Source organism: Gallinula chloropus (genome assembly GCF_964237585.1).
Source record: "Gallinula chloropus genome assembly, chromosome: 1".
NCBI classification, from domain to species: Eukaryota; Metazoa; Chordata; class Aves; order Gruiformes; family Rallidae; genus Gallinula; species Gallinula chloropus.
The window spans coordinates 21,570,761-21,859,118 of NC_140085.1; the positions used below are offsets into that span (position 1 = coordinate 21,570,761).

General features: G+C 40.6%; 1 protein-coding gene across 3 annotated transcripts; it reads left to right on the forward strand.

Moving 5' to 3' along the window:
- Nucleotides 1-31,240: 31,240 nt before the first annotated feature.
- LARGE1 (LARGE xylosyl- and glucuronyltransferase 1) lies at nt 31,241-227,602 on the forward strand (the record flags this gene model as incomplete). Of its 3 annotated transcripts, XM_084278402.1 has the most annotated exons (14): nt 31,241-31,346; nt 84,209-84,510; nt 90,758-90,840; nt 102,097-102,220; nt 121,853-122,024; nt 165,170-165,274; nt 182,285-182,397; nt 183,902-184,027; nt 195,176-195,331; nt 206,502-206,665; nt 211,098-211,376; nt 217,646-217,792; nt 222,847-223,042; nt 227,405-227,602. In XM_084278402.1, 14 exons carry the CDS (start codon nt 31,241-31,243, stop codon nt 227,600-227,602), a joined length of 2,271 nt encoding a protein of 756 aa, XP_084134528.1. The 3 variants fall into 3 exon arrangements, with proteins under 3 accessions (XP_084134528.1, XP_084134530.1, XP_084134529.1); XM_084278404.1 differs by lacking the exon at nt 217,646-217,792; XM_084278403.1 differs by lacking the exon at nt 195,176-195,331.
- Between the last annotated feature and the right edge of the window lie 60,756 nt (nt 227,603-288,358).

Sequence of the window (288,358 nt, forward strand, 5' to 3'; positions counted from 1 at the left end):
AAATAAACAAACCTCTTCATATGTTTTGGGAAACTGGCCAAATACAATGCAGGTTAGTTGGATAACCTTTACTCTGTCAGTGCATTGCTGCCAGCTTCTCACATCCCACTTCACTGGTCCTTTGGACCTTGTTTTGGATATCAACTCTCTAATGAAATTATTTCCTTTCAAGATTTCAGGTGTCTAAAATTGGAAAATTGCAGTTTTTGTGCACTATATTCAAGAATTCGCACAAAATGTGCACGAGTGATACGCATGTTTTATTTTCAGTGTTCTTCACTACCTGCTTCACAGTGCTAATAAATCTGTGTACCCTGAGAAGAAGCACAGTGCAAAATCTTTCCTAATACAATCTTGTTAATATCATAGGATGGATGGTCCAAAAATTAAAAGAAATAAATGACTAACTGGACTCCTTCAACAGACAGTTTTGGAAGCAGTCAAGACCTGCCGTGTAGGGATATGCGGATGTTCCTCACTTTAGTTAGTTAGATAGTTTTTGATCTTGAATGATACAAAAATGAATGAAAGATACATTCTTTCAGATTTGCTAGAAATTGCCCAACAGATGCAGAAGTTATTTGGAACAACAAAGCATAATTGCACATGCTTTGTTTCTGTAGGAAACCTAATTAAAAACACAGGTGAAGTTCACTTTTAACAAGGTGGCAGTGTGTATTTTGCTCATGGCATGTTTTTTCTAAGAAGGATGAGAACATTGTAGTACTTTCCGCAGAGTGTTATTCTAGTTCTGTTTTCTGTTTTGTGTTCTGAACGCATTTTTTGTTGGTTTGTTTACTGAACCTTACTCCACCACAATTTTTATTTTTTTGTCCCTGAGAATTCCTTTAAATTCTTCGCTGGTTTTATAAATAGCTAAAATTGGCTTCATTTGTGTTAGTTCATCTTTTGTCTTTGTGGATTGGAAGGATTGGAATGTGTGTTGAGCTTGTAAACCTTTGGATTACACAGAGACCTGATTGTTTATGCAACCAGACTTTTTAATCATTACACTCATTTGGAACGAATGTTTAAAAACACACACCGGGCACAGTCTGATGCCAGAGGGAAGCTCATGCTCACATTGTAATGTGAGAGATGATTAATAGAAAAGTGATATATATGTAATGTATATATGAAGAATTTTTCTCCCTGTTTTAATATCTTTTGTGCTCTTATACTGGTTACAATCCTTATCTACTGTTAGACTGAAGCATAATGAGAAAATCCAGTGGATATGGAATTACTTTGCCTCAGAAATTGTCAACAAAGAACTATTCTCTCCCTAGACCATATATATCAGTTTTCTTGCAAAACAGTATTATTTTTTAGCTTCTTGGTTGTTTTTCAAAATATTGAGTACTTTTGCTGAGAAAGATGAGATTTTAAGTAGGCATTGATCATTTCACTTTGATTAGATGTAAATAATATTATTGGATTTCCCAGCAATTTAAGACTTAGTAGGCATGTGAACATAATTCAGTAATGATCAGATAAATGCAAATAGCCTACTTGATTCCCCCCTTTTTTTTTAAAAAAAAAAAGGTAATAAAAATACAGATTGCATTCTTCCAGCTCCTATACTGGGAATTATACCACTGACTAAAGAGGATTTTACCCCTTTTATGTTTAACTCCATTGTTTGAAATTCATGGAAAGAAGGAGCCCTTTCATTCTCCACTTAAGTCTTAATATTTGTGTCACAAGTGTAGAGGACTGGACATACATTTGGAGAGAAAAGACTAACTACAGAGACATTCTTCTAAGCCTTTTAGTACAGCATCTTTCAAGTACAGCAGCATCTCTAAGGAATCCAGATGCTTTTTATGCATGCATGAGCTTTGCTGAACCTTACTTTATTAAGGCTTTTTGACTTACCAGTATTCTAGCTACTGTGGCAGCAACTGATAATTGCTGTAATGAGCGAGCTATTTGTAGGAGGCATAGTAATACTGACAGGTTTGAAACCAGGTGACAGAAAGGGCAGTCGGATGGTCATTTATCTGGTCTCAACATATGGTAAACAATCTCTGTTAACCCTCAAAATAACTCTTGGGCAGCTGCTGCTCTTCAGCTGTTCATCTGGCTGCTACATGAGAAGCTCTGGGATTTTCAGGGAATGTTGCTTTGACCTGCAGCACCAGGTACCTCCTGCTTAGGCTAAAGCACCATGTGTCAATTCTATCTTTGTGTTTGCATGCCCCAGAACTGACTGCTGTGTAGAACAGGTTAAAATTAAAGTTATCTTTAATTAGGACAAGGTGGGACAGGGACAAGCACGGGAGTGAGCTGAAGTCGGCTGTTTTACACCGCTCCTCCTTCTTTTAGGAGTGGAATGATATCATTTGAGTCAGGAAGGTTGGTTTTTTCCTCACGTGTTGTTGATGTTCTCCTTTAAAAGGAGGATGTTCCCACCCTACTCCAACTGCCTCAAAAATAAGGTCTAGGATTGGTGGTTTTCAATCTTTCTGGACTGAATACCCATATAAATATTTTTTTTTTTTTTTTGCAAAGTAATAGCTGATAGCATGTATCATGTTTGATCTCCTCTTAGACAGGGAACTGACTGCAGCAATTACTGATGTGGTTTAGACTTTTGGCCATGCTTGTGACCACATACCAATACTTACAGAACATGATTTCTATTCAGTAAATCATGTGTGTGATATTTCTACTTTCTTGAAGATTGAAACAAACTCATCTTATAAACTTTAGATGGGGTTATGTGTATGCTGACAATCTGATCCAGGTGTCAGCAGTTTGTCTTTTTTAGTTTCAGTGGATCAAAAGTGTGAGCCCTTTCTGGGATTTGGACCTGCTTCATTGTAATTTTATTCTAAAAGAAGTTGCTTCTTAGTATCAGAATTGATGAGACGTTGTTGAAGATGAAGAAAATAAAACTCTGGTACCTGCTGCAATTCTAAGATTTGAAGGACACAGCTAACTGTCCTCCTACCTAATGCTAGAGATACTTGGGTGAGTGTACCTGCTTCTAACTCATGTTCCAGAATTGACAGTCTTGTTAACAGCAGAATTAAAAATAGTTGGTGTATTGTTTTGTTTTGGTTTGGTTTTGTGGGGTTTTTTGTTGGGTTTTTTTTTTGTTCGGATGAGGGTTTTTTGTTTTTGAGGGATGCAATTCCTATGAAAAAAAAGAGGCAAATTTCAAACTGCATTACAACATGTTTGTAAAAGCATGTAAAAAGCAAATATGGTTTTGGGGTAAACCACAATACGATTTGAATTTAGCAATGTCTTTTCTTTTCCTGCCTGTTCTTCCCTCCATTGTGGGTTTTTGGTTTGGTTTTTTTTTTTCCCTCTAACTTGGCTTTACTAAAGCAGTGGAATTGTCTCAGTACTAATTTTCTCAAGGACTGATCTCAATTTGTAGTTGCATTGTTGGAAATTGTAGCTCTGTAGGTCTTGTGTACTTGCAGGCTTGTTTTGATCATCTGTGGGGAGTTCTGTTTTCCTCTTTCAGAGCTGATGAAAAGGGCTGCATTGACAAAAAGTAATACCGAGCCTTTTATTTTAGTTAGGAAATAGAGAAAATACATGCAAAGCTTTATTTGCAGGTTCAAGGTTAAGGCTGATGCTCTGAACTGTGTTGGCAACGTTTGTGAGGCAGTTGCTTTTTCTACTGAAAGTTTGAACAGTACTTGATAGGAATTGCCACAGGAAACAGATTAGATCAATTTAAAAATGCAAGATTATTGACCTCATGTGGAAGATGCATCATTTATTAAAATGGTTTGGTATTTCTCTAGGGCAAAACCTGTAAATATAGACATCTCCACTGTTACACTGCCTATATTCTTGCATGTTGTGATATCATCGTCCTTCAGCACATACCCATGATGCAACAACACACCCCATAGTTTGCACTTTATGGTTGATGTTCCCTGATCATCATGGAATACAGAAAGTGGTTTTTCCTGTGCTCAGATGAATGTTTCAAATACTGTTCTATTCCCTTCACTAAGAAGGACAGACAGCTCCATCCATGCCAGAAGTACTTTGTTTAATATATCATCTCTCCAAGACACATTTTGAAAGGGTGCAACCTTAAATATGGTGCTGTCAAGGAGAGTTATGACTACGACATTTATTACTGCTACTTATAAGGAAAAAAGGATAAAGCACAGGAAACATCCAGTATGGATGGACAAGAAGTTCTGATGCACGCTAGTGTAGCTGCAGTCGCTGATTTTTGTTAGTGGAAGATGCTGCCCAGAATGTACAGGCATACCACAGTCAAAATACTCATTGGAGGTGGTTACACTAAATGAAAGCTTTATTAAAATTAAAAGAAAATAAATCATCTTCACAACTGTTGGAAGCGTGGCCTCCCAGCAGTTACTGAACTGAGCTGGAAATAAGCCAAAATGCTGAGCTAAAAAGATGTGTTTGCAGTTACCAGCCTTGTTTTTTAATCACAGTGATCTAACTTCAGTAGCCAGACAAGTGGTTATCTATGTTTTGGGATCTCCACATTGGTTGTACTGTCTGCTATCCCACATAAAGCAGCAGATGATTTCTCCCAGAAGCTGCCAGCAGAAGAATGCACCATCTTCTCACTGCAGAGAGCTTGTGCAGAGAAGAGGGATGGCAGGCATCTTCTGCTCAATGCAGAAGGCTGCCTGCTGATCCTACTACACTTGGCGTAATGGGAGACATGGTACTGCAAATTGAAATGACTGCTTGTAATACCCATTTCTTGTCCACCACTTAAAAAAGAATTTGGAATATATTAAAAATAACTGTCTGGAATTCTGTGATTCCAGCTGAGGCTATTTTAAAGATCATTATAAATACGATGCAACCAGATTGCTGAAAATATGCACCTTGCAAGTTAACCCATAGTACAACTGCAGTAGACAGTATTAGATGTGAATTTTCTTAACTCTCAAAATTTAATGTTAAGACTTTTGCCACCACTGCAACACAATTTTAAGTCTGGCCTTTGAGATTGTTGCCATGTGACCATCTGGCATCAGTGTCATACAAATGCTGAACATAACCATGAGCACTGTGAGAAGATATGCAAGTTCTTTTTCTTAGCCTAGGCAGAACTGAAGGTTGAATAAGAAATGTAGGAGCTACATGTGCATGGATTACGTGCAGACATAGTAAACTCTTAGACTCAGCATAGATTACTAACACTAAACACTGGGGGATATTGTTGTACAATTTCTATAACATTGAAGAAGTCCACTATGTGCCACTGTTGCTGAAGATTTCACCACTGATATGTGGAATAGATAATCTTTTAACTCCCCTTATAAGTAACAAATATGCTGGTCTGTTCTGGTGTATTCTTCCACTGTGCAGTGCCTATGGCAATGAAGGCAGCTGGAATGGGATCTTTATGGCTCTGGTCTGTCAGTGCTCCTCCAGTCCCAGAGAGCTGAGCTGCCTTTGATAACGGTCTCTCATTTGCTGGGAGATCATAGAAGACTGTTTGAAAAGTCACTCTGTTGGTGCTCTAGCTAGCTGCAGTGCTTATGTGTCATGCCTAGGGAGCCCTTGCCCTTCAGTCTCTGTACCCAAGTTGAAGTGCTGGCAAAAGGCTAGAGCATCTATAAAGCTCTTTCAGTATCCAACTCTTACGCAGTTCCTTCTCCGTTTTTCCTTATTGTTCTCTTGCCTGTGTTTCCTTCACTGTACCATGAGAGTTAGGAAACTCTAAAAATACTTGATTACATAAAAAAAAGTTGTTCTCAAGCAAATGACCAAGTAGTTTTCAGTCATTTTCTAACATTTAAATTATTGAATACTTAATTTTCCTTTGAGTTTTAATGCTGGTTTCTCAGTGATGCTTTGAAAAGAAACTTGGACTCTTTGTTTTAATACCTATAGGCATGATGGTCTCCAATAAATAAAATTTTGATGCAAAAGAAAGCACTCAGAGGTCAAAGAAGATACAAAGAGTACAGACTTGAAGTGCGGTAGTTTGACCATGGCTGGAGGCCAGATGCCGACCACAGTCAGTCTGTCGCTTCCTTTTTCAGCTGGCCCCAGGGAGAAAATATATTGAGAGGCTTAAGAGTCAAGATAAGGACAGGGAGAGATCATCCTGTAATCAGCATCACGGATGAAACAGACTCAACACATAATAAAGGAAACTCTCTAATTTATTGCACTTTACACAGAGAGAAGCCTAAGTCAGATAATGGGAAGTAAACCCAAATGTTAAAGCACCTCCGCCCACCCCTCCCTTCTTCACAGACTTAACTTTAGTCATGATTTCACTCTCTTCTCTCCCTTGAGGGTGGCAGGGGGGATGTGGGGAAATGGGGTTTTCAGTCAGTTCCTCACCAGTTGTTTTCTTTAGCCATGTGGGCATTCCTCACACCCTTCCCCTGCTCTAGCATGGGGTCCCACCCATGGGGGACAGTCTTCCACAAACTTCTCCAATGTAAGTCCTTTCCCATGGGGCTTCAGCTCTTCACTAGCTACCCCAGCGTGGGTCAGTGCTATGGGGAACAATGATAAATCACAGAATGTCTCATCATTCTGTCAGGCCCAGACTGTTCCAGCCTGGTCCTCCACGGAGTCACAAGTCCCCTACCAGCAAACCTGCTCTGGCGTGGATCTCTCTTTGTCAATCTCCACGTGCTGCAAGTGCTTTCCGGGGCTTGATCCAACATGGGTCACAGTGTCTTCCATATGTCTCCATCTGCTCCAGTGCTGAGCCTCCCAATAATCTTCCATGGGCTACAGGGGGGCACCTGCTCCACCATGGGTTTCTCCATGGGCTGCAGGGGAATCTTTTTCTCTGGCACCTGGGGCACCTCCTTCCCCACCCCCCTACTTCTTCACTGACCTTGGTGTCTGCAGTGTTTTCTAAATCATCTCACTCCATTCTCTGGTGGCAAAAGCCATCTGCTTGTGTTTTCTATCTCCTAAATGTGATTCACAGAGGCACTATGACCATCACTGATGGGCTTGGCCTTGGTCAGTGGTGGGTCCAGCCTTGAGCCCAGCTAGTGTTTACTCTGTGAGGCCTATGGGAAGTTTCTGGCTACTTCTTGCAGAAGCCTCCCCTGCAGCCCCCCCTCCACCCCCCCCCTCCCCGTACCAGAACATTGCCATGCAAAACTACAACAGAAGTGATTGAGGATAGGCTGAACATTTCATGGCCATAGTTCAGGTTCAGTGGAGTAACGCATTATAGGTGCCAGTCATCTTCTGCCATCAGTGATTGTTTCCTTTATGAAATACAGCAGATTAAAGGACCCACGATCTGGTGATGTCTGGCAGAAGTGAGAAAAGGCAAGCTGCTATTCCACAAAAATGACAACTATTACCAGAACTTTGGATAATTGTGAAAAGCTGCTTGACATTATGTATCTAGTATTTAAGACTGTGAGATACACAGATCCGGAAGAGGCATAAAAGATGTCAAGACAACCTCATTTCCAGGTTGACCTATAACAAGCTAATTTAGAAACAGAAAGCTGTCTTTGACAAAAGAACAAGTACTGCACTGTAACATACTTAAATGACTATTTCTCATCCAACATGTGCTGGCTTTTCCCCTATCCAAAGTCATTGCTTCTAGGGAGCCTGAAAGGGCCCTGATTTTCATAGAATATCGAATACTAATTTATGGAAACAGGGCCTCCTGCTAGGATGTCTCTGTGTTAGATGCTCACAAGCAGTGATTCAAAAAGCCCTGTCACCTTAGGAACTGAGTATCTCTCTGCTATGAAATAAAGTAGCAGAGAATATTGAAGGTGAGGCAGAGGTGTACGAGGTGAGGTATGGTGCGTGAAGGAACCCACATGATTCTTTTGTGCAGAGGATTTGTGCAGTACCATCAGTCACTGTACTGCCATTTTCACAGGTGTTGCAAATCGAACTGTTATTTGAGATTAAGACAAAACAAATGGGCTTAAAAACCCCAAGTAGTATGAATAGGTAGAAGTTTTAAAAAATTAATAGTATTTGAAATGACTCAGTAAGTGCTATCAGGAGAACTCTGGAATAATCACAGCATAAGAAGCAAACAGAAATTACTTGTATTCATAGGCACTGTTGCTGTGTAATTATCAAAAGGCTGAGTCAAAACTAAGCAAGTCTGTCAAAAATTCAGCCTGTGTCAGGAAATATTTCCTAGCTAATAAATAACATGGCAAAAATCTCCCCTGAAGAAATTACCAGCTCCTTTGCATATCTGAATGATATGTAATGGGAATAAGTGAATACAGAGTCAGCAATGGGGTGAGAAAGAACCACATTACTCCTTTTATTTTTGGCTGTGCCTGAGGTCAGAAGTTCCTTTGTTCTTTCTTTACTTCCCATTAGAGCAAATATAATCTGCTTCTTTTCTCTTAAGGTTCTTTTTCCTTTCCTTTTTTTTGTTTTCTTGTGGTTTTTTTTTTTTTGTTTAAATAAAACAAAATGACTAAGTTAGCTCATTATTATTATTTTCAACACTTTTGTGTTAATGAAATGTTGCCTTATCCTCCATTGTAATACTTTTCAAAGGAAAAATCCCTCTTTAAAGAGGCGGAGTAGTTGAGCTGTAATTTATTGAGTTAGCACTTCAAACAGTAATACTTAATGTGCATGCTGTTAAAGTGCTAACCATGCATCAAGTATTTACAGTGTATAAGGCTACTTATATAATAGCATGCTTTATTTATCGATGCTTCCACAATTTTGCGTACTACTGCTTTTCAGATATGGAAAATTGACTCCCTTTGTTTTGCCTTTCAGCTCTGAAGCATTTTGGGGCCGGTGTTATTGTTTGCTTAAAAGTTGTTTCTGTTTCATCAAATGCGATGGAGAAATCATCCATTCGCTGTAGGTGCTTACAGCAGGAAGAAGTTAAATAACAGCATCGAGTGAGTGTGTGATGTTCTTTGTAAGCATGGTTCCTTCTGTGGAGAGGAGGAACTGGAAGGGTGAGCAAAAATGTGTCTCAGATTGCTGTTAACCAGGGACTGAACTGTAACAAATCTGCGGCTGCTTCATGGTTGTCACTCAGTCGTTCACCATGACTGTGGCATTTCACAGCGACAGCAGGGGTAGGGCTTGGATCTGCGTGCGTCGCAGATCTCGTCCCGTTGCCACTGGAGGAAGGACTGTCTGCTTTTGGTATTCATGCATGGGGCTCTATTGGTGAAGACTACCATGTGTGAGAGTAAGCAATTAATTATGACTTTAGTACTGGTAATAACAGTAGAGCTGGTGGCTTTGATTGGCTGTGGGACTTTAGGTTGCTTTATCCTTTCCCAGTGGTTCATTTCATACAAGACAGCAAGAAAAGACTCACATGATAAGGGTGTTTCTTCTTGAGTGACACATAGCTCCTTTTTCCTGTTTATGATCAGATTTCCCTAATTATTAAAATCCCAGCATGTAAGATGCTTAGGGATAGCTATTTGATGGTGTGGCATATGTTTTCACATGAGGCTATGCAGTAAGCATACATTTGGTAATGGGATGTATGATTCAGCATCCCCAAGCACATGTGCTTGTGCAGCAAGGGACAGTACAAAGCTTATCACTGTGAGCTCAGCATCCTGTGACTTTTTTCAGTGCCTTGGCCTGTGACCATCAATGATATTTTTTGCAACTGGTGTAGTAAAATTTAATGTGGAAGCCCAATGGAATGGGAAGGTGATTTTGCTTTCACAAAATGCATTTTTCTCTCTCACATCTATTCTTCCACTCATTCTCTTACTTATATATCCAGAAGCACCAGGATATGTGGCCAAGTCGTGGGGTTAGGATTACTTTCAGTGATAGGAAGGGTAAAAGATGCCAGCTATTAAATTCTTATCATATCTGCTGTTTTCTTCTTGATTAGTGATAACATGGCATTTTTTGACTGTACCTTTTGTAGTCTGTAGGAGTTGACAGTGATTGCAATCTTAGCCTTTTCATTCTGTACCATTTCTGTCAGTAGGCAACATTGCTGATTTCCCCACTGTCCTTCTGCCACCTTGCCTGGATAGTTCATAGCTCTAATTCTATTCTTTATCTTTGGGTCAAGTTCTCATAATGATTTGATTTTGTCTTTTATTTTACAAAACCAGACCTCTTGAGAAACTGAGTACAGAACTGTGGTTGATAACTGGTGCATTTGTGGGTGCCCATCAATACGTGACATACCTTATTCCTTCAACTGTTTCTTTTGATTCACAACACATACATTTCCATTCATACTTCATTCAGACTGTTCATTGTTGTTCTGTTACAGATCTCTATGCATTTAATTGAATGATGGGATACAACAACATCGTTTGTTGAAGAACAAGTGAATTCCATAATCCCTTTGAATTCTCTAGTCCTTGAGAAAAAAATGATGTACCATAAAAACTGTAGTTATACACTCAGTTTTGTTTTATCTCAGCCAGAGGAGTCACAACAGTGTTCTCTGTCTGCCCTGACCTCCCTCCAGTTAGAAAATACCGCTTTAATTGTGTGGACCATCCAATGAACTAACAAGTCCATGTTGCCTTATGACAAGTACTGCACTTGGAGAAATTCCTGTGTTGTGCTTTCTAGGTTTATCTTTTCTGGCCCTTTACTAATTGGAATGTTTGCCTGAAAAATAAGACCTTTACACTCCTTGTAAAAACATCGTGAACTAAGAAGAAAATAGAAGATACTGACTTCATTAGCTGATATTGTAATTAAATGGTCCGAGAAACAAGGAAGAGCGTGTGCATATTACATGCATAATAAGCAGAGTAGATAATGTATTGTATGATTATTATTTTTTTTGTGAAGAGGTTGGAGGATGTTTATTTTCCTAAGAAGCATTATCAGTGCTAGAAATGTGAGTTGTAGTACCTATTCTGCAATAACAGCTAATCTTTTAAGGGCAGCTAGCTCAGTCATCTACAACTATGTGATTTTTTTGACTTAGGCTTTTTGTTGGAGTTGTGGTGTTTCTTTGGTCAATCTGTGTTAGCTGGGTGATTGATTTCCTTGTGATGATGGAATAAAATTGAATTGCTGCTTAAATTAAAAAAAAAAAAAGGCCACGGAGGGGAATAATTCAAAGTTATGTTCCTTTTTATAGAGGATTTTTGTTTCTTGTTAATATATGTGAGTGATGGTAGATTATGTTTCTTTTCTGTTTACAGACTCTTGTCTATTATGATTGGCCTTTGCTTTTCTAGGGCTAAGATCACAGCTAGGAAGTGATAAAGTAACCTTTCTTTTATTGGAGCTCAGGTAGGGGAAAGGTCTTTCATTTCCTTTCCCAAATTCTTGGTATTTGTCAAACAATGTGGAGATGATTGAAAGTGGTGTGTAAAAAAACCAAAACACCTAACATTAAAATAAAATGGTAAAAGAAATTTTTAATGCCTCTACAACCTCTGGCGTCTTTTTACTGAGAGAGGGGGTGGCTTATGGTTGCATTACAATTTATGTTGAAACTTCTTATAACCTACATATCTGAAGGTAGTTGCTAACTGTAGCTGTATTAATTTTAATTCTGAATTTGAGACATATTAAGACCTTATTTTACAAAAGTACCGAGTAGCTATAACTTCTGTGAAAGTTTCGAAATCTAGAACTTGTGGTATTCAATACAAAGCACACATTTTTGTTTATGAAATTATAGAAGAGCCCAGGTTGAAAACTGACCTCAGAAGATCATCTGGTCTAGTCTTTTGTGGAAAAGGGATGAGATTATCTAGTACACTGTCCAGTTGCGTCAGGTTGTCTTCACAAAAGTAGATTTATCAAAAAGTAGACATCCCACAATAGGATAGCATATTTCAACAAAAATAAAATAATAATTTTTGACTTCAAACAGTATTTGCCTCTAGTTTACAACCTTCGGAAAAACAGTTAATTTTGCACCTAAACTGTGATTAACACCTCCTGTTTGTGCAAAGCCAAAGAATGACAAAGTGAATAGGCCTTTTGAAGGCATTATGTTTTAGGGATTTGATGAAAGATAACAAGAAGGATGTCTTAAAAAAATAGCTGATAGTCTGTGTTATGTAACTTGAATCTAGATTTCCATCTTCTGTCTCTTTATTTTGGATTTTATTTTTTCTTCTCCCTTCCTAAAAAGCAATGGGATATCTCTCAGCCACTGATTTGGATCTGTGAGTGATTTGAAGGTGAATGTTGCACCCACTAGTTCAGATAACATTTTCATGTTGCCTAAATGTGAGAATTACAGGGATGTAAGCTAATAATCATAGTGTCAGGCTTAAATGTGAGTGGGGGAAAAGTGCAAACTGCGTTAGCGTGTAAGGATGTCTTTCTGATTTGCAGTGGGCAGTTAGCAAGGAAAGCAGTGATTTTTAATAAGGTGTGGACATTACAGTGATGATCTATTTGACTTGGCAGCAGCTTTAAGGTCATTCCTATCAGCTCTGTTAGTGTCCTCGTTCCTTTTTCCATCAACCTATTTGGGTAATGAAAGATAGTGCTAAATTTATTTTAGTATTTTATTTGCAAAACACCTATTCAGGCTGTAATCTCCCTTTCTGCAATTTTTTGTGGAGCAAAGTCAGATGCTATCTCAAGAAAAGTGATGTTAGCTTGAGTGTTTTAGGATTTTACATAGCTCCTGTATGAGACTTCACTTCTTTTTCCCTCTGTGACTACAATCCCACATCACAGCTCTGTTGCTGTGTCCTAAAAACATGAGACTTTTAACCAAATAAGGTAATTTATGTGTCTATTTTCATAAGATCTAGATTGTGAAAGTCATCTCCAGAACTCATAAAAAGGATCATCTGTTTCCATATAAAGCAAAAATATAAAGCCAAATTGTTTTGTATTAGTTCTGTAAATTCTTCATGCACGTAAATGAGACACCTGCTTGTGTTCCTATTTATATGCATAATGTGACCAGTGTTAACTTAAATCAACCCACATAAAACTGGGAGGAAAGAACAAGATTATTACTGTAATATCAATTTTTAAATATTGTAAGAACATGCTTTGTCGGTGGAAAGAATATGAGTATACAGGTAAAATCTAGATCTGCATTGGCTTCATACGTAACATGGAGCAGGGATGGACAAGAAAAGGTCAGACCTTCATAATCCTTAGGGTAGAAATTGTCAAGGCTGTAGTCCTGCCTGTCCCCCAGCACAGAAAGAGCATGTTTCTTTTGCTTTTTGAATAACATCATGCACAGCTGTTTCGCAAGTGTTTTCTATCCTAGAAGAGAAGAAAAAAAACCTTTTTTGGACTGTAAGTATAGGATAGTGTTGGAGTTTCCTGTCTGGGCTGGACTTTGACCAGATCATTAAAGCTGGAATTTATCCCTTGTAAACTGCTGTGAAAATTGTCATTTATTTTGGAGATGATGTTTCATTTATTTCCCAGAGCTGTAATTCAGCACTAAATACTGGGCACATGCCAGATCATGGGACTGCACAGAGATTTTTGAAGAAAGCCTTAGACCTTCTTGTCTCTTCAAAAAGTTAGTTAGATGCAAAAACCCAGAGGAGAATAAAGAAAAGTCGCCTTTGCAGTTGTTAACTTTTCACTCCGTGGTGTTCAGCTGCACTGCTAAAGAATGTGTTGGTAAGGACAGAGAGCCTGTGCCTGTCAATTCTCTTCACCATTGAACTGGGAGAGTCTGATGATGGCATGGAAGGTTCTGTGGTAATAGTGGTTTTAAAGAGGAGTAATTTCAGCTAAGGTGGGGGGACTTGATCTTTGGAATCCATTTTTCAGCTCATGTTTCAGAGTCAGTCTGATTGTAGATGAGGCGCATCAGTCTGCCATGGTACCCTCTGTACTGTGGAAGATCAGAGTATTTTCTTTCTGGATAATTTTATGTAGAAACACCTACAGGGCAAGACCTTCCTGTGTTTGCACGCTACTTACCAGGTGTCATCCTGGTAAGGCCCACAGGCATAATTGTGCAAGAAGTAGTTTCTGCCTCGTGAGGAGGAGAAATGTATGAATCTTGCCATTTTGACTGCAAGTAAGTTTTTGTTTGCACAGCATTACTGTTATTTGCACTTGTTGGGCAAGCCAGCCACGCTCTTCGAGGATTCAGTGGGACTTTTTTCCCCACTGTATTTTTAAAATATTTTTTCTACTGTATTTTTTTCTCTTTTTGCATCTGGCAAATGCGGGTCACTACTTTTTATTGCCTGACGTTGTCAGAGATTAATTCCTTCTCGGTCGCCTCTCACCTTTTCTTGAAGAATCAGAGGCGATTCTTCTCATGTAGTCATCTTGCTAAACAATGTGACATCTGCTGTCTGACTGTGGCATTGCAACGCTTCGGTGTGCGTTGGCTGAGAAAGGCGGGCGCTTTATGGAATCGGATAGCGGACCTGCAAATGGAGCACCCTTTTCCTTCAAACTCATTTATCTTCTCAGAGGCATTTAGAACTACAGCATCGGGATGTGAAATTCCAGTCCGTCTTCGTTAAAAATTTCCTCTGAAGCACTGGAAATTGGAATGTATCTAATTCTTTTCATTGCCACCTTTGAGGAAGTAACTGCTTGGAATTGTAGATTTGAGGAGAAAAAGTGTTGACATTAAATAAGTAATTTCTCTTCACGTCCTCTGCCTACTGTAAATGTAAAGGCAGGAAAGTGCTCCAAGTAAGCTACCTTTATCAAGTACCTAATTAGCTGAGCTCTTATGCTTCAACATAAGACAAGTTATGAATGGGATGATGAAAAAGGAATTCTTTTGTAGCCTAATTTTTAGATGAAGAAAAAAACCTTGCATTTGATCACAGCTGTTGATTTTCTTGACAGCATCACAGCCTCTGAGTTGTTCCTCATTAATATAGCTATATGAAACTCAGGTTTTTTTAGTTCACATTACATTTTGTGTGGCTTCAGCTTTTCCTGAAGCTTGATGCCATACAGCTTTGTCCACGTTAGCAAATACAGAGGCCCAGCAGGAGTGGATTTGTAGAGTGAAATAGTTGGTGCTGAGAACCCAGTACACAGGCTGCATTCATTCAAGGTTTTTACAGTAGGCTAGTTACAGTCTTGTCCCAGCAGCTGAGCATCCGTATCATCCTTTAGCATACACTCTGGAATGCGTCTTATGGTTTTGTTTCATCTTAAGGGTATCCAGTTTGTACTCTCTCACACTCCTCAATCATCTTCCTCAGCCTAGAGTAAGCAGGGATGCTTGGGGAGATGGTGTCAAAAGGGTTGAAGGTATTTCTGCTCTGAATTAAAATGCCGATGTAGACTCACACATTGACTTCTTTCTCAGTTGGAGCTGAGACTGCCTGTTTCCCTGGGTGTTTTTCCACATTGATTCACCAAAAGGAATGGAGATTGAGTTTCTGGGACATACGTCATGGTAGCTGTAGGGTTTCAGTTGATAATGTTGCTGCTGTTAGCATGCTGATTGAACATTTTTCCCCATAAACTTTTGAATTTTTGTACCTCCAGGTTACTCACATAATGAAACAATTTTAGATGTTCTTCTCCAAAATCTCTTAACCTCACAGATGGCACTAAAAATTTAAACAAAATCCAGCATATCATTAGGGGAATAAAAAAATAATTAAAAAATACATAAAATGTGTAGGTCTGATTCATTAATCTTTGTTAGTGGCACTTAGACAATATTACTGAACTACTGTGGTAAAACGTTAATGAGGAGTGAGGTGTTGCTTAGATGAGATATATTCACTGCAGTTAGGCTTTTTGCATGTTTCTCCCACCTTTATCATTGACTTGCTGTGTTTCCAGTAAACTAAAGTTTTTCTTAAATTCTTTTTGCTTTAAAAACCAGAGCCTCCCCCCACCCCCCCTCCAAGGACATGTGAATATTGTCTTATTTAATTTACAGATCCTGGTATCTTAATATCAGGGTATGTTGCTGGAATGTTAGAAATGCTAAAAAATAAAGTTGAGACTGTCAAGGGAGGGCTAAGAATAGCTAAAACTCCCCAGTTTGTACTGCTAAACTATTTTCCCCTCACAAGTAGCAAAGCTATATTCTCCCATGAAACTATTTCAGTGTTTCACAATTTTTTAAGCCTGATAAAACCCTGCCATCACTTCTGTGCAAAAGCCAGTTTTCCTTCTGAGCACCTAAGTGTAATTATTTGCCAGCATCACTTTAAGTATTAGAAGAATGACACATACAGTGTTTGATCATATGATTGAATATAGCTTTGAAGAAGAAAAAAACCACCTCAAGATGTGTTGTGCATTCAACATCACTTCTTCTGAAGTGTCTTTAGACACTTAGAAAGTCATGATTTGACCTGTAAAGTTCTGCTTTACTTCATACTACTATTTTGTAATACTAATTTGAAAAGGTCGTAATGTGACTTCTTATTTCCATGTAACTACTTGTTGTTCTGAACAGTTAAAATATTAAAGGACCTCTACCTTGACTGGATATAAACTGCTCTGGGCATCTTTTGATTCAATTTATAAAGACTTTGTTGCCACGCTCTGTGCTAGGAAGACAGTGTGAGACAGCAGACCCAGCTGACTTGTATATGCCTGAATTGCACACAGAATTTAAAGAGATACACGATGACTGACTAAATTTGTGATCAATAGCCAGTGGTGGTTTGAACTCTCTTCCTACAGATACGTGTATTTTTCAGCAATGCCTGCAACAGTAGTGGTAACCCCAACGATTTTCTCAGGAGCCACAAGGAGATGGCATTTTATGTCAAGTTCAGTTCTTGACGTTCTAATGCAAGCTTTCTTTTTTAAAAAGGAAAGAGTCCTGGTTAAGTATAGTTTGAGATATAAACTTTAAAAGCTTTCTAATTTGAAGATGCTATTTAAGAAAATGAGACAAGCAGCCTCTTCTTCCCCTCCCCCAAGCTGGTACAGCCTCTTTTTTCAATTTTGAGACACCAGAGGTTGTCAGGCTGCTAGTGCTTGTTATGAAAACAGCCACTTAGGCAGAAATTAGACATATTACCATAGTTTAAGGGGCATTTTACAGGAACACCATTTTCTCTGGCATATTTTTCACCAAACTATACATTTTTATAGTCTTTAACAGTCCTGTCCAATTATCTAAAGCTTCATTTCTTATTCAAAATGGTACTTATTGTCACTTTCAATTTATTTCACTGTCTCTCTCTTTCAAAATCAGTTTGTAAAAGTCTTTACCTGTAGAGATGAAATATAATTTTAAGGTCAGCTGTAACAATCAATATTAACAGGTTTCTTTAATCTATTCAAGTCTGTTTAAAAAGTAAAATATTCTAACTACTGTATGTGAGCGAGGAACTAAGACTTTTGACCAGTTTTAAAATGAGAAGTATTAGTCCATTTTTTTCACACGAGGCTAAAAGAGTACATGAACTCAACAAAATACGAACAATTAACACCCATACTTAGCATTTTACCAGACCCTTCAGGAATGAATGTGTTTTCTTTGAAAAATTGTCTCATTTTAGAGAAATTGAATCAAATTAAAATGATTTTGCTTGGTGGCACTGAAATACAAAGTCAATGGCCTGCACTTCAGAGCTAATGCATGTTACTGAAAAAAAGCCCTTCACGTTTTTTTTCTGCTTTCACAAGGGATGTTTTAGAATACAGAAGAGATAGGAAATGTAGTTATGGCCAAAGAATCAGCCACTTAGGTCATAATTTACCCTATAATTACAAAATTATGTCTAAATATCAGAAAATGTAAGATCATGTTATTCTTAAGACTGTACAAGACATTTTTAGCATATTATAGCAAAGGTATAAATAGCCTTACATCACTGAGTAGGTCTCTCCCTCATCTCCAGCTTTGTCATTCTTAACGCACTCAAAATGTGCATTTGAGCTGTCTTCATCTCATGTACAAGAGCAACTTCTAAGTAGAATACATTTCAGGTTTCTTTTAATAGCATGGTATAAAAAAATACAGTCACTACAAGGTATGTCTTGACATTTCCATTAAAGAAGGCATACGAAATTTTGTAATTTTGAAACTTTTTTGACAAATGAGGAAAATAAATTGAAAAATAACTTCAGAACTTTCAAGATAGAATAGTAAGTTTTCTGCAAAATATGTGCAATTTTTTTTTCCAAAATTTATTTTGCAAAAAATACTTTAATTTTCTATGGAGTTGTGTGTCCCAGAGTTAACATTAGTACTGTGAGCTGTAAATGATGTATTATCAAAGTTCAAACCATTTGATTTGAGCATGTTCTCTAAATTTTCAAATATTCTTATTGCTGTTTCATTGTGTGGAAATAAGGGATTTACCTTCTCTTTCAGCTGCTCAATAATATGTAATCACTGCAAATGTTTTATATGCCTATAGTTTTACTCTTCAGCAGCTCCCCCCTGAAAAGAAAAGAAAATAGAAAAGACACCGAAGCCCTCTTCAGGCTTTTTAAAAATCCTTTCATCAGTTGAGAGAGTAGCTAATGTAATCATGGCAGTAAATTTGTCCTAACAGTGTATATTCTCATAGCAATGGGTGAATCTTGGAAAAACAGTATTATGTAATTTGTTGTCCAAACCAACCAATCTGTGTGAATCACTAGAGCTAATAATAATGTGGTACATTTTTGATAATAGTATGGACTACTTTTTTGCCCTTCAAATAACTGCATTGTTATGTCCTATATTTTTGCATCTCCTAGCAACAAAAAAAAAGTTTTAAAAAGTTTTATTTTTAGAAGTGGGCTAGAATTGTTTTCATGTTCATTATATTTTCATGCTGTCTTACTGACAGCTCCCTATGAGCAACTGAGAAAATTCTTCTGTAAAAAAGGCAGTTATCTATAGAATTATTGCTACCTCTGGCAATGCATGTTAAGGTATATCTTACCTTGTTGGTGCAACATTGGGTTTGGGCTCAGTATCATGATTCCAGTCTCTGTACATAACTGAATTGCCCCCATGTAGTTTACAGTCATTATATCTGCTATGTACCTGCAGTTTGCATGGCCTGGAGACGGTAAATATTGTGCCCCGTGTGGTTATGATAAAAGATAATGTTTATGATACAAGAACAGGGTAGACCACCTGTAGATAACAAAATAGATGTTGTAGCAGCGACATTTATACTACCAAAGGCATTGCCTCTGGAGAGTATGTCCTGATCTGCAGGCCAAGAGGTGGAAAATGACTATCATTCACAGCACTTGGGCCGCCATAGAGCAGTTGGCTGCGTCTGTGTTGCATAATATGCTTAGCTTAGATCTACACTGAGTCCCAAGGCTTTGTTATTTTTCTTTCTTTGTATGATTCAGAAGAACTGCCACAGTTCACCCGTCACAACATGACGCCGAGGGTATGTTTTGTATTTCTTGAGGCACTGTGGGATGGCAGTGCCTGGAGGTAGCAAGCTGCTGAGGCACTGATGGGGGATTGTTGTTGTGCCCAGGGAGCAACCTCAGCCATGCTATCTGAAGGGAATGGTGCCTATAGTAAATCTGCTTCAAAATGTCCCCCTATTCTGTGTCAGAAAGATGTAGGTGACTCAAGAAAGCCCAGGAGCCAAGAGTTGTATAGGTAACCATAGTAGAACACGGATCTGGAACAAACAAGGGAGCAAAGTTCTTAAACAGTACTGGTATACATTGTAACTGCAGCTCCATTGGTTAGACTGGCTTTTATTTAAGATGTGTTATTTTGGCTTTGGTGTCAGTTGAAGCTGTATTTATACAGTTATTTGAGGTTCCATGAGGCCAAGTGCAGAGTCCTGCACTTGGGACATAACAACCCCATGCAGTGGTACAGGCTTGGGGAAGAGTGGCTAGAAAACTGCTTGGTAGAGAAGGACCTGGGAGTATTGGTTGACTGCAGACTGAATATGAGCCAGCAGTGTGCCCAGGTGGCCAAGAAGTCTAATGGCATCTTGGCTTGTACCAAAAATAGCATGGCCAGCAGGTCCAGGGAAGTGATTGTGCCCCTGTACTGGGCATTGGTGAGACCGCACCTTGAGTGCTGTGTCCAGTTTTGGGCCCCTCACTACAAGAAAGACATGGAGGTCCTGGAGCGTGTCCAGAGAAGGGCAGCCAGGCTGGAGCGGCTGAGGGAACTGGGGTTGTTTAGCCTGGAGGAGTCAGAGGGGGGACCTTATCACTACCTACAATTACCTAAAAGGAGGTTGTAGAGAGGTGGAGGTTGGTCTCTTTGCCCAAGCAACAGGTGATAGGATGAGGGGAAATGGCCTCAAGCTGCACCAGGGCAGGTTCAGATTAGACATTAGGGAAAAGTTCTTCCCCAAAAGGGTTATCAGGCACTGGAACAGGCTGCCCAGGGAGGTGGTTGAGTCACCACCCCTGGATGTATTTAAAAGACAGATAGATGAGGTGCTCAGGGATATGGTTTAGTAGAGGACAGGTGTGGTTGGACTTGGTAATATCAAAGGTCTTTTCCAACCTAGTGATTCTGTGATTCTATATGTGTGTATGTATACATGTGTTTGTAGAAAGATATATTTAAGGGTCTTTTGGTTACTAAGATCTAATATTCAGAATTATTGCAGAAATAGGTTTTTAGTATAGAAGGCTCATATGTCTTTCAGAATTTCCTTTAAAGATGTGAATATTGGTAGTATGGCAATTCGTTGTCTCACTGTGGTGAATACTTTTGTTTAGTCAGCAACAGCCTCAGACTGGAGAGTGAGGAACTCCTTCGCTTCAGTTCTTCTCTGAGACTCTTACCCAGCCTTTGTTCTGCTCTCAGAAGACCTGTTGTTGAAGTTACTAGAGGTTAGCTTTACTTCTGAACTGGATTTATATTACTGATGGTCATACAACACAGAAAGAGTCAAATTGTCTTAAAAGACAGTAACTAGTCTGTACAAGCAGAGTTAGGACAAATATAAAGATGTCTTGGTCAACTCTTTCCCTCCCCTCATCTCAAACACCAGCCAGTACAGAGCATGTTCTTGTGTTACATGACACATCTGTAACTACACAGTCCCTACATCCTTTGATGATCCTCAGCATCATCCTTATCCTCTTTTCCTTTCGTTGGAAAAGATCTGGCAACCTCTTCACGCCCAAATGATGAATTTTAATCAACTTTGGAAGTGTTAATTCTGAGCATTTGAATAAGGTCATTCTTTTCAGTATATTCATTTTCTTTACAAATGCTAAATATGTTTATTATTTCTGCACCTTTATGTAATTGGAGAATTATAGGAACTTCATAGAACAAATGATCATAATGAAATCAGTAGAACATAGATCATAGAACGTAGATCATGAAATCAGTAAGATATTACTAAGGCTAAAGTCTTCATGCAGAGGAAGAAAGAAATGTTCAGTGAAAATCACTATCATTTGAGGAGATGTGGGGAGATAGCATAGAAACCCTTAGCCCACCACCCTTTTTCTGTAGGCAGACCACCCTCCATCAGATGGTAGTTTTTAAATTAAGAGTGAAGAGTGATCCATATTATGGGTTGATTTGTAAGAACAGTATGCAACTTGCTTTGTGCAGAGGATTGCCCTACAAGACCTTCAGAGGTTCCTTCCGACCTAAACTAGTCTATGATTCTATGATTCTACTGAAATGCTAACTCCACACATGGAAAATTTGGATTCTTTACTAAGTTTTTTTGCCAGTGTCTCCTCTTGAGGCTAGTTTCCCCAGCTTTGTTCAGCTTTCATATTCCTTCTGTAATTGCATTAAACTCGCATGCCATTCTTGTCCAGCACCCACATTAATCTGCATAGTGCCAAATAAGAAGCCATAAGAAGTCTGTATTTATAAATTCCAGTTTATAAAGCCCTTTTGCAGTTTTCCAGTGTTCAAGAATAGGCCTATGTGAAATAACCTAAATCCACATCTGCTTTCCCTACTTAAGAAACTGCCTGACACTAAATTATTCTGCAAGAGCTTTGCTTCTATGTCAAGTAAAAAGAAGGAATATGGGGGGGAACCCCCTTTCCCATCAACTTCTATAGAATCCATGTGGCCCTGGGAAAGTTTAGGGAAGTGGGTAGTCCTAGTAGCCTGCCTGGATAGTATCGTATTTTGAAACAGATTAATACTGGACCCTGACACACTAGGATTTCAGCAGGAAACTTACTGAAAAAGGTAGCTTGGAACTCGTGGTGCTATTTGGTGTTTTGTAGTAGCATCAAATAACTATTGAGAATGTATAATGTGCTTAGTAAAGTAGCACTGTAATCTAATAGCACAGGATCTTCTGCTTTTGAGCATGGCCATAAGTATATTATTATGTTATTTCCCTATTTGATGATTACTTGATTATTCAAACATGACATTCCCATCAATTCTTTGAATTTTCATTACACCATTTGTTTTACTTTAATATAAATTTGATAGAAATATTTGTGGGTTTAGTAATATTTAAGCAATGTATAGTGATGATATGAGAACTTTGGTGCTTATATAAAAAATTCAACTTTTGTCTGTGAAAGACATAGTCCATGTTTGTTGTGAATTGATGCAGGTTGAATTGACCTTAGTGTGAAGGTGTATTGATTTATACTAGCCTAAAGTTTGACTGGGGATTATCTGCGTGTTCCGGTAAATTGTTTATACTCATTAGTCATGCACAGTGGAGTAAAGGTTAGTTGAAGTTTTTCAGGATTTAAATTGAATTGCCACTGTATGTTTTGTGACTGGGTACAAAATTACAGAATCACAGAATCATGGAAGAGTGCTCTCGAGATCATCAAGTCCAACCCCGTGCTCAAAGCAAGGTCAACTAAGGAAGGTTGCTCAGAGCCATATCCAGTTAAATTCTGAATGTCTCTGAGGATGGAGGTTCCTAAAACTCTATGGCTGTGACCTTGCACTGAAGCCCAGACCAGGACACAGCATGCCAGATGTTTTTTACTTTTGATGAGTAGAGGGGAAGGATTCCAAGGACACCTCCATGCATTTCTTCTGCTCTCACGTACAGGGCAATTCCTCCTCCTTCCTTGGCTAATCCTTCCTAAAAAGCCCATGTCTAACCATTACCTGATGGCTGTGGACAGGTATCTCCTGTCCACATCACTCAGCATCATTTGCTTGCCGATCCAATCCAGTACTTTCTTATTTGTTGGTGGGTTTTCATCTCCCTCCTCATTACTCACAATTTAATTCCGCACCAGTTTAATCCCACCCGGTCTATTGGAAAAGACACTTTAGCCCCACATGGTCAGATGGGTGGGTCTTGTCTCTTGATAGCAGCCTGCATTCTCAGAGGGTCTCATGGTTGTAAAATCAAAATATCTCTTCTCAATACCAGCTGCGCAGCAAAATTCTTGACCTGCAGGTCTATCCACTCTTCCTGAACTCCTTCCTCCTCACTGTCAAGATTGAGGAGAGAACCACCTGGGCCCATTTCTCTCCTTTTTTTTTTTATTTTTTGATAATTTAATACTCATATTTCATAAAGAGCAATTTGCAAGTATGATGGCAAATTCTATTTTCCTCTGACAAGTAAGTAGCTGCTATAAGTGTGTTACAAACATCCAAGTAAAACTAACTTGTAGTTTAAGATCTATACAGTAAAAGAAAAGGTACTGGGGTTTTTTTGTTTGGTTTTTTTTTTTTGCTAACAGGACTTTGCTTCATAGAGGGACACAGATTCTTTTGTCAGGGATGAACAATAATTGTTTTCTCCCGGGCAAAAGTTTCTTATGAATCTTTAATCAATTTCCTCATTAAAACAGCTTTGTATGTAGAGGATTCTAATGAAGGTAAACACTGCTTTTGAATAAGCATCCAAGAACTTTAACTGAAAAACAAAGTATTAGCATCAGTATTCTTGAGAAGTGCATGTAGCACCTAACTTCTGATTCAAAGACCATTTTGTTTTCTGTGTGGTTGCATGCACACAGTAAGAAGGAATTAGCACCTGGACAAACCTCTGACTCTTCAGTATTTGATTATGAAGAAGAAAGATGTCCCAACACAGAGGCAGGAAGAGCAATAATGCAGCAACATACTGATAGTTTCTTCTGGTGTTTCTTCTTCCAATAATAGGCAGCATGTTACTTTTTCCTCTTGCCATTATTTCAAGTGGGGAAGCTTGGATGTGGAAAGGTCATAAAATGATAGAATGGTTTTGGTCAGAAAAGACCTGCAAGGTCATGAAGTCGAACCTTGAACCTATCAGTCAGGGCCACCACTAAACTACCTCCCTAAGCACCACATCTGCACTTCAGTGCCTCTGGGGGTGGCAACTCAACCACTTCCCTGTGCAGCCTGTTCCAATGGTTGTCATCCCTTTTAGTAAAGATGTTTTTCCTGATATCCAACCTAAGTCTCCCCTGATGCAACCTGTGGCCATTTCCTCATGTCCTATCGCTTGTTGCTTGGGAGAAGAGACCAACACCCACCTGGCTGCAGCCTCCTTTCAGGTAGTAAGTTTTTTCCCTTTCCTCCAGGCTGAAACCCCCACTTTTCTCAGCTGCTCCTCACAAGACTTGCTCTTTAGAGCAGCTTTGCTGCTTTTCTCTGGACGTGCTCCAGCACTACAGTGTGTTTCTTGTAGTGTGGGGCCCAAAGCTGATCACAGTACTCCAGGTGCAACCTCACCAGTGCTGAGTACAGGGGGACAATCACTTCCACAATCCTGCTGTCCGCACTGTTCCTGATACCAGCCAGGGTGCTGTTGGCTGCCTTGGCCACACCACTGGCCCATATTCTGCTCTCTGTTGACCAACACCCCCAGGTCCCTCTTGCCTCGCAGCTTTCCAGCTACTCTTTCCCAAGCCTGTAGTGTTGCATAGGGTTGTTGTGACCCAGGCTCAGGACTTGGCACTGAGACTTGTTGAACCCCATACGCTTGGCCTCAGCCAGCCTATCCAGATCTCTTTGTAGACCTTCCTAACCTCAAGCAAATAGATACTCCCACCCAACTTGGTATCATTTGCAAATTTTCTGAGGGTGCACTCGATCCTCTTGTACAGATCATTGATAAGGATATTAGAGAACTGGTCCTAGGACTGAGCCCTGGGGAGCACCACTTATGACTGGCTACCAAATGGATTTAACTTCATTCACCACAACTCTTTGGGTCTGGCCATCCAGCCAGTTTTTTACTCTGCAGTGTGGAGCTTCGTCCTTTTTTTTAAAGCCTGAAATTCAGATATGTAGTATGCTGTGGTCTGAGTGTAAACTGTGATTCTGGAGCAGAATGGCTTTACTACTGAAAGATTCTGTATCTCAGTTATTACTGCTGCATGGATGTGATCTCCAGTATGTTTATAATTCAGTAACATTGGGATATCCACTTCTGAGGTATTCTAAGTATGTATATGTGATATGTTGTTAGACTTTGCTATACACAAACTGAGTCAGGCTCTGTTTCACGTTCTTTGAACCATGCCAAGTCCTGAGATAAACTGGGGATTCACGAAATGCTGGTGCTATATGCCCATACAGATTAGGGGGTAGAGTAAAGCAGTGTTTGGAGAACTCATTGAAAAAAACGGCTCAATAGCTGATTTGAAAATAAGTATCATTCTTGGATTGCAAATTAAATGTAACAGGCAAGATTGATCTTTCAGTCACGATTGAGTTTTGTTGCTGCTATCTCTTCTCAACTGATAGATTCCCCACCTCCCCACTATTAACAGTGACATTTTAGTGGAGGCTTAGGAAAAGAATCTTATCCTGTTGATCTTAAATTATGTTATTCCTCGGTAATATTTTTTTTAAGTTGCAGATTTCCTTCTTTTGAGCTGTCTAAACTTGAAAGGAAAAAGGAATACCATTAAAAATGCATATATATATATATATGTACATACATATAAAAAGTACATAGAAATGAAAAAGGGAAAATATGAAAGCATATTATTTATTTACTTCTCTCTGTCTCTGACTACTGTCAGGATAGATCCCCATTCTCATGGTGGTGTTGCTTACAGCTGGAGCCTTCTAGAAAACTTTGATTAACAGGACACTAATAGAATTTTCCTTGAGCCACAGCACATACTGAGTGAAGATATAAAAGAAGGTGTCAATCCTGTGTGCCCTCGGAGCAGTTAGCAGAGTTCCAAGGCAGAACTCATTTGTGCTGTCAACTTACTGGCTATTTTCTCTCTTATAGATAGGACTATTTTCTTGTAACTAGTTGAGAAAGAGTAAATTTGGTAGCATTTGGAAACTCCACTGTAATCTGTTCCTTTTAAAGTGGCTTCACAGGACTTCTGAGGTGGATGCTGAGTCCGAGTTTATTCCAAATCCTTCTTTAAAGTCACAAAACCATAGGATTAAGAAGTCTGATTTGTGGGAAAGATCTCTGATGCTGAGAAAATTCAGAGTTTGGGAGCAAAGGGATGCTTAGATTTTGTCTCTGTTGTACATTCTTCCATTTGGGAGAAGACAAATTTGATGAGAGAAGAGATGACATTTTCCTTCAAAATGCTGTATCTGTTCTAAGAACTTGAGAAGTGATGTATGTTAGCAAAGGGGAGTTTATTTCAATAAAGATTTACCATTTAATCCTTTCATCTTTTATATCATAATGTTGGGTTTATTCCACACCCTGCCTTCATGATACCAAACTTTTGTCTAATATGATAAAAAAAAATCTGTCACGTGACCACCAACTTCCATAATTGGAAGACCACAAAGCTGCAAGATAAAAAGCTGACTATCAAGGAGTAAACTCATTATAGTCCCACATTAGCCACATTTTAAAGAGAAACAGAAAAGTGGTGGCTAAGACGCTGCTTTTTTCCTCTAGGTTATTTATATTTTGAGTCTGGCAAAAAACTGTGAAAAATCTCTCATAAGGAATGGAAGTAACATTGACACAGAGCCAAGGGAAAAGCTTTACAGTAGAGATTGTTCATTGACTCTGTGACTGCAAGTGTGGAAAAGCAGAAAAAATTAGATAACATTAATTCAAGATACACAGCAAAGCCAAGGCACGGGGCTGGTGTACAAACAGCTTTAACTGTTCATATTCATTTCAGTGGCTCGAAAAACAAACAGAAGATTACTGGGATAAGATTAACTGTAACAAATGCAGGGAAATGTATGTATGAAGCAGTTGGAAAAGCTTTTTATAGTAGAGCAGTTAAATCTAGTTAATTGTGTTTGATTTTTGTTATCATAATTACTTCCATTGTTCCACTGAACTCCTGCTGAATGTCCGACATAGTTGAGCTGTTGGAGCCATAATTAAAAAAATAAATGAATAGAAAGCGAATACCAATGTGATTAGTGTTGTGTTACATGCTTTAATATATGTGCTGCTTATACTGGTTGAGAGCTTCTTCACACTTAGCTGAGGAGATAATCCTTGATTTAAAGCAAAGCCACCACTCTGACAATGTATTGTAGCTAATGGAAGCATTCGTCTGTCTGTAAAGGTAAGGAAAGTTACTCTATTCACTGTTGCCGTGTAGTAAGAAGGTCATGAGTAAGTCTTTGTAATGAGAAATTTTACTTTCCACTGTGACCTCTCACACAGGCATTGTCCAAGCTAGTAGCCTTTTATAGCACCATTAGCAGTAATCAAAGATGAGCTGGCCAGAGGTTGCTGTATTAATGTCTGCTGATCTGTACATGTGCAGTAGGTTTTGTAAATCTTGAACTGGGTGTATTGTAGAAGTGTAGAGCATCTGATTTACTGGCAGCAAGACAGATGCACATGATGCACATACAGCTAACTTTTGTGGGTATTATTTAATCAGATTTCTAAAATATAATTATATGATGCTCCTGGAGCACATTCAATACATTACAAATTGAAGACCAAGGTAGAAGAATATATTGAAATGCATGCACCTTCTCTGTATCTGTGACATGGGCAGAAAGCCTGATTGTGTCTGGAGCAGTGAAGCTGGGACCGTGGTTCAAACTGCAAACTACTTACCAGAAACACTTCCAACCATTCCCATTGCTTTTGGATAACTCCAATAATGGTGACTAAAGTTGCAGATGTTCAGTGTCACTCAATTAAATGTATCTGAAAAAAAAAAAAAATTGGACAACAGATTAAAGAAGAGCTGCTGGTTATTTTTTGATTGGAGTGTTGCATGAAGATCCTGTGTTTAAATTGTCCAGTTACTTTCTCATCCTTTCTTGGTTTTCTTCTAACATATTCCGTATCATGTATATCTGAGTACAGATGTTTAGTTAGGACAGCTGTTAAGAGTAACATCTCTGAGGAGGAACACTGCATGAAATTGTGTAAATGAAGTGAACCACCTTACAGGGATTGTTATTACTGGAAATATGAGTATAGCTGGCAATGTCACATCCCAAGAAGCCAGTACCACGAAACTGCTTTCTAAGACCTTTTAGGATGTTGACAGTCAGACAGTAGGAGTATGGCTTGGGGAGCAGTGGATGCTGTAGAAGTCTGAAAGGCGGTGTCAAGTTCATATGGTAGCAGAAACATGCACTGTGCTGCCCTGTTCTGTGCTCAAGCCTTGCTCCAACTAGTCTTGTCAGTCACTTCCCTTTCATGACAGTACCGATTTGGCACCTGGTGAATTGAAAGGAAAACCAAGTCAACTGCAATTGCCTTTTTTCAGTTTATTTGATGATGGTATGTTAGGTAAAAATCTTCATGAACAAAACCAATAACAAGTACAGGATTGAGTCCAAAGCTTTTACTTTAAGCTAAGCATTACCATTTATGAACTTTTTATGCAGTTGTTTTTGTAGCGTTTGCACATGATGATGTCTGGTTTGGAAAAAAGTACTCAAAGTGTGGTGATTTTATTCACTGAATTATTGGGGGATGGACTCAATGATCTCTTGAGGTCTCTTCCAACCCCTACATTTCTGTGATTCTGTGATTTAAGACTCAAGGGATGCAATTCACAACTTTGGGGAGGTAGGGAGATAGTAGAAATATTCTTTAATACAGTTTATGACTTTTCTCCTTTAAAGCACCATTTAAAGCAATATCTCAACATTTCCTAGGGTCATCCATCACAAGCTGACTGGTCTGTCTAGGATTTTCCCAAATCTCTTTCTAGTTAGAGACAAGATGTGCATGAATGTGCAGAATGATTATCTGTTTTGTTTGAATGATGACAATTTGTAGAAAACTCAAATTGCCACATACCTACCTTTCCTTTGTGGCTGAAGTGGGAGTTCCATATTGCTCCTTATACTTTCTTAATTTGTTAAGGTACTTCACATTCATGGGGCAGAAAAGCTGGATTTCATCCTCCATGTTGACCTGTTCAGAAATTAACATTGCATGGATATTTAAAAGAATATATAGAAAGCACTGAATTATTTCTTAAATATGCAGCCCCAGGATGAAATAATCCACTACCAGCATTTTAACCACAAGCTTCAGAGGCTGGATGTCATCCCAGAAACTTGTACCGGTGTACTTGTAACAGCAGGATATCAGTAGCACATAATGTTGACACTTGCTTTGCTGCCCATGAGTTTTACAATTATCATTGTTAGAAGTAGTATGTATCCAGTGTATCTTGCATTACAAGATGTGGCTGTATGATCTTGCTTGTGAGTTTATTTTTTCAAAGATATATTTTTCCATGCACAGACTGATGTCAGTGGTGCACACCGTGATATTAAAGGAAAAAACCCCAAAATCTTACTTAAAGTAAGTGATTCTGTGCACTTTAAAATATACACACATATAGCAAGTGTAAAACAGAGAAGCCAGGAAAATGATCTGTGTTTTTCAGGTAGGCATGTAAAGGACTCTGTTCAGAGTAGTTGTACAAGCTGTGTGATGTAAGGAAATGAAATGCAATCATTATCCATATACAGTGAATAAAGAGTTCTCCACAATTTATCTACAGAAAGCGTGTGTCTGTCTAACATGGTGACTCTAATACCACAGTTGTTAATAATGAGTCTTTCTACATATTTTGTGCAAAATCTCTGTGGTGAGGCATTCATTGCGTTGAAAAGCTGGCACAATGGAAGGCTTTTTGTGCAGGCTCTGGACAAATTGTGGTCCATTTTATCAGTTCCAAGGTCAGGAGGACTATCATGGCTTTTAAACTGTAGTGTAGTAAAGTGGGCTCTATTGAATGTTGGAGGGACAGCCATAAGTTTGTCTGATTACTGCAGCCAGGTATCTCCAGCAGCAGAGTTCTTTGTCTGAACCCATTCCTCTTGTCTATAATTCTCATTTTTTGCTGTAATTTGATTTCAGAATTGACTTTCACTGCAATATACGAGGAGCTGGAGAGCTCCGATATATTTTCAAGACAAGCAGTAGCCATTATTAATAAGTCAGTGTAGAAATGCTTGAATTGCTGGTTTCAGCTCTAGTACTCATCTAAGTACAAGCCAAAGGTCTCTGTTATTAAACACCTTGTACTGCTGGAGTCTGTGTTTCTTTTCCAGTTGTTCTTGTAGACATTCTTTTTTTTTTTTTTAATTAGAAACCACAAGGCCTTTCACACAAAACCTGAACTTTATTTGCAAGGACTTAATATGTGCTTTTCCTTGTTCATCTTCTCTAGTCTAACACTAGCCTTTCCTTCCTTTAAAAAAAAAAAGGGGGAATAAGGGCCAAAAATGTGAAATACTGTCTTTATGCCCTGCATGCCTCTACTGGTCGTGGGAATGTTCATTTTCCTGTGGATAAAAATCATCAGATTATTTTGCCATCTTGGCCTCTGTGAAATGCAGAACAATTATTTAAAACAAATTAAGATCAGAATATTTTTTTCTCATAAAAACAGTGGTGCCCATTCTCTTCTGATAGCCTACAGCCCAAAGCTCCTCATAGTTGCTTTTGTAACTAAGGAAACTTCCTTGATCATTTTTCTTTTTTCCCTTCTCCCCTTTTACATAGCATGTCATAAGCATTGCTTTTTGGTTAGCAAAGTGGATCATTTTAAAAACATCCCTTTGACCCCAAACTTCACCTTTCATTTTTCAGTTCACTCTATTGACCACCTGCAGGCATCTCATCGATTCAATGGTGTGACTTTTGCTCTTTGGGAGCAGGTGAAGGAATACAGGTGGCTTTTTCTTATCTGCCCAGGGGCACCAGCACATGTAGGCATCAAAGAGCCCAGAGTTTCTGTAGGGTAAAAGGGTAGTGGAAAAACAAATAAAAGCGATGTCTCTTTCTAAGATTAGCTCTGCATGTGTTTAGGTGCTATGATGTGTTTTATTGACTTACTGTCTTAGTCTGACTTCTAAAGCTTGCTTTATTGTTAAGTATTCATGGATAATGTTGAAATAGGTACCGCTTCGCAGTTGTGGTAACCCTATTTTTAGCCTTGTTCTTTTAACTCTTTAGGAACACTGGTGATGTCTACCTTTCTGTGGAGAGATAAGCTGCTAAAATGTTTTTCCTTTTCTTTTCAGGGAGTAATATGTGGGAGGCTGTGGACTATTTGCTTCCGACATAGGAACAGCACTAGATTGGGAATCTGCACTCCTGAGAGAATGCTGGGAATCTGCAGAGGGCGACGGAAATTCTTGGCTGCCTCTCTGACCGTCCTTTTTGTCCCAGCTGTTACATGGATTTATCTGTTTGCTGGGAGTTTTGAAGGTAGGAGGGGAATAATGGCTGGGGGAGGGGACATGGAATGATTTGTATTAGAGCAGACAAATGCAGATCAGATGTCATTTATTTTATTTAAATAACTCTCTGTGCAATTGGCTTGCACAGGAAGTAGTTCCCAAGGTTCAGATTTCAACAAAGGGCCTTCCTCAACTTGTTCTTACTGCTGAGGAGGAGGTAGTTGCTGGCCCTGGTTATTTGATTTTCCTCTCATCTTTGAACGTCATAAAACTGCAACAGAAAACCCCCACCTTACTCATTTCTTCTCTATGTTTTCTAGTTTTTAGAAGTTGCTCTATCCTATGCCTTGTAAGATTGTACTTTTAATTAAAATTAACATCTCATTTCAGGTCTGCCCTTAATATTTAAAAGTGTTTAAAAATGCATCTGTACATGTCCTGGGCATTCTTTACACAGCCCTTGTTTTATGGGCCTGTATGTTAGACCTTACATGTATGGATGACATGGGCTATTGAGTCCTGATTTTGGGGCATGAAGCAGTAACTGTACCTAGCTATGAAAACATGAAGAGCAACGGTACAAGTCAGAGAAATGTGTGTGCAGCATGGTTCTTTGCACAGTGGGCTTTGTTAGGTCATGCTCACTCAGCTGGCAGACTGTCTTTTGTCCCATGGCCCTGTGTGCTGCTGCTCACTGGATCAGGGAACACACGGTGGTACCTAGTTTGTGGATGTCAGACAGTTGCCAGACTCTGCTCTATGAGTTGTAAATAGAGCAGCATAGAATGCTGTGAAATGTTTTATGGGCTCCTAATCTAGTTATACAAACGCCTACATGGCCCAAATCTGCAAACACAGGAGGCTCTTTTCTTGCCTTTGTGTGAAGATATTAGTTCTAGCTACTGCTTCTCTGGTGGTTGTGCTAGAAGGCTGGATACAGAAAATCAATGAATACCTATATGAAATCTCTTTATATAAAATCAGTTTGAATACAGATCCCTCTGGGTGGTGGTGGGTCGTTAGAGCTGAAAAATCTTTCTGTCAGGGGGAGATCCTCAGGTTTATAGGCACATTGACTTGCAGCTATATAACTAGCACTTTCTATAATCAGACGTGGAATAACCATTACTTTGCCTGTGAAATTATCTATCTGATGAACGTTTTTTCCTGTTCTTAAGGAAGTTCAGCAGTGATAGGTCCATTAGGTGAGATTAGAAAATTCTGGATCTCTTCTGTTTCTCTTAGGTTTTTATTACTTTGTAGCTTTTTTTTTTTTTTTTTGAGATGGAGCATTTTCTGTTTGGCAATAGGTGTGTTATTTTGGCAAGAGTAAAAAAAGCTGTTCAGCCTTTGTAGCTATCTTAGCATGAGAAAAGCTATTTCAACCTTTTAAAAACTGTTCAAATACTAGTTTACACTCTGATAATTTTAAAAAGGCATTGTTTAAAATGTCAAGCTTCTTTCATGTAACCTTGGCTGATGAATCTGTGCTTTGTTTCAAAACAAAATTCAATTCCAATTGAAATTACAAGAACATGTGAAGATTTTCAGTGTGTATTTCATATATTTCTGAATTAGTTACATGCCAGGTATAAATATTTGCTTATGCAAAATTATTTGGTTACTTAAAATTCTGCCCTAATGGGCAGTAACTCTGTCAGCTCATTCTAGAATGAAACACTTATGGGATTCATGTTAAATTGGAAATATAAGGAGTGCTGTCTGCATATTTGAAAATTAATGATCAGGCAGGCAGAACAGGACTGATTTTGTTTGATTTTTAAAAGCTGAGCAAATGCAAGCATCACCTTTCTGCTTTTAGAAGAATATTATGCTGCCTTTTCGTAATGATTATTTTAATTGTATCCACAATTGATAATGGCATGCAGCCTTTAATTCCTCTGGGTGTGTAGAATTCATTGTTTTTACGGAGAGCTCAATTCCAATCTTGAAATTTGCTGCTATATGGTGTTTGAAGTGACCTAAAGCTCTCAATCGTAAATGCAAACCAGAGAGCAAAGCCCATTACCTATTAAGAAGTATTCCACTGGAAATTATTCAGTTAGTAACTTTTTCTGTTACTGTTCTGTATCTGTTTTTTAAATTTTTTTTTTGCATGGGATATGACTTCTTTTTTTGTTGGTTAAAAAGTAAAGTCAGTTAAAATATTTAACTGAAAAATAGCTAGCATCTTCCTTAACTTGTATGTTTTATGGGCAGAAAGTTATAGCCATTTTGTCATTTTATCTTGCTTCTTGTTTTATACTCAACTCTGCCTCACACAGTTTACTTATATTTTAAGCTCTCTCTGTATTCTAGGGTAGGAAATGTCCCAGAACAGCATTGTTTCTTTATTTGAAGCCAGCAGGAGTGGAGAGTCCTCCCTGTCCTCTGGCACTAGTTTCTTTGGTTAATCACAGGCAGTACCAGTTCATCTAGTTTCAGATTCAAGTAAACAGTTCTTCTTACACTTTTCTCCACTATGTTAAAGAATTTGTCAGTACTTAGTATCTTCATAGACTCAGTTCTTCAGGGTGGAAGGGATCTGTGGGGTTCTCTGGTTAAACAACTGCTCAAAGAAGGGTGGGCTTTGATGGCCAATTGACATCTCTTAGGCCTTAATCCAGTCGATTGATATTGAAAGGGCTGTTTGTGGAATAGATGCTAAGGAACTCCACATGTAACTGACAGACAGGCCACAAACAAGTAACCATCACCCGTTGAGCCCCACATTCCAACAGTTTTTTACCCATCTAGTAGTTTACCCATGTAGGCTGTGAAATTCCAGCTTGGATACAAGGACGCTGTGGAAGATCATATTGAAAGCTGTACTAAATTCAAGGAAGGTCACATTTACTGGTCATTTCTTATTCACAGATCTAGTCATTTCATCACAGAAGGCAGTCAGCTTGGTTGAGCATGATTTACCCTTGGTGAATCATGAATAATTATTCCCCTGTCAGGCCTGGGTATGTTTCCATTTGAAGGTAGTTATATATAGTAGTCAAATGACTTCTCAGTCTTTTTCGTTAAGCTAAAAAGGTTGAACCTACCTGAGTTGTCATAGCAAAAAATGTTGTGCACTTTTATTTTTTTGGTGCTCTTTTGCCATTTTGTGTTTGTTTGTTTGTACATTTCTGAGCTCCAGAATATTCTTTGGTACTGATATCTGCAGTACCGTGTCCTAAAATTACGTGTTCTTCATGTAATTAGGTGTTATATTACTCATCCATGTGTTTATATCTAAGAATTTAAGTTATATATTTGCCATAGCATGGCAATGGGATCACATTTAGAAAACCTTTATAAGCTTTTTGTAAGTGTATCTCTCATATAAAGTATCCCCTGATGTAATCAGTTCCTGTGCTCTGCTTTTTCAGTTTGCAGTTCTTCAGGACAGAGTTTTGTTTCATTTTGGGTTTTCTCTTGTCTGTTGTAGCCTGCTACTTCACAGCTGACACTCAGACACTGCCAGTAAGACCCCTCCCTTGGAATATTCATTGGAGGTGGCATTACCCAAGCTGTGACAGCAACAGCTACTAAAAGCCTCATTAATCATGTATAAATGTCTATTAAGGTTATGAACTAGAATATTAAAGAGGATTTTGAATATTGTATAGCCTTTGAACGTACCTGGTTACTGTTGTTGCTTTTAATAATGCACAAGGACAGCATAATTTCAGTTATCAGTTACTTTGAATGAAAAAGCTAATTGTTCCAACAATCTTAAATTGCATTTAAAAGGTAATAGAGTAGGAAGGGTGGAGTGCATTTAAAACAGGGAAGAGGAAATAATCATATAATTTATGATGAATTTTCATTAGAAAGAAAATCACAATTTCACTAACCCACAGTAGCTACATAAATAGCATCATTTTCCAAGCTATGTGCAGCAGTTTCCTATCCCCTTTACCATGAAGGTCGTGGAAAATGGAGGTTGGGAACTGTAATTTGACACATGCTCTGTAGATAACTGACGGCTCAAAAAAGTGTTTACTGCGTCTGTGTGGCCTCAGCAGATTCAGAGCCCCCTCCATCTTGACAGGATGAAAATGCACTTGAGTTATCAGTTTCTGTGTGGTGGATCCACTTGAGGTTGAAAGCCCTAAAGTGTCTGTGTAGGGCTCCTGTGTAGAACATATTTCACACGAAAAGAACAGTCAGTAATATACCCTTAAGATGAAAACTTGAGAAGTTGTTTGAAGTTGTGCAGGTAGTCTGTGAGAGACCAAGAAGTTGACTCTGTTTTTTCTTAACTGTCAGGGTAGTATTTCAAAAACAGAGCCTGCCTTCTGTCCCGGGACATACTTTCCTGGATTATCCTCTTTTTCCTCCAGTGTTGGGCAACCATCATTCTCTGACACTACATTTTAGTCCAAGTAATCTGTAGAGACATGATTGAAGCTAGAGTTGGGCAAACACCTCATAAAATACAATAAATTGAAATGAAGGAAGGCTGCAAATATTCATCTTAGTATTTAAATGGGTTCACTTTGATGCTGTTCACACTCTTTTTGTGTATGCTTTCCATAAATATTCTAGTGAATATGTTAATTGGGAAGACTGTCTACAGAAACAATGAATATCCAGTTTTAATATTCATGGCAAGCAGATTTTGAAATCATATTTGTGAATACTTGAATCAGAAAACTGATTCTGGGAGTTCAGCTTTATCCAGTTAAGTGCCAAAAGTTTATCACATGATCTATGTGTGTGAAGAAAACTGCCTGAATTTTTAATGCACTAAGTTGTTCACAGGAAGAGGCAAACAAATAATTAATTGCTAAAATGTCTCTCAGACATATGCAACTGATGAACAAACATCAGAAAATAAGCCCTTTACTGGCAATGTAATCAGAAAAGGGCAAAATCTAAAATTCCTTTTTCATTACAATTCGCTCAGTTTGCCTGAATGTTATCTTCTGTGTGTCTCAACAGGATTAAACAAGAAAACTTAATCCAGTGTTCATTAAAAGTAGAGGTTTCAGCCTCTGTATTGATCCGGTCTTTTTAATAAAGTTCTGAGAAAAAAAGACCTGAAAGAGTGTCTCTGTGTATAATAAGAAGGATATTACTGTGATGGGTGCCTGGACAGGTTTACAGGACATGTGTTTCATTTAAGATTGGCTTAATAGCAACTCCTTGATAAAAGCTGCCTCTGTGTATATTTACATTCTGGAGTAAATGATTGTGTTTTACTCCCCTCTTTTTAGCATTTTTTTAGGAGATATGCTGAGAAATTGTCACTTAAGGACCTCTGATTTAGCTGCAATCAAGGTGTATCTGCAGTTTTTAGTTGGAGATCCTAGAAGAATACAATCAGTCATGTTAGAGAAGACCTCAGGTTTATGGCAAATTCTGTTGCTTTATCCTTTCTTTCCGTGAACCCCTTGTGATTTGGACGTACGGAGTACTGACCAAGTTTGGTGGAAGTATGCTGTTGCCCACAAAGGTCACTGATGTGAAAGCTGAGTCTGGTTTTCTGTTCATCATCTTTAGCTTGCAAATCAGTCTGACCATGTCTAGATTTTGTTTTACAGACATGAGAACCCTTATCTGTCCAACATCTTAGAAAATAAAATTAACAAGTGACTATGAAAAAACAGAGTTTTACTCCTCATTATGTAAAGGAACAGTGTGCTTGTGAGCAGTGACTGGAAGTTTGAAGTAGTTTCTGTGGCCTTCGACAAAGAATATGAACCAAAATCCAGCATGGTCATGCATTTCAGCATCAAACTGTGGAGTTAGTTAGGGCCATGTTGGAATTTTCCTTCTTAACCATTCTCTCAGTTTAACTAAATACTTTTGATCCTGCAATACAGTTTTGTCCTTAAGTAATAAAGCCGACCGAATAGCTCAACATCTAAATGCTGATGTCAGTGCTGTTTCTTCCATAGCTTGCCAGGAATTCATGTCCTTGAAATAATATATTATCATCTCAGGAAATGCCATGAATCTTGCAATGGCCGCTTCTTTTGTCAGTGCGTCGTGCCAAATGAAAGCAAGTCCACATTGCTGTTTTGAGTTCTGTTACAGGAAACGCATTCTCTTTTGACATCCTTTTTAAGTACATGCTTATTCTTTCATCAAGGTAAAGTAAGCTGCAGGGCTACCTTCTTTCCTCTCTCGATTGGGTGGGATGTTTTGTATTTCTAAATGCATGTCTACCAGTTTTGTCTTGGCTTTCTTTTTCAGTTTGTAATTTCTGGCAGAAACATAAAGATCAGAATGAAAAGGAATTCTTTGAGGAATAAGTTGCCAGCTTCTTTGGAACAGCCTCTTACACTATCATCTATGGAATTCCTCAAGGGTTTTGTTTCATCTTTGTTATCCTCATTCTCTTGGGTTGCATTAAAAGAAATGTGGCCAGCAGATTGAGAGAGGTGATTCTGCCCCTCTACTCTGCTCTGGTGAGACCTCACCTGGAATATTGTGTCCAGCTTTGGAGCACTCAACACAAGAAAGACATGGACCTGCTGGAAAGCATCCAGAAGAGGGCCACAAAAATGATGAAAGGGCTTGAGCACTTCTCCTATGAAGACAGGCTGAGAGAGTTGGGATTATTCAGCTTGGAGAAGAGAAGGCTCTGGGGGGACCTTATAGTGGCTTTCCAGTACCTGAAAGGTGCTTAGAAGAAAGATGGGGAAGAACTGTTCACAGGGGCATGTAGCAATAGAATAAGGGGTAACAGTTTTAAACTCAGTAAGGGGAGATTGAGGTTGGGTATTAGGAAAAAGTTCTTCAATATGGGGGTGGTAGGTCACTGGATCAGGTTGCCCAGAGAGGGGGTGGAGGCCCCATCCTTGGAGATATTCAAGGTCAGGCTTGATGGGGCTCTGAGCAACCTGATCTAGTGAAGGTGTCCCTGCTTACTGCAGAGGTGTTGGACTAGATGACATCTAAAGGTCTCTTTCAACTTTACATGTTCTATGATTCTTTGAGCAAAATTTTGGGACAAAATCTATAAAAGTTGAATTACACAAAGGTGAACAAATTCTTTCCAAGAAAGGGTATCTGACTGCCTAAATTCTGTTAGGGCTGCGCGGAGTAGCAGCAGTAGGGGAGCTATTTCCAGATAATTCCTTTCTCTGTTTCAAAGATAGGTACTTGATAACTTCATAGTAAAAAAATGTTTTTCTGCAGAACAACAGGAAAGCAAGATGAGCTCAAATGCCTTGTTGGTTTTTTTTTTTTCTGCTTTCTTTTGGGTTTTTTGTCATTGTTTAAAAAAACCAACCCCCTACGAAATAGTGTTTTGCTTTTTGAAATAATGTATGTAGTTTATAAGTACACCAGACTTTCTTTGAGTATTGGACCTAATGTAGCTTGACTTGCTGTGATTGATGGCATGCAGCTGATTGATGTTGAAGTTGCTTTTCCCACAATTAGGGCATTTATAAAATCTAGCCTCCCATATGGGTCTCCTGGTATCTTAAATAAATCTTGAGCTCATGATGCAGTGTGTTTCTCGATGGTAAAAAGTACAGCAGCTCTCATCTCTCTGTGTTCCTTACAATTGTGGAGGCTTCATTATTTCTGACTTCTTTCCCTCTAACAGTGTAATTTGAAGTTAGCCAATGAACTTTGAGGGAAAACAGGCCAGCAAATGTATATATACAAGATGAAACAAAGCCCAAACAAACACCCTGAAATATAAATATTTTCAAAGACTGAAATGAAAATGCAGTATTCTGATTCTGGTAAATGTATTAGTTAACTCTGAACAATTAACTTATGATATTTGATTTTTGTGGAGGTTTTGGTTTTAAAATTTTGGGGGCTTTGTTTTCAGATTAGGAAAAGTTTGAAATCAGAATATTTCTTGTTAGAAAGAAAATTGTATCTGCAATGTCTTGCAGTATTTGAAAGTGTGTAATACCAAAAGAAGGAGTCAAATTAAAAATGAAGAGGTATTTCAAACATATATCATCATTCTTATGTTCTGAGCAGAAAATGCTCTGGCGTGGTTTAAGAAAAGCAACGGAGTATGGAGGTTAATGTCCTGATATTGAATGGATGTGTTTTAGGTATGTTTAGCTTTAGAATACCAATATCTTCAACACATCTCTTTATTCACTCTTTACCCTTTTCAAAAGTTTTTCATAAATGACAACCATTGAATTGTTCAGTTGAGTGGTTATTTCCCTCCCTTGAAGTTTTACCTGAGTTGTGTTACCTTGCCTTCTGAAATTCTTGTTTTGAGACTTAGGAATCTAAGAGATTTTTTTAAAACTGTGTCTAGATATCCTTGGAGAATTGAGTGAAATGCACAGCTGACTTCAGAAACACGGGCTGACAGCAGTCATCTTGGTTCACTCAACTTCATAGATACCAACAATAGGAGGAAAAGTTGATGACCTGGAGAATGATATGTTTTTAGCCTGAGATTCTGTTCCAATTTAATAGTGTTCAAGCCATTTGAGCTATCCTGCTGTACTCATTTTTTCCAGCCCATAGCATGGCTGTCCTTCTCTATAGTGCTGTGAAACATGACTCAAAGTACAGGATGTAAACATCAAGTTTCTAAAATATTTTTTTGAACTTTGTAATTCTGTTTATCTTCTAAATTGCTAAATCAGATTAGGGAGGAGAACTGAAAGTAGTAAAGTTAAAATTGCAAGAAATGTTAAAGATAATAACTTATTGTCCAATTTAAAATATTTTATTGTCTAAATAGTCTTTGTAGCGATGTACTTTTCCAGTGAGCTTGTAATAACAGGTCTGTACCTATTCTTAAGAAGAGATGCTTGATCTGCTGTTTGCATACTTACTTCCGAACTTCTGTACATGCCCAGTGAAATCACTATGGCCAACATACACTTTCAGACACCTAGCACAACTTAAAAATTGGATTTAACACATTAAGGACCTGAATTGGAAACCCAAATTGTATATCTACAAAATACACTGGAAGTTTATTATTCTCTAATACAGTCAGACCTGCTTGTGTTGGCTGTAATTTAGCTCTCACGGGTACTGTTAGGGACAGAGACAGGCCAGTATGAGAAGCAGAGGAAGCCTGGTCAGCTTGTATGCTTTTATCTAGGTTGTGACTCCTGGGTCCCTTCATCTTCAAAGTGATTATTGTTCTTCTTAAGTAGATTAAAACCACATCATCTATGACTGTTGGTGCTACAATAGCATCTTCATTTAGCTCTCTAGACATGGGATTGAAGTTGTCATGGTGTAGTTTAATATCAAAGAATGTTGCACAGCATTCATGTAATATGTAGAGGATTATTTTTGGAGCTGAAATAAAGCCATAGCTAATAAGATAGCAATATTCTTATATGCTGGAAAGGGCTTGAAGAAATTGCTGGGATAAAACGCATGAAAGAGCTATTGGTTTATTATGTGATTGAGTACAGTAAAAAAAGCCAGCATCCAAAAGCAGTTGTATTCTTCCCCACCGTTTTCTTCCTTTTGTATTTTTCCTACTTTAACATTCATCCTTCCTTAAATGTCACTGCATCTCTCCTACAGTAGTTGCAGCAGTCTTTTGTTAAATTCTTGTTTCAAAGTGGAAAATTATGTTTCAAATTTTGTAGATTCTCCCAAAAATCACACAGAACAGTTACTGATGTTTTGTTGGCTTCTAAAGATTTTTAGATTTTTACCATTGGAGGGACTGTTAACAATCAATGTTTCTGCTATCTTGCATAGTGCAGGCTGTATTATTTTGTAGAGTTGATAGAATAATGCTGACTGGTAATTCCTACATCTGACCCATGCCTTGTAGATGAAACAAATCCTTTAGCCATATTTGTGAACTTTATTTTAAAGCTAGTGGAGGATTCTAGCATATATCTGAATAAATTATTCCACCTTGTTCAAAAATACATGCTTTAATTCTTGTCCAGATTTTTCTGGCCTCAAGGTAGGAAGTGAAATATGTGAAAAGTAGATGAGGAAAAAACAGTAAAAAAAGGATCATTTTAACAGTTTCAGTTTCATGTAAATTAAGTGATCGTGACTATGAGATATTGCAGCACATAAATTGCACTGGAAGAAATACCACCTTGAGAACTATAGATGAGAGTGCTACGGTGCTACAGTTACCAAAACATCCAACTGTTTAAAAAAAGAGATAAAATTATAGGCTAATTACTAACCTTACCACAGGTAATAGATACTAGGTATCAGGATGATCAGTTGCCATCGCGGGCCAGAAAAACTATTCTCCCAAGCAGATTCTTTGTTTAGGGTTCTAGGTAGCTGTACCTTTTCAGTTGTGAAAAATAATCCTTCAGAAAGGATCAAATCAAACACAGGTTCAGCTGCAAGTTAAGAATGTTCATTAAACTTAAGAAACAAGATTTACTTGAGCACTAATTTGGCAACCAATTATTTACGAGATCAAGGCATATAAACTTGCATTTTATCAATCTTGTAATCTCGATTCTTCAAGTAAAGCACGACTGTACAGTGTTTACAAGTTACCTTTACAGCATTAAGAAACAGAAGATTTCTCCTCCCTTTTTTTCATACCATTAAGGCATTCTGTATTCTAGAATCGTATTGAACTAGTACCACAGCTTTAATATTTCACAATCAGTAAATTTCCTGCCTGTTAGTGGATTTAATTTAACCTAACTCTGTGATTTTGCTTGTTAACTTTAGCAGGAATAATGTTTTCAGGTGATTGGTTCTATAAAAGTCTGATTTTTATTCTCTGTTAATCAAACTATTATAATGTGTATCTCAAGTGGTCTACACTGACTATAACAGAGGCTTCTTTTGGTCTGAAAATGTAATACACACAGAATGTTTTTTACAAGTATTAACTGTAATGGATTTAGCTATTTCACCTCTTGCTTCAGTGCATTACAAACCCAAGGGTTTAAGGTAAAAAATCTCAACAGAGAGGTTACATTTTGTAGAATATTCTTACAGGAACCAAGTATAAAAATCTGTCTGCACAGCTACACATAATTATTGGTTTCCAAGGAACTCCAACTAACTCTCTTTAAAGCTTTGCCAATATACACAGAAGTAAGTAAATCTGAAAATAACAATTACCTAACATATCTGAGTTGGCTGAAGGTATTAGTTGCTTGTTCACGTACACTTGAATGGAGATGTGATGAATTAAGTAGTCTTCCCGTAGAATGCAAATACTTTAACCAAGTGATTGAAATCTACTGTTTATCTCCTTTAAATTGTATGACTCTGTTTGCCCAAGAGCTGCCTCATAGTAACTTGACTTCTGCGCCACTGATGGTGACTCTCGGCATCATTCTGAGTCTCTCGCTTTAGGAGATTTAACAGCAAAATGTACCTCGGTTATTTCTCTTCTTTTAATTCTCCCCAATGTTAAATATTCTCATATGTCCCCTTTCTCTTCAGCTACCATACTTGCACCTCAGTGATTTGATATTAATAGCAAAGATTAAGTAGTTTCAGCTCATCAGAGAAGAGATATTAATCATCATCAGGCCCAATGAGAAGTTTAATTTTCCGCTTCTCTTTTTTCACTAAGCTCTGGCGGCTGTCACTCGCACCGATGTCTGCAGGACATTTAATAATCTGCTTCTGAAGATGCATTTCAGTGGTTTCTCTCCTTTTATTTCCTCCGTCAATCTCCGTGAGTTTCATCATTGCAGGCTTTAATTGAAGACCACTGTCAGGAGATGGAGAGAAGAAAATTCTTCCTTGAACAAAGCTAGTTCAGGGTCTTGTGGTTTTTATTGTATTCAGGAGGAAGATGGATTAAATCAGGATATTGAAAACTATGGGAATTGTCATTTTGGTATGTGACTCAGTCACTACCTGTTCCCTGCAAAAATGTCATATCTTCTCTGTCCCCAGCTCCTCTTTGTACACGTTTGTTTATTTGTGCCTCAGAAGTATGGTTAGTTTTGTGGTGCAGTACAGATGGGGAGCACACTGAATCAGGGGATGACAAGGAGGAATCCACATATAAAACTTCATAAATCAAACCAGTACAATTATACTGTCCTATGTCATTGTCAGGGATAGCATTATTGCAGTGTAAGAATGGTTTTGCCAGCTCAGTTAAAACAGCTTCCAAAATGACATATGTACCAATAAAAGCAGTAATGTGGGATACTGTGCCGGTTGACATAGCAATAGCTCTTTAAAATGGCATGTCATCTTCGACTGGCACAAGCTTATCTTTAGAGAAGCCCTGAAGGTAACAAAATTCTTTTCTGAGGCAGCGCTACTACTTGTTAACTACAACAAGACAGTGAAGTAGTGTCTGTGTAGATGTTAGTGAAATTTGTGTATCCCACCTGTTTGGGGGGTCATTTTATCAGCTTCTAAATAGCTTTAAAAGGAGTTGTTCTCCATTAGGAGCAGCATGTTACATTAGAGCTTTGTAAATCAGAGAAGAACAGATCAGACCAAGCAACACAGGAAGCTCAGAAGCCAAATGGTTAGTCTTCTGTATGTGTCAGGTAGACCTCATTTATTAGATAGGGGATTTGTTGATTGAACAGGAATGTAGCTGATTAATTTCTACAGCACATGCTGTGAAAGCACTTAAGTAAAACTTTAAGCAATTTGTAATTGTGGATGCTACTGTGCTTGCTTTACCTTCTCTGGATGGCTGATTTTGAGGCAGTATTTCTGTTAAAAAAACAGGCCCCTTCAAATATGAAGAGGCTCATGTTGAGCACCTGAGAACTTTAACCCCGAATCGGTCATTACCTTGTAATTCCCTGCAGAAAAGATGGCTGCCCAGTTTGCTGCATTGTGTACCAGGGAGATAGATTCATTCCTTCTTTCCAGGAAGACTCGTGTATCACTGGAGGTTTTTTTAAATTTTCTTTTTAAGCTTCCAAGAAGGCCTCTGTCTATATTGCTTATTTGGGATTGGCCTTGTACCAGCAGCAGGGCTCTCAGGGTTCCAGTCACAGAACTTTCCTGGGATTTATTAAAAGTGGCCTTTTAAAAAGCACTTTTTTGCTATCGGTAGCCACTTTTCCACCTTGGGGACTGAAAACACAATAGACCAACTAGTAAATCAAGACAAAATAACAGTAGCTTAGAAAAAACTGCTATTATTGATTGCAATTGCTAGCACTAAAGAAAGGGCAGAACCCCCTCTATAATTCTACAGCTATCAGTACTGTTTTCCTTTTAATTGGCATGGTAATTTATTTTGCAGGTTGACTCAAAGGACCCAGTTCTAGAAAAATATTGTCAGTGTGAAGCAATGCATAATGGCATTTTTTTGTGAAAAAATATTTAGAGCATACTGGACCACAGTCTGTGAACATATCTGGTGTTCAGAGGAAGATGAGACATTTGATTTCCTTTATATTTCCTTAGGGGTAGGTTATTGTCCTTGGAAACAAGCTGTTTAGGAAAACATTTGCTTATTTAGCCAATTATATTTTAAATAATTAAATGCTTGCTTATCTTACATATCCATTAGTAATAGGAAGATACATATTATTTGGATATTGCTTAGAAATGCTTCACTAAGGTGCTGTTGGTTTTGTTACGGTTTGGCTACCCCAAAGTAACGGAAAAATCTGAACTATTTCTGAACAGGAGATGGTTTTGTGCTTGTTAGAGGTTAGTTCCACAAAAGTAACATAGTTGATTGAGGAGCTGTAGTACAGTTGAGACTGCTTAGAGTCAGACAGGAAATTAAAAGCTCTGGTGGAAAGATTATCCAGGGTAGTTCTAAGTGGTGCTTGTTGGAAGAGCCAGATTTTCAGCACATCAAAGTAGGAATTGCAAAAAGGATGGGTGAAGGTTGGGAGCTGTTCTTTTAGTGGGTCTCACAGAGAGATGTTCTGATGGTGTGGTAAAAACTGAGGATGTGAGGGTTTAACTAAGGATAGAGGAGATGCTGAATGAGAGTGAGGAAAGAACTGTGCTTAGGTGTTATTGTCACTTGTCATAACCAATTTCTTGGTAGGAAGTTGAATTACAAATTACAAACAATCCAAGTAGGGAGAAAAGACAAAGGGAAAGATGTGCATGCATTGGAAGTAGTGGGGTATAGTGAAAAAGTGGATTCATGTGGAAAAGAGAGGTTATTATCTTGAGGAGTCAGGAAGACACTGAGTTCTATTATGAGAGCATCATTTGTGATATTACTGAAAGCAGCCTCACTGTGCCTCACACTAACCTAATTGTATTTGAGCATCATGTATGTGTGAAAGGATTCAGTATCATGGAAACATATATTTGAAATTACAGCAATTTCTTTGTATCTGAAATTCACTGTAATCATGAAAGCTACCAGTTGAACTTGGAAATGGATAACTGATGTGAGGGTTGTCATCAAGTGTTTGTGGATTTAACTGAATCAGTGTTGCGAGGTTGAGGGAAATCATTAAAAATTGTTAAGAGAGAATTTGCTGTTACAAGGAATACAAAAAACCTGCCTATTTGGTACTCTTGAGAGTAAATACAGCACTGAATGAACAATATATTGGAGAGAGAGGAAAGCGATCCTACAGGTGAAGTATTTCTGGTGAAGGTGAATGACACAAGGATTATTTAAGGCTAATTTTAAGTCTAGCGTGCCCAGCAACTTTTCATTATCACTCTAGGTTGTCGCCAACATTAACTCCTCTGCCCCTCTCACTCCCTTAAGACAACTGGTGTTAAGTGGTTGAAAATAATATGAAGAATAAAATAACTGGAAGAGAGTGACCGGAGCTTGATAAGGAAGTTGCTTTCTGCCTCTGTACTCTAATCAGCAGTTCCAGTGTATCTCAAAATGACTGTTTTCTATGCATATATAAAAGGACAGGTACACTTCTGGATGCTGAAACTTGAAAGGAAAAGAGACTGAAAAGTCAACATTGTCATTATTTCAGGATGTCTGGTTGAACATGAGCATGAGATAGTGGCATTGAGATTCTGGAATACAAGCAAAACCACATTCCTACTTAATACTATTGATTATTTGTCTCCAAAGACAAGAGTTGAATACTGTTACCAAGTTGATGGAGAATTTAGCCAAGGATACAGGAGAAAAAAGTATATGAAAGATGCCTTGCTGCTTCTTCAGATAGCAACACTAGGGTAAAAAAGATCAGAACTTCATAAATGCAGTTACATAAGTTTTAAGTATTATTTCTAAAGATGTCTGTTGAGAAGGAAGTGTATCTTAGTACTGTCCTAAAGCATATGGTGGAAGGTCAGATCACTTTCCTGGCTGCTTAAAGAGTGAAAACTTGATAAATAGTGAAATTCTCAGGAAGTTGAGGACTCCACATTGGTATTCAATGTTGCAAGCTGACTAGACTCTTCATTGCATACAGAAGTGGATTTGATCTGAACACAACAAGTTACAGCCTTAAATTGTGGTAATGGGAGATCTAGGTAGAGTTTGACATGAGGAAAAGCAGCTGCAAACATAAGGAGTGTGAAGTGTCCTGATATATCGCGATCAGCAGTTGTGGAATCTTCACCATGAGATTTTTTTAGAGCAGGGCAGTGCAATGGCAAATTAAGTTCAGTGTTCAGAAATGTAAGGGACCTTGGGAAAGAGTAATCTTAATACACTAGGGTGGACTGTCGAGGAGCAAGATCTTAGACTTTTAATAAATATTACTAGGAAAGCTGAATTTGACACTGGAAGGTAGAAGAACCCAAAGCCCAATGTGTATCTACTTCCCAGTAGCCACAGGCAAAATTTGGTAGGGTTTGCTAGTTACTAGAATAGGAAACGTAATAGCATTTTCCATTCCTTTACCAAATGGAGAGCTTTCTTAAATACACGAGGTGGGGCACATGAACATATATTATTAATAACAAGACAAATGTTTTTTGTCAGATTAAAAATACATTTAGGATGGAATTTGGAGAAAAATACCTGTTCATTAGATCTGTATGTTTCTGTCACAGCTTCTCAGTGGGATTGATGAAAGGCAAAAAGCTTTTACTAGTTCTAAGCCAAAACTTGAGCTGTTTAAGAAAGGATTTAAATATCAGTATGGGACAACTAGGCTTTAGCTCAATAACTGAAAAGGTCTCTTCTAATCCCATGTAGTATTTTTGCAAATATATTCCCTTTTTGCTTCATGGAACCTGCTTGGATTCCACTGAGCTGGCAATAGTCTCTTTAGCAAGAGAAAGTGTATTATTTGGAGATAATGTTGTGGCTTCTTAGTGGTTTTAAAACACCATCTTTAAGGATTATAGCAGCAGAGCTGATTATTTAGTGGGCATTACTTGATGAGGTAATGACACTTGCCTTCTTTACTAAGTACATTCTGATCTACTGATGAAGACCACTATATAGACTAGGCAATATTATTGTTATTATATTGGATTGTTGGGGACTAATTAGTCACACCAGCCTTTTTAGGTAAAGCAGAAGTGTTGATAGAGAAAAAGGAATGCTGTTAAGCTTCCAGGAGCGCTGCTTGTAAGTCTTCATTTGAGTGACAGTCTCTCTGTGTAACCTGAACTACTCTCAGCACTTGTGTGGGAAAGTGGATTTCTTTCAAAGTGGGTGGTTCAGGGAAAGCAATTTGTAAAGAAACACACAACATGTATTGAAAAAGCTCTGATCCACCTGTTATTTCTTTGCCTGGCACATTGATTTTCCTTCTTGTCCTGAAGGATACAGAAGTGTTCTGCAAAATACAGACTTCATCCTGAGAAATGCTGAGAACGTGTAGCTCCCAATGACTTAGAGTTTATTTGTGGGGAGTTAGCATCCGTCATTACCAAACATAAAAAGCACTTTGGAAGCATAGCAGAAAGGGAAGGGTTATGGTATGAGGAGTAACACTGTAACACACTGATACAGGAGGAATATTAAGCAAGAGTATTGTTATTATAGTCATATTTGACTGAAATGAAAGGGCAAACAGCCCCAGTCCAGCAAAAAATGCAGTGAGATTGTGAATAAGTGGCTACAATCTCTCTTTGTAGCATGCCCAAACCCAGTTCAGTCATAATGGTTAACTGGGTCTCTGCATAGTGTGCACAGCTTTTCTTAGGTGGAAGTGCAGTGTGTCCTATTTATCCCAGTTTGCATTTATAAGATACAGGTCACCTGTCCACTGATGTAGTTTCCATATGATTTGGTGTTCACTCAAGTAGGTGGCCCTAAAGCACAGACCCAGGCCTTTTCTTGCACTCATGGTGCAACTAAATTTATGTCCAATTCTATAGATTTTTAACAGAGAGAGAAGGTAGTCTTTTTGAAGTATAATATTATGTTATGTATGAAAGTGGTTAGATGGAATCAGCATTCTTTTGGTTTCACCTCCTTTTTCATATGCTTTTTCTGCTCACCAAATGATTTTATTTAGCACTGCAAATCTATTCCATATATAGGAGAATGAGTTGGGAACTATTCTGAATTGAATATCAATAGAATTACTAGGAACATTCCAATGAGCAGCTCTTCTATTGTTGCTGGGGAAAAAAACATAGCTTCTTTTACTTTTGTGATGCAGGTTGTGTTTTGGGTACTTCTAGTTGCTGAAACTAGTTTATATGTAAGCCAAATTGCTGAAACTAGTTTATATGTAAGCCAAATTGCTGAAACAGTGATTGGAGATCAAAAAGCATTTATAAAAGTATGTGTAATTATGTATGTGTAAAATATGAAGATATATTCCTGTTGGCCCAGTTGTCTTTGAAAGAAAAGTCAGTTCCATTTAAAACTGGAGTGAAGAAAATTTTAGTTTAGTCATCTATTTTGTTATTATTTTTAATATAATCTGTGTATAGTGTTTAGAAAGCTGTTTTTGAAATCTTGTCCTTGAGCTTCAAATTTCAGACTGGATAAGCACAGATAAGGTATTTATTCACCGCGTATACCTTCAATAACCTTCAAGATAGAAATTAATCTATACACATCTTTTATTACAGCTTTTGAAGATTATGACATGAATATGACAAATTGAGTCTTTTGATAAAACAAATATGACTTAGGTTAAATGAATCAGTATTTTTGAGAGTTTGAATGTTCACAGGGAAGCCATCGATCCTTTCAGCTTTAATATTCTTACACTCAGATAAACTTAAAGCTGCCTTCAAAAAAACACAAAGCAAGGAGTTTCTCGAACACTAACTACACAAAATTCAGTAGCTCACTCTCTCCTCTACTTGATGTTTTACATATGTGCAGATGGTCTTGAAACTCCTGGAAAGATAAATATGTGTCTTGTAGTCTTGATGTGAAAGAGTGTTTGCTGGAGGTCCGTCAAGGCAGAATAATTTGAGCACCAGAACTGTTGTAATCTCGAGAAGTGTTTGAATACTTGTGTTGATCTTTCAATTTCCTTTTATGTCAATGGAGAAGTATTTCTTGGTTTCGTATTTTTATGTAACTACAGCTGTGTGGTAGAACTTAACATTAAGCCTACAGACAGCTTTGCCTACTGTCTGTAGTCCCTCGTTTCTTTCCCCCTAATTCCTTGCTGAAGACTTTCTACTCTGATGGTATACATACCTTTGGTTTCACAGTAGGCTGTGGCAAGAACAGTTCATCACATAAGGGAGAAAACGTTTAAATGCTCAGCTGCACTTTTGAAGTTACTGGTTCTCCTTTCTTGCAGTTTGCTGTTTACTAAAGGACACACTGCATGGTCATCCTGACCACCCCAGCTTTGTGGACAAAATTGAATGCAATTTCCAAATGTCTTGTTTGTTGAGAATTCTTAGTAGTTACTGTGGCTCCTGTTACTGTCTTACACTGCTTGGTGGTCTGTTTTCGTATAACAGCCTCTCTTCTTGTAAATGATGAAGGTAAACTCTTTTCTATCTTTTCTGTCTGGTTTTCCTACATTTTCCATCTCCTGCTATATCACAGACTGTCATTCCGCCGTGCTCTGTTGCTCACTTGCATGCTCATTCGTACTCCTAGTTTTTCTTTCACGTTTATGCTTGGTTACCCTCTATCACTTTCAGCCTCACTCAGTAAAATCCTGTTCCTGTTTTCCTCTTGCACTTGCACTGGTTCACACATCCCTCACATTCTTTCGCTTTCCTCAGCGTTTTCACACCTTGAGCCCTTTTTAAGCCTTTTGTGTTGCACTTCTTTTTCGTGCTTCATTTCACTCTGGCTCTCTGTCACACATGTTCAATTTTCTCTATTTTATCACAGAATTCCTGGGGGTATATTTGCAGTGCTGCCTAGTGGGAATAAGGCTGCTATTCTAGTATTTCTCTAATAGTCTTTATGTTCCTCGTTCAGCTCCAGTGATGATGTGATCAGAAAATCTTAACCACTTCTAGGTTCCCTCTACATGTACATCATTAAATTTCTTTCTCTCTTTTTTTTAAAAAACGTACATAATCCCATTTGCTTCCTCTTTTTAAAATTGTTTTTCACTAGAAAAAAAACCTATTTTATTATGAAGATACAAAACCATGCAACATTGTTCAGCAAAGTTATTATGTGTTCTGTGCAAAAGTCCCAAGGAGCCTGGAAATGGAGCTAAAAGAGAAGAGTTATCCTCTCAGTTATACCAGACAAGATCAGTATGGCTTAGATGTTCTTCTCTGTACAGCAGTGACATTTCAGAATGGAGAAGACATGCGTATCAGTTGTGCATAGTTCACCTGCCTATTGTCTTCCAGTGCTGTATAGTCTACTGTCTAAGTACCTTAGTTATGCTTGTCATAACCTCCCACACTGACTGCAGTTTCTCTTACTATATTGGGACTCCTTCTTGTCCGATAATTATCCTTCTTATGACTAAATTTTGCCTAACCAACTTTCACTTCTTTTTTTGAAACATGCTCTTCAGCTGTATAGTTTTCTTGCATCTGGTTTGTTGTCACAGATGTAAATGCTGGTTAGGAGCATTTATATTTAGGGCTTCCATGAAGAAAATGTGATTTGAAATCAAATGGCCAGCCAAGAATAACTGGAAACCTACAAGATTTTCAGATAGCAGAAAACTTCTTCACAAATCCATGCCCTGCTTCTGTCTATGTGGTGTTCACAAGTTTTAGTATGTTGGGTTAATGCCTCCCAGAAAGAGTGGTGTTATTGAAGGGTGTTTGTACTTACAGTTAGCTAGTTGTGAGACAGTTTTAGCATTGTTTTGCTATAATTAATGCAACTAGGAAGAAATAAGAAGCAAGACGTGAAATAAGAGGCAAGAAGCTCTCTCTTGTTCAGTCATGTATGATAGCATCCCAGACTTGGGAAAGGCTGGGCAGAAGAGGTGCTAGGAAGGAGAAGAGCTGTTTAGATGTGTAGAAATTAATTCATTCTGACAGGTTGGAAAAACTCACAGTACGTCATTTTCCTGTAAAAGCACAGTTGGAGTACAGCTGTTGCTCATCCAGTATCTTCACCGCTGTTGGTACCGTGGCAGCATAGGTATTTTGGGATTCTGTGTGCAGCCCGAGCTCCCACAGCCTCACTGTTGCCAGTGTCTGAACTAGTTAATGAAAATATTTCTAGTGTGCTGCACTTCAGAGCTGCCTGCCATGACCCATCACCGAAGTTACAGACATAGTGGTTAGTGTGATAGGAATAGGGGCAAAAAGGGACCCTAAGAGCAGAGGGACTGAAAAAAAAAACAACAGTGGAGCACAACAATAGTCTTTCCAAGCAATCTGAGCCACTGATCCATCTAATTATGTCCTGTCTCTCAGCTTGCTTCCAGGTAGGTTTGGATTTGCCACTGGTAAGAACAGGGAGGGGAATTTATCTCCTACCTCCTAGTTCCTGCTAACAGAAATTTCCAAAGCTTTGGGGCATCAGATTCAACAGAACTCACAAATATTTAATTGCTAATTATTGGGGTAATTAATGTTAGTAATTGTGGGGTATTATTTTGATAGAGGCTTGTAGTCAAAGTAGAACTTTGAAAGTTTGAAAAAGAATTTGATGTAGAAGATACTGTCCTACAGATATATCCATTCTTACAGTGACAAAAAAAGAGTGTCTTTTTGAGTGATGGATGCTTAAGTAGATCATCAGAGTTTGAAGCATATTTTGAAGCAGGGGTTGAGAGGCTGAAAATCTTACTCGCTATATCTACTGCTTTTCATTTAGTCTTGGATTGTTTGAATTGCTGACAAGGCCTGTGTGACAAATGTCTATCCAGAGCAGAAGTGCATGTTACCAGAGGGGTAATGAGCAATTTGGGCTTGATAAATGTAAAGCAAACCTGCATGCATGTTGTGCCACAGCTGCAAACAGGGAGATACTATGTACAAGTAGGAAACGACCCTAAGTATACTGTATATGAAATAGTCTGCTCCTGGCTTGAGAATTGGTTTGCTTATTGTGGGAATTCTCCCTGCCAGCTGCACAGGGGGGTGTGAAATGCAGCTGCTTTACTGCAGAGCCTGACATAGGATCTCCTTCCTTCCTGCAGAACCCTGATGTGTTTCTTCTGGGTCTCTTTCCGGGATGCAGAACCCAAAAATAGATGTGAGGCGAGACACCGGGTTGTAGAGATACACAGACATCTGTGTATTTGTAACTAAGGTTTTCACAAATCAATACCTGTAAAAATGTGTCTTAGTTGTTTATTTCCAAGTCTGTAGCGTCAAATGAGTGTAAAACTTAAGGAAGGGAATGAGCTATCAGCTCACTGGAGGCAAAGAAAGGAGGAGACTGAGATGCATTTACCACATGTGTCAAAATGGACCTCTCAATTTTCTAGAAATCTTTCAGAAAAGAAAATTCAGTACTTTTTTTTTTAAATAGTTCCATCCAGTTCTTTAATGAGTATTTGAAAATCTTTAACCTTCAAGGGTAATTATTCTCTAAGTCTTACCCATTCTTTCCATTTTGTAGATATTTTTCTTCCTTTAAAAAAAGAAAAAAAAACCTGATTAATTATAAGAAGATGGATACTTAACTGAATTTCAGGCTTCTTGGTGAATCCCAACCTGAAGCTGATAAATGTTATCTCTGGCAATTTAAAGAGTTTTCTTTTAATTGAGTTTTTCAAAACTGGAGATATGTAAAAAAAAATTGCAAGACAAGGTGATACATAACTGTCATGAATGGATTAAACTCACTTATAGGAAAGCTTTATTACATACCCATTTTCAATATCAGAAAAATAGATAAAGATTATATCTATCTCTGTGTGAGCATAAAGCCCTTCTCATTTTCTTAGTCCATAAAATAAGAAAATCGAATAGTAAAATCATAAAAATAGGCGGAAAAAGAATGGATATAATTCCTCAAACTTTTAAATAATTTAAACACTCTTCATTTTTAAAGATTTAATAGAATTTAATTTGACTGATGGTGTCTCTGGCTGGAAAAACTATCATTTACAGTATTGTCAATTCCAAATGTCCTAATATCATGAGTTCTGGATCACAAAAATCATGACATTGAGTTTTTAGTTTTGTTTCTAAAGCAACTCTGCATCTGTTCTCCTAAAAATAAAAAGTCCTCATTAGTTGTCATTTGGATTATGAATTATTAGATCAGATTTTATAACTAAATAACAATTTGAAGCTTTGCTTTGGCATCCGATGGAAAAAGAAATCTACTAGCTATAAAAAAGAAACCCAGGACTCTTTGAGTCACAGTCTGCACGTGCATTCACGTTAATGGGGACTGTACAATCTAAGTGGTACTTGTATGGCAGGTATATGGGCTTGTCATTTAAATGACTGCTGGATTTTCTTCTTTAATGTGTCATACAGACCTAAGGAAGGTTTAAGAGATGGACTTGAGATGCGCATCTTTTTTTTTCCCGTTTACCATCCTTACTACCTACAGCATGAGAGTAGTGAGTGCTGCATCTAACTCCAAAATAGACTAATAGATGATTAGTTTTCAGAGGGAAGGCCCAAGGAATGGTAGCTTTTGGGGAATTCTGCAGTAACTCGTTCCAATTTGCACTGCCATGTGCCACTACCAATGGTTGCACTGACATCTGGCAGCTCAGTAGGCTCTATGGAACTTGGCCACAGATGCTTGTGGCAATTGACTGCCTCTTTACTTAGCAAAGAGGCTGTGAAATATCTGCTTCCTCTGTTGATAGGCTGCCTGTCAATTAAAATGTTCCAAGAGGCACTTGGGGAATATGTTACATTAGACCTTGTATGCAGTGGTGGAGTAGGTAGCCTACAACCTGGTCCTGACAGCAGCAAAAACTTCAGTGAGGTTTGTCAGTGTACACTTCTCAGCACCAATTATAAACCTTGATGGAAGTCATATGTTCATTGAGTTCAAGGCCATTGAGGCCCCCTCAGTTGTCTGACCTGGTCTTTATATCATGTCACTGTATTTTACCCCAGAGATGACTATAATGGGGCAGACTACTTAGGTTTTCATAGTGTTAGTTCTGTGAGACTAAAGCCTGTCTTCAGAGGTAGTGTTGAGTCAAAACATCGAAAATTATCACTCCCAGTGGGAGACTGTGTAATGATTGTTCATGTTCAGTGACAAAAATATGTACCCCATTTCTAATTTGAAATGGTCCAACTATGGCTTCCAGTCACTGGTTCTTGCTATATCATTCTCCACTAGATTAAAGAGCTCTTCAATACCTGCTATTTTCTCCCTGTGAAGGAGCTTATAGTTTAATCAACTCACTTCTCAGTTTTCTTTTTTATAAGCTAAAAGGATTGATCTCTTTCAATTGTGGGGCATTATCTCTAGTCTTTAACTAATCTGGGTCTCTCTTGAAACCTCTCCAGATTTTCAACATGCTTTTGAATCTGCACATGACACAAGTTGTAGTATGAAGTAGTATTCTTGTCAGTATTACATACAGAGGTAGTACATATACTTATCTCCTCCTACTCTTTACTCCCCCAATTATATTTCCAAAGACATAATTACTTACACCCCCTTTTCTTTTTTAGCTGCAGCTCTGGAAGCTCATTGTCAATTGGTTGTTTATCTACTCGAACTTTTAAGTCCCTTCAGTGATCCTTATTTTCCAAAATACATTATTGTGCTTTATAGATACGGGCTACTTTCTTTGCTCTCAAGAGTACACCTTTGCAATTGGACATACTGAACTGCATTTTGTTAGAGTGGGACAGGATTGCCCTTCAGCCATAATTTACACTGTTAACTTCGTGTTGTATTCAAGGTTCTTCTTTCTTTCTTACATCCAGAGCATCAATGAAATAGGAACCCACAGAGTACTGATTCCTTTGAGGTTCCAGCAGCTACTCTTCTTTCAGTAATTGACACTTGTTGCTTGCAGTTTGTTTAGCTAGCCAGCTTTTAGTTCATAAAATGGAATGTCTTGGTATGGTGATATGGTGCCTTTTCAACACAAAAAGTTGTTACTAGATCACCTTGGAGGTGCTGTAATATATTACATCTGTGCATAATCTTTATTTAACAGCTTTAAATCTGAACAAAAAATAAATTCAGTCCAATTAGAGCAGATCGATAGGGGAAAAGAAAAAAAAAAGCCGTGTATTTGTAGTTATACTTCTATCAATTTATTTTCTATCTACTGACTTTTGGATTAACTTTTTCATTACTTTAAGTGCACTTAGTACATTTGGCATCAGTGTTACAGGCCCAAGAGTCATCATAATCAGTTTGTTTTCCCCTTTTGAGTGCTGGCACAGAATAAATACTCAAGTCAATAAAACAGCCTGTCCTTTCTGATAGGTGTTATATAGTGTTCTTGGCTGTTCCCTGGACAAATTCCCTCCTTTATTCTTGATCACACTGTCTTCCCCCAGTTATTTAATATTATGGACCACAGGATAGAAAATATCCTGGTGTATGTTCCTGTTAACAAAAGTCAAGTTGTAAACTCACAGTTCTTACTGTGTTCAAAATTTACAGAGTTTCTAAAATTACTAAATAAAGGTCACATTCAGTTTGACTTCAAATACATTTAGTTTTCCAAGCATGCAGTGCTTTCCAAGACTCCAGTGTGTGATGGGTAGACATATTTCTCCTCTTTTCCCATCAGCATATTAGCTTCTTTCATTTTTGTCAGTGAAGTTTCAAAAGCTTTGCTTGAGGGAATACCCTTCTAGCTTGAATCATCTAGCTTCAAGACCCTGTTTGAGATGTTGCTGAAGCCCCATTTTAAGCCTGCATTAGAGCATCTGGGGCTGAGTTTGCATAAAGGGGTGTTGCATTACAAAGGACTGAATGGATATATCTTTGCACAGTAATTCCACTTCAGTATGACTAAAGGGGCACTTCCAACGATGCACCACAGTGAGGCTTCACAAGGGAAGAATTATGAACCCTTTCTAATCTCCTTTTCTTTTGTCTTTTTAGCCCTTCATATGTCTATTTTGTTACTGCGTGCCTTTAAATCTTGCAGCTATCATTGAGAACTCAGTGGCTGATTTATAATTGTTACAGCTTTTAAAATAAATAAACCACACAAATCTAGGAAGGAAAACAGCAACATCTTCAAGCCATGCTACACAAAGCGTTCTTCCTTCTACAGCATTGGAGTATGAACACCTGACACCGCTCTACTCACTGTGTTGTGAGAATTCCTCTTTAAAAATTAAATGGAATACCTTTATAAGCAATGGGTGCTACTTAGTGCAGTCAAGTCTCTCAACACCTCCACTGGTAGGTCTGTCTTAGTTTTACTTGGGACTTGGATTTTTTCACTGGAATTCAGCTTGTAAAGTCCCTTGTTCTTCTTGTTCCCCACAGACAGACGCCATCTGGACATTGTTATCTTGTAATTGTGGAGAGCCTAATATTTTTGTTTGTTAGGATTATGGGATTAGTCTGGCTTTTAAATAAAGTGAAACAGACATCTTCTCATTAACATTTATATTGCTTCTTTCTTTCTTTGGTTGCAGCCGATAATACTAAAGCATAAGGTTTTTATAATTTAGTAGATTTTTGAAACAAAACTTGGCCATTTTGGTGCCATGAAATATGGGAGCAGATTAATGCAGGCTTTGGCTGGCTTCTCCATGGAAGTGTGGTAGAACCTCATTAGTAGTTCACATGGCCTGAACCTTTGAATTCTCACACTTCCAACCTCCTCTCAGAACTGTGGTACTCCAGGCAGGGGTTAAACTGCCACGGAGCTCTGGGGAGCACATTCATGAGCTCTGATTGCGCTGTCAGTCCTTCACTAAAATTACTGCTACAAAGGGAATTTCTGGTATGCCAAGGGAAAAGTTGAGGTCTTCTGCGTGACACAGGCCATGGGAATTTTTTTTAATAGCCTTTTACAAAAACTTGTTCATCACTTTAAAATGTACAGAGGTTCACTGCCACCAGTCAGTGGTGATTCTTGCTAGTTATTTCAGTGCTTAATTACTTTGTCTGCTCAAAATGTGAGTGTTGTTTCTGTCTTGCATTTTTGAAAATCCAGTTATTGGCCACTGGTTCTTGTATCATTCTCTTACATTTGGAAGAGTCTTCTTGGAATAAATTTTACTATTTCTCATAGGCACTTAAGGATACGAGCAAATTGCCTATTATCCATACTTTTGTTTATCTGAATAGATTTCTGTCCTTCAGCAATTCATTCTGAAATAAGTTTTCTAGCACTTGGGCTATTCTGCAGCTCTTCGCATAATCCTTCTTATCAAGTTCCTTGTTTAATAAGGATCACCAGAAGAGAACAGTGTTCCATATTCTTCATATTATATAAATACATACAGGAAAATATTGAAGTGTCAAGAGTTAAGATTGTCAAAATGTTTCCATTCTAAATGTCCTTTCTAAGAGGCTTACAGTTTTTCAAAGACTGTGACTGTTCAGGCTAAAATTCTGCAGTTTTGATTCTTTGAGAAAATTGCTTGTTTTCCAGGAGAAGATAAATTACCTTGCAAATATTCAATCACTGTTTAAGTGTAGCAGGAAGAACTGAGTACTATTGAGTAACTCAGGATTTGACTAAAATGCTGTGCAGATTGACACAGCGTAGGGGATAAAACAGTATGTCAACTGCATTGTTCTGATGTTATTTTCTGTGGGTGGGCGATTTCAGAAAGGCTTAACTGGAAAACTTTGCACATTCTATGAATATGACCTTTCACAAGGGCAAGTGACCATGACATTGGAATAAAAAAAAAGACACACATTTGAGAAAATGTTAGGTATGAAAATCAGGTGTTGTGCAGGAGCAGCAGTAAATGACCTGCCACTGTTATTTCAGAACGTACCGAGGAGAGCTATTTCAGCAGGAGATCAATATGAGTGTTTTGGTTATATACTGTAAAAAAACCCCCAACCCTGGAATAGAATTTCAGTGTAAGAAAAGGCTTTGGTGTATTGTTATGACTGTTAATTTAAATGCACAGAAGCCAAGAACTTTAGAGTTACAGCAGCTGTGGGAAACATAAGTTGGTAATGTTTTACATACACTTCAGGGCATAAATTTCTTAGCATAAACAGCAAAGCAAAACACTACACATGTGCCAGTGGAGAGAGTAATGGATGCTGTGGGAACCATGTATGACTTTGAATTTCTGGACTTTAAATTCAGAACCCCAAGACTGCACTCACTCACAGCTGTTTTCCCACTGAATATGTAAGGTTAGAATTAATTATGTCCTGTTCTAAATACAAGGCCCTGATTCTGCATAAACTTAAGTGCTTACATAAATTCAAGAATTGAATTAACCACACTGCCTGCTGTAACTTCTTCCTCGTATGGTTAACATGCAGATAAGTTTTTATCAGGTATAGTTACTGATGTCCTAGAAACAATGTAAACCAAGAAATTAAACCGAACACATTACACAGAGTAGAAGCTGGTATGTTTTCAGACTGGCCCAACTTTGGATTTAACAGAGCGCTAGGTAGAGCAGAATGGTCCAGCATGAAGATTTTTAAAATTCTCATGTTCACAGAAGTTGCAGTGCTGGCGTTCTGTCTGAAACTGGGTAAATGTGTTTTGACCAGTGCACATTCCCAGGATAAATAACTTAAGTAGCCTTAGATGCAAAACTATGAGGCAAAGACCATGACTCATTGGTCCATGGTGCAGTGAGGAAAGGGGCACTGGATTACAGCAAGATGGCTGTACAAGTTACCTCATACAGGGACGGAAGGAATCCCGTGGGATTGAAGATTGTCTCTGTGTGAACACCAGCATGATCTGTTTGTCTGGAGGTGCATAGATACACATGAACGGCACTCTGCATTTTCTGGAAAAGACAATAGCCTTCCCTTTACTCCTACTTCTCAGAGCACATTTTCTGTCTCAGGGCAGACAGATTAAGGTACTTGCTGATTTGTCAGTTTGGCTTCAGCTGCTCAAATCCCCATCTTGGGCAGCAGAAGAGATCAAGGATTCAATCTGACTGGACATTTTTGCTTTTAGCTAATAGTTAATATTGGCAAAGAATAAAATTCATTCACTTAATGATGTTTAAGAGTCTTTATGGCCTGTAAATCATCTAGTTCTGATGTCCCTACTATTACATGGGCAAAGTGGTTGTTGTCTCAAGTCACACTAATGTGTAATTAAAGGAAATAGGTTTTGTGTTTTCTACTCGCTCCTTAACTCACCATTCATCCCTTTCTTGCTCAAAGTGTGTGAATTATAAAATAATCTGTGTCCACTTGATTGATTTATTCTCTGTTAAGCATCAGTTCTACATATTGTTGTGATCATTTTTGACATGTTTTGTGTGCCAGTTTATAAATGGACTGAATTGACTTCCATTTTCTTCTAATCCATCAAATCAACCTACCAGTAAGAAATTTTTTCTCCTTTTTAAGACATGTATGGGCTGAGAACAGCTCGGTATTTCCTCGTGTCTGTCGTGACCTTTCTGCTGATGGTGATTTGGTTGCGAAACCTCTAAGTAAATACCAGAGTAGCAAAATACAGGGGATGTAGTGTGGCCTCTTTGCCTAAATTTAGTAAACGTGGTGATTTAAGAAGCAACTGTGACTGCATGTTACTTTTTAAAAAAAATTTTTAAGATCTATTTTTGTGATTTTGCAAAGACTTGAGACAGTATCAGAAAATCAGTTTTGTCATTGGAATCAATGGATTAGGAGTTCTTTCAGAAAATATTGATGGGTGGTGAGGGGGAAGGTTTATTTGCTATTTTATTTTTAAAACTTTAGGGAACTACTAGTCAGTTTTTCTCTACCTTTCACAGGGCCAAGTGTATTTTTGCACTTATTTAGAACAACACAAGGTCCTCCATAATCCCAGTATGGCTGTTGTCAGAGTCTGGAGAACAGCACCAAGTATTTTGAAACTCGTTATATGAGTTTCAGGTCAATGCTTAAAATGTCTAGATGCTTCCCTGTTGTTTCCTGTTATGATATTTGATTATAATCTGGTTCTCCTGAATGATTGATTGACTGTGGTTGACACATGGTCTGGGTATGTATCTTCCCATTCTCAACTGCACTACAAATTAAAATTTCTTGGATTTCTTACTGAAGAAGCTTTCAAGGTTCTTCTCAGCATGCTTCAAAAGGTACTGATCAAAATCCTCATTAAATTCATATTAAAGTTCACAGTAGCTGCCTAGGTGTCTAAACTGCAACACCTAAATTGAAGAGTGAGATGAACAGCTCAGATTATCTTCTTTCTGGCTGAGCAGCCTGACACCAGTTTCCTGCACAGCTGCTCAAAGGGGGAAGGTGTGCTACTTGAATTCAGCAGGCTGTAGTTGGCAATCTGAAATAGCCTGTGACTACCAGTAGCTTTTTTAGCACATCAACAAGTGATAAGTATCAGAAGCAGCACTATCCCTGCTGGGCATACTAGCACAGCTTTCCTCTGCCTTTACAGCAGCCAGGAGGGATGGACAAAGGTAGGAGAGAGATGCTGCATGCTTGTCAATATAGCCAGAATTCTGGATGAGGTGTCCCACCTCTGTATGGCCTCTTCCTTTCTCCTCTGACATGCCAGTTGTACTTTGGCCATGACCTGGCCTTCAGGGATTTGGGAGGAAGAAGCAATGGAGAGGAGCGATGAAGCTAGCTGTCTGTTTTATAGCAACTGTAACAGCTGTATGGCAATGTGCTCTTCTCTGGCAGCTGCCAGCAGCAATGCAATTACTTGCCAAGACAATTGGCAGCAGATGGCATTGTCCATTTGTGCCATGAAATTCATTTCAACTAAAAAGATGGAGTACTGTACTTGTAGCTGATTCATTACAAGAAAATGAGGCTCCTTGTATTCTGATGCAGTGAATGTCACCATTACAGCTGAGAATCCAAATATTATGTATCCCCCCCCAACAACAGGCCACCAACATGACCATGCAAAAGTGAGAACAGTTTGGGTCTTTTTTTTTTCCCCCAGTGATATGAAAGGAAGATTTTCTGTATTTACTATAGATGCTAAGAGATCTGTTTTGAGTGGATTGCACCTAAGGAAATCTTAGACCCACACTTCTTGATGTGCTTCTTTGTCCAACTACTCATTCAAATCTTTATTTTGGAAGCTGATTCCATCATCAAAACAATATTACATTGCAATATTGGAGTAAAATATGACATCTGTAATTTTTTTTAATACAATTTTTGCTGCAAAGTGGCATGTGCATAATGTAGATCCTCTTCTATGTGGTAACCAGAACTCTTGTGTGAGTTTGAACTGCTGGTCTTCATGGGACTTCTTGAGAAAAAACAATAAAGGGACAGTGTAGAAGGCATCCAATTCATACTGTTTTAATGCTAACCTGAGCCTTACAGAATCTGATTCAGAGTTTGTTTATAAATTGGTTTCATGTCAGTAATAACAAGAAATGCCAGAAATCCTGTTTTTCTACCATGAATGATCTTCCTCCCTACCATTCATACAACTGCCTGAAGCCAGATTTTTCTAAAATTTGCCTTTTTAAGAAACCAATACCTTCACATATTAATACGATTGTTGCTCAACCTGTTTTTAACTGCAGCAAAAAACTGTAGTCCTTCCAAAATAAAGCTTGAAAAAAATTCTAAATGCTAAAAAATATTTGGCAGAACTTATAATTTGAAGTAAGAACCAAATCCCTGATTTTGGGGGTGTGATAATTTTTGTAAGTGGACTAAATGCTGTTAATGCCATAAGTAAATTTATTCCATTTTGAAATCTTGAGGAAGCTAAAACAGCTAAACAATTAGAACATCTTTTTAATTCATATCAGAAATTTTAGTCTTGGCCATCCCGTTTTGATGGTCTTGGAGACAATTTATTTTGACTGGGAATATGGTTTTTAATTGTTCCTAAGTGAAGTAGAAGCTAGGGAAATAGGCCTGCATGACAGGCTAAAAACTACCCGATGTATTTAGACAGAAGAGCACAGCCTGTTTGTTCTAATGAATGTAATTCTAAAAATCCCCCTCCAACTCCCAAGTTTTACACCTATGTTAAAGTGCTGGCAATTAAAAAATGCTATTTACAGAGTTACAAAGGAAGGAAAGTGATAAAGGAATTCCAAAATACTGCAGTGGCCTAGCCAGCATTTTTGCTAAGAGCACTTCACCAGTATGCAGTCATTTGTATGTTACACTGGTAAAGGATTTCTAGCATGGAGGCAACTGTACCAGTATAAAAACCTCTGTGTTCATACAATAAGCTGCTTCCCAGCGATGAAAAGTACTGCTGGTGAACACAAGTTTTTTTCTGGTGTAATTGTATGTACTCACTGTGCTTCCACAAGGATAACAGTTCAGTCAGGGATTAAACATTTTCATACCCCATTTCATGGCTCAAGAAGTCTCCTCCGAAGCTTAGGTGCACTGCCTGAAAGCCGGAAAAATCCCCTGAACAACAATTTCATTTTTAGTTTGTTACCAAAGTAGCAAGGCTTTTAATATAATAATATAAAATCATTAGAGATTGTTGGTTTGTTTTTATTTTTACTTATTTTTCTGATCTCTGCAAGGAAAAAAGTAGTTGTAGGATCTCCTATTGCATGTGGAGCTGATGAAGGAAATGAGAAATATTTTCATTTTAATTAATATGATCTTGCTTAAGAATAAATTAACGAGCTGTTCTTCCATATACCTTATTGTTAGTATTCCATAGTGACATTGCATATCTAGATAAAAATATTTGATGTACACAGTTTTGTGTGGCTGCTTGGTATTCTTCTCTCACATTCGGCTTAACTGCTGCATGGTGGCTTTGAATCAGTAGCACAAGAAGTTCTGGTCTGATTCTGAAATTTCTGAGCATGAACATCCTCAGAGTCACTGTAGTGAACTGAGCAGCATAAAAGTAGGCTACATTTATCAAAACTCTGAAATACTTTGTTCTGTCACCTGCACAAAGCCAATCATCACGATGTGGGATGAGGCAGTACCTTCTCTCATTTATTAAAAGAAGAAAGAGAGTTCAAATTTAAATTTCGGCAGCATTTCTCTTGTCATGATAATAAATGTAAAGCAGAAGTTAACATCTTCAAAGCCAAATTTTTGCAGTGCAACACAGAAGTTAGAACTGGACATAGTCAAACGCTTTAGTAGCAGCCATTGGCATACACAGCATGTTTCAGGTTTGTGTGTTTTCTTCTCCTTTAAACGTCACATCCCTGAGGCTTGTCGGCTTCCAGAGCATTGGCAGGGACCTGGCTGTCAGAATGGATTTATAATTAGTCTTGGGATAGCATTTTCAAAAGAATATTAAGTCTCATTCAAGAGCAAAGTTAGTCAGTTAGGACTTTCTTCTTAAAAGTCATTTAAGTAATTTGAGGAAGGATACCTAAGGTGCACCTACATGCGTTATAGGCACCCACTTTTCTTTGAAAACGTACTCCTGTCAAGCCTCCCAGGCTCTTAGTGACAATTTCTTTTCATGGAATGTGCTCCTAAATCATCTAAGGGATCTTTAAGACCTTATTTTTGTCAAAACAGTACCAAGGCATACAAAAAAAATCAGATAATAGAATTTCAATGGAAAGCATCAATACAGGTGTTGGGGTTTTTTCCAATAGAATAATACTCATCTTCTTCATCACCTAAATGAAAACAATAATTATGAGTGCTTTTCTATCTCATTATTCTTCCATCCCCCAGTCTACTTTGGAAATAGGAATGAGAAACAGGGAAAATGAAAATTAAAAAGTTTTTGATTGCTAGACATTTCTTGACAGCTAGGGAATAAATTAATTTCAAATTAAGATAAAAAGTAGGTTTGGTAGAGCAAGCTGTTCTGGGAAACAGTTCTCAATCAACTGTCTTAATAATTTTGGACTGCTAGATGAGTGGTAGGATTCACCCTCATCTGAATTATAATGGGAATCACTGCTTCTTTTACTCAAGTTAGTAATTTTCTTTTTCTTTCAAAGAAAGTGCTAGTGGGTATGTCATTGCTTATGGAAAATTGCTCTTACATAGATATATTCATTGGTTTAGACTTGTTTCTCATACCTCTGAGTAAATTACATTACAAGAACTTTAGGTACTAGGAACTAGCTTACTACTCTTGGATAATTGTCCTCTGAAACTAGGATAGGTGAATTTAGTAAGAATAATATATATGCTCCTTAGATTTCCCTAAAACTGAGTAGACTTAAGAGTATGCCATTTCTTTTTCTTCAACAAACTAACCAAAACTCTACCAGATACATTTTTCCTTAGTAAAACTTAAGGTTGGCATCTGCTATGCCTACCTTAAATGTGATAGATATTTTTGACATCTTCACCTTAGCAGTTCCATTTCTGGGGTTTCATTATGCTTTTTTTCTGGTTCATGTGTTCTCTATTCTAAATTGGCTTTGTGGTTCTCTTTCTTCTGCTGTTTTCATTTTACAAAGCAATATATGAAATGTGACCTCATGTTACTGATTTTCATGTTTCTCAGAGCATTGCTTCACTGCTCTCTGCATACTCCATTGCCCTAATAGTTTAAGCTCTTTTTCCTGAAGACATATATAAGACCATCACTGTACTGTGCCCCAGGTTCAAAATTCTCAATGCACTGGAGTTCAATCAGCAATATACACTCGTGATTTATTGGTAGCTTTAATTGATGTGGTAGGAGTGGTCAAAATGGGAACAGTTTGCAATCTGCTCTTAATGCTACCTGTGTGGCATAGGATGAATGTGTTCACACACTACTTTGAAGTTCATTGCGTCACCTGTCCTGACCTGCAACAGTCATGAAAATACCGTGGATTGTTAATTTATTTTCAGTAATGTTGCAGCTGAACTCATAACAACAGTTTTGGAGCTCCTTGGGCACGTGTCACAGTGCTGGAGGTCATCAGGCCATCTGTCTTTGCAGATCAGAACCATTGTTTAGTGTTTGCATCCCAGTTGTTAGTAAATGCAGGAGTGCTTTTTCCTTTGGTTTGTCCTGTACATATGTGAGGCAAATGAAGGCAGAAGTACTTCTGCTGTTTCCTAATTTTTCAGTGCTTATACTTGATACCCTTGTAATCTGTAAGCATAGTGCTGTTTACATGCGGTGTGGTGAGATATGGTGGTATGGTATGGTAAGGTATGATCAGCATATGTTCTTAAAGGCCTTTTTGTCCCAGCACTTCTATCCCCAAAGCAAGAACAAGAGATGTATGGATTTTTAGGATAAATTTATTCCCTTTTTGTGTAAAGCTTTTGCTTGTAGCAGTAGCACAATCTACATCTCTGTGCTCTAAACCAGTAGATGTTTTCGTTCAGCCGTGCAGCACCAATTTGAAGCATTCCAGAAGATAACAACGTTTCCCTTTACCATCCTTCTTCATCTACACATGCTGTCCGAATTTGGGAGCATATATCCCTGTAAGAGAAAATGAGTGAACAGCCTGCAGAACACTAACAAATTAACCTGATTAATTTTATCCATAAATGCATGATTCTTGCAGAAGCTATGTAGAAAGGAGTTTTGGTAAGTAAAAGAGATCTGTTTACACTAGGTTCTCTTACATATTTGTCCCATAAGTAGAATGTCATTAGTAGATTGTAAAATAATTTTTTGCAGCTTTGGCCACTGCGTTTCAAACCTGTGGCTGCAGCTTTGGTCATGCCTGTAGCTCATGCCAACTTGTTCAGATTTACGTCAGCAGAAGAAAAGCAAACAGGGAAAGTAAAAAGAAATGTAAAAGAAACTGAGTGTTAACAGCACCTCTGTGGTATCTACTTTACAGGTTTTATGGTAAAAAGTATTCATTGTAATTGTTTTTTGCCACAGTGGGTATGAAACAGCCAGGATTAAGAAAGGAAACAAGCATTCCTGAGGTCACATAAGAGCCCGAAAAACCATCCCACAACAGATACAGGAACATTTGAACAATAGCTGTCTCAGAGTTTATTTGGTGATTGCTAGTAATAGCCCTTCCAGAATACAAAAATGACTCCCACTTTCTATAGACCGCTGTTACACTGGGAATTGTGCCCACTTGAGCAAGTACTGAATTTTGCACTATGACTTCGAATATTTGAAACTGAAGGCTCAAGCTGTTAAGTTTTAGACTGAATTTATAGATGAATTTCTATCTAATTTAGAGGATCCTCACTATATTAGATGCTTTATATCTTGAATACTTCTGTCACTTCATCCCCTACTTAATTACTTTCATTCTTCCCTAATTGAGTTTAGGGTAATAACTTTGATAACTCAGACACCATCTGGCATGGGAATATAGATTTCACAAGAAGAAAGCAGCAGAATTACACTTGAAGCTGAGCTATATTTTTTTTCTCTCTCTTTTTTTAAAAGAAATAATCAAACCCAGGCATGAAAATACTGTCATTCCACAATTTTCAATGAAACAGGCACCATACCAAATCCAGTGATGCATTACCACAGAGTGTACCTTAGAATTCCTCACATATACTAATTCTGTTTAATAAAATAAATAATAACGAGGTTGAAGCTATGCGATTAAGCTTGAAATGAGGCTTATTTTCACATCTCTTGTGTGAAGCTGATAAAAGCCAGTTGGTTAGATTAGATATACCTGGGCTGCTCCGAGTTTGGAAGGCATGAATTGGTAGAAATTCATTACATAAGCATTTTACACTGGTTAATCCATACAGCAGGATCAGCATCAGTCTGTTATGAGGGATTACAGTCTGCACAGCCACACAGGATGAATGGAGAACTTGCAGAAATATCCAAATGAAGAAGGGACTTGGGGAATGCTGGACTCTGAAATTGAGGTATTAAGGATCATCAGGACCTGATTAAGAACCAGATCCAAAATCATTGAACCAGAGAAGCATAAAAAGTGTAAAAAACCAAAAAAACCCACCCTCAAAATAAAACCAAAAAGGGATAAGGCACAGCTGTGACATCAAATACACAGTAATTGATATCTAACAGATTTGGAAGTTTATGTTCTTGGCGGAGTTAAAGTTCTGCTTTCTAAGTGCTATAGCATGACAGAGGGGAATTGATATCACTTTACTTTTATCTAAACATTTTTTTCCTGAGATCTGGACAAGTTTTAAGTGCCCATAGTGGAGAAGAAAAAAACGCTGTTGTGTGTACTGGGGAGATACTAGAAAAAATAATGTGCTTTTTAGTACAAAACTTTGCTTGCAGAACTCTCTCAAGGATAATTCCAAGAAAAAGTTAAATAAGAAAAGCAGTAATTCAAATGATTGATGAAAAATACTTGTTAATGTTGTGTATTTATTTATCTGGTATAATACTTTTTTCTTGAAAGCTCTATGAAGATTACCACAGGATATTTAGTGCTCCTTTAAATGCCCAAGAACACTTACCAATTGTCTTAATAAGTGCTCTTTAGGCTGAATTGATGGCAAGCAGGTCATCAGTGCTGGTTCTGCCTTTTGCCCACCCTAGATGACATGTCTGCTGTTACAGAATGTACCCGTCATATTAAAGCACAAGTCATTTGAACAGTTGTAATAAAGAAATGGGAATTGCTAGTTCAAAGTATTCAAAAGTCATAATTCTCTGTATCTAAGATTTTAAGAGCTTTGTCTCCTCGTCTTTTCATTGTGATGGGACATGTTTTTTTCAGCTTTCTCCTACAGAGATGAAAATGAGATCTTACCACAAAGGAAACAAGCAAATAGCACTGATACTTTCTCATCTAACTGCAAGATTTGACTTTCCAATAAATCTGAAATACTGCAAGACTTTAAATACAATTTTAAGAACTGGAAATGCTGAACACAGGCAGCAAATTCTTTGCTCACTCTTACATCTTGTGTGCTTTTTAATGTTCCAAGTTGGAATGAGATTTAATGATTGTCACATAATAGTAGAGTGGGTTTTAGGCAAGTCTGAAATTTTACATTCACCAAATAAGAAACTCTATAGTTTCCCTAGAAGGTGCTAGTGTAAGGTGTGCTACTATGAATTTTAAAGACATGTGGTGAAGTTACAGTTTCTCAAAACAGGAAAGACAAAACACACATTTAAATGTCCTGCTTAGTGGAATTATCCCATAAGGGACAAAATGTGTAATATATAGTGATAGAAGGGATGGATTTTCTTCAGAGGAATACATGAAGTCAGAGCTGATATAACTTGGTATCTTTACTATTCTAACAGTTCAGACCAGAAGGCGTCGTGGATTAAACAGTCAACTTGGTAGTAGTACCACAATGAAGTATTCCTACTCTATTGCCTGCCTCAGTTTTCCCTTGGTATACGATCACAATGTAGAAGGGAGAAGGCCATTTTTGCTTACTTGCTGTAAGGGTAGGTATTGCAGCAGCTTGTTCCCAGAGGGAAAAGAAGGGTGAAGTAGCAGTGGCCTTCTGGCATTCACTTCTCGACCTTATCCTATGTCAGTTCTTAACAGCTGATTCCTCTGTCTAGATTAGTTCAAATCAATACGGAAAATGTAACTAAAAATAATGATTAAGATCTCTTCCTAGAATAGGATGAGAGTAGACGGGAAGGGAAGATCCTTTTCTCTTTGTTTTGTTTTGTTTTGGAGGATTTTTGTTTGTTGATTGGGTTTTTTTTGCCATTGCTGCTTCTTTCCTTGACCTTTAAAGGACTTTTACTTTAGCAGCTTTTTTTTTTTTTTTTTCTGTAGCTGACCTATTGGGTTTTTTCCATGTCTGGTTGTTCTTTAGGCATAAAGGTGTGTTGATTGTGAGGTTTTTAATATGAAACAATTTTGGTGAAGTCTCCATGTATTCCACTTAGACTTTAAGATAACGAAAAGTATTTCAAATGATAGAAATGGATAATTCCATACTTAGACTAACAAGGGAAGATGGATAGGTGTTTTAATGGAACCCTATAAACAGAAATAAAGGACGATTGCAAGACTGTAATTGCCCACTACACCCAAACCATTTACTCTTAAACACAACATAAGAATTTTTTAAATGTTTCCAACTTCATCTTCCCCTTACCCCAATACAAAAATATGTCATAGGCATCATTGTGAACATTGTATACATTACAATAGAAAGCCTATGGCCATCAGCCCTGATCACAGGCTGCCTAACAAAAGCATCATTAAAAGTGCCACACTGTAGTATTCTACTTTTCAGAGAAATCCCTAGAGAGAACAAAAACTTGGCAAACAAGAGATCTACATGAGAAAAAAAGAGAAAATGTTTATTTAGATGCTTACAGAGCCCATGAATATTGAGCACTGCTGCCCTGACTGAGGAAAGCAACTTTATTTTAGAATAGTAAGTAAGCATGGCAGTGGGGTTTAACCTCAGTGTCGCCTTGCAGGAGAACAGGCTCTTTAGGATCCTTATTTAGAAGCCTAAATGTGTATTAAAATGCTTCTGTCACTGGACCAAAATTGTGAATTAGTCTCAAAGATTTCTCTTGCCTATTACAAGACAAACTCTTAGTAGGCAGAACATCTAAGTCTTGCTGTTTGTTGATGGTATTTAACCTTAATAAACTTAAGGCCCCTCAAAGATGAAAATTGTCATCCACTTACTGCACAGGAAGCTCTGCAGGTTTGTGATGGGGCACAGGGGATATGGCCCACATTCTGACCTACCACAGTACTGCACTGTGTACATTTATGGAGCATCATAAAAATGACTAAGAGCACCATGCTGTATGCATGCAGAGTATCGTGAAATATTAGACCTATGCTTGTTTTCATCAAAGTCACTGAGTTTTGCCTTTGACTCACTTGAAACAGGATTATGTTTCTGATATGCTGTCTTCACTTTTGTAACAGAACAAGAATATCATAAAGAAGAGTAATTTCCTCATCTTTTGTAGGAAACCGAGGTCACCGGTTGAAATGAAATCTGTATCTACTTGATATGATGTATCTGATATAAAATCAGTTCTGTACATACTTACTACATCTTTGTAGAAGGAGCATCTCTACTATATTAAACCTAATATTTTTTTAAAGGTAAATGTTAAGTAAGTCATTGCAAAAAAGAGGATCCATACTACATGTCAGTGGAGTTTGTTTACCAAAGATAGATTGTGGTCCGGGGGTAGATATGTGTTGATTTCCATGTGATTTCATGAGAATTAACAGTGTATTTTCTAGTTTGTTTATTTTAATTTAATCGCTCTCTTTAGTGTATGTTACGACTTTTGGAGATTGTAAGTGGAAAAGTGTTGTTTTATCAAGCACGGTATATTGGCCAACTCTGACTTTGTATTTGGAAAGTATAGAGACATAAGAAAATGTGAAAATCTATTTAGGATTCCAGTGAACTGTCTGGGCAACTCCTTGCTGTTTAATGTAATTATAACCTTTGAAAATAATCCAATTGCCTTTAGATAATTTGCGAACTGTTATTCTAGGGTTTTTAATATATATTCTTATATCTAATATTTTAAAATGCAGTGTGCTTCATTTCTTATGTCATAACCATAATGTAACCTACCATCTGCATCACCACTGTGATGCTTTCTTCTCGGCAAAGTGTGTCAGAATTTTGCTGTATATAGTACATGACGATCTGTTATGACATTTTTCTTCATGAGGAGGACAGGAAACTAACTCCTGAGTTATTTTATCTCTTGTCACAAGTGAAGATAATGTCATAACACTGATCAGCCTTCATGTGTTCTGAATGTGCAGTTATTTGCATTTTCCTCTCACTGTTCTTCAGGACTGAAGTGGCTGAAATGACAGGTGCAGCAAATGAGAAGCGCTGAGAATGTGTGGGGGAAATAGAAGACTCAATACTGGGAGATATTAATGACATGCACTGCTATGTCATCAGCCGAATAACACTGATGTTATTTCATAACATCATATTAAACTAGAAATATAAACTTGCAATATTTCTGTCTGCATGTGTAATCTTCAGATACATTTAGAAAGATGAGCACTCATTGTTTTGAAAATTTGTTCATTGCTACTTGCCTTTTCTTATATATGTGTGTGTGTGTGTGTGTGTATGCGCTGGTGTCTGTTGGCTAAAGCTCTGTAAGATTTGAAAGTTCTTATAGATCTGGTTCCTGCTAAGAAAGAAATGGTGTGGTGCAGAATTTGGATTTTTTTTATTTACTTATTTATTCTCAAACTGTCCTTGGTGGTCAGTCAGTATTCAGACAATCTTTTCCAGCAGCCTCAATCGAAATATCAGTGCATGGTTCTCTGCTGGCATCTCTCTGCCAATGGATATTCAAGGATGTAACAAGCTTTCCAGCAGCTTTCAGCAGCACCAACCAACCTGAACTAATACTGCAGCATTTCTGTAGGTGTGTTGAAAATCACCTTTTGAGAGTGTATGTAACAGTGCTACTAGGTTTATTTCTAGCAATACACATAAATTTTGCTATAGCTAAATTTTAAACTATCACTTAAAAGCCTAAATGCTGCTGGCTTTCAGAGAGGCTGACCACCTGCATTTCTTAGTCCTTTTTTTTCTAACCCATGTCCCATGTTTAAGTAAAGCCAAACTCGGTCATGTTTTGCTTTGCTATTAGTTGTCATGTGATAAAAAGCCACTCAGGTCTGTTAATACTAAGCCTGCGATGGACTCTTACACCAAAGTGGTACGGTAGCTACACAGGAGCAGGTTATTGTGTTACAGATGTCATAAAGATCTTCCTAATTCTTTTCCATGTTTCTTTATCCCTAAAGCTGATGTGCCTTTGAACTCCTCTGGCATTAAGCAGGTCTGGACATGCCTTGTCTGTCATGTAATTGTGAAAACGTAGAGATTTGCACATCTAAATTTAATGTGCATGGTGTGTGTGTGTGTTTATCTGTATTCTTGATACTACAGTCAAACAGGGGGGTGGGGCATGGTCATGATTGATGACCAAGAATCATACTCAGGAAATGGAAGTTTTGATCTGGAGAAAGTGAGGTGAGAAAAGACTAAACAGAGAACCACATGATGAGACTCAATATTCTTTTGGAGGAGGGAGTCACATCTGCAGGTCACTATGAAATTAATGGGCCAGATTTGTCCACAGGAGTTTCTGCATGTCTTTAAAGGAAGCCAGGCTGTCTTGTCACAGAGTAGTTGTTACATGTTTTTGGGTTGTAAGGAAGCTTAGGTAAATGTTTTCAAGGAATATGCAAAACTCTGCCTGGTATTATTCTTACTAGAGATATTCTGGTTGAAGTGAATAGTTGTATTATGCAGGGTTAGGACTGTTGTTGCTCTAGCTTGTCGCTGTCAGTGTGTGTAAGTGCATTTCTTCTGAATGGTTGGCCTGATGAGGGTAAGGAAGGATATGCAAAACAGACTCTCTTGCCCAGGTTCCCCAAATCCAAGTGCTGTACAATCAGGAAATGCATTATAGCATCCATTGTTGCTTCAGCAGGGAAAGTGTGCTTTACATATGCAAATACTGCTCAGAAGTTTAACTTAATAATTATCAGCTGGAGTCTCTATTGATGAGCAGCTGAGGCTAATCATAAGCCACACAATCTGAATTAACTACTACCAGGCTTTGATTGAGCGTACTTGTCTCATGCACGCAGTTACTGTGGCAATTGTAGAAACCTATAGGTATTTTTATAATCTTTTCTAAGCTTATAGATATTTATTTCTTGTACTTTCTGTACTCTTAAAAAAACTGTAAAATGCTGTATTTTACATTTTCCTCTTCCTATCTCTTCCACAGTATTTTACTGAGCAGGAGCCAACAGTTTCAGTCTTTTACATCCTGCTGCCATGAATGATAGTCACAGTACTGTGTACAGCTGCGGGGATGCATTTGGACACATGCTTTACCTTAGAGAGCAATAATGGCTGCCTGCTGTTGATTAGGCATTCTGCTATATCAGGGCCTCAGAAGTTACCTTAACACCAAGTTCACACCTAAACCTGGAGAAATCTCTGGGCACAAAATACCCAAATGGTTAATGACAAAAAGAGATGCAGCTCCTCCACAGGAAATCTTCAGATTAACAGATCCCATTGTCTTCCCTCCCACTCCTACTGTACACCAGGGAAATTCAGCTGGCTACAAATACTTACCCTGCAGATATCATTCATATGCCTTTCCCTAAGTGTGCTTTATTATTCACATCACACTCCTACAGTCCCTCCACAGCTTCCCTTCTAATTATTCCCTGCTTGCCCATTCCTATGAATAACCAGTGGCATTCACCCACATTCTGCCATTTATGGCAGTTAGTAGTCCATCCTACTATGAACTGGATTTTTTGTTTTCCAGGAGGTGCCACAATTTATTTAAATTTACCCAGATTGTAACTCTGAAGATTTATAATTGAGTTGCAGAAGGTTTCAGCTTCAGGGCATAGGCATACACACCCACTAGACAGTGGTTTGTTTCTGTCTTCCCCACATTGAAGGTGGTAGAGAGGAGTGCTTCAGGCCAGAGGCATTCAGGGTAGCTCAAACCAACTCTCCCCTGACCACTTAACGGAGCTGGATGCTTTGCACTGCAGGGGTCAGGAAGTGTTGAGTGACCCTTTGGGTCAGTTAAGCTATGGCAATGGTGACCTCTAACTGAGTAGTGAAGATGTCTGCAACTGATCTAAAAGGGGTCATTTATTTGTGCCCCCAAGTGAGCACTGTTAGTTGTGATGTGGTGGTTTGTGACAAAAAGTCATTGCTAAGTGATGGGTGGTCACTGGCTCTGTAGAGAAGTGCTTCTGCCAAAAATACTGTAGGCAGCACCTTGGTGGGGTGGTCAAGGACAGAAGGGATACAGACCCTCTTCTGTTATGGGATTCGCTGCAGTATACTTGCAGAGTGTTGTTGTAGGAGCCTTCCCTGCAATATCCATTTGGTGTCTGAACATTTGAGTCTTACGAGCTGTCACACTGGCAGATTTTACCTGCGTGTAAGAGAATATCCCTCTAGCTTTGTGCAGAAGGAGCTTCCTTTTCTGCTTTCTGCCCCCCTTCCCCAACTGCTACACAAGTGGTTTGCCAAAAAATCAGCATCTTTACAGGAATGGGGCTTGGAGAAAACAACAATTCATCAGGAGCACAGATGGCTTATTTAGAATCTAATAGGTATTAAAACATTATTTTCCCCAAGCTTTACTCCTGATATTGATAACGTGTTATCTTTGCCAAGTTCCCCTCTTGATAACATGTTATCTTTGTCAAGCCAAGTCCCTGATAAAATCTTTTCACTCAGTGCTTACTCTGATAAGACATTATTTTCTTACATCTCCACTCCCAGCAGAAAGGGGGGAAATGTTATTTTTAGTCCTTTTCTTGGAGAGGCATATATTTTGCCAAGGCAATGCAAAGCAGGGAAAGGAAGAATGCGGAGACAACAGAAAAAAAGAAAGAAAAGGCATTGTATTCTAGACAAAGAAACAAATAATTTTAAGACTTATGGGTCCTTGTTCTAAATTTGCAGATAAAGTAGCGTTCCTAACGTTAGCTAATTAGCTAATACTTCGTTTGAAAAAAACAAACTATTGAAAAGACCCCCATCCATTTTCAGGAAAGAGGTATGATATGATTAGATTTTCTTTCCCTCCTTCTTCCTGCATTCCATTGCTACATGGTTTTTCTCTGCCTAGGGTCTTTCACTGTTTACCATCCCTGTTATCCCTGTTAGAAGTACCAGAATTGCATTTGCTCAGCCAACACATAAACAGCTCTCTGCAGCTATGCAACGTGATGCCATCGTTGACGGTAGAAATTCTAACTCTTTCTAAGACACAACCCCTTCCTCATTCTGTGTGCAGAGCAAATGCAGCAATGCGGTGAGTGGTTCTTGGACCACTTCGTTTAGTTAATTAAAGAGACTGGAAGGTGTGTCATGAACAAGGCAGGGGAGCGTAGAAAGAAAAGGGACAGCTTTGTAGTTTATGAAGTCGAATCTGCCCTGGAAAATTGTTTCTGTCTGTACCACTGAGTTCATTACATGATGTTCATAAAACAAAGCTATTACAAGTGACTGCTAACTATTTTTTTCACCCATTTTCTGGGTTTTCAGCTGGTAGGCTCTTGCATTACAGAAATGTTAAGTGTATATACCATTGCATATGCAGGTAATGAGGTCTGTCCTCTGAACAAATGAAGCGCAGAAAAGGTTCTTATTTGTTGGAAAACTACATCAGAACCATCTCAGTTGCGCATCCAAACCTGGTATTTTCTTTTGGCATTAATGACTCCAAAATTCTCTGCCCTGCCTGCAAAGAAGGACTGATAGTACCACCTTTCCCTCAGATAACTTAAAAAGAAGTCACTGTGTCACATTAAGGTATTACACTGTTAAGTATCATAGGCCAACAAGGGAATAATTCTTTTTTCAGAGCAGGATATGTGTGGTCACAAGCTGAATGATGAGCTGAACCAAGCTGCTGAACCATCCATCCTGTGCACACAGTGATGCCAAGGTTCTGTGGGTATAAAGTGGTGATCATGCAATTAATGAACCTGTCATCAGGCACAAAGGAATGACAGCAAAGATTGGACAGGGAATTGTCATTCTCACATTTCCAAACTTTTGAGTGTTTCACTTTGGTGGTGGATTTACCCTGGCTGAATGGCCAGGTGCCCCCCGAAGCTGCTTTATCCCTGTCCTTCTCAGCTGCACAGAGGAGGAAAAACGTAACAAAAGGCTCAGGGGTAAGGGCAGGGAGAGATCACTCACCAATTGCCATCATGGACGAAATGGACTTAGGTTGGGAAAATTAATTAATTGCCAATCAGAGTTGGAGAATGAGAAATAAAAAGTAAATCTTAGAATATTGCACCCCACCCCTCCCTTCTTCCTGGCCTCCGCTTCACTCCCTGTTTCTCTCTCTCCTCCCCTGCAGCACACAGGGAAAGGGAATGGGGGCTGCAGTCAATTCACCACATGTTGTCTCTCCTGCTCCTTCCTCCTCAGGGGGAGGACTCCTCACAGTCTTCCCCAGCTCCAGCATGAGGTCCCTCCCAAAGGAGACTGTACATCATAAACTCCAATGTGAGTCCTTCCCATGGACTGCAGTTCTTCACGAACTGCCCCAGCAGTGCAGACCTTCAGAACCAGACTGCTCCAGCGTGGGTCCCCCATGGGGTCACAAGTCCTGCCAGCACAGGCTCCACTCTCCACGGGCAGCAGGTCCTGCCAGAAGCCTGCTCCATCACAGCCTATTCACAGGGTCACAACCTCCTTTGCTGTAGGTGGAATCTGGAGCTCCTCCTCCCCCTCCTTCTTCACTGAACTTGGTGCCTGTAGAGTTGTTCCTCTCACATATTCTTACTCCTCTCTCTGGTTGCAGTTGCTGTCATGCAGTAACTTTTCCCCCTTCTTAATTACATTATCCCAGAGGTGCTACTACCACAACTGATGAGCCAGCAGTGGGTCTGTCTTGGAGCCAGCTGGCATTGACTCTGTCAGACATGGGGGAATCTTCTGGCAGCTTCTCACAGTGGAATATAGCCTGTATTCCCCTGTAGCCCCCCCTGCTACCAAAGCCTTCCTACACAAACCCAATACACTTTGCAAATCTAAAGTTCTGTGGCATAGGGGGTTTGTGAATGATACACTTAATTTCTGAATCCACTGACTACTGCCAAGGGCTACTATTTTAGTGGGAGGATGTCGCCCTGTGTACGAGCATCAGGCAGTAAGGTGATGTGTTAAGGCTGACCTGCAGTGGAATCTAATGGTTCAGGTTTGGGTTCAATAAAACATGTTAGCATTAACAAACATTAACAGCAGAGGAAGTGAACACAGACATGCTGAAAAGCTCAAGTGCAATTACTGCTGCCTAAATCCAAGGCTGATGGTTGATTGATGTGTGTCTTGTGTGGAAATTGTCTCTTCTTACTAATGAACATGTAATTTAGGACATATGTTACCCATCCCAAATCACAGGAAGGGTTTGTGCTTAATACTGATGGGAACAGCTTTTCTGTCAGAGCTGAGGAAACTTGTTTGGTCAGCTTGGTTGTCATTTATTCCACTATTAAGATGGTTATTTGGGCAAGGTTTTCTACATCCAGCTGAGATCACACTGCAGTAATTCACAAAAAGGCATCACTGAAAAAAATGCCTTAGTGAGTGTGAGAACAGGCGCCTTGGGATGCCTTAGCACCTACTCATGGAGGCATATATCTTAAAGTACCAAACTGTTAACAAAAAGGACTTCGTAGCTGCCCATATAACCAATACCTACCAGAGCATCCAGCTGTGCGGAAGTGCATAGAGTACCAAGGTGTTAGATGATTAAAACTGAGCTAGAGCTCCAACAAAAAAGGGAAAGTTTATCTGCTTACACATCACTTACATGGTTCCACAGTCTTATTTCTTATTTTTCTTTCCCCTCAGGGTCTGTGAAGTTCTCTACAATGGTCTTTATGGGAAAAAATAATTGTGAAATGAACTTCAAATTATTTTTCTTGTGGCCTTAACAGGGCGAAATTCATGAGGGTGGTTGCCTGTTAACCCAGTTCTTTCTGCAGAATGTTGGCTTTTGGTTAAAATTTTTATACTGCTAGTCCTCAAAGGGTGCACTGATAATGTAAATTTTCAAACATGAACAAATGTGAAATGGAGGAGTGGTGTTTTCTTGTATCTGTAGTCAGACAGACTGAAACATTATCTCTAAGCAGCATAACTTCCTCTTATCTCAGAGACAGCCTAGAGTTCACTGTCATCAGTTAATTCATTATAAAGGCATTACACTCTATTAGGCAGGGGATGAATAATAGCTAAAACACATAGAAACCTCTAGACCTTGTAAAGATGCCAAGAAACAAGTAGTTTGCACTTAAGATAGCAAAAGAAATGTAAAAAAAATAAGGAAAAAAAATCCCACAACATGCTACATAAGTTTGCCTGCCACAGTTCCAAACAAAATTTTAAGCATTTGGGTTCAGATCAGGGTCATCTGAGAAACCCAGGATCCCTGCTTCTGCACTTGTCATCTTCTCTGAATCAGGGTGAATTTTTCTTTTGCACACTGCTTCTTTCTCCCTTCCCCAGCCCTGCAGTTAACCTTTGGTTAAACTTTGCTTTCTCTCTGGCTTTTTTCCCAACAAGCTTCCAATACAGCTCGGTCCTTTTAAGGACTATCACTTCTTGAAGTCTGAAAACTACAAACCCAGGAACTTGATGTAAATGTTCATCCTTTATGGTTTGTATGTAAGAATATCCCACTACTTCATTCCCTTGCCTTTCAGATAAACTTATGCTGGATTGCTTTTAATAGGCTTTATTTCTTCCAGCGTCTCGTGAAGTACAGGTTAGCAGTTGACCTGCAGGGAAGCAGCTCTGTGAGGAAGGACCTGGGAGTTCTGGTGGACAAGTGTCCATAAGCCAGCAATGTGTCCCTGTGGCTCAGAAGGCCAGTGGTGTCTCGTGTGTGTTTAGAAGAGTGTGGCCATCAGGTCAAGGGAGGTCATCCTCACCCTCTGCTCTGTCCTGTGTCCAGTTCTGGGCTTCCCAGTTCAGGAAAGACAAGGAACTACTGGAGAGAGTCCTGTGCAGGGCTACAAGGATGATAAGGGGACTGGAGCATCTCTTGTATGAGGACAGGCTGTTTAGTCTGGGGCAGAGAAGACTGAGAGGGGATTTCACCAGTGCTTATAAATATGTAAAGGGTGGATGTCGAGAGGATGGGGCCAGACTCTTGTCAGTGGTGCCCGATGACAGGCACAAACTAGAACACAGGAAATATGATATGAACACAAGGGAAAACTTCTTCACTGTGAGAGTGACAGAGCACTGGAAGAGGCTGCCTAGAGAGGCTGAGGAGTCTCCTTCTCTGGAGAGATTCAAAGCCTGCCAGGACGCCATCCTGTGTAGGTGATCCTGCTTTAGCAGGGGGGTTGGACTAGATGATCTCCAGAGGTCCTTCTCAACCCCCGCCCTTTGGGGATTCTGCAATTAAGGTGCTCAGCTTAAGTAAGGTTTAAGGAAATCTCTTATCGTAAATACAGGTGACTCCACATAGGCAGGAACATTCAATAATCCATGGAATTCATAACTTGTATACTGTTAAGTTTTCTGAATTGTTGAACCTACCATGATGATGTCATTGATTGCTGTCAATGATTTAATAATTATTCAGCTTTCTATTTGGGTTTTGTTTTGTGGACAGTTGAATTTTGTGGAAATGTCTATTTCTTTTGGTACAGGTGTATTAGCACAGAAAGTCTGAAGTAACAAGCTTGACACAGAAAGGAAAAAAAGTTAGTCTGACACTGCCAAGGCCGAAAAATAGAGCAATAACCCCAAATGAAGAATAAAAAATAATAGCTTTATTATTATTTATTGCACCATTCAAAAGTGTACTACTTGCTTCAGAGCACAGCAATGTTCCTTACAGTGTTCCCTGGGAGATCTTTTGTCCCAAAGTCACACAGACCTCGTTATGTGTTATTTTATTTTGATTTAGATTAGATAAAAAGTGCCTAGACATCAGCTCAGAGCACTCTGCCAGTTACTTAAAACTATAAAACTCAAGTGCAGTGCAATCAGTTTAACTCCTACCAAGCAGCACACATGGTCAATCAAATCTCTTTGGTCCCTTACATTAGTCCATTACTGCTTCTTACAGGATGAGGGGAAACACAGAGGCCTTGCATTGTGTTGAAAACTGATTGGAAGCAGATCAGGGTAGCGTGTGTTGGTGTTTACCTACTAGGCAGTAGGTCCCAAGAGGCACTTTGCCGTGTATATATGTTCACTGAAGTAAAAATACCTTCACATATCAAGTCTGGTAGTAGGACTAAATCAAATAGTACCTTGCCATCAAGCTTGCCAACCTCAGATGTGCAAAAATTATGAGCTTGACCACTTTGACATCTATGACAAAAAATACTTGATTTCTGAGTCTTAAGATTGAACTCGGTTCGATCTTGATTTTATACTTTTATTTCAAATGGGTTCTAGAATTGTCACGTTATTATTTGCTGTGGGTAGTTGGATCGTTACGGATATACAGACTACATCAAGATACACCTGACAGCAATCAGCAGTGTTAGGAACAAAACATGACTTGTCCAGCTCTATCATCCCTGAGGAGATCGTTCCTGAAAATGTCTTGGACTTAGCACTTTGTAACAAAACATGGATAATTTTTATAGTAAATCAATACATTTCAGCTAGTTATATATGTCAGATGAAGAAGCTAGCTGGTTGTATAATTCCTGACATGATTTCCCTACTGCCTTTTACAGCAGAAATATGTACCACTGAGTGCACATGGGTACAGCAGAGGAATTTACAAGCATTTACAAGGCCACGTGAACGCTGAGCTGGTCTCATTAGTTGCTGCAACTTCCAGTCTGAGGCAGTGAGGTGATATTTTCTTTCAATCCCTTTCTCAGACTATTTTGTTTTTTCTACATGTTGTGTGGAACAGTTCAGCTGTTCTCATGAATGTAGCTACAAGTCTTCAGGTGTAAAAAATGGTATTATTTTGTTAAATTATGATGTATTGATTTATGTCCATAGAACAACTACAGAGATGTCTAAATTTTTTCCATGTTTTGAAATCTTGACGAATGTTGCTCTGAGATTTACTTACCTATCTTGTTACCTTATTCTGATGCCTTAGAGAAGGTAGCAGGACCCAGTGATGAGAACAGGACGAGATAAGTAACATCTGTGTCATATGGGATATTCACCAAAAAGGGACTTACGATTTTCCTTTGTAATTGTATGATAACACAGTGTGGTGGTTTGAACCTGGCTGGAGGCCAGACGCCCACCAAAGCTCCTCTGTCACTCCCCGTTTCAGCTGGACAGGGGAGAAAATATGTATTGAGAGGCTTAGGAGTCGAGATAGAGAGAGGGAGAGATCATTCCACAATTAGTGTCACAGCCAAAACAGACTCAACACAGAACAAAGGAAAGAAAACTCTCTAATTTGTTACAGTGCAGTGCACACAGAGTCAGGTAATGAGAAGTGTGACCAGATCTTAAAGCACCTCCCCCACCCCTCCCTTCTTAGCAGACTTCACTTTATACAGGATTTCTCTCCCTTCTTCCCTCCCCTATTGTGGCACAGGGAGGGTCAGGTGCTGGGGGAATGGGGGTTTTGGTCAGTTCCTCACTAGTTGTTTTCCTTCTTAGTTGGAGGGGTGGGGGGGCATTCCTCACACCCTTCCCCTGCTGCAGCATTGTGGGGTTCCACTCACAACTTCTTCCAGTCCAGGACTTCCAGTCCTCCACAAACTTCTCCAACGTGAGTCCTTTCCCACGGGATTCAACTCTTCACCAGCTGCCCCAGCGTGGGTCACTGCTGTGGGGTGCAGTCATAAATCATAGAATGTGTCTCAGGCCCAGCCTGTTCCAAGCTGGTCCTCCAGAGAGTCACAAGCCTCTCCCCAGAGAGGCTCTCCAGCATGGATCTCTCTCTCTCATGCTCATCTCTGTGTCTGTTTCTCTCTCCACAGGATGCAAGCGCTGGAAGAAGCTTGCTCTAACACGGGTAACTGTGTGGGGCCTCTCCACAGGCTGCAGGTGGGGTCTCTGATCCCTGTCCTCTTCCACAGGCTGTGGGGGGGCACCCACTCCACCATGGTTTTCTCCACAAGCTGCAGGGGAATCTTTCTCTCCAGCACCTGGCGCACCTCCTCCCCGCTTCTTCACTGACTTTGGTGTCTGCAGAGTCTCTTACATCTTCTTGCTCCCTTCTCTGGTGGCAAAAAGTGGCTGCTAGTGGTTTTTTTTCTTCTTAATCGTGATTCACAGAGGCGCTGTGACCATTGCACTTGACCTTGGTAAACAACAACTTCTGCCTTGAGTTGGATGGTGTTGGGCCTAGGGAAGCTTCTAGCTGCTTCTTGCAGAAGCCACCCCTGAAGCCCCTCCTACTCCACCAGAACCTAGCCACCCAAAACTACAACACACAGGTTGCATGTTGTTTTGGTGAATAGGGGTGCTGTCTACACGATACACTCTTACTGTCCAGTAATAGGAATGCAATATAATCACATCCAAATGATTTTCAGTCTTCCTCGATGGGGAATCAGCAATTGGGAAATAACACAGTTTCAGTTCCTTGCCTTCCAAGCTGAAGAGAGAAAAATAATTCCAAGCTGGATGGAGAAAGATAATTCAGTGCTTTAGTGCACTTCTAATTGTAGCATCGTTCTGTCCTTAACGTCAACACTTCTCTATTGTTGCACCCGTGATTTTCAGGCTTTTCAAATGTCATTTAATTTTTAAGAACTTTTTGCTTGAGCATTCAATTCCAAAATATCAGTGGCCCAACTCAGAATCTGTCTTGAGACGTTTTTCAAGCTCAGATTTATGCATAAGCTCTGCTAATTAGAGGAAATTAGGGTTGTTTTTTTTTTACACGAGAAGGTTTTCAAGCAAATGGAAACTATTCTATCCAAATGGTGTATTAAAACCAGGGTAGCTCTTTATATAGATAATGGGAAGTGTATACATCTGTGTAGCTCAGCAATGGAAATTAGAATTGAGGTTTTGATTTCTATACCTGTTTTTTCATGAACTCTGTTTAGAGGACTGCTCACCATTCATGCAAATATGAAACAATGGAAGAGAACAAGCGATGAGCAGGTCTTTAGAGCAGGGAGATGGTTTTGAGTCAGAGGGTGAGAGATGTACTGGTTACGGCGAAGTGCTAAACAATAACTGCATGATTTCCATTTTCTAAACCACTCAAGCTGGTGTTTCTTTGATAAAAGCTGAAGGGGCTCTCTGCATGGAAAGAACTATTAAATAGTAAATGTTTTTTAGTACATGCAGGTAGAAAGTTGTTTCAGAGAATAACCTTACTGTAAGATACGTGTCTTCACTGTATAGGAATGTCTTGCTAATTATGACCCTGTGCATAACTTTACCGTCGTTTGCTTTGTTTCAATTTGATTGCAGTTGAACATTTTTAAACAGTGGTTTATTTTGAGAGGTTTTTACCCCCTTTCAAGCATTCATACTCTCTGTGTGTAGCTTTATTAAACTTATGGGAAAACACATCTCCTTTGAAAACACATCAGCTGCATCCCTGTTTGTTCTGTTAAAACTCGTTAACAATAATGTATTAGGGAGTGGTGGTAGAAGGGGTTGCAGTTGTCATCTTTGGTTCTGAATCTTGGTTTCAGGATAATTTATCTTTTATGCACATTAGCTCTTCTTTAATGCTTCTTTGAACAAAGAAGATACCTTTGAAAATGTGGAAGACCAATTTTTCATATTTCCAGAATATAACTTTTCAGTTAAAGGTGTTGAATTGGACCTTTTGAAACTTTTTTACAAAATTTCCCTTCTTGTCTTTTCAGCCAAAATACCTTACAGAAATTGACCCACTTGTTTGTTGAATGTTTCTGTCCTTCTGAACCTCTTATTTCCCAGTAAACACGTAATATTATGTTGATGAATAAAACCCATCTGCTCCTCACATGTGAATCAGCTGGGGATGCTGTTTGGCACGAAATGGTAACCAAAATGCTGGAGCTTGACAGTGGAGGAAACGGGGAATAGGAGAATTATTTTGTCTTGCATACATTTCTAAAATATATTTAACTATATATTAATTGTCTTTGAATTAAATCCCTCAGTTCTTGACTGTCTTCCCAGACTGGAAACTGGCAGGCAGCCCCATCCAAAACAAAAGAAACACATGCTTATCTTTTACTGTGGTTTTAAATTGGTAGGACCTGTAGCTCATAGAACTTCAGCATTTGTCAGAGTTTACCATGTACTTAAGCATTGCCTCAGTGTGCCAAGTCTGCATAAAACGTGGCTGAATTTGAAACACATCCCAGCCGCACAATGCTGACATTAAAGGGAAACCTAACTTCAACTATATTCTGACAGAAGTGTTTTGTTTCCTCCTCTGGCAGATGGGAAGCCAGTGTCGCTGTCTCCACTTGAATCCCAGCCCCACAGTCCTCGGTACACAGCGTCGAGCCAGCGGGAGCGGGAGAGCTTGGAAGTCCGCATGCGGGAGGTGGAGGAGGAGAACCGTGTCCTTCGCAAGCAGCTCAGCCTGGCCCAGAGTCGCAGCCCCGCGCACCACCGCGGCAATCACTCTAAAACCTACTCCATGGAAGAGGGGACAGGCGACAGTGAGAGCCTGCGGGCTGGCATTGTGGCAGGGAACAGCTCCGAGTGTGGGCAGCAACCAGCAGTGGAAAAATGTGAGGTAAATAAAAAAAAAAGATCCTGCCAGAAACAAAGCTCATTGAATTTCATCTGTTAAGGACACTGCAGATCCCTATCTCCTCCCCCCTGAAACGTTTTGCTTAAATACCAGCCTCTTAATGGACTTCTGGATGCAAGTTTTTAGATAATTTTACTTCTTTTTTTTAAACTTTAAAACATTTAATCATCTGAATATCTTTTGAGTTATTAATTGATCAGAGGTTTTTTGTCTTTTTCATTCTTGTGTCCCCAAACCTAGTGCAAAAATCAAAGCCTTCTTCCAAGCTTACTTCAGTATGGCTGCAGTGAGAAAGACCTGAGGCAAACTGACCCTGTGGATTTCAAAATTAAATAAAAGCACTACAGTGCTTTGAAAAGCTTTATTCCTTTGTTTGTGTATCTATACTAGAACAGTTCAGGGTTTACCATTAATTAAATTGAGCCTGTGCATTTGAGTCACTTTCAGGAGTGTATCTGGATGCTACTGTGGAAGTGCCTGCTTTGCGTGAGCTGTGCACAGAAGTGGTTAGCAGCAGGGAACAGGAGATCTGTTTCTAAGAAGGTTTTGGGACATTGTTTTGGTATGGTTTTCCTCATTTTATGCCAGTAGTTCCGTGGAAGTCATCCAACTATTTAGTTGTCAGACATCTGAACGATGACAGTTCCGAATATGGACAGATCCAAACCAGAAAGTCTTACTTAAAGTCCTTCTGCCAATTCCAGCTGGTGAAGATATCAAAAATAACTTCCTCCGTTTATTTCTCTAAAGAGGGTAATACCTTTTATCTTGCCTTCTGCCACTGGGAGGATAAAAGTTGAAAGAAAATAAGTGGGAGAGAAAAAGAAGTCCTAATTACCTCTTCAGATAAAGTCTGTTTAGTGGGCAAATATGAAATATAGTTTAAAAGTGAATTACTACTTTCCAGTTGGACATCTTTGTCTGTCAGTGTGGAAAAAAGAAACCAATGCTATTTTAAGGAGAGAGAAAAGGAGGAGTCTCTTTTTCCCGCTTGCTGATAATGAGGGTCTGAGTTTCCTCCTTGTGAGCATTTTGGTATTTCTTTTAATAAGGGAAGGTTCAGGCCATCAATAAACAAACCTCACTTCTCCCTTATTATCATGCCAAGGAGTGATGAGCTGAATCTCAGTTCTTGGTTGTTCAATATACCAACCAATTTGGGACACAAAAATAGCAGCATAAAGGAGGAATAGTTTAAGTGGCCTTTCAGTTTATAATATGTTTTGCCAATAAATTTACTTGCTCAGTGGGGTTTAGCATTGTGCTGGAGGCAGTGGTTATATAAAATACAAAACCTTACTTTATTTGCCATCCCTCTATCTCACTGCACACTATTTTGATAACAAAATAGCTTTTTCTTCTCTTTCTTAAGGAATTCGCTCAGTAATTCAGTAACAGCAGTGGAAGTTAAAATTAAACTTCCTTACTATCAGATTTGCCAGGGGTCTCATAGTTTACCCTTCTACTGTAGATTCGGGTTCTGTGTTTGTGTGAGTGGTATCTTGACTCCATTTACCCTCTGTTTTTAATGTTTCAAAGGTGTAAACTAAAACTTTTTTACCCTCTGACCCTGGAATATATCACAGCAAGAGTCAACAACTTGGGTAGTATAAGAAGACAAGGGTCTTGAGAAGACTGGGGCACTCAGGCAGACAGAGAGCTAGGAATAGGTTATTTATTTCACTCAGTCAGTTCATTGAGATTCACTGAAGGTTACATTTCAGAATCTATTTTGGGATCGTCTTCAGTAATGATTAAAACATTTGAAAATGCAGTTGCAATGAATGAACTTTAAATCTCTGATAAAGCACAATCTATGCAATACAAGTTGTGATCTGTATCAAATGGTAGGGGTTCGTTGCATTCCAGCCACTGCTTCCTACTTTTTCATGTCACAGGAGAGCTCTTCTGATATTACAAAATGGACCAGCATTATATTGCAAGAAAAAAAAAATCAGAGTTCCAGCCAAGGGCCTTCTCCCTGGAGGGAGCAGATCCCTGTCGTGCCTTCCCAGCAGGAGACAATTTTAACACAAACCTTGTTAATGTAAGTAAGAGTAGTCCTTACACAGCAGCTGTAGGCACAAATAACAGGCTGCAGTAGGAGAGCGCAGTGCCGATGGAAGCTGGCAGAATGATACTGACTCTTTCTTACCATGTTACTGCAGTATCTTTCCAGCTTGTGCCTTCATAAACTGGGCATTCAGTTTGAATTAAGTGTACATTTATAAATACTTTTGAAAGATATTATATATTAGAAAACGGTTGGTTAGCAGTGTAGCATTTAGTAGGTTAGCAGAATACTTAATATTTGAAGCATTTTTAAGGCATATTTGTATTGCTACTACTGTCACCAGTGTAGGTTGGTAGGATTGAGGGTGTAGAGCCACAAAGAACAGGTCCCCAGTAATTTACAGGCTGTAGCATGGGAAAAGCAGATATTACCTGCCTCTGCAAACCTTTTTGTAACATATTTACATTTTTGTAACATGTTTTTAATATCTCTTAATCATATTCAGTTGTTTATGAAGGACTAACTGCAGTGGAAGGCCTGGCTAGTACTACTGGAAAATTATTGAAGTATGAAATGCTTTACTAAAGGTTATTTTTAGCTATAAGAACTAATTAGAGTTTGTAAAGCTCATTATTTCACCATTCCAAAAAGTAGCCTGAGGAGAAAAAAAAAATCTGTTTATCTAGGCACCTTATACTCCTCATCAGCATGGGATCTAAGTTCTTCATGTGGTTTTGGATATTTTCTTCCCATTAATATCACTCCAGAATGGACTTACATGAAATACTGCTTTCTGAAACAGTTTTCCCTGGTCTGTAGTGTCTGAACTAGTGGATTCTAAACAATGTTAGCATGTACCTTAGTATTATTTAAACTCCCTTTCCCAAAGAACCTTAACTTCCTAAAAATGCCTTGAAGTATCTAGGCTTAAGCGCTCCCTCAACTGTTTAAAATCAACATAGTTCTCTCTGTGTTCCCGATTACCAACCTGTAGGAAGAACAGCGTGATTAACTTCCACTGTGTTTTGATTACCTATTCATATCTGTGTATATAAACAGAGGAAGAATTCATTGAATCTGGAAAGCAAGATGTATCGGCATTTAATCTGTTGCTGCAATGAGTTCCATTGTCTAAACGCAGCTCCAGTGAATCACAGAATCACAGAACATTAGGAGTTGGAAGGGACCTGGAAAGATCATCTAGTCCAACCCCTCTGCCAGAGCAGGATCACCTAGACTAAATCACACAGGAACGCATCCAGATGGGTTTTGAATGTCTCCAGAGAAGGAGACTCCACAACCTCTCTGGGCAGCCTGTTCCAATGCTCCAGTTTACTCCCACAGTGACTTCTGCATATCCAGACTGGAGTTTGACAACAAGAATTATTATGGATTGTAAACAGTGAGGAGCAAGTGTAGCATGCAGAGCCTTGGTGTGAGATGTTTGGAAGGACATGTCGAACCAAGCAGGCTGATGCATGTTGTGGAAGTTGGAGAGTTGTTTGCTTCTGTGGCTTCATCCCTATGTGGGAGCTGGAGTCATCAAGTCCAGAGGTTATGTGAATCATGGTGGCCAGTCCTGATGGGATGGGGATACAATCTTCTAGCTGTCTGCAGGCAGAAACGGGGAGTTTGAGAGAGCTGTGATGCTGCTGGCCACTTGCATAATCTGGGAGCTGATGCTTACAGGACTATACTCAGGAGGATGCAAGTTCTTTGAAGTGCTTCCTTCTTCCAGCTACTATTGCCCTGCCTTGCCAGGATTAGGCTACAGCCAGATGCACTCTATCCAAACATGCATTTGGAACAAGCATGGAGAATACTGAAAACAAAACTTTTTTCATTAGGATGCAGACATCTGCAGACAGTTCAGGTTGATGACCTCATGTTGACTTACCTGTTTTCCCACTGACTTTGTTTAACAGTTGAACAATGGTGGAGAGGAAAGTGAATCAAGAAAAGGAGAGGAACAGACTGACTCTTGCAGCATGCTGTGGGCAAAAACGTTAGAAAAAATGTACTGGGTTTCCATTCTCTTTGAGGATTATATAAATGACCACAGGCAGGAATGGAATTGCTATATAGTATCAAACACTGCAGAGAGGCTGAGCAGAAAGAAGGTGTATGGATGCCTGTGTCTCGTGTCTGGAGAAGGAGATTCAGAGGAGCAACAAGTGCTGTCTTCTCACCTCTCGCTGTACCCTGGATGAAGTGCCATGCAAGAAGCTAGCACCTGCTAGAAGACAGAGAGGAAAGCATGCTTTTAATTTTGAATCAAACTCATTTAGGAAAAGGAGAACAGATGTGGGCAAATCCTTGACAGAATAAACTCTGATTTTGATGACAGTTGTAAGGTGGAGAGACAGGTTGTGAGGAGAGCTTTCCTGGCAAGTAAAGGTAGTATTCAGTGATGTTGACAGTCATATGACAGTGCTATTCTGTCAAAACCCATAACATATTTGGGTCTGGTCCAGTGTCCTAGGTGAAGTTTTTGAAGCAGACATGAAACTATTATCAGTTAATTTGATTCTAATTTATGTTGAAGGGAAGTATCTCAGATCTTCCAAAAACCTGAGAAAGACCAGGTGGCAGCCAGGGAAGAGGCAGTGTGTGCAGTGTCAGCAACCTGTGCACCCACAGCCCCCCATGCCCAGAAGTATGGCACAAACCCTTGCGGCAATAAAAGTCAATAGTAACCAGCCTTTGTTCTCCCCTGTTGTTGTCACAAGAGAGAAACACAATCAATAGCTGCAAAGTACTGAGCGTGCTCAACTCCCGTTGACTTTAACATAAGTTTAAAGTGCTAAATACCTCACAGAGCTGTTGCCAAAATGTATGGCGATATCTTTTCTTTCTCACACCTCCCTGGACAGACAGTTGCCTTATTAATTTAAGTCCTCTTAAAACCTCAGATCTTCAGTGTGCCTCAGCTTGTGAGGCACACAAGGGCTGGAGGCAGCTGCGATGTTCATGTGAGAGTTGCACAGTGGCACAGGCACTTGCAATTACGTGATTCAGATTGTGCCCTGTACCAGGCGGTTAATGGATGGGGCTGTGGACTCTTTAGACGTGTCCAATGCATGCCACCTCTTGTGTAAATCTGCTTCTGTTACAAGCCAGACTTTGGGAATCTGTGACTATGTGAGGAGTCAGAATTCCTCATTTGTTCTCTGCGTAGTGGGCGTTCAGTGGAAAATGAGAGCTGTGTGTGTGAGAAACCAGCTAACCAAGCTTCAAATGGAAGCCAAATGAGGCTTCCCTGCAGTTTCACAGCTGTGTCCCCAATCGCAGCTTTGTGCTGCCAGCATGGTGAGCTCTCCTTCATTTCTGTGACCACTAAGAGACAGAAAAATACAGTTGCTGGAGTCAAAACTGGCTAAGATTAATTTTCTTTTGTCCCCAGGGAATAGCAGTGGCTAATTTTAAAACCAGAAAAGAGTAACTTAACAGCATTTTCAAATTATCACTTACTACCTTAATAATAATGACTAGTAGCACCGTTTCAGTTTTTCCTTTCCTCTGGAAGAGATGAGTAAACCTCTGCCTCACATTAAAAGGGAAGCAAGAAGATGCAGAATGTGTGTGGGGGGGATTGTATTTAACTTCATGTTAACACTGCCCAGTACTGCTCATACTGGTAGTGACAGGCAGGGAAGTGACCGCCTGCCTTCACAGCTTATGTCCTATCTTGTCGCTGGGATGCACCCAGCCCCTGGCAACCTAGTTGTCCCACTCATGCTCATCTGCCAGTGCTTCCTTACCATCTCCTTTGTAGCTGTCATTAAGATGGAAATAACACAAATTTTTTAAGAGCATATCTGCTTCTAATTATCAGAGTTTTGAACTTCAGTTCAGAAGGTTAAAGTGTCAGTACGTTTGCATAACCAGAACTTTGTGTGGTGCTAAATGGGGGTGTTTGTGTGTGTACATACACACATACATATGCTCTTAGCTAATAAATGCAGTTTGGTTCAGACATCCGATGTAATTGAGGGATAGTAATGACTTTGGAACGATGACGGTGTTATAACTCAATTAAGTAGTTTTTAACAAACCGCCTCAAGTGGGCTGCAAACAGCTGCAGAATGCCCACTCAGATCTTCAACAATTGCCACACTAAATAATAGCACTGTCATATGTGGGCTTTCCTTAATGAACGATAGGAAATGGAACCAGGCTTTAATTTGTGTCCTTTTTCTTCTTTTTCTCCCACAGACCATCCACGTTGCCATTGTTTGTGCAGGGTACAACGCCAGTCGGGATGTTGTCACACTTGTCAAGTCTGTCTTATTTCACAGGTAAAGGTAGCTTTCTTTTCTTGTATATTGTATGTCTGATTATGGCTAAGCAAGTTCTTTTCACATGTATTCTCTTACACAAAAGAAATCCAAATTCCCTTCCCTGCTTGCCTTTACTTTGGAAGGAAGGAAGCATGGAATTTATGACCACCACAAGCAGATTTACCTGTGTAGAGATTTCTACAGTGAATTAGAGGGATCAGAGATCCACCTGCTGCCCCTGTAGCATTGTGGGAAAGGGAACAGCATCTATTTGTACCGTAAAGCATCTGTATGCTCCTGAATGTTACAAAATAATAGTAATCGTAATAACAGCACTGTATTCATTTAGCTTGTTTCTGGTATCAGTTTATGGTGCAGGTGTAAATGGTAATTTGAAAGCCATACACATACATACTTACTGGTTACTTGACTATCCCAGCTTCCCATTCAGGCATTTATTTTTCAAGGTAAACCTGTTACTATAGTCAGTATTATGTCATTAAAGTCAGATTATTTATTCTGGCTTTGGAAGGGCTACTTGCAGCCCCTTCGAAGGCTTTACAACCTGGTTTTAGCACATGGAACACAGTTAGATCCCAGAATTGAAAGGTATAAATGCACAATAAAACCAAAGTAACAAATTCCCTCAATAAACAACACCTCCAGAAAAAGACAAATGGTATTAAACTGTGTGTGGGCACACATGTATATCCTTTGTCACATTTAGTAATGACTCTCAGAGATGCTTTCCAACGCTTTTGCAAGAAGTGGATTTGAATAGGGAAGTGATTGGATACTTTGATTGAAACAGAACAAACAGACTAATAAAACATGCATGAAGAGTTTACTAAGGAGGTAGTTTCAATATGCCATTTTATATTGAATGAGAATTTTATAGCATGGAGGATGACTCTAATTCATGTCATGTGATAGTATCTTCTTATACCTAGCTGGAGCAGGGTATTCACTCGCCCATCTTGCTCCCCTTGCTCCATATGCTTGCCTCCAGTCCAATGCTGGAACTGTCTTGGTGAATCACTCCCTTACATTGGTTTTACTGCACCATTTTAACTTGTACCCATTTTTCGTAAGTTTTCAAATGCTCATCTTGTACAATGTTGAAAGAAGAGGTTGGCTAGAGCACAGGTGGAGAGGGGCATTTCTTCAAAATATGAGAGCAACTTTACCTGTCAACATATACCCTTTGCAAGTCTTTCCAGAGATAGGATGTTCAAGTTAGATGAGGGCTAGGAGCAGAAAAGCGATGCTAAAATTGACATAACAAAAACAAAACAGCAGTGAAAACCTGTATCATGCTCTGTGCAGAATTTTTCTGAATGTTAAAATTCTGTTAAATTTTAAAACTATGTCTATTTCCAATTGGACTTCTGAATTATTCAGTGTAAACTGGCTTTATATTGCATGGATGTGGGGCGTTTTGTCTATTTTGATTGTTGCTTCTAAGGGATTTCTTGCAAACATACATTTTTATGGTGACATGTGTGGTTAGCTTCTTGCTGGTTTTTTCTGCTACTGCTCACATGCATTTTGAGAAACTTCTGATCTGTATGTTTCCAAATTGTTGTGTAAATAATAGGAATCTCACAGCTCAGAAGTTTAAACATTCTCTTTCTGTGTTACTTAAAGGAAATGCCCCTGTCTTACATAAGTCACTCAGCTGAGCAATTAGCAAGGTTATAAACAATTCTGCCATTATATGGCAAAATCATGTCATTTAGAGATACATTTAATTTAAAAAATATGAAACCAGAAGAAAGGGACTTAACATCAGTATTTTTCAGTCTGGTGGATTCTGCCCTTGTCAAGACTGTATTTGCTGTTGGGCTAGCAGTACTGCTCATCTCAAAGGATTTGTCTAGCTCAGTGGAGATGATGAAGATAAAGTCCAGTATAGCTAATAAAACTTTAGTACAGTTAGTTACATTCACGATAACCTATCTCACTTGTTTGCTCGAAACATACTTAAAGACAAATCCTAAGTCCATTTCTGCCTAGAACTAGCTTTTCACACTAGGCATTACATTCTTTGCTAGAAAGAGAAGATGTTCTCAAGGAAGAGACAGAGCTTCTTACAGACATTTCTTCCTTATCTTTGAGAAAACACAGGCTTCTTAAGCATCTCTTGGTGCTATGCTACATGTGCAGAGGGCCATGCCTCACAAGTGCTCCTTTCTTCTATATCTTTGGAGTCCCAACAGTGAGGAAGGATGGGGAATACACAACAAGCAAATCTCAGCTGAAAATGGATTTAGAAATAAGATTCCTTGCATTGGTTGCCATGTGCAAACAGTGTTATCTTGGAGACTAGTATACACTTCAAAACCTGTGATGATTGGAAAGAAGGCTTTCTTTAGTTACTAGGGTCTATTTAATTATGGGAATGAAGGATGGAGACAGGACATGGTACTGCATTAGGAGGGGTGAGTTAGAAGCATTGGAGGTGTTTTGTTCAGATGGTCGATGCTTCATGATATCAGTAGCAAGTTAACCATCTGATTTGAAGAGCATCATTCAAAGCAAGCATAGAGATAGAGTCTCTTCTTCCAACCTCTAAATGTGCATCACAGAAGGCATTTTAGCTGGCAATGTCCAATAAGCCAGACAAAGCAGGCATTTGAAAGGACCGTTGTGTTTCCAGAGTAAGAATTTTGCTTGTTCTATCCTCTTCTCTAAAGTCAGGTCCTCCATTTGTAGGGTCATCACATTCAATCTCAAATACAGTTTTTCAGGAACCGAAAGAACATGCCTCCAAACATATTGTCAAAGAGATTTTTTTTTCCTTTTTTGAAGTTTATGATGATCAGTGTTCAACCAGACTTGGTACAGCAGGTGGAGAATTTACCCGTTTACAAGAGAGCAGGAGAGTGTATTGTATAATTGAGAGATGCTTCTGTAGAAATCACAGTTGTTATTACAGAGCCAGACACAGTGTGGGTTCTCCTTGGGCAGCTGACCATTATACTTCAATTCTGCCCTCAACAGCCTGAATGCAATCTGCTGGTTTATCAACTGGCTGCTGAAAGCAACCACACTTAATATCCTCACCTGTTCCTGCTGTATTTCACTTGGTGTTTGTTGTAAAAGCACTGATTCAGTGAATCTGTCTGGAATTCATGGAGATCTCATGTACTTTTATTACCATTTCTGTCTAGTTTAATAACTGAAGCATCTTCTAGCTGTGCATTTTGATACAAAAAAGTTACCTAAATTCCCTACTTCTGTAGGGAATCCCATCTTTTCTAATGGAAAAAAATGGAAAACCATGTCATCTTCCCTCCATGCATTAACGTATTTGTTATACCCCCAGCTTTGAACTAGAGCGCTAGATAGAGAGACCCAGAACAGCAGGGGTATTGAGTCATTAAGAATAAAACTACAGAAGTTTCTATAGGTGGAGTGTGCTGTCTCTGCAGGAACGTACAGCAAATCCTGCATGTGGAACATTTCAGCTCTCCACAGGTTTAAAAAAGCAAGTTTCTGATTCTAGTCATACCATATATAGCATGGCACTTAGACAGGCTACTTGTTCAAACCATTTGAGAAACTGTATGTCTTCCCAGAGAATGGGAAGGGGAAGGGAAAGGGGTGGGGTGGTTTCTTCCTTATAAGAACACCATAGTTCAGAAATGTGTTTCATTCCCAGTGGAAAAGGAGCTTGATTCCAGTTTTGTCTTTAGAAAACATATGCTCAAGCCACAAAATCCCAGCAGCTTTTAACACCCAGTTTGACATGACTGACAGTCTGTTCTCAGGAGGAGACTCAGCAGCGCTGGGGTAGTACAGGGTTTGCGGAGTCTGATAAATATGCATTGGCAGTGCTGCACAGAGGGAGGCTTGTAGAATGAGTACTTAGTCCTAGTCTGCAGCTTTCCTGCTTTCCTCTCTTGGGCATCTAGTTCCTAATTATGACAGTTTTTATAAATCTGTTGCAGGGGTGAAAAAAGTAATTCTCCCTGAGCCAGTTTAACGCAGCCAAGCTCATATCACTGTGTCCTAAGTAAGTCTACGTCACTTTACTTTTTCCAAAGCAAAGGACTAAACACTAAAAAGACACTGGGTCAAAGAGATGAAATGTAAATGCTTTTGGAAGCAGTGTGTATAATAGCATGCTACAAGCATCTGGGTTTGTTTTTCAAAACAGAAGCAGTGTCTTGTGTCTAATAAATCTTCTCAAAACTTTTGCAGCTACTGGACCAAGTTACATTGGTCACTTTCAGTGTTCTACATTTCTGAAAATTGTAAAGCAGAAGCAGCTCACAAACTGTAGTTTCATATTTCAGAGATTATTTCTGTCTCTGCTTAGGTCTTAACTTGATAAGAGCTAAAATGATTTTTAATGTAGTCTATATTTTCCAAAGACTTGCTAAACACTGTATTTCATTTGGAAATAAAGAAAGGCCAAAATTACACAATTATGACATTCGCTGGCAGTTAGGTCAACCTGAGAATCTGTGAAAAATTAACTTTTCTTTTGAGTCAGCTAATACTGGCTTTCTCTCCCCTCCCCCCCGCCCATGTTGGTCCTTCTTTGCAGAGATTGTTATGATGACTTCTGTAGCTGTTTCCTCCACCTATCTTACAGTAATGGTGGCATAATAATGGTGGTAGTTTTCGGTAATATAAACAAAACCAGTCAGCTAGGCAAATGCTTTCTTATACAAAGTAGCCTTTGTGCTTTAGGAAGGCTGCTTATAACCTTAAAGTTAAGCCTGTGTCTTCAGTAAGATTAGGATATGAAACTGAGTTATATGAACAATAAACTGGTTTTCCTAGAACAAGTGGAATAAGGCCAATGAAAATCTAAATTAAATAAAAAGGATGACATGTAATTTCCAAGTAAGAGTCACAAGTCAACACTGGCTGGTAATTAAAGCTTATGTAATCTAATGGCTGTATTCCATGGAGACCACTTTGCCTTAATGGAGTTAATTTGAGAATTTAAAACCTCTGTCATTGTTTCCAACTTTTCTAACATGTCAGTCTATTTTGTGGGAGATTCTTCTGGCAAAAACTGTAAAGCATGAACTGGTTTCTTTGATCCATACAGGTGCATCAATAGTACACACTTCTATTTGTATTTTCTAGCTGCCCTAACGATGCAGGCATAATGGAGAAAGCAAGGTTTAAAAAAAAATCCGCCCATGAAATCTCTTTATTATTTCCCAAAGTGCTTCTATAAGTTAACACAAAACAAGAAGTTCCATGAATGAATCAGCCAGTGCATCTTTAAGATCTCTCCAGTAGTTTGGGGAGCATTTTAGTCAATACTGGATGTGAAAGGTTCTGAAAAATCTGTAATGATTTTCACATTAAAATTCTCCATGTATGAGAGAGGGATTGTCATATGGGCATTAGAAAAAAAAATTCCCAAGCTGCCTTTTATAATTTCTGTTTGAAGTTCTTGTAACCATTTGTTACAGATATAAAAGGTATTACCTTGTTGTGCTTCCCTTAATAAAGTATAGGTTTTGGAAATAAACCCCCTGGGCTACTGACCTTTTTATATTCTTGGAAAATAAAATTCCTCTGTTGCAGAGAGAGAACTGTGCAACCAAGCAGCTGCTTTTTGAATTGCTAACAATTGAGCTATGGAATAATACAGAAGGGAAGAGTAAGTCTTGGTTCACTACTCCCTTTTTCAATTGTAGATTTTTGTATTTAACTCTGTGGCAGTGGCTATTTGAAAAGAATGGGCCTCAAATGCTTAAGCAAGCAGATCAAAACTCTGATAAAGAATGAGAAGTTTTGAAATGTGAAAATAAGGTATCATGATTAAAAAAATATATAGAAATGGGTACATCAGAATAGGATCCTAAATTCATAGCCTGACTTAAAATTACCAACTTCTTTTCACTTTGCTAACTTTATAGTACCTCAGCAATTCTGAAAATGAGAGCACTCATTTCAGCTCCTATATTTAGGCCTAAGAGCCTATATTTAAGCATCCATACTTGAGAATCACTTCCCATTCACTTTTAAGGAAAGCAATTTACGAAAATAAATGTGTGCTCTTTACATATGGTTTACTTGGTCAGATAGTGTTCTGATCCTAAGATACATGGAAATAATTTAATAAGTTTTCTAAACTGAGCTGTTAAAACCTTGAGCTTCACGTCATGAGCAATACCCATATTTTGAAACGGCATTCTTCCGCCTTAAGACATTCGCCTATCAGCATTTTCCATGTAGCAGAGACTGAGAAAATTCGTAGTTGGTGAAAATTCAGATCTTCAATATCTTTGAGGTAAACAAGATGAAGTCTTTTTGAACCTCAGGTGAAATTCTCTGGTGATTTCAGTAACTGATTCAATAGTGAGGAATCTGGAAGATCTAGGGTTCAGAGCTCTGTTCTGAAACGCGGGACACGAGCAACCTCTACTTCCAAACACATGAATTCACAAGAATATAGGAATTTTCCAAAGCCTATTAATTTTGTATCATAAGAGAAGTTAACCAAAACTGTCATATATTAATGTGTATTATTCCGGAGTTGCATGTACTATCTGGTGCTTTCTAACCAGTGTGGTGGTTTGACCCTGGCTGGAGGCCAGATGCCCACCAAAGCTGCTCTATCACTCCCCTTTTCAGCTGGACAGGGGAGAAAATATATATTGAGAGGCTTAGGAGTTGAGATAAGGACAGAGAGAGATCACTCTGCAGTCAGCATCACGGGCAAAACAGACTCAACACAGAATAAAGGAAAGAAAACTCATTTATTACACTGCACTGCACACACAGTGACAGCAGAGTGGGATAATGAGAAGTGTGACCAGATCTTAAAGCTCCTCTCCCACCCGTCCCTTCTTAGCAGACTTCACTTTAGTCATGATTTCGCTCCCTTCTTCCCCTCCATTTGTGGCATCGTGTGGGGGAAGGGAGTGGTCACAGCATCTTCTGCATGTCTCCACCAGTTCCAGCATGGGGTCTCTCCAGGGGCTGCGGGTGGGGTCTCGGCCTTTCCCATGAGCTGCAGCAGAACAACCGATTCCACCATGGGTTTCTCCATGGGCTGCAGGGGCATCTTTCTCTCTGGATTCCACCATGGGTTTCTCCATGGGCTGCAGGGGCATCTTTCTCTCTGGATTCCACCATGGGTTTCTCCATGGGCTGCAGGGGCATCTTTCTCTCTGGATTCCACCATGGGTTGCTCCATGGGCTGCAGGGGCATCTTTCTCTCTGGAACCTGGGGCACCTCGCCCCCCCACTTTGGTGTCTGCAGAGTTTCTTACATCTTCTCACTCCCTCCTCTGGTGGCAAAAAGCATCTGCTAGTGGGTTTTTTTCTTCTAAATTGTGATGCTCAGCGGCGCTGTGACCACTGCTGATTGTCTTGGCCTTGGTCAACAACAACTCCGGCCTTAAGTCCAGCTGGTGTTTACTCTGTCGGGCCTAGGGAAACTTCTAGCTGTGTCTTGCAGAAGCCACCCCTGCAGCCCCCTTCCTCCACCAGAACCCAGCCACACAAAACTGCAACAGCCAGCCTATACCATACGTGTTTTTTTCACTCTTTTGACATGACCAGTGGCAAATGAATTATAAGGAATAATGTTAAAAATAAACACAAAAGCTGTGTTGGAGAAGTTGAAGTCAAAGAAGTCTGCCTTACATTTGGAGTGAAAGGTTTGTGTTGGTTAACACTTTCTCTGAGGCTGGATTCCAGGTTCCCTTGAACCCAACAAAGATATCTTGCATTGAATTCCCGAGGCTCAGGGAGTTGGAAAGAACTTGTCAGGTCATCTCATTACCTGCCTTGCTATTGCAGGAAACCACAGCATCGAACTGCTTTTCATAACTTGACCTATCTTCACAACAGAAAAAAATCAGGTTTTTCTTTAACCAGAGTATCCTTTTTTCCCAGTATCATGCCACTCAACTTCCACTAGCAAACTTTTGTTTTTCAGCTGCTCGTTAAACTTCTTCAAAGGCCATGCCACCCTTCATAGTTACCCAAGTGAGGGACACTCCAATCTCCCTCTGGAAGATTTGGGTGTATTGCCCTGCCTTTCTCAAACATTTTAACTGTAGCTGTTGAATGCCTGTGAAGGATAGTTACCACATGGCTGTCCTTTAACTTATCGTAAGACCAATACAATTTGATTTCAGTTTTATAAATGTCATGTCCCATTATGTGTCTGTCCTGGAAGAAGACCAGCCTGAAGATTGAAATAACTTTGACACCAAATGGTACAGCAAAACATTCGAGTATAATGAAATGTAGTTTTCAGTGTAATTCTTCACAATATCCTGATTGTGACCCCTAATTCTTAGAGCCAGTGATTCAATCATGTTGGCAAAAAAGTATGACTTCTCTTTCTCATCTCTCTTGAGAAAGATTTCTCACCTCACAGAAGCTATTCTGTATCTTTTACAATGGGTGTCGGTTGATCTGACTTGCTTGATCTGACAAGCTTCTGAACTTGTTTCATAAACACTTTGAAGCATTGCATGTCTTTTAGGCTTTGCATATTGCAGACACCAGAAGAGGTAAAAGATGTCGTCTGCGTGTATGCTGGTACTGTTACCTTCACGACGTCTTCCAGGTTTGAGTCTGTGCTCTGTTGGCTTCTAGCACCATGCTAAACCTCACATTTCACATAATTAAAGTCTCATCTGGAGTAAAACTTTCTGTGGCTGACGCACATTTAGTTGTAAATCTCAGCGGGTCAGTATTCTGTTTTGGGGATATATTTTTGTAAGTGATACTCTTCTGCTTTGCCTCTGACACATACTTTCCTTCCAGCTGAATCGTTACCATGAGGCTAACAACTTGAAAGAGATTTCTGTGTAGGAGTACAACTACTCCTTTTTTCTTTTCCCCAGTAGGACCTGAACTAAAGAAAATGTCACCCGCTTGTTCCCATTTAAGTTTCATACACTCAGGGTCATTCAGATGAGTATAAACTGCTACTGAACATCTGAGTGTCTTTGTATCAGACTTTTTCTTTTCAACTAGTGGCTTTCATCTTCAAATATTTTATATCAATTCCATTTAACTAAATGATGGCTTGAAAGAAGATGTAGCTTTCTTGGTTTTAACTGATTTTTTACTCTTCTTATTCTACTTCACAATATAGAGATAAACAACCGTGAAAAAAGGCAAAGAAATTACTAAAGAACACCAGCTGGGAAATAGTCCTATGAGATAGCAGACTCAGCCCCTGCTAAGCAGAGGGAACTATGTGGAATGTGTATGTTGACATTCAACACCTATTTGCCTTGTGATACCACTTTGCCTGTACCCAGAACCACTGGTGGTGTACTTTGTTTCTCTTGTCCTTTTCTCTGGTAATGAAATGTATTTCCTGATAACTGCTATTTCCTGATATTTTCTTGGCAAGGTGCCTGCTTACTGCAGAATCTGCATGAGCCAGGGTGTCCTCTTCTTCTCTCCTGCTGGGTTGGTGAAGCAGATATAATTGCTGTGATCCCTTTAGCTTGGTAATGGGACACTCGGCAGATGGCAGCCCACACCTGTCCCTCTCCTCTCCACACTCCAGGGCAAGCTGGAGATAGAAAGACTTTTGTCTTTTTGGAAAGCATGTTGTGGCTTAGTGTTTTGGATATTGGTAAACACGGATCAGCTGTGGGTTTATTTTGCCATCATGATTATCTCATATGTAAGGCTTCTAACCAGTCCTTTTCTGCTGTAAGGACATAATTTGACCCACAGTGCCATTGAAGCCCATACAGAAGCTTCATTGACATCCCTGGGGATTGGATCTTTGGTGCAGTATTTCTAGCACTGCAAAATCCAGACATACATTGTTTCTCACAATAGTCTCCTGGTTCTGTCTGCCCAGGGATGTGTTATGATAGTATGAGCCATTATATGTATTTTTATATTTTCTTGAGGATTTTGTTCAGTGAGAAACAGCATTACTCATCAAAGCAAGAGGAGTATCATTAAAAAGAAAGGCACATATTGTTCATTAATGCAGGAAATGGAGAAAGAAATAACCTTCATTTTTTTGGGTTGAGCCCAAAAGTGTAATGGAAGTGCTTTGGCCTGAACATAGATTTCCTCACTTCTTGTTCACACAGCAGAATGTAGGAGCATCAGTCATCTTCTTCTTTGTCCAGCACCCAAAACTAAATTCTCCTCTTTTTAGATGAAAAGTATCAGTTAAAAAGTACACCCATTTACCTTTATAAGTTTCACAGAAATGAGATTCCATTATTTCACCCTAGAGATCAAAGAATGGATGACCCAGTACTGAAGTCCCTATGAACCATCCGTCTTCTTAGTGGCTTTTGCAAACTCTGTCCTTCACTGCTGAGAGGGAAAGTTGCTAAGCTCGGGATAAACATAGAAGACTACAAATCATGACTAACTTCCACTGGCAGGTTTTCATACTTATGCCACAAAAGTTGAGTAAAGATCAGATTTTGTTGCTTACTGTCCCTCAAAAAGAAAAGCAAGGTTAAAGGATTTAAACATGGTATTTGTAATATCCAAGTTCATATTACTATCAAAAAATCACTTTGTCAAACCTTGCTAGTCTTGCTGATGGTGGCTTTGCTCATCTCATTTTGAAGCTTTTCACTTAGTCCACCTATAACTACAAAGCTGAACCCAAATCTGGTGTTTTGAAGTAAAATACTTCCTTTATACCAGCCTTTTAACCTTTCATCCCTCTTAGGAACAAGGATGTGGGGTGATTTACAATTTCCATTCTATTCACTGTGGCAGTAGCTAAAAGACATTCACCTGAAACATCGACTATTGGATTCCCATAGGACAGCTGTTGATACCCCAAGTTTGCTTTGTAGAAAAGATGTGTGTAAACTCAATGGTCCTAGTATTGCACCTCATTAAGATGATTATTTTTAACCTTCCCGTCCACCTCCACTTCTCCACAGACAACTGTTCTTACCACATAGATAAATTACTACGTTGACCTAGAAACTGAAAGTAATCACTTTCACAGCTCAAGTGCCTAAAGGGGGATTAACTTGGCCTTTTTTTCAGGAGCTGGTAGCAGGGACCACATCCTTAGCTGTTAACAGGAGGTCCACTGAAGTCAAAGGAACTAATTTTTATTTACAACCACCCAGAAACTGCTATGCTATTTCTACTATTGGCATTTTTAGTCAGATTGTGTCTCACCATTTCATCAGGATTCCATCAAACCTACTGTATGCTTTAGCTTGAGACCTTAGACACAGATAACGTTTTGTAAATGCTGATACTGTGTTTTTTACAATATGAATTAGAAACTTTGAGCTAATGTATTTCTCTCCCTTCTTGTATCAGGCGAAACCCACTCCACTTCCACCTCATCGCTGATGCAATTGCCAAACAGATCCTAGCGACTCTGTTCGAGACATGGATGGTCCCTGCTGTGCGTATAGACTTCTATGATGCAGATGAGCTCAAGGTAAAGGAAGACAAACCACAAAAGAAAACACTTCTGGTTTCATGTCATCCCTTTTTCTATTAATCTCTCTGGATTGGTGACTTTATGGGAGGAACCGCTGACTAAAATATTCTCCCTGGCTAAAACTAATTCTAACCCAGGTGACTGTAACCACAGTTACACTTAACAGGAAGATACTAAATAGCTAAAAGCACTGCAGGTTCTCTGCTGACAATATATGTTGTTTAGCAGCTTAAAATTTTACCTGCTATCAAGAGGATTGTTTGCCCAGAATGAATTGTTTCTGTTCACATTGCTTTGCTAAGGATACTTTTTTTCTAGTAGCAATGGTGGAGTCTTAAGTATCTTGTTTAATACTGTAAGTGTGCTACTGCAAACACTCAACTTCCCAGTGTTCCTTAAGCACAGGTGTGTAACACCGTAAGTACACACACTTGGACAACATATCAATAATACATTTCAAAATAGCCACCTTCTTTATCTGGATGCCCTTTCAAAAGGAATGAATATGAAGCAAGGAGAGTACCAAGGAGGGGAGGGGGAAATCACTTAAAGCATAAAGTAATTGTCATAGTTAGAAAGTTTAAATTGGATCACAGAGGCACAGCTTTGAGTTTCAGCTGCCCGTGTTTTAGCTGTGGAAGTAGAATGAGGTATGCAGGTCTTAGCATTTGGCAATAATTTGTATGATGTTCCAGTCTGTTCTGAGCAGCACCCCAACACAAGGAAAAAGTAAAATCTGGAAAGTTGCTGGGCAAATTAAGTGGTAAATTCGGAGCATACTATGTTGTAGAATCTTGAATTTAGGAAAGAATTGTACAAAGATGGCAAAGGGAAAAAATGATCCTTGAGAAAAATGCTTTGGTTTCAGCTGGTATTATTGTTTTATTGGTCCTTCTGCATGAAGCCATAAGCTGATATTAACCTAATTAGCTAGAGATCTCCCTTCTGTTCTTTATAGCTCCATAGCAAGGAGGAGGTTTAATCTTTTATGTCTTGCATGTGTCTGTATTTCTTGTGCTTTTCTGCAAATTATAGGCTTGTACGGTGTTTAATTAGCCTCTCAGCTGGGCAAGACAGACCTCAGCGTTTTCTCTTGGTCATTTGGGTATGGACCAATCTAGTTAAGTAAATAATAACCAAGAGAGCTTACTTCTGTGATCCCCAACTTACTGATTTATAAGCAGAACCCTGTGCAAATATAAGGCTACAGAGCAAAGTCTTGTTTTGTCCCTCCCTCTTCGTGCAGCTTTAATTTTTATATGGGTGGTGACCTAAAGCAATGCTGGACTGTCTTTTATGGAACCCATAGGCGTTAGGTTGGGAACCACTTTCTTACTGCTTGTCGGTATTAATGCAAAAATATGTCTTTCCAGGTCTGTCCCTCTTGCTCAAGGCTCATCATAGTGCATACCAAGCAATTTCCCTAATTTCAGTAGCCACAAAAGACAGAATAAAAGTAGTATTTAGCAGAGGTGAATGTGAGAGACACTGCCAAAGGACTGCAAAGAACTGTAAATATAAATGGAGCTTTAAAAAGCAGGTATGATGCTGGCTTATATCCAGATCATTCTACAAGTTTTAGCAAAGAAGACAGAGGAGCTGTTTACAGACAGCTGTAGAAACTCATCTCCTTTGTTTCCTACATAGCCTCTAGAGAGGATTTAATGATTGTTTTGGGTTCATGTATTTCACCTGTGCTCTTGGGAGCTGTATTACGCTGTCCAGTGTAAGGAAATTGTAGAGCTGGTGCTGGAATGTTTACTAGAAAGTTCACCTTTCTCTAAAGCAATCTCCAGCATTACAAGATATACTGTATTTCAGTTTTAATGACCTTCCACAGTTCTTCTTTAAACCTGTAATCAGTAACAATTGCTGACATTTAAGGGGTTTAGACTAACAATAGCATGAAAATTTTCTGCTTAGCTTTCATTCACCAATGTCTCATTGTTTTGGAACACATTTTAGCTGCTACAGAGAACATTTCATTTCATGTTTGTTTTTTTCCCTTTAGATAAGTATGAGCTTCCAGCCTCTTAATGCAACAGAAGCTGGCATGTTAGCTTAAGCCTTTAACTCCTGGGAGAAGTCCTGCTTCTGCTCCTGCTTCTGTTACTGTTTCTGCTCCTTCTGCTTCTGTTCCGGCTCAGACATTGGAAGGAAGAACATAATGTTAGATCCTCTATAAATAGTATGGATGCATTTTTGTTTTCTTGTAGCTATTTGGAATTCAAACACCTCTCTCCACTAGAGTGTTAATTTGTTTTAAAGGCAGAATTTGGAGACTAAAATATTTGGCAATGTTTCTTAACATGTCCTGCAGTTCTTAAAATGCATGCTGTTTACCATAGAGTTAGAGCAACCAGTGTCCTGAAGGAAGGTGTAGAAAGTAAGGCTCTGCAGTAGGTGGTGTTTTCTCTCAGGTTTTAGAGGAGAACTGGGCACTTTGATGCAAGAAAAGTAAGAGAAGGTACCACTCATCGTCTCAGAATTTCTAGGGCCAGCAAATCAGCAGATCTACAGCAGATCTGCTGTAAATTTAGCATGTCAGATTTGCTTTTTAAAGTTCAGAGATTTATTTTTTCTTCTTGCAAGGTGACACAGCTGTTTGTGTTCATCCTGCACCACAAAGAGCCTATGTTCATTCTCTCCCTAGAGTTGGCTGCTGCCAAACTAACACCAGCTTGTTTGGAAGAAGGAAAGGAGAGGTCTACCTTTGCTGGAGGACATGGTAACGGATAGGGTGGAAGAGGAGGAGATTCAGCCAAGATAACAGCATTATCAGGAGAAGGGTCGGACACAGTGGAGATAGGACCTTTCTGGATATAATTCTTTTAAACAGCTAGTTTGGTGACTGTAACAGCCAGTTCTACTAAGATGCTTGTAACCTCTGCCAACATCACTTGGCCTGTGTCCTCACTGCCTTGCCACACAGTGCTTAAGAGGTCTCCCTCGATTTGGAAGCCGTTTGGGAACCATACTGCCTATGCAACTCTCTCCCATTAGCTACACTTGCTACATGTGGTTAGCAGTCAGCAATAAGTATCAGTAATTGAGATATTCCATAGCTGCAGAGTTCATGCCTGTTCTACTCAGTATGGCCCACACATAACTCTTCTAAATTTATATGGTCTCATACAACTGTGACTACAAATTGGAAGGTTACTTGGCCATGTAGATTCATGTAATGAACAACACATGAGCTGTTATTCATCTTTGGTCCATGCAGTAGATGTAGCTCTTACAGCTCTGCATCCCACATAATTAACTGGAAATTGGCCTCTTTGAACATTATATGTAAACCAAAAAACCTACCTGTGAAACTTGGATCTAAAAGACCCGCTACAACTTTGGCTGGCAAATATCAGGATACAGAATATTGTGGCTTTTTCCAGGCCAGTTTTACATGAAGAAATTCCAGAGCTAGATATTGAAGATAGGCAACATGGAGACTCACATCAGTTGACTCACAAGGAAGTATGGGCATTAAACACATGTGATTTGCCTTGGCCCCAAGCAGAAGGAGCAGCTGATAAAGCAATACTTCACATGTGATCTGTGGAATACAGATGAGGCAAGTTTGTTTTCCCAGATGCTGTCTGGCATACTGCTGACAACATCAGGTGAACTGGGAGAAGCAGAAGGTAGAATGAGCAGTTGCCTGCTCTGCTGTATGTGAATCTTGATGGCCCAGATAAACGTAGTCTCTTCATCACTGGTAAACAGACAAGTCGTGTCCTTTAAATAGTTCTGCCCACAATCGTGCTGCAGTTGGTCTGTGAACTTGAAGGTAGGGATGATGAACATGTTTGTGAAATGGATGAGCATTTGACCCAAAAAGGAAGTGTGAAAAGCTCCATCCTTCACTGCATATATGGACAATATTCTAGCTTTTACTGTTCCCAGAAACAATAGACCACAAATCTCACTGCCAGTGCTGCTTTAGGTGATTTCATATCAGAAATGTTGATATGCAAACCCAGTCAAAGTCAGTGGTGTGATCCAGAGAACAAAACCAAGTTGGGATAATGCATGGCAGAAATATCGTTTAACTTTAGACGTTTATTTAAGCAGGAGATGAGTCACTCCTTAACCACTTCCATCTGAACTGTGAAGGCAGTTCACTAGGTCAGATACTGACATCATTTGGTCATATAGATGGGCAAGAGCTGTGAGATTTAAGCAGAAAAATAAAGTTTGATTCTTTAATTATTATAATTGCAGTGTATAATTGGAGTGGGTCTCAGGGCTGTGTTTGTATGCATTCCCAGTGCACTTAAGTTACTAATTCCTGGAGTGGTCCAGGAATTCTCAGTCTAGATGTCTGCATAGATGAGATAAAGGGCTGGTTTGAGACAGCAGACGGAGTTAAAACTGGGTGATTGACTGAACTGCTGGCCATTTGCACAAGATGTATTTGACAGATTGCTACAGGAGATGTTCCAGTGGGAATTTCAGACAGTTCTTGAGATTTTCCAGGCAGTCCCTGCTGTGCCTAGAACAATTTATATGCTCAAATGTGATTATTAACATCCTGGGTGGAGAATCTGGTTGTCCCAGAGATTCCCAGACAGTTCTTCCTGTAAGATAACCAATTATACAGGGGTAAGACAGTCAACAGAAACAGTTCCTACATGAGTAGAAATGATCACATAGGACAGTCTTTTGCACATACTTAAGATAGTTAGGAAAGGTCTTGTATGTAGGTTAAGATACTCTGTGGTCATGAATGGATTACACAGTGGTCATGTGGGACCACAGGCCAGCTGGATTATAAAAATTGGACGGAACTGTGTTTTAGGGAGTCTCACTCAATCCAGCTAAGATACCCCTGCAAGGACCCCAACTGTGTCCTGTTTGACATATTGTAATGTCCATGAAAGACCTACCCTAAGCCAATTTCCCAACCATGTTATCTTTTGTAACGTTTTCTCTAGGTGTTTGTGCAACAAATGATGCCAAAAGTAATTCAAGTGCCACAAAATCTTTTGCTACCAGCAGAAGCTTTTCTAAATAAATGATAGTATTGGTGGGATGTTTGTATGATACATTGCCGTATACCAATTTTGGAACCATACTCAAGCAAATACTTTCAGCAGAACTGCTGAACATGGGAAGGAGCTGACTGACAATTGTGAAGATGAGCAATGATATTTGATGAACAGATTATTAGTTTTGTGTTAGTCACATCATCTGCAGACGGTAACACTGATAGCAGTGTCGATAAACCCACAAACAAAACTGGCCAGTGTTGTCCTGTGTTCCACCATCTTCCTGGTCAAGCAGTTCCACTAGATGTTGCAGAAGTAGCAGCTATCCATAATTTATTTTCATGGGATTAATGACTGACTACTAACTATAACAAGTTATAACAGTTGGACTATATTTGCATTGTTCTGTGTGCAGATGACATATTGTTCAAGGACAATGTATGATTGTTTATTTCTTAAGTAGTTCACTGTATGCCTCAGAGGCACACACACAGTTATAAAGCAAACGTTCATTACTTTCTTTCTTTTTCACTTCATATGCAAGATCTAATTGATATTAATGCAATACAGGATGTGAAGCACAGCATCTGTTTATGTTTACATTCATTTACGCAGTGGTAGGTATTCAGTTAAAGTGTTTCTACAGCACTGTGCTTTTGGTCAAATACTGTCACATGTTACGGTGGCTTGCAGTGCTCCTGCATCTCACGAGCATTTTGTCTTACTGGCCTGCTGCACATGTCAGTGAAATAATGAGCATAGACTTCTGTCCCTTCCTGCTCTTACCCTTTCTATTTTAAAGAACGATTTTTTTAAGAAAACAGATTTTTAAAACCAAAGCCTATAATTGAAACATTGTACAAATTTTCATAACTTGCATGACTTAGTTTTAGACTTGAATTTCCACATTTTAATTGAGAATTTGTGCATTTGCTAATGAACATATTGAATACTAGAGACCTGAATCTCAGGTGATAAAAGATGCTTGTAGCTGTGCACAGTGCTGTCATGCTACAATGGGGTCTTTATCCATGATTTTCGGTACAGATGACTGGACATTAACAGACCAGGTTTTGTAAGCCAAGTTATTTTCCTTCAGACTGCTTGGGAGGAAATAAGTATCCACCAAGAAACAGATAGCAATTCAAACTCCCTGGCACAGTGGAACCTTTGTGAAGTTGTCAGAATCTATCCATGCACACTGAGTAGCCTAAGTAGTACTTCCTCTGCCCTCCCAGTCCCTCTTCTGGACACACAAAAAATAATTTTGCAACATTTCTGTTACCATTCAGGCCCAGAATATGAAAAAAAAAAATTTACATAAAATCATTCTGGGTTTTAAATTTCTGCCTGCTGAAAATATGTGGTGATGAAAGACGTGCGGTGGAAATTGGTGAGGCTGGTCAGAAATTGGTCATGAAAATGGGAATCATGGTGCCATTACTGACTTCCCGCAGTTGTCATCTCCTTAGTGACAACTAGCTTTCAGCAGCAGCCTCACCTCTGACTTTCTCTGACTTTCTCTGTGAAGGAATGCAAGGTACCAAAGGTGGAATAGCTTTTTGCAGATGTTTGCATAGTTTCTCCTTGAGATTACAACTGTTGTTAGTTAAAATAAGATTTGGAATTGTAAGAATGTGTTACACTGGGATGAATTCCAGTGTGGTGCGGGAAGGTGTAGTATTTCCTGAGCCTCTTTCAAGGGTCCCAGTCTGCCTTCTGTATTACATTGTGCAGTGCTTCTACTGCACAACTGGCTTTCCAGAAGAAAGCCTCATGTCTGGCTTTATTAATCCCTTATACTTTCCTACAGTTGTTGATGTTTTGGAAACACTGGGGTTCTTCGTTAATTTTATCTTACCTCTAATTGTGAGCTTCTCTGTAGCTCCACCTTTTTCTGGATTCCAGGGAAGAGCAGTACAGTCAGTATGTACTACCTTCACCAGCATAGCTGTGCTTTGTGACATACGTGACATGAGGAATAAGAAGCCAACTCTCCTCCACTGCCATCACCCACATTTGTATCGTAGTAGCTGACTCTGACATTTCAATAGCAGAGATTCCTGTTTGACATTCAGCTTCTTAAACGTCACTCTTATTGCAGCAACATGTGCTGCACCTCCAGGGAAGGATATTTTAGCAGAGAATGACAAAATGATGAATAACAGCACATAAGCTTCTCAAAAAATACTCAGTTTGACAGAAATTATCCATTGTGCCCTGGAAGAAAAGAGGTTAAAAACGCACAGTGCTTTGAACTGATTGGTGCAGCTATTGTTTGTGCTAGGTATCCCCATTACAGCAATTGCTTTCCCAGAACTTTATCACCATCCATGAGAAATGTGAGCATTTTGCTGTCCTAACCTTAGACGTACGGAGATTATTTAACACTTTGATCTGCGTAAGGGATATGTGTTGTATATCCCTTCTACTTGCTGGTGTGAGTTAATGATCATCCTGTGTTCCAGCACAATTTCTTTTCTTGGCACCAACAGATAAAAAGCTGAGGAGACATATAATGACTATCGTCTTAGATCTTAATGGTTTTTCACTTGCTCATAAGGACACCTCCTATCATAGGGCATTCGATTACTGATAGAAGAACAGCAGTGACTGTTCAAGACATTCCTATTTGGGATTGGTATTGATTTGAGCATCTTATAAAAATGTTTAGTGATCCTTGCTTTTAGATTTACAAAGAACTGACATATATTTATTTCCATGTGTGATTGTTAAGATGAAAAATAATAGCAGGCTGGAGGGACTCCAAGAATATCTTTGATTTACCATCAGGGGGCTGGAATTGTTAGATTTCATCATTTGTAAAGGACTTAGCCTTGGATTCTTTCTGAGAAACAACTGGAATTCAGGGGGGTGTTGAACGATCCTTCAGAGGTGAGCACCTTCCCATGGAATGGTCCAGCAGGGAGTTTAGGCAAAAGGTATCCCAAAGGAGTAGGGCTGAAATCATCATTCTTGTGGTGAAAAATTATGTTCATTTTCCCCAGGCACACCTCTTTATATGACAGTTTTTAGAGCACTGGAAATTAAAAGCCACGCTGCGCAGATGACGTAGCACCAGCACACAGTGAAACCACCTCAGCCTGGGCAAGGGAGTTCAGGCTGACTTGGAAGTATGAGTACCTGCTTCAGAGGGGAGATGTATAATAAGGTTATTAATTAGATGCCACTGATGGTACTTCATTTTGAGTCATCCTGATACGAAAACTTTTGGATTTCTAAATTCTTCAATTTCATTTCTGATAGTGAGGATATCACTTTTCAGATCAAACTGACTGAATCCTGTGGGAGTTTCATTTTTGCAGTGTAAAACAATGGTGTCTAGGTCTCACCCTTTTAGCAACAAAGATGAAAACTCAGCAGTGTTCTGATCCCCTGATAATTTTCCTATATACACTGCTCCATCACTACAGGTTTGACCCCTTTCACAGTTGAACGGATTCCATGAGTTTTAGCTGATACAGTTAAAAGCCTTTATAAAATGGTTCCAGCTTTATTGTTTTAATCAGCCGTGTAGGATCTGTGTTCACTTGTCTATCTGACTGCATTTTTATCTGGTGGTCTTTAGGGAGAAACCACAAAATTAAATGGAGTTAGGGTGACACCAGTGGCCTTAGCCCTCAGACCAAAAGCTTCAAGAAGTGTAAGAGATACATTCCCCTCTACATGGGAATCTCCTTTAAATAACCACTTACGCAAATTTACTGTTACCTGAAGTATTTCACTAATATTTAACCAGAACCTCTACAAGATGTTAGACTGGTGTCATAAGCATCAATCTTAGTATTTCTTTCTTTGCTTTCCCAGTAACATCATTATTTCCTTCAGTTTTTTTTCTCTAGTTAGTGCCACATTGTTTGAGGAACATCTTATGTCTTTCTAGCAACAAAAAAATAAAAATACTTTGTCCCCCTGTTGCATTCAGAGCTTCTTCTACAAGGTTATTGTTAGTGTTACTTATTCATAATTGTAATAAATTTTATCCTTTATTATCTTTTTTTATCCCAGATGGATTCCTAAAGCTTTTTAGTCTCCAGGAGTTTTGATCTATTATAATACTTACCATTGGAGAAAAGAACACTGCTTCATGTCATTTTTGTTCTCTTGAAGCAATAATTGCGATATAAGAAGTTCCCACTCATCTGGCCTCCAACCCTGCAGGATGGAGGATGATTTGTTTTCCTGTGAATTCTTTGCTTACGCTGAAAATATGGGCTACAGCATTTATTCCACCAGCTGGATGTGTGTTCTACCCACTACTCGCCTCTTTCTTGGTGCAGCATTTTCTGCTGTTGAATTTTCACTATTCTTGCTCTGAAGTTGGAAACAGTAAAAGTTTACGTCTGGAGAAATATGGTTTTACTGGTGAGATGCCAGATAGTGGCCATTGGTTTCCTTCTGAATAGAAGAATTAATCCTTTTTTTCTTGTAGGCATTTGCTGTGTTTTGATTTAATATAAGAATTCCAGAGGTCGAGTGAAGGCTCCATTCTCGCATCCTTTTGACAAATAATGAACTTCCTCAACTCCAGCCGTTGCATTAAAGTGTGTTCTGGTTTGTATTGGATTGGGTTTTGGCTGGGGACTTCTTTGCACATAATGACTAATATTTTAGACATGCAGTCTTCTGCTAGGCGTTACTTGGTTAATGATAGGCACTGTAACTATTGTACTACCGTCTTTAATAATCCTTAAAAAAAGGTCTCTTACACAAAACCAGGTAGGGAAAAAAAAATCCCTCTTCTGATACATTTTTGTCATGAAGCTGAAGCTATTGTGTATCCAACATAACGTCTTTATGCAGAAGATAGTTTTTGTTTTTTATTCAGGACAGTGTGTCTTAATGAGACCTGTTTAATATCCTGACATCGTGCAAAATACAGATTGGATGCCTCTGGACTTTGACCCCAAGAGCTGCATGGAAATTTGCCAGAACATACAGTGGCTGCTGCTAATATGCATGTATTTGCATAGTTACTAAAATTAAAAAGCTGGCAATGATATTTTCATGGATTTGTATCTTCCCTGATGGATTAGTATGAAGAGCTTGTTGATTGAGTTCACTAGCAATTAAAAGTGTGCAATCGATCTTCCTTATCTTTCCATACAGGTGAAGTGAGAAGGGCAGCCATGTGTTGATTTTGACCACTGGCCAAATTCTAGCCAGATCTACTGTCAGTCAGCTTTTAGTCAGCTTCTTGCGTTTTACCTAATCTGGCTTGTGTGTCTCTTTTCATTCATTCACTGTCAGGAAGAAAAAGAAAAAAAGAAAAAGCAATCTCTGTCTTCTAAGGAAGACATGCACTTTTGTCTCTGTTGGACCAGTAGGAATGGGAGACTGATGTTTAGTTTATTCTCACTGACCTGTCTCAGGATGCTCTGACGTTTGTAGGTCCTCCACCCTTGACTGAAAAAGCTGGAGTTGTGGCCAGAGGCCCCAAAGGAACAAAAACCAGCACTAACAGATGAACCAGGCTTATTTTTTTCTACAAATGACTAGAGAAAAAAAAAAAAAAAGAGGGCATTCAGCATTTTGGAGACAGCAAGAAATAGTGGAGGGAATTAGAGATGTTTCACATAACAATAAAGAGAAGGACTCGTCGTGAAATGGAAAATGACCATTTGTTTTTGGTGGAGCTGAGCGAGGAGAGGGGAATGGAAACCTTGTGGAGGAAAGCCAGTCAAAGACCTAAGGAGAGGGAGATAATCCTCAAAGATTCCAGGAGGTGAAATAACTTTTGGTCATTTCTTTTCTGAAGAAGCTGTAAAGCTGAATGTCCTGTTACATAAATGGCAGAGGCAAAAAGCCATCCATTTTACTTGATATAAAGGCTGCAGTTTCATCCGTATAAAGTGTATTGGTTCCAAACACGGAGCATGGCTTAACTTTTGGCACCCTCAGTTAATTTTGTTATTAAGGAAGTGGTTTTGAAGAAGCATTCTTAAATCATGTTTTTCCCACTTGTCTGCCCTTTGTGAGAGATTTGGGATAAAAAAACCCACCAAAAAAAACCCCAGAAGAAAAACAAGCATCAGCATCAGTCAGGCTACATTACAGACTTTGCTATAGAGATGAGAATTAATTTGCAGTTATTCTCCTTTGCTGTATGCAGATGCTGATTTGGGAGGTTTTGTTTGTTCTGCCTTTTTAATAACTAATCTTCTTTTCCAGTTGTGGCTTGCTCCACGGTTTCTGCATTTGCTCTACATTATCCAGGACCCAGAGGTTCAGATAATCATCCATTTCTATCTCAACCTTTTTGCTCACTGCTATTTGTATCCAGACTTGTTGCATGTATGTGTGGAAGATATCATCTGTTCATAAAGCGAGAGATGAGGCAGAATTCTATTAAAGTCACCACTGCTTCTGTGATGAGTAAGAACAACAGCAGCAAGGGCCAGCAGAAATAGAAAAATAATTTTGGCAAAAATGTATAAATTCCCATCTCCTTACAGTTGTTTCTCACTGTGAATTATTATTATTTCTTTAAATACTCAGGCACCAGAAATTCTGAATCTAGAAAAGTTACCCAGCTTTGCTGGATTCCTGGTTTCCTTGACAACTATTCATATAAATAGTAAGGACCTGGGGCAGGGGGTGGGGGGTAATCAGTGTAATCGAAACCTGTGAATCACCCAAGAAAAAATTAAATTCAAGGTTCAGGTTACTAGTTGTCCAGCAAACATTAACCAGAAAGTTTGTTTTCATTTAAATAAGGCTCTTCTGTTAATGTTTGCTGGATACCTGGCAAGGATGGAGCAAAAGCAGTGATTTTCCAAAGGTGAGATGCAAGGAGATTCCTTTTGGCATTCTTCCTGAGGAAACTGTTAGGGGTGACAGTCACCTTCTGCCTCCCAGGATTTTTGATCACTTGGAATCGGTCTCTCTCTTGCTTTTGTTTCTTTTTTTTTTTTTTTTATTGTCTGTAAAAAAAGAAATACGGTGTGCTAAGGACAGGCATGAATATTACCCATATTTAAAGGTTAACCTGCTGTTCCTCTCCTTTCTTGACGACACAGTTAACCCAGTCTCAGCAACAAGATGTTGATAGTGCTCTCCTGGAAGCAAGAGAGTGAGAAAGGGCATCAGCCAGATGGCTCTGCTTAGAGTTTAGATACTGTGAGGTATGGCAATGTGAAATGGGAAAGATTATCCTGAAACTAACCCTGATCTGTGCTAGTGCTGCTGGAATTGCGACTCAGTGCGAAGAGGTATGGCAGAAATTCACAGCAGGAGGAAACTCTCCCTGTGTGAAATTGGAAAACAGTGGTGAAAAAAACTGTGCACCAAGTTCCCGTCCTAGGCCAACAATACAATATTGTTTGTTCTCCCCCTGTTTTTATGCTTTGTGTTGCGAAAAAATGCTTAGTAGTATGATTGCCATTAAAATGGTGGTGGTATTTTCTTCCAGTTTAGAAACTGCATCAAATCCCCAGGTCTGTTAGCTTTGTCTTAAATAAAGGTCACGTGATTTTAAAAACAGGTATTATCTTGCTATTTCTAGTGTTTGTAGAAGCAGCAAAGCACTAAAGTAATGAAAAAGCTGTGGAAACATATTATCAATTGTGTCTAGGAAGTTATATATCCAATCTGAGGAAATAACTATTTATTGTTATCTGATTCACACATCAGAATTTGGAGGGCTGTTGCCCATGCCTGGGCCATTTGTACAGGCTGCCTGAAGCCAGCAACTACGAAGACCTTCTCTGGTCTTCCTTCACAGAGTTCCCTCAATCTGTAAGTTCTTGCACCATGTGGGTTTCACTGGTTTTCTGGTCAGTATTGGATACAATTCCGGGCAATTCAGCTACAGTTTGTGCAGATCTGCAGCACTCTACGATTCTGCCGTGACCTGGAAGTTTTGGATTGTTTTGCTTTGTTTGCTTTCTTTTTAAGACCCCAAAGTTACTTTCTTATCTGACTGAAAAAATCCTCAGGAAGATGGTGCCTGTATTGAAATTGGTGAGAGCAAGTAGATGCTAAATACTTTTGGAAATCCAGTTTTCCATAATGTCATTCATTGCAAAGCCTAATTCATGCTTCTCTTTATTTCAATTAGTATATTCTAGATGCCTAGATGCCAGGTATTTCTTATAGCACAACCCAACATGAGAGCTCTAGGGAGGCAAAATTATCTACATTCTGCCTTTTCAACTTCCCCCAGCCTTTTCTGTTTCTTGTTATCTGTTGCTGGCTGTTTCCTACCACGGTGAATTCACAGCCAGGGAATCTGGGAGGTGGTAGGATTTGGTTCAATTTGAAGCCATGTATTAGACCACCTCTGAGAAGGGTGCATGTAAGTGGTACCTCCTCCCTCCAGGCTTGTTGTTTCTCAGCCTGGTGCATCAACCCAGCCAGTCTGACCTTCAGGCTCTTGCAAGGTACTGCCCTTAGTGGTGCTTTTGTGAAGTCAGATGAGCAGAATAGGTGTCTTTTTATTTGGAATGGGGGTGGGAATATTATGTCATAGCAGAGGACAGTTTTGATTGACTTTTTTTTTACCCCAAGCATATCTAGGAAGTGAATGTGGTGAGAAAATCATTATTGTATTGAAGGTTGCATTTTTCCAATGTAAAGTGTTTAAGGACAGGCTGCCAGGGAAAGCACTTTATCAGCCAAACTTTCCTCATCTTACCAAATGAAACAGGAAGCACTTTCTGTAGCTCAGGGGGTGCTATGGCACTGGATATTCTGTGGGACAGTGAGGAATTCTGTTAAGAAAATGGAACAAATATATTATGTAGCCTACGAGGGTCTAGTAAGAGCCATGTGAAATTTAACAAGGAGAAGCGCAAGGTCTTGCATCTGGGAGCTACCCAAGGCACCAGTACCTGCTGAGGGCCACCCAGCTGCAAAGTCACTTGGAGGAAAAGGACCTGGGGGTCCCAGGGGATACCAGGTTAACATAAGCCATCACTGCACCCTTATGAAAAAGAAGGCTAATGGTATCCCCGGCTGCATTCAGCCAAGTATTGCCAGGAGATCAAGGGAGATGATCCTTCCCCTATGCTCAGTACTGGTGAGGCCCCTCCTGGAGTATTGATTCCAGTTCTGGGCTCCTGAGTGCAAGAAGATACGGAAATAGTAGAGAGAGTCCAAATAGGGGCCACAAAGATGATGAAGGGACTAGAGCACCTCACATGTGAGGAAAGGCTGAGATAGTTGGGACCATTCAGACTAGACAAAAGAAGGCTTAGGGGTGGATCTCTTCAATGTATAAAATAAACGCCTGAAGGGAGGAGGCAAAGACAGGCCCGGGCTCTTTTCAGAAGTGCCCAGTCACAGGACAAAATGAAACACGGAAGAGTCCCTCAGATCATCAGGAAACTTCTTCTTGTGAGGGCAGCTAAACACTGGCGCAGTCTGCCCAATATTGTGGAGTCTTCATATTAAAAAGTCATCTGAACACAGTCCTGGGGTTTTCTGTCAGCCTCCAGTACTTCAGGGAAGATGGTAAATAATGAGATTAACATGTGGAGTCCTAGAGGATCTTTCCTCTGCTTCTGTGCTTGTTACTGGTATATATAAACTAGCACTATGGTGCAACAGCAAATAGCTTGTCACTTTTCTTGTGCTTCACCTTCATGCTCTGATTATCATAATTTTAGTAATGTAGCGAAGAGAAGGGTGAGTGCAGCAAAATCATATTTGTAGATGAAGCATCATAGCCTGTAAGTCTGATGACCTTTAAGAGCATGAGGTTTAAATAGAAATATAATAATAATTGAATTTAATTATTTGGGCTTTTAGCAAATAAAAAACTGTATCTAGTCCTGGCACGTAACTTCAAAGTGCATTTTTCTCATCAGTCAACCAGAGCAATTGCTCTATTCTCTTCCATACTTGTGTTCATGACTGGGAACCATCCCTGCACCCTGCTTTCCACAGTCCTCCTTCAAAGAGCTCTTTTCTTTGTCTTTATCCCAATGAGGATCAGATGGCAGCTGCTAATAAATCCAGAGTAACATACAGGAGAAAACAAAGTCCTAACTTTACGTGTAGAGTGATGGGTTCTGAATTAGTCCTGACTGCTCAGGGAAATGGGTTTGCTGTTCTGGTAGTTCTGTGAAAACAAATGTGACCCAAATTAAATTGGTTGATAGCTGAGTACAAACAAACAGGACTTATAAATAAGCTGTGGCACTCTGCTGCAGGATATTGTGGTTGCCCAGAGCTTACAGGACTTTAAAAATCAACCAAATTCCTGGATGAAAAATTTATCAAAAGCTGTTAATGAAAATAATACCACCTCTAATTCCAAAATTTAGTGCAAATTGCAAGAGGATGGAGTATATAGGGAGTAGTACCACTGTAGAATTTCTTCGTGTTTATATTCAATAGGCAACTGCCACCATCCACTGTCAGATTCCAGCTACTGAGCTCAATGGACTTTTGATTTAGCACGATACAGGCACCCATAAACGTGGTCAATGTTGGTCAGTATTCCTGCTGTCATTCTGTTCTAGTTCATAGACTTTTCCAAATTTACTGCCTGCTAATTCTACAAGACCAGGTCTCTGTCCTTCAAAGAATGAAGATACCTGCCCATGTGCAGATTTCACTTACAGCTACAGAACAATCAGGATTCACCTGGGAAACCTGAGTAAATTTCCCCATCACCTGTTTGTGGAGGAAAAAATTAGTGTACTTGGGGAACAAAAGTCAGTCCATTTCCCTAAAGAAGTACAGTATAATATTTGAAGTCTGGCTGAATATATTTGTGATGACTTTGTAGAAGAGTTGTGCTCTTTGATCTCATTGTGTGGGCAACCAGACTCAGGTGTTTTTAATAACAGAAATTCCTACATACTTGGAAATGTAGTCACTCTACAGTTTATTGACACAGAAGGACCCACTGTTTTCCCCTCTCTACCTCATAGAAACCAGGAAGCTTGATTTTAAGCTGTATGTCTATATTAGGCCCGTCTGCTAACTCTATTGAACATCTATGCAGGAATAGCAACTGTGTGAGTTGTTAGGCTGTGTACTGCCACTGTGTTTTAGCCAGCTTTCCCCAGAGGTAGGCAGAGCGTATTTAGGGAAGACAACTTGCTGGTGAAGCATCACTGGACACGGATGCCATTGCTCCTGCTTCTCTGGCATTTAGCAGTGATCAGCTGTGTACAGCATCCAGACTCCTGGGCACATAATACCTATATGCATAGTGAGCAGCACCAAATAATGACATAATTTAGTGTACTCTCAGTCTTCAGTTACAGGAAGAATAAAGATGTTTCTGATGAAAGATCTTTAGTGAGAAGGTACTGTTTCACTTTGCTTACCTAAAAGAATCACTGCCAGCACCAGCTAAATGCCTTTCTTTACTCTCCTCTCATGAACAAAAACCCAGATCTCAAGAGCTAGAGATACGAGGTGTGCTGTTTCTGCTGAACTGAGAATTAGACAAATGGCAAAGTATGTCACACTATTTTGTTTCCCCTTCTTCTTCTGCTAATTGTTTTTTTTTTCTGTTCCTGACATACCTTCTCGGAATATTTGTCCTCTGGAGACAACTCTGATGTAGCTTGTAAAGTAAATGATTCCTAAACATTTAATATATGGAACATTTTAACTATGATAGAGGAAAAAAAAGTGTTAAAACTTAAAGAAAATACTTAGATTCATGAAATGGCTAAATGTTACCACTTATATCAAAGGGGACAGCTTGGAGGTTGCAGAATTTTGCAAGAATTTGTGCTTAGGCCACTTAATTATCTCAAATTTGCTCTTCTTAACTACTACACACTTATTCAACCATAGCGTTCTTATATTTCATTCAGTAAGACTACATATAATACCCAGAGAGACTGAGCCTTCACAGTGCTGTTGTATAGCGTAAAGAGTTTTCCTTGGTATGAATTTGGAACAGTTACATTATTCATGAGTAGCAACACCATGAAGAATAATCCTGGGGACTAATTAGGACCCCTGTTTTTGTTTTAGTCCACTCTGCATCAGAGGAGAGAAAATTTCAGATACTTTGAACCAATTGACAGTTCAAGCTTCAACATATGCTCCAATCAAACATGTGCTAGCCAGATGTGGTGAACCATTTGGAGTAGGGACTGCTCATTTCATTTTTAAAAGCTGTCATTTCAGACATTGGGTTTTGGGATGACAGGCTTTTGGTTTCTGTGTGCCAGATCAGAAGGAGCTGCCTGGCAAGGATCTCCTCCCTGCAGTGACACATGGCAGTGCCGTTAGATACTGGGAATCCTGAGAGCAAAGAAAGTAATGGCTCTTTGAAGGTGACTTGCTTTTCCAGCCAACTTTTAACTTCCCTGCTTGTCTCTGCATATTCTTTCAACATCTGAACCCCTGCCTTATTAGACTTATTGCATGATCATATTAGGAGTTACTCTGGAGTGATATTGCATTTTGGCTAATAATATGAAGGACATGCCATCCAAAATTAATAAGATAAGGATGAGTAATAATAAAAGCAAGCTCAAGTCTCTAAAATTACTTTAACTCTTTTATCATCTCGGTATAACTAGACAACTGATCTGCATGGCTGGTTTAGCACAAGGATGTCAAGTGGCAGGTTCTGAACAATATACAGAGTTTGGGGAAGCAGGGTACTGGACACCTACCTCAATGTGATGGTCCCTACCTAGGGCCATCATGTGGGAGAGCTAGGGCTATAAATAACTGGAGATTGAGGGTGTGGATTTGAAATTCTCTCTGCTACACGCATAGAAGAAATTTCTGGGGAGAATTGAGGTTCCTTTTTTGTAACTTTGAACTTAATATTGGCATGTATCTGGGAGACAGAAACTAGATTTCTCTTCTAAGCACTGTACAAATTACAGAGAGAGGCAAGAAAGGAAGAATGAAATAAGAATCATGGCTGGTTAGACCTGTAAATTAAAGCATACTGAGTGTTACTACCTTCTCTAATTTCTTTCATAGTGGTTTATACCAGAGCCTTGGCTATCCTTGCTTGTGTCACTTCTTGCATTCTATGGTGCAAATCCTATAGAGAGAACAAGTAAATACATAGATGTGGATAGGTGACAATGCCAGCCAGACTGTATATGCAAGTCATTGCCTATGAATTTCATGCACAAAGGCACGCACAAATGGATTGCCCTGATGAGGTGCCTTTCAAAAAAGCAAACAAAACACTTCAGTTTACACCACCTGTTTTGGGATTGTTTTAAGATAATCTATTTTTTCTGCCTTTCCCCTTAAAACTTTGTCTTTCTCCTTAAAGGTTTGTTCCACTACCCTCAGTCTTTTTAAAGAATTTCACAGTGGGGGAAAGCTCTGCCCCAGGACAGGAACCCTGAGAATACAGAAGAAAGTTGTGTGCCATTTTAAAGGGAAAAGAGCAAGTCAGCTTACATCAGCAGAGCCCTTGGTACTGGATATTCAAAAGCAAATGTGCTCTAAGCCACTATTATTAGTCTTTCTTCAGCCACTCTTCCAACTTCCAAACAAAGTTTAGGAACCCATTCTCTTATGGGAAGGTTTTCTTGAAGGATTTCGGAGGAAATAAGCTCTTCTGTGCAAAAGCTGTTTTAGATAATAAATTTTACAATGGCAGTGAATAGATACGAGACAGTTAAACAACAGAATAAATCTTCTCAGTTTTATGAAGGCACTTATTTTCTGCCTACTTTCTCTGAAGTATAAAATGCCAGGACAAATCTTGAAATCTCTCTCACTCACGTTCCCCATAGACAAAATGCTAATTGAAATTAATGGGAGCATGACTCAGGCAAAATCTGAATATCTGGGAATGGTAGTGCATGTCCTTTAAAACATTACACAAGAAGTTTCAGACAGAGCAATAGAAACTTTTCAAAACTATTTTATCCCACATTCAGCAGTGACTTTTGATATTTGAGAACTTGAGTCTCACAGGAAGAAAATTAAACATAGCTCATAGAACATCTTGGTGCCAGTAGCACAATGAAATATTTTCAAAGCTGTAGTAATGTTTAGCCCTTACTGAAGAAATGTAAAATGTTTGGGTTTGCCTCTTCAATATATAACCAACAATAAACATGGCTAAAAATGTTATCCCTCTTTCTCTACCCTTGAGCATGTCTGTATGATGTCAATAGCTGTAAGTTAAAGATGTAAAGCTTAAGGAAAGTTTGAGTTTATAAGAAACAAATGTTTTGCAGTTCTCTGGCCCACTGTTCCAAATGACTGGCCTTTTGAAATTCTGACCTGTAAAACAAAGGAAAAAAGATAAGTTTGTTACATCTACCTCAGAGTCAGAAAATTCTGCATATAGCAAACACAAACTTTTTATTTCGTTTGGAAAGGAAAGCAATGTACAATACTCCTGAAGTTTTGGATTTAAAATATATTTCAATTTTATCAGGATGCATGGATGTCTCAGAATGGATTGTACCAGGTTCTGGAAAGGCTTAACTAACCAGAATTATATTGTGTAAAGCGGTTGCCTCAAAGAACATCTTTCCTCAAGCTTTAAGAAACTTTTAGGTTTTCAGAGCTACAGAAGCTAATTTAAAAGCAGGACTTAAGATTACTGTTTCCACTTCAGAGGGCTTCCACTATTAGAAGAAACTAGTGTCAGAAAGAGTTTCTCTCTCTAATGAAGATTGTTTTTCCTTCCTCTTTCCGCCTTCTCATTTCCTGTCAGTCGGAAGTGTCTTGGATCCCCAACAAACACTACTCTGGGATTTACGGGCTGATGAAGTTGGTTCTGACTAAGACTCTACCTTCCAATCTTGAGCGAGTCATTGTCCTCGACACAGATATAACATTTGCCACTGACATTGCTGAGCTATGGGCCGTCTTTCACAAGTTCAAAGGTATTCTAATGATTTTTTTTCTGTCTTTATTTGAGGGGGAGGGAGAATGGTAAAACAAACAGTACAGCAGGGGTGAAAGGGCTGATATTTGTTAAATGTTTTCACTCTCCGTTTTTGGTGTTTGAATATAATTGTTCTATTTGTGAGCTCGTTCCTCAACAATGTTCCATATAGAATGATTGACGACACTGATTATCTGTGTAGTTTATTGGCTGTGCTGTTTTATTGATCTAATTATTTGGGACAGATGAGAGCTTGACAATGCAGGAGATGATAAAGAATTACGAGAATGCTGTAGTGATGTACCTGTTCAAGTGCCTCTTGGTATTCAGTACTTGGAAGAACTTGTTTTATATTACTTTTTATTAATAGAACCTAATTACTACTTTCAATATAACTTCTCCATGTTATCACTGAAAATGAATGAAGTTAGGATCATACTTAGACCAGGGAGGAGGATGAAGGGGGCAGAGCTATGCACGTGAATAGAAATAAGTTACTGCTTACTCCTTTTAATGAGTTTATAGAGTGTTCTGGATTTGCAGTATCCACCTAGAGTAGTTTTCTCTGTCTATCCCCATTTCACACAGCTCCTTGAAAATTTCCGTGATATTCTGACCAAGAAGGGGGACTTTCTGCATTACTGTGTATGGAGTTAATTACAACAAAGCTCTCCACTACCCTGTCACAAAACAGAGCACTCTGCTGGCTAACACACTGCTAAAACCATTTAATTCTCCCAGGCTCCAGTGTTGCCAGCTTTTCAGTCAGAGATGTGCCCTACTGTTCTCCTCTTGCCCTCAGAATACGTGCTGGAGTGCTGGTAAGTGCAAAGGCATTCCAGCATCCTGGTTTGAAGGTTTACAACCCCGTAAAAGTGTCACCTTGACGCATATCATCAGCTCTCTTAAAATCACCTCAAGCAAAGTCAGCTTAAACAAATGGGACTATTTACAGAAGCCAAAATAAACTACTCAGTTAGAAAGGTGACAGGAAAAAGAGGGCATTTACTCTACTTACCTCATGCTGAAATCCACAAGGCCTCTTCCCCAGTACCCAGCTAACAGGCAGGAGCAATTACCTTCAACTCTACGGTCAAGGACTGGGTGCTACTACTTGCTTCTCCGTGCATTTGTCATCTTTCCCTTCTCTGGATACACTGATGCCCTTTCAGCAGGCCAGAAGCAAACCCCCTCACACTTAACCAAACTATTCACAAACTTGCTTCATTAAGAACTGTAACGTTTTTCCTTCTCTTTAGATACTGTTCAGACCTCTTCACCAAGCCTTTCTCTCAACTGAACCTTCAGTTTCATACAGACATCTAGCTCAACATCCATCATTTACAGACATGTCTGCATAGGGAGTGATGCTGTGCTATTGTACTGCCTCGCTGTCCCATTAATAGTAATATTTTACTGAATATGGTGTATTAGCATGATGTAGAAGGTAAAGAAATGTGTATAAACTGAACATGGGTATTGAACATTGCATGGGCAAAGATAGCAAAATTTAAATTGAGACAGCAAGGGGGGAAATCCTCTTGCTTGTATTTTCTGTCACAGTTTCCGTGGAAGTTCTTTCTACTGGGGAAGGAAACCAAGCATAAAGACTGCTTGTAAATAAAAGCAGAGGCAGGCCTACAACTGAAAAAAAAATGCAGGCAGAAAATACAGAAACGTGGAATTGGAAATAAAAAAGTGGGTGTAAGTCAGTCTCCATAGAGCTAGGCAAGGTTGTTCAGCTGATTAGAGCTGTGAAAAGCTCTGACTTTCACATGGAGACAGAATTCCTGTGCTACTGCCAGCCCTCATAACATAACGTATCACAGCTCCCAAATGTATGATTTTGTAAGTTGTCCAGTCTGTCTTTTTAATTCTGGCTGACCACCTGCTTCTCCACAATTTTTTTTTTGATCCTGACAATAAATTGGTCAGTGTCTACATTTGCTCATCTCCCAAGATGGTCATGCACAAAGACAGAAATAATGGCACAATCCCAGAGCCCCAGGAGGTGAGCAGGGTGGGAGAAGACTTTGGAAGGCATGTGTGCCCAAAATAATGATCCTGAATGTTGAAGAGGAAAGAGAAATGAAAGTTTCTGATCACAAGCTTGTTTTCCAGCCTGCATCATAGGGTGCAATCCTTTAGGCTGAGACTCACTGAATACGGGTATCCTCAGAAGCAAGGGCAAGTAAGATAGAAAGACACTGTTCCTTTTTTATACTGCTTCGTAAAAGACTGGTTTAAATCAGATGGTGATCCTCAAATTGTCCTCAGTGTCTTTCTATTTCTTCTGCCAGCATTACAGAAGATTCAAAGGATGTCTCACATCATTAGCCCCAACTAGTCCCTTAAATCATCTAGTTTTATGCTAATATTTCAATCCCCTCCTTGTTTCTTCCTCAGAAGTCCCAAGTAAGCTTATGAAGATATCTTTGGGAAAATCTAGACTATTTGTTGAAATATTACTTAAAGAGAAGAGAAATAAAATTCCCATGAAGGGAATCACAGCCACATTGATAGAGAAGGTCCTAGAGTCTGCCATTCTTTCTGTGCCCAGGAAGACTTTTCTTCCCAACACAAATAATGGTAAAGAGAGACTAGCAGTTCCAATTCCTTTTTGGTAGGACACAACCCTTGGAAGAAACGTTTAGGATTGTCTTGCAGTTTAACCAGGTCCAATTTGCTGTGTAGAAAGGCCCACAGTATGCTTAAAATGGCACTTGCAGTATCCTTGTTCTGCAAAGATTCTTCTTCCAGTCATCTTAGGAGTTCCTGAAAAGATCAGACCCTTATGTAGAAACTTGCTATTTTAGGTGGTAAAGCTACTATTACATTCACTCTTTAGATGGAAAAAAGGGAGTAGGATTCCTATGTAGATTATTGCTCTTCTGCCCTTTTCCAATAAGTTCTTTGCATATGCCCTTACAATAAATGCCTGTTCTGTAACTGAGTGCACAAATTAGGGCTGTACATAGGTGATTTTATTTGAAAATCTTGTATTTCAATTGGCCACCTTAGGCTTTGGAGAATCTCACACCTCTCTACTGTAGCCTGAACCAGTGTCTCAAGCAACAACATTAAAACATTTCTCTTAGCATTCACTAGGGGTTGTATAATTAATGGTCTTTTTATTGCAGACGACACCAAATTGCGTGGGAGTGTCAATCTGCTGAAAGGCAGGAAGGCTCTGCAGAGGGACCTGAACAGGCTGGATCGATGGCCAGAGGCCAGCTTTACGGGGTTCAGCAAGCCCAAGTGCCAGGTCACAATCACCCCAGGCAATGCTACAGTCTTGGGGCAGAGTGGCTGGAGACCTCCCTGGAGGAAAAGGACCAGGGGGTGTTAGTGGCCAGCCAGCTGAATATGAGGTGGCAGTGTGCCCAGGTGGCCAAGAAGGCCAATGGCATCCTGGCTTGTATCAGGAATAGTGTGACTAGCAGGAGTAGGGAAGTGATTGCTCCATCATACTCAGCTCTGATGAGGCCGCACTTGAGTACTGTATTCAGTTTTGGGCCCCTCACTACAAGAAGGACGTTGGAGATGCTGGAGCATGTCCAGAGAAGAGCAATGAAGCTGGTGAAGGGTCTAGAGCAGAAGTCCTATGAGGAGCAGCTGAGGGAACTGGGGATTTTTAGCCTTAAGAAAAGGAGGCTGAGGGGAAACCTTATCACTCTACAACTACCTAAAAGGAGGGTGTAGAGAGGTGGGAGTCTCTTCTGCCAAGTAACAAGTGATAGGACAAGAGGAAATGGTCATCATGAAGAATTTCTTTACTGAAAGGGTAGTCAATTATTGGAACAGGCTGCCCAGGGAAGTGGTCGAGTCACCATCCCCGGAGGTATTTAAAACACATGTAGCTGTTGTGCTTGGGGACATGGTCTAGAGGTAGACTAGGCAGAATTAGGCTGTGATTGGACTCAGTGATCTTAAGGGCCTCTTCCAACCTAAATGATTCTGTGATTCTATATGCAGGCTTCATTCTCAATGCACAATTACATCTTTGGGAAATACTAACTTAAATTTCAAGAGCCAGATCCAGCTTTTCAGCTGGGTTGTGGACATTTGTGCTTTAGCCTTCGTCTCTCTTACTTGCCCAAAGATAAGCAGTCTGTTTCTCTAGGACAGATATATACGTCCAAAATACTGACTTCAAAGGTGTGAGTCTGCAGCCAGTCTGGTGAAGATAACCTGTCATGCATGTTTTCTGTGACTTAGTTGACACTGATTACTTTTTCTATTCATCTTTCACTGTATTATGACAGTTCAAAACTTGAGAAAGCATCTAGCCTAAGGGCAGAAGAGTGGGACTGTAGATCATATGTTTTTATTGCAGAAATTGTGTGATTTCTTCTGAGAAAAGAACCAGTCCAAAGCTATGCTTTCTGCCATCAATCTTAAAGTTCTTTTAAAGGCCACATCAGCTAATTGTTTATTATACCTGCTCACCCAAACTCTTGGTATTGAAATGTGGGGTCTTTTTTTTCCAACCTTCTGATTTTTACTTTGACTATATGTTAAATGTGGATTCTGAAGAGCATGTGTTGTAAATCATAATTTATTTGGGACCTGACTATAACAGTCATTATAATTACTTGTGTTGCAGGTTGCAGCTCTAGTCAGGATCACAGCACCTTTCTGCTGGGTGCTGGAGATATATGTACTTGTGTGCTTTACTTAGTGTCAGGTGACAGTTCGTGTGTCTCCCTGGGACCTTTAGGTCATTGCTACATATGAGTCACAGCAGAGACCATCAGTGAGACCTGAATATTTCCTATAGAGATCAGTGTTGAAGGCCTCTATATTAAGTTGAATCTGTGAACAGTATGGTATTTCTAAGTACATGTGGTAACTCAGAATCTATATTGAACAGTGGCATCCTACTACTACTACGTTAGTCTCACAATCCAGCTTGCTGTTACAGTGAATGTTTTAAGTACTTTTAGACAATAGAGGCTGAATAGTACATAACTAGGGTATTTCATATAACTCCACCTGTAGATTAAATCGTCCAGAGAATATAAGCTACAATTAGTGTTCATCTGTGCAAATAATTCTTCTCTGGAAAGCTTGATGAAGGCATTAAGGCAGAAGCATTTACCTACATTAACCAAGCATCCAAGGCAAAATGGCAAGCTTGATAGGAAGACTGAGATGCCCTTATTCATGAATAAAAACATTTGCATGAATAAAAACATACTATAGAAGCTGTTTGCTTTGTGTCAGGAGCTCAAACAATGACAGAAATCCATACTGACATCATAAATACCAGAAAAGGTCAACAGCAATTTTGGTGCAGGTTCAGATGCCCACAGCTGAAGCGGCATTGGCACATAGTCAATCCCAAACTTAAAATTTGCAAACACTCACTATGTGGGTGCTTTGGCATATTGCTCTACAGAATGCCTGAGGTAGTGATCAAGGTTTGCACTATTTTTGTAACTTCTTCTGGAAAAAAAACAAACAAAACAAAGAAAAATCACAACCATCACAAAATTTAACATTTTGTATAGGTGGTTTGGTAATGATATTCCTAAAAGAACTATTATGCATGAGGTTGTAATATCAGATGCATGCATAACTGTTCATTTGTGTGTGAATTTAGTGTGCCAGAAAGTGAGATGCTGATGGCACTGGCAAGAGTCAGGCAGAGTCAGCAGGTGCTGTATAAATTTCCCTGAATTTGGCTCTATCAGTGAAGCCCTGTTTCAATAAACTGTACCTGTCATGGACCTAAGCTTTTCTGCAAAGATTGTACTTTTTATAGGTATGCTGGTCTTGTGACGATGTAAAATATTCAGTTGTTGCCAAGATTAAAATTTAAAATTCATTGTCATCTATGGCTGAAGCCAGGATTCAAGCCACAGAATGGATTCTGGACAGGTTCTGTAGTTAAGTCTGTCAGTTTACACTGACTAAATCATTAAAGCTTCCACAGATCATTTTGAGACAGGATCTCTGTGGGCTGACCCGCTGCTTTTGTTAAATCCTGCAGAGATCTTTCCGTTTCTTCTGGTCAGTATACTAGGTTTTCTCTTCTTACTAAATAAAGAGAAAGGTATTAGCAACATGCACCTTACCATGTGTAAAAATCCGTGGTACGAGTCAGTCTTTTTGTGAAGGAAACAGGATCACATTGTAGCAGAGTGCATTAATAAAATTGTCAGGCAGCTATTAAAATTGCTTAAAATTATCTGAATTTTTATAGGTGTCTAAAAGGGCCGAATGGCACTTGTCTTTGCTCATAAAAGGAACATCTGTTAGTTTCTGAAAGACTTGTGTAAGTGTTTAATGGTTAGACTACAGTACATAGCTCATGCTAGGGTTATTCCACAATGAAATACGTTTTCTTTTTGAAAAGGTCCCTGTGGAGACTCGATGTGCTTAAGATTTCCTATTCCTGATTGTTACGTTGCTGTGTTTTCTTCTTCTCTGCTGCAGAAGCTTTGAAGCTTCATTGATAAAGAATCCTATTCGTTAGCTATAGCTGACAGAAATGTTGGGGTGTGTTGTGCTCCTCTGTCTCATGATGCTGTCGTTATCATCAGAGTGTGAAACTACAGGAGTGAACATCCATTTGTCTTCATGAAGAGCCAAAGAAACTGAGGATTTAGGATATTTGGGAAAAAGACAAGTTTCTAACTGTGCTTGGTGCTTAATTTTGCTGATTTTAATTGGGGGAGGGTGTGGTATGGTGGGATGGGTGAGGTGGGATCAAGCCAAAGAGATGGGACTTATTGATTCTGTTGGTCTAGAGAAAAACACTTCTGTCTCTCCGCACTTGTCGAATAAGCTGACTGGCTGGAGGTTCTTTTTTTTCCCTTTTTTTTTTCTAATTGCAGTTTGCTTTGCTATGGCATTCCTTTATTGAGGAGGCAGTGTGTAAGGAAGTTGACCTCAGTAAATGAGCTCCAGGAGAGAGAGTTTATTATATAGATCAGCATGTGCACATTCTAGTTTATGGGTTTTAATGTGACAAAAGACATAATCAGAAATTTCTGATTATGAACTGCTGCCAAAATAGAATGACTGCAGTTTCTGAAACATCTGTACTTCTTTTTTAGCTGAATGGTTCTTTGTCTGTTTCTGCCACCAGACAGAAATATTTAGAGGTGAAAGACCAACAGTGCATAAAACTTGGATAACTCATGGTGGGGGGAATTCTAAAAGAAAGTAAAATAAAAGATTTGGGGGGGGGTGTTCCCATTTGGATTTCCAAGGGATACCCTATGGCCATGTTTTCAAGCTTTTTCACATGGGGCTAGGAATGTTTTAATTCAAAATGAAAACTGATACTCTTTTGTCATCTGTTGATTCCACAACGAGTTTTCCAAGTAAAAACCCATCACATTTTAACCCATCACATAGTACAAGATTTGTAATAAAATCTTGTTGGTGACACTGAGATTTTGAGGACTTTTTCTACTTTCTCAAAATCAATCTCCTGCTTTTTCTGCATTATTTTCCTCCAGTCTTTGTTAACCTGCCACTCATTCTACAGCTGTCTTTTTGGCTTAGATGCTATGATGTATCAAACACCCAAACTAAACATTGTGTGACTCACACAGTGTTAAAGTGAAAACCACTTTCTGTCTTCTCTGAGCCCTTTCTTCAGGATTTAAAGAGAGTTTAATTCTATTAATCTCAAGTACTTGAGCCGTGGAGAATGGACCTAGAGCTTTTTGAATTGCCTTGCAAATATTTATTGAGAGATATCTGGGCAGAGCACAGCAGCAGAGGAGCAAAGTGCGTATTCCCATCTCCCTTGACTAGCAGAAGCTGTGACTTTCTCAAAGCTAGAAAATCCAGAGGGTACACACTGGGAGAAGAAGCATTTCGGCTTTGTGCATTTGTTCTTGGCAGAGAGAAAGTGCATTTCTGGGAACATGATGCCAGTAGGCTGAGCTGAAATGGAAACCTATGAGAACAGAGGGTGGGAACAAACTGAGGAGGAAAATAATAATACCCCCCTCATCCCAACTAAAAAAGGCAAATCAGTTAGGAAATGCCATCCACTGATTAATGTTCTGGGTTGATCATTTTCTCCTCCAATCTGTTCACCTTCTTGTACAATTAAGCAATTCTTGCTTCCTCCTTTAGTACCCCTGCCCTGTCAACTCACGACTTGTTTAATTGTTTTGGGGGGGGGGGGGGGTTAGAGGACTGTTAAAAACCAAACCCAAATGTCTGCCAGTCTTCCCAGATAGAGCACACAAATTAAGTCCAGGTACTAATCCCTCTGGTCAGTCACTCTGCTTTCCCTTGGTGACAGTACAGCAGAGCAAGTCCATGAGCTGGCAGTTAATATGGAAGGAGTGGCAACCTGTCCATCATTCCAATTAATAACATGTAATGATAATTCACCTCTGCATGTGTGAAAAAGCTGAACAGATGAGACACATGGGTCACTCACCTATCAAATGAAATTTACTCTATGGTTTAATAGTTATATTACTAGGACTAAAGAAAGAATGATATTTAATAGATAGGTTTCCGTGCCTAAGGCGCTCATTCTAATCACATGCAATCTATCAAGCACATATGCTTTTCACAGTTCTCTGTGACATGCATTGTAATAACTTGATATTCTGTTTTCTCCCTCTCTGAACCAGGCATATTCTCTGAGCCTACCTTGTCCTGCATTAGCAATCCATATTTTTAAGGACCTAAGGCTCCATTTCCAATTACAAAGCTCTCATCCAAGGTTTCACCTTTTTGGTTTCATGCTGCAAATTATGTCTGCAATACTGTCCTTGGCAGCCCATGGATTTGCATAGGGTAAAGTGGCATAGAGAGTGTCTGTCTCACAGGCTCAAGCTGGAAGGTGGAATGCATTGCCCAGAGGTCAATGGTATGATTGTCCCATCAGCAGGATAAGCATTGCTCTCTGCACAACTGGAGAAGAGGAAAAAGACTGTACAAAATTAAACCATTTTATTACATAACTACATGAAGGCTGTGTACAAATGCACCATGAGAAAAACACAGCTAAGAACAGTTATGTGCACTAAGAGACATGTAAACAAAATCAATAACCAGTCCCTTTTTCTGGAAATAGGCTTCCTTTTTCCAAGCAATCTTGAGAATCAGGGTTGTTATTTTAACCCTCAAGCTAAAAGGAAGAATTAGGTATGTCTCTAACGGCCCACTTCCCTCTGCATCTCCCAAGTATTTTGAATCATAGGGGTTGGAAGGGACCTCAAGAGATCATCAGGTCCAACCCCCCTGCCAAAGCAGGTTCCCTAGGACAGGTCACACAGGTCAGCGTCCAGACGGGTCTTGAGTATCTCCAGAGAAGAAGACTCCACAACCCCCCTGGGCAGCCTGTCCCAGGGCTCTGTCACCCTCACTGTGAAAAAGTTCTTCTGCATATTGGTGCGGAACTTCCTGTGCTCCAACTTGAAGCCATTGCCCCTTGTCCTGTCTCCACAGACCATGGAAAAGAGGCTGGCTGTTTCCCCCTGTGTTCCACACTTGAGAGATTTATAAACATTAGTAAGATCCCCTCTTAGTCTTCTTTTCTCAAGGCTGAAATTTAGTTGCGGTGGAGTTTCTAGTTTTAGCTTAAGTGTAAAGTATGATGGTCTGTAACACCCTCCGTTGCACAAGGGCTGGTCCTGAAAAGAATTTGGACCTGCAGTGCAAAATTCATAATACCTATAGTAAATGGTGTGCAGGGATGTCAGTAAAACAGATGCACATTTGACATTTTCTGGTGGGGAGCCAGGGCAATTTGTGTTTCTTTTGCACTGCCAGAGCACTTAAAAGTGTCTCAAGATAGAAGCTGATGCTATTTCTGCTTGGGTGTAAGATGAGCCCTCTGTCAGCTGCTCCTGGTCCTTGTGGATCTGGGATTAATTCTGGAGCAGAGCCTGAACAAGTCAGCAGAACAGCTTCTTGAGAGCCATTATCTACAGGCACAACTAAGTGTAAACCTGAAGCTCCTGACACCCATGTTTGGGGAAGTGGTGGGTGTTTTCTACCTGCTTAGGGACCAAGGGGGAGCTGTCAAGGAAGTGCATTTCTGATACATCAAGAGAATTTGTTTGGTGGGAGCAGAGGTGGATGTGTGTGGCAAAGAAGGTATTCTAGTGTTCACTGGTGCTGTTGACAAATAGGCCAGACAATTAACCATCCCAAGACTGAGGACCTAGAGCATCCTTACTGCTTCTACCCTCCTGAGACACAGAACTTTGAGCAGGACCAAAGCCCTACAGTAACGTGAGCCGTTGTACTTTTCGTCATACAGAATCGCCCTTGGCTGACTTGATGCTACCACTCTTCTGTCATCAACACAAATGTCTGCCACTTTATTCTCACAGCACCTGACTGAAATGCGCATCACCTCTGAAACTGGCTCAGGATCTCCTGAACTTCATTAATTCGTATCATTACCACATGTCTTCCTGCGCATGTTATGTTTAATGGACGGTAATAATGTTTCCTTCCTGCATGTTTCAGGATATGATTATTGCAGGTGCCAAGTGGCATTCTGTAGGGCTGTCTACAGGCTTTTTGCCAGTCTGCTTCAGAGTCATATTGGCACCAATTTTTACAGTATTTGGAGTTTGAGGCACTTTCCCACACTACTAAGAAATTATGATCTGAATATTGTTACACTGGTGTCCTAATATCCTGAGAGAGCACATCTTGGCTGGCATGAACTAGCGTTATAAAACATTGGAGTGAACAGGATGATGCTGACTTACATCAGTAAAGAAGTCTAGCTCCTATATTCCCTAATTTACATAAACATTCTTGCTTCAAACTTACAGCTTCTTTTTAGGCTGACTAAAAAAAGATGTGACTAGTTGGAGGAGCAATCTTTAAATATACACTCTTTTCAACTCTAGACCCCTGGTGTGGGTCACAAGTTAAAGGAGTTGGGTGACCTCAGACAGGTCTGACGTGCACAAAGGCTGAAGTGCAGAAGCAGGGCAGCAGAGGGATGCACTGCTTGGGTATGAGTTTTGAGACAGAATTAGGGAGAGGATGTTTGCACACTGTCAGTTCCATTCTCGTGCTGGTTTGGATTCTCTCAAATGTAGTCACAGGAATGGACAGAACTGGTAGGTAAATGAGAAGAGACTGTGGAAATGGAAAGTGGGAATGAATATACAAGATACTGAGAAGAAAAAGAATGAACAGGAAAAGGAAGTAATGGCAACACATTCTAAATTAGTCAAGATTATTTATCTTGAAACCTATCTGACATTAGCTAAAAACATCCTATATCATGGAAAGTGTCTCTGAAGCTCTATAGGAGGAAGTATATGTTTCCAGTATTTTTCTTTGTTTTCTTGGCAGCAGCATCTGACTATAAGAACAAAACTTGCAAGGAAATAATGAAGTACACAGTAGCATCAAGGCACTAACCCAGCAGTTACCTCAGTTTAATTTTGGCCTGTCCCTTGCATGAGCTGGGTAGTGCTGATATCATCCATTATGGATCAGCGCTACTAGTCCTCCTTTCTAAAAGAGAGTGGTAGGAAAGCTCTGACACACATTACCATGAAACCAAGTGGTTTTCTTCTACTTCCTGGAGTTTTGAGCACTGTAACACCCAATCTAGTCATTGTGTGGGGTAGGAGGGCTGAGACTGATTTATAAAATTGAGAAGTACCGTGATGAAGCTCCATTTTTTGTGATTTTTTTTTTTGCTTTGGTTTTATGCTATTGCTTTTAAAGGTTTAGTTTCCATAACAACCCAAAGCAGTCCTGTATTACCATAGAAACGTGCTGTTGTGGGTGACAGTTTTTAAGAATTTTTTTTCCTCTCCACGTAGTGTCTTTAACACTGGCCTTTTTGCAGGTATAGCACAGTACACTACAGGGGTTCCATAAAGTGTCAGAATGACATTATAAACAACAAACTGAAGCATATACTTAAATCTGGAAGAAAATCTCGGGTCGTGGTTGACTGAGAACAGAGAAAGAGTAAAAGTAAATTTCTGTTGATTGACTTGGAAGTCAGCAGTGCTGAGCTTAGAGCAGGGCTGGCTAATCAGTCCACATGAGTAAATACTCAAACAAAAACACAGCAAAATAGGAGTTAGAGCTTAGATTATGTACCAGGGATTTAGTACAAAAACAACTTATGACGATAGTTGTAGTTATCAAAAGACGGGGCTGCTTTAATGTTCTCCGCATGGGGCTGCTCGTTGAGACTATTCAGAGGCTGAAGTGAGAGCTGCCGAATGAGGCAGCCCTCTTACAAAGCTGCTTCATGCTGAGAGCCTGCGAGCTTCAGGGTGTTAGCTGTGACCTGGCAAGCCCTAAATTGTTTGGGATCTGGCCACATTGAGGATTTTCCCTCTCCCTCTGTGATATCTTTAACAGCTGTGCTCTGCAAAGTCTCTTGGGTTCCTAAAGAATGGTAAGAGCTTTTCCTTCCACAAATCTGTATCTCCATCTACTCTGGCTCTCCTAGAGCAGTGGACCACTGGAGCGTATCAGCTCTCCTAACTGCTGATAGATTACTGTGCATCTTTACTACCAAACCTCAAGCTGAAGTTATGGACCAGTCACAGACCATTTACTCTGTCCCAGCAAACCATTGTAGTACAGAGTACACTGTTACAGGTTCATAATTTTATGACAAGCCACACAACTTATTTGGGAAGAAAATAGACAAGTATGGCCAGGCAGCTGTGGAGACTGTTATTGATCAGTTTTTCTTATGGGGAGGGAAGCACAAGTCTGTCAGTTCCCTGCAATCAGTTCATCAATGACAAAAAGAATGTTCATTCCTGATATGCATGTTTTAAAGAACAGAAAAGTTTTCAGCTATGATCTTGCAAGAGTTTCCCTTGCAAGGTCAAGCAGGCAGCAGGGAATGCCATGAAGTTCAGATGTGCTTTGTGGTTACTTACCCCTCTACAAGCCTAGATAACTCTGCTATTCCTTCCTCCCATATGACCTTCAGTTCTTCAGACTCCATTCTGTATTTCTCAGCCCTGTCTGGGAGTGATGATTAGTAGGAAACAGGATTTCCTGCTTTCTGAATACCTCCCCCTAACCTAGTTGGAGACATGATGTGCTAGGCTGCTCCTTATCCTTAGTTTTTACGGCATTGGAAATCCCCTCCATTATCTTGAAGTTTTCCAAATGAGACCTTATCCTTTTCCTTCCCCGACATTGACTTCCATTCCATGAGAAAAAAACTTCAGAAGGACTTTTATATCACCTTTAAATTAGTTCCTGTTTCAATTAAATTACTGAAGACTGACTACTATACAATGTGATTTTTACTCATTAATCTTACTAACTACCTTCAGTACAGCTCCATTCTCCGAACAGTCCTTCCACTTCTGATGCAGAGCAGGCTACCATAACCTCTTCTTTTTGACAGTTTTGCTCTAAATGGTGGGCAATAGTTGGATTTTATGGCTGGATTAGAAGATCTTCATTTTCTTAAGAGCTGGACTGTGCACAGATGCTCAAAGCTACCAACGTATCCCATTGTTTAATAATGAGAAAATGCACTGTTGAGCAGGACATATGCATGCATGGGTTCTGCAGGAGTGACAATATCAAACCAAATAACAGAGATACCCGAAGCTTTATGAAAAATTTCTTCTACCTTACCTGGTAGGAATACGAAGGCAGCTGTTACCCCTTGTATGAGCATCGTTTTTAATGGAGTCCTTTATATCAGCAAATAATTCTTTCTTCAGTTTCATGACTCATTTTTCCCCCCGTCTTACTTGACCGGGGTTGCTGTATGAGTTGACCTCAGGTACAGAATCAAGATTGCAGTCCCAGGGAGCATATCAGGGATGGATCTAGATCTGGAATATGTATCTGTGCAGAGAGAGAAACTGTGGAGATTTCTTTCTGAAGTCAAGCAAAGGTAAAGAAGAGTTGCAGGTCGCAATACTCTCTTTGCCAGCCCTGTAACAGAAGAGAAGTTATCCTAACCCACCATGTTCCCCTGGGAGTATTTGTAATACAGAACAGACAGTCAGCATTAGCCTGACCTAGCCAGTACAGTCAGTACCGTTTAAGTCTGGGCAGCAAACACTACACTTGAATATCAGTGTGTTTCAGTGACGATAGTTCTTCATGTACTTCAGGGCTGTTATGTCATTGCAGATGTGACACCAATATCTGAGTTACCTTATTTTTCACCTATCTTATGCTTTTACAATGCTTTCTTTTTCCATCACCACGTGTTTTCTATAGCAGCCTTCACCTGAGGCACACTCTCTCTGAACTGACAAGGCACGCTTCACCAGACATCACAGGTCTGTAATTAACCTTTCGCTAGAAGGGACAAAATTATGAAATGCAGAGACTTGTTGATGAAGGTCCTCATTTAGTGAGAGAGTAAATAAAAAAAATAGAGATCTTGTTACTGAATCAAAATGTCATATACACCTAGCACTAAGTGGTAATGTATAAACTCCCTGGTTCATTTCTGTTCTAAAATATTAACGGATTAACTATTCTAAGAAACCTTACCCTGGATCAGATACCATCTGTCTTTCCATAGTAAGCTTAAAGTCAGCATAAACTCCAAATCGTGTGTTCTGGCTAATGCAATAGAAATGTCATTCTGTGCCCACATTTGATTATGTATCAGATTTGCTCTGCTGGGTGACTTAGTCATGAACAGATCCTGTATACTAATGAACATAGAGCCATCAGTGGAGTGAGGCTTGGACTAACTTTGTTGAAATATATTGCTCTATGGTACCTTGCTATGTAGCTCTGACTTTCACGTTGAAGGCAGATGGGAATGCTAATTTCTTGGGATGAAGCTTGGAAGGCAGAATCTAAAGTAGAAGAAATTTGACTGTAGTGATCCCAAGCTATGATTAGTCTTAATTTATCCCTTGGTAGAAGAGGAAGATGTTTAATCATTTCTTTAACAATATATAAGGTCTCCAGGTTGTCAAAATTAGGAACTAAAGATTAAGTTAGAAATCTCTGGAAAATGTGTTGAGACCTGGAGAGCACCTTTCATTATTTTCGTCCCTTTGTGACCAGTGTTTGAAAAAGCAATGATAAACTCTGAAGGAAGTTGCAACTAGAGTTCAAAGTAGAGACAGGAGAGCTGTGATTTAAGGCTGAGAGCTTTGGAGGAATAAAATGAAGTCATGCTTGCATGTCCACTTCTGCAAAAATGCACTGAAGATATGCTTCATAAGACATCCAAAATAGCTAATACTTTTCGTTCTGCTCTCCAAAGAGTGCCTCTGTCTGGCCTAGCTGTCAGGCAAAACATGAGCTTACTCCTAGGAGCTTTGCAGCTCTGATGCCTTGTTCATAGTTGGTCCCTTTTCAAAGGGCAAAGAGGAGGCAAACTCTTCCAGATGAATCAGGATAAAGTACTACAACAACTGTATTATTAGCCTAAAAGCCTACACCTCTACCAATTACCAATACCCATTTCCTGCCATGCAAGTGGTATTAGGATCTCTCAGCAATACATTGAAAGCAATCAAATATCATCCAGCTATTGCCATGAGTGAAGTTGTAAGTAATTAGTACTAATGATGCTTATGAGGGAAAACAGGTGTAGTTGAATCACTCTTTCCCCTTACAGACTTTCATACACAAACTGAAACTAGTTTATTTAATTATATGATAGGGTTGTTGCAGAGTTTCTTGTAATTCTAGTGCTGTTGGTGAGATAGCAGGATGTTGTAACCATTTCCCCTGAGATCTCACCAAAAGTTTTAATGTAATTGTGTAGAATTAATGTACTAAAAAATAACAGTTTTCCCCACCAGGGAATCTTGCAAGAATGTGGTGCATTTTTCACTGAAAACTTAATGTTACTAATGGAGATCTTAAGGGAGACATTTATGAGGTTAGGCCAAGATCATTGTGTCGTTTGCCATAGACAGAATTCAGAGTAACTCCATTAGCTTCATTTAAGTTATCCTTGGGTTTATATTGGTGAAAATGAGACAAGAATCCCACATTTAATTAGAAAACAGTGAGTATGTGAGGTGTACTGTGGTTTTTTTTTTCCTTAAGACAGCAGACTTCAGCGAGCAGCAGAGGTCTCCCAGAAGTAATCTCATAAAATCAGGAAAACTGTTGATCCAGGTATAGTTTTTTTCTGAAAAATAAACCCCCGTGAAACTCTGTTCAAGTTCAAGAAGAAATTAAGGAACCAAACTTCTGTAAATTGTGAAATGTAGATAAATTTGGTGCTCATGAGAGAGATGTGATAGCTCTCATTCAGCTCCAGTATGCTGTAGCCCATGTTACAGTGGCACAGCCCTGAAATGCCATTGCAGGATCAATGGCTGTTGATAATTACTTGCCAGACTGATGTGATTCCTTGTAAATCACTGTTATGATGAGGGCATTTTAGATATTTGGCACCATACATGTGCTCTGCTGTGCCTGTCTACTGTCAGCACTGACCAGAGCTTTTTCTCTCTATGTCACTTAAAGATCAAGCATTAAAGGAAGGAGGATCTAACTCCAGCAGGGGCTCAGTGCCAGGAAGCTTCACAAGTGAGACGAGAACCAAGCAGTTTCTGTCTTTTGCAGTTCCTGTGAAAACCATAACAGATCATAGCTCTTCCTCTTTGTTTTCTAATATACTGTGTTTCCCCAGTCTCCACACCATTCACTGTTTCTCACTGGCTTGGTTTCTGTTCTTCAAGCTTGTTAACTTGTGCTTGTTCCAGGATTTTTTTTTTCTGAATTCCCCACCCTCACTGTTATCTCTCTGGGTCTCAGTAGTATTTCTGGTCTGGTGGTATGTTTAATAGGTCTCAGTGTCACCTACACTGATAATCAGGGTGCTTTTACCCCACTTTCAGGACTGCTGGCATTCAGTTGGGCAGCCTCAGCTGAAGAGCCCAGTGTAACACAGGTCAGGATTTATGGACCTGTCCAGAGCTCCAAATAAGAGGCACATACAGCATCAGTGTGCAGTTTTTGTAGCTTGTAACTTCAAGATTCTGTTTTTATTTTATATGCCGTTCCTCCCCTCCCTCTCTTTTTACTTTAAGATTTAATCCTCTGCTTACAATTTTGCCAAGTCATGGGTTATTATTTTCAGTACCATTCAGCCATTCCATTATGAATGCTTCTGCCTTTGTGCTTAGCGTCACTGGAAAGGATGTGTCTCTGACCCACCTCCACTGCTCACTAAGTCAACTGTCTTTGAAGTACATGTAATAAACTTTCTCTGATGGTAAAAAGAAAAGCCTCATTAGTTCCAGCCCATATTTGGGAGGCACCTCTAATCCTCACTCGTTCTGCTTCTTCCTTTTTAATGTTTAATTATTGATACACTTTACCTGACTCATGCAGTCTTAGAGTGGTGAGATTTTTCCTGCAATTTCCCAGCCTCCATTAACATTTTCACTCCCTCACTCGAAGCCTGGAGCTCATTTCCATGAGGATCTGTGAAAGGTCTGGCAAAAGGCCATAGCAAAAAAACCCATGTGGGGTAGGCTGTGATGGCTGAATGGGTCAGGAATCTCTTCTTTCCTGCAGTAGATCCTGCAGAATAAGAAAGGTGACATAGCCCCAAAGATGGGCAGCTGCTAGCAGGGAAATGTTGCATCCATTTAACACCATCAGGACTCCTGAAGGGGCAAACCCCAAATAAAACCAAAATGTCCACTTCTTTTGTCTTCCTCCCTTCCTCCCTTCCCTTCCCTCTTCTTCCACTTATCCTTCACTTACTAAACCGTTGTTTGTTTTATCTTGATCCCCAAGTTTTCTTGGTTTTATTCTTCCTTTCCTATTCCCCCATCCTGTGGAGGGGGGTGGAGAGTGAATGACTGGCTGTGTGATGCTTATCTGCCCACCGGGGTTAACATACAGCACAGGCGTGAAAACCTCTGACAGTTAGCTATCAGTATGGGACCAGTATCTCTTTATCTCCATAGTATTCTGGCTGGCTGCATGAGCGTTTGATGGCTACCAAGGAAATATCACTTCTATTGCAAAACCCTGCATCAGTAAAGATACATATAGCGGTGCCAGAGAAAGTAAAGGTTTTGTCATAGCCCTCTGCACACAGTAGAAAAAGTCCCCTGTGAGAAGGAATATATGCACCTGAAATACTGACTTTGAGAGGTTAGTTCTTGAAACCTGCCTTAGTGGGTGTAGCTTACCATGATAAAACCCTCAAAGATCAGGAGACCTACTTAATAATCATTATGTTAAGAAAAAAGAAAGTATATTGTTCTGTGTTTTCTGGCTCATACTTCTTTGCTTTTCTTAGCAGTCATAAGAGCAAAAAGCTTACTCTTAATAAATAAATAAATAAATAAATAAATAAATAAATAAATAAATAAATAAAGCGACCCGAAGACAAGCAAATTGTCCCCATTATTAGATACTTCCAGAGTATGCTATACTAATAACTCCCCCCCCCCAACCCCCCCCCTCCCCCCAAGGTATAGTGGAGCTCCTCCCACTCCAAATTCTTGGGTGCGATTCAAACCCCAGCCATAAAGCACACCATTTTCAAGAAATTTCACGGTAGGGTCAGAGTTCTTTGGTGAGTGTTGCAGGGATGTTTTCAACCTCTAAACCCAAGTCCGTTTATCAGGGCACAAATAACAGCAGTAGGTACTGCAGATCTTAAAATCTCAGGCAGCAGTGAATAACAATAACGATACTGTGGTTGTAATATCGCTCTATCCACAAAACAGGAATCAGGATTGTTACTACCATTGGAAATTATTTTTGCTGTTTAGTTGGTAGCACTAAAGAATTGTACCCAGGACACACCTTGTTGGAATGGGAGATACCTCGTTTTACTGTATGTGAATTACGTGACAATGCATCAGATACATACCTCTGTGAACAGAATCGGCTCACAAAGAGAGTAACCGCTACCTGGTGCAATCAAGCCTCTGCTACTCTGTTTTTGAAAGCTCTTGTTCTACATTCAACACTTTTTTTTTTTAAACATTGCCTACTAAAGTCCATCCATGATGTCAGCAACTGATTTCTACTTACTTGAAGGAGTCTGTTACAATTCTAACCTGAGGAGTTGAGCATGACCACAGTAAGGTGAAGCTAAGGTAAAAAACCTTGCCTCCCTGCAAGAAGTTTGTAGAGTCAAATCCTCACTAGGATAAAACTTGAACCCTGTGCTGGTATGTCCCTTTAGTTCACGCATGTTCACTCTGCCAATTAACTATTAAACTAGGGTCTTTTATTGATGGTGTCCTCTGTCTCTGCTGTTCAAGGAAACAACGTATCTCAGCGGAAACCAATTTTTCTCCTCTGCTTTCTGAGAAAAAAGAAATGTATGCCCCCCTCCTGCCCCTTTATGCTCATATGCAGAGGCATCAGGGGGAGTTAAACAGCCAGATGCGCTTGGCAGGTAACTCTTGTTAACCTGCCAGTTGCCTAGCAGGAAATTGGGAACCTGCTGACTTTCCCTGGAAAGGGCTTGGGAAGCTACTGAGAAAAAACAGCGATGTTACCAAAACAAGTGGTGCAAAGGGGGCATCTCTTCTTCATGATGTTTCCTTTAGCTTTTACTTGCTATGCTTTTTTACTGGTAGAATCAGCACTGGGGTTGGGCCCCTAGGAAGAAGAGCCATTTTTTCTGATACCTTGTCAAAACCCTAAATAAAAAACCCTTGCCAGGGAGAGGGAGGCAGTTTGGCCACTTTTTCAAGAGCACTCTTATTAAAACCTGGGTGAGTTGCAGGTATTCTGTCTCCTTTGAGAATCCAGGCTCGCTGAACAGCATTCACACTCTTTCTTCTTAGCAGGCCTCTTATTTTTATTCTTTATCCTCTACTCACTCTCTTTACCCGGCAATGTAACCCTCAGAGGCCACATGCACCCAAGGAAGAAGAGGAAAAGGGTGAAGGGTTTAAGGTAACCAGCTCAGGAGCCGCTCTCCCTTTCCCAGTCACTAGAAATGGGTAGGAAAAAGTCGTCCGTTACCAGCCTGCCAAAGCTGTAGCTCCTGGTTCAAGACTAGATTGTGCTATGATTAATGAAATGTGTTTAGCAGTCTCATTTGAGCTTTTAATGGTCTGTTATCCGCATTATGGCTTTAGCATACACTTCAGTATGATTGATGGCCTGTTTGGGAATAGGAAGCAGGGTAGAGGGCTGCTTTGAGGTGTACACACTGAACAGAGAAAGGAGTGAAAATAGCTTGATAGCTTCTGGAAGTGCTGTGTGAATCCTGCAGGGTATGTCTCTATGGGGGGCAGCTCGTGCATGTGTAACTGGGCTGGTTAACTGCGCTAGTGAAGTACTGTGTTGAACTGATTAGTCCTACTGAGAAGTGGCAAAAATACAGTGGCAAAACACTGCATTAACACAGTTGCATGGCTTCTGCTACTCAAACAAACTGAGATATCCCTGCAAGACACTGCAATCTGCCAGGTTCACACATCTCTCCTTTTCTGTGTATCTCCTCCTTTTCTGAGAGCCATAACATGTTCCTGTTCTCCCTACATCAGCAGTAGGGTAAACACAGCTCCCTCCTGAATCAATCAATTTCCTGTGTCTTAAGTTTAGTGGGAGGATTGCTGACATGCAGATTGGGATGTTGTTTTGCCACTTGTTTTGCCAGCCATGGGCCTGAAGGGAATATGTTGCAGGTGAGAGAACAACCTTCAGGAGTACCTAGCAAGCATCTACAATTTAAATTTAATGACCTTATTTAGTGAAGTACTTAATCATAGGCTGAAGTGTAAAAGCTCATGAGTAGTCTCATTGACTTCAGCAAGGTTGAAAATGATGATGCTCTGAGATGCAGCATGGAGTCAGGGCTGATAACATCTGCGCCTGTCCTGGCTAATAGATTCAAGGCCAAGTGTTGCTCTCCACTGGTATCCTCTTTCATCCCCCTCATTGAACAGTAGCAGCCAAATGTGGTCTTTCCAAGTGCAGAGGAGAAGATGTGATGCACTAACTTCCTATTAGCCCTTTGATGCTGAAATTTAAGCTGAAGTTTACGATGATGGAGTTTAGCATTGGGGAAAAGGATGGAGCAGTCAGCAAAATGTCACAGGTGACCGTGATGAACTGCTGCTCCCCACTGGCATGTGCTATGGCAGATGATGCATGCCTGAGGCGACAGAGCTCAATGATCCCTAGGAAAAAAAGCTCTTGCCCACAACTCATAAATTCTTAACACTAAAATAGTTTTGTAACTAAACTTCAGCAGGGTGTTTATAGCAATAGAGCGAAGCTAACTAGAAACTTGCATCCATAGAAAATGAGTTTTAATCTGGCTTCTTTTGCCCAATTTCTGAGATCTCATATGTCATAAATTGTTAGTATCATCATTTTGATCAATTTTTTATGAATGTTAGGAGTACATCACCTCTGTGTCCATCTGAACGTGCACCTATCAATTTGCTTGTCACCTGTCTACCTATTTGTATCGTGTAAGAGATGTGAGCTTTGTCATCCATCTATTCATCTTCCTGGGAATGTTCATGAATTATTCTGGCCATTTAATGCATCCTAGCTCTGCATTTTGCAGGTATCTGTTCTTGGTAGCAATAAATCTGTCAGTTTAATTGCTTTCTCTTTAGCCTCAAACTTTTTCTCATTAAGTCGATGAGTAATCATCTTATATTGTTAAGCATACTAGGGAGGAAAAGTTGTTACTGGTTCTATTTGAGTTCTTTTATTTAATAAAATGAACTATCTAAATAATAATCCCTCCCCACTGTTTTCTAAATGGTATTACTTCCTGTTAGGCACATGGGAGTTTCTGCCTGTTTGCTTTTTAATTAAAAGTAAGTTTTCAGCTACCTCTTTCATCATCAGAATTTTCTGTCACCTTGAAATGAAAGCTCTGCCATTGTCTTTTAAATTATTGAGCGCTGGCCGACTGGGTGAGTTCAGTTTAGAGTATACATTAATCTTCTTAACTACTCTCATCAAACTGACTGTCCAGCCTGCTATGGTTTCAGTACTCGTTTGCTGTCCCTCCTTTGTTTGTCTACCCACCTACACGTATAAAACATGAATATAATCATTTTGCATGCTTGCCTATTACTGAATTATATATTCTTCGTGTCCTGACATGTTACAAAACATTTCCCAAGGTTGTGTCTGACATTAATAAGTTGGTGTGGAGAGCTTTTCCTCTGCCACTCGGTTAGCAGAACTTGGAGTTGAAAGCAGCATTGATGGTGGAGTTACTTCAGACCCTCTGGGAAAATGTTATATATCTGTCTTGTTGTTTTGTTGTTTTTTTTTTTCTCCTTCAAATTCTCTGATTTGTGAAAGATCTAAAAAATTTAATCCTTTAAGCGGAGCTGAACTAATTTGCAGTCTTAACAACTATTTAGACTCTTCTGCTGAAACAAGAAAAAAGGTTAGTGATTTATGCACATTAGTGTTGTCAGCGTATTGGCAAACTCTGTTGCTCGTGAAATAAGTTGTTAAAAATCCATAGCAGGGTTGAGACTGAGAAGAGCAGTTCCAGTGGGTGGAACAGCAGAGATCTGGGCTCTGCTTCCCAGCTCTGCCGCAGTCGTCTGCGGGAGCCTTACGGCCGCTGCAGTCCTGGGTCCTGTTTGTGGCAGTCAAAACCATCCTTCTTCATTTCTCCTTCCCATTGTCTGTCTTGCCTGTCATTACAAGCTGCATATTTGTACAGCACCTACCACTGTGTAGCGCTGGATAAGCTACCCCTGTCCATAGGAATAAATATTTTCTATACTAAAGCCTTTTTACACTGGGAATTCACAGTTCTTTCTGTTTTATCTCACATCTAGTCTCAGTGGGATAATTGTGCAAGATTTACTGTGAATACGTGAAGTTATAGCAGGCTGGTTTCATTGTGGTTGCTCAGATGCTGTTGGGTGTACTCCTAAATGATAACTGTCAGGCCCTTTGGAGGGCAAATACCATCATCTGTGAATTTTAACATTTAGTGCCACGCATGATTCTGGTACTTTGTTCTCGCAGAGTGTCTTCCCATGAAAACATCAAATTTGATGTACTTTCACAGTGATCAAGCACCAATTTACACATCCTGCTCTGCCATCCTGGTGTAATTTCAGAAATAGTGGTTGGATCCCTCTGCCTTTGGAAAAGTTGTTAGTTTAGTTTCCCCTTCTAAGGAATTCATGGATTAGAACTCACAAAATCCATTTTCCCAAATGGCAAAGTCACGTGCTCTGTGGAGCGTGCTTTGACCAGATGATGGCTTGCCAGCAATCCTGTTCTTGGTCTGACAGCTTTTCTCACCAACTTGCCCAGAGTAGGAAAGTGGGAGGTTGTTAATCAGCAGCAAAGCCAACAGACGGTGTTTTTATGAGAAAATGTATGAGAAATGCTTCATTCTTCTGTAGTATAAATTTAACAAGCCAAATTCTGACCTACTACAAGTTGGAATGCCTCCATTTGATATAAAAGGAGTCATATCTTCTTAACCTTTCTCTATATTGACTCCTTCGTGTCCGTGTGTGTAAATGGAGGATCTTCATTCCCTTTTACATTGTCTTACACCACCAAATCCAGTTTTTTCGGGAACGACAGCAGATGTTACTGCTGATAACTAAGATCACACTGTTGAGTATATTTTACTCAGCTGCCCCTCAAAACCAGTAGTGCTGTGTTTTGAGAGCTTGACAGCGCTGCTGTTCACTGGAGCACCCTTGACCAGTGGCATCTGAGGACACAGGTGCCCATGCTGCAATACACATCAAATTTTAGTCCAGACCCAGACACATGCAATACAGTTTCATTGCTCATGTATGGTCTACAGTACAAATTAAAGTTGATAAATGGAAATAAACCTGAGAAGAGAGCCAATTCCTTGTGCAAAGGGACAAGGACCGGGCATTTTCTAGTGTCAAATCTTGACTGAACTTAATGATCAAAGCTGCAGCAACATGCCTGTGAAGTGGCATTTCTACAGAACAGTCCACTATAACCACAATTTTAAAAATCAGTGCACTAAGTTATGTACTGAATTAAGTCTGAAGTTATGAATCAAATTAGTCTTCAGAAAAATGATTCACATATTCTGAAAATCTCTGTTGCCCACAATAACCTAAAAAAAGTTTTCACAAGCCTCTGGTTACCAGCTCCCAAGCAAATTTAACTGTGCCATTTTTCACTTTTTTCTTAGACTGTCTTCTCTTAATTACTGATTAGCCTAACCAAAGCAAGTATATATAAAGGAGGGTTGGTTTTTTTATCCCTTTACCACTCTTGATTCAGGAAAGTATCTCAATCTGTCACCATGGAAATCATTTGATGTTACTCTGTGAGATTGCAGAATCAGTTAATATGTTGGGCAGGTAGACCCAGACTAATTGCAAAGAAGAAAAATTAAATTTAATACACACATTTATTGACAGAAAGTAATGATGGTAAGGAAAATTAAGCAGCAGCTCATGATTGTTAAGTGGTCTGGAAGAAATACATCAAATTTCTTATGAAAGCTCCTGTAGGTATTTAAATCACTTTTGGATTATACTGTGGAAACATTTTAATATGTGTAATATCATATACCTTATAGCTTATTTCAGATCTCCACTCAATAATCCTTATACAGAAATCTGTTAATTTCCATTAGCAGTCCATATGTTTGCTTCTAGGGGTTTTTTTCCCCTCATCGGTACATGATACAGTTGAAGACATCCTTCTGCTGTTAGTTTCTCTTATTCACAGTGAGTTACTGATAGAGGATACACCGAAATTATTAGAATTATAGAAAAACTTGCTTTCTTTGTTGCATTGTTCAGCAGCATTCATCTGGATTATGCTAAATATGCACATGTGCATGGGCATAGTTGTATTCCCTGAAATACTGAATGCTGGTTTTTATTGCACATATACTCACACAGACTTCCTGTTTAATCACTATTCACATAGAACATTTGTTACCTGGTTTTGCTGTTCTTGAGAACAAAGAATACATCCACTGTTTCACAAACAGTAGAGATGAGAAGAAATAAAAAAATAAATTTACAGTATTTGTCTTATCTATCTTTCTTTCCTTTTCCCTTCTGAAAATTATTTCTTTCACCTTCCCTGCAGCAGAGGGCATAATAAAGTTTAACTGGAGGTAGATTTTCCCTCTTAGCTATCATTTAAAGGGGCTATGACAAGGTTTGTTAGACCTAAAAATCAATTTGTGGTACTTAGTTATTTGATGCATCTGTAATGATTTTGTGCAAATTGTTATTTTTTTCTAGTTTTTCTTATGGCTTGAAATTAAAAGGAAAAAAAAAACCAACACAAAAGGATTGATTTGCGTTCTGCAATAAGTAGACATCCAGTATGAAAAACAGCAACACCTTTATCTTCTGAAAGGAGATATAAAGGATTTGCATTAATAACCAACTCAGTTCTTCCCACTGGGTTTTCTTTCAGCCTAGATACTAGTCCAAATAACAAGAAATAGCTTGAAGTCCTTCCATCCTAGTTGAGGGTGGCTGGAGAATTATATCCAAATTCTGGCATTTTATCCAACAACTAGATTGTTACATTCAGTTCTTCAGCCAAATGGAGGCAAAACAAGCTCAGATGATCACTTCTCAGAACAGTTTGCTAAATGTGACTTCAAAAAACATTTTCGTGGAAGCAAATACATTTCTGTCTGCTTCAGCTCAGCCACGACTTCAGATGTTCTTAGTACAGTCCATAAAACTCTATGTGTGGCTTCTCTCAGTTCTGCTATCCTAGGCTGGCTGTCTCTCACACTTGCTGATGTAGGAAATAAGGGAGGCAGAAGAAGTTTCAGTCCTACTGGCCTTAACTGGGGTACTGTACTGCAGAAAATAAATCCCAGGTTGAAAAGCTATGTCTTTAATTCAGGGTAGGTTTTCCCTTTTGTTGTTTTCAGGAGTCAAAAAAACCTTCATTCCACACAGTTCTTTTCATAAATAGCAAGCCTGTCATTACTTTCCACTATTGCTTGTGTAAAACAAAGAAAAAAGAATACAATCCCTTTTCTCTCTGAGAGTTCCTGTGTGTAGCCCACTCAGACCAGGCACAGACACTACTTTCTGGTCTGGAAGCTATCTATACTCCAGTAAAAGTGTTTGCATAACATTGCAATCATCTTGGTTGTGGGAGAAGAGTATGCAAGGAGATAAGTTTCAAGGTACGTTGATTTATCCTAATGCTCTTGCCAGTGAGTCACTGCTGTTTTGATCATTTTGTTTTTTGAACTCAGACTCAAGAAAAGATTGTAAGAAGCAAAGGAAGGGAAGGTGTTTTTTTTTTTTTCTCTCATGCAGCATTTTAAAGAATAATTTTCATGTTTCATCTACATAAAGATGATTTAATTAAATACTTTAATCCTGACCACAAATAATTTATGTAGTGGTTCAGTGAGAGAAGCCCAGCATTGTCTTGTCATAGAGCATTTACTTAATCCTGTCGTACCTGCGTGATAATTACTCCCTCAGATCTGTCCTTGCATTAGCTACAAAATTAGCTTAGAGGACTTGGAAAAAAGAGGAGGGGGAAAATCCTTCAAAATAGTTAATAATTTATGATTGCTGTTGAGTCAGCCCTCGTTCAGTCTTTCTGAGGGGTGAACCTTCCCATCTGTCATGAAATGAAATAACATTAGAACATTTCTGTTTCTAGAGCTGATCAGAATCTGATCATGATATAGAAGATCTTTTCTCCACCTCCAAAACAGATAATGATCTCTTTCTAATGCCTTTGTGTCTTAAGTCACATCTTACATAAATCTTCCTTTCCTTCAGCGCATGCAGACTCACACATTTTTCTTCTTGCAGCATTGATCTTATAAGCTTAAGTGGGAAATTGTTTATTTTCCTTTCATAGAAAGGCAGGAACTGAGTTCTTCTTCATGGGGTGATAACAAATGGAAAGCTGTCCCAAGATTTGATCTATGCCTTGGAGTTCATTTCCTCTTGCAATTAATGTTCTGAGCCTAAGTGACAGAGTAAGAGCTTTAAATTCAGTCAGAAGGTCACATCTTATTTCAGAAGGAAAGAAATTGGCGTTTCACTTGTTGTAGAGGAGGGTGTTGTGTTCTTCACCTCTTTGTTTTGAGTATGTACGTACCATTGAAAATGATCCCTACATTTCTTGTGCCAATTTACAAAGCACTGTTGGCAATCCATATTTTACAGCATTGAACACAGGGAGAAAATCATACAAATTAGCAGTAAAACAATCTTATGAAGAAGTTCATTTCTGAAAACCCTTAGGGCATGATAAGGAACAAGTGTAGGTCCGGGCTGAAAGTAGTGCTAATGAAGTGGGGAGTTAAGAAACACCCCAGGGGGAAATTTAAGTCACTGTAATAGGAGTTGGAAATGGGTGGGCTAAAACAAGAGTTAATTAGGGTGTATTTGAGAAAAAAAGAAAGAAAGGGAAAAAAAAAGAAGTAAATCCATGCACAGATGATTTCACAAGACTTACTCAGAGCTACCTACTTTATTTTTTCTTTGTGAAGAGTAAATCCTAAGCAGGTCTGTCTGGGACTACATAGCTGGATTTTATGAGTGAGTACAATATTTGTGCACCTCTAGGAAATAATCCTAGAGAATGAAGATCAGATTTTCCTTTTAAAAGGGCAGAGGTGGAAGCTAAAGTGAGATAGTGAAGGGAGACTTTCACAGATATACTAGATTATAGAATTTGTCTTCAGCACTAACAAAAGATTCACCTTTTCTAGACATTAGAACAGATTAACTGTAAATGTCCCATTTACTGGATACTTTTTGGAGGCATAAACTGATGTCCTGACAATTTTGCTTGGAGTGATTTAAGAAATTAATGCCATCGTTTCTTCATTAATTTTCCATGAGCTGCATTAACAGATTTTATGGGGACTCATTGTTCCTCTCACTCTCCATCCAGCCATTATAAGAGGGCCGGTGAAGAGCATTGCCGCTAATCCAGATGGCTGTACACTGAGAGGAACTAGGTAGGCAGTAAATCCTGCCACGGGGTGATAATTTTTCAAATTAGTGTGCTCCTACAGCATTTATGTGACCAAGGTCTGAATGAATTCTTGCAGTGCTAAATCCAAGGGAATACAAGATTTCATTATTCTATTTAACTGGATCTTACTGATCTTCCCAATACCCAGCCAAATTTGTTGACTATGTCACCCATTTTTTGGCTTATTGCCTTTCTGATCTGCAGATGCATATTAATTTGTTGCTATTTTTCAGTACTTGAAAGGCAATCCATTTTTAATTTGCTGAAGTATTAAATGCGTTTCTGTTGTAATATGTATTTATTATGGTGCTTAATAGATCTGCAGCATGACTGACACAAAGGTGACATCAGTTTCCACTACATGGAATGAGAAGCCAATAAAGGGTTTGTGGTTGGTGAGGGATTTCTGTTTTTCCTCCTGAAGGAAGACAGAGTGAAGCCCTTTGTTTTGTAATACCTTTTTTTACACAAAAGAGGCTTATTGTACTGATAGGTTGCGGATAATTTTCTTTATCTTATTTGTCTGGTATGTTTGTTCCCTCTTTAAGAACCAGTAGAGTGTGTCATCTAATGCCTGTGGTTATGAGGAAGTGAGTTAGCCAAGTCCATTCGGCAGCTTTCAGTTTTTATGTTGTTTTCCACCTTGTCTCTAGAAAGGTGAAGAGGAAAATTAGTAAAGAGAAATCTACTCATATTTCACATATTACCCTCAGTAAGTTTGCAGATGACACAAGCTGAGTTGTGTAGTTGACATGCTGGAGGGACAGGGTGTCATCCAGAGGGACCTGGATAAGCTGAAGAGGTGGACCCATGTGAACCTCATGAGGTTCAACAAGGCCAAGTGCAAGGTCCTGCACCTGGGTCGAGGCAGTCCTCATCATCAATACAGGCTGGGAATTGCAATGATAGAGAGCAGCCCCACAGAGAAGGACTTGAGGGTGCTAGTGGATGAGAAAATCAACGTGAGCCAACAAAGCATTCTCACAGCCCAGAAGGCCAATCGTATCCTGGGCTGCATCAAAAGGAGCGTGGCCAGCAGGTCAAGGAAGGTGATTTTACCCCTGTACTCTGCTCTTGTGTGACCCCACTTGGAGTACTGTGTCCAGTTCTGGAGTCCCCAATGTAAGAAGGACATGGAAATGTTGGAACAGGTCCAGAGGAGGGCCACATGTATTAAAAGAGGACAGGCTGAGAGACTTGGGGTTACTCAGCCTGGAGAAAAGAAGGTTCAGAGGAGACCTTATAGCCGCCTTCCAGTACCTGAAGTGGGCCTACAAGGAAGCTGGGAATGGAATTTTTAGAAGAGCATGTAGTGATAGGATATGGGGGAATGGTTTTAAATTGGAAGGGGGTAGATTTAGACCAGATATTATTAAGAAATTCTTCACTACGAGGATGGTGAGGCACTGAAACAGGTTGCCTGGGGAGGTGGTGGCTGCCCACTCCCTGGAAGTGTTCAAGGCCAGGTTGGATTGTTCCCTGAGCAGCCTGGTCTAGTAGAGGTGTCCCTGCCCACGGCAGGGGGAGTTGGAACTTGATGATCTTTAAGGTCCCTTCCAACCCAAATCATTCTATGATTCTATGATTCTATGACTTCCCGTTCTTAGCATTTTGATTACAGAATTCATTGAGATGCAAGATAGATTCAAAACTCATAACGGTGTTTTACTGCTTCATAAAAGAAATGTTGCTTACAGTTCATGCATTAGTAGAGATTCGGGGGATTAACTGATGCTATAACTTCCTGCCCTTTGTGTGCTTTCCTGCAGAGGTTGCACAGCTGGCTTCCTCCATTCTGATGTCCGCAGAATTCTTAATACTCCCCTGCCTGCTTCATTTTTCTGTGGCAGCAGTGTTTATCTCACGTGGACATTTTCAGTGTGTGAGCTGATCGTTTTGATGCTTCTCTTCAGTATTTTCACAGGGAAGCTGACACCCTAAACCTTTCCATGAAAACCACTTTTAAGAAAGCAGTTAAATTAAGGCTCAGATTAACAAAGGGACACTGTTGTTTACAAAAGGGTTTCTAGGCTGTTGATAGGCACCTTGCTTTTAACCAGAACACACACACACACACACACACACACACACACTTCAAGCTCTGCCTACAGATGCTGTCATTTTGGCCAAGCCAGATAACTGCCAACTATTTTCAGCCTAAATCCATTTTGCATCGTGACTCTCCTGAACCTAACCTTTCAGAAGGTCCAAACAAATTGACCTCATTACAGAGGAAGAGTATGAAGGAGAGTTTGTGGGGTGCTAGCGCTACGTTTTACATACTAATGTAAGGGAAGGAGCATGCAGCCAGGAAAGCGAGGGCCTGCTTGCAGATTCCTCTTCAGCCTGTGAAGGTTTGAACCAGCTTCTCTTACTGTTAAAAAAGTATCTGTAACTCTGGCTGCAGGCAGCTTCTTGGTGAGGACGTGCTGCTGTGCACCAAGAATGCACAATTAATGAGGTTAGAAAGACAGGGAGAATAAGCAAGAATGATCGTAACACATGTCATTCATTGAGGAGAGAATGTTCTGGATTTTCTTGCAGAAAGTGCTTTTACTTTTTCCAATTTCCTCCTCCAGTTTGTTGTTCTTCTTCTTCCAAAGAGAATGAGGTTTGGAGTGCTTTTTCTCACCAACATAGTTTCAGTATTCCATTGTCCTCTACTAGGTGGATTTGGGAGCAGGTGGATGGTTTTGAGGTACTTTCTGGATTCCCATACATATGTGAGTTTCCTCCATAGAATCATAGAATCACTTAGGTTGGAAGAGACCTTTAAGATCATTGAGTCCAACCACAGCCTAACCCTGACTAATCCACCTCTAGACTATGTCCCCAAGCACAACAGCTATGTGCCTTTTAAATACCTTCAGGAATGTTGATTCCACCACTTCCCTGGGAAGCCTGTTCTAATACTTGACTACCCTTTCAGTAAAGAAATTCTTCCTGATACCCAACTTAAATCTTCCCTGGTGCAATTTGAAACCTTTTCCTCTCATCCTATTTCTTGTTACCTGAGAGAAGAGACCTCCCACCTCTCTACACCCTCCTTGCATGTAGTTTTAAAGAGTGATAAGGTCTCTCCTCAGCCTTCTTTTCTTAAGACTAAAAAGTCCAGGTTCCCTCAGCTGCTTCTCATAGGACTTCTGTGCCAGACCCTCCACCAGCTTCATTGCCCTTCTCTGGATACGCTCCAGCATCTAAACGTCCTTCTTGTAGTGAGACGTCCTTGTACTGAGAATACCTTCCTTCTGGTATTTGGCTTTTCTGTACATTTATTCCTGTGTCTAAAAGGACCTCTGAGCTCTTCATTGCCTCTCAATTGATGCAACTGCTTATAACTATTGAGTGTCAGTGAACACGCTTCCAAGGTTTCTCTGATGATATTTGCTACCAAGGCTAAAGTGAACAGGCTCAGTTGAATAGTCAGTATATCTTCTCTGTTTTGTAAACATAATGCAGAATCTTTCCTTAAAACTGGATGCCAGAAAGTTTAATGGTTCATAGACTTCTCCTCTTGTCTATTCCTGTGTCAGAACACAGCGGTCAACACAAAAGTTGAATCCTGGGCTAACAGAACTTATCTCAAAACACCTATGTGAGAATTTTCAGCAACATTTTTTCACAGATGCACATGATGTATGAGGCAGACTGCAGCCTGACCAGGTGAAAAGCCCTTCATCTTCCAGGAAGAGAATGAAAGAGACTTTTCTAAACCATAGGATTGGTAGACTTTTGCATTCTTTTTGCTTTTTGCCCATATAATGTCAACATTATCCAGAGAGCAAACTCCCAGTAATGAAGTCTGGGTCTCTCCCCATCCGTCTCACTAAATGCCACTTGGAACAAGCGCCTTTTCATTTGACAATAAAATCAATGAATGAAATATTAGCGGCTTGAACGATATGATGTGCAGAATACATTATGGGAGTTGTTATGTTTCACTGGACAGCAAGTCTTGCCCTTTCTTCCCGTTATCATCAACATATCTACTTAATGAAACTGGCACCTTCTGCTAGTCTCTCACCTCTTTGCTTTTAGATTTTAACTTTTCTGTAACACTTTACAGTCTCTCTGACTCAGGGCTGTGTAATAAAATTCTACACTCTCTGGGTACTATTGGGCTCACATATTTCATCTGTTTGTCTCAATTAAAGCCAGACCTGCACTAACTAAATAATTAAACAACAGAGAGAAGGAGCCTAAGCTGATTTTCGTAACATTTGTTTTTATCCCTTTACTCAGTTGAGACAGCCTTCCTCCTCTGTGCTCTGAGGTTCTCTTCAGATCAGCAGGAATCACTCAGTGCTAAGCGAATAAACAGGAAAAAAAGGGAAATGTCAGTGCTGAGGTGGACTTCAGTTCAATGCCCTAAAACCTCTGGAACTGTCCACAGAGATTGATCTGCAAAAGACTGAAGAATTATTTTTTTTTCTTATTGCTTTTTTCAAGCTTTATTGGATTCTCCATCAGGAGTATTAACCACTTCACTGTCATGCTAACAAAATGTGTCATACATGTAGCAGAGAGCTGAAAACTAATAAACAGTAGCTAATGCTTACAAGTAATCCATGAGACATACCGTCCTATTCAATCTTGGAGCTCAAGGTACAATGTGAGTGGTGGCTTCGTAGTTTCATCTTTGTGCCAATCTTGCCTCTAGTATTGGACAGGGTTATTACATGCTGGCAAAACTGAGTCAGTGCTATGTATGATTTCAAGTTTTATGAGTAGACGCATTTTCAGCAAAAGAACATCTCAACCACTTTGCCCTGTAAATCCAGATGTCTCCAGGGTATGGGTTAAAAGACAAAGGACATAAAGAAAGAATGGTTGTGTTCAAACTTAAGAGCAATTCCCTTCATGTTTATTACATATTTGCAGTGCTCCATCTTTTGCTGACAAAATAACTTGCCACACCATGTCAGGATTTTCCATGCTCTTCTCCAGGTTGTTCTTTTCTTCTTATATGCACATCTGCTATTTAGCTTGGCTGCAGAATCATGCCCTATTTAGAGAGGCTGAAGCTCAGCGAAGAGCTGACCCATCTGTGATTGCAGAGCCAGTCAATATTAGAATGAGGAACAGATCCCAAGACTCTTGAGCTCATCACTAAAGCATGAGGTTTCTGGTATAGCCACTGTTCTGTCATATCAGGCAGAAGCATCTCTTATTCTGTAGGCTCAAGATGCAAAGCAGCAGGTTGTTGCTTGGTATCAAAGCTTCTTCGTATTCCTCAATGTGGACTAATTCTGCTTAGTCACTAGATGTAAACAAACATTTGCCATGTCATCTTACCATCTGATATTCCTGGTATATAAATAATTCTTAGTCATTGTGTTTGAGAGCTCTAAATTGTCTTGAAGCCCACAATTAAAAGGATAAGGTGAGCTGTTTATATAAACGATCAGGATAGTAAGTGCCATTAATAGCATTGGCAAGAAGTGCTAGGGAAGTAGCAGCACCTTGCTGGAATCTGTATGTACTGAGCAGACAACGCCTGCATTTTAATCCTGAGAAATTTGCATAGGCTGGTAAAGCCACATAGCCAAAGGGAAATGCAGAGCTTATTTTTTACTGGAACTGAATCCAACAAAGGGTAAAAATCATGTCAACATACTCGGATTTTAACACTATGTGCAATACCTTGGCAACCTTTTTTACATTAAGTGGGTGACTACAGCCCTTTTCTGCTAATTATGGCATTGAGGTTTTTTTCAGATTTGGTTTGGTTATTTTACTTGTCACCACAAAACCAGTCCTTCTCATTTGATTCATCTTGGGGTTTTTTTCAGCCACTGCTTCCACATCCTGGGATTTCTGTGTTGCTCAGAGAAAGTACTTATGATACACACTTACTGATTTCTTGCCTACAAACAACCCTGGTGTGTCCATTGATTTAGAAGATTTGTTCCTTTTAAATAAAAAGGAAGGGGGTTTAATGTCTTGCTGTTTATATATGATAACTGCCAAAAAGGATATGAAGTAAGAAGCTGTGCACAGTTTCCACGAACAGGCTCTGGAATATTAGAAATCTCTTACCCTCTGTCTCTAATTCATTGCTAATAAACAACAGTTTACTGTTTAAATAACCTCAAACACCAATTACTGAAACATGATGATGTGTAGTGAAGCAGTGGTGTTACCCTCATTTTACAGAAAGAAAGTGAGGAACGAACAGCCAGCTGATAACTTCTGTATACCCTGGTGTGAATCTGAGTTAAGTGCGTTCAGTTAATGGAGGCAGCTTAAGGCTTACATCACTATAGCTGAAATGAACAGCTGCCTGAACACCAAGAGTAAAGTGATGCCCAGAATCCCAAGGGATGTACCCAAAGTAAATCTATGGCAGAGCAGAACATTTTTCCACATTCAGGGATGTGGAAAAAACCTCAGTTATCAGTGGATCCACTCAGCTGCTCAAACGGCGACCTCAGTGGGAAATTCCAAATGGCTACTGGATGGCAGCAGCAGTTCAGGCACTTGGCTACTAAAAAGGATGGTGTTTCTCAGTATGTAAACGCTGTGCTCTTGGTCTCACCAGTCTGGCACCTGTTCACAGATCACCAGTCACGTCCCTGGTGACCTTAGAAATGTCACTCCATCGCCACGTGCCTCAGTTTCCCCTGCTGTAAAGAACTCTCTCCTTTCCTTTGTAAAGCACTGCTGGTGAAAGGCATTGTGTAAGAGATTATTGAACACCTATTGCAGCCTACTGCTCAGCTCCCCATTACTGTGGTGTGTTTCACAGATGGGGTTTCTACCAAAATGTGCACATCAAGACTTATCCCCTTTATTAAATCAGTGTAAGTTGTGACAGGCAGTGTCATGGTGCACAGATGGTTACTTTCAGGCTCTTTACATGCTCCTCAAAGATAGTTTTATTGCATTATCTTTGGCATCAAAAAAGAAGGCATTTTTTGTTCAGTGATCACATATTCCTGCATAGCACAAATTCTAGCCATGGTTTTAATATCTTGTATGTTCCTGCAACACTGAACACAGTCATTTAAAAATATCTTTTCTCTCAGACCACTGCCTGAATATGAGCACTATTGGCTTGGAATTCACTGTGTTCACAAGGACATTGTGCTGATTTCAGAGCAAGAGGTTTTCAATTTTGTAAGAGTGTGGGGTTTTATATTTAATAAATTAAAAATTAAAAAGGAGACTGTGATGAGGAAAAAGCAGTATCAGGGCACACAACCTTTAAGCGGACATTGATAGGAATAAAAAAATGAGGTGTGTAGTCAGGGCAACGAGTGCATCTCACTGACCTCCTGCAGCATGGTTAGGCTACCTGTCACCTGAGAAAGGGGTCATGTCAAATCTCCTGTTGCTGTTAATTAGATGTCATTACTGCTGCTGGGACATTTTGTGCTATAAACAGTGCCATAAAAAACTGAGGTGAGGAAGAACATGCTCCACAGCACGTGAAGCTGGTATGGACATCCCTTATGGTCCAGCTTACAGGTTCACAACTGTTTCACTGGTCAGGCTTATTCTTCCCCTAGACTCCATGCTGGAACACTTCTCCTGCAGTATGTCAGGCATATCCTTTCCTACCAGGTAGAAAATAACATCTTTGACTTCTTAAGTTGCTGGCAACACAGGTGCTGTGTTGTCATGGGTGCACGAAGCCCTGCTGTTGTCAGAGAAGGCCTCAGAAAGTTTTGTTCCAAAGTGAAAGGTTTTTTACTACATTTATGCTCTTGTGCTCTGCTGCTGAGAATCCGTTTCCCTGAAATTCTACAGATGAAAGTGCTGCAAACATTAATAATGCTAGCTTTGCTGGAGTTTGCTGGACTCCTTACTGTCCTCTTCATTTTCTAACAAGCTCCTTGGAGGAGAAAAGATGCGTGAAAACCCAAGATACTCTCTTCTTTTGATTAATTCTTTCATCTTTCCTTATGAAGATGAATCACAGTTCTTTACCCCAACCTCAGTCCAATTCTGTATACTTCCTCCTCTGATCACCTTTTGTGTATGATTATACCTTTTGAATCCTCCCTCCTACCACCTACAAAACACTTGCCACGTTTCTTTCTGTACATACTTGCTGAGTTATTCTTCTCTGACCTGAGTTGCTGTAACTCCTTTGACCCTGGCCACATCCCCACCTCTGAGTATATCCAGAAGTCAGCTGATAACCGTTGTTTTAGATCATTGTTCCAGCATTGCTAGTGTCTTCCTTTAGTCCTTTCACTAGCTTCTTTCTCCTTCAATCCGTCCATCTTGTCTTTCCCTGCCCTTGATGTGCCGTATCTACCTCTGTTTTACTTACCTACCCTCCTTTCTTATCTGGTGTTCAGTGCCTGTCTCCATTCTTCCTCTCCTGGCACCAATGTGCTATCCAACATGATGCTCCTGGGGAACCATCCTCTCCTCTCCTGACACAGTCCTGCAGCATCTTCAGCAAGCTACTCTTCGGCCTCCTTCTCATCCAAGTTGCTTCTTAACAACTGTCCATGCAGTTTTTCTCTATGAGCTGTTAGTCCTCTGAGAAGAACTAACAGCTGTTGGGAAACAGCAACATGTTTGATGCAAATGAGATATCAAATAAAGATTTAAACTTGTGTAGGAGACTTGATTTTTCCACAAGTGAAAGGTAAGTTCTCCACAGTAGAGACTGCCTTTTCCTCTATCTGCCGATCTACAGAACCCACCCTGTCAGTATATATTTATGTAGGTATGTATGTGTGTGTATATACATATACATGTGTGTATGTGTGCATCTGCACATAATGCATGTAGCTGTTATGTGCATACACACCTGTGAAATACATGCACAGTGAAGCTTACAGTCAGCTTGGTGTTCAGTATCCTGCACTGTGCAGGCAGATGAGAAAATGTCATCCTGGGTTTGTGAGGACAGACAGGCTTCTGTTCCAGAGCACGCACAACTTGTCATGGGCATATTTTACATGGGGTTCATGGTGGAGTTTCTAACAAGCTTTCTAGAGGGAAGTGCTGAGAATTTTTGTGCTAGAAATGTATTTTCAGAGGTAACTCAGGGCATTTGTTGCATGGGAAGACAGACTCTTTCTTAGGGATGAGCGAGGACACGGCAGTAAAAGGGAGGATTGAGTTTGGGAGCAGTAAGAAACATGAATTGATATAGACAGAGCAAGAATTGCACAGGACATCAATAGTGAGGATGAAAAGCTTGAACTTCAGTTTCTGATCTTTCAGCAATCTGAAGAGGTGGATGAGTGATGTAGCAGGAGAAGTTAAAAATTTTAGAAGCCATGTATTTTGTAGGAACTGATGGTGCAAGATGGGGGACTGGGAGGCCACAGAGAGGGTGTCGGTCACACAGGCAAAATTTAACATGAAGTGCTACACATTGAACTGGCAACAATCAGCATAAGTACACTTATTTCATTGAAGTCATGCTGATTTATACCAGCTAAGGATGTGGCCTCACACGTTTCAGAAAGGAAAGGTGTCTTATGCAGCCATTTAAAAGATAAATCAGGAGGAGAAGAGGGAAGGGATACTAGTGAAAGGTTTTCACTCCAAGTTGTGCAGAAAATAACCCAGCTTCATTGTACCACGATAAATTCTGCTAGGTCTATGTCCATCAGTCTTAGTACTGGCCAATTTAGAAATGTTCCAGCATTCAGAATATGTCCCTTATCCCCTCTTCCCTCCTGTCACCTTTTTATTCTCTATTTCTGTGTCCCACTTTGGGAGCAGAGCTCTACGGTTCTCCTGATTACTGCCAAGCTTGAATCTTAAACTCTTGTTGAATCCTTCTCCTGTTCTTTAAGCTTGTGCTGAAGACATGCATTGCTTTGGCAATACTTGGCTGTGCCTCCAGCGTTCATGTCTGTGTTAAATTCCTAATGATCTAAACCATGTCTTTTAAAGTAGTTGGAAGTAGCAAGACAGGGTTCTGCTCTGCTCTGCTCTCTTTTAATAACCTCCACAATGTAGAAATTGCTTACTTCTTATGGTTTTAAAGGCTGAAAAATACTTTGCACTTGCTTTTTACTTTGGAGACCCATACCAAATACAACTAAACCTTGCAAACAACCAGGAGAGCTGTACTGAAACAGATTTATCCTGTGATATCAGCTTATCATTTGGCCATGGGCAATCAAAAGGTAGCACCCCACCCCTTCCCACCCCTATAACATGCCTTTTTGTTTCCCTTTCCACAACTGGCCTGATGTCCTAAGGACCACAGATAGTGCACCTCACCCAAAATATTTGCTATGGGCCCTTTGCTGTTTCTGTGATAGCTGTGGAGTCATGTGAAAGACACTGTAAGTCTCTAAGAGAAAGGCAAGAAAAAAAAACAGGCTTCCAGTAAAGGAGATGTTGAAAGTAGCTGTAATAACTATAATTTTTTACTACTGTTATTATTGTTTATAATAGCAAAATAACACAAGGCAAGAGCTGAGGTGAAATCCTTTGTACTAAAGACCCTCGAGAAGATAGAATTCTCTAAAACTGTGAAAAAAGTCAGGGCAGAATATGAAAATATTGTTCACAGGCACTAAGCCTGTACTGGGCACCAAATGAAACTGAACATAAATACAAGCTGATACTTCTTGAGATGTGTCATATGCCAGAAGTGACCAGAAGCTAGGGGACCACTACACAGTGTCACTGTACGGCTGCCCTGTTGTGCTCCACTGCTGCACAGCTGCTACTCCCTGTTGCTGGAGACACTGTACTGTGCTGGATGGGGCTTCAGCATGGCTACATGCAGCTGGTGTTACGCTTTCAGTGCAAACTAACACACAGTTATTACCTTACCCTTTCAATATGTGAGACAGGCAAAATGGGGGGAGGCATAAAAAGTTGTTGTTGTCTCCATTTTCATGAAGGAAGAATCAAACAAGAGGCTGTTACATGACCTGTCCAGTGTTGCCCAAGAAATCAGTATCTGAGCTAGGAGCTGAGAGATTCGGAGTCCCCTTCAGTTCTTCAATTCGAGGTTCCCCTCCATTAGCCACCAGAAATCTATGAAGTGAAAACAGAATTGAAGGCATGGAGCTGACAGGCTCAGAAGTATCTGTTTTTCCATGGAAACCTCTTCCCAGCAACAGCTAAGCTTTTGCAAGGAGGGAAGCACTTCTCATCATGCGGGAGCTGTCGGAGAGCTGCACTGTGCAAAACGCTGTAGCTGTGCAGCTGCCTTCTGGAGGAGCCTCATCCCACTGCCGGGCAGGGTACAGCCCCATTACCAACACTCCAGCTGTAACTCTGCCTGCTTGATAATTTTTCACCATGGTCATGCCAGAATCATAGCCTTGTTTTCTTCTTGTCTGGCTGTTAGTGGTGATGTATGAATAAGTAAGAAAGACAGCTTCATTTTCATAAGCTAACTTGTGCCTGGAGTAGCAGAAAGTGAGAGGAGAGCACTTAATCATGACTGCAGTGCCACAGCAGAAAACAATGACAGAGCTTTTGCTGCTAGTGATAGTATTTTATTATAATAACTCTTAGGAAGAAGAAACAGGCAGCTCAGACTTGCTGAACAATTCAAATTCATTATGGTAGCCACCGTGTTCTCACCTGCTGGAAGAATAACTCACATAACTCTCTTATATTTGCCTGTTACAAAAGGCCATTGTGGCAAGGAGCTCTGGTCTTTCTCCTCAGAAAATCTGAATTCAGATTCACGTATGATGGGAGGTGAAGAAAAATGCTGGTGAATGTTTCCACATTTCCAGCATTCACCTTGCTGGGATGGAAAGAGAGTGGGAAAGGGACAGGTTGGGGCAGATGGATTGTCAGAGAACTGTGGGCAAGGAGAGCCTTCATTGTGCCTGCCTGACCCCATGCATTGCCTTGGCTGGTTATTTCTATAAATTCACAACATGTTTAAAAAACTAAGTAAATTAAATAACTGGTAATGCCTAGATACATTGGACAGATATTCTCACAATAATTCATTAATGTAACAAAAATCAGTGCAAGTTTTTAGTGAAATATTTTTAGTTGTTTAAGCGTGGAAATTAAAAACTTAAGATATTTTTTTTAACTTCCAGATATAGAGAATGATGTGGTACATGCTGTGCCTCTGTATTATGTGTCACAGTGTTTGATATTATTGAAAATGAGGAGGGTTGTACATTTAGATGTGGTTATTTTGATATCTTCCGGTCAAAATATTTGGGGAGTTTTTCGAGAGAATACTTCTGAATTTCTATTTTTATACTGACTCAGACAGAATGAAAACATTTCTTGGAACCATTAATATTTGCTATGCAGCTGAACTGTTTTCCTGATCACTTCTGCCCTAAGCCAAGATCATAGAAACAATGTAAAGGGAAATAAAAATATATTCATCTTTGGCAGCGACAGCAACACTGTTGCAGGCTAGTGTAAGCAGAAGTATAAGTAGAGAAGACACAAGACATATCTTCATAACTTTCTCCAAGGTGGCTTGGGAGACAAGCCATCACATCTGCCCAGTAGGTTTTTAAACACCAGCAAGAGTTACAACACGCCTGACAAGTTGCGTGCACTACGCTAGGACAGCGGGTGAATACCTACGTATTCCCAGGCCCCTGCAAAGGCAGAGTCATGTTAGCTAACACACTTTACTTTGTGTTTGTGACAAGCTAAAAGGACATGTACAGGCAGTTATTCCAGCTCAGTTGATACACAGTAAGTCACATTGTTTGAGCCATGTATCTAAGCCCTAAAGCTTACATGATGTTAATTTCTGCCTTCATCCATGTCCCATATCAAACCTCAAGGAATACTGGTGAGAGCAGGATTTGTTCGCCTGTCTTAAAAAATAAAGGGAAAAAGAAGAAGGAAAAGATCCAACTACAGCAAATACTTGCAAACATAATTTCCTGAGCCTTTTCAGCTTATCTTAGCATGAGAAATAATAACTGAGAAATAAGTATTTCAGGGCTACATTGTCAGAACTGAGATTTTGGGCTGGTAGGTGGGAAAGAAAACTATTAACAAGCAGCAAGGTTTGTTCATTTTTTATTATTCATCAGTTTGAAGGCTGAACTCTGTGGCTTGTTGGGAACTGCATGGGGATAAAATAATGACAGCAGATTGATGCTCCATGGTAAGGAGGTTCAGTATCTGCTTCTTGCAAATGGAATTCTAACATTTCTTTTGATGTTAGTACTACTATCCTGAGAAGGATCTGTGGACTGCTGAGTTGTGAAATGCACTGTTAGACTATGGGCAGAATCACACTCTTCCTGCCAGCTGTGCCAATCCATTCCAGCCTGGCTGCACCGGCATTTTTTATTAGTTTTGGGTGGTTTTTTCCTTATCCTTCACTAGCATTGGTAGTTTCTTATTTGTATTTATTTTACCTCATCTGTAAGGGAGTGGTTATAAAGAACAGGCAGTCTTCCAGCATAAAATCAACAAGTGTTTGTTTAATTTGTAACCTTCGGCCTTTTACGTCGAAGACTTGTTTCAGCTTAATGAGATCCTTTTCACATTTTCTCACAATATGTGACTTGTAGCACCTCCTGTGCTGCCTACCTGGTGTGTTCCACGTGTCTCCCAGGTTGACAGATGCTAAAGTTTATTTCTGGGAACAAATTGTGAGCTGCTTAGAATGCATCTGCCTGTAACTTGTCATTTCCTCCATTCTCTTGTGGATTGCATTTTGTTGATATTACCAGTTTTCAGTTGCACTAATGGGGTGAAAAATGAATTTATATGATACTTTCTGCTCTCCCCCAACTTTTCTACCTTCTTTAAACATGAGCTATGGCATGCAATGTGAAAAAATAAATATGCATAAAGTATATAATATATAATGGAGAATGATAGACATCACTAGAAAATTAGGTCGGCTGAGGACTGACATGTTGTGATTAGGATAGAGTAGGGTGATCCTCAACAGTGGCATCAAGTAGACTTGGTAATCTCTCAAGGCTATTTCTGGATTGATTTCCGTTCGCTCCTTGAATGCTTTCATAATGTTCTGATCTATTTGATATACGCATTGGCCACAGACTGCTGGTCCCACTCTTTGAGAGAGCATTCAAGACCCCTGTGGGGGTTGCTGATGTTCCACTGAGTCACAGATACTGTAATACAGTGTTGCAATCACCTGACCAATCTTAACATCTTCCTAACCAATTTTAAAATGTAATTAATCACATCTGTCTTTATGTCTTGCTTCTACACCCAACCTTGTCTTAGGCCATACTGAAATTTTAGTAATACAGCTTTGTTTCCTACATAAGCAAAATATGATGATTATTTAATGCTTTCAGTGCACTGCTGTGACCATCCACCCAGTTTTATGAGCATAGCTGGGATTTGAGAATGTGCCTTCAGAGCATGGCGCTTAATTGCTTTCTCAAAAGGTTGCAAAATAATTTCCAGTCCCAGTCTTAGTGCCCTCACTGAGCGGGTCCCTCCGTCAAAACACCATTCCCTTTCCTTTCTTTGACTAGAGCCAAATGCAGTTTTCCCTTCCCTCCATCCGCTTTCACCAGAGCATCATTTCAATCACTTCTCTTATTTACATTTTATACAGCACATTTCGGGATAGATAATTAAGTCCTTATCTATACAAACATTCACTTTTCAGTTGATTTTTAAGCAGTGCAAACCTTCTAGACACATTTGATTTGAAACACGTTTTACTCTAGCTGAAGCCAGCTGCTAATCAATGTAAGCTAAACCAAAATAAGCCCATCTAAAACTGAAATCATAATTCCTATGCAGCATTCCACACAGGCTTACCTAAATTACTTTTAAATTACTCTCTTAAATTAAAACAGTGCAACTTTCATATGTAGGTAAACTCTTAGAATCCAATATTTTCCATAGCAAAAGGGATTTCCTTTGTGACTGAGAAAACAATCCCTGAAACTAAGCGGGAGGGGCATGGAAAGAGAATAATTTGTTATACTGAGCCCTGTTCTTCAATTATATTATCTCCATCAGAGTATAAACGGATCTTCATATTAGATGATCATTTTAGCAACACTTTTCACTAGGAGGATTCTCCATCACTGTATTCCAAAATCAAGCAGCATTCAGATTTGTCTGGGTGATACATTTCTGTCAGCGTGACAAAGGTTCCCACAGTGTTTAATTACTCAGACTAGCCAAGGGAGAAGGAGAGAAATGAGCCGTGCAGAGTTTGCTGCGCCAGCCTTCCTGTCTGTTACACACGCAGGCATCTTCCGAGTGCGCAGAAGGACGGCAGCACCCAAACTTCTGTCTTCTGTTCCCACTGGCTGTCCTTCTCCAGATTTTGTGTGTGTTTTCCATCGATTGACTGTCTCTTGTCTCATGATCTGTTTGCAATTTGCTCATTTTCAGGGCAGCAAGTTCTTGGCTTGGTGGAGAACCAGAGTGATTGGTATTTGGGCAACCTTTGGAAGAATCATCGGCCTTGGCCAGCTCTTGGGAGGGGCTACAACACAGGTAGGTCCTGATGATTCTCTCTGAATTCATGTCTGCATTCAGCATGAGAGAATATCAGATGTAGTAACTTGCACCTCCCTTCCTAACCTACTGCAGAATTTGTTATTTCAAGCAGTAAAAATGAGGCAGTATGATGCGTTTTGGAGTTTCTCATTGTGTAGTACTCTGAGGAGAGTATGCTCTTGCTCCGAAAGGTCTTAAGGAGATTGTGTGGCATCTTTTGGGGAAGGACAGAGATTTTCAGCAGTCTGACACACCCTCAGCACCTGTCCTACAAGATTTCTTTCTATGATGAAGCATATGTAGGCCTAGCAAGAGGGAAAGAATAGGAATCAAGGCTTATTTTCTGTAGAGAGGTAAATGGTATCACAGAATGCCAACCCAATAAATATATAACTCCTGCAGGACAGCAACAAGGTCATAATTGTCCTAATAAAATGCAAACTACTGGCCATCAATTCCTGCTGCCATGAAAAAGAAATAAAGGCACTAGATCAGACAATTTATTAGGTTACAAGAGACAGGTCTTCCCACTGATTTGTGTTTGGTATGTGAGAAAACATACCAGGTGCATAAAGAACACACACATACATCTAAATCATTTCGATGACAGGCTTTACATGCTGATGCAGTGAATTGGGTTCCCTCTCTATTTGTAATAAAAAGACAGAACAGATGGTGAAGCCTCCATTTAAAAAGATGAGTCCATTTAAATACCCCTGCACTATCAGGAAATTATTCACCATAGTAGTGGTTTTGCTTCACAGAAATACATTAGATTGAATTAAACTGAGTAACTAGAGAAAGGATTGCAGAAATTGTGGTTGGGTCACCTGTATTTCTATATTCCTTTGTACATTTGGGGGAATCATGCTAGTTTTTGTGAATCTGTATTTCGGCCTCTGCAAAGCATCTCTGTTCTGTGAAAACATTCCAAAGAGTAGGTTAACAGAACACAGACAGACATGGATACAAGACTCTGGCAAAAGAGGTTTGTTCCCTGGTTCTCCATTTGCCAGACCAAAATTTCATATATAAAGGCTTGGGCTGCCCAAGCCCCCACAAAGGCCTGAAACAGAGCTGAGTCTGTCCTGAAACCTGAAAGCTTACATTAGACACAACTAAACTAAACAGTTCTGTTCAGTGTTGCACCACAAAGCAGGTTCTTTTGTTCTGCTGAGTGATGATCACTTCATATATGTACTTTCTTTCTGGTGCATTTTTGCTTTTGCCTTCCTGCTATTTTAATGCTGGCAGAGGGAAATGCGTCACAACCACATAACATTAGAATAACCCAGGAATCTATGGGAATGGTGGGTAGTATCTAAAATGCAATTATGTAAATAGAAATGCTGTAAAGCTTTAATTTAGATTGTCTTAACTTACTGTTCCAAATGTTTTGTAGGGATACCAAATGTCATTATATCACAAAATTCTTCCACTGAAAGCAAAACTAATTTAGTATCTGCAGTCCTTTGCATACATTGCATGTGGTAATTCCTGGTACACATTAATACATCCCTACCAGGTCATGCATAATCCTACCCATGATTTTAGTCTGCTCACGTATTCTTTCTTCAGAAATCACATCTCTAGGTACAAAAACTACTACTTTTTTTTTTTTTTTTTTAGAAAGAAAACCACAAGGTAGATAATCAGTGGAAGATTGACAAGTGATCATAGGAAGTGGAATGATGTTTTTTCAAGTATATGGAACAAGAGGTCACTGAGTGAAACAGTGCAACCTCTGAGAAGTAGCAAACGATGTTATTGACAGAATCAGCATCATTTACTATAATTTTCTTAATTGAATTCATTGTTTGCCTCAGTAATACAGCAGAGATTGGAGGTATAAATCTCTCAAGGAATATGAAATACTGAGTGAAATTTGAGCTTGTTTGATGTGCTCAGTAAATTAAAATAATTGACACTGAACGCAAGCCTGTGGCCAAGGAGGATTCAGAAAACTAAAGGTGGGGGGCAGGAAAGCGAAGCAATAACTAAGCAAAACACTCATGAAAGGCAGTGGGCAAGGAAAGGGAAGACTCAGGAATTCATTCAGGTGCTTAAAGTTGTGCTTACGAATAGTAACAGGGCTCCCAAGCCCGTGAAACTTGAATGAGTTAAACAAAGCTGGATCAGGGGAAGGCTCTCAGACAGACTTTGCTCTTGCTCTTGGGAGAGTCTTTGCTACAGTCCTAGGATACAATCCTAAGGAAAGAGATTTTTACATGAGCCTCTTCAGCCAGACCCAGCCCTAGCAGGTTAGATGCAGAAGCACCCCTCAAAATCAAAATTCTTCCACTGCTTCCTCACAGTTTCTGATGCAAATAATTTATCTTTCAGTTTTAACTTTCTATACCTGAGCCATTCTGGACAACTTACAGGTTGGGGCAGTCCCAGAAGGCAGATACATTAAAGCCAAGGGTGTGTTACTTCCTTCTCCACTAGCTCTTTAAACCCAGTAAGCAAGCGTGTTCTCCTATTCCTGTGTGCCCAGGCCGAATCTTCTGATCGCCAATATAGATTTTCAAGGAAGGATTTTATTTCAGTGTTTTTTATCCTTCGTCCTCATTTGCACAGGGAGAAAATCCAAGTCATGCTTTAATCCATAGTGATACAATTTTAAGAAAATCAGACCAAACTCAAAAGTCAGTCCAGCGACAATTTAGTCAGTGTTTAAAATGTACTTACTTAGAATCATTATTTGAAATAACATTCCCTTCCTCAATGCATTTGAAACACAGTTCTTTATGTACCACAAAGGTACCCAGTTATTTTCTGTACTGGCTGTAAGTTGCTTAATCAAATACTTTTATATCATCCACTTCGTTTTGCTAGTCTACACAGAGATTCACTCTTACAGACTCCCCATACGTTAATTACAGCATACTTTTCTCTCTGTATAATACATATTGTCTTTCACTGACTAAACTGTGCTTTCAAAAGTAGTGCCTGAGCTGAACTATGATTTTTCTCTTTACAGATGTTAAACTGACAGCTCCAGAATTGCACTGTATGGTTTGATGTTCATTTCTGGAGTAACAGTCAGCTTAGTCCTCAGAAAATACCTTGTCAAAGAAATTCTAAACATGAAAGCTTTTAGTACTGTACCTGCCTTATACTTTCCATCGTGGTGGAGAATAGCTTTTAAAAGCAGTTTCTGGTGACTGTTACCATGATTTCAGGCCACTTCCTCAGCTGGTGTGAGTCACCCCAGACTGCTTTAGAGCAGCAGGGCCAACTTACATCAACTGAGGTTGTACTCCACACCTTTAAAATGGAGCTTTCAGATGGATCTGTGCCTGTGATCTGGGTGCTAGGGGAACATTTATAAAAAGTTTGGTCCAGGGGGATTTCAGGCTTCTAGGTTTCAGAAGTTCATCCTGAGGATTTGAGGCACATCTAAAATACACTGCCGCAGTGCAACTGCTAGATAGTGTAAGGAGGTGTCTCAGCAGCTTGAGCTGAAGATTCATACTCCCACACTGAGAGATGTCACTTTACCAGATTTGTGGATTGGGAACAGAAGGGAATGGCTAGCACCTAACAATTACCACGCTCCATGTGCACTGTGCATGATTACTCCCATGTTTGTAATGACTGGAAGAATTAATCTCTTTATTGTTTCCCTGAAATTAAGGACCTATGGAAGATAAATTGGAAGTGGAAAGCTTATGTTATGTCATTTTTGCATAATATTTAACAATTCTGAATAATGAAATACAAGCACAGGGCAGACTGTTTTTATCAAATTGGAGTGGATCATATCTTGTGATCTTCATGGTGATACTGTGCATCTCCAGTGCAGAAAGCAAATGGCCAGTAAAGTAGCAGAAAAAGGGTTGGAGGTGGTCAAGGGACTGCCTGCCGTCCTGCTCCAACAACCACTTTCATCTGAGCTTCACAAGCTTCTGTTCATGACATTATGATAACAGATCTGATGTTAAGATGTGCTGAACACTTTTAGTTTCATCAGACATTTCTAGTTTTCAAAAATCCTCAGTATTGATACTGTAAATATATATCAGCTGCGGCCTATTTCTGGATAGATCTGTTCCCAAAATGCTTTTTTTCCCTCTGGAAGAATCAGAATTCCATGACAGACATCTGAATATAGAAAATATAGCAGTAATTTATGAATTATTTTCCACAGATTTTGACTAAAGTAAGTGTTTTTTCTTTGTGGTGTAAAGAAAGGAGTATAGTGGTTGCTTGAGAGGGAGATTTTTCTGAATTGTCTCAATGACTGAAGAAAACAGAGAACTCACGGTTTATAGACCCTTTCAGTACCCACCACCAGGGCCTGACTCAGTTTACTCATGACCTCCCTAAAAGGCATTGCAATATTCCTACCTCCTAGTACGTAAAACACTGGGACAGGAACTAGTATTGTTAGGTTTGGTTCTAAGTACAAGATCCTTTGCAAAGAGATGAAAATACGTTTTCGTGATTAGAGAGGGGAAAAAAAAGGAAAAAATTAAGTCCTACACCAAATTTTTGTCAAAACAAATTTTGTCAAGACAAAAATTAGCACTTCCTTCACCTCCTCAGAGTCACGTTGTAACAGTTTTTGAATTAGATTATTTCTTCTTTAAGATACCGTGAGCTCATTCAGCAAATATTTTTATCAGTGCAAAGCATGGCAATATGCATGTGCTTTATAACACACAAAGATGCATATGAAGTACAGGTATGAGGCGTGTCACACAGGTTATAGTTTAGGAAGTGCCAACACATTGTTGCTTTTAGGTTTAGCAGGAAATGTCAGTCTGTTTGTGTCAGTCACAGGAAGCTAAAATCATAATTCTGCTCTTGATAACCACATCCCTATCTTATGTTTGCTATAATCTGTGGCTTGCAATTAAAAATAAGGTATCTTAAAACTGACTGTCATCAAAGATTCGCTTCCTTTCCAGGCTTTCTCATGCAGTTTCTAAAGCATGTGATGTACTGAGAACTTGTTTACAGCCCGCTTGACATTTCTGAAATGCAGGTCAATATGTATTTGATTTTGAAAATGGTGCCTCTAGTTTGAGAGGCCTGTTCACATAATAATGGCATTGCTGCAACTGAATTAGTCTTCTGGTCATCGCATTCTCTGAGATACATCCTCTGCTCCTTGGCAATTGAATCTATCAGACCCTGCAATAACTCCCTTTTTTAAAAACACCTGACTTTGAAACATTGAAAACCTTCATCTCCTAAGAACTCCATCATAAAAAAGCCCAATGGGATTCAAACAGTCTATACCAAATTCGAGTTTCCATTGTATTGGAGTAAATAAAATGTATTTCTTTTTACTTGATTAAATTGTCCTAGCTTAGGTTTTTTCACTAGCCTATCCTGAGTTCATAATGTCAACCTCCATGTAATGTACATAAATAGGACATACATATGAACTATTCCAATATAAAGATTTAAAGAACCATTCTAAAGTGTGGTATTTTTAGCTTGATCCAGAGAGTTCTCTATGGGAACATACATAGCTTGGTAAGTAATTATGTTGTCCGGCACTCTGAAATGCCCTCTCTTTATTGTAGAGGGACCATCATTAGCAGGTTAAATTTAGATGAAAGACTTAGACATAAAAGCTTAGTAGAGGCATCCAGGTGCCTAAACTGAGAACAAAAACTTCTATTATATGGCAGAAGAACCCCAGACAAATGCATAGTAATAGTAAAACCAGTATTTTTTCTTCTGAAGTGCAAGTTCACTTTCCAGTTTCTCATTGTTCTCATAAAAGTGATTGTGTAAAGACAGTTCCTTTTTGTAGAGGCAGAAACAGAGGTTTTAGCCATAGTCCCAGAGCAAAGAAAGAGGCATCACAGTTGGACTCCATCTTTGGACTCTAATGGGTAGTCTGGTGCCTGTCAGAGAAAGTAGCAGAGTACCTAAGATGTCTTTCTGTCAGAGCTGTCACCTTTAAGAGAGTGCCAGCAAAAAAACCAGTTGCATTTGGTCATAGTCATCTCATTCTCTTTAGGTGCATTTGGCTACAGAAATCACTATGCTTTAATCATTGTAGTGGTAGCGCACACTAGTTTCAGGCAAACCTTTCTCTTTAAAAAAACATCAAGAGACTTTATACTCCTTGAGTTGGAGATGTTTTGAGAAAGAAGCATCTGCAAAATTGAATGGAGACTGAGATTTCAGAACAATTCTTTCCCTATTCACTTTTGTCTGTCTCTGTGTTCAGGGGCATCCTGACTTTTAACTGTTCCTGCTGTACCACCTCAACCCTCCCTCCTCCACCTGTCTCTGTTGAACTGAGCTCAAGGGAGGACAGGAGCACTGCATTACCCTATATATACAGATAGTTCCTACACTGTTGTTCTCAAGACCTTAGCAGAGATGGTGAAAGAAAAAACTTTCCCAAATAGGAGTGTAGAGTTATAGGCAGTTTAGGCTAGAAAGGATCTCCAGAGGTCTTCTCATTCTTTTCCCACTGAAAGCCCAATCAGGTTGCTCAGTATTTGCCTTCTGTCTTGCTAAAAAATTAAAGTAAAAAATTCCTAATTTGCAATTACAATTTCCTTTGCTGCAATTTGTGTCAGTTACCTCTCATTCTGCCTCTGCACATCTCTTCTAAGAATTTGGCTCCATTAAGTACTTACAGACATCAGTAAGAGATCCCCTTGGCCTTCTGTTCCCCAGGCTGAGCAACCTCAGTTCGCTCAGCTTCACATTTCTGTTCTCCAGGCTTCTGACTGTTTTCGCTGCTCTCTGCTGGACTTAGTCCAGCACATCAGTGTCTTTATTTGACTGAGGAATCCAAAACAGTACTTGAGATCTGGTCTTACAAGTGATTACTAAAGAGTGACAACCGCTTCCCATGACCTCAGGGTGGCCTTCTTTGCCACAAGGTTGCACTGCTGGCTTATGTTCAACTTGCTGGACACCACACTCCTTAGGACTTTTACTGAAAAGTTCTTTTTTATCCACTTGTCTTCTAGCCTGTACTGTCCATTCAGGAATAGACCCATGCAGGACTTTTCTTTGAACTTTATAAGCTTTCTCTTAGCCCACTTGTCCAGCCTGTCAAGGTCCTTCTGAATCGAATCCCTGTCCCTAGGAGCCACAGGCCCAAATTTGGTGTTCCATGTGACATTTCTGAGGATTCATTCTCTCATGTCTAGCTAATTAATTATAATGTTAAACATTATCAGTCCTAGTATCGTTTCTTGGGAAACACCACTTACAACTAGCCACCATCTGAATGTTTTATTGCTGAATTCTCCCCTTTGAGCTTGACAGTACAACTTTGTTTTCAGGCACCTTAATGGTCCATCTGTCCAAACTGAACCTCACTTTGTCTCTGAGCAGCTCCACACACATTTTGTCCTTTCACAAATGCATCGCTGTATTTCTGTTGTGAACCTAATACTGTCCCTCTGTTACTAGAAGAGAAATAGCCATGGAGGAAGGATTGGCTTGCAGCTGACATTGTGTTTCCATTTTTAAAAAAAATACCATGGCTAATTTTTAGTTCATTCTGTGCTTCTGCTTTCCTTCCCCAAATCCACTTCCTAGAACATTGTGTTCCTCCTGAATCTTGTCCACCGAATAACCTGCCCATTAGGAGGCAGAAAAAAAAGCTGTCTCATTGCTTTTGAATGCAAACCTCCAAGCCTTTTTTGTCATCCAAGTATAAAGAAATACCTGAGAGGCTGTTCAGCCCATGTGCCACATTTCCTTCTCTGTTGCTAGGGCCTTCACTGAACACCAGGTCAAGATATGATGTGATGGTTTCTTACTCATTGTGCCCATCCCTACAATTAGCCTTGTGGACTATTGTTAATATTAGAAGCCAGCCAAAATAATTATCACCTATGCAGGGTGCATTTTTCCTTTTCACATAGTCCAAAGTGGAAACCTTGTAAAATTGTTGACATTTTGACCCCTATTAAATATGATGCTTTTGAGAGGATCGAAGCCAAAAAACCCCACATAATTTGAAGCAGTGGTGCCTGTTACCTTTTGCTTTTTGCTGCTTTCTGAGGAAGAAAAAAACACAGATAAGCATCATGAATAAGGTCCAGATCTGATACATATTCCTGACTCTTGTGTTAAATAGACCTCAGCTGATTTATAGGAGCTGAGGAACAAAAAAGAGATTTATTTTTTTTTAAAGTGGCTGATTCTTTGGTGGAGAGTCTGAGATAGATTAGTTTTTGGAAGCTGCACCTGCTTTTACCAGCCCAAATATTCAGCAAATTCCAGCAGACCTCCTCACTACTTATCCATGGAAACAAGCTTTTCCAAATGTGCCTGCACAGGAAGGTTCAATGACTGGTCTTTCTCCACAATAACGCCGTATGTTATATATAGTTCTGTACTGTTCCGTGATTCTTCTTCAGGACAGCTCACCCAAAGTTCAGTTACAATGGCTGGATGTAGAGTTGTGACGCTCACTGGCATTTCTGTGTTTTGAAGTACCGATGTGTAAAAGTGACTCAGAAAGAATGAAGACATGCATGAGAAGCAATACAGGATGGGTGGTCGGATGAACATGAGCTCCAGGTTTAATACGGTTGTCAAAATATGTTGTGTGGTCATTGGATGTGTAAACAAGGACATTTCCAGTATGAGCACAAGTGATGTATTTCTTTTATACTGGTTGTGGACTTCTTAGTTCTGACAATCTGAATGTCTACCCTGTCAGATAACTTAGCTCCCTAGTTCATTCTTCACTCTTGGCTCCCTGATCATCCACAAGGCACAGAAATTAGTTTGGTACGCTCTTTCTCTCAGGGAGCAATCTTTTCTGAAAAAAACAAAACAACAAACTGTAATTTGTTGATAGTTCACTCCAAGTAGGTAATACAGGATAGGACTACACTCTGGTACATCTTTCCAGTTCTTCAACACTGCGTGAGAAAACTTTGCAATCTCTAATATTCCCATGTACCCTGATGACATTCTCCACTGCACACAGCACAGACCCTCCGTTCCATGCTAAAAACTCTCCAGTCTAGAAAACTGTAACATGCCTGTCAGACATTGAGAAATGCAAACAAATAATTGTTAGGTCTAAAATCTGAAGGAACACAAGTGAGGCCCCCAGAGACAAGCACTATGTAGTATAAACATGGCCATCCTGCTCATTAAAGCACTACACCCTGAACAATGTGTGTGCAACACTTCATAGTCCTTGATCTGGGTGCTAGGGATCACTTCTTGGAGTGGATATATTTTAAAATGTAGATTTAGCTACTTCTCGAGGTCTGATCTCCACAGGTCAAAGATGAGTACTAACAAATTAACAAAGTTCTAAGAAAATACTGGAAAAATTTTCCATAAAGTTGGGAAAAATGGATACAGGAGCTTATCTGCTAGCAAGTCAAGGGATATTTTGATCATAGCTTATTAGTGTCTGCAGGAAAAAATAACATTTCTTAATAGAGGGCTTGCCAATTTAGCAAAGGTTCAACAAGATCAAATGACTGTGAGTTCAAAGACATGTTCAAATTAAAAATAAGGAAAGTATCCTTCATCGGGGTAATTATGCATTGGAATAACTTATCAAAGTTTGTGATAGATTATCCATTATTGTTAATTTTTAAATCAAGACTGAATGTTATTCTAGAAGTTATGCTCTAGTTAAAGCACAAATTGATTCTGAAAAATCCTATGGCCTCTGTTATGCAAGAGCTAAAAATTATATCCTTTCTGACTTTATCACTTAAATATGTATTCAAGTGGGACTTTGTTTTCCTCTCGACTGAAGTCACCTAGGTACCCAGACAAATGAAATCACAGATAACCTGCCATGTAAGAATTTACTGAATTTTTATTATTGAAGAGAAGAAAAGTTACTTGTGGAAATTTTCCACATTTCCCCTATGTCACTTCTCTTTTTAAGTCTCACATTTCAAAGTGCCTTATAACAAGATACGTATCTGACCATCTTTTTGTTAGTGTGAATTTTTGAAACCTCCATCATGACTTCTAGAGAGAGATTTACACGGAGTAGCTGTGGGGTAATACTTGTGCATGGCAGTGGTGTGAGACACATCTTAGAGCCAACTCTCCTGCATTTAGACAGATCATTGACATTGTGCTACTGACTGTAGTACTAACTAAACTGAATATACAGAATCTGAGACCTCCCTCCTCTCTCCTTTTGCTGGTCTGAAGTTAAAATGTGTTTATCTGAGGTTTAAAACTTCTGAGGAAAAACTTTCCCATTGTTTTGTAATTTCAAGAAAATTTGATGATTTGTGTCTTGTGGTTGGTGGGGTTTTTTTCTCCTCTTGGAAGCCACTGCCCTAGTTTACCAGCTGAAAAGTCCCCAGAATGTCTGTTTTCCAGTGCCTTTAAAATGTAATCTCTGTACCCTAGGTGCTCACAAGGCTCACGGAGCAAAGCTGTAAGAAAATTGAGGAACTTTTAAAAATCCATATAAGGATCTTATTCACAGATGGTTTTCATTTCCTACAAGTCTTTGCACAGGGTTCAGAAAACACAGGGATTCCAGAAAGGTCACTATCCTTACTGTCTTCCTCGACACCCAAAGCAAGCAGAGCATCTGAGAAGAGCTCTTACCTTCCCTTTCTGATTTTGCTAATATTTGTCTTTTTGTCAGACATGTTGTTTTCCATTATAGGATTTAGGAAAACTTAATCAGCAGTTTGGGCAGGAAAATGTATGACTTTATACTGCGTGGGATCTATGTAAGGAAAGGCCAATTCTTCCAGGTCTAGAGATTTTTTCCTTGCTGACCTCTGAGAGACCTCCAGAATTTTTACTTCTCTACATAAGACTCTGTGAGATAAGATGGGAGAGCATTACTTAGGAGGATGGTCTTTAAATAGCAGAGGCTTTCCATCATGGACTTCTTGAAAATCTTATGGCTCACAACTCCTCTCCTGTAGAACTCTTAGACTCCTGAAGCAATCCTTTGGGGCTTTAAGAAAGTCGGAGAAAATCGCCCAGAAATGGAAGACATTAAAGAGAAGATACAAAGCATATGTAGCTCTTTTTCAGATTGTTCAGGAAGAATGTAATCTAAACAATGAAGAAACAATTAGAAAGCTAAGAAAGTCTGAGCTACAGTCTCAGCTCTGTAAGTTGGAACCTTGCTCCAGTATATCCTTCATCTTAATTCTGCCTAAGGAGAAACAGTGTATTTCGGAAGAGGAGAACAGAGAAAATAAGTGTGTTCTATTTCATTAAATGGTCATCATGAAATGTAAACAAAATGTTTATAATGCTTCGAGAGGAGCCAGGCTCCCAGCAGAGTGACTGCACTGCGTTTCAAAATGCATTCTCTCACAGCTTCGCTTTCAATACATGTGCAGAGAAAACAAGGGCTATTGCATTCTGTCACCCTGCCTGGAGGGACACACACTTTCCATTTCAAAGCAGCTTCCCAGCCCTGTTTGATTTTCTCAGAGAAATGTTCAAATGTGGAGTCATAGTTTATTCTCAATTAACTCATTGTGCATCCCTGAAAATTTTAATAGTTTTTTTTTACCTTTTGAAAAGCTTCTTTTGGAGAAAAAGGCTGGTGTGTGTAAGTTCATATGTATCACGATACTCCAAAAATGTGTTAGATTGACAGTCCTTTGGTCATAGTGTGTTAAAAACTATAGACATAAGCTATGGTTTTATAATACCAATGATACAGCTAGTCATCTTATGAGCAGCACTTAGATAAATGACCTACAAAGCAAGTGAAATACCGACAGTGATTTTCATCCACGCAAAGACTGAAAATGGAGATTTAAAAATGCGTGCTGTGGCTTGTTGTGGAATTGCATGTTTAATTCAGTTATATAATCCCTAGCAGCTGTATACTTCTGTTTTTTCTATTTGTTCTTGATCCTATTCATGGAGAGCAGAGCCCACAGTCAGTTATGTGGAGATGTGGCCCAGTGGGTTCCAAACACAGTCTTAGCTAAACTGGTCACTTGGTCCCTGATCCAGCAAAGGCATAGTGGCATTCCTAGCTGTGACCACTTCCATTGATTTCAGGCACAACAAATTAGAATCAAAAGAGCATGCATAAGTATTTGCTAGAGTACTAATCAGTCAGCACTATCACGGTGCTTCTCCTGGGATAGCAAAGCTGCAAGCCTCTTCCAGAGAGCCTAAAATTGAACTCAGCTTCTTAGTGCCAAGTCTGTTTCACAAAGCATGGTACCTTACTGCTGTTTATTCTGCCTTAAACCTCTGCATCAGGTATTTATTGCAGAAAGTCTCCATAATGTCAGCCCTATTTAACATTATTTCTTACATTATCTAAGTCTTAGTGGTTTGGTGTATGGTCTTTGGTATGTATGCTGATTAGGTATTGTAAAATGCTAGGTTGGGTTTTTTTTAAACTCACTATTCCTTTATCATATACTTTGAAGTATGCCTTGCCTGTCTTTCTCAGACATTGTAATGCTATCTACTCACTATCTGTCTAGATGGTTCACTGTTACAGCGTAGTTTAGAGAGGAATTTTTAAAAACCTGACAGGCACAGGCTCTGCGATACCACTCACATCATACAGCATTGCCTCAACAGCTCACAAAAGCATCCTGTTCCACCTGAAAGAAACAGGCAAGGTAGTGCTTACAGAAAATGATCCCTTAGTAGCTACATTTTTCCCCCAAGAGCACTGAGTATTTTTTCAGCTACCTTAAAAGGGCCATTGTAATAAATTGATTGAGTTTGAAAGCTTGTCCGGTTTCGCTATAACTTCTGTAAGTGATTCTGTTCTATCTTAACATGTTGTTTATTACTTCCAGCCCTACTATATATTCCTCTCTGAGTTCCAGAGAAAGCCGTAGTCTGTGTTTCTGAAGCAATAGGTAGGGATGCTTGGTAGCCTTCCAAGGGAAATTGCTGATGTTTCTGCAGACTTTCAATTTACTATTCAGAAAGATGAAATGAAATATTTTGTTCTGGAGCAGATTAACAACAAAAAACTAAACCCAGACTATTTTGCTGAGATGGCAATGGTTTCCATTCAAAACATCGGAAAGACAAAAAATTTTATTTGGATTGAATCAAAAGTGAGAAAAGGACAAAAATACCAGGTGACACCCAGAGTTTTGTTAGACCCAAAATGAAACATTTGTTTTCCTTTTCAGGTCTTATAACCACTTCATTTTTATACAATTTTTGTACCATTTTTAATTAGTATCACTTTTGAAGTGAAAAATATGATTTTAGAATAAGTTGGTTCTTGTTAGGTTCTTTACTGAGAGGGTGGTCGGGCACTGAAACAGGCTCCCCAGGGAAGTGGTCCCAGTGGTCCCTTTCAACTCATGATATTCTATGATTCTATGATGAAATGTGAAAAAAAATTTTAAAAAAGTATATATGTAGTAAATTGCAGTATTTCCCAACTGCAATGTTTTAAACCAAATATGTTAATTTAGATTTTTTTCCCCATTTTTTCCAACATATTCACCAGATTCCTTTTTTTTCTATGGATGGGGTGTGTGTGTGGGTGTGTGTGCGTGGGTGTGTGTGTGTGTGTGTGTGTCCCAAAATGACATTTTTTAGAAACTCATCATTTTGCTATTTGTTTGTTGTCTGTTTGTTTAATTCAGAATCTGTCAGACTTTGGTAGATCAAGCAAAGTCTCATCAAGCAGGGGGAGGAAATGCCATTCAAGCAAAAACCAGGCTAGGAGGTCTTCCCCAGGTTTAGTAATAAAGCATTATTTTCACAAGAGCTCTTTGTAATATTTGCATCTCTGTATATGCCTGAACTATTTCCTCAGGGTAAGGAAGATAGGGTGTTCTATGACTGATCATAATTTGTTGAATACTCATGAGACATCTGGGTTGCCACTTTTCTCTTTTTGTTTATTTGCTGCCAAGCTTTCCCTTTGTTTTTCTCAGGTAGGTTAGGGCAGGAAAATGCTGCACTCATCAAAAGATGAGAAGTCCCACTGCCTGGGGCCAGATGTTCATAAAATATTCCTTTGATTTTTATTTTTTTTCCTCCAGTCTCTTCCTCCCCCAGCACAGCAGCTGAGAGTAAGTCCCTTTTCCCCTTATGTTCAGCTCTATGTCATCTTTAATTTAGTCTGAGATTTCAGTCAATTTGACTCTGAGGGAAGGGGCTCCTGAGGCAAATATTTCCCTTATTTCAGACACTTTGCCAGCAAATTCGTTGCGCAGACCGGAGTTAGTTCATTTGTTATGTTTGGTTTTGGTAACAGAACAATACAGAAGTAAAACTGAATTGCTCTGTTCTGAAGAAAAGGTAATTTTTCCTCTGCATGAACTATTTAAAAGTTCCCAACACAACATGATTTGCTTTTGCACTAAATAACGTTGATTAGGTGTATAGTATTAAATTCTCCTCTTAGTAGAAATCTCTTACTAGTACTAGTGAGTAAATATTTAAACTTGCTATAAATGTTCTCCAGTAGTTATGTTTACGGCAGCAGTAAATTAGAATTCCACAGTGCAAAAACCCCTGAATGAAGACTGTACAAAGGTGTTAAACCCAAGCCTGTAGGTGAGTTAAAATAGAAATCACATCAAAATTAGTCTTGATGATGGAACATTAAAATCTTGTGAATATTTTCAGCAGCCATGATTGCATCGTAATTTAATACATCCTTTTGCACATATATTCCAGTTTTTCCACCCCATCTGCTCCTTTTACTTGGAGCTGCTACCATGATAGCCCCTCAGGACAGCATAATCTCTTTAGTTGCAATGCCATAATCTGCTGCTAGCATAAAAGTGAAGACACAAAAGTTGGAGAACAGGGCACATGTTAAAAGATTTCCTCTTTTCCTCCTTAGAGAAATTAAGGAAAAAATATATTATTATCTCTAAATTATAAATGCTATTACATTTGAGTTAACTGAATCTCACATTTAGTCTTTATTTTCCTTAATAAAGAATCCTCAGTTGTGTTTCACTGTTGAAACAAAGCTGACAGTTCTTGCCAGTTGGAAAAAATCCATGGCCATAGATGAGCTTATCCCACCCAGTTTATTGCTGCAGCACAACGAATCTGCTTCACGTTGATCTAGAATCTCAGACAATGCACAATGACTCTCTTCAAAGCTAATGGACATGCTCCAAATGGGCTTCAGTTGTGCTGGAGGGGACAAACACACTGACAGAAATACCTTGTAGTCTGTTGTGACAATACGTCCCTTTCCAATCCAACAGCTGGAAGCAGGGAGGTTGACTGAAGATGAAAGGGGATCCCTCCAGTACAGGTTCCAGCATCCTTGGGAACCAGATGGACTGAAACAGAAAACAGAACTAAAATAGACCACAAAATGCACTGCCAGAAGAGGTTTTCTTGTTCTTCATGGCAGTGCCAGGTTTTACTAGAAATTTGCCTTGTCATAGAAAGTGAAGACAGGAATGAATGACCTGGGACCTCCTTTTTCTAGCCCAACCATCACAGGGTTGTTTCAGGTGTATTTGTTAATATTTACGTAGTCTTATTTTTAAAGACTCAAGAAATAGTCTTTTATTTGTCATATTTAGGTGATTTCACCACAGTGGTTTTAAGAGAATTTTTCTCAAGTATTCAGACTATATTTTCTTTCTTATTCCCATTACTTTTAGCTTTATCTTCTTAGCCTCCCTCAGGCAGCTTTTCCCCGTTCCTGCTTTTTGCCATTTCAGATTCTTCTGTGTAGCTGTTATGTTTCTCTACATTCACCACGATTATTTTTTTAGTAAGACCTCTTGTTTAATGTCACTTGCAGATGTCATTACTATTCTGTTCACTTCCCCCTTCCACTAATGAAGACATGAAACAACACAGAACCCATCATTGCTCTTACTAGGCACTTCCTGTCAACCTGCTAGGCTGCTGTTTTATCAGTACTCTTCCTTTATGGTCCTTCACTTTGCATTCATTCCTCATGACAGCACTCTTATCTAGGTTTTTCCAAATTAATTTTTCAAGTAAAGTTTTCTGAGACACTGTAGGAAAGGTTTTGCTGATGCTTCAATCCAGCTTCATGGCTTCTGCTGTTTTCATTTCTCCTACACTAGGGTTTTTGTCCAGACAGAAAGCAGCTGAAGAATAACAATTCATGGTGGCTACCTCTTTTCCCACTCCAAGTCTGACTTTCTGATCTGAAGATCCTGCTTTATGAACACTTGCTGCCTTCATGGCAGGCACTGTCAAAGGCTGATTATCAACCAGCACTGATAATCTGTTATGTCTCGGGTGATTAAGTTATTACTAGGTGGAAGAAGGGCTGCAATTTCATCTTATGCTGTATATATATTGCATCCTGTGTGGTAAGCACCAAGCACCAGATCTCACCCCACACGTGTTGAGTGAATTGTTTTATATGAGTGATAAAATTCCCTTTGTCTCGGCATAATCTTGATTTCAGGCTAGATAAAAACACATTTAAACAGTGGGATTTTGGAAGAAGTGGGATTTTGGAGGTGTGAACAACAGAAATGGAGTCACACTGGGTAAATCAGGATTGTCTCTACCCTTTCCCTAGTAGGCAGTGAGGCAGAATATCCTCTAGGAGCCTGTAGCTTTTCAGAATAAGGAGTGGGAAGGGTCATTTCTAAGTATTAGGAGGTTCCTTATTTCTTTCTTGTAGGATATTGTCTAATTCTCCTTGGAGTGATAATGACCTTTGGATGGAGTTAACGTCCATCACATGTTGGTTCATTTTGTAAGGAGTAATTCCAGTGCTAATCATGTCATAATGAAATCAAGATTTAAGGGCACTACAAGAAATATAACATCCTTCTCTTGGTTTTCTTTCCAGTTTCACTCCTCTTTGGCTACTTTAGCCTTCTTGCCAGCCTGTATAAGCTAGTATTTGTCTGTATGCCATCTCCATTTCTTCTCAGCAGCCTCAGGGGTTCAGGAAAACTTGAAGCTTTTTTTATTCAGTCTCCTGTGTTACTACTGGGTGAGGACTGTAGTTTCCACTGATAGGTATCGTACCAGATCATGTCCTTGTTTTAACTGCTAAGTCAGCACATAGGCAGGATGGGCCTTGAATGGCATGTGACATCATGGCTTCTCTTTTTCTCTGCACTGTGTTTTCAGGGGTTATCTTGCTGCTTCTTGATAAGTTACGAAAGATGAAATGGGAGCAGATGTGGAGACTCACGGCAGAGCGGGAGTTAATGAGCATGCTGTCCACTTCACTGGCTGACCAGGTGAGTAGGACACAGCAGCCGAGCGGTTCAACCACTACTGCATGGATTCAGGAAAATAAGAAAGGGAAAGGAGATGAATTGTGGGAAAAGGGAAGGGAAAGATACTGTGCCTGTTGTCACCATTTGTTGAATTGGTCTGGCAAAAGGTGAAAGAGAGGAATGGAGATTTACTCATGAGATTTCTCTTACTAGACTGACTTTTTTCACCTCCGCTGCATAGATGATTCATAAGATAGACAAATGCGGTTTCCAACATTTCGTTTTATGTCCTTTCTTCAACATAAAACTCTTCAGACACTAGAATTCCAGTTATACTTTGTCTTTTCCTACTGGTTATCTGGTTATTGTCTAAGCAGACTTCAGGTTTAATAGTTCCCAGATACTTCGTTACTGTTTCTGGCAGGTGAGTCCCAGCAGTCTTTTAATGTACTCCTTGCCACAACACCCCTGTGAAGACACAAAAGCACTGCTGACTCCCGGCCACAGATGGAAAACTGAGGCCAAGAGAAGAAATAATGTGCTTATACACAAAAATGCATATTTACTCTTTGTGCTGCCTGTCAGCTCTTAGTTTTAAAACCAGAAACCCTGTTAACATAGTACTGGACCTGAACCAATAAGTGTTGCTCAACAGCTTAAGCGTATGAACTCAATACAGCATCACATATTTCTACTGCTTCCAAGCTGCAGTCACCACTAAGTGTTTTGCTTTCTGTGCACATAGAGATGTGCACTTCTGTACTTCCTTGCAGGTTGATCCAAAAGCTGAGCTTCATTAAAATTATTCTTGCAACTTCATCATGTTTTGAATCAAGTCCCAACTTGCTGTCCAGTGCCTGCATGGGGCAGAATTTTGCAGAATGGACCAAGTTTGTTTATGTCTTACCCTAATATTTTACTGCAAGACTGTCCTTGTAACTTCTCCAAATGGATGGCTGCATGGAGGCAGAACATGTTCTTTCCTTCATGGTGTGGGTTGTTCTGCAGTTCTGACCTACAGGCCCTTTCTATGAAATACCTAGAATATTTCATGCAACAATAAAGTGCTAGAAAAATCCCACAGAGTAATTCACCTTGAAGCAGTGCAACTGCCAGGATGATTTTCATCTCCTTTATTGAAAAGTGGTCCAGTGCTTGCAAACAGCAAGCAGTTTGTCATTTGCTGCATATTGCCTTCCCTGGTGACTAGAAGAGGAAGCACATCTCTTGCCACCAGTAAAAGATACATGTTTTGAAATCTTTGCTGAAGTCCATTACCTCTGTGTGTCAAGAGAGCCTGTATTCCTCTTGTTCAGATCTACATGTCACCCCTTAGATTGATAGCACCCGCTATGGAAGCAGAATTATGAAGAGTTAGAATAGAATTATGCAAGAGTTCAGCTCACATAACAGTTTGCATTTCAACTTGTGACAGGGAGAAGAACTCTCAGTTTGGGGTGTGGTTGAGATCACCTTGCTGTAGAAGCCACGTACCCAACTTTGTATGTTTTCTTTTTTCTGCTAGGATATCTTCAATGCAGTCATCAAACAAAACCCCTTCCTTGTCTACCAGCTCCCATGTTTCTGGAATGTGCAGCTATCTGATCACACCCGTTCCGAGCAGTGCTACAGAGATGTGTCTGACCTGAAGGTATGTTTTACAGGAGGTTGGATGGGCGGTATCCTTTGCAACAGTGAATACAGCACTCCCCTGTGGCAGAAAGATCAAGTCCATTGAGTAGGGTGGGAAATGAACAGAGTTTATGAGGGCATCCAAGCTAGGGAAGCAAATATGACTCTGGCTTTGCGCATTTTGACAGCTAGAAAAAAGAAAGATTGATGCTGCTCTGGAGTTTGGCAAGATGTTAGAGAAATGCTTTACCTTCTTACATTCCATATCTGTCCCCTATGCCACTGCACCCTACTGCTGAGTTCCTATTACTGTCCCAGTTCTTACCTCCTCCTAGTAAAAAGAATACATTATTTTTTTCTTTTTTTTCTGTTTTTTTTTTTTTTGTACTGGACAAGTTTGAAACTCTTTAGTCAACATCATTTAATGGAGTGAAAATTATAAAAAGAGTTGGGCGGACCCTAGCTAGAAATGTATTAGCCAAAATTTAAGACCTTGCACCTTTCATATTTAGCCTTTGCATACACTTAACCTAACCATGCTGCCTCTCATTTTACCAGGATTTGCCCTGGAAAAAAAGGCTGAGTAGAAACCTATTAATTTAATAAAATGAAATTGTAATATCAGTTTAATAGGACATTTTTCACTATTGTCAAGTAGAATATAAAAGCAGGATGGATTTGAACAGATATGGGTAAATTATCATCAATTGTTCTGTGGTCATTTTGAAAGGCCAGGCTCAAATGTAGCGTGCAGAGAGTTCAGAATTACAGCTGGTTGAGCTTATGCCATCTGTGGAATAAGACCGGCTCACTAAATAGCCGTAGATTCCATCAGAGCAGAATAGTGGCATCAGAATACAGTAAATAATAGGTAGGTTTTTGGCAATTCATTTTAAAATTAAGCTAGGTCCGTATACTGAATTTATGCTTTAATTTATGTCTTGAGAATGCTTGTGTTAACGAGGTTTAAAAAAAAAAAACAAGCCAACACAGAACTATATAAGAGGTTTCAAGGGACCTCTGGAGACCAGCCAAACCCCACTCAAAGCAGGACCAACTTAGGTCAGGTTCCTCAGCCCTTTGGTTGTTTGAGTGTCAAGTCTCCAAAGACAACCACAGCCCCCCCGGCCCTCTGTTCCAGAGTTTGATCATGCCAGTGATGCGATGTATTTCCTAAATCTAACCAATTTTTCCCTCATAACGGTTTGCAGAGTAACATCAGGAATGTTCCATATGAACATCAGATACTGGCAGAATATAGAAAATCAATCACACTGAATACAGTGATTTCAAAACCTGCACTTCCCAAAAGACAAAAGATCTACTACATGGGTTAACCGACCTGTCAAAGCTGGCCAGTATTGCTTGAATTTCATACATAATGTATTCATAACCAACTATTCAGGTGTGGTCCATAGAAGACAGGTTTTCAGGTTAGATCAGTATACCTGTCAGTAACTGATCATTAAATGTTTCATGATAAATGTTTGTAGGGCAGGATCAGTGCAGGGACATGAAGGCATCATGGGTTTATGCCTTGTAACAAAGAACAAAGTGGTGGTAGAGATTTTATTTCTGTGCTCATGTTGAGAATCATGTATGACAGCAATTGCAAAGCCTGAAGCAAAAAGGAATATGTAGTAGCAGGGAAAATTTTTTGTACATGATGAATTTTAGAAAAATACACCTCCTACCTGGGAGATACCACAGTATTTGGTCTTGTAGGAAAGCTGTAGAGGGACTGTTTAACAGGGAGTGTAGTGATAGGACAAAGGGTAGTGGGTTTAAACTAAAAGAGGGTAAATTTAGATTAGATAAAAGGAAGAAATTCTTGACTGTGAGGATGGTGAGGCACTGGAACAGGTTGCCCAGAGAAGCTGTGGGTCCCCCCTTCCTGGAAGTGTTGAAGGCCAGGTTGGATGGGGCTTTGGGCAGCCCAGTGTGGTGGAGGGTGACCCTGGCCATGGCAGGAGAGTTAGATTGAGATGATCTTTCAGGTCATTTCCAACCCAAACCATGTTGTGATTCTGTGATTCTGGTTTTCTGTGAATTAGAGGCTGACATTAATTCATTAAATCTGCTAGGACAGTTAGATTGGATTCAGCAGAAGTCAAAGACACAGACATTAACATGAGAAAAATATATTGAAGCTAAGGATCTAGGGCTTGGTTCAGTTACCTAACCACAGTTTGGGTCACTGTGATACTCTCCGATATACATATGGGATTGGCAGATACAGCACAGACTACAGGAGACCCTTTTGACAAGGTAGCTGGTGGACAGGCAGGATAACCCCAAAGTGCTTTCTTAGTTACTGTACATCTGTGATTTTTTGGGCAGCTGAAATGTGATCTCCATGAGTGGTTTTGGAGACTGGTTAAGCTTACCTTAGAGTAGACTTCTAACAACTAATCAGGCAAATCACTCATTAGGATCCAGTGACTCTGTTGGCTAATCTGCTTCAGGTGTGGATCATGTATCTTAAATGAAATGCCTACAAATAAGCATTTAATAGATGTATCTTAATAAGTTGTATCTTTCCTTCTTTGTTGATGAACAAATTTATGTTTACAAGTATAACTTAGGCTTGGGTTTTTACTACTGTATATTGTATCACACTGTTATTTCCATTACAGCTTAGGCAATGAAGTCTTAAGGTGCATAATATCCTCCACTGGCATTCTGGTCTGAGGTGTTTAACTCAACAAGGGGTGCAGACATATAAACAAATTCTTCAGCTGAACTGGCCTTACTCACACTGCTAAAATTATCCCCTAAATACTGAATCAGGGATGAAATCCTTTCCTTTGAAAGAGGACCGAGCCTTATCTAGTGCACGTAAGCCCCCTGGTTTCAGTAAAGCTCTTCCCATATTCAGCAGTTAAAGAACTGGCCTTCAGGCAGCACTGTTTAAAATTCTTTGTGCAGTTTAAAAAAAAAAAAGTATAAAGCAATTAAAGTTGTGAATTTGCGTTATGAAAATTAGTAAAATCTAATTCTGAAAAGAAACCGTCTGGTTTGGTATGTACTCTGTATTCCTCTCAAAAAGGCAACAAATGTTGTTAGCCCAAGTTAGAAAATGTACTCTTAAAATCACCAAAGTTAGTCAGTTCCATGGTATTTAATATAAATGGTATGACACAACATATTTGGCACATCCTGTATTTCATGGTAAGACTGGAATAAGAAACGAGGTGAAAGAAACCTCCAGGGTAAGAGGGAGAGAAAGACAGATTGTGAAGTTTGTACTGGAGGATTAAGAAGGATAGCATAGGAAAGAAGGAAATGCAGGGAGAGATTTAAATTCCAAGGTAAAGCTGTCCCAGTCAAGTATTCCTCAGTCAAATCAGACTGTGTTCCTTATGTCAGACTGAAAAGGCACTGATTTAATTCCATCTGGCCTCAAAGTCCATCAGACTTCAGGATTTGACATCTCTTACACATGACGTTGTGACAAATAAACTTAGACCCCCAGGGCTGGCTGCCATTCAGGGCTCTGTGTGTGTATGTGTGTGTGTGTCTATGCATACATATATATATATATTTATAGATACACACACACACTCAAACTTTGTTGCTTTTCACATTCTTGCAGTGTGACCAGTATACTTTTTGCAGGCCCATGAAGCGTTTGAATATTTAATACTGCCTGACGAGGATTCTAACCACTTTTTACTTTTCATAGTCCTCATTAAGTTGCATCTCTATCCATTTTATTGAATTTACTTTTTTTACTGTCTTATATTAGAGAAGGTCAGACATTTGACTGCTGCTGAACGCTACTTGCTTGCTGCAGCTGAGCAGCATACTTGCAGCTGACTTGCATACGGGATCTTGCATAAGAAAAATAGAAATATTTATAACCAAGTTCTGTATCATTAGTGACCACTAATTTCATATCCATCTAAAGTAACATCAGAACAAGACTACTTTAATATTTTTATTCATCTAAATGCTTGCTTACCTCCCGTGGCGTACTATATAGTGCTAGAGGCTACTCGGTACACAACTAGACTGAAGTCTGTGGGCTTTTCCCTGCTGTCCATCGAGTCTGGAACCAGATTTTCCTTTCCCTACCCTGAGGGCACCTGTATTAAGGATGCTTTGCATCAGTGAAGAATGTCTTGAAATGAACTATTTTAAAAGAAAACAAAGAGTAGGCTAAGAGGAAGCATATGAATTTTAATTCTTTTTGCTAAGCAAGACAACTTGAGTCTCTAAAGGCCAGAGGTGTTTATTTTTGCATGACATTCTTTGCACCTCGGAGAAACGCTCAGGAGTTGTTATTGAAGACGGGCCAAAAGATGTGGAAGTGCTAATAGCCATTCCGTGTAGGCATCCACTGTCTGTCTTGCTTATCTGTGCTCCTCACGTGGTCCGCAGTAGCCCACAATGTCAACAGACAAGCATGTGTGCTGCAGGACCATACCTTGCTGGGCTTCAAAGTCTGTGGGGATCTGCCTGGAACCGAGGTTCACTTTTGCATTACTTTTGCTGGGTTGGCCCCTGTGTTTGTTTTCTTTTTTGGTTAATAGTTTGTTCCTGTCTGTAAGGAAATCTCAATTACTATGATCTGGCACAAACCAAATGGCAAGAAAAATCCTGTGAAAGAAGGTAATGAATTGTGATGCCTCTGACAGTGAATCATGACCTCATTGAATGAGTCAGTCATGAAGAGAAGGCTGGTTGTCAAGGATACAGTGGCTATTTACACACAGAGAATCTGGTAATTCACAGTCACGAAAATGGGTGCTGGACTCTACAATGGGAATGTACCAAATTATTAGAATTTACCCCCATCCCGAAATAGGAAAGTGCTGTAAAGCCTGTTGATGTTTTTTCACACTGACTTTTAATATAGCTGTACTAAATTAGCATGTAGGTGAATTATTAATATCATAAATTCCCCATCCTGAAATTGTGTTGTGTGATTCACTGTGTCCTCCCTGTGAATGTCCTGCACACCGGGACGACTTTGTGTGATTGCTTACAAAGCTGCTTGTTCATAACCCAAATACATCACTTCAGATCTGCATCGAACATGACCTGTTGCACCTTCCTTCTTTTGTCCAGTCCCTGAGCCACCCCATGCTGTCCAAGCACCTCAGCACCAATCTGCAACAGTTCGGGCATTCTGCCAGCTTGAACCCCTTAATGGCAACCAAGGAAGTGCTACGCTGAGATGAGTTTTGAGTTCAAGAGGGTTAAATATACCCCTCCTGTGATTGAACATGGGAGTCAGTAAGGTGATTCCCCTCTGCCAAAAAGGGAGAACTGTTGTATTATAGAGGTGGGTTTTGGGGTGGTTTTGCAGGCAGGAGGTCTCATGTTAAACATTGGTGTAGGAGTTGAAGGGAGAACTGCAAATCCATTTGAGGAAAAATTGAGAACCTGGAAAAGTACAAGACAGGGACAGTCTGTCAGGTTATTGCTGTATGGCACAGGCAATAAACTGGGGAGTAAAATAATCCCTGGAACCATGGGTACCAAATCAGGCAGGGCAGGGATTTGAATCCCACATCCAAGAGCAGTGCCTGGACCTCTGGGTTGCTGGCTACTCGAACTTCCACTTCATTAGTTCAGAAATATAACTCTGAAACCTCCCTGATGACATTTTTCTGAAGTATTTGATCCTTTCTGAAGAAATTGGTTCTTTTATTAAACCACTCATTTCTGATAAAACACAGTGTAAAAATAAAGTTTCCAGACATCTCTAATTGAAGAGTAAGTTACACATGTGGTGCTTGCTTGCAGTGTCACTTGGGGCATATATAAACTTTTCAATACTACGTGCCTGGAAAAATGCCTACTGAGATGGCATTTAAGTGGCACATACAGGTGGCTTTGCTGTGCAGATTTGCTGAGCTCACAGCAAATCGACGCCTGTTGATCTCAGTGGGAACTGTCTAAGCAAGAAGTCTAGATTTTAAGCAGAAAAGCTTCCCATCTACAAAATACCACTTTTACTTCTTGACCTGAATTGTGAAGTGCTCGTAGGCTTCATTAAGAATATCTGTTCCGTGCTTTGCAAAATTAAACTTCTTTAGGCTTAATTTTAAGCTTAATTTATTCTTACTTTTTACCACTTCAGCCTGGAAAGTAGGTATATAAGTATACAGGATTTCCTGTATTCTCTGGTTTTATAGCAGTTGAAGGAGAGAGAGAAATTTTCAAGGTGTATCTTTGAGTAAAAAATGGAAGAGATTGTGGTTAAGGAAACATTTGACCAAATACTTCTTTCAAAGAGAGCAGAAAAAAATGAAAAGGTACCTATAGAAATAATGTGTTGAAGATTATCCTTTAGTGCTTTGAACATCAGATTCAAAATATTTAATCTCCCCAGAGCGGATAATGCAGCTGGTAACCTAAGGAGGTTTTGTTTTCCACGTATTTCAACACAGATAACTGACCTCAGAGCCCTCTCCCTCAGCATATAATATCCACTGTTACCTTCCACCTTCAGTAGCATTGCCAGTCTCCAACTGTGTCATCATGTGAGGACTTTGGCTCAGAACCTGGTGAATTAAGGGGGAACTAGTGCCGTAGTTAGCCTGTTTCACTAGGTCGCAAGGGTAGGGGAGTATTCCAGGAGGCTGGCTGAGCATAATCAGTGACTGGTAACAGCTGCTGATTAACTAGAATAGTAGTAGAAATGTAGATAGTGCCGAGTTGCTTAATGACAACTAACCAACTGTTAAATAGGTGTGGAATTTCAAGTTCGGATCTTTCAGTACTTAAATTGCTAAATGAAAATTAAGGAGCATATTTTTCTTAGTTCTCTGAAGGCTTTGATCAAGAGTGGTAAGGATCCATGGGACAGTCTGAAGGCTAGCACTGTTCCTGAGATGTCCACCCAGATTGGACAGCATTGGAATTTTATGTATTCTAGCTGCAGTTTCCTCTGTAAGCCAACAGAGCTTTGGCATTGCTTAGAAACCAGGAGGGAAAAGGGAAGAAGAAATAAACACAGTATCATGGTGCTATTCGGTCTTGGAAAGGGGATGTTGTAGTAATGAGATTTTTAGTTTCTAGATTCACTTTCTCTTTTTAATGTTGAGATAACACTTGCTCAGTCTGCAAATAAAGTGGATTCTAAGTTTGACTTTTTCTTCTGCTTCCAGTTTCCCTGTAGTCTCTTTTCAGCGGATTATGTTTTTTCTCCAATCAATTCACTGTTGCCCACAATAAAGTTTCTAACATCATGGCCATGGCTTTACCTGTGCAACCCATTGTCTTCATTGTGTATTTTACTGATGCCCATAACAGGCTATGCAAAGATGACTTGGCTTCTGCTGTAGCTGATGGTTCAGTAGACCAAGTCAGACAGCTACAGACAGAACTGAAAGTGAATTTGTGCGTGGACACCAAAAAAAGAAATGGTCTTTGGCTGTAATGTTGTGTGTCAGTGGTTAAAAGTCTTGTTGCTTTTTGAAACCTGATGTTCTTTTTTTATGCTTTCATATATCACGTAATATTTATCTAATCATGTTATATTTGAAAATCAGCCTGCTTTCTCACTAGACCAGTTTTGTGGTTTCCTACCTCAGGTCATCCAGATGGTTACACAGTTCCTTGATGTTCTTTAGCTGCATTGGCATGCGCTGTCTTTCTTTATTAAAAAATCAGCTTTTTTGGATAGTCATCAGCTCCACTCAACTTTCTTCAGTTCACTCCAGGCTCCCCTGACATCTGTACACATGCAGCATCCTGACACGTTTCAGATCTGATCAGATCTGAACCACAGCTAGGTCCTTGACACTTACCAGCTTTTACATACAAACCAGATTTTGAAGCATGGCAGCAAAGAGCCTCTATGCTGACAACTGCAGTTGTTTGGCTTTGACATCATCACACACACAAGTGGGTAGAGGCATCAACACCAGTGCTTGGCCATGATGTGACATAGTGTATGTTGATGGGAAGTTCCTGCAGCACCAGGGAGTCTGTCCCGTAATAGTTACTGTGTCTATGCTCATGGTCCCCAGGGTGAGCGGTCAGAGTGCTCTGCAGGGGGAAAGGATGCTCGTGAAGACATCCAAAAGGAAACTCATATGAAGTGTAGAAGAGGTAGGGAGTACACATAGAAAATTTTTCTCACCAAATATTTTTTCTTGTTCTATTGGCAACTTCTCAGCTTTCTTTGATCAGCTCTTAAATAAGGGCAAGTTACCAGCAGACAATTTCCATTCTATGTCTGCTTGTAAAAATTCATACTAGTACCCTGTAAGACTTATTAAGCACTCCTTTAGGTTCCTTCAGACTTAAGTTTCTGTAATGTGTGCCTATTGCCCTGAGGTTCAATTGTTGATATTTTTTTCCATGCATTTAATGTCTTTTGCTGCAGCTAAATGCAATGGATAAAATATTCTGTTCAGAGAGAGAATATTTTGAAAATCCATTTTTCAGTGGAGGTAATCTGTTGTCTGAAGTTTATGTCCTGATCTACCTGAAGGTCCTTTTGTTTCTGTGTTTTCAGCACACATTGCAACGCAACATGTTATACTGTACTTCCAGTCATAGAGACGTGTAAAAACAGCCAAGAATGTAGCAGTAACTGAGAAAAATTTTGTGATGGGTTGACCCTGGCTGGATGCCAGGTGCCCCCCAAAGCTGCACTGGCCTGCTGAGCTGCACAGGGGAGACAAAACACAAAAAAAAGTTCACCAATTACCATCGTGGGCAAAACTGACTTGGCTTGGGGCAATTACATTAATTTATTGCCAATCAAATCAGAGTAGGAGATTGAGAAATAAGAACTAAAACTTACATTGTCCCCCACCCCTCCCTTCTTTCCAGGCTCAACTTCACTCTCAATTTCTCTCCCTTGTTCCCCCACAGCAACACAGGGGGACAGGGAATGAGGGCTGAGTTCATCACATCTGTGCTGCTCCTTCCTCCTCCGTCGGAGGACTCCTCATACTCTTACCCTGCTCCTGAGTGGCATCCCTGTCATGGGAGACCATCCTTCACCATCTTCTCCAATGTGAGTCCTTCCCACAGGCTGCAGTTCACCAACTGCCCCAGCGTGGGTCTCTTCCATGGGGTGCAGACCTTCAGGACCAGACTGCTCCAGCGCAGGTCCCCACAGGGTCACAAGTCCTGCCAGCACAGGCTTCTCTCTCCACGGGCGGCAGGCCCTGCCAGGAGCCTGCTCCAGTGTCGCATTCCCCAGTGTCACAGCCACCTTTGGGGGCCTCCACAGACTGCAGGTAGAATCTCTACTCTCCATCATACACTGTGGGCTGCAGGGGGACAGCCTGCCCCACCATGGTCTTCACCATGGGCTGCAGGGGAATCTCTGCTCCAACAGAGCATCTCATCACCCACCTTCTTCACTGACCGTGGTGCCTGCAGAGTTGTTCCTCTCATATTCTCACTCCTCTCTCTGGCTCAAGTTGTTGTTGCACAGTAAGATTTTCCCCTTCTTAATTATGTTACCCCGGAGGTGCTACTGCCATGACTGATGAGTTTGGCCTTGGCCAGCAGTGAGTCTTTCTTGGAACTGGCTGGTATTGGCTCTGTCGGACATGGGCAGCTTCTCAAAGAAGCCACCCCTGTAGCCCCCCACTGCGAAAACCTTGCTGTGCAAGCCCAAGACAAATATATACACCAGGTATTTTTGTCCAAATAGTTTCCCAGATTTATACAATGTTTAGATGCATCGTGATCTGGATTTAAAGTGTTCCTGTAACTGGAAAAAGTGATTTGCCAATTTCTGAAATTTACTTTTTTTCCCTAAGGTTGCTTTTCATTATCTGCATGTATGGTTTTCTTACATCCTAATAGCCTCAGCAGTGAAATCCCAAGAAGGTATAAAGCTATTTTCGTTGGTGATGGGTATGTAGAAGAGAGTGCCACAGCTTTTATGGAAGTATAAATACTCAGTGGAGAGGCAGTGTTGTTTGCTGAAGTTAGTACAGGAAGAATTCAGGCTCCGTCCTGCTCTTTCCTCCTCCAGTCCGCTCATTCGGCAACAGATAGCGTGAATTCAGGGGGCTCCCTGTTCCTGTGGAGTTGTGTTGCTGACACCAAGGGAACTGTGTTCATCTGCTCTGGGCTGCTTCTGCTCTACGTGCTGTGCTTCAGCTCTGTGCGTTCCCTCCCACAAATGTAACGTTCAGAGCAAAGCTTACCACACGGCCAGCTCGGCAGCTGGCGTTGCAGCTCTGTGTCTGTGTGTGAGTGACATGGTGCCTTCACGCAATTAACTTAATGGATTCAGAGAACCTCCAGAATGCCTAGCTTGGAAATATTCCCAAGGGAGAGGGTTGGGTTTTTTTTTTAATCTCTTTAGAAGTTACAGGAATAAAACTGAATAGAAAGCATTTGTTGGGTTTTATTTTTTCTTATGCCTAAAATATAGCCTCTATAAAATGAAATCATTCTTGCAAGCCACATTTGGCTCCCTCTTAGTTTTTCCTTAGGGTCCCATTCTCATTCACATTGGCAGCCGTGCAAAGTTGCCTTGATGTAAATGAGAATCAGACCCCTTTATGTCAGCATCGGAGTTAAATCTAGGCCAGCGTGAGAGTCATCTCCCATTAGCAGAGGCTAAATACCTGCTGGAAATTGGAATTCAAAGGGCGAAGCATTGTACTGCATCACTGTGTTGTGTAAAGCAACTGAGATCAGTCCTGTCTAAATGAAGCAATAGTGAAAAGGGAGTCAGATTAAATTCAGTCCTTTTTGAAGGGTCTAAGTGGGAGTAGGAATTACTTTCAAGGTTTTTCTTCTCAATACCTAGCCAGAAAAAAGTCTGCCTGGCCTGAAACAGTGAATCAATTTCATTATCCAAAACAGTCACATGGAAATCTGAGATTAATGTTTAATACCTACATCCCTGTGTCCCTTGTCCTGCCACCTTCTTCAGGTCCCTCATCAGCACTGTGGGATCATTTATGAGGTGCTGCATCACAACCTAGAGCAGCACCCTAACTCAAATGTGCAGGGAATCCTACAGAGGAGTTTCAAAGAGCATCACCTGTAGAGTGTGGTTCCTTGTGGAAGACAGTGGCGAAGCCTTCTGATAAAAAAGACAGAAGGAAGTCTGTGTAGTTTGGGGGTTTTGGTTTTAAGAGGGCAGTGAACTGAGGACAACTGAAAAAAGCAGATAATGCAAATCTGTATTCTAACAGCAGGATGTGTTTTCACTTTTTTTCCCTCTGAGGTGATTCACTGGAACTCACCAAAGAAGCTGCGAGTGAAAAACAAGCACGTGGAGTTTTTTCGTAACCTCTACCTGACATTCCTGGAGTATGATGGGAATTTGCTGAGACGGGAACTCTTTGGCTGCCCCAGTGAGACAGATGTCAACAGTGAAAATGTAAGTGGGATGTCTAGGGCTTGACAGTTTGAAGGGTGGTTTGTACAAGGCACAGGCTGCATGAAGACTTGGAGAGTTGGTGATGCTCGTAGTGCGGTGCAGAGGGACTCAGGAGAATTGAGGTCAGTGCTGATTCCAGGAGTGATGCTGTGCAAATCATTTAATCTCTCTGTGCCTCTGTTCCTTGCCTGTAAAACTGTCGTATTAATCCTGCCCTTCCCCTATTTTTGTTGCTTTCTGGAGCTTTGTTCTACCTTGCCTTTTAAAAATCCTCAACAAAGGTAACATCGCCTCTTCATTCCATTAGGTTCTTCATTCCATTAGGCAATTTTGCAAATCTCACCCTTAGACCTAAAATTTTCCAGGAGAAGGACTTGTTTCTTCTTGTGTGCCTGTTCAGAATACAGTGATGTCAATTTTGGTTAGTAGATGCTAATGCACAAATAATGAAGAAAAAATGAAAATACCAAGACTGATGGATTTAAGTCTATGGGCTTTTGCCATACTGAAGGCTACAGAATGAGTTAATACTTCAAGGTACACACAGGCTGCAGGAATGCAGTTGTTTTCTGCACTGCCCCTAACTAAACACGGCATCATTTATGTATATCTGCATAAAAATTGCAATCAGAACCTTTCAGATGAAGCAAGTCCTTTGGAAGTGATGGAAATCAAGGGTGTTTACATACAGATGCTCTGATGTGTGTGTATGCCTTCATACATATAATTCCGGTGTAAAAAACTGTCAACTGAAATGTTTATACACAGATGTATATGAACTCCTTATGGTAATGCGGTCTCTGGAGACTTCTAGACCAAGTAACAATTTTTGCTACGTAGTCTGAAACGAAATAGAAAGGAACCTGTACATTTTATGTTATCTTAAAAAAATTTCTAAAATATACAGCATTCTCTATATAAAAATCAATAAAACAAAGCCAGTATCATGTACACATTAGCAGTTAAGAGGTAATTGGCAATCAATAGCATCGTTGAAGCTTGTAGTGTTTCCATTTAGTCTGTGGATAAAATGACCACAGGAGATGCCATTCCCAATTTTTTAACTTTAGCACTCAGAGACTGTATAGATCTATTTTAGCCCAAGGCATGGCTTCCCAGATACTTACTTGACCATCCCACTGTCTTCTGAAAGGATCAGGGAACGATGAGAAGCTGGAGATAAACATTAACTCAGAGAGACTGTAGCAGGGGGCTGAGGGCGGGGGGGTGGAGAGAGAGGGAGGGAGAGAGAAAGCAAGTGCACAGTGAGAGCAAAAGCACATGAAAAAAGAAAATCCTCTGCTAGAGTGAGAGGCTTTTAGACAATCAAGTGAACTGAATGGGATAAAAAAACAACTAAGGGTCTGAGGGTCAGAGACATCAAGATACAATAGACAGAGTAGAGGGTAGGAAGAGAAGAGAGGGAATGAGGCATTAAAAAAAAAAGATGAAAAAAGGACAACAGAATGAAACACACCTTCATCACAGCTTAAGAAGGAAGGTTAAAATTATACTGAATTCACAGGATGTTGTGTGGGTTCGAAGAGCATGGATGCAGTCACTGACTTGTTGCTGTATTTTCCAGAGCTCTGTAAATCCTTAATAAATAGATTTATTCCAGACGAATAAAGTGCACAGTGAATGCAAGTTCCTGCTGCTGAAAATGGCAGCCCTGAAAGTTTAAAATGGCTCATTTTACTGAACTTGTATCTGGTTGACAGACACTGGAAATGACTAACTGCTCAAGCCTGTTTCTTATTCAAGACAAGTAGAACGCAATATGGTATATGGTATGGTTTGTGTCTGAAAAAGAAATGTAACTCATTCTTCCATTTATAAATTTAAAAAAAAGAGAGAGATATACTGGAAAAGAATGAGCTAGACATACAAAAATACATGAGTCCTAACTTGCCAAGAGACACCAAAAAGTTAACAGCCTTCTATCAAAGAGAAAGGAAAAAACTTTACTTCGGACAGCTCAAGAGCAGTCACTTAGGAGAAGACATTGGTTGCCCTTGATGTAAGCTCGTCTCTGTTTGTCGTTCCTCCCAGTACTGGTACTAGTGGGCATGAAGTGGAAATAGCAAGCAGCAGGTTCAAGACAAAGAAAGACATTTCACCCACAATATAATGAAGCTTTGAGCGGGAAGTAATGTTGTTAAAAATATATATATGCTCAAAAAGTGACTCTTTATGGAAAGAAAATCAATCAGGAGCTTTGGTGCAGAAAGTCCTTCAACCACAAGTTCAGGACTAGAGGAGAGTTCTGAGAAAGCATAGCTGTACACTCACCCTGCTCTTAGACTCCTCTCTAGGCAGCCACCTCACAGCTGGAGACAGGATGCTCTGGGCTAGATGGACTTTTAGTCTGACAAGATGCCACCATACATTTCCATAAAGATTACTAATGATATATGTTACATAAAAGGCTATAATTTCTACAAAGTATGTATAAAGTAGGAATAGCTATTTTATCTTAATAGCTCTTAGTTTTCCTTTCTTCTCTGAATTGAGACTAGCAGCCCCAAAATGCAATTGGGCTTTATTATGCTAGGCATTGTATATGGGTAAACGGTGCTCCTTCAGCTGCCGGTGCTTCTCTGCACTGTGGACCAGGGGGACCAAATGTTAGAATAGCTCTGCTGGTTTTATAATCAGAGAGAATTACTTAAGCACTAAATGCACTGAGCCCTGCTGTGGAAGGAGCAGTGGCTTGGGCTGAGTCTGTCATTCACAGTCTGGCTGTATCAGAATCTGCCCTTAAGGTCTTGTTCCAATATGCCAGCCATTGCTTCCCTGTAGTTTGTATTTGTAATGATGTTTTATTTAGAATGCAACCTGTAATTAAGGAGTCTCATTTGTAATGCAAATATTTGTAAAACGTGAAAAGGAAGTGTGGCAGGTGAGTACCGTTGGGCTGGTTCTGTTACTCTGAGGCCCTTTGCACTTCTCATTAGTACCGAGATGGCTTGAAAAGGAATGTAAATTCTGCATCTTCCCTTTTTAAAGACTCTTTACAGTGCCAAAGTTATGTAAAGGGTATTACTATAAAAGGTAATGAGACTGTACATTAAATCCTCTCACTCTTCCTCTGTGTCTGTGAGCACATGCATGTGTGCTTAAATACATGTGGAAGATTAGTACTTTTTTTCACAGTCGCTAAGGAAGTGTAATACCACAGACTGAATTTTGGGAGGTCTAAAGGCTGTCTTTGGGTCTTACACTGCATAGTCCTGACAACATAGTCAGTTGTTACTCTTCATCTGCCTCGAACAGCTCTGTGAGTAGGTTCCAAAACATTGCAAATGAGAATGAACAGAACAGGTAGGGCTCCGAAACCAAAATATTCGAGGCAAAGAAATACAGACTGGGGTAATTTTCCTGTTTATGTAAAAATGCTTCTATTTTTGTGTATGTGTACTTAGAAGTTTCCTCCTTTCCTTGAAATACTCAAGCTGAAAGACCACGTGTGCTGCGGGGATGGGCTCTGGACAGGGGCCTGACACGTGGTCCTTGCCATAGAACAGTACTCGAAGTCCCCTTCATTCGGTATGTACTAAAATAGGATTACACAGAGCAGACTCTTCTCTTCAAATTACTCTTACGATCACCTCTTTGCCTTTTGTACAAATTCTTGATGGGAAATTCAGAAAATGAACCAAATCCTCCTGTAAACACTCCCATTGACTCAAGTGGCCTTTGAAGCACGTCCTTAGTCACTCCATCGTACTTATTCCATGCAATTTCCCCCTTCTCATTCCTTCTTTCTTGCTTGGATGCAAGGCAGAAGATCTTAGGGAAACCTAGAAAGGCAAAGCTCGCAGTAAGCTCTGATTGGTTTTTACTGTTAAGCATTTTATTCTAAAGGACCTACCATAAAGCCTAAAATATTTCAGCAGGATCTTCTGCATACCAGTCTTATGCTATGAGACAGATTTTGTATGCCTGATTTTAGCACATGAGCACACATTCAACCTTTCAGCACACTCATAAAACTTCTTTTCTGCAGACAGCTTCTCACCAAGTGCTTCTGCCAAAGCATTAAATCTGAAGGTTGAATGTGGTGTTCCCTATTAGTGAAACCTGTATCCTGATCCAAAGCTCGGAGCAAGATCAGTGGGAAGTTTATCCCTCATTTCATTCATTTTTGGAAAAGGACAATAGATTCCTATTAGAGAAATCTTTCAGAAAACACAGGAAAAAATTCTCTGCAGATTTTTATTTTCAGATTTTCAAATCAACGGTTCAAGGAAATGGTGAAAAAAATCTAGTTTTCTGTGAAAACACTTTCTTCAGTGTATATTTACTTACTAAATGTCTTCTTTCTTGGGGTTTTTTTTTGTGCCAAACCAGAGATCCCTGATATTAGCAATGACTCTGCATGCCATCTTGTAATATCCACCAGAAGAGCAGGGGATTCTAGCAATGTACCACATAGTATAAAATCTGGTAACAAATTTTGTAGTTTCTGAATGTGAAAAATAGCATGCAAACATTGCTGACAAGTCAGTATCAGGGTGCTGTGCATGTAATCAGACTAATGCTTTGAATATCCTTTGCTCCTTCAAAATTTCAGAATACCACATAATTTGCAGGACTGGGATTTGAAGTTACTACTTTGTCATGACATAGTCTTTCCCTAGTAATAGCAGGTGGTATATGGTAGTTTTGAGGTGAAATCCTGACTTCCCCAGCTGTGTTGTTTCTATTATTATGACTGTTATTGTTATTAAATGCTGAGCTGGTAGCCCATCCTGTTAGTTCCCTGAAAGTCGCCATTATACTGTTTTCAGCTGTTTATAATATTGCTAGATGGGGGATCACATGGACTCTTACTTTTTTTTTCCTCATGCTGACTTTTTTTTCTTTTCTCTTATTTTTTTAAAGTGAAATGTAGGGAAGAGCTTAGGGAGTTTGTTTGCACCACAAGTTCTGATAACCTCTTCATGGAAATACTCCATATCTCAGAGATGGAAGTGACATTTAGCAAGTGACTTTTGGCCAGGAACATGTCCCTTGCCAACCTGGTGAAAATTTATGCAAATTACAGAGCTGAAAAGTCATGCTCTACACATCTTTGGTAGTGCTTTCCTTGACTTTAAGGAGGTTCAGGTCTCCGGAGGCTCCTTCTTCGGAGTGTATATGGATACATCTGACCAGATTATATATGTGCCAGTACCACAGACAATTGAGCATGCTGTGCAGAGAGGGGACCAGGACAAAGATGGGCATTTTCTGTGACTGTTTCTTCTGAATCTATGCCAGGTTCTGACGGGACAGTAAACCTGAGAGCATGAACCTATTTGGTCAGTGTTCTGAGGGACATCCATTGTCCTCACTGACGTCTAGACAGCACAGAGGAAAACAAAATCTGGAGTCATGTATAAAAGAGGTGAAAGCCAAGTCAAAGACAGAAAAGTAAGAGTTAATTGAGACATAGGTTTTGGAGAGAGAGTGTTTGGAGCCTGTAGGGATAGGGAACACAGTGCTAGAAGCAGGGCTAGGGTTGACTTAGACCATTGAACTTACCACACAGGAAGAAAGAGGGCTACAGTGTGGGGAAACAAAAGCAGGGAGAGAAAACTGTCAAGGCACTCTGCTGCAGGGGAGAGCTGGGAACAGCTCAGCCAAGAAGGTTTGGTAGGGACCTGGAGAAAGGGAGATTTGGTGAGCTCCCAAGATCTGACAAGGGCGTTTGAGATCAAGGAAAGATGTATTTCATACATACAGACTTGTCTATGGTGGTATGTGCCCCAAAAACCTGAGTTCATCATGAGAAACTATTGCTTCCATTTAGTGGGAGTATTAGCTGCTTTTTACAGGATGCAGCAACCTTTCCCTTGCTAGGCAGGCTTGCACAGGCACTACACTCTTTGGCTTTAGCACAGCTTTGTTTTGCAGAAGGCTCAATTTGACCCATAGCAAATGTACACAATGTTATGGTGTGGGAGGAATAAAGGTGTAATTGACATGGGATTAGTCTGGCTTCTATTACTAATCATTGGAGAAGCCAGCAGACTTTATGTAGGTCACCCCAAACAAGTCTCTGTGAATGCTTTTTCCTCCCTACATCATCATCTGCTTTGTTTATACCGTGCTAAAGGCAACAGTTAATTCATACACTTTGAAAGTGCTAAACATTGCAATCCAAATTGCCCACTGGTGGGAGCTGGGACAGCCACACAGGAGGAAATGAAACTGCTGCAGTTTATAACCAGATTATAGTTTCATCCTGGGCTGGTGTTAGTTTTCATCTCAGTGCTAAGATAAGTTGATTTTGTGCAGTGAATCTTAACTGTGCATGACTGGGAGAGGGAAAGATGATCTGAAAGTTCGAAGTTTCATCTAAGCTGCTCAATTCCTGTGGTGCTGGCATGGTAGTGAGTTGAGGGAGCAACATAAGCCTAGTGTCATCTCACCTCACTTTAAACATTTGATGAGAGACAATCTCCTACACTAAGGTTTTTATCCCCTTTCCCAAGATCTAAGTAGCCTCCAGACACAAAACATTGTTTGTTGTGGTTGGTTTGGTTTTTTAAATATCACTAATCTCTAAGAAAATACTTCTGATCCTGGATTTTCAGTAGATCTTATCTGAAATGAAATCCTGTAGATTTTGGTGTGAAGTAAATTGTTTCTGTGACACAGCAGTTAGAGAAAAAAATAACTCAATCACAAATTAGCTTACACAAGGAACAGCTTTTGGAAGGGAGATTTATGAGCAGACTAACCAGTTTGCTGGTGAAAGGTACGTGTTGTGTGCTGTGTATCATATGGGTCTGCCATCTATCACATGGATAGAAAACAGCACCTCGTCTCATACAAATGTATTAGTGAGACAAGTAGACCTGGTAAATCATGACAATTTATGGTTTAATGCCTTCTGGCCTGCCTGTCCCTCTCTGGCCAACCTAACTTCAAAGACTACTTTTCCTGAGATGGCGTCTGATCACCTGCTGCAGCTGGTTGCCCAGAGAAGTAACTTAGCATATATTTTTATATATTTGTTTCTTTGTTTGGGCATTATGCACATCCTACCTGCCATTTTTATTTCTGAAACAAGTAACCTTGTGATGCTTGTTTCCCACTACAGTATTTCCTAAGAGAACATCTGCTGTATGCAGAGTGAAAAAAACCCACATTTTTAAACTGTGAGGGTGTTTCCTAGAGGTGACATTACCTACACACTCCTTGACAAGTAGTCTTAACATGGAAAATCTTGTGAATCTCATGCTAAGCATGTACTCATTCAGGAGAATACCTGCTGTCACCTAAGGCTGAGAAGCCTTAGTAATATTTATAACAATATTAGGCATATTGTTATAAATACAGTGGAGGGGTTCGTAATGGGGATGCCATCTTTTTATCAAATCCAGCTGACACTCAGGTCCTCCTTTTGATGCTGCACTGTGTCTAAGTAAGCATCTGTTTGGATAGATCTGTCAGCATTCCCATTATAAACCCATCTGACCTAATGTGGGTGCAAACCTTAAACCAAGCTATAAGTTCTTTGTAAATAATGGATCCACACAATATGTGTGCTGTAGATAAGATTATGTCATTGGAGAAATTCTATGCAATCGTGTAACTGAAAAATAATATGAGGAAATGCAGAGATAAACTTAAGGATACATATGTGACTGCCTTAATTCCCTGTCTTTTGAACGTTGTGCATCTTTAACATTCTCACTTTAAATATGTGTGTTAAAGTGGCGTGTGACAGTGTACAATATGTACTTACAGATTGGATGTGTGTCATCACAGTAAAGAGGAAGCAGCCTTCGTATGTGTATGTGATACTGGGACATAGGTATCTGAATGCATATATGAATTGGAGGGAATAAAGCCAGTAAGAGAAGGAAAAGGGTTCTTAAAATGCATAGAGCTGTGCAGCACCCAGCACACTGGTCCTGATATTTTGTGCACATCACAGCATTAGCTTCAGTGAGATAGCCTGGTCGTCTTCTATGACAAGGTGACTTGTTTAGTGGATGAGGGAAAGGCTGTGGATGTAGTGTACTTAGACTTCAGCAAAACCTTTGACACTGTTTCTCACAACATTCTGCTTGAGAAACTGGCTACCACTGGCTTGGACAGACTCAGCCTCTGCTGGGTAAAAAACTGGCTGGATGGCCAGGCCCAAAGATTTGTGGTAAATGGAGCTAAATCCTGCTGGAGGCCGGTGACAAGGGGTGTTCCCCAGGGCTCAGTCCTGGGTCCAGCTTTATCAAGGATATGGATGAAGGGATTGAATGTTCCTCCAGTAAGTTTGCAGGTGACACTAAGCTGGGAGGAAGTATCAGTTGGATTGAGGGTAGGGAGGCTCTACAAAGGGATCTGAACAGACCGGATTGATACAGTGAGATCAGCAGGATGATGTTCCACAAGTCCAAGTGCAGAGTCCTGCACTTGGGACATAACAACACCGTGCAGCACTACAGGCTTGGGGAAGAGTGGCTAGAAAGCTGCATGCTGGAGAAGACCTGGGAGTGTTGGTTGGCTGCAGACTGAATATGGGCCGGCAGAGTGTCCAGGTGGCCAAGAAGTCTAACGGCATCTTGGCTTGTATCAGAAACAGTGTGGCCAGCAGGTCCAGGGAAGTGATTGTGCCCCTGTACTGGGCATTGGTGAGGCTGCACCTCGAGTACTGTGTTCAGTTTTGGGCCCCTCACTACAAGAAAGACATGGAGGTCCTGGAGCTTGTTCAGAGAAGGGCAGCCAGGCTGGTGAAGGGGCTGGAGAGCAAACCTTACGAGGAGCAGCTGAGGGAACTGGGGTTGTTTAGCCTGGAGAAGAGGAGGCATGCATCATGGGAAGTGCAAGGAAGAACCTCATGGATTATCAGCATTACAGCAGGCTCAGAAAAAGTCTGACAAGACAGAGACAAAATCTTGACCCTAAGAAATGCAGGAGAAAGATCAAGGTTTCCTTTTCCTTGTACCAGAAGGAAAATCTGCTGTTTACTGCTCTCCTTCACCTCTACCACCAACTTTGTGATTTGGTGAGTTTCACCATCAAAGTACTGGGCATCTAAGAAGCTCTATCTCCTCCTCTTCCCCCACCTCGGGCTCTGTAGTACACAAAGCCATAATTTAGCCCCAAATGTTATTCTGTAGCTCATAATTATGTATTTATATCCTCTTTCAGTGACTCCCTGGTTAATAGCAGCTGTGTTATCAGAAACTTGTAGCCTGGTCATTTCTATATGCAGCAGGATAGCAAGGTACACCTGAAATGTGCTTTGCTATTGTTATATCCATTTAGATTTCAGTCATCTCCTTGATAAATCTGTTAAGAGCATACGAATGTCTCTTTTCAAGGCAGAAAGATACAATATTCTTTCTAGTCATTGTTGTAGATACTGGGTTTAATTCAAATATTGTTTGAATGTGATTTGAAAAATAAGGTATAGGCTCAGCTGAATGATGATTTGTAAAGCAGAATGAATGAAACTCCCAAGAATATCTAAAAGACTTCCTGATTTTTATTTCTTTAAAAGAGATCTTGATTTCAATAGTAATTTTGCCTGAGTAAAGATTTGTCAAGATTTGGACTCTCCTCTTTCGAAAAGCAGCCTCTCTTGAGGGATGTTTTAAGATCTGTGCAGAATAGCACAGAAGAATGAGAGCCTGATCCAAAACTCATTGAAATCAAAGGACATATTTCCATTATTCAAAAGAAGGTAATAGTGTGATGTACAAGAAAATACCAGGAATTATTCCGTCAGCCTTCACAGGAAAACATTCAGCTGTAAGCATTATTGTTGATGGCAACCATTATACTTACAGTTCCAAGAACAACAGCTCTTCTTCTTAACACAGTATCAGAACAAGAAATACCTACATTCTCCATTTTTTTCTTGAAGATAGTGAAACTATTACTCTAAATCATTCTGAACAAGACAAAAAGAAAATATTTTTATATCTAAATGAGTGTCTATAATTCAATAATCTGTCTGCTACATGAACCAGTTTTTAAGTGCACTGTGATTTTTATCAAAATTTGTAAAATTCCTATAAAATTAATACTTTTCTTATTTACTGATGAATGTGCAAATATATTCTTCTTAGAGGATGCTTTTAAGAAATAAAATATAAAAATGATACCTTTATGAATAACTGATACTTTAGAGCAACAAAACCAGAACTTTATTTGACATATATAATTTTCAGCTTCATTATATTTTGCAGTGCATTTTACAGCAGCTATGACTGATTTTTCCTTTTAAATGAATGGATTTTAAATATTCTCATCAGAAGTTTGGTTTTGAAATATTATAGTTCAGGGGTGGGATTGGTCAGATGGGTAGACTTTTCTTTGGTCTTTTTTTTCTCTTCTTTCTTTCCCCAGAGCTAAACTTTTATTCTCTTAAAACTACCTAAGTGCCTCGGGACTGGTTTGCTTTGAAATGCCCATCTTAACTTTGAAGGGGCCTGGATTTCAAGTGAGCCAAAAAAATACCTGTTGTCTGCCAATTTGCCATCCTTTGGATATATCAAACTAGGTATCCAGAAACAAAAATCCCTGTGAAAGTATAGGCTTAATTCTGGCACCTCTGCAGTTGAAAGTATATTTTCGTTGCAAGATTGAACTGGTGCAGATACATAAGCCTGAAGAGATGGAATAATGATCAGTTAAAGATGCTACTTTTCCAGCTGTCTGTCCATGCTGCTCGCAGCAGTTACTGTTGTCCATCCGAGGCCACAGAACAGGAATTGCTAAATCCAGCACGTACACGCTTAATCTGCTGCTGAGTCTTGCCCACTGGAGCTGTATGTCTGCGAGTAGTTTGAAACACTGCGTCTGATAAGGAATGACATTGTGCATCATGTTGGAGCATTAACTCTGAAACTTGGCGATTATTAAACTTGTGATTGTTTGCTGTTTCACTGCTAGTCTGGATGTTGAAAGTATGTAATATAGATAATACGTACAATATATAGACCATAATGCAATGGCCTGTCTGCCTTATCAATTTACTTACAAGTGCTTTCTTCTAATCTCTTGTGCAGTGACTTGCAGGAGTGAGGCCTGGGAAAACCCTGCTTCTCTGAATGTTCCACTTCCACTCCCCTTTCCTTTATGCTGCAAGTTCCCAACCTCCTTGCTCTCTCTGATTCGCTAAAATAGTTGTAAAGAATTTATCTTTACATCCACTCTTTCCTTACAGCTCCAGAAGCAGCTGTCCGAGCTGGACGAGGATGACCTGTGCTATGAGTTTCGGCGAGAACGTTTCACTGTCCATCGCACTCATTTGTATTTCCTGCATTACGAATACGAGCCTGCTGCAGACAACACCGACGTAACGCTGGTGGCTCAGCTTTCAATGGACAGGTGAGGGAAATCTCTTGTTCAGCTGGAAGCATGAGACAACAAGTACTTTCTTACAGAGAAATCCAACTATCTAATGCTTTGAGAGAGAAAAATCCTCACTTCCATAGAAACCTGGATGTCATACTGTAAGACCTTTCTTGATGAGGAGTGGCACATGTAGCTATCACACATGCATCCTAACTTCAGCTCTGCAGTGCACTCAGGACTGTGTGGGTAGAGTTCATGAGAGGCGGAATACTGGAAGTACAGAGGTTGTTACTTTTCAGGATTGTCAGGCATTATTAGTGTATGGAGTTGTGTGGCAACTCAGAAAAAATCAGGTGTTTATAATAGACTTAGGCAAGCAGTTGTAGATGACCCAAATTTTTACACACAGTACTTGCTCATTAGACAATGTTAGCTTTGCTATCATTGGGATTTTCCTTGCAGAAAATTTCAATTACGGATTTTTCTTACAGTGAAAATCAAACCAAAACATTGTAGTTTCAAATTGGGAAGTTGAAAATAAAACTTTTTTAATGTGCTAGTATGAAATAAGAAAATAATTTCAGATGAGTCATTGCATTTTTATACAAATGTTGGGTTTCAGAATAACATTTCTAGTTTAACTCTTTTCCACTTTCAGTCCTGATGTAAAGTGGAATTTAACTGGTATTTCACTTGGGGAAAAAAAGCTCCACTTCATGACAGGTTCCACCCGCACCTTTCTGATTGCCACCATTGCAGTTGACATTTTTCAGAAGCTCTGAGAGTGCAGCCTGGACCATCAAGCTTTGTGAAATTTGAAATTGTCAGTGTCCTTTTCCCCCCTGCTTCTCAGTTTGAATATAATCCAAACTTTGTAATTACTGCTATCAGAGTGGGTTGCAAAACAGGTCTGAGCTGCTTGAATATTAGCAAGAAGCTGGTATTTCATTTAACAGAGCACATACAAAATACAACATGACCCATGAATACCACCACTGCTTACACCAGTGGAAGGGCAGCAGTATTCCAGGAGGGTCAGAGGAATTCAGATCAACAAAGCATTTACAGTCTGTTAAAAATAAACACAAACAAATGAGGGCTGTTCTGTTTCACCAGTGCCTCAGCACTATGTCCTGCACATTGTGTTATGATCTGCTCTGCGCATCAGTGTCTGTTCTATTGATTTTTAATTGAGGAAACATTTCTTAAGTGCTCACAAACCTTTGAGTAAAAAACTAAAGAAATAAATTAAGCCAGACCCTGAGCAAGTGCCACGGCAAATTAGTAAAGCTGGTGTGTGCACATGGTGTATTTTCCCCCCAGAATTTAATTCAAAAGAATGAGCTGGGGCTCAGTGCTGATTCACTGGCACTGATGCAAAGTCTGAGCATCTGTTTCCCTTTCTGGATCCTCACTGGGGCACATGTTTTTATTGATAGACAGAACCACACATTTTTATTCAGGAAGAACAGCCCTCCTGATACTGTGCAGGAAAAATCTTCCCTACTTCATTGGTGTGTTGCTGTAAATTATTGATTTGAGTTGGAAATGCTTTCTTTCAGCTAAAATCAATAAATAATACCATACCAAAGAACTGTTTAGCTGCTTTGTTTTCCTTCACATCTTTCAGTTACTGCCTTATTTTTTCTATCTTCTTTAAACCACTTTTACTAAACTCCTCCAGCGTAGCTGTAGACATTTAAGGATAGTGTCTCTGATGTAAGATGACATGTACATAAACAATGTGCTACACGCTACATTCCTGCATCGTTCTTTCAAATGATCATTCAAGATGAGGAAAGGCAAAAAAGGAACTCCCAGTGTCTCCAATTATAGTCCTGCTGGAGATGAGATTGACATGACTAGCATGACATGCTTATGTTTGCCTGTGCTGTAAGCTTGGGGAATGGAAGAGAGGGATGCAGGTTAGGAGCTAACATTAATGTCTTTCTATAGAAGCTTCAGGGCAGAATTCGTCCAGTGTTGTTCATTATTGGTTAATTGTCACCTGTTATACTGATGTGACATTTACTCGAATAACCCCCAAGTGGTTTTCATGTCTGTGTTTTGGCTAGGCAGCCTTTTTAAAGGCATGGTATGTACCTGAGGTTCAGAAACCAGAGTTAGAAAAATGTGAGGTCAGGCTGTGGACAAGGAAAGAGACAATTACACTGCTTGAAGGTGAGAATGGGTTGTAAATTTGTTGAATATTCTTTTAAGAAGAAAAGCGAAAACAATCTCACAGAACCATTGAATTCCACCAAAATCCTCTTGGCTGAAACAGACCTTAAAAAAATGTACCAACTAAATGGCGACCTCATTATTATGCAGTACAGGAGTATATTTATTTTCTCTAGAGTCCTTAAAAGAACGCATTGCTCAAGACTGCTAGCAAAACTCGGTCATGTTGTGCTTTGATTCTCATAATTCTAAGTTTTATGGTCAAAGGAAACTGTTGTAACAACCTACAGAGAGCAGATTACAGAGCATCACCCAGCAGTCCCTGTATCAAACTCGTGGAAGTGGAGCCTGTCAATAAGAACGATGCAGCAAAATGGAGTATCCTGAAGGGCACTAAGCTGTCCAGCTGGAAATTTATACCAGCAAAACCCAGTTCCCACTTAACTGTCGTGAAAAGCTTTGCAGCCATTATCAGGTGTGCTGTTTAAATAAGTTATGTATGCCATTTGTCCACTGCATGGAGTCCTTGAAAGGCGTTTTGCTGCTTTTCTTGCTAGGGGAGTATTCCATTTTTAAAAGGCTGCCCTAAATCTGAGTGTTGATGAATTGGAGTCTCCTGATTAATAGGTTTCCACTGTGTTGAAAAAGGAAAAGGAAAAAAAAAAAAAACAAAAAAGGATTTTTCTCTATTTATTACTTGTACAATCAGAAACCTAAACCCTTCACATACTTTTTAGATCTTTTTTATCGATTTCTGTTTCTAATTCGGCTGTATGTTTCAGGCTGATAATAACCTTTGTTTCAATAATAGATAAAAAGAAAATAATGTACCAGGTGTAGACTAGTAAAGGCAATATCTCATATCTCAGAAAAAATGATTATATCATCTTGGATGTCATCATGATCATTCAGAAATGCAGGAAAAAGCTATTAATGTTAAATCAGAGTGTGTGTTTGCTGATATGAGTATATCATTCCTTTCTGCTGCAAAGCTTAGGGAGATAATCGGGGGAAATTATTTTCTCTGATTACAATGATGCAGAAACTTTTCTTGTGTTCTGTGTAAATATTAATAGGAAAAATCTGGTAATGTGGATTTGGAAGGGAGAGAACACAATCATGTTGCGTAGTCTTCCTAATTTTTAACAGAATATCTGGCTAGGCTGCATAGCTTCATTTCCCTTTATATTAACTCAAGAGGCTTTGTAATCAGTCCTTGTTGTGTTTTTGGGTGGCATATCTTAATCTTTAGGCAATACTTTATAAATTACCCAAAGTGCTTAAACGATTTTTGACCAGGCTGGGTTTGATTTATGTTTGTGTATGAGAATTCTTCTTGTCATTTTCATCAATAGTATTGTAACCGATGGAAGTTTCAAAAAAATATGCATCAATACAACCTGTTTTAAAAATTACTTAATGACATTTGAGATACTGCTAAAACATATCCAAATTAGCACTTTAAGTGATGGTTTTGTCTGAAGTGTTCTTTTGACATTCCAAAGCAATACCTTATCTCTCCCTCTCTCTCCTTAGTCACTACACACAGTAAATCCCATTTCTATCGATGTGTCATCCTTTTGCCCTTTTGCTCACAGTGAGTTTTCTTCTAGTCAATGCAGATGTTCATATAAGCCAGTATTCCCTTGACCTATCACTTCTAACAGCTTTTAAGATCTGACTAACTGCCTTGTAAAATTTTGGAGAAGGTTTTCCTAAACAGGAGGTAAAATGGCCCGTTGGTCTGTGCACACCTGTCTCCTCCACAAGCATGTTGAAGAGCGCTGTAGTATGTTAGCCTGTGAGAATAGCTTGACCTGAAGTGGCAACTGGGCACTAGCCACTGCTGGAAATTACAAGACCCCTATCCTATAAGTAGACCCACATGGACGGATCCCTGCAACTACTTAAAGCTCCCATAAGATGAAGTCTGGTCATCCATGTGGGTTTTCCTGAAGCTGAAAGGCTGAAAGGCTGAAAGGATGGTATTGGTTTCCTGTAGCTTTATGTATCTGAGTTGTGGATATATGTATCTGAGCAAGGACTGGTTTGGGCTCTCTTGTATTCAGCAGAGAGAAGTAGGCATATCTAGGGTGCAGTCCATCTGTCCAGAAGGAGACGTCAACTTAGATGAGATAAACTCTGCTGTAGAAATATTTATTGCTTTCCACAGCATATAAAGTGACCCCAATCTGTCTCACTTAGAGACAGATATCTGCATTTGATCAGATGAACCCAGGAAAAGAGTCCCAGCCTTTTCTTATTCTCACCCTTCCTCTTTCAGGCTCCAGATGCTTGAAGCCATCTGCAAACACTGGGAAGGTCCAATCAGCCTGGCACTCTACCTTTCTGATGCAGAAGCCCAGCAATTTCTGCGCTACGCCCAGGGCTCAGAAGTACTTATGAGCCGCCACAACGTCGGCTACCATATCGTGTACAAGGAGGGCCAGTTCTACCCTGTGAATCTGCTAAGGAATGTGGCCATGAAACATATCAGCACACCATACATGTTTCTGTCTGACATTGACTTCTTGCCCATGTATGGACTCTACGAGTACCTCAGGTAAATGGACGGTGGAGGAATTCCCACTGTCACCCGTGTTTTCAGTCCCTCCACACCACATCTTTCACACAAATTCACAATGTCATTGAGCAGATCTGAAAGAGGTAGCTTATAGGTGTTTAAGGTGTGATAATGCCTAGCAAGGCACAAGAATGTTGAGGGTAGAGAAAGGGACTGTAACTGGAAGTAAAGCAATGTGAGTATGAAAGAAAAAACCTCAGGTCTACATGTTAGCCCCATTAGCCATCAGAATAATTCCCTCAGAGCAGCAGAAGAATCAATTTGAAAATTGAACTGGACTAAGTATTACTAAATATGAAAGAGCATCCTGTATTAGCAGAGATGTGGCACGGGTGATTTCCCTAAACATCCCTGATTCTTAATGTCAGTGACAGAAAAAACATGCAAAGCTTTTCTGAAATTGTTGTTCGTTCCTGTGGCATGCTCCTAATCCAGTTCCATATCTGAAAAGAGGATGATAGTGTAACCAGCTCAAAAATACAATTGCAATGCCAGCACCTGTCCAGGCAAAACAATTAGCATAAGGAAACTGGGAAGAGTAACCTCAGCGTGTACTGTATCACAGTGAGCGTGAGGAAGCTGAGTTGGGATGAGCAAACTACAGACCTTTGTTCCATTAACTGAGGGTTTTTTTTAATAAAGACCTTTCTCACCTGCAGAGGCCGGTCATCTGAGGCCTAAGCATAGAGTGAGGAGGACACCCTGTGGCCAGATAGGAGGATTTCAGCTCTTTGTCCTGGCCAGTTTTGCTTTTCATCTCTGGTCCAGTCTGGTAAAAGTTGATCAAAGTGTTCCAGTGAGAGCCTGTCTGTAAGTGATCCCCTGCAGTCCATAGGGCAGGGTTTTGGAGAGTCAAGGGAAACGTGCCTTCTGATATTGGAAATTTATGGAGGAATTCCTGTGTTTCGAGTTTAACGACTCAGTAAGCATCTTCTGATTTCCCCCTCATGTGGAGAATTAATTGCCTTTTTCAATATCTGGATTCATGTACAGGGCCAAATTCACTATGGCTTTTAAGACACTGGATTCCGATGGTATCACTGAAGTTTTATCACACTGTGCCAGCTTGTTTCACACTTACTTTAGGGATATTTATTTTTGGTTTGTGCTCTGCAGACTTCAGAATGATTCTGTCCTTTGCACACATTAGCTGTTTCAAGACACATGTAGGGATAGTTGGTAGCCTCTCTGTTCTGTGCCATTAGCGCTGCATACTGTTGCATTTCTTCAGATCAGTGCTGGGTACAGTAAGAAGAGCAAAGGTCTGTACTCACACCTAGTACTAAGAAAGCAACTTGTTCTTCCATGCTGTTTTGCAGTGCCTTGGTGGGAGCCAGTACTGAAAGGAAGAAGGGAGATGACAGAATGATGCACCACAATATACTTGAGTTATTACAATCATAGAAATAACTTTCAGATGGTGATAATATATTATAGAACTAAATACACAGCGATGCCACCCATTAGTGCTGTTTCAGAAAGCTGTTGCATCCGAGACCTTGTGTTCTTTTTCCAGCCTCTTGTGAGTCCCATACCATTGTAACTCTGACTGTGAGTTCCTGTTGCTTGGGAATACTGAAATCGCTAAGCTGCCACTTCTAGCTCTTTAAAAGAGGATCGGATTTTATTTTTGCATGTGGACTAGAGGCTTTGATTGCTTTCTCAATAATGATTTTTCTGAGCAAAATAGCAGGGACGTGCAGTGAGATTATTTTAAATACGGATACGCTGTCTCTTTCTGCAGTGACTGTTCCCACCGCCTCTGCAAGCAGCTGATTAGTGGTATCCGTCTGAATGGCAGCGATTGTTTGTTAGAGACACTACAAACATTTTCACCTTCATTTCCTCAGATAGAATAACCAAAAGCAAATAGAAACAATGTGGTGTTTCAGGTATTGCTTTTTACATGATGAGCCAGACAAGTCCCTCTCACTGTGAGTTTACTCATTTACATATATTGTATATTGTGTCTCTACAGGCAATATACTCTCAGAAAGAAAGGGATTTTGAAAAACATTTTCAATATATTTTGAAGGTGTATGTGAAAGGTTATGGCCAGTTTTGAAGGAGAAGCTGGTGAAGCTGATGCTTACCTGTTCCTCTAGGTCTGTTGCTTGGATTTGTGCTAATGGAGCTTTTTCACAGCTGCTAAGACCATTTCAAAGCATTTAATCTCCATCAAACCCCCTTTCTGTCCCACTTTACTCTTCTATGAAGTACAAAAGGAAAGATACCAAGATTTCCTGTTTATGAAACTCAGACACTTTTCATGGTCTGTACAAGTAGAAGTCTTTTGTCACCTTCTCTCATTAATTACAGAGGTCATCATGTCCTTATCCCAGGGGTAAAAAAATCTTTCTGGTTGCTACAAGTAAGGTGTGTGGGTCATCCTAAAGGTTCCTCTAACATAAAATAACTGGAGAGGCTCCTTATCTACAGTTCTTAGAGCTGGCTTCAGTTTTCTTTCCTGACACATTTGTCTAAAATATGCCCTTTGCTTCCAGTGACACATGTAGCATGAATTGGGAGCTGGCATCCAAGCTCTATCCACAAGCTTTATACCTGTCCTCTGCAAACTGAGTTGTGAAATACCTCTGTTTTTTCTTCAACATCTCAACACAAGACACACTTCATGTTGTACCTCTTGTTTGTCATTTGCTGCATGCCATACATTGGTTGCTTTTGCTGAGAAAAAGAGGTTCTAATGAATTAACAGTGGACCAACAACTGTGTCAGTTCTTATCACAAAATCAGGGACTGGTGTGTTTGTTGATCTCGAGCTAACCTCTTAGAGTCCTGATTGTGGAAGCTAATTTGAATTAATGGACTCTCTTGTTTCTTTCTCTTTTTTTCTGAATTCAGTGCTTTAGGATTAGGTTGCCAACCTTTCTGTGTCTGAGCCTCTCTATCCTCTGTAAATAGAAATGCTGTTACTATCAGCCCACACAAGGGGGAGAATTCTTTGTTCATTTTTGAAAGGACTGTGGAGAAGAAAAGATTGGTATCAACATGCTGGAGTTCATTCAACCTGTGAGGAGACTCTTGTGATTTAAGATTAATTTCTTTTATGCTAAACAAAAAATAGGGTTGATTAGTAGATGAGAAATTTAACCCAATGTTCACTGTGTCAGAATGACATACTTCAGGTCTGATCACAAAGATGCCTGGGAAACGGTTTCCTGGACAACACCAGCAAAGAGAAAGCTCTTCATAAAATCATATATCCTTAATTTGGGGTCACAGAAAAGGAAAGATAAAGGAAAATTGGTATTCAATTGACATTATTGAATCCAAAAAACATTCCTCATAATGATAGTGCAGGAATTAAACTTTTACCCAGTGTTAGCTTGCAAAATAACCCAGTGTATCCATTATAGTATATGCCATGTATCTTACAACACCAACAGTGAGAATATTCCTATTACAAGTGTCACAGAAGCAGTCAACCAGCAAGCAGCAGCTCACATAAAACCAGAAAAAAGTCAACCCAACTGCAAAGGAAAAGCAAATTTGTTTCCAATAGGAAGAGGTTAGATTTTTCAGCTGGCTGTCCAAGGAGCAGACCACCAGTGAAGTTACCAGAAGCAAAAAGAATGTGTTTTTTTCTCTACCAAATCCTCTCCGCCTTTATCACAATCAATGTGACTTCTGTTGTCCTTTATCGATCAGGTTCAAAAACTGGATGTCAGTACTGATTCCTTCTCCCCCTTACATTGTCTTCTATGTCATCTAGTCCACATCAGAGGAAGGTTATTCTGTTCAGAGGTCAGTGCTGCTGGACTTCTTCACTGACTGTGTCTCAGCTCCAAACCCAGTCTTGGTGAACGCCTCCATTTTGGGTTTTTCAATATGCACCTCAGATGCTCACAGATCTCTTGAAAATCTTTCTGGAGAGATTATCCCCCTATGTTATTTCACTCGAAGTACCTCCAGCAGTTCCAGTGTTTGACTGCATCCACTACAAGTACCTTTCTCCAGATGTCTGGTTCTCTCCTCTTACCTGACTTTTCATAATGCACTTTGGCAGTGCAAGTGATTTCAGGCTCTTGTATCAAGTTTTTTCTCTGCCTTTTGGTTTTCTTCACAAAGTTACTGTCATCTATTCTTTCAAATAGTTTTACGATTGAAATCTACAGTAAATTTGCAGATATCAGGAGTAGGAAGGGTGCAGATAGGACTGTTAATATCCACATAATTGTTGTGCTGATATCCCATATCTTACAAAATGAGTCATGTTGAACCCAATTTGCTGTGTGACAGTCTCTGAAGTTACCCTTCCTTGATTTCTATAGCTATTTCAGCTTTGTTCAAATTCAGATGATGAACCTTGATAGGCAGAGTTGTCTCCTACTCTTTGACAGTGCAAAGTACAGCAAGGCCTTGATTTTTGCCTGTGCCTTTGGAGCTCTCCATCAAGCAAAGAAATAGCAACAGCCATACATGAAAGCTGCTGTTTCCTTGCAGAGCCCAAAGGGTGAGCATCGCTGCAAATGTTACCTGCTCCTTCCTAGAACTGAACCCCCAAAGCTGTACTGCTCAAGGCTGATAGATTGCCAAGTCCAGAAAGCCTGAGATGTGAGAAGAGAAACTATGTTAGTGACCCTGCTCTCAGAGAAGGTGTGAAGGGGAAGAAACGTTAAGAGCATCATAAAGACTGGATGCTGGCACTGCTCAACAATTCTGGCAGTGGAGACTGATTGTGAGGGAGTCATCTGTTTACATGCAGGTATCTTCCCTATTACTGATGGTGAGGAAGAAGCTAGTGAAGAAAGTATAAAAAAGTTATAAGAAGATGTTGAAAACCTTCAGTTGTAAAAAGTTTGGTGGAATGTGGCAGGGGTTCTTTAAGCAATGCGGACTTTGCAGCAAGGCACTGGGAACAGATTTCTTTTTATAGAACAGGCCTAAAGGTGTGTGAATTTTCTAAAATTCAGATTTTATTAAATAGCCCCGCTCTTCTTCTTTTTCTCTGATGGCAATATAAATGAGTTCTAGGTATTCTGGGCCTAGAAAAGTGGTTTGTTTGGTCCTTCTGTTATTATGACAGTGATCCCAATTCTTTCATCTTATAAGGCTGTAGAGAGTATGCTGCTTGTCAACATTGTCCTTGATTGCTTGTTGCAGTAACATAAAAGTCAGGACAGTGAATCCTATTAAGGAGAACTGACTTTGACAGAGAGAGAAGCATATTTCTTGTATGAAATATGAAGATAATGAAAGGAAAATAGGGACAGAGTTATTTCTAATGACAAGCATAGCAAGATTGAGTTTGGGAATGGAAAGTAACTTTTTCTTTGGGTTTCAGTTTCTTAGGGAAGAATAGGGAATACCTCCAGCAGGCAGGGCGTGAAATTACAAAGCTGTTGCTCTCCTGCAGCATTTGTCTGAAGGCCACTGTCTGGAGAAGGGCCCTATTGTGCAAAGTACAGCGCATACACACACACACACACTCAACACACCAAAACAGTCTCTGCATTGAACAATTTGCAGCGAAAGGGAAGAAGTGAGGTATCCCAGGGCATCCAGTGCATAGTGCTTCTCTGTAGGAAACAGCCTCTTTGCCCAGTGAGCACAGCCAAACCCAAAGGACTCTGATCTCCAGGCACTATCATACACATCAGTGGCAAAAGAAAACTGGCTAATGTACAGATTTGGTGATTTGCACCATGCCTTGTTGAGGTAGATTTGTGTCTTGCCTTGAACAAAGACCGACTATGGTGGCAACAGTGTTCATGAGAGAAAATATCTGGTCCGTAGTGTGTAATCAACTTGCCAGAAACACAGAGGTCTAAAGCAGAGGTGATAAGCAAGTAAGAGAATAGCTAGGCTGTAATGCAACCAAATTTTCCAGCCACTCACCTTGTGAAGTCTCACTGAGTCCTGGAAAAATCCTATTTTTTCAGAACAGCCAGTGAGCAGGTCTTTCTTATATCTGTAGTAACATTCAACTATGTTTCTCCTAAAAGGATGGTCAACTGGCTGTGCTCAGAGTGCTGGTTCAGCTCTGTGCACCCTGTACAGACATGCAGGGTGGCATTCATCAGTCAAACATGCAAACTCTGTTTGAACTGCATTGTTCTCCCTGTTCTTAGAGCAGCAGATCAAAAGTAAAGGAAAATACAAAGCACCCCTGGTAAAAAATACAGTCTATAAATACATTTATAGTATCAAACTGCTCTTTATTTTGAATAACCACATGATTTGCTCAGTTTAAAATGTTTCTGGTTTATTTGTTGTCTCTTTTCCAGGAAGTCCGTCATCCAGCTAGACCTGGCTAACACCAAGAAAGCTCTGATTGTACCTGCGTTTGAAACCCTGCGCTACCGCCTCTCCTTCCCCAAGTCAAAAGCAGAGCTGCTATCTATGTTGGACATGGGAACCCTCTTCACATTCAGGTACTGTGCAGTACTTTTGTTGAACCTGTGGTCATTATCTGCAAAGATTTTGTTAATGTTCTTGTGAATATTTGGTTTTTCTGTCGCAGTGTCAGCTAGCTGGGTCCATTAGGAAACCTCCTGGATTTTTTTTCTATTTTCATAGAGAGGCAGTGACCAGAATCGTACAGGGACATAATCCATCTGTATGCTCAGCGTATTATCTAGTATTATAGTCCTCTACCGAAGGATTTCAGTTGTTAAATTGAATTTGTTTTATTTTCATCATTTTTTTATTGCCCGACAAAATCAAGCGCGACCATTACACTCATGTGCGTGTAATTTGCTTTTTGGCTGCCAAATACTATTCAGATAGCTGTGTCCCTCATGTGACCAGGAATAATTTCTCTCTGGTCATTGTTTTTCTTCCTTGCTGACTTACTGGAAAAACAAATGCAGGCTTGTCATGTGCTCCTTTAAAGTGTGAAACAGCTGCTTAAATAGCTGGAGTTTCTCAATGCAGAGGTAAAAGTGTACATTGACTAGAAGTTGAGAAGTGAAGAACACCTAAATTTGGATCTCCTCTCTGAAGCAGACTCCTTTTGTGGCTGTGAACAAGTCACTTCTATTATCTGCCAGACTCTTCGGTTTTAAAATCTAAGTACCAGGGGTTAACTGTCTCTTGGGTGTGTGTGAGGTAAGGTCTGATTAGCAGACATTTGTGAAGCATTGCAGTGATGGGAAGAGCACAATATGGCCTTATGATATTGCACAGAGAGGGGGCTTAGGAGACCTGCATTCTCTTCTCAGCTCCGCTGCTGCCCTGCTGGGAGGTGGTACGTGAATCAGTTCACTTTCTTACATCTCTGTTCTCCACCTCTGAAGTGCAAGTAACAATGTTCACCTCTTCTTTTTACAGTATTTTGAGATCTAGAGATGAAAACTGTGAAAAAGCTAGGTGTTATCCATAGCCAGTGGAGCTCTGTATCACCTCTCCCATCCTTCCCTTACTTTAGAGCTTTCCTCACACTTCTCCCATTCCCTGTATTACCCACCCTTCTCGTTACAGCAGCCACCCTTCCCTCATGCAGCCACACATACGGTGTGAGCCTGGAAAACATAATTCTGACCCTACCTCTACCAGTGACTGCCTCGAAATAGAAACTTGAGGCGACTGAGGGAGGCATGCCTCTCTCTGGAAAATTACTTAAGGATACTTACTGATACAACAAGTGTCTTTCACTTTCCCATACTCCTTTAATAGTCAAAGACATACACATTAACGTGAGTTTTGTTGATAGAAAATAGCTGTTTCCCCCATGGTTGAAAATCCTTCCAGTGGAATATAACACCCTCAGGATTTTCAGATGTTACATTCCACCAACAATCAAATTTTCAGCCTTCACAGCAGTGGCCTTCCACTGCAGATTTGGTCTTCAAGCTATACAGCATGTAGGCATGTTAACGCACACAGTCGGATTTGTGGGTCCTTTCTCAAGTCTCACTCAGGCAAAAAATCTCTTTAACATCAGTGGGAGTTTTGCCAGAGCAAGGTTAAATAAAAACTGAAGGACATGTGCTCTGTAGCTGGTGCACATATAAACGTAGGACACATTTTCCAAATGCTTCCCCAGTTTGCTTTGGCTCATTTCATTGCTGAAATCTATCAACAGCCACAAAGCAACTGTGATCTGGGCTGAGAATTTCCACCTCCACCTTCAAGGTGCTTTAATAAGTCTGCAATTCGAGGCTGAGCGGGTGGGAGTGAGCCGGGGAGGACTGCTGTGACAGTGATTGCTGAGAGTGCCTGCAGCATCCCAGTCCCTCACACCACATGGTAGATTACAATCTTTCCCTCACTGAAATTGCTTTTGTCACCTCTTTTCCAAATGGTGACCTTTTCTACCTCTGGGCAGCTAAGAACTACAAAACAGCTCTCAATTACATCCCCCAGTCACCACCGTAAGAAAAGGGAAGGCATGTGAGCACCAGCGGCTGGCGAGGTGTGCGGGGTGGAGCCCCTCCTCGGCAGTGGGCTGCTCTGTGCCAGCTTGCTGGCTTTGTTCACAGGTGCTGGCTGAGACTGTTCCTTGTGAAGATGTGTCTGCTTAGTGCTGGGTAGTAGCTGATGGACCACAAATGTACTGCCGAGACAGCTTTCAGGCACAAGGAATACCACAGCTTGTAGAAAACACATCGTATGGAGAACACATTACCAGCAACAACTGATTAACTAATTAACTGGCTGCCTGCACAATCCAGCAAAATCTTTAAGCGCCTGAGAACAGAACAGGGAAAGGTTTTCTTTCACCAAATCGTCTTTCTCACTGTAATGGGAAGGTTTGAGAGACAAGACGGGGAGGAAAAAATACTCTGAAAAGAGCAATGATTTCATTTTGCTGTCTTTAGCAAGTTTACTATAGTTCTGAAGTGTTATTTCAAATAACATCAATTGATAATGAAAGTAAAAGGAAACATAGGACCCAAAGCAGGGGATTTTGTGCAGTTGTTTTCCATGGACCATGGGAAAGAAACTCATCATCATTTTACGGAGATCAAATTATTTAGTTTGGATTTGTCAAAATTGCCAGTGTAGTGAAAAATAATGTTGTTCACGTTTTTTACGACATTCTCCTGGGAGTCAGTGAGACTGAGTGTAGCCTTAAAATTCAGTGTGCCTTTAAATCTTGAGTGAGAAGGTCCTGAGCAGAAAAATCAGGTTTATTCATTTCTGCTGTGAGATGGAAGACCAGTACAGAAAGTGAACCACTTCTCCTAACTGCGATAGCACCAGTAAAATCTGTTGGAAATGACTGCCTGTATGGACATCCAGGTAGTGGTGTCTGCATATCTGATTTTGCAGTACCTTTCATGTGATGATAAGACATTGGCCAAGGCCTAGCTCCAACAGATTATATGTGTGTATGCACAGACCTATAGGTACTGTATGTGCAGCTATGTGTGTAATCCCAAACTCTCACAGTTATCATTTACAGTCTAATTATTCCTTTATAGCTAGTGAGAGCATACCTTACTTGAGTGTGCCGTACTCATTTTCCTCTTCATCCTGACCTTAGCCATCCTTTTGTCTTTTTCTTTACCTCCCCTCACATCAGTCACTCTGAAGAGGCAAGTAGATCATCTGTGGTATTATTTTGTTTTGTGCAATCAGGTCTGTTCCTTCCTTTCTGCTTTGTTTTGTCTCTCCAATCTCACTTCCATTATTTTCCCTTCACTGTCTCTTCCACATCTATTTTTCTCTGCTGGTCAGCTCTCTTGACTCACAGAGGTTATACCTGAGCTGCTCTAATGGCTTACAGTGCTTTCCCCAAAAAGGGTGGAAAAAAATTGTTGGTTTTATGGTAAGTGTCGTGTTCCCTCTGTTTACATCAGTGGGAGAGTGTTACTGGAATAGCAGCAGCATTTGACTGCTGCTCTGCGGGAATCTCTCAATTAACCAAAGTTTGTATGGGGCTTTGAAGATACAAATCACTTCATAAGTGTTTAGTAGTCATTATTATTATTATCATAATTAATTTCAAAATGCCGGAGGTAGGATGTAAGAAGATACAGCATCCTTCACAATCCCTTGTCATTTAAAATGTCTCGCTGTGATTGTGCTTTTTTCCAGATAGATAGCTGCCCGTTAGAGACTGGGTAGGTTACCAGCGCATTTCCAAAAGAGACCAAGGGATAGGCTTTTTGGAGATGATGCCAAAAGGCACTAAGGACTGTAAGCATCTTTCTGAATCGGGCATTAGTTTCTAATAACCCCTAGAGAATTAATTCACGGTCAGGTTTTTAATAGGAAGGGCTTTGTTTTTCCAGGTCCCCAAGCCAGGTACCCGAAAGTGATGCAACCTGTTCACAGTTTAGAAATGCAGCCTTCAAAGGACCATACGTTCTTGTACTCCTGCACTGCCCCTGAACAAGGAGTGTCAGCGAAGCTGAATGCCTCTCTGCTTGCCCAGTTACAAGCCATACAAATACACAGTCCAAGTGGAAACTCCTAGGTTGTGGTTTTACAGGTTTTTTACCAGTGGCTCACAATGTTATGAGAATTTCTGGGGTTGAAACATTACCTCAGGTCCTAATTCTGCAAATATTTAATGCCCAAATCCCTTTCCTTTAGCCCATGAGTCATCCCTGTGAATTCAATGTACCTTACATTAAAAACTGGCAGGATGTTTGTTTTGCCCCTTCTGTTACACATTTCAGAGCGTTGTAATACAGATGGCCTGCTACGCCTTTGTTTCATTATTTAATCTGTGAGTCTGCAGAAAGAGCCTGTCTCATTGATCTTTGGAAAGGTGTAAGAAGAATAAGTGGGCGAGAGAATCATTGACCCTGGCACTAATGGGGTGGATTCAAGCTGTGCTTGGAAGAGACCCACTGTGACCTAAACAAGATTAACGAAGTATAAAAGGATCTTTTCCTGTAAATCAAATTGATTACCTTACTCAGGATCACATGGGTACTCCCCACAATGTAGAAAGTACAGCAGAGAGCCTTTATGTAATATTTTACTTATTAATTTAATTATGCACTTTGGCTCCTGCCATAGTAATAACAGTAATTAATAAAACGGAACATCTATCCAGAGCCGCAGGTGTCTCTCATACAAATTATAAAATTGCATATAAAACAGACTGTGAATGTCACTGTGGTGTAGAAATAGCTAATTTTAGGAACCTTATCTGAGCTACAGAATTTCACACCGATTTTAGAGCACCGATACAGCCTCTTGGTTGCTAGGAATGAGGCGCAGCACTTTGTAGTGCAGATGAACTGTCTGTGTACTTTGTAATTGTTTCTCACATTAGCATTAGGTAGTGTTTTCACACCATCCTTCACCAACTAGACTGTTTAAGCTTTAAGCACATAGAGGCTCTGGGAAGCATGCTGGAAATAGTCCTAGAAATTGCCTCCGATGTGTCCTGAAAATGATGATGTGAACTGTAAGCTAATGTCCTTATTTTTGAGCATTTCATCTAACAAGTGACATTTTGTTGCCTCGCCAAGATGCCTTCTATCTAATTGCCTCCCCACGTCCATGCCATTTATGTCTGTTTAAGGTATCACGTCTGGACGAAAGGGCATGCGCCAACGAACTTTGCCAAGTGGCGAACAGCCACCACCCCCTACCGCGTTGAGTGGGAAGCAGACTTTGAGCCATACGTTGTTGTGAGGAAGGACTGCCCGGAGTATGACAGGCGGTTTGTTGGATTTGGCTGGAACAAAGTAGCTCACATCATGGAACTGGATGCACAGGTGAGGAGACAATGCCTGCATCTCCCACCCTGGGCTTGCGCCGCAAAAATCTGTGTTCTGTACAAAGGCTTCAAGCTTTGCATTACCAGAGTGCTCATTTGGCCTTACTGAGCTCCTTAATGGGTACTTCCTGAGTTGAGAACACTCGGTTTAGTCCTTATCAAGCATTAAAAGGAGAACTGAGTCTGAGGTAGTTTATTTGTCAGTGCTGAGAAAGTTGTTGTCTCGCAGTGACACAATACCTGCAGTGCCCGCATCCTGCCCAGCAGTGTGCCAAGCATTGCAGCACTTGTTGCCAGTCACCTACCAGGTGATCTATAGACCTAGATGGAATTTCTTCAGTTAAATAGAGGCTGGTGAGTACCAACTGCTAATTTAGAATTCAAAAAGCAATCTTAAATAGAATCCAAGGCAAGCATCTTCAGTTTCTGGCCTGGATTTACAGCACATCTCTGCAAATACAAGGATTTTACATTTCCAAAGTCTGGGGGCAGACTCCAGAGGATCCAGGCACTGGATCCTTGGGCTACCCTCCTCTTGGATCTGTGATTTGGGATGGAGCTGCTGAGCAGAATATATAAGGACACAGCAAAAGCTCGAGAGACCCAGACTGGCACTAGTGCTCCCAGAGCTGCCAAGGTCCCTGCCACCGACCTAGATCTTTGAGTCTGGAAGTGACCATGGCTCCATGGGAGCCCAGTGCTGCTGCTCATGGTTTGCATCTCTCTGCTGTTCCTGGATGTGAAGCTGACCACTGTGCTAATCAACAGGGTCTGGGTCATGGCATTTCTTTTTATTCTGGGGTTTGGGTGGCGTTTTTTAGTTTGGTTTCAGTCCAAGCTTTTTGTATGAGTAGCATTTCATGCTAACCGAAATCCATGCCTTTTGGCCATCTGTATCCTCCTATGCTAGCTTCTGCAGTGGATCTGGAATACAGCCAATCCTTCTCTGCCCACCTCTTACCGGTTTATGTAAAGCAGCGTAGCACAAGGCATGCAGCAAGTTACTGGGAGATTTTCTCCCTGGGGTGTGGGCTACAGTGTATTTGTGTGCAGGCACATTACGTGGGAGGGTTATTTTCTACTTCTGCTTACAAAACCACACGGTCATCTTGAGCCAGCAGCCACTTGGCCTTTGCTTACAAAAGGGCATGCGCAACCAATTTTTGCCTACTTATGTTGAGAAAAAAATACCACAGACCAGAAAAAATAAATCTCCCTTATAGTGTCATTAGTAATAATACTCTGCTTTGCTATAGCACTTTAATTTTCCAGTGCACTTTCCAAACAGCAATCAATTAACCATCAGTTTTGGAGACCGCCAGTGTAATGATTTGTTAATCTGGGTAACAAGGCTTATGTTCCCACTGGCAGCTCTCATCTAGCACTCATGATTTAACTCTTCTGTTCAGAGACATTTGCCCAGCATACAGATTCACATGTGGGAAATTGGAACATTTTTCAAAGTTGATCATAGCACAGATATTTTAAATGGTCATTGGGTTGGAACTAAGTCTGGGGAATTGTTTTGCTCACTCTTCCAACCTTAAAAATATTCTCACATTGAAAAGAATTTCATTTTCATCTGTAGCAACATGGGTATTGGCCTGTTCTCCCAGAAAATCAGCCTGGAGGGTCCGTGGGATTGCACAGCTACCTCCCCCTATGGCATTTCTCTGCTTCAGGGTGTCCACAGATCAGGTTGCTGCCAGCTGCTTGGCTGGCTTCATTATCAGCAAGCAGAGCAGCTTCGCAATTGAATTATTTCACTGCCCCTCACAACTGCAGCATCTGTCAAGAAGACTGTTTCAGACTCCTTACTGTGGGCCTGTGCCACTACTGTCCTTCAGAGCAGCACATAGCGTGGAGATAATCGTCGTTATTATTCTGGGGGCATGCAGATGTCCACTGAGCCAGATGCTGTACAAATACATAGATAATGACACTCTCTGTCTAAAGAATTTATAACCTGGGAGGTAGGGACAGAGGTTCCTGCAAGTGCATTGCTTTTTCAACAGACGATTCCTTCTAGTAGAGATGGGCACCTTTCCCTGCTCTTCCAGTGACTTTGGAATCAGACTGTGAGCAATCCTTTTTCCAGGACCCCAGCCCAGCATCTTTCAAAGGGGCTTATTAGCAGCAGACTCATAAGTTTTTGAAAGCTTTTTTGTGCCTGAAGGGCTTTCAGAGGGGTGGGAGCACCAGTGTTCTGAACAGTTTACACGGCAAAGCATAGATGGTCTCTGACCTGCAGGATTACAGATTTGAGATGCAAACAGAGAACAAAGAAAAGGTTGTACGAGGGGGAGGCATCTTCCTCTGCTGCTTAGTTTTCAGGTCCTTAGTTTTCAGGTCTTGTAAGTATATTTTGTAGTTTATCAGATGTCCTCACTCCATCATGCCAGCCTTTGTTTTCCTTTGGTTCCCCATTAGCTCCAAGCCTCTTCCAGCTGAGTGAGTTCTGCCTGTGAGCATCAGATTATTTTGCTCTTGCTGCACATTTGTCACCCCAAACAGAAGTTTGGAAGTGCCCATTCTCAATATTCATGGCACTGTAATTTGGCATCGAGATTTACCACTTCAGCACTGTCTGGCAGGGAACAGGCATTCCCATAACGAAAAAGGAGCAGCCATACAGCTGCATCTGTACCGAGCTGCCCAACATGTGCTACTGGGTGTCTCTGGGAAGGCACTGTGGCCTTCGCTGGGCCAGGGCTTACCAGTACCACTGCCTGAGTTGGGAAATGGATCCACATTGTGTTCTCCTAATTTACCATTTTGTTTGGGCTTCATTTTGGGTTGTGTTGCTGAAACACTTGGTTTCTGGTAGCATCATAACCCAACAGTTTTCAGTCTTTTCCAGGTTGATTTTGTTATGTAAAGAAAGAGTTAGAGGTGAAACACATTTATTCACACATGTGTGTTCTCTCCCATATATCTCCTTCCCTAACAAAATAGTTTGGAATACTCTGCCTGTGTGCTGCAGATACTCTGAACAGACTCCTGCATCTACAAGTGACTGGACTTTGGAAATGAGGGGATGTTGTGCACTGTTTCTTTTAAAGCCAGTGTGATCTGTGGCTGTTCTTTTGCTGCCCAGTGCCCTATGCAGAGATGGTTCATGAGTCATAGAATCATAGGGGTTAGAAGGGACCAACCCTCCTACCAAAGCAGCTCCCTAGCTCATATTGCACAGATAGGCATCCAGATGAGTCTTGAATATCTCCAGTGAAGGAGACTCCACCACCTCCCTGGGCAACCTGTCCCAGTGCTCTGTCTCCCTCACTGTGAAAAAGTTCTTCTGCATGTTGGTGTGGAACTTCCTGTGCTCCAACTTGCAGCCATTGCCCCTTGTCCTGTCTCCACAGACCATTGAAAAGGGGCTGGCCATTTCCCCCTGCATCCCATACTTAAGATATTTATAAACATTAATAAGGCCAGTGCAGCAACAGTTGTAAATAGAAAATGTTTAAGGACAATAGGAAATTTGTCTACGGAGGCTTCAGAGTTTGTCATTTGCATCCCATGCAACTCAGACTTTTTTGACATTTCATATAATAAAAAGTTTAGCAATCAGGGTACTTATTTTGGCTGTCAAATATTGGGGTTCACATCCCTTTTCTGGAAAAAAATCTAACAGAAGTATTTAGGCTCAAGTGAACCACCATGTTTTAACAATAGAAATTGTCAAAAACATGGTAAGATAAAAATAAAGAGAATTAGGGAAGAAGTTTTAGAGGAGAGAGGGAATTATCACAGTATCTCAGACTTTGTGAAGAAGAACTTAATTTTCATAAAACCTTCTCAAAGCATATGGAATTAGCAGGTCCATTTTCACACATCGCCTATAAAAGATACCATATTCTCTCCTTATTCCAGGCTTATAAATAGTTTTAGACATTTTTGTCGCTGTAAGTATCTTAGTATACAGGCAAAGCAACGTATGTGGAGCAGCGTGTGCCTTTTTAAATATAGCTTATTCCAACATTTCAAGGGAGATAAATGATAGGGGCAAAAGCATGCTTTTGGCTGGACACTTGAGAGTCATGCTGTGTGTGCCATCACAGCTGCGTTGGTTGCAAGCACACTACACTGTGCTGCAGCCATGGCTTCAAGCGTGCCTTGTGTACTGTTTCCCCATCGTTTGAATTATATGGACTAAAACATTTTACAAGGTAAAGCTGATCTTTCATAAACCCAAGGAAAAATCAATTTAAAAAAACCAGAAGGTTTATTTGGCAGATCTATTCGAGTTTTTTGGTTTTGAGACCTATGATGAGGCATGTTTGGCTGTGGAGGTACGTGAAGAGGCTCATGGCAAGAGCTCAGGAACACCCTCACAGCTGGTGTCTTTCTCCCCCAGGAGTACGAGTTCACGGTGCTGCCCAACGCCTACATGATCCACATGCCACACGCCCCCAGCTTCGACATCACCAAGTTTCGCTCCAACAAGCAATACCGGATCTGTCTAAAGACCCTGAAGGAGGAGTTCCAGCAGGATATGTCACGCCACTACGGCTTTGCAGCACTCAAATATCTCACGGCAGAGAACAACAGCTAGCACAACGGAGCCCGTGTGTGGGAAACAAGGACACTGGAGAGAGGAGCCACTCAACATTTGGTGCCCAGTCTTCAAACTTCAAACTGAGAAATACTTTCTGTTTTTATATCATACCTGGCAGTTCTAACAGTAGAGATTTGAAGTGAGACGTCTTCGGACTATGCTCATCCATCCCTTCCCCGACTACCCCAGGCCTTTCAGCTTTAGCATTTGTGAGATGTCAACAAGAGGGGCCGGCCACGCGCCTGCCATGCCCCCGGAGGTGGGGACTGGGCAGGGGCTGGGAATGCACTCTGCTCTCCTGACTGCAGAGCAAAGACAGACCTTCAGAATATAGGATTTCATGTTGCTATTTAATAATTTGACATGCTTTTTATCTGTAAAGGAAGATCTTCGGGTCGCTGTCCTGTGAATTTCAAATCTGCACTACTCTAAAAGGGAACTTCCACCTGTGAACTTTCACAGGGGCCCTGTTACCATGGATGACCTTGTTAATGCAGGATGAGCCAAAGGTCTGAATTAGCCTTTAAAACCAAGGGGACGCTTATACAATACTGCACTCCAGAAAAGATGTGTTACTGGTTTAGGTGTATCCATGACATCGGTTGGTCTTTTATTCTCAAATTAGTTGTTTTATCAGGAAAATCTTCCATACCCCACCCTGCCTTTTTTTCCCCAGTCCTAAATGCTGCTCCTTTCCTTGCCCGGGAAATGTCTCCCTTGTGTTTCTTTCCCATCTTCAGTTCTGGTGGTCCAGTAAAGATCAGTAACTCTGCCAGAAAGTGACCAAAACTTACCAGTGTAAGGTCTGTTTTCACCAGAGCAACTTGTTCGTGTACGTCTCGTAAAATAAAGGGCCTGGCTGTAACTCTTTATCTTTTTTAGGCAAGAATTGGATTTTGCCTATAAGGCATGTTGTGTGGGGGGATGTTGATTTGTAGGCTCATTTCAGTGCATGCCTGCCCATGAAGGCATTGGGCCTTGGGCTTTCAGTGGACTTCTTTGCTGAACAGGGAATATAAACATGGCAACTAGTAGCCTTGGTGCTCTCCTGCTGCCTGCTGCAAGGTCTCAGAACTACTTCGTTAAAGGAGTTTATAATTAAAAGGAGCAGAACTGTTAGGAATAAACTCCCTATTCGAGGGGGAGAAAAGAATGTGTTGGGAATCTGAGTGTGAGTGTTTGCTTGAACGTGGGCTGGTCAAGTTCACAATTTCGGTACCCACAGGAGTATGCTGGAGGGCGGACAGGAAACCTAACAAGCAAAATGCAGAAAACAAGACACTGGACTTTTTACCATTTTCTTTATTCTTCAGTATTAATGTTGTGTTTACATGGGATGAAGAGATGAGGTTTAATGCACTACCCCTTGCAGGGCTATTTGTAATTTCTGTCGCAATGTTAATAGAGAAAGCAGAAAGAACTCGGTGAGAAATGTGTCTGTGTCCCTACCCCAGCTCCCCATACAACCACGCGTACCAATACCACTGCCTGAGTTGGGAAATGGATCCACGTTGCTTTCTGCTCACTTTTTTCTTTCCATTTTGTTTTTCAGCCACTGGACCTTCTACTTTCCTCCTCACCTCATCCCTCTAGAGCTTGGTTTTATTTCTAACCTGACATTTTGTGAGAGCTTTCTGTTACGGTGGAAACCACGTGGTTAAACCAGACATTTAAACTACAAATATCAGTTCATCATACTGTGTATATATAAGAAAAGCCAAAAAAGGCAACATCGTTGACAAGAAATAAAAAGGGGCGGGAGGCTATGTGTAATTTTCACTTTGTCCCCTGGGAGTGTTGGCTGCATAAGAATACATCACTGCATAATTTCCCAAAGTGCTTTTCCTCTGTTCTTAATGGCTTTGTGTAAAGATTTACATAAAAAGCTGGGAAGAGCTGGGGGGAAGTTAAATGAGTGCTTGGTCCTGGCTAAGATAATTGTTTTTTTAAGAAAACCAAAATCCTAACTCCCCAAGTCCCATATTGATCACCATTGGGGTCCACATCACTGTGCACTTTGAGAATGAGAAGAACCCTGCAGCACAGTGGATTAGCTGATATGCAGGAAGATACCAAAAGCTGATCCTAAGAGAGGCTAACATTGGGTGTACCTACATAAAATCTCCAGTCAGAGTTTCAGTGTGGCCACCATTAAGCTTCATCTATATTAAAAACTTTCATTTCCAGATGTACATTTCTCCTTGGCTTAACAATGTTGCCCAAAGATGGACTGGGCTGCCCCGTAGCACGGACCTGCACATTGTTTGGATGTGCTGTTATCAATGTGAACATTATTCTTTCCTTGGTGGTGGTGAGATGCAGATGGGGGAGCAGGGAGGTAATCATTTGCTACTCGCCTGTCTGTGTCATGGCACCTCCTGGGTAGGATTGGGGATGCTGGCTGGTGTAACCAGCTCAAAGATTGGTAGTAGGTTCAAAGATCCCCTTTTTTTTCCGTTACAGACACTGTACTGACTTGTATCTGTCATGTCATGTTTGTCTATGTGCTTCATATTTGGGGAATTTGGGGGCTGGGGTTTTTTTTCAACATTTTGGCCAATGATAGCAAGTTAGGATTACGTATCTTTCTGTAACTGCCAGGGCTTCTCCAACACCATGAAAAAAACAACAACAAAGATACCCCGCTCAGTTTTAATACTGTCTTCCAGTCCTCTGCTGTAGTAGGTATTTGCTAGCAACTTTATTACTTAATTCTCAGTTTTCTCCTGAAGTCTTCAAGAAATACCAGATAAACCTGGTGACTTAATGCCTTTCATTTATTGATTTGTTCCACCAACTTCTCTCTTGAGTCTTCAGTCTATGACCTGTCCTTATCTTTGATATTTGGAAAGTGTGAGTCTCTCATCTAGGTATTCACTCCAGCACCCTCTCTGGTGAAGACTGATGCAAATAAATCATTTAGATTCTTGGCAATGTCCTTATTGTCTTTAATTGTTTCTTCTGCTTATTGTTTGGGTGGCCTACCGGTTATCTCTGATTTTCTGCTTTTGGTGTCCTGAGCAAATGTGTGTTTTCCATTTTAACTTCCTCCTGTTTGCTCTTCCAATTCCCTCTTAGCTTGCTCAAACTCCATCTTAACCTGCCTTTCAGCTTTACAAAGTTTTGATTTCCATTCCCTGAAGGGTTTCTGTTTGGCCTGAATGACTCCTAAAATTTCCAATTTAGACATACCAGTATTTCCTTGTCCTTGTCTTCCATTTATCTAAGGGAATACCATACTCCATGGCTATTTATAAGCCCTTTTCATTTCTAATCTGAGGTTTTCAATTTTTCTTTTTATTTAGGGCCACTGATTCTTCTTTTAAAATTAAAAAGGATTTTTAATTTTTTAATTTCTATATCTAATATCAGATACCACCCTACTAGGTTTTGGAGGGGTGTATTTTCCTCTTTAACCATCCTAAATGCTAACCTTCTCCTAGTCAAAGGATCAAAAATAAAAACCTAAAAAATTCTTTTGTTCTTCAAATTCGGATTCTTGACACATTTTGTTCTCTGTCTCCCTTTTCCCCTTCTCGAAAACACTGACACATGTGAGTTGCTGCAAACTTTTCAGCCCCATAAGGTCCCTTCCAGCACCAGAGCCTGAACTTTGTATTTCCCAAGACCTCCTAACATCCCACAACATTTCAGATGCAATTATTTTTCCAAATAATAATCCGCTGGCTGGCACCCAATCCTCCTATTTTTGTTTTTATATAACAGGCTTTGCAAGTTTAAGTTTTGGGCAAAGCACTTGCCTGTATTTAATGCCTTATTTTAACCCTTTAATATGGTTCCATGGTTTCTCTCTGTTGCCACTGTATGTACCTTCAAATGTTTGGCTGTAGATTCCATCCTGTCATTTTCTGGCTAAGGGTCATCTACCATTTGCCTACCTGGTGCTCCTAGAAAATGTCCTTGTTTATCCCAAATAGTCCTTAATACCTGTCAGCTACTTTCAGTAGTTCCTTGCAGCCTTGCTAGTTTCCTATGCAACCAATCCAGTCCCACGTTGTAATTTGCCATTTTTACTGTATTTGTAGCCATCATCCTTGGCTTAGCAACATAAAGGAATTAGCAGCTGTACCTGCAGTTCCATCACTTCTGTTAGATGGGATATGATCGCATTATTCCTAAAGTACTGCATTTTAACCTGGGAAGCTTGGTGTGGTTTGTATGTGAAGGATAAGCTGCATTTTCCATTGGCTGCGAGAAGTGGGGGCACTTTGCAGTGCTGCTTACAGCAGGGCGAGCCCTGCATAGAGGGAGAAGCACAAAAGCCTTGTCAGCACTGTAGCTACTGCTTCTCCCTGCGGGGGGAAATAAGACCCTAGCACAGCTGAACAGTTTTATAAATGCCCTGCACAAAACACGTTGCACATTATTTTCTGGTAGGTATAATCGTACATCGTCCAATTAAATATGAAAAATACATTTTTAATGTTCTCATTTTTACATGCAATTCTATCCAGAAGATAATGCATTTCCTTCTGTGTCTTGCCAGCTTCCCCCATTACTCCAGCCTGCCTAATAGCCCCATCTGTTTTTGGCTGAGAAAGATTAATGACCAGCAGCACTGGGAGTCCTGGCAAATCAGCAGAGATATTACTCTCAGCCATAGCACGGGACATTCTTTCCTGCTCTGCCAGATACCGTAAGGGTGTTCCTCAGGTTTCAGTGCAGCAGCAGGAGGACACAGCAAGCTCAGCAAGCAGAGCAAGAAGCTTTATTTATGAACTTCACAAAGGTCTAATGCGTTAGATGGTGGGAGTGCAAAACCAAAAATCATTGTTAGCTCAAAAAATATTTCAGTTTTAGGAAAAGAATCTCAATTTCTGCAGCTCCAGGAAATGAGAGTGAGACTGAAACAAGTAAGTCACTAGTAGACAATGACAGGCAGTAACCTGGTATTTCCACTGTAGTACTAAAAATCCAGAAGCACTGAGAGATAAATGAAGTAATTTTTACAGCAGCAATTCATAATGTATATTTAGAAGGTATGTTTATATCCAGACACTTCAGTGATTTGGGGGTTGTTTGAAGATTGTTACTTTTGTTCACAATATAAAATTAAGTTTGGAAAAGATTCTGGCTGCACACAGCAAATTATGGCTCAGGAAATATGTACAGACCTTGCTTTTATAGGAATTTGTTCTCATCAGAAGTTACACATTCCCCAAACAAGACACAAAGTCCTTGAGGATTTCAGAAGGAGCTATGTACGTTTTGAGAGTCTGGAACATTTTCCACTTAGGAATACTTGGGATTTGGGGTTTGTTTGCTCTGCAGAGTAGAATCATTATGATCAGTTTAGAAAAATAATCTCGGAATTAGAAAGCTAGCCAAATATTTATTTGTGGGGTTGGATCACATGGATGTGTTTGTCTGGGCGTGTTACTGGGTACTGCAGGAGAAGTGTTAGCTGACACAGGGGTGACTCCGATCAGGCATGTAGATACCACTCTCACCAAAGGTATTCAAGAAGAGGTCCCCAAATACACGAGGCGAGTAATTCAAGCCAAGCTAAGGCTATTCCTCAGGATCATGGCAACATGACTCTTAATGGATTTGCAACTTTAGCCATTGTATCACAAGACTCCTGCAAAATCAGTCATGGGAAAGCTAAAGGGTCTGAAATTTAAAGGTGATGATGGAGCTGGTGATTTGCTCATACAATTTCTTCCTGTCTCCTGGCACATCTAATAGGACCTAGTCTTTACACAGGCATTTGTTTGGACACTCATCTTTCATTCTGTGCACAGTGGATGGTGCTCAGGGAATGAAGCGCTGAGTGATACTTCTTTTTACTTTTGCTGTCATTGAGCTTTTCATAATACGATAGCTGCCTTGATTCTGAGAAAAGCCAGACCTTTTTCTCTTTTTTTCCAAAGGATAGGTTTAAACTGTGATTTAGGAAAATCAATTATCCCCCGTGCTCTCCGACTTTCTGAGCAGAACGCCTGCGGTTCTGTTCTACAGGCTTTTCTTGTGTGGAGGGGTCCTACGGAGCTGATGGAAATTACACACTTGGAGGCCTCCTAGCACTCACCCCCAACCCATGAAAGCTAACAGCAGAACACGCAGGAGTGATGAATCCCAGCTCTGTCCAAGCATGTCTGCTCCCCCTTTGGGAGCACTCTAAAGGCTACCAGCACAGTCTGTCAGGTAAACAGTGAAAAGATGGAGTAAATAACTGGGGAGGCATGAGGGGTTTGTTTGAAGTAGCCACGTTTCCAGAGGAATGAGGAATGCAAAAAGCATTCTGAGATCCCTCAGAAGGTCTGTTCATAGGATCTGTGGGTTGAACTGTGCTCATTATGGATCTGTGGCATTTCTTATCAGACACTAGCCAATGCATCCCACCTGTAGTAAATTCTGTGGGTTGTAAAATTCATGAAAGTCAGCACTGAGATTAAGCCATTCTCAGCCCAGAGATATTTAATTTATTTCAGTTCTTTGGATTCCCACATTGCTCCTTTGGTGCTCATAAGAAAAAGAAAGGGGAAAAAAAAGATAATAGCTGCTTGATAGCAGTAGGAGTGTGACTACCCAGCCTTTTTAAATTACCAGCACTGGGGTCAATGGTTGGGGCAAAGCTGGAGTTAGTGAGGTTCACAGAATTTCTTCTTTTGAACTGCCTGTGGATCTGTTGTTCCAGCGGTGCTCTCCAGTGATGCTGTAAGGAAAGGAGAAGCGATCCAACGCTGATTGATCCATGAACTCTTCATCCAGTCAGAACTAACCACTAGCAGCAGGAAGGAAGCTGCACCACTGTCTGCTTTGAGTTTTTTTTAGATGGTGATAGCGAGTTCAGTATGAAATCTATTCTTCTGACGAGAGACTTCGTTGAGCTTTTCTGCATTTTACATGTGTACTCACCATGAGTGACAGAGGCCCCTTGGGGTTAGGAAGAGGTGGGACTTGGCAGTTTGGTGATTCAGAATGAGAACAAGAGATTTGTGTATTTTCCCTCGACACCTTGCCCAGTTTGCACTAATTATATTATCACCAATTAATCCAGCTGGTTTGGGACTCGGTGTTCAGGCTCAGCAGTTAGCTTCTGCTGTCTGTGTTGATGAGGGAATAGACAGATGAACGAAATGCTGCTTTCTGTCTGTAATGTCACTGAATATTTCCACACTGGCTCACATGGCTCATGGAGAGTTTACATCTTCTACTTTTCACTGTTAACGTTTATTTAAAGAACAGAAGAGGCAAACAAAGCATGAGTTCTGTAAGGACCCACAAGGATCAAAATTCATGAGAATTTATCAATGCAAAATATCCACCAGGTTAACTTGCCAGCTTTTGTCAGGAATATAGAGAACACAGGTACTGTCATCTTCTTTCTGATTACACTTCATAGAGCAAAACAAGTGCATGTAATATAAAGAGTTCTCTGAATCAGATCACCCAAGACCCAATCGTTTTATACCTGTTGCTTTCATTTCCATTTTCATATGTGAAACTTAACAGTTTGCAAAACTTGTATTTTCTTCAGCTGATACAGATTTTATTCTGCATCAGTCATACTTGCAAATATTGCGGCATCGTCTGGGGTAAAGAATAGAACTGAAGGGTCAGTGAGATGTCCTCAGCACAACTTTAGGACAGAGATAGCCTTTCCAGTAGCCTCAGGGATTTTCTTTGCTTTGTGCTATCACAGGATTTATTTCTATCTTTGCAATGGCTCTTCCTGTAAGCATGAAGGACCGCTGGCTTGTGCTATACCACTGTGTGAGTTCATTACTAAACCAATATCAACACACTTTGATTCTGGCATGGCACCTGGGCCTCCACACAAATTTATTCTGCAGGGTTTTTTTCCAATTTTAATCTTCAAGCCTATACCTGAGAGAAATTCAGCGACTTGAAGCTGTAAGAGTGGGTTCACTATGTTCATTTTATTTCTAACATATTCGTATTGTTCAAACTTACCTGTTGACTACACCTATATATCTTCCAGCAAAATATTGTTTTTAGAGGAAGAGAGTCATTGCAAGTAATTCAGTGGGGCTGAAATAATCAGAATTTATGAAGATAAGTAACCTACTCAAGCCATAAATTTTAGCATATGTTTCTACAATTTACAAATTTACTACTTCTGCAGGGCTCAATTTCAAGAGCCTTCCTCAGCCAGCTAATTATTGGGATTACCACTTTTTCTCCACATTTCCAATCTGCTACACCCTGAAATCCATGTTTATATGAGCCATAGGTAGGTGTTGGCAGGCATTTTAAAAACAGTATAGACAGTTTCCACAGTGTTGAGGTTTGCCTACAACTATTACATAGAAAAAGACATCTCTCCATTACTGTCTCCCTTAAACCAGTAAGAACTCATTTTAAAAAAAAGAAAAAAGATAAAGAGTTGGACTGCTGGGGGGAGAGCAGGAGGCTTAGGCCTTTGACACCACTAATGGCTCAACAAGATCAGGTTGCTTAGGGCCTGACACATTCCTACAACTTGGTAGCCATGTGTCTGATCAGAGAATCACAAACTGGTTTGTATTGGAAGGGAACTCAAAGATCATCGAGATCCAACCCCCCTGGCCGTGGGCAGGGACACCCTTCACTAGAGCAGGTTGCCCACAAAGCCCTGTCCAGCTTCACCTTCAACACTTCCAGGGAGGGCGCATCCACAGCTTCTCTGGGCAACCCGTGCTAGTGCCTCAGTAAAGAATTTCTTCATGATATCTAATCTAAATCTGCCCTCCTTTAATTTAAATCCATTACCCCTCATCCTATCACTGCAAATGGCAAGGGTGACTACGTGTGTCTCTGGTAGAAACACTGAAGAGCTGACATAGGATTCTATGATTCTATGATTTGGTTGGACTCCCTAAGTTTCGCTTTTCTTATGCATTTGAATTGCCTTTCACAAAGCCATCTCCCAGTAGCATGGTTCCCAATGGGCAAGCACTAGCTAGCATAACAAGTCTATAAACACCCCCTTTCCTTCCACGTGGATCATTTTGGCATCACTTTCTCTGTTTCTCCACCCTACAGAGGATCCAAAACCTGAAGAAATGATCTAACCATCAAAAGTACCCTGCAATGCCAGGTTCCACAGGTTTTGAGGTGCCCAGCTGGAAGCATTCAGGCCCAGATTAATCCCACTCGGCAGCTGTCCAAGACCCATGATACTGGAGTTAGTTCCCTTAGTTTCTTTTGATAATTATTGGGGTGAATGAGACATCTGCAGAGGTTATTTCTGCTCACCTAAGTCCTACATCACCCTTTGACTAGCAGAGCTGATGGTGCCCACGCAGGTGCCTCAGGTGCACACCTGCCCAAAGGAACATGGGACAAATCTGGGCCAGTGAGCATCAGTTTTAGCGCTACCACCTACTCATTTAAGATTACTGGTGTAAAAATCCCATGGAAGCTAAGCAGTAGTGCTACAAGGCCATATCCTTAATATTAGCTGACAAACTTGAAAACAACAATCTATATGATGGAAAACGTGTGGGCAGATCAGCCATGGGAGGGGAGCGATTCATGGACTCCAGAGACTGTGATGCGTGCTGTGACAGACAGTTTGTGCTAGCAGACAGGAAAGCACTCATTTTCCACCCAAAGCCGTGGGCTTCATAATGATGGTTAAAATAACACTCCTGGCATTGCTGGTCCAGTTGTGCAACACTCGTGGCACTGCATTATCACTGTGCAGCTCTCTCCAGGGCAGTGGCAGCATTTGCAGTGTGTCAGACTGCACTTTTCCAAAAGTGCAGGTAAGAAATCTGTGAGAAAAGAGAAAAGGGGGGAGGGAGGGGAGAACCCAACAAAAAACAACCTCAATAGCAGCCTTTCGTGTGTCTTTCTTCTTATGAGTCCAACCACATTACTTTTCTGTCATGACCAAGGTGATTCTACATTCTCCAGGGGAAAACTGGGATGTGGCGACCTTTAAGGTGAACCATGCATGAAGTGAGGCTTGTCATTTCCTTGCAAGCCTTGCAGCACTGAAGGGTTTTGAATTTCTAACTCACCATGCTGTCGGGATGTTACCTGGCTGGCCAGCCTTCTGCTTGAACTAATACTGAACCCTTTAGGTTTTTTTCTCTGGGTTGGGGAAAGATCCTTAAGTATTATTTTCAGGAAAGAAAAACAAAAAGTATGTCTTTTTTTTCCCCTTCTTCTGCTGCCCCATCTTCCAAGCGTCTGCCCCTCCAGGGCCAGACTGAGGCAACTTACATTTAACATAAACCACTTAGGTTACATGTATGCTTCAGTCTGTGTGTAAGTTTTCTAGGTGACAATTTTATTGGGGGAAATGCTGTTTAGATTGTGTGTGCGAAATAAATGGCTTGTAAATATTAAAAAAAAAAAGGTAAATTTTCAGTTGTTCAATAAAATTGTGAAATAATCCTCTCAATTCCTTTCCAGTGTCTGACTTGACATGTGCTGGTTTCAGGACCATACCAGCTATTGTTTCTTCAGATGGAAACCAAAAAAAAAAAGAGAGGTCGTAAACTCTTTCATTTTCATCTTTAATCCTTTTATTACTTTTTAATTTTGCATTGTTGCATTGTTATTGCCTTTAATCAGACACATTAGTACAAGGCTTTTCCCACTAAAGACAGGTGAGTCCTTATCTGCTCAGAGTTAATCATATGTTTATCTGCTTTACTTGACCTTGACCTTCCTGCTGTTGCCTTTCTGTAATCAAAGACAAGACTTCAGCAGATGGGGAAGTTCATTCATTTTGTGTTTAAGAAAACAAGCAAGTGGATGATCTGCAATGAATGGCACTTCACTGACACCATGGAAGCAAACCCAGCTCAAAAGTAAGTATTGCAAAGGTGGGAGTATGGGTTTTCCGTTATATAGGAGTCCCTTCTCTTGATAATAGAAAAAAAGAAATACACAAAACCCAGATGTCTTTGCTTTTCTATTAATTAACCCTTGCTGATAGCTTTTTCAGCTGCTCAGAGCTGCAATTGCATTTCCCATAATCTCACTTACAGCTGGTACATCTTTTAGCACTTATAAGTAGAGTCATAGGACTACAGTTCTCTCTCTTCTTCCTCTCTTTCTACATGGTGGCCTGAGGTTCCTCAGCAGAATTTCACTATCAAGAAAGAAGGTGGGGACAAGAGTGGGAAGACAGGTCAGCTACATAATTATTTGTGGTTTGTTTTGGGATGATTTTTCTTTGTTTTTTTAACCAAAACACAAAGTAGAGGCTGCTACAAAAGTGCATTTGCCAGGGATATCAATGCAGAATTTACATTTGTAGAAACATCACAAAGAATAGGATGTTGCTGGGTGTAGAGTACGAAGCCTTTTTTGAAGATTGAGTTGCATATGAACAAAAGCTAGTGTAGGTTGCAGAGCTTGCTAAATTTCTTGGGTTTCAGACGATTATAGAATCAGATGGGTTTTGTGTGGTGTAGGAACAGGCTGGGAGGCCAATGAGAGTTAGAAAGAGAGAGCTTTGGATTCATTACCAGAAACATAAATACTTGGAAGCATGTATATATACATATAAATGGGTAGAAAAAGAATTCACAGAAAAGGAAGATGAAGGGCTGGAGATGTACAAGTGGGAGTTTTATAAGCTGAACTCTGCAGTCACTGGAGAGAAAACCTGCAGGTGTAACTCCCTTAAATTCTCCAGTCCTGCAGCAGGGCAGAGATGGCTTGCACTGGGAAATGAATGATTGAGCAGGTGCAAGAAGTGAATGGCATTAACTGTGTAAATAGCAGCTGATTTTCAATAATCAGGCTCCCAGAAGGGACCCTCTCCCTGTGCCATTTCCATATTACCCACAACCCTTCCTATCCATCCACCTCTGACAAATCATCAATAAAGAACAGAGTTTTCTTCAGGATTTATGTCAAATATTAAAGTTCCAGGACAGGTGTGGTAGTATGTTTGCCCTGGGGTCAGAAGTTACGTTTCTTCAAAAGGGGGCAAGTTGAGTTCCCAATACTGAAGTTCTGATGCGGCATTACCTCAACTCTCCTTAAGGCTCTGCATGGTTCCCAGTGTCTTTGTGTAACCACTTTCACCTTCAAGCTGCTTTAAAAGAAGAGTTAGTGAGTGGCTGAATTGCATGGACAGATGTGGTATTGTATGTTTTGCTACCTTGGGGTATGTTATGTGGCTCAAAAGCCTGGTGTTAGACCAGCTGGGGATGTTGAGGGGAGTTCTGCCACAGCTGTAGACGTTAGAATGGCAAAAGAGGGTTATCTCTTTCTCGGTTTGCCACTGACATCTCTGTCTCAAGATTCCCCCAACCAAATCTGAATGCCGTTTCTTCCCTGTGAATCTCACAAAAAATGTAACTCACCTCAAGAATAAGTCCTACATGCCAGTGCTATGAATCATATGAATCAAGTCCTGCATGGTCGATCTGCAGAATCTGACTGGAGGCCTGTTACTAGCAGTGTTCCCCAGGGCTCGGTGTTGGGTCCAGTCCTGTCTAATATCTTCATTGACAACCTTGATGAGGGAATAGCATCCACCCCCAGCAAGTACGCCAATAATACAAAGATGGGAGGAGTGGCTGACACACAGGAACACTGTGCTGTCATCCAGAGAGACCTGGACAGGCTGGAGAGCTGGGCAGTTAGAAACCAGATGAAGTTCAACAAAAGCAAGTGTAGAGTCTTGCACCTGGGAAGGAACAACCATTTGTATCAGTACAGGCTGGGGGATGACCTGCTGGAGAAGAGCTCAGTGGAGAAGGACCTGGGGGTCCTGGTAGATGACAGGTTGGCCATGAGCCAGCAGTGTGCCCTGGTGGCTAAGAGAGCCAATGGGATCCTGGGGTGCATCAGGAGGAGTATAGCCAGCAGGTCAAAGGAGGTGATCCTCCCCCTCTACTCTGCCCTGGTCAGGCCCCACCTGCAGTATTGTGTCCAGTTCTGGGCTCCTTGGTTTAAAAAGGACAGGGATCTCCTGGAGAGAGTCCAAAGAAGGGCCACGAAGATGATTAAGGGCCTGGAACATCTCCTCTATGAGGATAGGCTGAGTAAGCTGGGACTCTTCAGCCTTGAGAAGAGAAGACTAAGGGGGGACCTAATTAAAGTTTATAATTATCTGAAGCAGGGGATGCAGGGGGAATCAGCCAGCCCCTTTTCAGTGGTCTGTGGGGATAGGACAAGGGGCAATAGCTGCAAGTTGGAGCACAGGAAGTTCCGCACCAACATGCGGAAGAACTTTTTCCCAGTGAGGGTGACAGAGCCCTGGGACAGGCTGCCCAGGGAGGTGGTGGAGTCTCCTTCTCTAGAGATATTCAAGACCTGTCTGGACGCCTATCTGAGTGATATGTCCTAGGGAGCTGCTTTGGCAGGGGGGTTGGACCTGATGATCTCTTGAGGTCCCTTCCAACCCCTACAATTCTATGATTCTATGATGTAGCTGAAAGGTACACAGCATTTGTGGGGAAAAGAAAAATTAAAATCTAATTCACATGTCAAAATTTGGGTTTTGTAGCCCAGGAATTGGGAGAGTCTGCAAACTTTAGTCTCGGTAATTTAGTATTTGAACATATATAAAAGTATAGCATATATTTATTCATAGCAAAGCTAAAACAGTGTCGCAGTTGTATTAACCCAAATACTGCCTGTATTTGGTGAAACCAGCATCATCTGATCACAAACCAGCCTTTGTGTACCAGGAGAGAAATAGCATTTTGCTGACACTGACTCCCCAGCTTGGCTCCAGAGCCAACAACTCAGGTGGTAAATGGCAACAACCTCTCAGGGCTCCTGTTTCAGAACTTTGCTGATAGAGCATCTTCATTTATGTTGGGTTCTGATTTTGAAGGTTAATTTTGCAATTATAAGTGCCACACACATTTTTTTAAACAAAAGACAGTATTTTGAAGTGGCCATTAGGGAGAAGGATGAACAACTCTAATGGGCTCATTTCATCCTCTGCTTCAGGGCATAACAATAGTTCTTAGAAGCAACTGTTCCTCTTCCCTGAACTGCATAGGCAAGTGTGAGATGTCCGTATGCAGTTGCCTTTCCTTTATCATGCCCTTGGATTATTCTTTCCCTAGAGGACTCCCATGTATTTCTTGCTGTGAATAGCTCTTTCATGATGATTTCAGGGAGCAGCCCACTTATTACCAGCCTGTTATTCCCAGCACTGCTCCTGGAGAGATCCAAATCCTTGTTGCTTCTTCAGCTGATTTAAACTCTTTATCGAAACCGGAGGAGCACATGTGCACACCCACACAACTTCTCATTACCTGCTCAGCTTGAGCAATGTTTGCAGCAAGTGGGAAGCCTTTACTTACGTTGCTGGTAAGGAAATTGGGAGATCTGTACTACTGCTACATCTTGCTGTGGGTTTCATAGAATCACAGCAGGGTTTGGGCTGGAGGGACCTTAAAGATCATCTAGTTCCAACCACCCAGCCATGGACAGGGACACCCTCCACCAGTCCAGGTTTCCCAAAGCCCCGTCCAGCCTGGCCTTCAAACACTGACAGGGAGGGGACAGCCACAGCTTCTCTGGGCAACCTGTTCCAGTGCCTCACCACCCTCACAGCAAAGAATTTCTTCCTGAAACCTAATCTAAACCTACCCTCTTCCTATTACTCCATGCCCTTGTAATCAGTTCCTGTCCAGCTTTCTTCTGGGTCCCCATTAGGTACTGGTAGGCTGCAATAAGGTCTTACTGGAGCCTTCTCCAGGCTGAACAGCCCCAGCTCCCATCCTGTACTGACATGAGAGGTGATACAGCCTTCTGATCATCTTTGTGGCCCTCCTGTGGACTCATTGTTTTGGAATAATCCAGAGAAAGTTTGTGAAGTCAGGCTTGTCCATCATGGTTACCTGGACAAACCATTAAGAAGCTTTAAGGAACAAAGCAACGTCCAGACACTTGTAAGGTAAACTCCTTATTCAGATTGCAGGCCTGATCTTGTGTGTCTTGTTAATTACTCAGAATGTTGTTTGCTTTACATATTTGATAACAGGACATCAGCGAGTTTAATATCCTGTAACTAATTCTTTGATTAATGTCCTATTTCCCTAAATAGGGTACTTGCCACCTGGCATGCATGAAACATTAGTTGCAGGGACTTTGGGAGCTGTCAGTGTTAAGTCAGTTTGGGGATTTTTAGCAGCATTTGGCAGGTTGCTTAGTTTGGTTTATCATGGGAAAGTGAGGATGGGGATTTGCAGTGGTCTTCTGCAAGAGCACATAGCCACAACGTGTTGTATGTCAGCTGGTTGCAAGTCATCCAGTGATAACATATTTGTTTTCCTTTGACCCAAGGCTGTGGGTACCCTTTACAGTGACGTCTCACCAGCAGTCTCTTGCTGAGAAATCCCATGCAGCTCAAGAAGTTTTGTTCTTTGTGTGTCTTTGGGCATCACCCTGATGGTCCTATATGGATGTCTTCAGGGGCTTCTGCAAGGAAACTCAATCCTCAAAGGCTCAGCTAAAGAAAAGCAAACATGAGATGCTCCAGTAAAATAAATCACTCTTTTCAGTTCCAAAATTACTTTAATAGGGGAATAAGCATCTCTGCTCAGAAGGCTGCCACACTGCTCCATCAAATAGCAGAGACAGCTTTCAAAGACCAGAAATGTCACTTCATAACAGCAGCATGTATTTTTCTATTAAGATTTTTTAAAAAAACAACTCTACATATTCTCAAGCCTTAAGTAACGTTCCCCTTGGAGCTCAGTTCTTGTTTCGGTGACGCTGCCTTCAGCCTTTCTTCACTTCTCTTGGTATTTTTCCGTTACGCACTGGCTCTTCAGGTAGTGAGGTTGTGTGTGTTTTCATGTGGGTAGGCTGGATGCCCACAAACCATGGGATGCTTCAAGTGTTGGGAGAAGAACTGCAGTGGCAAATTCCTCCTTGCTTTCAATGTGCCACTGCTCTCCCAGGGATGATTTTTGCACAACGTCCCTCTGAGGTGCTGCAGAGGCTGTGGGAAAGCTCAGGCTACTTCAGTGAGGCTCAGTGGTTTCCTTAGGGTTACTCGGGAGGCAGGAAGCAGAGGCACAAATCTGTGTCACTGGGTCCCCATGCAGTGACCCCCATTAACATGGCATCACCATGCTTTTGCTTTCCAGCTTAGCAGGGGTGTGTTTTGCACTGTATGTTGAAGTGGTTCATGGATCAGAGCGTTCTCCACTGACAAGGAATCACCTTGCCATAGGGACGTTTGCCCTGCATAGTCTGGCTTAATTTTCTTGTGTTCCCTCTGCTGAGAGGGTCAGTTTATCCTGAGCAATAGAAACTATCCACCAGCTCTGCTCATTCCAGTCAAGTATGAGACATAGGACCTTAACTTTAAATGTCCCTTAAAATAACAACAGGATGTTTAATTTTCAGCTGGAGACTGTAAAAGTCCTTCTGCCGCTCTGCTACAGCTACTCCCCTCAGCTGCAGCAAAGCACATGAGAGGCCTGACCGTTTATCTGCCCTTCCCAACACAGCAAGGAGCAGTCACAGCCCTAACCCTGAGCTGGGGCACTGCTCCCTTCACGTCTCTGGCTGTCAGGAAGGTCAGGAACCATGAGCTGGGGGCCCCTTTCAGCTCGGTGTCTCAAGTTTGGTGGTTATTTATCGCACCTGAATAACTGAAATGTTTGTTTCATGAGAAGCAGATTTAAATTGGATGGTTCATTGATTTGATTAAGAAAAGTGATTAGTATGGCAGTGAAAACCTGTTAGTCAAAGATTTTTAACCCAGCTGTTCCTGTGGAAAAATAAAAATCAGATGGGATTTTACTGCTGAGTCCAACATTCAGTGCAGTTTGCTTTACAAACTGGTGCAAGGCTAAAGGCACAGGAGCTACAGCATTTGTCTGTTGAAAGGGAAAATATTTCAGCAGTGTCACATCTCTGCTTGACTTTGACAAGAAGCAAAAGGTGTGGGGCTTTATATGTGCATATATTGAGATGAGGTGAGGAATGTGTGATGGGGTCTCTCCTTTTGGGGCAGAGCTGCCATGCCAAATTTTCTGATTCTCTTTGAGGGTGAATGAGGAAGCAGTGGTGTGTCTGCCAGGATAGCAGTACTGTGAGGCCTTTGTAGGTACTTTCATTCTTGTACCTATCCCAACTGTGGAGTTCAGGAGTTCAAGATGAGAATCAAATACTGAAGCCCTACACCAAAGGCTTAGTGTCCCCTGAATATTCATCTACCATGTACATAGAGAGTCCTGTGACATAGGAAAGGGGCTTAGCCCATTTTAGAACTGAGTTATCTGAAGTGCAGTGAAGTGGTTAATGGAGGCCAGAAACAAGTGGAGCAATGCAGGGGTCTTTCCTGGCGATGCTGTGTTTTATGTCTCTATCAGTGAATTGGAGGAGGTGACAAGGTGCACATACATCACATTCACAGGTGACACAAACCTGGTGATGGTAGCTGAGCGGGTCAATACAGTGGTGGGGAGGGTGGCCATCCAGCAGGACCTAGACATTCCGAAGGCATGGACTTACAGAAACCTTATGAAATTCAACAAGGCCAAGTGCTGCTGCTGGGATGGAAGAGCCCTATGCAGCAATATAGGCTGTGACTGCTTGCTTGGGGGGCAGCTCTGCTGAAAAGACCCCATGAGCCCTGGTGAGCAATGAGCTAAATGCAGAAAAGTAGTGGCCTTGGCAGAAGGAACGGCCACCAGCCTCCTGGGCTGTGTCAGCAGCAGCACAGGTAACAAGGAATGGATTATCCCACTCTATGCAGTGCTCATGAAGCCAGATATGAAATACTGCATCCAGTTTTGGGCCAGGACATTGATAAACTGGAGTGAGTTCGGGAGAAAGCCCTCAAACTGATTAGGGCAAGGAGACCTCTCGCTCCATGAGGAGCAGGTAAGGAAGGTGGTCTTCATCAGTTTGGCGAAGGGAAGGCTTCAAGAGGACCTAACCACAGCTTCCTTGTGTCTAGGAGGAGGTTATAATGATGGGGCCAGACTCTACACAGAAGTGCATAGCCTTTACCAAGACAATGCACACTCATCCAATCCAGAGAAATTCCTGCAGCCATCTACCTGTTATAGCCCTGCTCTGCCCAAACATCTGCACCTCAGTCCCAACACTTTTGGGGAACTCAGCAAGCCCAGGCACTCTCCTCCTCTTCCGTTTGCTCTCCCTACGCACTAGCCCTCCTGCTCTCCTCTTTTAGCTGTGTTCTGGTCCTGTCACTACAAAATACAAGCCTGTATTTTCAAGACCTGAAGTTTATGGTCAAAGACAGGCAATATTTTATTATCATTTAATGCATGAAAACTCTGGCAACAGATCAAAACGTGGCTGCTTTACTTCTGGAAACAAGTGATGGGCAAGGGAAAACTCTGAAAGAATGACCCAGGACTGTAGCTGCTAGGTGGGTAAGTTAGCGCCCACCTCTGTCCTGGGCCCTGTTAATCTAGACTGCAGTTCTGTTTGGCTCCTCTATGAAGGCATGAATGACATCAAGCTGCACATTCCAGGGCCAAAGGCTTAACCAGGCATACCCTAAAAATACAGAGAAATCATGCAGCACAAACCCACTTATCGTTTACCTGCTTCAGAGCTGAAAGACAGTCGATAATAACTCAGACCATTGTGCATAGCAAGTGATTCAGGCAAGCCAATTGCACACACTGCAAGACTGAGAAGAGAAAGAAGAGTATCTGTATTGAATGGGTTGGACGGGCACCTTACAGGTCCCGGTTTGCCCACACTGTGGCACATAGAGCTGTTCAGGGCTGTGTCAGTGAAAGCAAAACTGCAGTCAGGACTGGAATGTCAGAAGCCTGCAGACAGGAAATATCCTATTTAACTCCTGGTTTTCAGACAGCGTGGTGACAGGGGCTAGCAGTCAGGGCCACCCACCCACCCCGGATCTCTTTTGCGATGGAGCAGGGTGAGAATGCGGACTGGCATTGCCCTCTGCTGGCTGCAGCCGCGGCTGGGTGATGCTGGGCACAGGGTGGGCACAGGCGGCCTTCTCTGCACCTTGCCAAGCTTATCAACCTCACCTTCCCTCTGTATGACACGTCACCCAACGGCAGTTCTACTTTCCTGCCTCTCTGGTCCAGCGGGGCAGGGTCCAACGTCACCTTCTGCACTGGGCACGTTGTTCCACTGATTTTTCTCCCGCAGGTGTAGATTTAGCCTTGTCTTCCTCCTTGCTCTCAGTACTAAGGTTATTGCCCCCTTCTATAAGGGATGTTATCACACACCCTGCTAGCAACCACATGGAAATGCTAGCTCATGTTTTTAACAAGGCAGCTAACAGATTTTAACCATCACAGCGTAAAATGCTGAATAAATAGGGCAGGATCCCTTTGGAGGGAGTCAGGAAGCTGAAAGAGGTTTCTCTCAGTTTTATTTACTTTCAGCATAGTGGTTAATGACTTTCTTTCTGCTCTTGCCTAAGCTTCTGGGGCACTGTTCCCTGATGAGCACAGACCCATTGCTTTTAGTGGCTTTGCATTAAAAAAAGAGCAAACCTCACAGCCCCAACAGCCCCTAAGAAGGGTCTTCAGTGCTCTCCCCAGATTGCATCATACACGTTGCATTCTGCAGTCTTGCCTTTAGAGACCTGGTGTCTTCCCAGGACAATATGGATCTCTTGAACAAGATAGAGTGAAGGGAATGAAAATCATAAAGCCATAGAGTCACCAGGGACAGAAGAGACCCTTAATCCAACTCAACCTAACCCTGACTAGTCCACCTCTAGATCATGTGCTTAAGCACTTCATCTACACGCCTTTTAAATACCCCCAGGGATAGTGATGCCACCACCTCCCTGGGCAGCCTGTTCTAATGCCTGAGAACCTTTTCAGTAAATAAATTCTTCCTGATATCCAACCTAAATCTCCCCTGGTGCAATTTTAAGCCATTCCCTCTCATCCTATCACTTGTCACCTGAGAGAAGAGACCAACCCTGACATCTCTGCAGCTGTCTTGCAGGTAGCTGTAGAGAGCAATGAGGTCTCCTCTCAGCCTCCTTTTCTTAAGACTAAAAAGCCCCAGCTCCCTCAGCCATTCCCCATAGGACTGTGCTATGGAACTGAGTGTTTCCTTTGCCTTTGCTGGCACCATGTCCCTCCACTAGAAGGCCTGTGCTGCTGTCTGATAGGTTGAACAAGCTTATTTGCTGGAACCAGTGAAGTTAATAAAGAGTACTGAGGAAAGGCTGGTTGGAAGTTGTTTCCTGCCATACTAGCAACTCACACTTAGAGCCAGATAAAGCTACTGGCTGTAGTGTTCCTTCTTTGATTTGATTTCCAAAGTCTCCCAGTGAAAAACTGGCAGAGCAACCAAACACTGGGAGAAGGCAAGAGTAGCCATGAAAAACAAGTAGGCTTCATTCACCAAATGCAACCAGTAGACATCAGTGCTCATCTGGTGCAATAGGCATAGCAATTAGCACCAAAGTAAACACCCTTGGTGGCAGCAGTCTGCAAAACTAGGCCAAGAAACAAAAACCTAGGAGGAGAGCAGGGGAGCTGAAAAAGATCTTGAGACACTACTGGCAAAAGACTGTGAAGGATGCTCACCAGGAAAGAACCACTGTGTGTGAAGATCCTTGCTGTCTGGGGCCAAGGATCAAATTTAGGTGGATGCCACTGTCAGATGAGCTGCATCTGTGTTGTCCAGGATAATGGAGTTGGACAGACAGGGATAAAGTCAATGTTAAAAACCTCACAGTCAAAGGATTGTCATGAAACACTGAAGCCAAAGCCAGGTCAGTCACTTTAGCTGGGAAGAAAGGGCCCCTACATTTCCTTGCAGTTGTAAGGAAGATACTCCAAAGGGAGGCAGAAACCCCTAATGTGGACATGAAACCATCCAGCTTCCATATCTGGCACTGCAGTAGCCTTGGGTCATCTACTCCATCTCTTGGTGTCTGTGTAGTGTCAAGACACTTCACAGTTGCTTTACCGTCTGATAACAAGTTGTCTGTTATGGTAGTATATTCTTCTTGTGATTAATGGTGGTACTCTTGTGGTGGAACAAACTTCAAAACTAGTGTCATGGAGTGCAGCCTACACTGGGGCTTTAATACCACTGGTCAGTGGCTTGGATCCTGAGCAGGAGAGATAGGATCACTGCTTCTCACAAGTACTTAGGACAATATCTTCTGTTGGACATAAACTGATGGCCCTTGGAGACACAACACTGACAAAAAACAAGGCCCATAATCTCAAATTGAGATGTACTGCCCTCAGCTCAGCACCCCTCTTCAGCGACTCTCTGTGTGACATAAATGCGTGGAGAATCAGGTGAAAGATCCCTCTTATGGCTGATGTTGAACAGGAATCTGTGGTTTGCTCAGTGTTATTTTGCGTTCAAGATGATTGGCAACAACAACAAAAATATGAACAGTAAATCATGTAGAGCTTGAGAAGCTGCTGCCCTGAAACTTTGTTCTAAAGGGTCGGCGTAAAGTGATGCTAATCTAGTCTGAAAACAGCTGTTCCTTGGGGAGCAGGAATTCTGCTGGGGAAATCATGAGTACAATGATTTTATGTTTTTAATCTGAAACTTGATCTGCCTGTTTCCTGCTGCATTTTGGGTTGTTTTTTGGTTTTGATTTCAGCAAAGACAACAGTTTCATCCGGAGGGCCACCCACTTACGATGTGAATTGTTGCCTGTACTCTGTGAGTGGAGAGTAAGGGGAGAGAAGGAGGAAAAACAAGTTATAGTTAATTATAGCCACTGTTCTGCCACTAGAGACTTCTGGAAAATATCTGTCACCTTCCTGAGTACCTCATAGCAGTTACAATAGGTTTAACAACGCAAGCAAGGTGAAAGTCTATATCAGGTAGAGACAAATCTCTGAGGACATATTGGGAACACTTGAAGAAGGGTAAGCGATATGTCACACTGACATTACGGTTGGGGATAAGGTTAAGCAAGAGATGTTCTTAGCAAAGGGCCCAAGGACTGAACAGCTGTTCACCTGGGAGTGTAGGCCTGCTTTCTCTCAAGTGGTTGGTAAGTTGGGAAGCCCAGTCTGGACCATGGAGACAGCAAAATGAACTTCAGAACTTGTATGCTTATGCCCCACAGTACATGGAGTACAATACTTCACCCACTTCCCTTATAGTCAGGCAAGAGGATAAAAATTCTTACAATATTAAGCCCTTTCTGAGAGTAGTACCTGCTACGTATGGCAGTTCTGCACTGGTCGCCTTTGGTGAGTTCTCTACCAGGATGAGGAGGATATTTGTAGGACAAGGTACCCAGGGGAGTTACACTGCTGCTGCTCATGGTGGAAGCAGAAAGAAGGCCATGTGTTGTACCTTTAATAATAACTAGCCTGGAGGGGGTTTTGTGGGAATTAGGCAGCATTTAGGAAGGCATGGGGTTCAGGTTGTGTTGATGTGTGTCAAGACGCAAGGTCTCTGTCTATGGGGCAAGCCCAGGGAAGTCTTTGCTGGGCCTTGACTCAGTTGCCTCCCTGTGAAAAAGACAAGGCTCATTCCCTCTGCCTATCAGCCTCTACTACGTGCATCCTGGCACAGGAACAGCACACCTCTTCAGATCAGGGTGCCCTAACCTTTTTATATCATTTATATCTAGGGAGGTTGGATTATCTACAGGCACCATAAAGCTGCAGGTACTTTAAGCAGTGATTGCAGCATGTTTTATGCAGGTTATTGTTGTAATGGTCCAGGGGACAGGGGTCAGTCAAGATTCTCAATGAATGAGACTGAACTAATGAACTAATTCCTGTCTGTACAGCCAACCCACAGAAAACTGTATTATGGCACAGCTGGGTTATCTGGTACCATTGACAGAAATTTTGCTCTCGCTTGAAATAAAAGAGAAAAAGAGTTCTGCAGGGGTCTTGGCTGAAGGGCATATAATCCTGGAACTGTAAATACACTTTGTGATGCTCTCGAGTTACCTTGAGTAAGTTAGGGTAAGAAGGGCTGTGAATCTTACTGCAGTTGTTGTTCCTGGATAATTCTGTGGGTGGTCCAATGTAATCAATCAGAGTTTTATCTCAGGCCCAGTCTGATATTCCAGCCTGCAAAAAAGCCAATATTCTTCAATTAGACTAAAAAGGGAACATTTAATCTTATGTAAAACCACTCGATGTTTTAAACTGAGGTTTCTACTTCATTTATCACGGTGGGCTCTATCCCTCTGTCCTTGCAGGAAGCTGAAGAAAAAGTTGTCTTAGGAAGCCATGTCCTTTTGCTCCAAATGCTACAGTTAACTAAATGTCACCTCTAGAAACATTGTAATTCAAGTTAGTGGGCTGTATGGGAATATTTCTGAGAGCTTGATTTGCTTAAATCTGTCTTTGTGCCCATAATCTCAGATCCTAGCACTGCCCTTTCTAAATGCCAAATGCAACAGCTTGGATCATTAGCACACTTTGAATTCTGTTATTTGGGTTGTGCAAATGTGACTCCTGTCCTTTAGACAGACACTTTCATGCTATAGGGAGAGCAAGGCGGGGAAAGGGGATCATATTTAAAATACCATAGGACAATTCTGATGTCGTGTACTGTGTTACAACTCCAGTGAAACCTAATAGATCTATCCTAAAAGCTTAATTGACATGAAAAATTTGCCCAGGTGCAAGAGGCTTATCATTAACCCATTTCTCTGTTAGAAATTTCATTTCCTCTGCAATATCCCTTATCAAGTTTGCTCACCATACATTTGACTTTGAATTGTATTTCTTCTCTAAGAATTTAACTTTCTCCTGGGTGATTCCATACAAAAATCCTATCGAGAAGGAAGAAGAGGCAGAGCTTTGGCAGAATCCTTCTAGTTTGCATAGGCTGCCACCAGCCATTCAGGCTGCATGACTGCCAGGATTGCAAGGAGATGCTTCGTGGAGCAATGTGGCATTCACAAATTCTCCCACGCTCTGCTACCTGTTGTTTTTCCTCTCTTGCTTTTGATCTCTTCTCAGTTCCACAGTGCAGTTTGTAATTGAAGTGATGCCAATTTGTTGCCACAGCTCTTGCCAGAGAAATTGTTTGTTATGTGGAGGTGTTTGGTTGAGGAAGAGGAAATTCATAAATGGGGCTGTAACAGAAATGACAGCAGCATAACATAGTAAGATTAAGTGCAAGTGAGGGAAAGAGACGAGGAAGACTAGGGTTTGAGGAAGAACCAGAAGAGTGTGTGAGGAAAAAGCAAAGACGAAAAGGAGGAAGGGCAATCAAAAGGTATGAAAGCAGAGGAACAAAGGAGAGATATAGAAATTGAAAAGGAGCAGTATGGGATGCCACAGACATGACAAAAAAAGTGATCAAATAGAAGGAAAAGCAACAACATTGAATGCCAAAGTGGTAGCAATCCCTGTCAATTGCACTACTATGTCGTGTTGCTTTCCATCAGTACAACATGCACACCAGGATGGATGCTTCCAGCATTGTGTTTTATCACACACCACTAGATACTTAATTCTTTGTTAGCAGAAATCCTTCAATACATGGCTGTTTAGGCTTGTGGCCAACATCACTCACATCCTCACAAGGGAGTCTGTTGCCTTTGTATGTGTATGTCACCTTCTATGCATATGTTAATAGGGGAAGAGCATTTGCTCTGCAGCTGCTGTATGCTCTCCTGAAATAACATGCCATAATTGCAGTGTGCCTTGTAACACATGCAGACAGAAAGCCCAAATTAAGATTTTACTGACGACCTTAATTTTGGCATTTCCCAGCCTTCAAATGCCTGAGTTTGCAACCTTGATATTTTTAACATAGGGGTTCTTTTCTCTGCAATTATAAACAATATTTTGCATTTCTCTGATATATCCTGCCTGAGAATTTGATAGTATTCTATAAATATTTTTGTGATTAGTCATAACAGCAGCCTTTTGAAGTAAGTAACTGTTGCCATTATTTCAGCTTTTGAAATGAATACATGCAGAGATCACGCTTTACTGAGAGTCACACAGGATGTCGGTGGATCAGAAGTGACTTCTACATCCTGATCTGTGTTTTGACCTTCCTCCACACTTCTTTTTCAGATAAAAAAGTCCTCCTTGAGATCATAGAATTGCATTTGTGACTCTGCCTAAGGCCACCTCTCATAAACAGCAAGTCTGAACAGGATGCTCACTAACCAATAGCAACCCCAGTCAGCCTGGGGTTCACAGCAAAGGGCCACATGAATACTTTATGAATAATATTATGGACTGGAAAAGTTTGGATAATGCAAGTAAGGTCTTTTGTAAGAGCTATCTGAATTACTAATAACATAGCATCATTAAATTCTTGTTAGCTGAGTTCAAATTTGATCTCCTTGAGATAGTTTCTTATGTGTCCATCAGTTAAGGTTGTCTGTGCATCATGTTGCCTTTTGATAGAGTAGCTTCTGTCTGTTGGTAAGCTAATTACTTATGTTTTCATCCTGCCTGGTAAACAAATCTCCCCTTGTTCTTATCATGTTCATGCCTCACTTGTTTTCTGGTAGACTGCTTTATTTCTTCTGTCGAGCTATAAAGGTCTCTTCCAAGACAAGAAATAATAAGCGTTAAAAACAAGTCCAGACTGAAACTTTATAGTCCTTTGTCTCTTTCGGGCAAAATACTTCATGAATTCAGAGCAAACAAATCTTCACTCTGCCTGTGCTCACTCACCTTTCCATTCATTTCATTTCAGTTCTGGGCTCCCTGGTATAAAAAAGACAGGGGTTTCCTGGAGAGAGTCCAGAGAAAGGCTACAAAGATGATTAAGGGCCTGGAGCATCTCCCCTGTGAGGAAAGGCTGAGTGAGCTGGGACTATTCAGCCCAGAGAAAAGAAGACTAAGTGGGGACCTTTTTTAATGTTTATATATGGGATGCAGGGGGAATTGGCCAGCCCCTTTTCAGTGGTCTGTGGAGACAGGACAAGGGGCAATGGCTGCAAGTTGGAGCACAGGAAGTTCTGCACCAACATGTGGAAGAACTTTTTCCCAGTGAGGGTGACAGAGCCCTGGGACAGGCTGCCCAGGGAGGTGGTGGAGTCTCCACCTCGGGAGATATTCAAGACCCATCTGGCTGCCTATCTGTGCAGTATGAGCTAGGGAGCTGCTTTGGCAGGGGGGTTGGACCTGATGATCTCTGGAGGTCCCTTCCAACCCCTACAATTCTGTGATTCTGTAATTCTGCCCCCCTCCCTATAGCCTAACATCTTACTTTTGCCAGTTCCCATTTCCTAACAGGTATATATAAAATGCCTTGACAGAGCTACTGCAGACCATCTTCCTTGGCTGCCTCCCAGAACGGATCTTTCTTCTCTCTAGACCCAGCCAGCTTGGTTGGGTACCATTCCTGGAACAGAGGACAGGTTTTGAAGCCGCTCTGAGGAGCCAGTGACAGCAGTAGCAGTGAGTCCTATGGTTTCATCTAGCATGAATAATAGGAGTGTGTTTCACCTCAGCCCCCAACCAGCAGTGGCCCTGACCCACAGTTACAAATGACTTTGTGAAAATTGCTCCTCCCTGACACCTTTTCTGAAACAGACCTTTCTGACATTCCATCTCTTCCCTCCTCTTTGCCTCCTCCATCATGTGAATTGGACTGATGGATAGACTAATAGTGTAAAGCAGCCTTTGCTGAAATAAGGGGTAGATTGAAGTGTAAAACCTGGAGTCAGAATCATATTTCTACCTGTGTGCTTTGGAGCTTCTGAGTTTTCTCCACATGGTGGGGGGAGGTGTGAGAAGCCCCTCTGCTGTCATTAGGGGGAGAATGCTTAGCATGCAGTAAATTTCTCTCATTTCCAACTCATTCTGGAGCATGTTCACCAAGATTTTAAGAGTTATAGGCCCATAAGTCAAATACCTTGCAAAATAGGTGCCATTATTTTCCCGTTTTTCATCTGAGCTTGTAAGAAGGCCCCATATATCTTTGGTTCACTCGACAGCACAGATTTCTTCCATGTTCTCTTATGACAATTAAACTCCAGCAGGGAAGTGATGTATGAATGCATTACATCAAAATAATCACACCCAGAGTCTGGCAAGGGTGTTCCAACAAAAGCCATGCCACAGACACAACATGCCAGGAGGTGGCATCAGGTTTTATTCTGGTTGTACCCAGTGACTCCTACAGGGTAGCACCACAATTGCTTCATGACACAAGAGGAAACATTTTCAGTAAGAACAATTGCCATTGGAATAATATCCCCAGGGAAGTGATGGATTCCCCCATATTGGGCACTTTTAAGATTCACTGGGTGGGGTGATCGGACATCTTCTGTAGATGGTCCTTTTGACTAGATGGAGCTTTTGCTAGGAAAGTTTGGACCAGATGATCCTTGAGGTCCCTTCCAACCTGGTATCTATGATTCTATGTTAGATGCATGGCCCATACCCTATCATTGCTCCTGTGTCCATGTACTTCATAGCGTGCCTCTTCCCTTGCAGCTACACTGGGAAGAAAAGAAACATTCCCACCTCTATTTTGTGGTGGTAGAACTGAAATACCACCAGGCTAGGTCACTTACCCAGGGGCCTCATTTTTAGGATTAAGGATGACTGCAAAGTAAAGAGACTCACCTGGCAAATATAGATGAAGAAAAAGTGGAGGAATACAATGTTGGGGCTTTTTCACTCTGTTTTTTTTAATACTTGGTCTGCCTGGTCCTCTGAGTTGCAGGACCATGACTGCAGGAATAGTGACATTAGGAAACATTTCTTCACCAAGAAGGTAATCAAACATTGGAACAGGCTTCCTAGAGAGGTAGTCGATGCCCTATGCCTTTCAATGTTTAAGAGGTGCTTGGATGATGCCCTTAACAACATACTTTAACCCTTGGTCAACCCTGATGGGTTGAGGCAGCTGAGATAGTTATTGCAGGTCCCTTCCAACTGAACCATTCCATGCTGTTAAACTTTTCCATTGTGAAGGTGGTTGACCACTAGAACAGATTGCTCTGAGAAATTATATAGTCTCTACTTTTTGAGATACTTGAAAACCAACCATGGCCCTGTACAACTTTTCTATTCTAGGCCACCCTCATCTGAACAGCAGGGCTGAACAAGACCATCTCAAAAAGCGCCTTCCAAACTCAATGTCTCTGCCATTCTGTGTCTCTGTGGGTTGTGCAGAGCCCTTGGGCAGGGGCCTGGATGCAGATTTCTTCCATCAGGTGTTACTAGTAACCTTAAAATTGTTTTTATTTTCTTAGAAATGTAAGGTAGCAGTGTTGTTCTTCAGCACAGACTTTGCTTGTTTTAGATATAATTTGGGGTTTAGTGTTAGATGAAAGCTTATGGCGCAGTGTCTGCACTAATCCATTGGGTTTTAGTGAAGCTGCTGGTGGGTTTTTCTGTGCCGTTATGGCTAGTGGGGAAATACCCATGTTCGTGGGTGTGGTGTGCTTCTCTGAGGTGTGTATCTACCTAGTATCAGCTCACATAAAGGAGAATGCTCACTTGGGTCTTCTACATGTTCACTGGCTTTTTAGCTGTTTGTGAACTGAATGTTAAGCCATTTCCTTCTGTTCCCTCTGCTGCTAGCCCAAAACAGCACCACAGTCTTTGCTAGGTACAGTGACTTTTTCAGATGCCTTTTAGAATTTTCCCCCTGTATCAGTCTTCTGAGAGACCTGACACAGAAGTGAAATGGCTTCATGACTCAGTGAAAATTAAGTGCTTGCCTTACCACAGATTTGTATCATCCAGTCTAGTCTGACAGCCTTCAGCCAACAAGCAGTACCACTTGGTCAGTCAGTTAAATGCTCTTTACCAAGCCAACATTACCCAAAGTGAGTTGCCAAATGACCAAAGCCTTTCAGAAGACAGAGCCTGACACCTGCTGTATTGAGGTTGTTGCGGGCATTTCCCCTCAGCCTGGTCATGACCCACAGCCCAGAGCCTACACGGACAGAGGCTGCAGCTAAGGAGACTTCTGTGATTTACACCAAGACACAGGATCTCGTCAGCAGCAAGAATGTATGGGCAGGGCAGTGCCCTCCATGGGAGTGAGGAGAAGGGTGATATTGCAGCAAACACTGAGTGAAGGCAGCCACTGGCAGGCACAAGCTCCATAATCAGCTACTTAAGGGATTCCATGGCACCAAATCACAGGGCTGTCCCACCTCAGCAGCTGCAACACTTTCAGATAGCCAAGATGGTACGTCAGCTGAGTTGGCTCCTGCACCCTGAGTATTGGGACACTGAGGAGCTTGCATCTGTTGGGATGCTTGCCCACATGATGCATCTTCAGAGGTAGTGACCAGCCCAGAAGTACTAAATGAGAGAGGTGGAAGAGCTACAAGACACCCAGGACAGCTTAGCCCTTTGCAGGACATTTGGGCATTGCAGAGTTCTCTTTTTGGATCTTTAACTTTTTTCTTTTCCAGTTTTGGCATATATAATGTGAGGGTTCCTGTCTGTATTGTGTTATGGACATCTCAGAAGGCACAGTAACATCTACCCATGGCCTTTCTCTAGGTGTGTGCACTTCTCAGTTTGGAGCAAAACCAGAAACAGAGTGTGTAAATTATCCTAAATCACCTTTCTGGGCGGGTGTGCAGGCAGAGTAGAGAGAAGGTAATGGGCCCTGGTTCATGGGTCAGGGTTGCTGTGAACAGCAGCCATCAGCTGGCGAGTCGTTCTTCAGGCAAATCTTGGGGTTTGAGGTGTTTATCCACCTCCTGATTAATTTTCTGCAGGACACTTCAGATACTGGCAATTTCCCTATTGCCTCTTAACCTCATGGATGTAAAAGATAGTAAGATGGCTGCAGCATGACAATTAGAAGAAGCCTAGGCAGGAAATGACAAGTCAATACATCTGCACATCTGTGCCAGGAACTTGCAGAGGATCCTATTCCTCCTATCACAGGCCCTTATGGGGAAATATTCACATCACTATACAGCTAAGAGTACGCATATGTATTTGATAATGAGTTTTCCAAGTGATGGTAGAGGTGTGAAGGAAATTTGCTACCACTGATCTTTTCCGTTACAGAAAATAATGAAGTGAATAATGAAGTGTCCATAAAAAAGCAAGGCTTTGCAAGGTAATGGGTAATAGTTATTTCCCCTCTCAGATGGAGGATTGTGACCTCCAGCATGGGCGGTTCAGCATGACTAAACTGCTGCTTGTGGTTACAGCAATAGAGGGAGAAGTTAGCTACCCGCAGGGAATGGAAGAGTGGGGAGATGAAGGAAAATATGCCTGAAGAAAGTAGGATCTATTGGTTGGCCATGGAAGATGGGCAGAGTGGGATGCAAGTAGGTACCCTCCTTGCCAATGTCATATGGCAAGAAGACAAAACTCTCTTGTCCTGTATGGAGTTTACAATAGAGCTCTTAAGGAGGTAAAAGACCTGCACATCACCATCTAGAGAATCCTTGTAGGAGTACTGCAGGGACAGGCAGAGAACCAGGGTCGTTCTGCACCAAGTGGATGTGCCTTAGGGACTTGCACAGGGATGGCCCTCAGTAATGACCAAAGAGGACAATGCAGTTGCTCAATTACATGGCTGTAATCTCTCCTCAGCATTAACGCATGCAGAATGTTGGCCTTTGGTTGGAAATGTTCCCAAGAAGGGTCTGACTGCAATCACAGCACTAAAAGCTGATAATTAACAACATTTCACATCCATCACCCAAACTAATCCTAAGAAAGAGAAACTGATATAATAAAGAAATGGCTAGTGAAAGCACAATTGGAAACACATTAAAGATTTTATGTGAGGAGAAATAAGTAACTTTTATTAACATGTAAAAAAAAAAGTTCATTAAAATGAGACAGCCGAAAATAACAGGCCAATGTTCCAGGCTTTTCTAATGGTTTTCCCCATTCAACTAAAATGTGTAAAGAAATTCTTTTTTTTCTCTTTCAAATGAGTATGCACTCCAGTATTTTTCCATTCTGAGATATTTCATGAGCATCTGGCTTGAATTCAACACTTTTTTAGCATTGGCCTGTACTTAGAGAAATTGAAGTTACATATATGGTGGCATTCAATAATTGGTTAGATGTATATGGCTGGTAGAGAACTTTTGGTAGTTAACAGAAGGGGGGTTTTTAGCTTCTCTAGAAACTTAAGTCATCCAGATAAACAACATAGGTTTTGTTCCCTAGTTAGGGAAGCTAACAGTGAGATGACAAAAATAGCTCAAGAGTTTGCCTCATCTATTATATCTTGAGTACACTTATCTTTTATCTGCCTTGCATGAGAGATTAAATCCATCTGTAGTTTGTTTGATAAGTGTAGACCCACCACTTCATCACACACAAAGTCAAGGAGGGTGTCTTAGTGCCCTGTCACCAGGTGTAGCAAGAGGCACATGCTTATGCTGCAATTCACGTGTTTTGGTCAGGGTAACAAAACCCCATTCAGTGCTGGAGCTGGTCAAAAGTTTTCATTTGGGAATTGAGTGGACTTGGCCAAACTGGTAGGCACATAAAGTGAAGACTGAAATATGTCTGAGCCCACCTGGCAACCACAGCTCTCTACCTGCCTTCCTCCAGAGCAGGTCTGTGAATCTTAGATGCCATTTCACTTTTGTTATCTTGGTAATATCTCACTTCTTGTATTGACTCCCCAAGGCATTTTCAGGCCAGCATTCCCTCTGGGATAAGCAGATAGAAGCCAGAATTTCCCTTCTCTCACGTGTAAATGCAGTGCCAACAGCAGTCTGGAGTATGCACAGGAACCACCTTTGCCAGCACACACCTTTTGGGTCTTCCCTTCTGAGGGTTTAAAGAGTGGGACCCAAAATGGGCTAGGAAATATTGGCTGTGTTTCTTGCCTTACAAAAAAGGCCACAATCATCACTCAGACGTGAGTGCCTGAGGACCACCTTGCTAGGGCCATGGTATCCAAAAAAGGCTGCCTACAGTCAGGGTTCTCAGCTTGTGCTTGGGCATATAAAAAAGGGTCTTTAAAAAAAACCCACAAAACAACAATAACCTGGTATATCTAACTTGATGTTTTCACAAACTAAGCATCAGAATTAAAAATAAATGTTGAAATGACACTGTGGTTTCTAAAATTCTCTTACAAACTGAGGTGAAAAAATAAATTGAGGTTAACAAGAGAAGTCAGGAAAGTGGAGAGGCAGGAAATTAAACCTTACTGTTCTCAGCACTTAGAGAAAAAATTAATAGCATTTTGTTTTGCAGCAAACGTTTTTCACAATGGTTCCCAGCAAATATCAGGCACAGATATATTGCTTTATCAGAAAGCTGGCAAGCGACAGCACAAAGAGCACAGATGGGAATGCAGAGATGGAAAAATAAGCAAAAAGTACTCTGGCTTGTATCTTAAGTATTTATAAGGTACTACCCTGGTATCTAATTATAGGCTGTGCGGGAAGTAACAGCTATAGTTAAGGTTTCTTGACATTCTTATCTGCATGCCTTCTGTTGTTTTCAATGTCAACAGATTGTTTAAGCTGCTGTTTTCCATGGTGGGTATCTGCCTCTGGCTGAATATATTCCAGACAGAATCAGCCTTACAATTTCAACTGTTTTACAGGAAAAGAGTAAGGGAGACAACCCTGGAACTGAACTTTACCCATCCTAAAGAACTATTTGCAGCTTTGTTTTGTAATCTGTGTTTAAAGGTATATCGCTGTAAAGCTTTATATTATGGCTGACACCCACAGTGACCGAAATGGTCCTGCTTTTGACCACAGCTTAATACTAAAAGAGAGCTCCCAGGCACGCGATCCCTGCTAATGCCGAGGCAAGACCCACATTAGTGCCTGTCAAGAAGCCAAGGACAGAGCTGTAGGTTCCCACCATAGTTTGGCTTCCTTCTGTCTTCAGTTTGGAGCCAGTTGCTGGGCTCAGCTTTCACACTGGTACCACTCAGGATCTCCGTCCTCTTCCTGCTCAGCTGTCACTGTGATCCTGGACTTGCTGACCAAAATGGCTTTCACTGCAGCTCTGGTATGGGGGCTGGTCTCACTTAAAGCATGCTCAAGTGTAGCTGTTATATTAGTCTGATAGTTCATTGATTTTTGGAATATTTCTTGACAAAAACCTGATTACCCTGAAAGAGTGCTTCTAGTGCAGTATCTGCAGAAGATGCTGAAAAGGAAAAGTTATATTCATTGATACAGGTGAGGAAATTCCAATTAGTTTTATATTCCTTAAATAAATATATCTACATGATGAAAACTGTCCTTGGAGAGACAGTATAAACAGTAAAGGTGCTGCTTTCTTCTCTGTATGGAGAGTTAAGGCCCGAGTAACTCTACTAATAAATAATTGTATAACATACCAGTGCCACAAAAGAATAAACCACTGCTAAAAGTGACAAGAGACGGTCCAAGACAACATACACAAAATCATCTCAGCCCTGTACTGGGAGGCAAAGTGAGGCAAGCACCAGCAAGAAAACTCTTAGCCCTTTTTCAGGGTCAAGTATTGCTGAAAGAAGCTGGACATTATTGTCCTCGGATGTTATGAATGCAACCTCAGGTAACAAAGTGTGAAAACTTTATTGTCTCAAGTACTGTACAGGGTTACATATTTTTAAAGCAATATGTTGTCTTCTGCTTAAGAAGACTTATATGTAAAATACCCACAGCTACAAGAGCAAATTCAGTGGGAGCTAACAAGACTGTTCTTGGAGTGTTCTAAAGGTCAGGAAAAAAAAGTTATTGAAGATAGAGAGGGAAATAACTGCAATTTTTAAGCATTTTTCTTCCTGGTAAAATTTAGGATAATGTCCACTTTCTCTTGGATGCAAAACAGCCTGATGGAGCTGGGTTTTGGCTTATGTTTACTGGAACCCAAAAAAAGTGACTGAGCCCCAGCCTCCCACTTTCCGCAGGGTTTTCAGGTGACATTATCAAAACTCATCAATGGGCACCTCTCAATAGCCCCCTGGGTTTAGATCAGCTTGCCCTTTGGAAATGACCTGAGAACATGCCACGAGACACTTTGCCTGTGATCTTTGCCTAACTGAGGACAAACACATCACTCCTGAGCTGCTATTCAATCCTCACTAAAAAACTGGCTGTGATGACATGGCAATGGGCACCTTCTGACCAAAGCATCTTAGACTTCAGCCAGCACCACCCAGTACCCACCAGATTCTTTGAGGTGAATGGGTGGCATCATCCTGGCTTGTGTATGGGGAATTGAGACACAGGCAATTTCTGATGAAAAAGAGTTTTGTTTGGGTGCTATGTTTTCATCTGTGAAGATTTGGTGTTCAGGTTTCAGTTTGTTTTGGGGTCGGGTTTTTTTCTATGGAACTTAAGGCTGTATTGCAGGCATTCAAAGCACAGATATCACTGTCTGGCACACAGAAAAAAGGCAATTTTTTTTCCCCAGTTTCATCACAACTGCAGACTTCTGACAGGATAAAATTTCACCTGAGCTCCCTTGTCATCCCGAATGATTTAATAATCACTCCTTACCTTTGATTCCTGTTTTCCTGGAGGGCCTACTTTTCTGGCCAAGGCTGAATTTTCTTAATATACACATTCAAAGCAATTTTAGATTACCCATCCCCCAATAGTAGGCACAAAAACCCCCTTCTACATGTCATGGTTTCATACAGCAGTGCTCAGAGTTATGTCTGCGCTCTAATTTTACAGCAGTGGGATTCATCTGACCATACAAGCTTGCTCAAGATTTCCAGTACAAGTGGGGAGCCCCAGCCCCTCAACAGTGGTGTGACACAGATGAATTTTCTGCCCTTCCTCTGCTGTCCCAGAAGACAGGAACAAGTTCAGTAACCTCTCTGCAGATGCCATGGTTTCTCTGCACAGCCACGGAGGTGGCTGAGAGGCTTTTTCTAACCAGTGCTTCTTACCAAGCTCACTACCACAGTCCTGCCTTTCCCCGGACCCACCACCTTTCTCTAACCAACAAACTAGTTTGCCAGCTTCCCATCGCTTCATTACATCCAAACAGATTCTCCCCAAACAGCTTTGTTTCTCTCCACTGCTTGCTTTGCCTCTTAGGGATAATAATGTGGTTTATCTGATAATGTCTACAACAAAAAGCTTGCTGTAATTACTAAATATGGGTACTGAGCCAAATGCAGCCCTGGCAAACTTGTATTGAAATTAATGCAGTTGTGCTAAGGATGCATGTGTTCCCTTCCCTTCATCTCTCTGCCAGCAACCATTGTCTGATAAGCTTTGGTATATGGAAGGTGAAACAAAAGGGTATCAGGAAAAAACAAAGTGGTTTCATCATCCGAGGAACAGGCTCTTGTTTGGGAATGAAAAGACCTATGTACATCTAAGCATTTTACTCCAATGTGTAGTTCTATTTGACCTCCAAGCTTTCTTAAGAAAAAAAAAAAGAGCAACACAAGTGTGAAATACAAGAAAAACAGTTGATAAACCCTTATTCTATCACTTTGCTCTGAGGTCCTTTGTGTTGCTTGCCAAGAGATACTCCATCTATTGTCATAGCAGACCACAGAGAAATCACCAGTTAATGCCACCATTACTGCCACAGCTCTTTCATAGTCTTTTTCTTGTATAGGTCTCATGATGTTTGGATAGTGTCAGTGCAAATACATGAGAGTGAATAGTGAAGTTAAAAAGTCATCCGGGGCTTTGGAGACTACCCACAACTTCACGCACCCTTTGGTCGATGTGGTGGCAGCTGCAGCCCAGCAGCAGATCTGTTTTCACTTATGGTTCAGTACTGCATCTTTGAAATACTTTATATCTAAAAGCTGAAGGTTTTTGACTTCTCTAAGAAGCCTAGTGAGTGCTATCACCGGTGTCACAAGTTCTCATGTGGTAAGCCACCTTGCTTTGACTGGCTGAGAAGTAATTTGGACTGCAAAGTGCTTAAAGAACATAAAGCTATTTGGAACCTGGATTAGTTTTTATACAATAGGGTGAATGATTACAGGCCTGTAACAGAGGAATTAACCTCATCCATGTCTGAATTCTGGGGTACGGATTCATTTGCTTTTAAAACATGTCCCAAGAGAACCAGCCCTCAGTGTTGTTCTCACAACAGGATTTTCCCCACTTAAAAAACAATCCGTGTCAAACATCACTGATGGACATCAAGTCCATCCTTGCCTATGTTATATTATGTGGGCGATTAATGAGCTGGCTCACACCAATGAGTGTGGTGGATGGTTCTAAAAGTCCAGGAAGGAGCTCCTGTTATGTTGGTTTAGACAAAATGTTGTGGGAGCTTGCAGTGTCATGAGAAGTTATGAGGCTCCTGAGGAAATGTTGACTTGGTACTTGGAGAGGTATGTCAAAAACTGGGCAAATGCCTACTTTGACCTAAATGAAGTTTAGGATGGTGAAGGGTCGGGAGGGGAAGTTTTATGAGGAAAGGCTGAGTCCCTTGGTTTGTACAGCCTGGAGAACAGGAGGCTGAAGGGAGACCTCATTGCGTTCTATGGCTTCCTGATGAGGAGGAACAAAGGGGCAGGCACCAATCTCCTCTCTTTGATGACCAGTGATAGAACCCAAGGCAATGATAAGAAGCTGTGATGGGAGGTTTAGGTTGGATATTAGGGAGAAGTTCTTTACTGAGAGGGTGGTTGGGCACTGGAACAGGCTCCCCAGGGAAGTGGTAACAGCACCGAGCCTGACTGAGTTCAAGAAGCATCTGGACGATGTACTGGGTTACATGCTCTGATTTGGCTGGTCCTGTGTGGAGCCAGGAGTTGGACTTCATGATCCTTATGGATCGCTTCCGACTCAGGATATTCTGTGATTCTATGAGTCTATGAAGTTTTCCGGAAAGCTACCTTCTTGTATGTCCTTCAAAGATGGGAGAGCTGAAGTGACCATAAAGGATGGATATACTGGGAGGTAAGAAAGATTGAAAAGTATGCTGTGGCATATAATTGTAGTAAATGCTGTGTGTAGACTGCTAGCCAAAAGCTTGTGAAGGTAGCTCATTACTCTTTTCCTGCAGATCAAAAAATCCTTTATTTACCATGGGACAAGAATTTATGTGTCTTATTGTGGAATAACTGAAGGTCTTTAAGTTCTTAGCATGCTTGCCCCTGAAAAACTTTTTTGAGTGCATGTAACTGAAGACGGACTGCAAATGCTGAGTCCTAGGCAAGGTCTGCTTCTTACTTTGTATCATTGTCTGCTTTCATGGCTTTTCTGAGAAGGCTAGGAGGAGAAATGCAAGTAGATATCAAAAGGGAAAGCTTTCTTATGCAGCTTAGTTTAGTCTGGAGCCAGTCCAGTACTTGGGTGACAAATTGCCTGTGATACCTCTTTCTGCAGAGCTGTCCTGCCTAGTCTGCACTAGGTTTCCTTCCCTGTCTGGAAGAGGGTAGGAGGTGCACACTTAGAATATGGCACTAACTGTTTCTGAAAGTCTGAGCAACTGCAAATTAAGTGAAAAAGTGGAGTTTCTGGGCACCACTAGATGGTGCTTCCTGATCGCTATTGCCTGGAAAACAGCCACGCTCAGCCAGGAAAACGAAGGGCAAGAAGTCCGGGGCAGGGGCTGGGAAGGATGGTGCAGCTGAGCCGGGGTGGGGGAGTGGGGGGGGAGGGGAATGGCTCAAACCCAGCTGGGGATGCATGGGCAGGTGGTAACCGGGCCCGTGGGCGGGCAGAACTGTCCCTCCAAATGCAAGAGGATGTTGGGTTGTCATCTTTTTTAAAAGACTATGGAAGTATTGACCTCTGTGTTATGTGAGCATCCCCCCGCTGAAAAGAAAAGGTGCTTTGGAGGGAAGAGGCAACTTTTGATTCTGTGTTAACTGTGGTTGCTTCCTTTCAGTATGGAAGGAACTTCAGTAGCTTATGCTTGCTGTAAATCCATGCCATTGGATTAATTACAGGTCCCTGGATCCTGTGGCCTGCTGCGGCATTGCCAGCTCATATCTGTCTTTGGCAGTGGAGGAACTAGGGGTAGGTGAGGGTGCAGGAGGGGAAGAGCTGCATTGCCCCCTGCTTTGCTGTTCACGTCTGGTCTGTGTCTGCCTGAGGGATGAGGTGTGTCCAGGTGAGGATTCTTCTGATATGCTCAGGGCCAGATTCTGATTTTTGTAAGCCTGGGGTTACCTATGTCAATGAGTTTATTCAAGGACTATGAATGAAGTCAGACTGGTGTCTGTTGTTCATGCAAATGATTAGTATATCTGTAAAAGATAAATGTTTGACCATGTTCTAAATGGACTAGGGTTCAGCTCTAGTTTTGATCTTGCCTTATTTTTTTTCTCCCCTTCTCCTCTTACTCTAGTGCTTATTTCTCTGCTATTGTAACCATACTTCTAAACTAAGCAGGCCTTCTGCTAGTGGATGAAAGCCTCAGTTTTAGAGATGCATCAATCTTTGCCACCTTGTTTCAGTGCTGTGGTTAATGCCAAGAGTGGTGGGGAAGAGAAGCCCGGTATAGAAACCCTCCCATGGTACAAATGCAGAGACAGGAAGTTTCTATGTTTAGCTTGGGTTCCTCTTGGCAGTACAATATTTTCTGGAAAAAAGTTTCCATAAACTCTAGGTCGATCTTTGAAATCCCATTCAGACTACTATGATCAGTAAAAAGCGCAGTGAAGAATTAAGACACTGTGTAGCACTCAGTAAAAATATGATGTGAAAGTAAGAAAAGCTCTGAAAATCTATGGGTTTAGGTAGAAAGAGGCAATCTTGCAATTAACGAGTCAGTAAAGTGATAACCTGTAAAATAATGATGCTCTTACCCCATATTAAGTCCCTGCATACATTTTTTTCATCAGTGTGTGCCTACACTTCAAAAAGGATAACTGATGGGAGAAGACTGAAAAGGTTCAGAAGATGTTTCCAAGGCTACTTCATGAAAATGTAGCAAAAAAGTCACGAGAGGTTATTGTGATTCGTGTGCAATAGGTATCTATGAAGCACTGAATCTGCTGCTAGGTGGCTCTCTAACCTAAGAGAAAATTCTGACACTCAGTAGTTGGCACCTAAAATGAGACAAAGTCTGACTGAAAATTGAGTTCCAGCTCCCAACAGCGAGGATAATTGGTTAATGGGATGACTAATTGCAGGGAGGACATGAGGACTCTGTGACTTGAATCTTGATTAAAATCCTGGCTCTCATTCTCAAAATGCTTTTTATAGCAAAGGTGGGTTCTGGGCTTAATGCAGAAATTTCAACAGAAGTTTTAGGTCTGCTCTGTGGAGGGCAGACTTTGCCCTGTTCTCTGAAATAAAGGAACTGCAGAAGAACATTTTCTGTGTAAGAAATGCCAATGTGCAGCCACTTTGTAGGAATAAGGGATTTTGTTACGTAACATGAGTTGAGACTGAGATCAGACGAATGAGCTGTGTACAGTGACACCGATCACTAGAGAAAGCATGTGCATATGGGTGTTCACTGAAGGCAAGTAGTGCAGAGCAGCCAGTGCAAGACTTCTGCTGTGCTTTGCTTTTACACTAGCATGGTCCTCCTCTAAGAGGTTAGCCTAAGATCCCCAGTGTGGATTACAGGGCTACGCTATCTCTGGCTTTGTTTTTTCATGAAATGTGAAGCACTAAAATGAGCTGCTGTCATCTGTGTTCTTAACTTACAGATTGGTACTATCTTCTCTCCACTGTGGTGGCTGTTATCTTGTGAGATTACTGATCTGAACACCTATCTATGGTAAGACACTTACCATTCTCCATGCACCTCGAGAGCTATGTAGATACTCAGTCCTGTATGACTGTAGTCAGTGGTTTGGCTTTTCTCCACCTTTCCATCTTTTTGGGGTTCAGAGCCCTTTGCTTGTCTCATGCACATATTTGTAACTGAGTTTGCACTCCTGGGAGTATAAATAAATGCAGTGGTATAGTCCAGAGAAGCTGTCTTGGCCTGTAAATAATGTTGGGATTTACTAATAAGGCTTTGTCATATAGCTGCTTCCCTCAGAGCAGAAAAGGAAGCAGCATGTCTCATGCAGAGCTGTTGCGGTGGCTGGGAAAATCAGCTGGGCTTAAAAGGAGCCATCTCAGCCTATGCCAGTTCAAGGGATGTCTTCTGAGGTTTCCTGGGAAAACTGCCTTGTCAGCTGTGCTGGTAGACCTTCAGAGCTGCTTTTCTCTGCCTGCAGAACAGTGCTGTGTCTGGCTTGCTTGAAGAGATTTACTGTGTCTCTCCAGCCTGTTCTCTGTTAAACCTTCTGTGGCTAAATTTGGCAACTTTTGCAGGGAAATTTGGGATCTGTGATTGCATCCATGTAAAATGTTACTCTGAAGAACACCGGGTTCAGAGAAGAATGGAAGGGGTGGCTTTGAAAGGTGCAGGTCTTACTTTCCATTAACTTGTGGTTTCACTGTGCTTCTATTGCATAGGGCCCTATAATTCTTGCAGGAGAGCTCTGTTACATGGCCATAAGCAAATGGTCAAAGCATACTTCCAGACTTCTTTAAAGTTCATACAAAATAGCCTTAGAGATATTTCATTTGCAGGTGAACTACTTGACAGCCCTCTGTGATTTTCAGAAACCTGAGCAGCTCTTCCAGCTGTTGACGGCCAGAGGAGCACAGCTGTTAGGGTTCCTTGAGAGACATAGCAAAGAGGTGCAGCTGTCTGTTGCTCTGAAGACTATCTGGGGTCTTTTGAGAAACTGAGATTCTCTGGCCCTTCAGTTAAGCAGAAGTTAGCACAAAAGGCCTGTTGTGATGCAGTAACCACTATGTTAAATGGATTTTCTCAGTACTGTTTTGTCCTGCAGGATAACAGATACAATGGCCAGACACCCCAGAAGGAAACTTCACTGCTTCCTCCTGCTGATGGTTGAAAATTTACCTCAGTGATGTTGCTAAGCTTCTGTAGATTCCAGATGATGTAAGCCTTATCTATTCACTCACAGGAACACTCAATGGATTTTCATATTTAAATCTCACACACTCTCTTCATTGAGTTTATGAACAAGCCCAGCTTCTGAACCGTTTGTAGGCTTCATCCATTTGCAAAAACATCTCATTGCGGAGACTCTGCTCACTCCATGATATGAATAATGCAGAAGAATTGCTCTGTTGAAGCTGGCTTCATTGTCAGTTTAAGCTGAACATGAATAATTGAACACATTTTCTTTTCAGGGATGAGAACAGCTGCTATCTAAGCTGTTTAACCCCATTTGCCTTCTCATGTTTCTCCTCAAACTTGCTAAAGCCCCTGTGCTTAGCCATGCCATATAGGAATGCATCAAATTCATTTGGGGTTTTTCACATGCTTGAGGTTGTGTCATAAATAATCTGCTATGCTCATTTAGCAGGCCTAAACAAGGGCTAGTTATAATTATTATGTGTGCACCATTTGTCTCCAGCTTTAACTCTTTTGTTGCTGGGTCCCTGCAGGACTCCACTGGGACTTCAACAGCAGGGTTCTGGGTAACTCGTAAGTGCCTTCACAAAGCTAAACCTTCACCAGTGAGGAATATCATTAAGACATGTCAAGAAATTAAATATTTAAGCAGTTGGTGTGGAAACTATGGAATTAATAGCCTTTCAGTTAAGCCTTCAAAGCTGTAACTGACTTCCCTGTGGAGCTTGGGCACTGTTAGTCCCATTAGGTGAGGGAAGGAAACCTGCAATGTCTATTTCCCATGTACCCTTTTAAAATGGAACATGTTGCTTTGAAATCATGGGAGCTAACCTGCAAAATTGAACTTGTCTGTTCATTGAGAAATTTATAAGTGTTTATACTTATATACTCATAAAATTGTTTATGCAGGGATAGCACATGTAGCAGACATTCTAATTAGATGTGAGGTCCCTGATGGGGAACCTGAAGAGAGGAGAGATTTTTTTTTTTGCTGATGCCTGGTATGGGAGGGTTAGGAAATCGTGCTAAGGACCTGTAGAATGACCATTCAAGGAAGAGTGCAACAGCATTTAGAGTAACTGTATCATAAAACTACTCTCCTTCAAAATGCTCTCTCTTGTAATTGTCTGGTTATATTCCTTTTGATATATTTATTTCATATATATACTTGCAGGTCTTATTTGCAAGTGTCTGTAATCTTGTGAGTGTACTGTAATGAGAATATTTTACGATGGGTTCTTATTTCCCTTAGGAATCTTATAGAATTATAGAATCACAGAATCACAGACTGGTTTGGGTTGGAAAGGACCTCAAAGATCACCGAGTTCCAAGCCCCCAGCCATGGGCAGTGACACCCTCCACTAGACCAGGTTGCCCCATCCAGCCTGGTGTTGAACACTTACAGGGGTGGGACTTCCACAAAATCTCTGGGCAACCTCTGCCAGTGCCTCACCACCCTCATAGTAAAGAATTTCTTCCTAACATCTAATCTAAACCTACCCTCTTTCAGCTTGAAGCCATTGCCCCTTGTCCTATCACTGCACTCCCCTGTGAATAGCCCCTCTCCCACTTTCCTGTAGGACTCCTTTATATTTCTTCTTGGTAGGGAAGTCCCTCATTACACATGCTGTTTCTGAAGCATGTGAGCACAACTTTTTATATTTTTAACAAGCCAGCACTGATGTTTCTATTTCCAACACATTTCCCTCCATGGTAGAGGCTTTGTGCAGCAAGAAACACACTACACTACCAGTGAGTGGGTAACTAAATTCATTAAATAAGTATGATTTGAGTAATGAAAGTTTTACTTAGTGAGGGGGCCGTTCTCTGTGTTATATGTGCCAACTGAATTACACTGTTTTTTCACATACTTAAAGCAACAGAGTTTTATAAGCAAGTAGCTATTTACAAATATTTAAGCTGTCCCTGAAAATAGTTTTCTGGAAAGGAGCTGGATGTGGGAGGGTCTTCATCCTTCCAGAAATGCACTTCTAGAAATCAAATGTTTCCTGTTTTAGACACCGTGATGAAATTGTATGGACTCTGTGGAACTGCTGGCTTATATCCTGGCAGGGGATAGACTGCCCTGTGGTGTTATGGGAAGCAGAAAAACAGCCTTCTGTGCAACTGGCTGTATAGTGGCTATTGGATGAAAACTACAATGACTCACAACCTGCGTGAGCTTGTGTCTTATGCTACTCCTAGAACTGCAGTCTTTTGGCAAAACTTCCTTTCCCAGCAGCTGTAAATTGGCTTTCACCTTCCGAGCTCCAGCTTCAATGTGTTTTAGTGGTGTCATGGCTTTGACCCCGTGAGATCAGTAGTATAACATGAGATTTCTGCTTAAAAGAAAATAATAATCTAAACTGCTGAACAAATGTGCTTCAGGATACGACCTAGGAGACGGGACCAGGGGACCTGGGATGATCAGAGACCCGGTTGCCGTTACTGCACCAAAGTAGCCAGGGATTGAACCTTTGGCATTTGATGACTTCTGTCATGCTGGTGGCTCAGCTATGGTAGATGGGGCCACTGCTGAGTCACCTGTTTTTAAATGTGGTTGGCACTAACTTGTAGGTTATGTTCCCTTTTAAGACATTGAGGTGCTGGAGCATGTCCAGAGAAGGGCAACGAACCTAGTGAGAGGACTAGAGAATAAATGTTATGAGGAGCAGCTGAGGCAATTGGGGTTGTTTAGTCTGCAGAAGAGGAGGTTGAGGGGAGACCTAATTGCTCTCTACAACTACCTGAAATGAGGATGTAGAGAGGTAGGTGCTGACCTTTTCTCTCTTGTGACAAGTGATAGGACAAGAGGAAATGTCACCAAGTTACACCAGGGGGGTTTAGACTGGATATTAGGAAAAATTTCCTCACAGGGAGGATTGTTAGGCATTGGAATGGGCTGCCCAGGAAAGTCATGGAGTCTCCATCCTTGGAGGTATTTCAAAGATGGTTAGATGTGGTGCTGAGGGACATGTTTTAGTAGTGGATGGCAGGTTAGGGTGATGGTTGGACTTGATGATCTAAAGGGTCCCTTCCAACCAAGACAATTCTATGATTCTATGTTGGACACGGCTCTGGTGAGAGAGGCCAAGCTTACAGCCTCCTTCTCAGGCCTGCTGTGCATCACATCAGTAACATTTTTGACAAGAATCCGGACAATGCTCCCTTTCCCAGCTGTGTTGCCACAGAAAAACTTAGTGGTTTTTTTTTCCTCCAATGATGAAGCATCACAAAAAACTCAAAAACTAATTCAGCCGTTAATTAAATATACTGGTTTAAAGTGTTTTGTTTTTTTTTTTTTTTTAAATGACATCTGCCCAAAGCCTTTTCTGTGCTGAAAACCCTATCTTGATTTGGGAATTTCAGCTAGTTTCAAGCAGCCCACTTACAGAAAGCAGTAAACTAGCTAGGCAAAAGGCACTTAGGAGGTTAGTGAGAGAAAAAAAGCTTAAACATGAGCACTTAGGTCCTAACCTCTGAGATGTAAGCAAACCAGAGACCAGAGCAATTGCCCTCTTCAGCAGCCGTGCCACTGTGGAGGAGAGATAAGTGTAATTCATCTGGGCATGTTGCTGGTCCAAATGTGATTTGCAGCCCACACAGGATGAGCTGTCTCTCTAACCCTTACTGACAAGTGCCGCATTTTCTTTTTTTATCTTTTTTTTTTCAGTAGTAGTAGACAATACAGAAATGTGGTTTTGCAGGCCTTCAGGAAGTTTTCAAGTTGTTACTTTCTAGTCTGTAAGTTGGTAGGAAGTGAATAAAGAAGCAGTCATCACTTCTTCTCTCACAAGTGATGCAGTGATTGCTATGAGGCAGGATATAAGGAAAGTTCCTCTCATGGCTGTTTCTTAGCTTTAATTTTAATATGATGTTATAGGGGTTTTTTGATATATCATGTCTGTTTCTACTTTTCAGCTTTGGTTTGCGTTTAACGGACTAAACTCAGTTCAGCTGGGGGGAAGCTACCAGAAAGGGAGCTTACCCACTGCTGCAGCAGGTTGGATAACTTTGGGTACCCTTCATAGTTCAGTGTTCTCTTCCAGTAGACAGCAAAATCCCAGAAGGTCTAATCTGATAAAAGGATCAGAGGTAACAGCTAAGCTGTCACATTCCTTAGCAAGAGAAATTCTTGAGTTTTGAATGTGGTCTTTCAGATGAAGTAGTAATAAAAACGGTATGTGCATTTTGCACAGCCTGCAAAATGGTTTAGTGTTTGCCTGCCTGGCCTTGGCTGTACACCAGATATGTGACCAGTGCTAATGTGTGGTAGCTAAAATTGCTAAAGGAGACATCACGACTTGAAATAAATTTCCAGTGATATTCTGAAGCTGTTCAAGTCCTCTCTAATCTTTCTGATGGGATGATAACAGTGTTTCACAGCAAGAAAATGTCAGTGTTTCTTATGGCAAGCCTTTGTTCTTTTGCATCCTTCTAGGTTGAGCTGTGCTCTAGCAGGGACACAGCAGTGTGCAGTGAAACACAGTAATGCTATGTTTGTCAGCCAAGTGAAATCACCTGTTTGCAGCTGAGTCTATTCCTTCCAAAAAAAAAAGTCCTGTAAAGACTAATGAATGCAATAACAGAGTATATCACTTCATGGACCTCTCAGATACATAGGGTGAGCTCTGAGAACCAACACAGAAAGCAAACTGGCACTAACATGGGACATAGCAGGAACAGGCCTTCTATCTCCAGAGCTGTCTTTTAAAGCTCACCATGGTATACTTGGAAGAGGACGCAAAGTGAGCAGCAGAGACTCCAGATCTACTGCATCGAGAGCTGAAATGAACTGTTTGGTATCAGATGTAGGGATCCTACACACTGATTTGACATCATTCTCCTCTCTCCCACAGCAGGCTCGGTTCTGGGAGTGGATAATAATGCTAATCCACCCCTCCACTCCAATACTGTCTAGACCACCACCCGAAGTGTGGACACTGGTCTGGGAAGAGTTTGATAAGAGCTCATCTTAAACATAGTTGCAGTTTTGTGAGGCTGTGCTGCTGAGACGGTTTCTTTAAGCAGCAGTTAGAGTTTTCTGCCAGCCTAAACTATAAACAACGAGCAATTCAAGGCCAAAATTGTGGCCCAAGAGATAGTCAAACGCCTCTGAGAATCACATACAGGAGAAAACAACCCGGAAGCAGCTGCATTTTGCCACTGGAGAAGGGAGAGAGAAGATGTAACGAGCTGTGCAGACACCAAGGCTGGAGAAGGGCGGGGGAGGAGGCGCCCCAGGTGCCAGAGAGAAAGATGCCCCTGCAGCCTGTGGAGAAACCCATGGAAAAGGCCGAGACCCCACCTGCAGCCTGTGGAGGAGCTCCATGCTGGTTGGAGCAGGTGGAGACATAGAGGAGATGCTGTGACCCTACGTTGGAACAAGCCGCTGCCAGCACTTGCAGCAATGAGGAGAAACAGAGACACAGAGATGAGTGAGAGATTTGCACCAGAACAGGTTTGCTGGGGGAGGCTGGTGACCCCACAGAGGACTGGGACTGAGACATTGTGATTTATGACTGTCCGTCATAGCAGTGACCCACGCCAGGGCAGCTGGTGAATAGATAAAGCCCTGGGGAAAGGATTCACGTTGGAGAAGTTTGTGGAGCACTATCTCCTGTGGGTGAGACTCTATGGTGCAGCAGGGGGAAGGTGTGGAATGAATGCCCCTCCCCCCCCCCCCCCGGCTGAGAAGGAAACCAACTTGCAAGGGACTAACCGAAGCCCCCATCTCCCAGTCCCTGCCCCCCTGTGCTGTGATCGGGGGGAAGAAGGGAGTGAAATCATGACTAGAGTGAAGTCTGCTAAGAAGGGAGCAGGGGAGGAGGTTAGAGGTGTCTTAAGATCTGGAAAAGGAAAACAGCTCATGAAGAAGTAACAGAGAACCCCATTTTTTCCCACTCCCTGCCCCCCTGTACAGCGAGCAGGGGGAAGAAGGGAGTAAGATCATGGCTAAAGGGAAGTCTGCTTAGAATGGAGGGGTGGGGGAAGGTGCTACCAAGAACCCCATTTTCCCCAGTCCCTGCCCCCGCCCCGTACTGCAAATAGAGGGGAAGAAGGGAGCAAAATCCTGACTAAAGTCTGCTAAGAAGGGAATGGTGGGGGGAAAGTGTTTTAAGATCTGGTTACATTTGTTTTAAGATCTGGTCATGCTCCCAAATCTGTTTTTTTCCTTCACTGTTCTTTGTAGTTGTTGTGTAGTGTAATGAAGAGTAGTTTCTCTCTTCTTCACTTTGTGTTGAGTCTGTTTTGCCCACGTTGTTGATGACAGAATGATCTCTCCCTGTCCTTATTTTGACTCCTGAGCCTCTTAATACATATTTTCTCCCCTGTCCAACTAAGAAGGGGAGTAATAGACTGACTTTGGTGGGCATCTGGTCTCCAGCCAGGGCTAAATCACCACAAACATCTAAGGCCAGACAGAATCCTTGGATCACTTAGTCTGAAATCCTGTTCTTTACAGGCTGTCTAGCTTCAGCACTGTAAGCTCAGACTACCCATTGCATGATCATGGTAAATATTGAAACACATTATTGTCAGCTTCTCTGAGCTAGTCAGCTGCATAAACAATAGGTTTTACTCTTGGATCTGGGGACAGGATTGCCTGGGAACTGCTTTGGTTTATCTTTGCTTTCAGTAGCTGTTCTATGAGGCTGTTTTTCTTTTATCTGGATGGGTTGACCTACAAAGAAAAGCATCTTTTTGAATGCCATGCCTCCAAAATTGCTTTTCTTTCCCCCTCCCACCCTTCTCTGCAAACTGGTGTAACAAAGTCTGCAGAAGTGGTTAAATACATGCCTTAATGCAAAGTGCATGAGCTCTGTGTGGAAGACAGTCTTTGCTAGTGAAGTATTTTACACTGACCCAAGTTTGAGTCAGCGTTCACCGTGTCCCAAATTTTTCCCGAAGTTGATGGAAGACATCTAGAAATAGCAGAAGTAAACCAAGCTTCTGAAAGCAAAATCTAACATGTTATCACTTTCTTATGAACGAGCTGGGTGGGGTGGTAGTGTGTGAAGGGGCTTTTAATAACAGCTACCTCTAGCTGCAGAAAAAGTCTGGGTTTTGGTGATTTGCAGCAGCTCCTTCCTCATGATAGGAGCGAGCTCTGACTGTCATGGTGTCAGCAGGAAGGAAGCAGCTCTGTGAAGTCTGCTTAGAGCTAATTTAATGAGGTGCAGCTCAGTTAGAGCAGTACAGGCCTTCAATCACAGTGAAAGGCGAGGAATTCCCTGCAGGCAAACTGAAAGAGTTTGACTCCAGCAGCTTACTTCCAGCTAGAAGATTAATTTTCCCTGATGGGTTCCATGGAGACAAATGAACCAAAATGAGTAAATGTATATTGCCTGTTTGGCAACACATTTATCAGTAGTTGTGATTTCCATTGCAAACTGAAAGAGAGAAAGACTAGAATCTGTCTTCCACCCGGCGCCCCTTTTCCTGTCTAACACTACTCGGTGGTGCCAAAGTGTCTTTTCCAGGGTGGGAAGAGGAGAGTTAACAATTTCCTTCTTGTAATTATTTTCAAAAGTCAGGTACAGAAAGACCATAATTCCTCTTGATAGTGATATTTAAACAGTCACTTTGATTAAAGCATGCAGGTTTTGTAGCTGCTCTGGGTGAATCTGTAGAACACTAATCTCTTCCATTTTTTCTAGTCCAGTAGCATTCCTGGATGTAGGCATACTCTTTTCTTCCCCTTCCCAGCAAGATCTAGCGCCCCACACACCCCACTCCTCTCTAGCTAGCTTTGCTCTGGTATATGTGAAGTATACAGCAGGTCTCTGTCCATTCTGCTGCCCTGGCATATTTGCTGGCTTGTCTCATCCTTGCCTGTCCCACCAGTGGTAGGTAAAAAGCACTCACCCTGCAAATAGGATATAGTTCACACCTAGCTGTTGTATCTTAAACCAGGTTAAACTGATCTGGATGATGTAGATGATCTGACTGATCTAAAGCTTCAGTCACTCATTTGAAGAACCCTTTGCTTCAATATTTCTTAGTACTTGCTCTGTATTTTTAAGCTTTGATTAAAATATCACTTCAAAGAGAGATTGCTTTAGGTGATATTTCCTCACCTAGCTATGGGAGTTAAGTATGCAGATCTCCGTCTGGACACTTTTGTACACCCCCTCTAACAAGAGAAAGTAATTAAAATTCCTTACCAGGATCCAGTCTTTTAGCCAAACTGGTACCCTAATGTCCACAGTGTTCCTCAGAATGCACTATTGCAGTATTTTCTTCAGTTTCTTCCTCATTAATAATACCAAACATATGCTGAAACATTTCTGCTCTGTATCATATCTCAGAATAATAACAGAAATTTAGAAAATATCAGGTGAAAATACAGAAAATATCCCAGCCTTTACCCTATGGGAATAACTGTCTAGTCTGTGGAATTGCTTTTTCTACTTAAAATTTAAATGTAGCCAACTTCCTTCAGGCAATTGAATTAATTTATATATATGTATATATGTGTGTGTATATGCCTGCATGTGGATGTGCCTCCACATGAGCTCCATTTTTCTGTCTTTTGGGCAGCTCACTATTGATGTTTCCGAAGAGATAGTATTAGTCTATATACATATAGCTCTGAAATGGAACACTAACACATTCTGCTGTCATAGCAGCTTTGTTTCCCCTCTCAAGGAAGGTAAAAATGCATTTGCCTGAATTAAAAATGTGTATTTTATTAGATCTCCTTCTGACACACAGTTCCTCAAGGGTTTGTATGCAACTGTTGTTAATCTGTGAAAGTCTTGCAAACAAACAGATATGAAATTTTTTTCCAAACTCTACCTGATTGTGGCAGAACAGTATTGGCAAGACCTGCTCAAGACTAAACAAAAAACCCAGTCTGAGCCTTCTTAAAGACATGCACATTGGCAGCATGGCCTGATTTCCTGAGCAGTATAAATGTCTTCGCTGATGGTGGTCCCTGCAGTAAATATAGCTCTTCTCAAGTGTGGTGAAGTCCTTTTGGAGAATGCCCAGACTAGCTGTGCTGATGAAACTCAAACCTGTGCTCCTGATATTAACTGCGCTGTCAGTATTTCTTGCCAAGTAAGCTACAGTAAATTGCCATGGGACTGAAGGTGTTTGTCAGATCCCTGATCCCATTTTCTTAACTACTTTACTTGACCATATTGTTTAACAGATTAATAGAAATGTATGTATTCTGAAAGCAGTTCTTCAGAGGACATAGTTAAGGATGATTTTGAACTGCAGTTTTCTACCTCAGTGGATGCCTGCACTTTTTCTGGAGTTCTTATTTATTGCAATTCATTGTGATATGTTCTAATATCTAACAAGGAGGCTATTCTCAGTCCTTCATATTTCTCTATTAATGAGAAAGGAGGGGACGAAGCCAGGACAGGTGACCCAAACTGGCCAAAGGGGGTATTCCATGCCAATTATGTCCTGCTCAGTATAAAGGGGGACTATTGGGAGGAGGAGCAGGGCAGCTCCAGGACGCGCGGTTTTTGGGGGACAGTGGGGTTCCGGGACGGCTCTGGGTGGCACGGCCTGAGCTGTGGGTTCGGTGAGAAACTGCATTGGGTATCAACAGTTTCTTTTTTTTTTTTTTTGCTCTAAAGTCCTGTTAGCATTGTTATATTTTATCTTTCTGCTATTTTAGTAAACTATCCTTATCCCAACCCACGGGCTTTTGATTTCTTCGTTCTGGGGTTGTTATTTGGCCCTTCCTTTTCCCTTCCCTTCCCTTCCCTCACCCCTACCCACACTTCTCCCCCTCCTCTTTTCCTTTAAAGAGCAGGCAGCCTCGTGGATCTCGGCTCTCAGCCGGGGTAAAACCACGACAATCATGTACTATTATACTGTGCTATCACTAGCTGCAGAAGTAATAACACTATCACAGAATCACAGAACATTAGGAGTTGGAAGGGACCTTGAAAGATCATCTAGTCAAACCCTCCTGCCAGAGCAGGATCACCTAGACTAAATCATACAGGAACACATCCAGGTGGATTTTGAATGTCTCCAGAGAAGGAGATTCCACAACCTCTCTGGGCACTCTGTTCCAGTGCTCTGTCACCCTCACAGTGAAAAAGTTCCTCCTATGACTACACATACCTTAATTTTAATCTTTTTTTTCTAATTCTTTTTTTTTTCCATATTGCTTATCCTTGGATGGACTTGAAATGTTTGGGACAGTACATGGCTATGGTGGTTAAGAACTATTCCTCACCTCACAGCCTCTACATTGCAGCTACTTCAGCCTCTTACTAAACCTGTCAGTAATGTAGGTAATTTGGAGACTGTGTAATTGGTAGGTAATGTAGGTAATTTGGAGACTGTGTTCACATTTCATCCCTTTTTTCTCTCCATACATATTTCCTAACATCCTTGTTGCTCGTGTCAAAACTCTAGGATTTCTTGGAGTGTCCTAACCAAGAAAGTCTCACGGGTTGTTGTCTCTTGGGAAGAAGCACCACTCGGTTTATGTGGACTCATGCTTGGGAAGGCAGCTGCCCTCTGAGCACCATTGACTCACCTTTGTTCCCCTGTCCAAGGTGCTGAGTCAGGACTTGCTTTATGAGTGTCACCTGAAATGGAGCCAAACCCTCATTCCGTTTCCTTCGGGTTTGGGAGCCCTCTGCCCTGCCCTGTCTGAACATTATCCGTGGATATTTAGGATGTTGATAGAATGATATAAAAGGTTTCAGAAAAACACTTTCTGGAGCTTTCTGGAGCGTGACCCTCCCTCAAGGCTAAACCAGCTGAATTTGAGGTTCAGTGCTACCACCTGCAGGTAACTGCAGCTAATGGGGTTCTAAACCTATTTCTGAAGAATCTGCTCAATGCTAGGGTGAGCAAGATAGGTGGAGAGTCCACTTAAGATAACTACATTTTTATGGTCTAGAGCATGGGTGAAGCACCGCCATGTGAAATAATCTGTATATAAGCTTCAAAGTTTATTATAAAAATGGAGCAGAGGATTTAAGAGAGACCTTCAATAAAAAAATTATAACAAGCCCCTTTAATGGTTTTTGCTTGGCATTTCATCATATCCAAATGGCTTGTCTACTGAAAAATTTAATAGGAAAAACAGTTATTCAACATCAAATAGATCCAATAGAAAATTTTGACTATTGGAATGGAAAAAATTTTCTTCAGGACATCTGAATTTAGCTGAAATCCAGAGGTGCTTTATGGGAGTGGAAAAAGAGGTGTTTCGTGGCAACGTATCTCTTAAGTGGATTAAGTAACTTGAGAAAATTTATCCAGTGAGCTATGCTAAAGAAGTCCTACCCTGAGGAAGTCTTGGAGTTGTTCCTTTTGGCAGAGAATGTATGAGGACTGTATCCTGAATTAGTTATCTTGGATGTCTTAGTAGCCATTCGGATTATACAGTTGGCAGGACTCTGCAGAGGTTAAGTAAAACTTTAACATCAGATCTGTGAGTTGATTTCAGTCCAAGATAAGAAAATACAATGTATGCCATATCAAAACTGACTTAATGCAAGTTTTGTAAACTTGTCACTTCTGATCTCAGCCTCAGAATTAGTCAGGCATTTAGTATCAGTCAAAAGGAATTTGCTGTGGAATGTATTTATGTGTTTTAATGACAAATTAAGGAATATAACCAAACTGTGGTTTTCCTCTTCCCTGAATATCATGGGTACAGGGGGCAGGGGCAATATCCTTAATTCTTCCAGCCAAACAGTTTTGATTTTACAGTTGAGGCTACATCACATATCTTGTGCCAACTTCATGCTGTGCTAATACAATTTACCCAGCACACAATGCTAAGAAAGAACAACATGATCCAGGAGAAAATCAGCTCCTCTCTAGTCTCTGTGAAAGGAGTTGCAAAGCACTGTTTATTTCAAAATGAAATTACAAGTCATTTAGTTCTGTTCCTCAAGCAACAAATTAATTACTGGAGAAGAAGTTAATTGCACAACAGGACTACCCTTCACCTCTGTAGACAGAAGATCAGTGTGAGAGAAATGCTGTGAGGAAAATGGTATGGGAGGCAACAGATGATGCTTTCCTACTGATGCATTTACATCAAAGGAATCTTGTAATTCTCTATTGTTGGCTGGAGTTACATCACACAGAATGTGTGGGGTATTTTCACTGCTTCCCTCTGTAAAAGAGATGGAGAATTGCCTCAGAAACATAATAGTCTAAGAACTAACTTCCTGCAGTAGATGTAGGGCCCTTCTTACTTGCTTACTAGATCTGCATACATCAAAGGAAGGCATGCAGTTTGCACAGTGTGTTTCACACATGATACTAAAAGGGAAGATGTTTCAGTCTAATTCTAGTTGGTGGATCATTTTTTTCAGTAAAGAAAAATAATAGCTGCTGCAATGTAATCCTTCCTTATGTTGTTAGAAAAACTGTCCAGCATCAGGGCTTGAACCAAGTCTGTTGGAGCCCTCAGATTCTACTTGTTTTGCTGGGACGCTGACAGACCTTTAAGGTGTATTCAACCCAATATTTTCTCACGGTGTGCTACACGAGTTAATCAGGATTTATCTGGATGGGTTTTTTTAACTTAACAGTAAAAGAATTGGGACCATCTGGTCAGTAAGGCCTTGTTTCAAGTGGGAGAAATGTCTGTTAAACACTCACACATCCTACATGCACAGTACAAATGGCACATGGCAACTGTTGGGGAATACTTAATCTACTGTATCTCTAGTGCCCAGCTCACACTGCATGTTGTCTTCTAGTACATGATGGACTGCTTTTCTATTACAGTACTTTAGAATTAATGTATCCAGATGGCCCAGAACAGTAGGAGTCAGCCTTATGGAGATTTTCTCAGGATAGGATCAGGAGAGTTAAGTTAGCTGTACATATGCCCAAACAACCAACAGCCAAGATGTTTCCTGAGGGATGTTTTCTCTCCATGGGAGAAAGGATCCAGTGACCTGTTAAGGGCAGTGCTGCCTTCATGAGAGAACAGTATGGTCAGGGAAGGGGTGGTTGCTGTCTATGCAGGCTGTGTCCCCTTCCAGTCACATCTTGCTAATGAAGTGTTGGTAGAGTACCAGAACCAGTGCTGTGGCTTTGACTTAACATTCAGTAGTCCCTAGCCAAATCTGTACACTTTTGTAAGGATAGACTTCCCACCCAGGTCTATCTTATAAGGTGAAACCTTCTTCGCTGTTTCTCCACCTGCAAAGGTGAAAAAGGGCAGAAAATTACTATCCTCCTTTTTTATAGTATAGCCTGTGTCCATTTCAATCTCCAGAACCAAATGTGTTAAATTTTTTAGGCTAATTGAAACGCCTGTAGAACTTGTTAAATCATAGAGTCGTTTAGGTTGGAAAAGACCTCTAAGATCATCAGATCCAATGTGTGTACCTGGACACTTACTCCCATCACAATGTGTATGTTTGACTAAATGTTGGCTAAATCTCAGCATTTCAGAAAACCATGTGTTATAATTTTTAAAGGACTAATAGAAAGATCACCACACTGCAGAAATATCAGCTTATTACATGCATATCCACTGGTAGTCCACCTTCCAGTTCTTTCCTTAGTGGTGGATTAGACATTTGGTACGCAGCAACAGGAACTCTCTGAATGGCATGTCAGAACTGATGGCTGCCTGGCAGCCTGCTGTAATCTCTGCTCTGGAAAAACTACCAACTGTTCAGCTCTGCTGACATGAAAAATGCATCCTTTCAGCTTTAACAGCTATAAACTGGAACTGTCCTGGTGTCAGGCAGGTTCAGACTCAAGAGCTGGTGGCAGGACAAAGTTGATAGGGGTGGTAACCATCTTATAATCTGTCATCCCTGATGTAAACCCTCTCAGTTTGGTGTCAGGCCTATGTGATGCTAAACTCTACAACCAAAGAGCAGAACTGGAATGCCTTCATTCTGTGTGTATGAGGTGATTCAGAGATCTTTCCAAGCACGAAGACAAAATGACACACAGTATTTTCAGTAGACCTGGTCCAGAAATAGAGATTTCAACCCTGGAAAGCTTAAAGATTTCAAAATTAGCTTCTCCTTTGGTCCACAGAGACAAAAACGTACTGGAAGAAAACACTGAAAATTTTCAAATCAGAGATGCTAAATTCTTTAGATCAGAAATTACATCTTTCATTCTGACAAAGGAAAATGAAAGTGTTGACATTTCAAATCTTCCCAAATACAAGATTGAAAACATGTACTTTCAAACTCTTCTGAAAATTTGCTTTAGGTTTAATTCAGGACTGTTACTTCTATCCAAGCTTCCCCCTAAGTTTCAGCTGTTAAAAACTTCCAAGCTCCTAATTTTGTGTCATATCACAGAACCAATTTAGAATCAAGATTAAGATGGCTGTCACAGGAAGTAGAAAGACTTAGCCTGTGGTGGTATTTTTTGGCAATTTATACTATGTCAGTGCATATTTTTTATCCTGTGTTGAGTCTGTTTTGCCCATGATGCTAATTGCTGAATGATTTGTCCCTGTGCTTCTCTCAACTTCTAAGCCTCTCAATATATATTTTATCCCCTGTACAGCTGAGAAGGGGAGTGACAGAGCAACTTTGGTGGGCATCTGGCCGCCAGCCAGGGTCAAATCACCACACCCTGTGACTCCTCCTCAGGTTGTTAGCTTTGCCTTTGACTCTGCATGGGATGCAGGTGGCTAGGAGAGCTTTACACCAAGCCATTCCTTTCTGCTTTGGGCAGCAGCAGTTCCAGCCACTTTCACAAGTCCGAGGGCCTTGGACAACAACAGGCTGCTGCACACTGCAGTCAGATAAAGGTGCCATTCTCTGAGGACCTAGTACAAGGAAAGTTGAGGTACAGTCTGCACTGCCAATAGCTCTTTACGAGGTAACTGTACTCTGGTTCTTGCAGAAAAAGGTGTCAGGTCACAGGCAGCCACATATCACTGTGCACAGTAATTTGGCAGGTGTCTTGCTTGTTCAAGTAGAGGCATATTTCCTTGCCTTGTAGTCTTGATGCAAAAACAAACAGGGGTTCAAGTTCCAACAGCCTTTTGACATCAAAGCAAAATGACAACTCCATTTCTATCAGCACTGTATTTCAGTTGTGTTTGTTAGCTGAAAATGGCTTGCAGACCAGGAGATACTTAGAGGGGCCTGAGTAAATGAAACCAAATGTTCAAGTGTTTGTTTTAAGGAGGCAAATTAGGCAGCCACAGGAACTGATCTGCTCACCCAACACCCTGACAGAACAGCCCATCCAGCCTCCTAAATATTGCATGTTGCAAGCAGCAAAGTAGAACTGTGACACTTGCTGGCAGGAGCAGCAAGGAATGCAGAGTTATGCTACTGTAACAGAGAAAAGATTGAACCTCCCGGGCTCCATGGTCATCTGCTAAGGATGTCTACATACCAACACAGCTCTTTGCTTTGCCTTCTTCACGTCTAATTATTTTGCATGCTGGAGAGCAGAGTGGTAAGTAACATTGTGCAGAGCCTTTTATCTAAGTGACAAGCATTGCACAGGAAGGTTTGTGTTTATGCAAGATTAGAAGAGCAGATTACTGCTAGCACAGAGGTGAGGAAAGGTGCAAACACCACAACAATCTGCATAGAATAACTATTTTTTACTACTCTAACGTGGGAATAAAACAAATTGCAGTAACGATTTCCTTGTTGCTAGAACAACCTAAAATAAGCTCACACTGTGACAAGACCAGACAATTCCTGAGACCTTGTGCTGCCAGATCAGCACAAAGCCTTCAGCCTCTAAGTCCTAACAAGAAAAATCAAACTTATTGAGTGACAGAACAAATCTTGGAGGTGGTGGTGAGGAAATCCCATGTGATGTATACTGAGCAGTGTCAGCATTGCTCTCTAATGAGACCATATCTGAAATCTAGTCAAACAGATTTAGTATGTTTCTAGTATGGGCCTCATTATTTCTGCTTACAAAAATCTCCCAAACAGGAACATAAAAGTGATTTCTATGTTTGCACAACCCATTTGCAATTGCCTTATTACACCCACTCATTTTTTCCTTTTTTTCTAATATTGGCTGCAATGCAGCTTGCAGGGCCAGAGAATGGGTTTCTTGCAAAAGCCTAGATGCACATCAAAATTGCTTTCTGAACCATAGCAAACATTACCAAATCCATCTTCTTTTATACTGGGAGTACTCCAAATAAAAGGACAAGTCTGTTTTCACCAGCAATTCTCATGCTGAATAGCAAAATGACATTGCATTGCAGGAACTGTTAATGCTTAATTGCTTAATTTGGTAATTGCTTTGTGCAATACAAAGAGAAGCAAGTACTTTGTGAGTTCTGCTTGGCCTAACTTTGCATCCACAAAACAAAGCCAATCCAAAGATTTGAGTAATAGGGAGGTTTGAAGTGCTGGCACCTTCATGCCTGGAAACCTGGCTAGGGAAACCTCAGCCTTTGAAATCAGTCAGGAGGCCGGTTGGGTGAACAATGTGAATTGATTCATGACAAACAATATCTGTTTCATTAACCGATAATGAGGTTTCTAAAGTATCATTGCTGTGACCCAGAACAAACATTTGGTAATCCTGAAACTATTAACATTTGAGGAAACAGTGGGTGAGAACCAGTGTGGCTATGCTCAGTGCTGGGTTGCTCCCAGCAGGCTCTCCTGCCTGAAGAGGGGATGTAGAGCATGGAAGGAAGAGAAAATGTGAGTAGTTTGATTCCGAAGGGAAAGAACTACAGTGCTCTGAAAACTACATTGAGAAGGAGACTCATCAGCAGCTTGGGCTGCACAAACTAGATTCAGTAACTCACAGGTTCAAACATATGTGTTACTGAAAATAACATGCTTAGCTTGTCTGTTCTTCTCGTAGATACTGCTTTGCTTTTTGTTCTTCTGTCTGGGGGCCTGGGAGAGGCAGGAACTGCTACAATTTCATGAGACAGTTTAAATGCTTCTACTAGACTATGTAAAGAGTGGTGGTGTTGCTGGCACAGGAGAGATGGTGTTCAGTAAAAGAGTTGAGATTTGGCCGAACACTTCAGCCCATCTGAATTCCCTATGCTCACTTATCAGCAGGCAGAGACCTGTGGCCTCAGAGTCACCAAGAAATTCCTTTACTTGGACATCCCCAGCAGATCAATGGAGCCTCAGCATAAAGTAATTACAGAAAACTGGAAAAAGAAAAAAACCTGCTGGTGAGTCAGCAACAGTTGGGAGTGAGGAAGGAGGAAATACAAGTTACAAAGTAAAGCAAGGAGATGGGATTGAGTTGCCTAGAAGGTTATTTCTGCATACTAGTATTACAAATAAACAAATACTAATAGAACTGGAGAACATTGCTTTGGGTGACTGGGCTTGAATGCTTGGAATGACCCTACGGCAAATGTCTCAGAACGATTTCCCAAGGCCCTTTTCTGTAAAGACAATTTAAGCTACCCAGATGAGGCTCCTGGTTGACTCTGAAAATTGTTGATATTTTAGCATGTCTTTATTGCAGTAAATATCCCTACATACTTAGGATGGTGTGCAAATAATGGTTCTGCACAAAAAACATTTCATGATCCTGTGGTTAAATTCACAAATGCAGCAAAACAGTTACACTAAAGTCTCAACTTCAACTGGGCTGGAAGGGCATGAGTCCAAAGCAGTTAGGAAACCTACCATGCAACTTTGGGCTCAGGAGATTGAATTCCTCATTGATCGATTGATCACTGTACGATGGATAGACCAAAACCTAACTGGGATGAGTTCATGCTTACCTGTTGAATCTAGAAGGGTTATTCAATTTGCCTTTCTTATGGCTACCTTCTTGGAATGCACTTTTTCTGCTGTAGTGTGAAAAGAATTATTGACTGGTTTCATAGCAAAAGCCACATCTCAATTACACATGGCAGGGACCCAATTAAAGAAAAGCTAATTAGTAAATGCATCATAGACACAACAGTCTAAGTTTTGTGATGATGAAGAAACCATTCTAGAAGAGAGATGCGTGCACTGCATGTTACAGATGATGGATCTGGGGAATGTTATAATTGTTCCCTTTTCTGCTCAGACTACTGAAGCTTTGGTCTGAGACATGTAATGAAAACACATTTGTTAAGTTTTCTTGTCTGTGTTACCTTGACAGTCTATCGTCACCAATGACAAATGGGAGCAATGTGGCATTTGCATTAGTAGGTATTTAATTAAAGGGGTTCTTATGTCTGAAGACAGTACCTTAAATTACTATGTCATGTGGGTTTTTTTTCCTCTCATTCCTCTTTGCTGGCTTTTTCTCTGCAAGACTTGCCGTGATAAACTGCTAAATTGCTGCTTGGAAGCTCCTGTTGCTCATTCTCTTGACCTAAAATTGAAACAGAGCTTTTGCTTTAGTGTTAAACATCAGACAGGTCCTGTCTCACCAGCTGTCCCCCACTGCAACTCTGCTGATTTACAACTCAGTTACCTTAATTTGTAGCATGAGAGAAGCTTTTGGAACTGCAGGTTAAAATCTGGCCTCATTTGACTTGTCCATTCTTTCTGAAAAGTTGTTTTCAGTTGCATATAGTTTTCTGCAAGGTCATTTCAGTTCAGGCTTTCTGAAAAACAGCAAAAAACTCTGAAAGTCTGGCAGTACTTGTGTAGCCGTCAAAGACAGCATTGTTGCTTCAATTAAAATAGCACAGACCTCAGTGGCCTTTACCAATGGCTTATTTCTGTGTGCTGTTCTTCGGGTACCCATTGAATTTCACTATAAATCAAAAGGTGACTGCACTTTGTTATTGCTACAGAACCTACCAGGCAAAATTTTGATTGAAAGATGTCATGGTTCCACCCATCTGGCAACTAAAACAACCAGTTCACTCACTCCCCTCCCCGCAGTGGGATGGGGGAGAGAATTTAAAAGGCAAAACTCATGGGTTTAATAGGACAGAAAAGGAAAGTAATAATAATAAGCATAGTGATAGTAAAAGAATATGCAAAAAAAAAGTGATGCACAGCACAATTACTCACTGCCCAGAGCCAGTGCTCAGCTAACTCCTGAGCCACGCTGTCTGCAAACTCATCACGCAGTATATATACTGAGCATGATGTCATGTGGTATGGAATATCACTTTGGCTGGTTTGGGTCAGCTGTTGTGGCTCTGTCCCCTCCAGCTTCTTGGGCACCCCTGCCTTCTTGTTGGCAGACTGGTGGGACAAGCTGAGAAGCCCTTGGCTGCTTTGTAATATCTGAAACATCAGTGTGTTATCAACAATATTCTCACCCTAAATCTAAAACACAGCACTATACCAGCTGCTGGGATGAAAACTTCTTATCCCAGCTGAAACCAGGACAAAAGGCTTCATGTAAGGCATTGATATTCTTTATTAATGAGATTACAACTGTAGTTTTGCTGTTAATGTCCCTAATAGTCATTTTTCAGCTTGAACTGGTCAGACTGCAAGAACTGTGTAAGTGTAGGTATAGTCTCATCTGCATTTTATTTTGGTGATGATGCCCCCGTCCCTGAACCAGGTGTAGGGAAAATGTTAGTGTTTGTCCTGAGGGCATTTTGCAAGCAAGGTGTGCACGGAGGTCTTCTGTAGTCAAAGATCCTGCCCAGGTCCCATTTACCTCATCACAACTGAACTCCACTGTCTGAACAGGGAAGATTTGCAGAGGACTACTGATGCTTCTTCCACTGCAGGCTTGAAAATAGTGCTTCCAACTGTTTGTGACGGCATTGAACTGCAGCTATTTCTTGAAATGCAAAAAGCTGCATTCATTTTGATAAATGATACGATGTGAATTGTTTTCTCAGCCTAATTAAAAAATGAAAATGAGGGAAGGAAAAAGCACAGTGTGATGTAACTGGTATAAATACACACAGAACTGAACAGTGTTGCCCAAAATAGATTGTGCTTGAACGGAAGAAGAGAGAATAGGGGATGCTAGGCTCTGGAATACTTTGCTTTTTTCTGCAGTTGGCATTATTCCCCCTTTGTGTGACAAAACCAAGTGTCTGTATAAGCTAGCACGCTCCCAGCGAGCAAGAAATCCACTCCCCCTGCCATCTGCTCTCCTGCATGAATAAATAGGAGGAGGAAAAAGGCCCAGCTCAGGAAGAGAGAGAAGTAGAGAGCAGGCTAATGTGGAGAGAAAATATCCCATCAAAACTAGCGGCAGGCTGGGAGGAGGGAGAAGGGAGGAGATGGATTTCCAGCCTTAGGCAAGTGCAGCATGCAGTGAATGAGGCTATTCACAA